We start from the raw sequence: 288358 nt of genomic DNA, 5'->3' as shown, positions 1-288358 counted from the left end.
TTATAAAGTCTGGTATAGTAGAGACAACTTATGCAATTTTATGGCCATACATTTAAAAGAGAACTGCTACATAAATTTGCAAATCTGTCCAAGTAAACTGCCAGTCAGTGTATATCTATTGGTGCTATGTTCATATGAAGAAAAAATTTAGACATGACAGTCTAATTAATTTCCCCCAATTTATGCAGGTTCTCAACCCCTTATGAGCATCTAGATATTTCTGCATGAAACAATTTCCAACAAAGTGTCACTGTAATGTAATTAATTAGGACACATTCGACTAAAAGAGTCAATAGAACAGAAAACCAAAAAAAAAAAATATTTTTGGCTGTCACTTCTGTTATTCTTCCAAAATTTAAGCATTGAACTTGTACTAAAATTATTTTTCTTTTTTGTGCATAGTGTACAGTTCTACTTTTCTGATGAGATTCCTATGCATTCAGAAGCAGAACAGTAAATAAAGGAAAATTGAAAATAATACTATACAAGCAAGTGGTGATACTTGATTACCATATTTACTGTAACGGTTTCATAGCTCCTAATGCATAGATTTTTCATGGCACTACAGCGACATCTACAGTGTCATTGTAATGTAATTCATTAGATCAGAGATTTGACAATTAAGTAAGTGTAACAGAAAACATAAAAAATACTGTTGGCTATCACTTCTTGTCCTGTTAGCGAAAAAACGCAAATGAAGTGGAACACGATCTATGATACTGTGGCGATTAAACTTTTTACGTCTTTAATCCAATGTTAAGATATCTGTAAAACACATCACAAATTTTCATGCTACTTCTGAAGGTGATCTGTCTGTATCAGCGAAGTAATAACACTAAAAATACGCTAAGCACTATACAAACTAAAATGCGCCATTCAAAATCAAGTTACTTCAGCTGCAAACAGAATTCTTGTTCTACTCATCTGAATGCTAGTTCCATAGACATTTATACCCTATGGTTCCCCACGACACACGTGCGTTTCGGGAAGCCTAACACACACATCATTGTGGTCCAGAACAACTCGGAAGTGACGTCAAAATGACGTATACACAAACGCGCTGCATAATTAGGTTTGTTTGAGCAGTTGCCAGTGGGCTCGTGCGCATGCGCTAAAGCTGAATTCGCATATGAGCAGTGCCTTCTCCTGCTTCTGGCTACTTGAAGCGTGGCTGTTTGCCGTATCAGCAGTAACAGCAGGTAGCCAGATGTTACCAGGAAAAATTGTTCCGGCGCGCCAAAGCTACCAGATTCGCGCATGCGCAGAGCAAGCTGAGCTACAGAGGGGGGGGGGGGGGGGTGGTCCTTCTCCACTTGACCTGTGTATATGTTTTGTGGTATTGCTGGTCTCTTTGTTTACAGCTACCACGTCAAATGAAAACTAAACAGATTTCTGTCGCAGGGAGCCATCAAGTGAATTAATATACATTCTCATAGTAATGAAAGACCAAAATAAGTTAGTAGTTTCAACTTTCTGATTTTATATTATTTCCACGTTATTAGCAATCAACCATTAATGTCTTAACGAAACTATTTCTGTCAGTTTTGTAGAGAAATTTGCTTCTATTATTTTTTTCCATTGAGGCAGTTAGTTTATTTGCAATGAAGTGTTTGATTCCCACTATTGGATACTTTCAACTTCGTTCAATTTCAAGGGCAAATTTTCATTTTCTGGGACTAATGACATTATACCATAATAAAGAACCAAACATAAGAATACAGTACTGGACCTGCAAGAAAACTGGTATCACAAAAATTACATAGAAGAGCTGAATATCAGGTACTTCAGAGTGCATTTGGACATACACTCCTGGAAATGAAAAAAAAAAACACATTGACACCAGTGTGTTAGACCCACCATATTTGCTCCGGACACTGCGAGAGGGCTGTACAAGCAATGATCACACACACGGCACAGCGGACACACCAGGAACCCCGGTGTTGGCCGTCGAATGGCGCTAGCTGCGCAGCATTTGTGCACCGCCGCCGTCAGTGTCAGCCAGTTTGCCGTGGCATACGGAGCTCCATCGCAGTCTTTAACACTGGTAGCAGGCCGCGACAGCGTGGACGTGAACCGTATGTGCAGTTGCCGGACTTTGAGCGAGGGCGTATAGTGGGCATGCGGGAGGCCGGGTGGACGTACCGCCGAATTGCTCAACACGTGGGGCGTGAGGTCTCCACAGTACATCGATGTTGTCGCCAGTGGTCGGCGGAAGGTGCATGTGCCCATCGACCTGGGACCGGACCGCAGCGACGCACGGATGCACGCCAAGACCGTTGGATCCTACGCAGTGCCGTAGGGGACCGCACCGCCACTTCCCAGCAAATTATGGACACTGTTGCTCCTGGGGTATCGGCGAGGACCATTCGCAACCGTCTCCATGAAGCCGGGCTACGGTCCCGCACACCGTTAGGCCGTCTTCCGCTCACGCCCCAACATCGTGCAGCCCGCCTCCAGTGGTGTCGCGACAGGCGTGAATGGAGGGACGAATGGAGACGTGTCGTCTTCAGCGATGAGAGTCGCTTTTGCCTTGGTGCCAATGATGGTCGTATGCGTGTTTGGCGCTGTGCAGGTGAGCGCCACAATCAGGACTGCATACGACCGAGGCACACAGGGCCAACACCCGGCATCATGGTGTGGGGAGCGATCTCCTACACTGGCCGTACACCTCTGGTGATCGTCGAGGGGATACTGAATAGTGCACAGTACATCCAAACCGTCATCGAACCCATCGTTCTACCATTCCTAGACCGGCAAGGGAACTTGCTGTTCCATCAGGACAATGCACGTCCGCATGTATCCCGTGCCACCCAACATGCTCTAGAAGGTGTAAGTCAACTACCCTGGCCAGCAAGATCTCCGGATCTGTCTCCCATTGAGCATGATTGGGACTTGATGAAGCGTCGTCTCACACGGTCTGCACGTCCAGCACGAACGCTGGTCCAACTGAGGCGCCAGGTGGAAATGGCATGGCAAGCCGTTCCACAGGACTACATCCAGCATCTCTACGATCGTCTTCATGGGAGAATAGCAGCCTGCATTGCTGTGAAAGGTGGATATACACTGTACTAGTGCCGACATTGTGCATGCTCTGTTGCCTGTGTCTATGTGCCTGTGGTTCTGTCAGTGTGATCATGTGATGTATCTGACCCCAGGAACGTGTCAATAAAGTTTCCCCTCCATGAAGACGACTGCCTCGCTAATACACTGCCAATATGGTTGCACTATCAGTCAGAGGATGGCATTCACGTATTGTACAGCCATTATGGCGCCACCCATGATCGCCAGCGGCGTACGTCGGCCCCACATAATGTCAACCCAAAACTGCAGGGAACCTTCACCTTGCTGCACTCGCTGGACAGTGTCTCTAAGGCGTTCAGCCTGACCAGGCTGCCTCCAAACACATCTCCGACGATTGTCTGGTTGAAGGCATATGCGAAACTCATGGGTGAAGAGAATATGATGGCAGTCCTGAGTGGCCCATCTGTACTGCACTGCATGGTGTCGACATTGCAAAGAAAGATCCTCCCCATGGAAGTTGGAAGTGAAGTTACGCATCATGCAGCTTATTGCACACAGTTTGAGTCATAACACACGTCCTGTGGCTGCACATAAAGCATTATTCAACATGGTAGCGTTGCTCTCAGGGTTCTTCCGAGGCATAATCCGTAGGTAGCGGTCATCCAGTGCAGTAGTAGCCCTTGGCCGGCCTGAGCGAGGCATGTCATCGACAGTCCCTGTCTCTCTGTATCTCCTCCACATCCGAACATCATCACTTTGGTTCACTCTGAGATGTCTGAACACTTTCCTTATTGAGAGCCCTTCCTGGCACAAAGTAATAATGGGGTCGCAATCGAATAGCGGTATCAGCCATCTAGGCATGGTAGAACAACAGATAACACGAGGTGTGTTCCTCCTTCCTGGTGGAATGATTGGAACTGATCGGCTGCCGGGCCCCCTCCATCTAATAGGCGCTGCTCATGCGTGGTTGTTTACATCTCTGGGCGGGTTTAGTCATATCACTGAACAGTCAAAGGGACTGTGTCTGTGATAGAATATCAGTGATCTCCATACTAACTGGATGTACATCTTCTGTCGACTTTTTAAAGGAGCTCTTAAGCCTTGGTCACTGCCAGCCGCTTTGCACGATCCGAACTCTCAGAGACACAACTAGGAGTATATATGATGCCATATCCCGGTTTCTAGCAAAAGAAGACATAAAAATCTAAAATGAATTGAACTTAACTAAAAAAATTTTTCAGCAGTCAACTGTGTTTTGTAATCTGATTCCAACATATGAATGTATGCCCTAAACAGTATGTATGACGAAGAAAAGAAAAGTTACCTTGTTATGTGTGTCAGTACATTTAGTTGTGATGGCTAAAAAGTTTGTATGCTAGAAACCAATAAAAAAAGTCTTCTGTCTTTGACCATAGCTTTTATTGTGCCGTCTCAGGATCGTTTGTTTACGTTGTCCTCCATCTTTTAGTTAGGTAGAATGTTTCTCTTGCTCTTAATGAAGAGGATGTTGTGAGTGTAAAATGCAGCGAGGCAAGTGATTTAACTTTCCATAGGTAATAATTGAATGTCAAGAAATCACAACAATCTCGTAAATATCTTGGTCGTTGCCCGGCATGATAAATGTGTCTTCTGTTTTTGATAGGTTTCCTCTGCAAAAAGGTGGTTTGCAGAAACAGTGGGTCATTGCCACTAAACTCAAAGGTTCACGCCTACAAGGGCTAGTTTACTGTATGGAAATCACTTCTTGGAAGAAGATTTTTTACTAAGGCCTAGTACTCCGAGAAGGCATTTCAAGCCAGATGCAGTGCTTTCACAGTTTGCGTTTCCGATGCATTTAATGACCAAGGAAAAGCAACCAAGGCGACAGATTAGAATAACAACTGAACAGTCTGCAGCAGAAACTTATGATTATATTGAACAGGTTAGTCACTTCACATAAACATTGTTTTTGTTTTCAAACAAACATGTTTCCTCATAAGTACTTGCCAAACTTTGTTTCATGCCTGTACTACTTGTATTCTATTCTTGTTTCAATTTTGCGATACATCTAAGGAATGTGGATCTCAAAGACAAATAGAAATGATTGACAAGGCCACTGACACATACAATTTTATACCAGCTGTTGTGGAGGCACTGGGAAGAAAAATCAAGAGCCTGCAGGGAAAAAAAATGTGAGAAGAGAGAAGAAAAACTATTCAATGAAAGACATCATAAGTGCTCTGAAAGACAAGGGTCATGTAACAGAGAAGCTGCATGAATTCCTGAATCAACAAACGGGGACTCAGATGGAATTAATGTGCAATTTGTTGAATGATAGTGGGGCATCTAAGGGAAACAGGTACAAAGCAGACATTAAAATGTTTGCGATGATGGTGTATTTTTATTCTCCTACTCTGCATCACAAATAACTGATTTCTCGTTGGGCTGGGACTGTGAATGGCGATCCTGGCTTTTTAAGTGATGTGTTCAGGTACTTTGAGTTTAACCATCAAGTGAGGATTGAATTTAAAGATTCTAGCCTCATAATAGACAGTAAATAGGGGTAATGCAGGAGTAGGTTTAATAATGAATAGGAAAATACGAATGCGGGTACGCTACTACAAACAGCATAGTGAATGCATTATTGTGGCCAAGATAGATACGAAGCCCACACCTACTACAGTAGTACAAGTTTATATGCCAACTAGCTCTGTATGATGAAATAAAAGAAATTATTCAGATAGTAAAGGGTGATGAAAATTTAATAGTCATGGGTGACTGGAATTCGGCAGTAGGAAAAGGGAGAGAAGGAAACGTAGTAGGTGAATATGGATTGGGGCTAAGAAATGAAAGAGGAACCTGAATGGTAGAATTTTGCACAGAGCACAACTTAATCATAGCTAATACTTGGTTTAAGAATCATGAAAGAAGGTTGTACACATGGAAGACCCCTGGAGATTCTAAAAGGTATCAGATAGATTATATAATGGTAAGACAGAGATTTAGGAACCAGGTTTTAAATTGTAAGAAATTTCCAGGGGCAGATGTGGACTCTGACCACAATCTATTGGTTATGACCTGTAGATTAAAACTGAAGAAACTGCAAAAAGGAGGGAACTTAGAAGATATGACCTGGATAAACTGAAAGAACCAGAGGTTGTACAGAGTTTCAGGGAGAGCGTAAGGAAACAATTGACAGGAATGGGGAAACAAATACAGTAGAAGAAGAATGGGTAGCTTTGAGGGATGAAGTAGTGAAGGCAGCAGATAATCAAGTAGGTAAAAAGACGAGGGCTAGTAGAAATCCTTGGGTAACAGAAAAAATATTGAATTTAATTGATGAAAGGAGAAAATATAAAGATGCAGTAAATGAAGCAGGCAAAAAGGAATACAAACGTCTCAAAAATGAGATCGACAGGAAGTGCAAAATGGCTAAGCAGGGATGGCTAGAGGACAAATGTAAGGATGTAGAGGTTTATCTCACTAGGGGTAAGATAGATACCGCCTACAGGAAAATTAAAGAGACCTTGGGAGATAAGAGAATCACTTGTATGAACATCAAGAGCTCAGATGGAAACCCAGTTCTAAGCAAAGAAGGGAAAGCAGAAAGGTGGAAGGAATATATAGAGGGTCTATACAAGAGCGATGTGCTTGAGGACGATATTATGGAAATGGAAGAGGATGTAGATGAATATGAAATGGGAGATATGATACTGCATGAAGAGTTTGACAGAACACTGAACGACCTGAGTAGAAACAAGGCCCCCGGAGTAGACAACATTCCATTGGAACTACTGACGGCCTTGGGAGAGCCAGTCCTGACAAAACTCTACCATCTGGTGAACAAGATGTACGAGACAGGCGAAATACCCTCAGACTTCAAGAAGAATATAATAATTCCAATCCCAAAGAAAGCAGGTGTTGACAGATGTGAAAATTACCGAACAAACAGTTTAATAAGCCACAGCTGCAAAATACTAACACGAATTCTTTACAGACGAATGGAACAACTAGTAGAAGCCGACCTCGGGGAAGATCAGTTTAAATTCCATAGAAATGTTGGAATACATGAAGCAATACTGACCTTACGACTTATCTTAGAAGAAAGATTAAGGAAAGGCAAACCTACGTTTCTACACTCCTGGAAATTGAAATAAGAACACCGTGAATTCATTGTCCCAGGATGGGGAAACTTTATTGACATATTCCTGGGGTCAGATACAACACATGATCACACTGACAGAACCACAGGCACATAGACACAGGCAACAGAGCATGCACAATGTCGGCGCTAGTACAGTGTATATCCACCTTTCGCAGCAATGCAGGCTGCTGTTCTCCCATGGAGACGATCGTAGAGATGTTGGATGAAGTCCTGTGGAAAGGCTTGCCATGCCATTTCCACCTGGCGCCTCAGTTGGACCAGCGTTCGTGCTGGACGTGAAGACCGCGGGAGACGACGCTTCATCCAGTCCCAAACATGCTCAATGGGGGACAGATCCGGAGATCTTCCTGGCCAGGGTAGTTGACTTACACCTTCTAGAGCACGATGGATGGCACAGGATACATGCGGACGTGCATTGTCCTGTTGGAACAGCAAGTTCCTTTGCCTGTCTAGGAATGGTAGAACGATGGGTTCGATGACGGTTTGGATGTACCGTGCACTATTCAGTGTCCCCTCGACGATCACCAGAGGTGTACGGCCAGTGTAGGAGATCGCTCCCCACACCATGATGCCGGGTGTTGGCCCTGTGTGCCTCGGTCGTATGCAGTCCTGATTGTGGCGCTCACCTGCACGGAGCCAAACACGCATACGACCATCATTGGCACCAAGGCAGAAGCGACTCTCATCGCTGAAGACGACACGTCTCCATTCGTCCCTCCATTCACGCCTGTCGCGACACCACTGGAGGCGGGCTGCACGATGTTGGGGCGTGAGCGAAAGACGGCCTAACAGTGTGCGGGACCGTAGCCCAGCTTCATGGAGACGGATGCGAATGGTCCTCGCCGATACCCCAGGAGCAACAGTGTCCCTAATTTGCTGGGAAGTGGGGGTGCGGTCCCCTACGGTCTTGGCATGCATCCGTGCGTCGCTGTGGTCCGGTCCCAGGTCGACGGGCACGTGCACCTTCCGCCGACCACTGGCGACAACATCGATGTACTGTGGAGACCTCACGCCCCACGTGTTGAGCAATTCGGCGGTACGTCCACCCGGCCTCCCGCATGTCCACTATACGCCCTCGCTCAAAGTCCGTCAACTGCACATACGGTTCACATCCACGCTGTCGCGGCATGCTACCAGTGTTAAAGACCGCGATGGAGCTCCGTATGCCATGGCAAACTGGCTGACACTGACGGCGGCGGTGCACAAATGCTGCGCAGCTAGCGCCATTAGACGGCCAACACCGCGGTTCCTGGTGTGTCCACTGTGCCGTGCGTGTGATCATTGCTTGTACAGCCCTCTCGCAGTGTCCGGAGCAAGTATGGTGGGTCTGACACACCGGTGTCAATGTGTTCTTTTTTCCATTTCCAGGAGTGTAGCATTCGTAGACTTAGAGAAAGGTTTTGACAATGTTGACTGGAATACTCTCTTTCAAATTCTAAAGGTGGCAGGGGTAAAATACAGGGAGCAAAAGGCTATTTACAATTTGTACAGAAACCAAATGGCAGTTATAAGAGTCGAGGGACATGAAAGGGAAGCAGTCGTTGGGAAGGGAGTAAGACAGGGTTGTAGCATCTCCCCAATGTTATTCAATCTGTATATTGATCAAACAGTAAGGGAAACAAAAGAAAAATTCGGGGTAGGTATTAAAATCCATGGAGAAGAAATAAAAACTGTGAGGTTCGCCAATGACATCGTAATTCTGTCAGAGACAGCAAAGGACTTGGAAGAGCAGTTGAATGGTATGGATAGTGTCTTGAAAGGAGGATATAAGATGAACATCAACAAAAGCAAAACGAGGATAATGGAATGTAGTCGAATTAAGTCGGGTGCTGCTGAGGGAATTAGATTAGGAAATGAGACACTTAAAGTAGTAAAGGAGTTTTGCTATTTGGGGAGCAAAATAACTGATGATGGTCGAAGTAGAGAGGATATAAAATGTAGACTGGCAATGGCAAGGAAATCGTTTCTGAAGAAGAGAAATTTGTTAACATCGAGTATAGATTTAAGTGTCAGGAAGTCATTTCTGAAAGCATTTTATGGAGTGTAGCCATGTATGGAAATGAAACATGGAGGATAAATAGTTTGGACAAGAAGAGAATAGAAGCTTTTGAAATGTGGTGCTACAGATGAATGCTGAAGATTAGATGGGTAGATCACATAACTAATGAGGAAGTATTGAATAGGTTTGGGGAGAAGAGAAGTTTGTGGCACAACTTGACCAGAAGAAGGGATCGGTTGGTAGGACATGTTCTGAGGCATCAAGGGATCACCAATTTAGTATTGGAGGGCAGTGTGGAGGGTAAAAATCGTAGAGGGAGACCAGGAGATGAATACACTAAACAGATTCAGAAGGATGTAGGTTGCAGTAGGTACTGGGCGAAAAAGAAGTTTGCACAGGATAGAGTAGCATGGAGAGCTGCATCAAACCAGTCTCAGGACTGAAGACCACAACAACAACAATAGACAGTACAGCAGTCAGAAAACAGATAGTGTGGGAGCAGGAGACTAAGAGGTATATATGTTTTGTAGATTTTGGAGGAGAAGTTGAACAATCAAAATAAGTGAAAGAACCTTGAAAGGCATTAGTTTTTATGCTTGTGGCCATTAAAGGTAAATTTAACTGCCCTGTAGCGTATTTTTTAGTGAATGACTTTGATGGTAGTGTGCACACAAAGTTAATAAACTCTGTTCTGGAGATTTAATGGTTCAAATGGCTCTGAGCACTATGGGGCTCAACCTCTGAGGTCATTAGTCCCCTAGAACTTATAACTAGTTAAATCTAACTAACCTAAGGACATCACACACATCCATGCCCGTGGCAGGATTCGAAACCGCGAACGTAGTGGTCTCTCAGTTCCAGACTGCAGCGCCTAGAAACGCATGGCCACTTCAGGCGGCCTGTTCTGGAGAGGCTAAGCAATTCAGGCATCAAAATTTGGGCAGTCACTTGTGATGACACAAGGACAAATATAAGTACTCATCGTTCTTTGGGATGCAGTATTAATTTTCTGAAAAAAATGTTCTTCTTAGTTCCTTCACCCAGTTTCAAACCACAATTTACGCCGTCTTTTAGGGAAACTTGCTCGAAATGCATTAGCAGAAGAAGTAGGTGTTATAGAGTCTACAAATGGTCTTATTAAGTGGCAGTACTTAAAAGAACTAAATGAGTTGCAAATTGAGGAAAGCCTGACACTTGCTAACAAGTTGTCAGGACAACATATTAATTACGTTAATAAAAAGATGAATGCCAATTTGGCAGTTCAAACACTCAGTTCTATTGCTGCAGATACTCCACATTTTTTGAGAAGAGCTGACAATCCCAGATTCCATGGTAGTGAGGGAACAGTAGAGTTTTTGAGATTCATAGACAGAATTTTGATGTCTTCAACTCCATAAATCGTATAGCTTCAGGATATAAAGCCAACCTGAAACTCAGTAATCATGCATATTGGCTTGATATTTTTCATCAGACAGAAACTTATATAAGAAGTTTAAAAGTAAATGGTGTTTCTCTCCTGAAGCACCCAAGAAATACTTTTCCCTTTGGCATAATTTTGAACTTGCATTCGATTAAAGCCATGGCACTGGAAATAGCTACTAGGTAAAATTCTCCTCTGCAATATTTGTTGACATATAAGTTTTCGCAAGATCATGTTGAACTCTTCTTCTCATGTGTGAGATGCAAAGGGGGTTGGAATAACAACTCAAATTCATATCAGTTGAAGTGTGCTATGTGCAAGTTACTTTTAGGCAGTAATGTTAGCACTGTTGGGAGAAACTGCAAATTTTAACATGTATTCAATGGCACCTGTAGGAACGTATGGTTTCTGATCACAAAAGCGTCCTATTGTAGATGATGATGATTCTTGTATGTTTGTAGATGAAGTAGAAAAATTGTGGTCGCTTATTGAAGGGGGTACTATGTTTTCTACATACAAGCAAAACATTTTGTACTACATTGTAGGGTATGTTGCTGTCACAATTTCAAAACAAGTTACATGTAAGGACTGCCTCTACATTCTTAGGCCACATGTTGTTTGTAATGACACAACATATGCACTTCTCAGTTCTGCAGAAAATAGCTCATTTCCAAAATTTGTAAGCTGAGGCAAGCTTATTGAAGCAAGTAATTCTGCATACTCTGTGGTGGAGCACTCACAAAAATTGTTTCAAATGTTTGTTGTCAATGGTGACATGAGGCAAAATCACTTAATTAGTAAGATTGTCATGTGTGTCCTTAGGAAATTTGTGAACTATTCATTCCCTCAGCTTGACCATGACCTCCATAATGAATGTGGAGTTGAAGATTTGAGTGAGACACAGCTAGTACGTAAGATTGCATCCAGGTTCATTCAGGCGTGGCTGAAAACATATGGGAAAAGGTTTTCAGCTGAGAAAATAGGTCACAATACGAGTGTGAGATAAAAACTCAATGAAATTATTTTATTCAGTAATGTTAATGCTGTGCCTGTAAAATGTATGGAAATGACAAAAATAAATGTCATATTTTGTGTTTCAATGTGTTATTGTGTTCTCATTTCAATATTTTTGCTCATGTTTTATGTTTACAGTATTCATCATTTTACAAACGATAAAAAAGTACATAGACATATGAAGGTGTTCCTTGGGACATTACAATCAGGGTAGCTTTTAACTAATCATGGTATCTTTGTACCAAATGCTATTTTTGTTTCAAATGGCTGGTGTTCCACCTGTTTGTATTATTTTGTACAAAATGTAACGTTTTTATTACCTCTGTGATTCATTCAAGTGTCTTTCCACCTCCCTAAAAGCTCTTAGGCTTGTGATTTTTTTTTTTAATTGCTTCGACTGTGAAGTAAGCTTCTGACAGTGATTTAAGTTGAACACTGCCAGGTCGAGTGAATCTGGAAACTGAATTAACACTGTTTTTACTTCTTATTAACACCTGATGTCCTTTTGTGGTGACGTAAATTTATTCAGAACATTAGATATGGTAAAAATACTATGTTTTTTTTAGACTAAAGTTACCCAAAATGGCGGAGTACCAGTATTAAAATTGACATTTTACTCTAAGAGAGCGTCTCTAGTACATATTTCCTCATTACCAAGCACACCTTAGCAATACATGTGAAATTTTAGTATCTGTTGTAATGCAAATTGTGTGCAGTACTTTCTAAAAGATGGAAAAAGTGGTGCAAAGTTATCCAGATTCACTAAACTGTTTATAGTTGTTAGTTCTCAGTTAAATATGCACTTTAACTGATTTCATCACAAATTCTATGTTGGTACATGTGAATTAGTTCAGTAAAAGAAGAGCACAATTTTCGTGTCGGTTTCACACGTAATTTTGGTTGTTTCATACGGTGCCTGACAATAATTACCATATTTTTGTGGATTCCAAAATTCAGGTTTAAATAAAGCCCCATTACGTTTTTTTTCCGACGCCAAAGATGATGTCGCCACTGATCAGTGCATTACATATGTGAATAAATTGTTCCTTACGCCTGGGAAAAATATTGTTTCGCTTTTAGGTACTTTATATTTACGATATTACAGTAGACTTTAGTGTTCATGAGCGTAAGACGAAATAGGTAGTTCATTGCTTTAATGTTGTTAGTTTTATTATCGTCAAGAATGTAGATACTTTCGAACGTAAACGAGTGCCGCCTTTCTAACTGAAATATCACATTCAGTTTCTTGCCTAACTGCAATACGGTGGCGCTGTGACAGTCGAAGTTCACCATCCAGTTAGTATAGAGATCACTGTACAATATCCACAGTCAACGCCTGTCTTCAGGAATTCTTGGAACTGGGGTGATGCAAAACGTGTTTTGATGTGTGTATATACATGTCAGTCTCACTAAGTTTCCACAGTTTATGCAAGTTTTGAAAGTATGGTGTGTATGTATTTCTGCATGAGACAGTTTCCTATAGAGTGTCACTGTAACATAATTAATCATGACACTTTCAACTGTACGAATCCAAGCAATATAAAACCTAAAGAAATTTTTTTGGCTGCCACTTTCTTTATTACTCCAAAATTAGAGCATTGGTCTTGTATGTTTTCTGCATTGTGTATGGTTCCACTTTTCTGATGACATGGTGAAAAATGTTACAGCTAATTTGCTTGTCCATAAAAAGCAAAAAATAAATAAAGAAAAATTGAAAATAATAATGGACAAGCAGGTGGTGCAAACTGCTTACTGTATTTACTGTAACAATTTCATAGTACCAAATGCATTGTTATTGTGACAATTTGGCGCCACCTATAGTGTCATCACTACGTTAATTAAAACAGAGATTCGACAATAAGTAGAATAGGACACATAAAAAATACTGCTGGCTGTCTCTCGTTATCCAGTTACCATAAAAACGTAAACAAAATGGAATGTGAGCTATAATACTGTGGCGAAAAAGCGTAATACCATTGCTGTTCACATCAATAATCCAACTTCGGCTCGTGGTATCAGATTTTTAAGATGTCTGTAAAACGCATTACAATGTACACTCAAAATACGCTAAACACTATACAGGCTAAAATGCGCCCTCCCAGAATCAAGAGACTAGCCAGCCGCGGTGGTCTCGCGGTTCTATGCGCGCAGTCTGGCACCGTGCGACTGCTACGGTCGCAGGTTCGAATCCTGCCTCGGGCATGGATGTGCGTGATGTCCTTAGGTTAGTTAGGTTTAAGTAGTTCTAAGTTCTAGGGGACTGATGACCACAGCAGTTGAGTCCAATAGTGTTCAGAGCCAATCAAGAGACTTGCGCTGAGGGAAATATTTTGGATAGAACTCTCGTTCTGCGCATCGGAATGTCCACTCCATAGATATTTATACTCGATGGTTCCAATCTATTGTCAGCCACCTTCTGTTGGTATAGGAAAAAAATTTCGGTGACAAGTGACTAAACTATCGCACAGTAACCTCAAGTTTATTTCATTCATTCAGAAATGGAGGAAATTCTATTACAGTCTATGTTCGAAACCTGTGTTGCAAAAAACGAAAAACAGACAAAATTTCAGAAACAGAGAGGATTAAAATGGACTACATAGTGGCTACATAACCAAAAGCAGTTTTCAACACACAAATTTACTTTACGAGTTGCAGAGCGAATTCGACGACTGGTGTAATAATTTGAGGATGGATTTAGAGCAATGTATAATTATATTTTGGTGTTGATAGCTCCTAGTTGTACTGAGTGAAATCATACTCAGCACCTGTGAGCTATTTAGACCGCCCTGAAGGATGGCTTTGTTATGGCAAGTAGAGTACTTTAACGTAACTCTCATAAGTTGCAAATTATATTTTTGTGGTTTTAGACATGTCTGAGACAGAAAGTTATACAAATGGCCAATGAGCTGTAATTCAGCTTGTTTCTAAGTCGAGATTTTCCATTCCCTGCCTGAAGTCTGCCAGCAGCTATTACACCAGAATTCGAAATTCCTGTCTGAATTCTAGACAGGATTTACAATAAATGCGGCAAGTTTTGATTGTAGTATTATGGTAGTGAATTCTACAGTGCATCTTTTTATCAGTCTTCAAATGAACCACATATTATATTAGGAAGTAAAAGAATTATAGTAATCACTATGTTCTTGATGACACTATTTCAAGATGTTCCACTATCAGCTTAACACGATATCGTAAGTGCACTCTTCTTCAGAACACATAGGGCCTACTTATTTTGCTACACTGTCACAACTCACATCAGATTATGGCATACAACAGTACTGAATGAATGTATACTAGCACTCCCCTGGCACCAAATCTAATAGATTTTGTTACTTTGCTAAGCTCTTTGAGGTAACAGTCCACAATGGCATTTTGAAAAAATTGTGTACCGTATCCCTGCTTGCCGTATGGTCAGCCGCTGGTAATTTTTATGTTAAAAAATTATAAGCAGCTGCCTTCATATCAATATCGCTGTATTCCCTGATTTTGTTTTTTCACAAACATGTATGACACCAAGACATTTCAATAAATTCGGCAATGAACTATGTAGAAAACAGACGTATCTACCATTTTCAAATATTAACTCTGTGCACATGACTGGACAAACAGCTGAATCAAACAAGTTTTAGCGGCAGGTTTGCGGCGATCTCCTGTCCGTAGGCTCCAGCTTGTGTGCATAGACATGATTTGAACCCACAGATTTGAGGAGTTTCACTCAAACCTCCAACTCCAGGTTTGGGCACATCTCATATCTGCACAAATCTCCTACTTACACACAATGATCTGTCTGCATATATGTGATGTGATTTAACAGACCGATGGGTCTTGGTGCATGCCTATGGAAAATTAAAAGGAAGGAATGCACAGGTAGAGATGAGAAGGCAGCTACTTGTAATTCTTTAATGGAGAAATTACGAGCAGTGGACCGTATGGGAAATAGAGAAATGATACATAATGTTTAAAAAATTGTTGTCGACTGTTTACTGCAAAGAGCTAAGCAAAGTAATGATATCTATTCGATCTGGTGTGGAGGCTTGCTAGCAAACGTTCATTCAGTACTGTCTTATGCCATAATTTCATCTGACAGCACAGCATAGAAATGTGAGTCCTATTTGTTCTAAAGAAGAGTGCAATCAGAATGTTGTGTTAAGCTGATAATGGAAGATCTTGAAACAGTTATTATTATACTCCTGTTTCACTTCCTAACATAATATGTGATTCAGAAAAGAGTGTTTTAGAGTTTGTGGGGCGGCGGGTTTCTGCTATATTGTATGGTTGCCGTTCTCTCTAACTACAATGTTGGCAACCAGAAAGTGATTAGCAAAAACGTGATGCCTGTAATTAAAGTTCACTGTGCCCACTCTGATGATCACATAAGTTCATTACTCTGAGGATTTAGGATGATGTCTGGAATTCATAGAAAATGCAGTACACTATAACAATTTTCACTATATTCAGAAAACGATATAGCGTAAGGTTTCAAATCAATATTTAACCAAGCAATGGTACTATCAGCTGTAGTACTATCAGAGCTGTTCAGAGTCTATTGTGCGGATCCTATTATCCCTAGATAACGAAACTGTTCAATAACAGTTATCGATCTATATGTCCAAAGTGAATGCTCGCCAAAATTTCATGTTAATATTCATTAAATGGCACGCTAGAAATGACAGAAAGTCTGTCCTGAACCTCTTATTCCTATAGCCGCAGTGCGGACCGCTCAAGGTTCAGTCGACAACATTTGCCTTCTTGACAAGCCGCTGGGCTAGCAGAACACCACTTCAAGTTACTAAATAATTAACTGCTTCATTCGCTTAAGGCCAATGAAACTCTCTATTTAACTGTGCTATCAGCACACAGGTAAGTATCTGTAATAAAATTCTGATGTGGCTAAGCTAAATACTTTTGGCGAGAGAATTATTTTAGTTACACTGCACGCAATAGATGAGCTCTGAACTTGCCCTTTGGAGAGACGCTGCAGCTATAGTTTTGTAGCTACCTTTTGGAAACTTCTCACATCTTTGTTGTTATAGCGTATCTCCATTCTACCTATATCTAAACATCCTAGCTTTAAGAATGAGAAAGTTTCATCCTAGCTTTATCTAGTCACTTACTTAATCTATCTTGCTTCCATACTCTTAGGACACAAAAACAGAAAATCATGAATTTCAACCAAAATATTACTTCGTGTGCTCCAGCATGCTGTTTCCCTTAAATGACAATGAAAAAGGAATCCGAATATAAATTTTGAAGTTTCTAGCTCTTCTGTGTTGCGCCGATGATTTTTATGTAAAACGTCCAAATTTCGAAAACTGTTCAACTTACTAAACTGAAACTGATCACCTGATATGCTATTAACTTTTCAGTTTATTTACTTTACTTTTAAGGTATTGCACATCATTCGCGACGTCATAGCTAGTTACAGCGGACTAGGGTGGCACACAATGGAAAGCATATGAATTCTATATGGCGTGAGTAGGCTGCTTCCCTGCATCACCCTCTACTTACTTTTTTGAATGTAAATGAAAAAAATACAAAAAGGGAAGCAAAAGTACAGCTTAACTCCTTACTAAAATGGAAAACTTGAAATTTAAATATTTGGAAATATTTAAAAAAAACTTATTACCTACTCCAATTATTTAGATCGCTGGCATGCATGTTCACTGCCTCTTAAAGCAAAATTACAAAACTTATAAGAACATCTATAAAACACGTAAATTGCAAGTCTACAAAAATCATGGTACTAATGCCTAGCATATTAAATTTTTCATAAAACGCGTATTAATTGGACTGCCTAGAAAATTACGTAAAAGTTTAAGTAGTTTCGAAAATCAATGATACAGTTTGGCATACATATTGCCTCAAATACATAAACATGTAAAATTATGAAAATGTCTGGCTCAAGTTTCATTTAATTTGGTGAAAATCTTAAACCTATTAAATTGTCTGTAGATTTTTTACATTCATAGGTACAAAGCAAATGACATAGTTATTCTTGTTACATTTAATAAATAATGAAATCTTAGCAGTCTACACGTGAAAGAGAATTTCACAAATCAAAACACTTCCACTTTTACATACGTTGTTACAGCCGCTTTGGCTGGCATTCTGCATTTCGATTCATAAGGGTAGAGGCGGGAGTTGCTATGGTGTGCGTTCTTCACGTCCACTCTATACTACAACGAGGAAAGGGGAGGGGTCACTGTGAGTTGTGTCCAAGTCACTCCACTCTTTCGCGCAGCTACTAGGCTGCCATTATCTGGTTTGTCCCGTAGAACACACAAAAAGGGTGCCTCAGACTCCATTCACTTATTAACTAGGGGAGGGTCACAATGAAATGGGGATATATACATTTTACCTCTCACTCGTTACTGAAACAAAGTTAAGAGAACGGTTTTCTATTTCAATCTCATGGTCACTTTACTGTAATTAAATCGGTAAACAAATGGCTCAATACGCCATTAATAATCTATTAAAGAAAATTTTGGGCCCAAGGCATACAATCATGAACCCTTTAAATTTCAAATTATTATTTCTGGGCCGGAACACTGAATCAATGCTCGGTACATTCCGGACTCATCTGCATTTATTTACAGGCGGACTCATCGTCAATTACATCATTCTTAGAGATGGTATGAGTATACCTAATTATTAGTTGTCATTCTTAGCTTTTCTGTAAATTTGAGTAACTTGTGGTAATAGGAGTACAATTGCTGAGTCTTCAAAACACACTGTGATTAGTCGATTACTACATTTTCTTACTGGTCCTTCGCTGCTGTGTCAGTTCCACATTTCATTGAAGTTTAATTATGCTGAGCTGTTAATAATGTTTCACGCCTGCAGTTGTGTTATTCAGTTACGTTGCTAGTGTTTGTACTTATGTAATACTCACTCTGTTAACAATTTAAAGCACAGGATAGCACATTGATTTCACTTCTATGGTGTATTGCAGCTGATCAGTTTGCTCACGTGGCAATTCATTTCCACTCGATCGGATGCTGAAACCACAGGTATTGTTTGTTCAGTAAGAAAAGAGCTAATTCTGAGGGGGGGAGGGTGGGAAGGGGGGAGGGGGGGTACAGGGTATAGAAGAGGTAAGCTCCGCCCACCAGTACACAGCATATTGGCGGGGTAATAAGTCGCGCTAACGTTACGCAGTTCCGGCAACACTCTGGCATCCACATAAAAGTTGTGCTCCAAGCGGTATACACAATGCCATCTATTAGCTGCAGCAGCAACTGTTAATGCTGCGCATATACTAGCGCAAAAGCGGACAGTGGTACAATAAAAGATTGCACGATACGTGAAATTATTTATGTGTAAATTATTTATGTGAAATCGAAAGTTTCATATTGAATGATACTGCCTATTGCTACTAATTTCGTAACAATTCTCTTGGACAATTTGGCATTATACAGAACTAGTAGAAAAACTTACATTGTGGCAATAAAAAGAGAAGGAATAAATTTTGAAAATTTATTGACAATTGTTACACTGTATTGTACCCTCAAATACATCACTCAGAATCAGTTTCATTGTACTCCTCTTCTGTGTGTGCTTCATGTTCGTCGCTACTGTCCGTTTCGGCAGTGTTAATAATGATATCATCTATTGTTAGTTCAGTTACATCATCACGCCTCCAATTTTCTTCTTCTAGTTGTTGGGGATCTTCTTGCAGTACCATTCATAGTCATTAGCAGTTACAGACAAAAGGGATTCACTTGCTGTCGCAAAAAGGTTAACTTTGGACATGTACCCTGAAATATTGCGCTCCCTAAACAACCGTTTTAATTTCGCCCATGCCAGTTCTACCGCACTCAAATCACAATTGTAGGGAGGCAAGCGTACAACCATGTGGCCTTTCTCATTTGTCATTTCGTCAATAAAATACGGTTTTTTAGAAGGTCTATGCTCTTGTACTAAAGCGAACAGAACCTGCTTTCTCATGCTCTCATTACAGGCGACACGCTTATGTTGAAGCCATTCCAACTCCTTCACTTTGGTGCCATACCGTGTGGGTGTTTTCTCAACCTGTCTGTTGTGGTATGAAGCGATGTCCATCATAATTACCGACTTCGGAGGAAGTTTCGGGAGCACCATGCTTCAAAACCGTCTTTCAAAACTTCCTGTATTTATCTGACTATGGTAGTCACCTTTAGTAGATTTAGCCCAAAATTTTAGTTCGGCTTCCCTGACAAATCCCTTCCTTGACTCAACGTTTCCAATAATCAGTCTTTTGGAGGACGTTCCCCAATCCACAACGCCGAAAATATCACTCTTCTGCAAACATTTACCTAGTGTCATATTGCTGTCGATCCACGTTTCATCCAAATAGAGTATTTCTGTGGCTGCTTCCCTCAGATGTTTCATTTCCACAATGAAACACGACTGCTAATCAATAATGTCTGCAAGTTCTATCAGTTGTTGTTGTGGCTGTGGTCTTCAGTCCTGAGACTGGTTTGATGCAGCTCTCCATGCTACTCTATTTTGCGCAAGCTTCTCCATCTCCCAGTACCTACTGCAACCTACATCCTTCTCAATCTGCTTAGTGTATTCATCTCTTGCTCTCCCTCTACGATTTTTACCCTCCACGCTACACTCCAATACTAAATTGGTGATCCCTTGATGCCTCAGAACATGTCCTACCAACCGATCCCTTCTTCTGGTCAAGTTGTGCCACAAACCTCTCTTCTCCCCAATCCTATTCAATACTTCCTCATTAGTTATGTGATCTACCCATCTAATCTTCAGCATTCATCTGTAGCACCACATTTCAAAATCTTCTACTCTCTTCTTGTCCAAACTATTTATCCTCCATGTTTCATTTCCATACATGGCTACACTCCATAAAATGCTTTCAGAAATGACTTCCTGACACTTAAATCTATACTTGATGTTAACAAACTTCTCTTCTTCAGAAACGCTTTCCTTGCCATTGCCAGTCTACATTTTATATCCTCTCTACTTCGACCATCATCAGTTATTTTGCTCCCCAAATAGCAAAACTCCTTTAGTACTTTACGTGTGTCATTTCCTAATCTAATTCCCTCAGCATCACCCGACTTAATTCGACTACATTCCATTATCCTCGTTTTGCTTTTGTTGATGTTGATCTTATATCCTCATTTCAAGACACTGTCCATTCCATTTAATTGCTCTTCCAAGTCCTTTGCTGTCTCTGACAGAATTACGATGTCATCGGCGAACCTCACAGTTTTTATTTCTTCTCCATGGATTTTAATACCTACTCCGATTTTTCTTTTGTTTCCTTTACTGTTTGCTCAATATACAGATTGAATAACATTGGGGAGAGGCTACAAACATGTCTTACTCCCTTCCCAACCACTGCTTCCCTTTCATGTCACTCGACTCTTATGACTGCCATCTGGTTTCTGTACACATTGTAAATAGCCTTTTGCTCCCTGTATTTTACCCCTGCCACCTTTAGAATTTGAAAGAGAGTATTCCAGTCAAAATTGTCAAAAGCTTTCTCTAAGTCTACAAATGCTAGAAATGTAGGTTTGTCTTTCCTTAATCTATCCTCTAAAATAATTCGTAGGGTCAGTACTGCCTCACATGTTCCATTTGTCTGTAAGGAATTCGTGTTAGTATTTTGCAGCTGTGGCTTATTAAACTGATTGTTCGGTAATTTTCACATCTGTCAACACTTGCTTTCTTTGGGATTAGAATTAATATATTCTTCTTGAAGTCTGGGGGTTTTCACCCATTTCATACATCTTGCTCACCAGCTGGTAGAGTTTTGTCATGACTGGCTCTCCCAAGGCCGTCAGTAGTTCCAATGGAATGTTGTCTACTCCAGGGGCCTTGTTTCTACTCAGGTCGTTCAGTGTTCTGTCAAACTCTTCATGCAGTATCATATCTCCCATTTGATATTCATCTACATCCTCTTCCATTTCCATAATATCGTCCTCAAGCACATCGCTCTTGTATAGACCCTCTATCTACTCCTTCCACCTTTCTGCTTTCCCTTCTTTGCTTAGAACTGGGTTTCTATCTGAGCTCTTGATGTTCATACAAGTGGTTCTCGTATCTCCAAAGGTCTCTTTAATTTTCCTGTAGGCAGTATCTATCTTACCCCTAGTGAGAGAAGCCTCTACAACCTTACATTTGTCCTCTAGGCATCTCTGCTTAGCGATTTTGCACTTCCTGTCGATTTCATTTTTGAGACGTTTGTATTCCTTTTTGCCTGCTTCATTTACTACACTTTTATATTTTCTCCTTTCATCAATTAAATTCAATATTTCTTCTGTTACCCAAAGATTTCTACTAGCCCTCGTCTTTTTACCTACTTGATCCTCTGCTGCCTTCACTACTTCATCCCTCAAAGCTACCCATTCTTCCTCTACTGTATTTGTTTCCCCCATTCCTGTCAATTGTTCCCTTATGCTCTCCCTGAAACTCTGTACATCTACATCTACATGACTACTCTGCAATTCCCGTTTAAGTGCTTGGCAGAGGGTTCATCGAACCACAATCATACTATCTCTCTACTATTCCACTCCCGAACAGCGCGCGGGAAAAACAAACACCTAAACCTTTCTGTTCGAGCTCTGATGTCTCTTATTGTATTTTGATGATCATTCCTACCTATGTAGGTTGGGCTCAACAAAATATTTTCGCATTCGGAAGAGAAAGTTGGTGACTGAAATTTCGTAAAAAGGTCTCGCCGCGACGAAAAACGTCCATCCCAACTCGTGTATCATATCTGCCACACTCTCTCCCCTATAACGTGATAATACAAAACGAGCTGCCCTTCTTTGCACCCTCTCGATGTCCTCCGTCAATCCCACCTGGTAAGGATCCCACACCGCGCAGCAATATTCTAACAGAGGACGAACGAGTGTAGTGTAAGCTGTCTCTTTAGTGGACTTATTGCATCTTCTAAGTGTCCTGCCAATGAAACGCAACCTTTGGCTCGCCTTCCCGACAATATTATCTATGTGGTCCTTCCAACTGAAGTTGTTCGTAATTTTAACACCCAGGTACTTAGTTGAATTGACAGCCTTGAGAATTGTACTATTTATCGAGTAATCGAATTCCAACGGATTTCTTTTGGAACTCATGTGGATCATCTCACACTTTTCGTTATTTAGCGTCAACTGCCACCTGACACACCATACAGCCATCTTTTCTAAATCGCTTTGCAGCTGATACTGGTCTTCGGATGACCTTACTAGACGGTAAATTACAGCATCATTTGCGAACAACCAAAGAGAACTGCTCAGATTGTCACCCAGGTCATTTATATAGATCAGGAACAGAAGAAGTCCCAGGACGCTTCCCTGGGGAACACCTGATATCACTTCAGTTTTACTCGATGATTTGCCGTCTATTACTGCGAACTGCGACCTTCCTGACAGGAAATCACGAATCCAGTCGCACAACTGAGACGATACCCCATAGCTCCGCAGCTTGATTAGAAGTCGCTTGTGAGGAACGGTGTCAAAAGCTTTCCGGAAATCTAGAATTACGGAATCAACTTGAGATCCCCTGTCGATAGCGCCCATTACTTCGTGCGAATAAAGAGCTAGCTGCGTTGCACAAGAACGATGTTTTCTGAAATCATGCTGATTACGTGTCAATAAATCGTTCCCTTCGAGGTGATTCATAATGTTTGAATACAGTATATGCTCCAAAACCCTACTGCAAACCTACGTCAATGATATAGGTCTGTAGTTAAATGGATTACTCCTACTACCCTTCTTGAACACTGGTGCGACGTGCGCAATTTTCCAATCTGTAGGTACAGATCTATCGGTGAGCGAGCGGTTGTATATGAGTGCTAAGTAGGGAGCTATAGTATCAGCGTAATCTGAAAGGAACCTAATCGGTATACAATCTGGTTTAGTCAGTTTTTCAGGTCCCATCTCCATAAATTTCCATCTATTTGCAGTTTCTTCAGTTTTAATCTACAAGTCATAACCAAGAGATTGTGGTCAGAGTCCACATCTGCCACTGGAAATGTCTTACAATTAAAAACCTGGTTCCTAAATCTCTGTCTTACCATTATTAATCTATCTGATACCTTTTAGTATCTCCAGGGTTTTTCCATGTATACAACCTTGTTTCATCTATCTACATCTACATCCATACTCCGCAAGCCACCTGATGGTGTGTGGCGGAGGGTACCCTGAGTACCTCTATCGATTCTCCCTTCTATTCCAGTCTTGTATTGTACTTGGAAAGAAGGATTGTCAGTATGCTTCTGTGTGGGCTCTAATCTCTCTGATTTTATCCTCATGGTCTCTTCGCGAGATATACGTAGGAGGGAGCAATATACTGCTTGACTCTTCGGTGAATGTATGTTCTCGAAACTTTAACAAAAGCCCGTACTGAGCTACTGAGCGTCTCTCCTGCAGAGTCTTCCACTGGAGTTTATCTATCATCTCCGTAACGCTTTCGCAATTACTAAATGATCCTGTAACAAAGCACGCTGCTCTCCGTTGGATTTTCTCTATCTCTTCTATCAACCCTACCTGGTGTGGATCCCACACTGCTGAGCAGTATTCAAGCATTGGGCAAACAAGCGTACTGTAACCTACTTCCTTTGTTGTCGGATTGCATTTCCTTAGGATTCTTCCAATGAATCTCAGTCTGGCATCTGCTTTACCGACGATCAACTTTATATGATAATTCCATTTTAAATCACTCCTAATGCGTACTCCCAGATAATTTATGGAATTAACTGCTTCCAGTTGCTGACCTGCTATTTTGTAGCTAAATGATAAGGGACCTATCTTTCTATGAATTCGCATCACATTACACTTGTCTACATTGAGATTCAATTAGATTCAATTGCCATTCCGTGCACCATGCGTCAATTCGCTGCAGATCCTCCTGCATTTCAGTACAATTTTCCATTGTTGCAACCTCTCGATACACCACAGCATCATCTGCAAAAAGCCTCAGTGAACTTCCGATGTCATCCACCAGGTCATTTATGTATATTGTGAATAGCAACGGTCCTATGACACTCCCCTGCGGCACACCTGAAATCACTCTTACTTCGGAAGACTTCTCTCCATTGAGAATAACATGCTGCGTTCTGTTATCTAGGAACTCCTCAATCCAATCACACAATTGATCTGATAGTCCGTATGCTCTTACTTTGTTCATTAAACGACTGTGGGGAACTGTGTCAAACGCCTTGCGGAAGTCAAGAAACACGGCATCTACCTGTGAACCCGTGTCTAAGGCCCTCTGAGTCTCGTGGACGAATATTGCGAGCTGGGTTTCACACGACCGTCTTTTTCGAAACCCATGCTGATTCCTACAGAGTAGATTTCTAGTCTCCAGAAAAGTCATTATAATCGAACATAATACGTGTTCCAAAATTCTACAACTGATCGACGTTAGAGATATAGGTCTATAGTTCTGCACATCTGTTCGACGTCCCTTCTTGAAAACGGGGATGACCTGTGCCCTTTTCCAATCCTTTGGAACGCTACGCTCTTCTAGAGACCTACGATACACTGCTGCAAGAAGGGGGGCAAGTTCCTTCGCGTACTCTGTGTAAAATCGAACTGGTATCCCATCAGGACCAGCGGCCTTTCCTCTTTTGAGCGATTTTAATTTTTTCTCTATCCCTTTGTCGTCTACTTCGATATCTACCATTTTGTCAACTGTGCGACAATCTAGAGAAAGAAGCACAGTGCAGTCTTCCTCTGTGAAACAGCTTTGGAAGAAGACATTTAGTATTTCGGCCTTTAGTCTGTCATCCTCTGTTTCAGTACCATTTTGGTCACAGAGTGTCTGGACATTTTGTTTTGATCCACCTACCACTTTGACATAGGACCAAAATTTCTTGGGATTTTCTGCCAAGACAGTACATAAAACTTTACTTTCGAATTCATTGAAAGCCTCTCGCATAGCCCTCCTCACACTACATTTCGCTTCGCGTAATTTTTGTTTGTCTGCTAGGCTTTGGCTATGTTTATGTTTGCTGTGAAGTTCCCTTTGCTTCCGCAGCAGTTTTCTAACTCGGTTGTTGTACCACAGTGGCTCTTTCCCATCTCTTACGATCTTCCTTGGCACATACTCATCTAACGCATATTGTATCATGGTTTTGAACTTTGTCCACTGATCCTCAACACTATCTGCACTTGAGACAAAACTTTTGTGTTGAGCTGTCAGGTACTCTGTAATCTGCTTTTCGTCACTTTTGCTAAACAGATAAATCTTCCTACCTTTTTTAATATTTCTATTTACGGCTGAAATCATCAATGCAGTAACCGCTTTATGATCGCTGATTGCCTATTCTGCATTAACTGATTCAAATAGTTCGGGTCTGTCTGTCACCAGAAGGTCTAATATGTTATCGCCACGAGTCGGTTTTCTGTTTAACTGCTCAAGGTAGTTTTCAGATAAAGCACTTAAAAATATTTCACTGGATTCTTTGTCCCTGCCACCCATTATGAACGTTTTTGTCTCCCAGTCTATATCCGGCAAATTAAAATCTCCACCCAGAACTATAACATGGTGGGGAAATCTACTCGAAATATTTTCCAAATTATTCTTCAGGTGCTGAGCCACAACAGCTGCTAAGCCCGGGGGCCTATAGAGACATCCAATTACCATGTCTGAGCCTGCTTTAACCGTGACCTTCACCCAAATCATTTCACAATTCGAATCTCCGTCAATTTCCTTCGATACAATTGCACTTCTTATCGCTATAAACACGCCTCCCCCTTCACTGTCCATCCTATCTCTGCGGTATACATTCCAATCCGAGTTTAGAATTTCATTACTGTTTACATCTGGTTTCAGCCAACTTTCTGTTCCTAGTACTATATGGGCGTTGTGACCGTTTATTAATAAGAGCAGTTCAGGGACCTTTCTATAGACGCTCCTGCAGTTTACTATTAGCACATTAATATTGTTATTCCTTGTTGCATTTTGCCTACTCCTGCCTTGCCGCGTCTCAGGAGGCGTCTTGTCGGGCCTAGGGAGGGAATTCTCTAACCTAAAAAAACCCCATGTGCACTGCACACGTACTCCACTACCCTCGTAGCCGCTTCTGTCGTGTAGTGCACGCCTGACCTATTCAGGGGGACCCTACATTTCTCCACCCGATAGCGGTGATTCTTAAACCAAGTGTTACCTATGATTAAGTTGTGCTCTGTGCAAAATTCTACCAGGCGGCTTCCTCTTTCATTTCTTAGCCCCAATCCATAGTCACCTATTATGTTGCCTTCTCTCCCTTTTCCTACACTCGAATTCCAGTCACCCGTGCCTATTAAATTTTCGTCCCCCTTCACTATCTGAATAATTTCTTTTATTTCATCATACATTTCTTCAATTTCTTCATCATCTGCAGAGCTAGTTGGCATATAAACTTGTACTACTGTAGTAGGTGTGGGCTTCGTATCTATCTTGGCCACAATAATGCGTTCACTACGCAGTTTGTAGTAGCTTACCCGCATTCCTATTTTCCTATTGATTATTAAACCTACTCCTGCATTACCCCTATTTGATTTTGTATTTATAACCCTGTAGTCACCTGACCAGAAGTCTTGTTCCACCTGCCATCGAATTTCACTAATTCCCACTATATCTAACTTTAACCTATCCATTTAATTTTTTAAATTTTCTAACCTACCTGCCCAATTAAGGGATCTGACATTCCACGCTCCGATCTGTAGAACGCCAGTTTTCTTTCTCCTGATAATGACATCCTCTTGAGTAGTCCCTGCCTGGAGATCCGAATGGGGGACTACTTTAGCTCCGGAATATTTTACCCAAGAGGACGCCATCATCATTTAATCATACAGTAAAGCTGCATCCCCTTGGGAAAAATTACGGCTGTAGTTTCCCCTTGCTTTCAGCCGTTCGCAGTACCAACACAGCAAGGTCGTTTTGGTTATTGTTACAAGGCCAGATCAGTCAATCATCCAGACTGTTGCCCTTGCAACTACTGAAAAGGCTGCTGCCCCTCTTCAGGAACCACACGTTTGTCTGGCCTCTCAACAGACACCCCTCCGTTGTGCTTGCACCTACGGTACGCAAGCCTCCCCTCCAACGGCAAGGTCCATGGTTCATGGGGGAGGGGTGGGGCTCTAGCAGTAAAGACCGCTTATTTTGTACTTTTTGCCATGTAAATCCCATGGATAACAAAATATGCTGTAGTGAAGTAATACCCCACGTCCAGATGATCTTGTCTTGTAGTACAGGACGAAGTGTTGTCAGACTGGGAGCAATCCCCTGTACCATATAAAAATCTTCAATTGTTTGTTTTACGACAGTCCTGTCGAAATTATCCAACTGGATTTTTTCAGTAGAGAAATAAAAGAGAATTTTTTAAAAAAAGGTTAGAGAGTCAGACTGTAAGAATGTGTAGTTAGAAGTAACAAGGAGACATTTCCAGGGGAAGAATCTACTTTTTTAAAACACTTATAGAGTAGTGTTAGTTAGTGTAGTTGGTTATGGTACTGGGGTCGCACTATGCAGTCACATTTAACTTCACTGAGTGAAAATGATTATAACAGTCCTTGCTATTAATTTTAAACAAATTGTGGTGCAACAGGATTAATACCTGTCACCTTCAGTACAGCAATCAAGCACCATAACCGCTACACTACAAAGCAAATTGCGTAGATATGACTAATTTACAGCTTTAGACTCAGTTTTATATGCCTATTGGAGGACAAGAAATTCTTTTATACCATACAAACAAAACGACTACAGTAATTCAGAAATCGGTAAGGCAGATTCAAAGCAATGTCGAAATGAAAAACTTGAACTGAAATTTACCTTTTTTTGCCGGGAGTTTCTGGTGATTTTACAGCGTTGTCTTTAGAAAATCTACGTATCCTTTCACGGAACTGACGCTCACCCCTGTATAAGTAACTGTTCATGTTATTGGTTGCGAAAGAGGGTGGAGCAATTTTTTTTATTTTTGTTCTCTTCTTCGCAGCATTTAGCGACATGACTAATTATTTTTCTTTCTCGACTCCATAGTGTGCTACCCTTTGCTCTTCTCTGAGGAGTGGATGGAGTATTTGGCGTTGTCCGCGATGGGCCAGGAACCTCTTCGTCACTCATAATGCACTGTAAAACTTCACAAGGAACGTAGCGAAGCTCACCAGTCACTTTACAATGGCTACTCACGGTTCAGTATTACATATTACATCACTGAGATTGGCAGCGGCCAGAAGCTACATACAATTAAACCGAAGTGGACCGAATTTTAACGACAGAACTAGGGAGGCCTGGCTCTTCTTTTTGTGAACATGCAGTAGTATCTCTCAACTACCACTAAAGTGCATTAAGTAATCATGGATATATGTTATGCTAAATTCCTTAAACCTATAGGACATCATCAGCTGCTTTGTCTCATCTAACATAAGGGTACCTATGGTCGCATTCACCCCTCCAAGTCATAACCTTAATTCATGTAGGTGTGTCCCAGCAAACACCAAAATAATGGGCAGCTCCAACCTAATAAATACTTCAAGTATGTGTCCTTCACATCTCAACCACAGACACTATTCAATTCCATTATTATTGCCAAACCTTGCTGTACAAGGTGAGTTCATCATTACAACTTGTCTGCATATATTCCATAACACTAAGCAATCTCTTCTACTACTTACTAGTTAGCTCTAATGCAGACAATAGGTCTCATTGACACTTCAGCATCTGCTTACAAACGAATTTGTGTATCTTCATATTATTACTGTGGAACCATTTCCAATAAAACAACACCTTGTACTTATAATATTACCAAGGTTTTTCCTAAAACGTATATATACATACTTGTTACTCACATACATTTACGTCTTCATTACTTCATACGTATCCATTGTTTACTATAGTTCAATTCTTTTACCTTGGCGGCTCACGCATGCCTGCCCAGACGCGGGAGATTGCTGCATTGCCAGTTGTACACGCCATGAGAAGCAGCGCCATAGTACAGTATAGTTCGCAGACTTATGTTTAGGGGGGAGCGCACGGTTTATGAAGTAAAGCCACCACGGCCGCATTAACCCTTTCGATGCTACAGAGACGTGCTCCCCGCATTCCGCGCTGTGAGCGATTTTGTCACTGCACTGCTCGCCTGTGCACACACATGGTGTTCCGACTGCTTTGACACTCTTATCAGTCGATTCCACAAAAACTATTTGGCCCAAAAATTAGATTTTTACACATCTTCTTGACTGATACCTTCCTCTCATAAATGACTTAATTTTGTTTCGATGTTCAACGCAGTTATTATGCAGCATTAAATATAGTAAACCATTGCACGAAATTTTGAAGCGTTTGCAGAGGTAAAAGTCCATAGAGAATACTTTCCGTATGCTCGATTTTAGTTGCCACAATGTTGAGAATGAAATGTGGACAAGATACCTAAATTTCATATAAAATTTACTGTATAACAATATCTCATTTAATTGAAGTACCACATAGGTGTCGTATGTAATATTGAGAAATATTCCATCTTTCGCGACTGTAACAAACGTTTTATTTACACCGGGCACGTTTGGCTTTATTTTAAAGAATTTCAATCAATCAAAATGCAGTACACAAAATACATTAAACAAAACTGTCGACTTATAAAAACATTAGGACTTGAATATACCGTCTATCAGTGAAGTGCTCTGAGCTATGTCAAATATAATTTTTGTGTGTGGCACACAAAACAACATTTATTTGCTAAAACACTGACCAGCCGACACAAACGTTGAATATTGTGTTACCGCAGTACAAAACTACGAAAGGTGACTTGGCAATGGAGGAGACAAAATACTGTCCACTGAAGATGCTTCAAAAGAGAGAAACGCGTCTGGTCTAAATAATTCGCTTATTACAGTTGCAGAAGAGGAATATATTTCAATACGATTGTTAAAACTGCGACTGTGGAACCAAAACAAGAAAGAGAACATGAGTACCATTGTGTATGTGCCATTCCCTTCATTGATTGAAGTGCTTTAAAATAAAGCCAAACTTTTACCTCTGCAAACTCTTCAAAATTTCGTGCGTTGGTTTACTACATTTAATGCTACATAATAACTTTGTTGAACATCGGAACAAAATTAAGTCATTTATGGGGAGACGTTATCAGTCAAGAAGACGTGTAAAAATCAAATTTTTGGGTCAAATAGTTTTTGTGGAATCGACTGATAAGTGTGTCAAAGCAGTGGGAACACCATGTGTCTGCACAGACGAGCAGTGCAGTGATGACAAAATCGTGCACAGCGTTGAATGCGGGGAGCACGTGTCTGCAGCAGCGAAAGGGTTAATGAAGAGACAAAGCACTAGAAATTTCAAAAAAATTGCATTCAAGCGAATAAAATTCGTGTAGTATGGCACTTCAATATTGCTTTTAAATAAAGAAAATATTAAGCACCGCGCATCTTTTTTTGGAGTGTATATAAAGTTTTATTTACAATTTTTAACAATTACAGATCTTTACATCAAATGGTGTGCTTGATTATTGAACGGTTATATTCATTTTCTCGTTTTCTGTTCTGATTGTTCTTTGAGTAGTCTTTTGGTTGAGTTACAACACTTTTATTCACTGAGTGTCTTTCAGATAAATTATTTCCTGTCAGTTGTTTATGTCTTTTTAATTACAGACTTGTGTTACTTTGATTTTTTTGAATTTTTTGAATTTAAAATAAAATATTTTTTCATCTATGATATTGAAATTGACCTATTTTGACAAGTTCGCTATATGTTTGCCAAGGCGAAATATGGAATGACCAGAAACTTCTATGTGAGTAAATTCGTGAATGCAGGAGATTGTTAATGCACTGCATCAGGGTGGACGCAACAGTTTTCACGGAGTTTGGTGCAAAGAATGTCTAATGTTAAAATCATTTTTAGTGGCAGAGAGGCATGCTACGTTTAGGCATATGATGGGCCGAAATTTATATATATATGCACAGGCATAAACACAACAAAACAAAAAATCAAAAAACAAAAAATCAAAAAACAAAAAATCAAAAAACAAAAAAAGATGAGGGAAAGGAAAAACGTACCTAGAGCGAGAGAGAGAGAGAGAGAGAGAGAGAGAGAGAGAGAGAGAGAGAGAGAGAGAACTTCTTTGTATCCTTTGCACTAAATTATTCGCTGATCATTTCCTTTTGCCTGCTTTATTTGGCTATTGGCACTGCTACACATACACACTTTTACTTTGCGCACATTTCGCAAACGCTTTCCGCACTGCACTACTCTTGCCCGGGGGCTTTGGAGGAATCGGTGGGCGACGTCCTCAGCGACTGGAGTGTGGGTGTTGTGGGAGGGCGTCGGTCACGTCGTGTTGAAGGCGTCTCGGAAGGCGGCGTCCAGCGGGACCTGCAGGAAGTTCTGGTAGGTCTCACAGTACTTGGAGCGTTGTTTGGCCCTCCTGTGTTCCTCCCACAGGTCCGTGAGGAACTGCGCCTTGTCGGTCGACCGTTTGCTGACGATGGCGTGTGCCGTCATGGCGATGATCCACACTGTGGCCAGGCGTTTTGCGTTGGGGAAAGGCTTCGCGTCCGGGGCAGTGACAGCTGTGACATGTATCGCCCTCTCGTCGGTTGTGTTGATGTGGGCGATCATTCTTCTCGCTGTCGCCCATATTTCCCCGGTCTCTCTGCAACCAAAACGATGCTCGACGGTATCGGTCTGGTTGCAGAGGATTGAACTCATAACCTTTCGCGTAGAAATCCAACACCTTCACCGTTACACTGCCGCAGCTCGTATGTGTACGTCACTCCTACAGAGGTATAGAACGTCACGCAAAATATTGCCAAACACTGTTGGTATGACTGAATATTCACGCTTCGTCGAAGTACAATAGGAAATAAACAATTACCTCTGTTATTTATTGCGAAAAAGCGGTTCGCGAGATTGATACAAACACCTTTCCTTGCTATCGCCTGAAGTAGGAGTCTTATTTCTTGTTTGGTTTAATTAATTAATAGAATATGAAGCAATTGGTATAAAGAATGCTTTTTCCATACTTTCAATAAAAGAAAGTCTGCTATCTAGACATTGCTTTTGTTCTATTACTTTATTTATGACTGATCATTTCTAAAACTGAAGACACTCGTCCATGCTCTGCACTGCAGTCGAGATCTGGCAAATTCGTTCTCTGTTCATTGTCTGACTGTGTTTTGTGACGTCAAATGCGCAGAAAGAACCTAAACTCGGACGCCAACATAAATGATGCGCACTTTAGTTCCTATTAGGTTTGTCACATCCAGTAGTTTCTTCACCAATCGGTGGATAGAATAGTTACAGAACTCATAGTTTGTTACTGGCAATATTTGCAAAATTTGTTACGGGAATAAGAAATTGAAATCTTGTGAGTAGGAAAGATGGAGAATGAGCGAGACCTTAAAAGGGGGAAAGACGATCTCACACAGGCTGGGACTGCACAGCTACCATACTGTGTATAGGTTACAGAACAACCTCCCCCCTACAGTATTCATTGGCTTATTATTGGCTTGATAGCCATATCTGAAAATTTTCGTATTTGAAAGAAGGGGTCGAAACTTTGGTGGATAGGAAAGATGAAGAATGAGTGAGACCTGAAATGGGGAAAGAAGATTTCACACAGCTGGGACTGCACAGGTGCCACACTGTGTAGAGGTTACAGAACAACGTCCTCCCTACAGAATTCATTCACTACCTATGAATTTCTTTAATCGATCACGTTTCTGAGACCTAATTCTTTTTTACTCTTCGGGTACTGCAGCCTATACGCATTTGCATGCAGTTTTCCTATAGTCCTGAAAGATCCTCAGTGTACAAATATGAATTTCTTTGTTTCTGCCTCTGCTGTGTTCAACCTACCTTTACTAAGATCAACATCTTCATCCCAATACCTTCTATTTTCCAGCACTCGTATAGGCAGTTCCCAAGTCTCGACATTAGTTTCTGCCTCTGCTGTGTTCAACCTACCTTTACTAAGATCAACATCTTCGTCCCAATACCTTCTATTTTTCAGCACTCATATAGGCAGCTCCCAAGTCTCGAGATTAATTACTATGGGTTTGTCAATAAATGGTAGCGTAACTACCATTTTTAACTGGCTTCTTTCAAAGCCAACACCACCCTGACACTTTGACAAGAAATCTATGCCAATTAGAACGTCGATACTGAGATTGTTCCCTATTAAGCATGAATGATCAATTACATTACCATTAACATTGAAATGAAATGTCGTGTGACAAGGGCCTCCCATCGGGTAGACCGTTCGCCTTAAAGGGCAGCAAAGCTTCTTGCTTTACCGTTTTTGACACCTTGCCAGTAGCACCAATTACCTCAGTCCTGATACCCTCATTACTGTAAGCTTATCGTAACTAGGTAATGCATCAAAGAAGGACTGAGACAACGCACTCAACTCACTGCCACTGTCTAAAAGACAATGTACATTGATACCTAATATATTTACTAGTATTATATGGTGGCTTATTTTAGGTTGTATAGGTGGTTTCTCAAATTCATCCAACAATTCCTTTTGGATTTGTCTCCAGCTAAAGTGATCGACATTTGTCATCCTTACATTTAGATCAAGGTGTGTAAGTGTTTCCTGAACTACATTCTCAGCTGCCTTTTCCAGTCGGTCTACTAATTTCAAATCAAAACACCACACGACTTCATTGCATTTAGTTTGCTGAACGTGATCTAAATTATTGTGGTCGGAGCGACTCTGCGCCTCCAAACAGGGCATAACACTAGTTCCAGCCAAACCACTTTCATTATTATCGTCGGGTTCCTTCTCAAGTGATAACTGGTCACAGCCACTCGGTTCATCGACCCACAACAGGCTACCCTCTACATTTTCGCTTACCTCCTGCCCTAAATCTATCAGCAGAGTGTCAACATCCTGCACAGACACTTTAGATAAGAGCACATCACTCTCATCGTAGATATAAGCATGAATTTCTTTTACTTCTTCACCTGACAATTCAGTACTTTGTAGCTCTTCCCCAACGTTACGTTGCTGCACTTTCTCTTGCTCTTCCCACTTAGAAAGCGTCTCTAACATGGTATCAACTAAATAGTGTGAGTTGTTTAATATTTCTGCTGTATCATTGGAGGCTACTGACTCATCATCCGAATGCTCGGTTTGAGTATTTTGATCTGTCTTACCAATTGCTCTAATTACTGGCTTAGGAAAAGTAACCGCCTGGTGAGCACCAGTGTCCTCATAGACGGGAACTAGTTTCCCTGCCTTTGCCAACTGCTGTTTCCCTAATTGCCATTAATATTAACTGGAACAGCATTGCTTTCAGCACTATTGTTTACCTGCACATTTTCGTTACGAACAAAATTACTATCATCGGGTTGACATTGTTAGCTATGGTTATTGTTTCTCCATTTCCTACCTTTCTTAGGATGGCGAACACCTACTGTTGGGATGTTTACATTGCCATTCTGCTCATTCTTAAAATTACTGTCAGTGCTACTATTATTTTTATTATTACGTGCTCTCCCCCCAAGAACCATGGACCTTGCCGTTGGTGGGGAGGATTGCGTGCCTCAGCAATACAGATAGCCGTACCGTAGGTGCAAGCACAACAGAGGGGTGTCTGTTGAGAGGCCACACAAACATGTGGTTCCTGAAGAGGGGCAGCAGCCTTTTCAATAGTTGCAGGGGCAACAGTCTGGATGACTGACTGATCTGGCCTTGTAACACTAACCAAAACGGCCTTGCTGTGCTGGTACTGCGAACAGCTGAAAGCAAGGGGAAACTACGGCTGTAATTTTTCCCGAGGGCATGCAGCTTTACTGTATGGTTTAATGATGATGGCGTCCTCTCGGGTAAAATATTCCGGAGGTAAAATAGTCCCCCATTCGGATCTCAGGGCAGGGACTACTAAGGAGGACGTCGTTATCAGGAGAAAGAAAGCTGGCGTTCTACGGATCGGAGTGTGGAATGTCAGATCCCTTAATCGAGCAGGTAGGTTAGAAAATTTAAAAATGGAAATGGATGGGTTAAAGTTAGATATAGTAGGAATTAGTGAAGTTCGGTGGCAGGAGGCACAAGACTTTAGGTCAGACGAATACAGGGTTATAAATACAAAATCGAAAAGGGGTAATGCAGGAGTAGGTTTAATAATGAATAAAAAAATATGAGTGCGGGTAAACTACTACAAACAGCATAGTGAACACATTACTGTAGCCAAGACAGACACGAAGCCCATGCCTGGTACAGTAGTACAAGTTTATATGCCAACTAGCTCTGCAGATATCTAAGAAATATATGATGCAATAAAAGAAATTATTCAGATAGTGAAGGGAGACGAAAGCTTAATAGTCATGGGTGACTGGAATTCGGTAGTAGGAAAAGGGAGAGAAGGAAACGTAGTAGGTGAATATGGATTGGGGCTAAGAAATGAAAGAGGAAGCCGCCTGGTAGAATTTTGCACAGAGCACAACTTAATCATAGCTAACACTTGGTTCAAGAATCATAAAAGAAGGCTGTATACATGGAAGAAGCCTGGACATAGCTTACATAATGGTAAGACAGAGGTTTAGGAACCAGGTTTTAAATTGTAAGACATTTCCAGGGGCAGATGTGGACTCTGACCACAATCTATTGGTTATGACCTGTAGATTAAAACTGAAGAAACTGCAAAAAGGTGGGAATTTAAGGAGATGGGACCTGAAAAACTGACTAAACCAGAGGTTGGACAACGGTTTCAGGGAGAGCATAAGGGAACAATTGACAGGAATGGGCGAAATAAATACAATAAATACTGTAGAAGAAGAATGGGTAGCTTTGAGAAATGAAGTAGTGAAGGCAGCAGAGGATCAAGTACGTAAAAAGACGAGGGCTAGTAGAAATCCTTGGGTAACAGAAGAAATATTGAATTTAATTGATGAAAGGAGAAAATATAAAAGTGCAGTAAATGAAGCAGGCAAAAAGGAATACAAACGTCTCAAAAATGAAATTGACAGGAAGTGCAAAATGGCTAAGCAGGGATGGCTAGAGGACAAATGTAAGGATGTAGAGTCTTATCTCACTAGGGGTAAGATAGATACTGCATAGGGACCTTTGGAGAAAAGACAACCACTTGTATGAATATCAAGAGCTCAGATGGAAACCCAGTTCTAAGCAAAGAAGGGAAAGCAGAAAGGTGGAAGGGGTATGTAGAGGGTCTATACAAGGGCTATGTACTTGAGGACAATATTATGGAAATGGAAGAGGATGTAGATGAATATGAAATGGGAGATACGATACTGCGTGAAGAGTTTGATAGAGCACTGAAAGACCTGAGTAGAAACAAGGCCTCGGGAGTAGACAACATTCCATTGGAACTACTGACGGCCTTGGGAGAACCAGTCCTGACAAAACTGTACCATCTAGTGAGCAAGATGTATGAAACAGGCGAAATACCCTCACACTTCAAGAATATAATAATTCCAATTTCAAAGAAAGCAGGTGTTGACAGATGTGAAAATTACCGAACAATTAGTTTAATATGTCACGGGATGCAAAATACTAACACGAATTCTTTACAGACGAATGGAAAAACTAGTAGAAGCTGACCTCGGGGAAGATCAGTTTGGATTCCGTAGAAATACTTGAACACGTGAGGCAATACTGACCTTACGACTTATCTTAGAAGAAAGATAAGGTTCCTGGGTTCGATTCCCGGCGGGGTCAGGGATTTTTTTTAAAAGCTGAAATAACAATACTAATAGTATAAATATATACAACACATTTGTTACTATTAAAAAAATCGTCAATGGAGAAGAAGGAGTTGGCCACTAGTGAGTCTTTCAGGCTCCTTTTAAACTGATCTCTATTTGTAACTAAATTTTTTATGTTTGCTGGCAAATTATTGAAGATGAGTGTTCCTGAGTAGTGGACCCCTTTTTGAACTAAAGTAAGTGCTTTTAAGTCCTTGTGCAGATCATTTTTGTTCCTGGTATTGTATGTATGAACTGAGCTGTTTGTTGGTAAAAGAGATATATTATTTAGGACAAATTCCATTAAGGAGTAAATATAATGAGAAGCAGTAGTTAGTATACCCAGTTCTTTGAAGAGCTTTCTACAAGACGTCCGTGAGTTTACTCCACAAATAATACGTATTACACGCTTTTGGACTCTGAAAACTTTTGTTTGACTTGAAGAGTTACCCCAAAATATTATACCATATCACATTATGGAATGAAAGTAGACGAAGTTTGCAAGCTTTTTCACTTTTATGTCGCCTATGTCTGCTGACATTCGAATTGCAAATACAGATTTGTTGAGGCGTTTCTGCAGTTCTGTGTTGTGCTCCTCCCAACTGAATTTATTATCAAGTTGTAATCCCAGGAATTTAAGACTGTCGACCTCTTCTATCTGCTCTTCTTCGTACTTTATGCATATGCTGGGTGGAAAGATCTTACAGGTTCTGAATTGCATATAGTGAGTCTTTTCGAAGTTTAGTAACAGTGAGTTGGCTTTAAACCATTTATTAATATCTATGAAAATATCATTAGCAGATCTTTCTAGAACTACACTCGACATACTATTTATTGCAATATTTGTGTCATCTGCAAACAAAACGAATAGGTATTAAAACCCGTGGAGAAGAAATAAAAACTTTGAGGTTCGCCGATGATATTGTAATTCTGTCAGAGACAGTAAAGGACTTGGAAGAGCAGTTGAGCGGAATGGACGGTGTCTTGAAAGAAGGATATAAGGTGAACATAAAAAAAACTAGGATAATGGAATGTAGTCTAATTAAGTCGGGTAATTCTGAGGGAATTAGATTAGGAAATGAGACACTTAAAGTAGTAAAGAGTTTTGCTATTTGGGGTGCAAAATAAATGATGATGGTCGAAGTAGAGAGGATATAAAACGTAGACTGGCAATGGCTGGGGAATCGTTTCTGAAGAAGAGAAATTTGTTAACATCGAGTATAGATTTAAGTGTCAGGAAGTCGTTTCTGAAAGTATTTGTGTGGAGTGTAGCCATGTATGCAAGTGAAACATGGACGATAAATAGTTTGGACAAGAAGAGAATAGAAGCTTTTGAAATGTGGTGCTACAGAAGAATGCTGAAGATTAGATGGGTAGATCACATAACAAATGAGGAAGTATTGAATAGGATTGGGGAGAAGAGAAGTTTGTGGCACAATTTGATTAAAAGAAGGGATCTGTTGGTAGGACATGTTCTGAGGCATCAAGGGATCACCAATTTAGTATTGGAGGGCAGCGTGGAGGGTAAAAATCGTAGAGGGAGACCAAGAGATGAATACACTAAGCAGATTCAGAAGGATGTTGCAGTAGGTACTGGGAGATGAAGAAGCTTGCACAGGATAGAGTAGCATGGAGAGCTGCATCCAACCAGTCTCAGCACTGAAGACCACAACAATTATTACGTGCCTGCTCCTCATTGGCAGTAACACGCTCCAAATATTCAAGGAAACGGTCAAGATTGTCTTTAGGGGCGGATATGATTCTAGTTTGCCAATTCCATGGCAATTTAGCTTCAAGACCTAGAACTATGATTTCAAGTTTCAGCTTTTTCGTCAAATGTGGCAGATTTGAAATCCAAGATCTGGCTAACTCTTTGATAGATTCCTTCCGTTTCCCACTCCAAAATTCTTTCAGCACCTCATTCTGCTTATGACTAGACCAGTATTCATTAATGAAAGCTGTCTTAAATTCCGCGTATGTGCTACACTTCAACATGACATCAGCTGACCAACGCATGGTATCACCTGCCAAGTGACTTCTAACAAATGAAATTTTCTCGTGTTCAGACCACACTGACGGAAACACATCTTCAAAATCGTTCCAGAAATATAGCGGATGGACATTTTTGTCTGGATCGAACCGTAAGAACTGCCGACACCCGATAAAAGCGGCGATTTCAGCTACAACGTGTTGTACACTACTGTTACCAGAAGCTACTTTACTCTCAATTTTAGTTATTCTAGTGCTAATGGTTTTTACTTTCATTTCGACACTACCTACTCTTTGCACAACATGAGTAGTATCAGTCTTAATGGCTTCTACCCTTGTGTCACGTACGTTCACTTTTAAATTAACATCTTTAAATCTATCTGAGCACAGTTCAGATTCCGTCTCTATCTTTTCTGTTAACTTTTTCTCCAGTTTCGCATCTTCCTTTTGGAAGTCTTTGCGAACCTCAGAAACTTCGGACTTAACCGTTTTATGCAACTCAGATAATTTCTGAGCAACCTTTACCTTAATACCAGCATGGTTGGAATCAATCTTATAATTTAAACTGCCCAGATCTGCTTTGTGTTCAGCTTTAAAATCCTCTTTCAACTTATTGCAGCCAGCTTTGAAGGAAGTCTCTAATTCTGCTTTAGTGGATTCTAATTCATTGTCCATTATCTCAAATCTTTTATTAAAATTATTTTGGCTGGCCAAAATTCTGTTATCTGAATCCTCTTTCAACTAAATGCAGCCAGCCTTGAAAGTATTTTCCATTACCTCAAATCGTTTATTCAAATTAGTTAGGCTGGCTGATATTGCATGCAGTATTACATTTAAATCAATTGCCCCGGAGTCTTTGCGTTGCTCATTAGCTGGTTTCTTATCATATTCAGGTGACATAAAACTAGACCCAATACCAGAATCATCAAAACTAAATGAAACATCTGATTGATCTGTTATATTCAACTTCTCCTTTTTAAACATTACCACCTCTGATGACTGTTTCATTTTTAAATAATGAAAGAAACTATCATCTGATAAATTAACAATCTCTGATTTCTGCTTTACTACAGGTGTTTCTGTTATTGAATCATTGCCTCTTTTGACATTATTGTCAGGAGACAATGGTGCGGATGTCACTTTAACATCACTATTTTCAAGCAAATTTACATTTGTACCGCTGTCTGGATTTGCACTTTCTTCATCAGGCATTGGTTCTGATTTAATTTTAACCTCAGATTCTTTTAGCGGTTCCATCGCCGACAGTCTTTTAGCGAAGGTTAGTAAAAAGTTGAACAGCTTTTCACTTAACTTGGTTCCTTCTGCACGACATATGGAGATTCTGGGGCGGCGTACTAGGATTACTGACGCGGCGCAGCGCCTTGAACTGCAGACGGCACCTCAACAGCTGCTGTGTGTGTGTCCCGTAGCAGCAGACGCTGCTCCACCCGCAACAGAAGACTGCAGTGGGGCGAGACTGGCTTCTTGCGATGCCGGCGGCACAGCTAGATTCAGCGACAGCTTCGTCAATCCAGAGCGTTGTAATCCTAGGCGTCATTAATCCATTTGCGTCGTCAATGTGCACACCTAACACTGTTTATCACTGTTCCATTGTTCAGCTGCGTGTCGCATTTCACTCTCGAATACGAATAACTAAAATCACTTTCACTCAGTTTAACGGTGTGATTCCCGGCCGATTAGCACCATATGTGGGGCGGCGGGTGGAAAATTTAAATTTCTGTTGTATTGTATTGTTGTCGTTCTCAACACAGTCTCTCTAACTACAATGTTGGCAACCAGAAAGTGATTAGCAAAAATGTGATGCCTGTAATTGAAGTTCACTATGCCCACTCTGATGGAGAAATCAAGTTATTGATCACAGAAGTTCATTACTCTGAGGATTTTGGATGATATCTGGGATTCATAGAAAATGCAGCTTACTATAAGAATTTTCACTATATTCTGAAAACGATAAAGCGTAAAGTTTCAAATAAATATTTAACCAAGTAATGGTACTATCAGCTGTAGTACTATCAGAGCTGTTCAGAGTCTATTGTGCGGATCCTATTATCCCTAGATAACGAAGCTGTTCAATAACAGTTATCGATCTATATGTCCAAAGTGAATGCTCGCCAAAATTTCATGTTAATATTCATTAAATGGCACGCTAGAAATGACAGAAAGTCTGTCCTGAACCTCTTATTCCTATAGCCGCAGTGCGGACCGCTCAAGGTTCAGTCGACAACATTTGCCTTCTTGACAAGCCGCTGGGCTAGCAGAACACCACTTCAAGTTACTAAATAATTAACTGCTTCATTCGCTTAAGGCCAATGAAACTCTCTATTTAACTGTGCTATCAGCACACAGGTAAGTATCTGTAATAAAATTCTGATGTGGCTAAGCTAAATACTTTTGGCGAGAGAATTATTTTAGTTACACTGCACGCAATAGATGAGCTCTGAACTTGCCCTTTGGAGAGACGCTGCAGCTATAGTTTTGTAGCTACCTTTTGGAAACTTCTCACATCTTTGTTGTTATAGCGTATCTCCATTCTACCTATATCTAAACATCCTAGCTTTAAGAATGAGAAAGTTTCATCCTAGCTTTATCTAGTCACTTACTTAATCTATCTTGCTTCCATACTCTTAGGACACAAAAACAGAAAATCATGAATTTCAACCAAAATATTACTTCGTGTGCTCCAGCATGCTGTTTCCCTTAAATTACAATGAAAAAGGAATCAGAATATAAATTTTGAAGTTTCTAGCTCCTCCGATGATTTTTACGTAAAACGTCCAAATTTCGAAAACTGTTCAACTTACTAAACTGAAACTTATCACATTATTATTTTAGCATCGCCCCTGAAATGCTATTAACTTTTCAGATTATTTACTTTACTTTTAAGGTATTGCGCAACATCATAGATAGTTACAGCGGACTAGGGTGGCACAGAATGGAAAGCATATGAATTCTATATGGCGTGAGTAGGCTGCTTCCCTACAAGTTGAACTGTAGAATTCACTACCACAGTAGTAAAAGTAAAGCCTTCCGTATACTGGTTTCCTGTGAGTCCTGTCTACACTTCTGAATGGAGTTTTATATTTGGATGCAATAGTTGCTGGTGAACGTTAGGTAGGGAATTGAAAATCTCGACTCAGTAACAAACTGTACTACAGCTCATGGACCACATATATAACTTATAACAATATTCAATGTTTCAACATGTATAAACCAGTAAAAATATTAACTGTAGCTTGTCAGAATATGGGTACAATACTTTACTTGCTTACAGGAAATCATCTTTCAGTACATTACGGTAGCAAATTCTAGATCCTTGTAGCTCATTTTGCTGAGGGTCTTAACGTCAGTGTCGGCTGCTCTTTTGGATTGCTCTCCTCTTACAAACATTTTTTGTATTACATGAGGAGTTATGAGTGTCAAAAGATAACTATACGTTTCCAAATCCACCCTCAAATAATTGCGCCAATCGTTGTTGAGGTGTGTGTCAAAAAATGGAAAAGATCGTATGGCATCATTTGGCTGAAAGGCCCCTATTCGGGGAGGTTCGGCTGCCAATTGCAGGTCTTACAGGGTGTCCGAAAAGTCTTTCCCTAATTACACAAATTGATAACTCAGACTAGAAGTAAGATACAAATATGAAACTGGTGTCTAATTGTTTATAAACTATCAAAGTTTTTTTTCACACATCAGTAAACTCCCACATGAGCAGCCTTGGTAGCACGTAGCACATCTAGGCGATTTTCAGTTTCCATCCACACATTAGTCAACATCACTGGAGGGATCGATTCAATGACTGTGGTTATCCGTTGCCACAGGGTTTCAAGATCTGATACACGTGTTCAGTAGACCTCGTCCTTGACATAACCCCATAAAAAGAAGTCTAATAGGGTTATGTCAGGAGAGCGTGGAGGCCAAACCGTTGGCCCATCACGACCAATCCATCGCCCAGGGATGGTCATATCGAGATAGGCACGGACGTCCAAACCCCAATGAGGCAGTGCACTGTCTTGCTGAAACAAGACATGGGGGTGATACTGAAGCAGCTGAGGAACAGCATGCAGTTGCAACACGTCCAGATACACTGCAGATGTGATGGTAGCCTCAGCGAAGAAGAATGGCCTGATAATTCGATCATGCAAATGCGCGCACCAAACATTCACCTATGGACTGCCTCGGGTGCACTCCATGACCTTGCCAGAGGGTTATGAACCCCAAATGCGCACATTATGGCGATTCACTACTCAACTGACAAAAAATGTCACTTTGTCGGAAAAGGCAATTCGTCTGAGATAACCATTGTCGTCCTCAATACGTGATAGCATTTCGACCGCAAAGTCATATTGACGTGTACTGTCATTGGGCAACAAGGCCTGAACGATTTGCACTATGTATGCACGAAACAATAAACGTTTGTGTAAAATGTCATGGAGAGAGCTTTTTGGCATCTGTAATTCACGTGAGGCCCTGTGCACCGATGTCTTCGGACTTTGCCTTACACCTTCTACCCTGTCTGCTGAGGTTCTCGGTTGACCAGACCTCGGAAGGTCAGCAACCGATCCTGTGTTCTTGAACTTCTCATACCAGGCTTTTAATGCTCTTGACATCAGGTGGATTCCTTCCAAATGTTGTCTGGAATGTCTCTGCACTGTGGTTGGTGATCGTGTCTCATGGTACCACAGGACACACTGTGCCTTTTCCTCATTGGTTAACATGGCTTCTTGGGCGCTGCACCTCATCCACTACTTACATACTGAGAACCTTAAACAGAAAAAAAACTTTGTTTATAATTATCAATTCGACACAAGTTGCATGTTTGTATCTCACTTCTAGCCTGAGTTATCAATTTATGTAATCAGGGAAAGTCTTTTCGGACACCCTGTATTTCATTCGGCGCCACATTGGGCGACTTGCATGTCGGTATGGTTTACCTCACCAGCTGGCTGACTTGACAATAGGAGAGGAAGTGTGTGTGTGTGTGTGTGTGTGTGTGTGTGTGTGTGTGTGTGTGTGTGTGTGTGTGTGTGTGTGTGTGTGTGTGTGTGTGTGTGTGGGTGTGGGGGGGGGGGGGAGGGGGGGGGGGCGTTCTGGGTAAAGGCTGGTAATAGCACCTCACTGGGGCCGCTATTCCAGGCAAAGCTGTTGTGGTTGTGGGTCGTCGGTCACTTAAGTTCTTTTGCTTATTGCGATCCTTTGTCTTGGGATCTTCTTAATTTTCCATTCCCCTTTAAATGTGCCCTTACCTGCTGTCCCCTCCTGGAATCAAGCCTCAAAACTGTTCAAACTGGAAGGCTTCAGTCCATCAGACAGTTGCTAAATTTCACAAAGATAAACTCTATTTTTAGATTGTTGTGAATTTACCAAATGCTTAAGCCCCTACTGGCCTGCTTGCTGTCACTGTTTTTATATTTGTTGTATTCCTGGTAGCCACCACCGTGGCCTTGAAGTGGGGAATTTACTCTCATAAATTATTTTGGAAGAATTATAAAATATCTTCATCTATTTCTATTAAAATTTGTTTCTTTTAATTTTTTTAAGGCAATATTTCTGAGCTTTCTAGTGCTTGGTGACTATTGATTTTGATCCTGTTATAAATTTTTTTAAGAGAGAATTTTAAAGTATATTCGAAATTTTCTGACACTCTGTAATGATTGATGATGATCTTCTTGTAATTTGTTTTAAAAAGAAGAATAAATTTCAAAGCAAATTTTTAAGCCCTTCTGTCGCTCTGTGATTATCGATTGTTGTTTACTGTCTTTTTGCTCCATTCCATTTTAACGGTAAATTTTTAATGTTTTCTCGAAATAAATCTAGGTGGTGTCAACCAAAAGTGATGTTGAACCTGGGGCTTGGCCCTTCGATGAATTCTTGCCACCACCAATGAAAGAACATTTCAATGGTAGTTGCAGAGTGTGGTTGTTCCATTGTGTGAAAGTGGAGGGGAGAGTTTGTCTTCCCCATATTGGCATCACTTGTGGTTTCATTACTGTATTATATTGCTCGTTAATATTTTTGTCTAGTATTTGTTGTCGCTTACAGGGGTGTATTCCGGGTGATGGATCCCAGAAGCTGCCTTGGCATAGCCTATTTTAAAAAGGGATCAATTTTGAATATGAGCTTACGTTATGGCAGCAACCAATAGGTGGAGGCATTGCTGAGTTAGCAGCAAGGTTGTGCGTATCTTTGGACAGCCCAGTCAATATTTCTTCTGACCTGATTGGCAGGGTAGGTGCAATGCTTTCTACTTGTTCTAGTGCTCTCAGTGAGCTTAGTTGCAATGTGGCTGATTGTTTAGAGAGTCTTGCAGGTTCTCCACTCAGCCATATTGCATTTAATATCCTTTGACTCGAGGTTCACTGCACAGTGTACTTTTGGAAATACTTAGGGAATGGGACACTCTAGGAAATCTGAGGATTTGGGTGATTCAGTTAAAGTTATCATCCCACGTCCCTCATGAATTTGAACATGCCCATTATTGGCAGGTACAAGGGCCTACTGAGAATCTGCTAAATACATAGTGTGCACTCATGGCAGTTGTCACTTTGCAGATGATTGTCACAGAACATGACAGTGTGGTCATCATTCTCTAGGGAATGAGACTGGAAGGTTGGTCACAGACTGCATTTGCCCAGAAGCCCACTATGTTTTCTGAACTAAACGAATCATTGTCTTCCATGGCGGTCTTCAGATTCAGAGACGAGCAGTACAAACAGCAAAAGGGGTTAGAGTTCGAATTCCAAATGCAAGGCAGCAAACCCCATTGATCACCATTTAAACCTTGTGGTCGAAAAGCAGATTTCTGGTATAGAAAGGGGGTTCAACTGGTGAATGACTGTCCAGTCGAGCGGGGCTCGAGACCTAATGGATGATGCCTTATGTACTGAACTGAGACCGGTTGGTGCAAACCTCCGAGCTGATGCGCTCGTGTCGGCAGCATTAACGCTTGTTACTTGCTGTATGTTCGGCTCAGCTTAACCAGGAACAGGTCTGTGGCCTCTTAGACTCACGCAGTTCCATTTCTTTGTTATATTACCACTGGTATTTGGAATACCATGGGTTATATAGAATGCCCCCTTTGCAACCACTCTTCAGAGATGTCAGGCAGTTAGTGGCCAAATGTTGTCTCTGATAGGTGAGGTGCGAGGGAAACTGCGCATTTGTGTTTTTTCATGGCCAGTTAAATTGGTTGTCATTAAGAATTTGCCCATTCCCTTACTCAGTTGTGACTTTATTCAGCAAACTCGATTGGTGCTTGATTTTGCCAGTAAGACCTTCTCCTTGAAGTTTCATAGTTTGGAAAAAATATCCTTTTGTTCTTGTTGTAACAGTGGCAAGGTCAAAGTACTTAACTCATGCCAATCTGAGCTCATCGTTAACCATCTTGAGGAAGGTGATGCTCACAAACTGTTGAAGATCTTGGGAGACTATCCCAATTTCCTCACTAACCATTTAGGTGTAAAAGACAAAATTCAGTATAAAATTCAATTATTGGATAATGTCTCTATGTGACAAACTCCATATCGTTTTTACCACCAAAATGAGTATGTTGCAGCAGAAAGTGAACCAAATGTTGAAGGATGGGCTTATCGGGCCATCCATGTTGCCTTATGTGTTGTCCACTTTTATCGTTCCCAAGGGACAAGGCAATGATTTTAGGCCACTAGTTGATTATAGGGCCCTTAACCAAAAAGGTCGTCCTTGCATCCATGCTGTTGCACGAGTTACAGTTTTTCACGTGGTCCTCTGGAACCAGCTCTTTCACTGTACTTTATCTTAAGCAAGCCTATTATCATATACCGCTTACTGAGGATTCCAGGCAGGTGACTGCATTTTGTACCAACTGGAACCTGTATGAGTTCAATTGGGTTCCGTTTGGATAATCTACCTGTGAACCAGTCTTGACTTATCTCTTGGACCATGTGTTACACAATCTCAAGTTTAGCTGCATGTATAATTACCTCAACGAAGTTCTTATCTATAGTAGTTCTTTTGACCAGCTTCTGTGTCATCACAGCTTCAGGCAGCTGGTTTAACAGTTAAACCAGCTAAAGTCACCCTAGCTAGACATCAGATCTCCTTCCTGGGACATCTTGTTTCAGAGGACAGGATCAGTTTTGACCGAGGGTGCACTTTTGCCTTGTTATGGTTCCTGCCTCCAAGGAATAAAAGGGAATAGCTCGGTTTATTGGCCCAACTTACCGGCCCTCTTAATAGTTTTGCATAAAATGGGGGAGTCCTTCGTTTGGGGAGAGACTCAGCAGTATGCCTTTGAGGCCATTAAAGCTGCCCTGAGTAACCCTCCAGTCTTGGCCATCACACATGTAATTCATCCAGATTTTATGGACCTTACATGAGCTTGATCCGTAATGACAGTATGATACAGTATGAGATCCTCAGAAAATAATAATTATGTTATATTAACAAAAGACAGTTGCAGTAATCTCATGTACTGAAAACTAAAAAACAATATTTACCAATATGGACAGGGGCATCAGTAAGTAAGTTAAACTGAAACGCATTTTGGAGATGAACCGAGCAGGTGGTTAATGGCATTAGAAAACCCCACTTAACAGAGATTGGCCAGATTCAAAAAGGGATAAGGCCAGAACAATACATTATTCCTTGTAACGTAAATACGGCCGGGACCAAGGGTAAGTGGCTGGACGGCTTTAACAGGACTAGGCTGTGACCCAGCAAGACAAATAAAATTCACCTCTAACGCGTCAGCGATTGGCCAAAGCCATACTGGGCGACGCAGATGTGACACGGTGGGGATATCCCCATTATATAAAAGCATTTTGAGAACTAAAATTTCTAGATATCTCTCTCATTTTGTGGTGGACCACACAAATGTATGGAAAATGTGTGTGTGTGTGTGTGTTTGAGGTTTACGGGCGCTAAACAGCGTGGTCATCAGCGCCCAAACGCATAGAAACAGGAACACAAGCGGTGAAGGGACGAAGACGGACGCCGAACAAGGAGAACGGCTAAAAGACACAGGCCTGACGCAGTTCCAAATGCGCACATACAGAGGCAAAACAAGAGGAGAAGAAACACACTAAAAAAGGAAAGGAAACACAAGGAAAAGAGAACAGATACCGAAGGGAAACAAGGAGGTAATCGTGACTGGCGGACCTCTTACCTAAAACCTGGGTGAGCCAGTCACCCAGCAGCACATTAAAACCTTCTCCCTAAAATCCGAGGCAACAGATTGGACAGGACACAAAACCGTAAGAGCTTAACCACAGTCGCTGCGTCGTCTTGCAAAATAGAGGGCAAATCCGGTGGCAAGGAAACCACCGCCCTCTGGTCAGAGAATAAAAGACAGTCAAGTAAAATGTGGCGGACAGTAATCTGGACGCCACAAGCACTGCAGATTGGGGGGTCCTCCCGCCGGAGTAAAAAACCATGTGTGAAGGGACTGTGTCCAATGCGGAGGCGAGTGAGGAGAAACTCATCCCGCCTGTATGACTGGTAGGACGTACGCCATGGTCGCGTAGTGGCCTTTACCAGACGCAGCTTATTGTCAGAAACTGCCAACCACTCCTCTTCCCATTGACGCATAACACGAAAACGCAAAAGGGAGGTTACAGCATGGAGGGGGACGGCACATTCAACAACGTGAGGGAGGGAACATGCATCTTTGGCAGCCACATCCGCCAGTTCGTTTCCCCTAATACCCACGTGCCCCGGCACCCAGCAGAAAGAAACCTCCTTCCCCTGCTGTGGCAGGTGGAGTAGGGCATCATGGATGTTCTGGACGACCATATCCGCTGGGTACAAGTGTTGCAAGGTCTGAAGGGCACTCAGGGAGTCAGAAAAGATGAGGAACTTAAGACTGGTAACACATCTCATCTGCTCCAATGCCCGCAAGATTGCAAACAATTCGGCATCGAGGATGGTAAACGCCGCAGGAAGCCGTAACTTGACGACTCGATCAGGGAAAACAACAGCACAACCAACAGTGTCCCCCTGTTTAGAGCCATCTGTGAATACAGGTACATGGTCCGGATGCTGGTTTAAAATATCGTAAAATAAGGAGGTAAAAACAAACGCCGGAGTGCAGTTCCTCCGGTTCTCCGACAAGTCTAAAAGGATGCTGGACCTCTGGAGCAACCAGGGAGGCAGGCGAGTAAAACCTTGTCGTTGGGGGGCCACACGCTCCACACCAAGGGACTCAATCAAATGCTTGGCACGAATCCCAAATGGTTTTGTTGCCCTGGGACGACTGGAAAAGAGACGTTCCATAGGCGGTCGGGCAACGGTAGGGTACGCAGGGGAGGTAGGACAGGCAAAGAAATGACACACCCGTCGCACCATGAGGAGTTTCCGCCGGATGGCGAGCGGCGGTTCCCCTGCCTCAGCACACAGGCTGGGGATGGGACTGGTACGGAAGGCACCAGTGGCCAGCCTGATACCCTCATGGTGTACTGTGTCAAGGATCTTCAGATACGAAGGCCTTGCTGACCCATACACGGTGCAAGCATAGTCAAGACGCGATCGGACGAAAGCCCTATAAAACTGCAGCAGACGCGCCCGATCTGCTCCCCTGGACCGATGGCTCAGACACTTCAAAATATTCAGTGCCTTCAGGGCCCGCACCTTGAGCTCTTTAAGGTGAGGCAACCACGACAACTTGGAATCAAAAGTGAGGCCCAGGAACCTCACAGTGTCTCTAAAAGGAAGAACGGTGTCCCTCAGACGCAATTCAGGGGAGGTAAAAAGACGCCGAGAACGATTAAAATGAACACACACAGATTTGTCTGCAGAAAAGGTAAAACCCGTCTTTGCAGTCCATGCCTCTAAGCGCTTTATCGTAAGTTGTAACTGCCGACTAGCACTGACAAGACTGGAGGAAGAACAGAAAACAGCAAAATCGTCCACAAACAAGGAGCATTGGGCAGGACTCCTGATAGTGGACGTGATACTGTTAATAGCAACGGCAAAGAGGGTGACACTTAAAACGCCGCCCTGAGGAACACCATTCTCCTGCACGTACAAATCCGATAGCACATTACCAACCCGATACCGAAAGAGGCGGTGAGAAAGAAAGGACCGAATGAAGATGGGGAGACGGCCACGAAAGCCCCACTCATGGAGTTGATTGAGGATAAGGCGGCGCCAAGTAGTGTCATACGCCTTATTAATGTCAAAGAAGACCCCTAGACAATGCTGGTTACGTAGAAAGGCCTGCTGGATGGCGGCCTCAAGCAGGGTCAAGTTGTCTATAGTGGAACGACATCTCTGAAAGCCACACTGAGAGGGGCTAAGGAGCTGCCTGGTCTCGAGCAGCCAAACCAGGCGGCGGTTGACCATGCGTTCCAACGTCTTCCCAACACAGCTCGTCAAGGCAATACTCCGATAACTACTGGGATGCGTTCGGTCCTTCCCTGGTTTGAGGAGGGGAATCAAAATTGCCTCCCTCCACGAGTCAGGGTACGTGCCAGATAACCATATCATATTGAAACAGTTCAGGAGAACTTCCTTGGATGGCAGCAACAGGTGCCGTAGCATGCTGTACCGGATTTGATCATGACCAGGTGCAGTATCATGAGCCACAGACAGCGCAGAATCCAGTTCCCCATTGTGAAGGGGCAGTTATAGGGTTCAGAATTTAGAGACCGGAAGTCCAAGTGACCCCTTTCGACGGCAGTGCGGTAGCGGCAGAAATCTGGATCACAGTTAATAGTGGCGGTAGATTCCGCAAAATGCATGGCCAGTGTCTGGGCAATGTCTCTCGGCGCCGTGAGGAGACATCCCTGATGCAGCAATGCCGTGACAGGTAGCTGGCTGAGTTTCCCGGAAATCCTCCTGATGGCTTCCCATACTTTCATAGAACTAGTGGAGCGAGAGATGGAATTCAAGAACGATTGCCATGACCGTCTTTTGCTCTCTTTAGTCACTCGCCGCGCTCTGGCCCTTGCCACCCGAAAGGCCGCAAGATTGTCAGCTGAGGGACGGCACTTGAAGCGGCGCAGTGCTGCACGGCGGGCGCGGATGGCTGAGTGGCACTCAGTGGCCCACCAAGGGACAGGACGCCTCTTGGGATGACCGGATGACCGTGGGATTGACAATTCAGCAGCATGAGAGATCACGGCTGCAACATGGTCTACCCATTCGTGGACGCTGGCACGGTGTTCCAAAACAGCCAGTTGGCTGAAAAGTGTCCAGTCAGCTCTGCAAAGGTGCCACCGGGGCGGCACTGGTAATGCCACAGCCTCATCCAGGAGGCGAATCCAGAGGGGGAAGTGGTCACTAGAATGGAGGTCAGCTGCAGCCTCCCACAGAGCAGAATCCGCGAGTGCTGGAGAGCAAAAGGAAAGGTCAATAGCTGATGACGATCCGGAAGCAGTACAGAAATGAGTGGGAGCACCAGAGTTGAGGAGGCACAGTTCTTCAGACATCATGACGCTTTCCAGAATGCGACCCCTGGGGCAAGTAGTCGGAGAGCCCCATAAGACATTATGAGCGTTGAAGTCCTCCAGAAGAAGAAATGGGCGAGGGAGTTGGCTAATAAGGTCCGTGAGAGCCTCAGAGTCTATCGCATCCGGAGGTGGTAAATAAACAGAACAGACTGTGAGCCTCCGACCCACAAGAATGTCAACTGCAACTGCTTGCAAGTCGGTGACGAGAGGGAGCTCAGATGAGGGGTGCACGTCACGGACAAAAACCACAACACCACCCTTTGCCCTTTGCCCCGTCAGATCATCTTTTCGATATACGGTATAGCCGCGTAAAGAAGGAGAATCAGTGGCCCGAAAATGTGTCTCTTGGATACATAAGCACAAGGGGCACTCTCGTATAAGGAGTTGTAATTCGGCCACATGCGTCCTGAAACCATTCAGGTTCCACTGTAATATGGGAGCCAGTGATCAGGGTGGCTGAACTTTCACCCTGCCTCTGTGCTTTGTAGGAGAGACCGTACTGGCGGGAGATTTATTCCTGGGGCGAGAAGATCGCCCCCGGTCGACATCAATGTCCATAAGATCCGATGACGACCCACGGGAGATGTCAGACAGTACGATGGCATCATCATCGGACCGACGCTGACTAGTCTCCTCAGGTGGCAGAACCTTCATCTTCTGAGGCTTTGTCTTGGGGGGCTTGGAATGCAGAGCCTTGTCAACAGTTGGAGGTTGACTCGCCTGGGCAGAAGGCGCCATATGGGGGGAGGCTGGAAGTACCTCAATGTCAGCAACCACGGCCTTGTCCGATGTAGCGGGGAGAGCTGCAGATTGCAAAACAAACGCAGCAGCACAAGTGCACTGGCAAGCGCAGGTTTTAGTGCTAACACTAGCAACCTCCGTTTGTGTAGCAACAGTGGCCAGTTGTACCAGTTTTTTGAGAGCGGAAGCGAAAGATGTTGAAAACACAGGAGGTTGCATGTCCTTAAAGATCTTCTTGGCCTCACCTTAGGGGATGCGCTTAGATGTTTTAATCTCCTGTACCTTCCGCTCTTCGAGATAGATGGGGCAGATCCGGCTCCAGACAGGGTGACTCCCAGAGCAATTCACGCACTTCACAGGCGATGAACAATCGGCTCCGTCATGGGCAGGCTGACCACATTTACCACACGTGGCTATCCCATTGCACCCCAACGTAGTATGCCCAAAGCGCTGACATTTAAAACAGCGCATTGGGTTGGGGAAATATGGCCGTACGGGCAAACGTAAGAACCCCGCTTTAACATGCTCCGGGAGTCTCGGGCAACTGAATGTGAGAATAAACGAGTCAGATTTGACGAGGTCCCCATTGACTCGTTTCATAATGTGCTGCACGTCAACAATTCCTTCGTCAGCCCACTCAGATTTTAGCACGTCTATGGGGATATCCACCAAGTCCCTACACGTCACAATACCCTTACCATAATTCAAAGTAGAGTGGAGCTCGGTCTCGACAGCGTACTCTCCTAGACAATTTGCTTTCCGAAGGGCAGCGACTTGACGGGAACTAGAAGTTTCAACTAACAGAGTCCCATTGCGCAGTCGCTTTACAGATTTCAGTGTTCCTGCAATTCCCTCAAGACCCTTGTGGATGTAAAAGGGAGAAACCCTCTCAAAGCTACCCTCCTTCCTTTTAATAATCAAAAACACATTCTGATTATCAGCATGTGCTCCGTTACTACATTCTGTTAAATCTCTAGCAACACCAGGCGCTGGAGGACTCGCAGCGTGTAGCCGCTTTTTCGACTGGGTGTGTTTTCCTACCAGCGGCCCACCCAAGCCACTGGTAGGGGGAAATGTAGAGGTCGAAGGGTCCATTGCGGTCCCACGAGCAGCTAGGGAACTAAAAGTCCGCTCAGACAGAGCCCCGCGTGCCTGAGTAAGCCTTATACAACTGGGGTGCGGCAGGTGCCCCAGAGGTTGCCCGCTTGCGACTGTTCCACCCCAACAGCCATGCATCTTCTAGGCGCGGAGCACACCGAAAGATTGAGGGGTTTTTATAGAGGTTGGCCTTCCTCGCAATCCAGGCGGTCAAGCCAAGATTACCATTCCCCGCAGCACACAACATTTCACCGCCGCGCCGTACGGTGGTCGCTGAAGCATGTTCGGGGGTTACGGTGACAGGACACTGGCGGCGCAGACCAGTCCCCAGCTCAGGACCCCGGGGTCGCCAAGCCCGTACTCAGCAAGTGAATGCTGAGCCCCTGGGGGCGTATGGAAAATAGCGAGGGTGTTGAGAGCTTTGCTTTCTGCAAAGTGTGCATGATACACTTCACGTATTGTGGCGACAGATAGCAAACAGGTAATTAATTATTCCCGCGGGAATTTTTGCGGGCAAAGAAATTGTGCACGTCACTCCAACCCTTAGCGAGTGTACAACAGCCATTATTTCAACTAGGGAAAAATTAACGTTCTACGGAACACAGGAAAGTTGAGACTGAGTGAATTCAGTCAAGGCCAGAGTAGGGAATTAGCGTTTCAGATCCAGCACGGAGACAACGCTGTTGCAGATGCAGCTTGGTAAAGTACCATCATGCATTAGGCCACAGTAAATGTTGAGTCGAGATTTTGCTCACTCCAAACCGCATACGCTTTGACTATTGACTATCTAAAGCTAGAATACTAACCTACCCTCACATTGAGTAGATGATTGGTTTAAAAAGTGAATTTATTCTCCACCAACTCAGTGCATTGACCAGCTACGACATCGGAGATGTAATGAGCTAATGAAATTTTAACCAGTCTTTCCTGTGATAAAAAAATTTTCATGTGTAGAGATAACAATTCTAAAAATCGTGTATTATGTCCCAGAGTTAAATATTTTGTAATTGAGTGTTGAAAGTAACTGAACATAATTATTGTGTATCACTTGACCCCTGAAAGCACAGATGATAAATTATATGTAGAATAGAAAAGAGAATAGCTGTTCTGTATCTCTAGAATAGAGCCCAAACTTTCACTTTTTTCATTCGTGCATTGTAGTTAAGTGACAGCAGCATTTCTAATTATTTTTGTTATGATCCACACTTGATATTAGCTGACTTATAGGGCCAGATTCATATTTATATAGAATGTCTGTTTACCACCCTAGGCTTGAGAAGACAGTTCAGATCTTTTGTCCATTTGCGCGCCAATTGGTAAGCTAAGTTTGCACACATTAGTACACTTGCTGTGCAGATACAAAGTGCGGACAATCTCACACAGACTTTCAAAAGCCTTTTATTGTCCAGACAGATGTCTCCAATGCTGGTGGTGCCGCTGATCTACTGCAAGAATGTTCTGGGAAGAGGCACCCTGTCGCCTACACTTCTAGGCGCTTGACACTGGCTGAATTAAAATACTCTATTTACGAGTATGAGTCTTTGGCTGTACTCTTTGCACTCGAAAAATTTAAATTCCACCTGGAGCATAAGGAGTTCGATCTTGAAACTGACAAACAGGCGTTATGCTGGGCCCTGGCCTGTCCCAGGAAAACTGGTAGAATTGCTAGGTGGGCGGTGAACATACCCGCATTCCGGCATAAAACAGGGGCTGACAACCAGGTGGCTGATGCACTCAGCCAGACGTTTCAGGACGACGGCGAGGAGATAGCCAAGTGTGACAAAGCATTCAAGGAATGGGCTCATGCCATTTTAACCGAGGTGCCAGAGTTCTTTGCTGATGTCGACATTGAGCAGGACCAGGACCCTGAGCTGGGAACCATCAGGAAGTGTCTGAGGTTGAGAGACCACCTGAGCCAACGGTCTGCCCGAGTAAATTGCCCTTCCATTTTTCACTGTTTTCATAACTTCTTGCTTGGGTGCCATTTGGGGTTTCACAAGACCCATCACTGAGGTGAAACAATACGTAACTTGGCCGTTGCCGAGTAAGGATGTCTGACGATTAGTGGAGGACTGGCAGGCAATCATTACATCTCGGTTGTCGTGAATGGCTTTTCCCGGTTTAGTTGGCTTATTCCTAGTAGGGGAGTTACAGCCGCAATTACTGTCAACCATCTTTCTAGTGGCCTTTGTTTAAAGAGAGTTCGAGTGCTTTTGTTTTCAGAATGCCATCAGACATATTATGGCAATGTCCTACTATCCCCAGGCCTCATTTGCCGAGAGAGTAGACGGGATCTGGCCTGGTGGAGAAACAATGTCAGCTAGTATTAGCTGTCCTTCACCAATTGTTGGATGCTTTCAAATCTAGAGTGGAGAAAAGACAGGCCATGCAGCCCATAATAAAACACTATATGAACAATGAGGATCATCTACCAATTATCCAGTATTCATATATGGTATTGCCAGTTGAATGACACACTATTGAGGAGCAAGATGCTGAAAGATCATTGAACCTTCAGAAAGTCCTTGGTCCTTGTGGAGGAGGGGGGTGGCACTCCTGCATCAACCACCAACTACTAAGCAAAATCACTAAAAATAGGTCCACCCACTGCCAAGCATTGATGACAACCTATACTGCTAAAAAGTAGCAAACAAACTGTCAACTATGGACATTCAAAGAGGCTACTAGCAAATCAAGGTTGAGGAGGCTGATGGAGAAGACTGATTTTGTAACTCGTGACAGCCTCTGAGTTCAAAGTTATGCTCTTTGGTCTATGTAATGTTCCAGCCAACTTCGAATGTATGATGGACAACCTGCTTCAACACTACGATGGACGAGCTGTCTTTGCTATCTGGATGATAATGTCATTTTTTGAAGACATTTAAAGAACATCTAAGCTGCCTGATAGCCATGTTGAAGGGTGTTCTGACTGCAGGCCTTTGCCTGAATTGTTTGTCACCCAAGAAATGAAAATTTTGGGATACCCAGTTAATAGGAAAGCCAATGGCCTTGCTGCAGTGATAACACCAATTCTCATCAGATCACCAAACTTAAGAACTGTAGTTGCATGGCTAGCACTTGGATGGGTGACCGTCCACGTCTGCCAAGCACTGTTAGCAAGCAGGGTGCACTCAGCACTTCTGAGGCCAATTGAGTAGCTACAGGGTGGCGCACGAAATGTGTTACCATTTTGTTTCTGAATATAAACTTTATTGTCAATACAATCTGTAAGGAACATATACTACACTGAAGAGGCGTCCATGGAGATTTGTTCTAACTCAGCACATGCTCAATATGTCCACCATTTTGTTTCCTAACTTCCATCAAACGAACACTGAAGTTATTGATTACCCTATGGCACATGTCTTCCATAATTTCACTGCAAGCTTGAAGAATAAATCTTCTGACCTCCATTGAATCGCATGGACGTTTCGGGAAACTTTTTTCCTTTAGGTACCCCCAAAGAAAAACATCACATGGATTGAGGTCTGGACTATTGGGGGGCCAATTTTGTCCATCACTGAAGCGACCTGGAAACCTGAGTGAAATGATGCGCATGTTGAAAAGCTCGTGTGAGAACTCCAACACAGTGTTTGCAGTATGTGGCCTTGCTCCATCTTGCATTAACCACTGCATGTTGAAGGGCAAGGCAGTAGCAAGAAGCTGTGGAATGAAGCTATTGCGAAGCAAGCTCAAATAAGGCTCGCTGTTCACAGTTTCTTCAAAGAAAAAGGGTCCAGTAAGTCTGTGACTGGAAATTGCTGCCCACACTGTAATCCTCAGAGCATAATGTTGTCGTTCACGAAGCACTTGTGGGTTTTCAGTGGCCCAAAAAGCGTACATTTTGTTTGTTAACCACACCGTCTAAATGAAAATGCGCCTCATCTGAAACCCAAATTTTATTGAGAGTTTCTTCCCTATTCTCCGTCCACTGAACAAACAGTAGTCTCTGTTGCTTGTGTTCTTCAGTGAGCTTCTGTGCACTGGTCATCTTGTATGGGTACATATGGAGGTCACTTTTAAGAATTCGTTGAACGGGGCGTCTGGATATTCCCAGTTGCACTGCTGCCTTTCTACACGATTTCCTGGGACTTCTCCGTACAGCAACTCGTACCGCTTCAATATTCTCTCTGGCGAACAAACAGGCTTAGGCCGAGGTCACTTCGCTTCCAATACTGTTCCTTCCTGTACAAATTTATCGTACAACCTGTGGATGGTCTTCTTGCAAGGGACCCATTGTGTGTTAAACTGTTGTCGAAAATGCCTCTGAGTCACAACAAGGCTTTTTGTTTCATGAAAAAGTAACAATTGCCAATCGTTGCTGAGTCGTCAGTCTTCCGTTGTCAGCCATTGCTGCTTACTAGTCTCCTAGCGGCAGTATCGTGAATTACACGTCATTTCGTAACTCATTTGTTTTTCTAAGCTCTGCTGGAACTGCTGCAGAGATCCCAACGTGATATCTAATGTGTGTCGTAAATTGTGAAAGAAACAATTGGTAACACATTTCATGGGCCATCCTGTATTTGAGTGATGTAGTGGCTCCGGTAATGAAAACTGACAATGGGTGGAAAAGCGGTGTGCTGACCACGTGCACCTCCATATTCACATCCAGTGACACCTATCGGCTGAGAATGACATGGCGGTCGGTTGGTACCGTTGGACCTTTTGAGCTGTTTGGATGGAGTTTTAAGTTAATAACAATGGAGTTTGTCCTCCTCCACAGACCATAAGAGCAGTAACAGATTATCTCATTCTTAGCACATTTGTGATGTGAAATATGTTCTCAACTCTTAGGACATTTGTGATGTGAAATATGTTGTCAGAATGTGCTCACGCTATCGGCAAGTCATACAGACTTCTGTACCTGGGCCAGTCTCATTGCAATAACTACTGCAAGAGACACCAAATTCTCCTTGTCCTTAAGAAGGCATTGTACGATGAGAATTGCACGACAACTGTGCGCCGACACTAGCAGTTATGGTATAGGTGCTGTTCTAATGCAGATTCAAGAATGTGCTCAAAAGGTGATATATAAGGTGCACATGTTGGTGGGCACAGTCTGATATTTGGTGATAAGCAAGAATTTTTGCAGCCAACGTTGCATGTTAAAATATTTCTATTAGCTCAATGCCTGTTTTCAACAGAGTCTGCCTGTCATCTTTGGATCTACAGTACACCAGGAGAAAAACATTACTATGACATTCTGCAAAACTGTAAAACCTATACACAAACCAGGTCACAATATTTATTACATACCTTCTGGAAATAATATTACTGTGCATGAATTCCACAAGCATAATGAGAGCACACTCCATTTACAAAACAAAGGCTCCACATTTTCTAGTCAAATACACAAAACAAAGTAAATAACAAATCGATTGTACCAACAGTGTGCACCTGTGTAGAGGCGAATTTGTCCATGGAGCCATTATAGCCTTGGCCCATCAGAAGAGATTGAGCGGGCATGCAGCAGAAACATTGAAGGGCGGCTATATGCTTGGTCATCAATTATTGACTATTTGTTCAAATAAAACATATTACTCGCTAGAAATATTGACATAGGAATGGTTATTATGTAATGAAAAAATTACCTATTGGCCTAAGCAAAAACAACCATACGTATTTGCATAATATCCCAGCATAGAGCAAAGACTGTCGGTTAACCTGAATCACTGACAGAATTATATCATACACTACTACATTTATAGCTTATTTATACATGTAGATGACTTATCTTGTTGAAGGTAACAAAACATATAGATATAGTTGCTACACTTACAGGAGCATCTACAGAACTATACTGACGACATTGTCGTGTAGACGTTCTGAGTGTAATGTCAGCAACAGTTGGCTAAGAAGGTACTTGCAGGTCAGACTACCTTATGATTACAGCTTCAACATTCATAATTTTTGGAAAAATAAAATTGACCGTAACAATAGAAAAATATGTGCCAAGAGGATACTACAGATATGAGGGTGCTCTTGTGACATATGGCCAAACAAACATTATACGAACATGCTTAACAAATAGTATAGAGGATAGGCTGGACATTTTCATACATCAGTTTCATAAGCACTGTACTTGCTAACATACTGGAATAGTTAGGAACCATAATGCTACAAATGCATTACAGAAAACTAACAATTGGGTACTAGTGAATAGTGAATTATTCGTCTCATAACACACAATTTCTAATCATATGATTAATGTACAGGAGACACGTCAAAGAAATGGATAACACTACTTAGGCCTAATCGATACAAACAATTTTAACATTAACATAAACTTTTATCTTTCTTTAGTCCCTTTTGTGAAGGACAGCTACATTTACACACAAGACTATATGAAAATTTACCCTGCTCAAATGTTCAGTTCATCCTTCATGAACTCCTCAACAGTGTAGTAGCAGCGTTTGACAAGTATATCATATAGCTTTGTTTTCAGTGTCTCTAGGTTCATACTCAGAACATTCTTTCCTTTTAGCTTGTTATGAATTTTCGTTGCAATATACTGAGGAGACTGCGCATGTAGGTTTAAGCGATGAGTGGGAAGCATAAAATTGTCTTTGTTTCTCGTGTTATATGCGTGATTGAAACAGTTTTTCTCGAATAACTCTAACTTGCTATGTAGAAAGATGATAATATCACAGATGTATAAGGAGGGAACTGTTAATAGCTATTGTTTTTCAAATAGTGGGCGGCATGATGTCCTTGGATAGGCAGTACACACGTTCCTCATCATTCTTTTCTGTAACTTTAGTAGTATGCGCAATATATTGCTTGAATTTCCCAAAAAAATAATACCATACCTTACAACTGATTGAAAGTAGCTGTGGTATGCAATTTTCCTTGTATTCATGTCTGTTATACCAGCTAATACACTCCTGGAAATTGAAATAAGAACACCATGAATTCATTGTCCCAGGAAGGAGAAACTTTATTGACACATTCCTGGGGTCAGATACATCACATGATCACACTGACAGAACCACAGGCACATAGACACAGGCAACAGAGCATGCACAATGTCGGCACTAGTACAGTGTATATCCACCTTTCGCAGCAATGCAGGCTGCTATTCTCCCATGGAGACGATCGTAGCGATGCTGGATGTAGACCTGTGGAACGGCTTGCCATGCCATTTCCACCTGGCGCCTCAGTTGGACCAGCGTTCGTGCTGGACATGCAGACCGCGTCAGATTACGCTACATCCAGTCCCAAACATGCTCAATGGGGGACAGATCCGGAGATCTTGCTGGCCAGGGTAGTTGACTCACACCTTCTAGAGCACGTTGGGTGGCACGGGATACATGCGGACGTGCATTGTCCTGTTGGAACAGCAAGTTCCCTTGCCGGTCTAGGAATGGTAGAACGATGGGTTCGATGACGGTTTGGATGTACCGTGCACTATTCAGTGTCCCCTCGACGATCACCAGAGGTGTACGGCCAGTGTAGGAGATCGCTCCCCACACCATGATGCCGGGTGTTGGCCCTGTGTGCCTCGGTCGTATGCAGTCCTGATTGTGGCGCTCACCTGCACGGCGCCAAACACGCATACGACCATCATTGGCACCAAGGCAGAAGAGACTCTCATCGCTGAAGACATCACGTCTCCATTCGTTCCTCCATTCACGCCTGTCGCGACACCACTGGAGGCCGGCTGAATGATGTTGGTGCGTGAGCGGAAGACGGCCTAACGGTGTGCGGGACCGTAGCCCAGCTTCATGGAGATGGTTGCGAATGGTCCTCGCCGACACCCCAGGAGCAACAGTGTCCCTAATTTGCTGGGAAGTGGCAGTGCAGTCCCCTAAGGCACTGCGTAGGATCCTACGGTCTTGGCGTGCATCCGTGCATCGCTGCGGTCCGGTCCCAGGTCGACGGGCACGTGCACCTTCCGCCGACCACTGGTGACAACATCGATGTACTGTGGAGACCTCACGCCCCACGTGTTGAGCAATTCGGCGGTACGTCCACCCGGCCTCCCGCATGCCCACTATACGCCCTCGCTCAAAGTCCGTCAACTGCACATACGGTTCACGTCCACGCTGTCGCGGCCTGCTACCAGTGTTAAAGACTGCGATGGAGCTCCGTATGCCACGGCAAACTGGCTGACACTGACTGCGGCGGTGCACAAATGCTGCGCAGCTAGCGCCATTCGACGGCCAACACCGCGGTTCCTGGTGTGTCCGCTGTGCCGTGCGTGTGATCATTGCTTGTACAGCCCTCTCGCAGTGTCCGGAGCAAGTATGGTGGGTCTGACACACTGGTGTCAATGTGTTCTTTTTTCCATTTCCAGGAGTGTATTTGCATAGCAAATGCAAAGCTACATAATTTGTTTAACAGGTAGTCAACATGTTTATTCCAATTAAAATTTTTATCTAGGTTTACCCCTAGAAACTTCACAGAATCTACTTCTTCTATATCCTGATTTTTATGAGATATTTTAATTTCTTGGGGCTTTCACTGTTTTGTTCTGAACTGGACCATGTGGGTTTTGGGGATGTTCAATCTTAATCCATTCAGTTGGAACCATGTTTCTAGTTTGTTCATTGTGTTTATTATGTAGAGGGGGATTCTTTCTGGCTCCTGGTTTTCAATTAATACAGATATGTCATCTGCAAATAAAAACGATGGAGCATTTATATTTTTCGGTAAATCATTAACATAGAACAAGAACAAAATAGGTCCTAGAATCAAGCCTTGAGGGACACCTTGGGCTACTGTTTTCCATTTTGAATAGTAATTTGCTGCATTTGATGAGACAATCACTCTTTGTTTCCTATTTGTTAAGTATGAAGTAAGCCAATTTAGAAAATTACCCTTGATCCCATACTTGTCAAGCTTATAGATGAGCAGTGCATGATTTACAGAGTCAAAGGCTTTTGTGAGATCACAAAAGATTCCTGCAACTTTATTATGGTTGTCTAATGATGTGCTAATCTTGTCGATAAACTTGTCAATTGCATTAGTAGTACTGCCATGCTGGAAACAAAATTGGTTTTCCATAATAATATCCTACTTCTCCATATAATTTCGAATCTGATTAGCAGCAGCATTTTCAAAGATTTTTGATAGGACTGGAAGGAGGGAGATGGGATGATAATTCCCCATATCCTCTCTTGACCCTTTTTTGAGCTACGGTTTTACTTCTGCATACTTCAGCACCTCTGGGAAGCTTCCTTCTTCAAAGGATTGGTTTATTATTTTAGAGAGTGGGTATCCTATTATTTTACACACAAATTTAAGGACTTTTGCTGGTATTCCATCCCAACCTGCAGAATTTTTGTTTTTTGGTTTTAATATAATTTTTCCTAGATCTATTGTTGAAACTGTTTTGAATTTTGTAAGGCATTCAGAATTATGATTTAGTCCAAAGGGGCATACACTGTTCTCATAATCTCCAACATTAACCTCTGGTTTCACTACATTAATGAAGAACTCATTGAAGCATTCTGAAATTTGAGCTGGTTTTACAATGGTCTCATCTTCAAGCTTAATTGCACTAATTCCATGTCTACAGGCTTTGACACCTAATTCGTGTTTTACAACTGACCACACTGCCTTTGATTTATTCTCATGTTTAAGATTAATTTATTATTTGTCATTTGCTTTGCTGCTTTGAAAACTTTCTTAAATGTACTTTTGCATTGTTTAACATATTCAATTTTTTTATTATGTCTTAGTTCCTTATGTAGCTGCCTTTTCTTAGCACTGGAGATTTTTATACCTTTAGTGATCCATTTTAATTTTGTAATTTTATTAAAATAAGTTTTTCGTGGAAACATTTCATCGAAAACACTAAGAAAATCCCTTAGAAATGCTTCAAAATTTGCCGAGCATGAAATATTTTTATCAAAGTGCCATTCTGTCTCCTTGAGCCTATCATGGAATAGAGTCAAAGTTTCTTGGTTGAAGATCCTTTTTACATGGGACTTCTCTACCTGCCCTGGGTAGCTCAATGAATAATGCTGAATGATCAGAAATTCCTAGATCTAGACAGAAATTATATCCATCTTCAAATACGTAATTCGTTAAAATATTGTTAATGCATGTAGCTGACAGCATTCTCTCTTATAGACTCAGAAAAATTTCATTTGAAGCCATATTTTTTATTGAGTCTAAATTTTGATACCTCACATGTTTTATTCAACACATTGATGTTGAAATCAGCAGCAACCACAATTTTTTCCTCTTTTCTTTACTAAGGTATTCTAACAAACTCTGAAATTTACGTAGGAAATGCTCAGTTGTCATTTTCCCTGGGATTCTATAAATTGATATTATAACAACATTTAAGTCCTTTAACTCAACACAGCAACTTTCAAAAATACACTCTTCATTAAAACAACTGAAGTCACATCTTACTGAATGAAGTGCTCCAATTGTTAGCAAGTAAACTGCACTTATTTCTTTATTACTGCTGTAATTTAAATACAGTAATTCAACAGGCTCTTCTCATGTAATATAACCATGTTAATATTACCTACATCCTGTATTAATACAGAGGGCATACTCCAATACTTGATTTTCTTATTAAATACATCTGGATGTTGGTTCCTCTGATAATCCAAAGCTGCTGCCCCACACCTGATAGTCTTAAATAGTTTTGGTTTTACAAAGCTTATGAAACTGATTTATGAAGATGTCCTGCTTGCCTTTATACTGCTTGCTGTATTTGATAGGCCATGTGTCACAATAAGAGCCCTCTCGTATCTGTAGTATTCCATCCATAGGTGCTTCATACTACCAACTCATAGTTTTGGAGGATATTGTGTGTTCTTTTATTTTTATTGTAAATTTTATTTTTCCAAGAATATTTGAATGTTGGGGCTGTAATCCTAAGGTAGTCTGACCTGCACGTATCTCTCTAGCCAACTGTTGCCAATACTGCATGCGGAATGTCTACATGACAATGCCGTCAGTATAGTTTTGTGGATGATCCTGGAAGTGTAGCAATTAAGTCTGTATGTATTCTTACCTTCAATGGGACAATTACCTGCATTTATTAATAAGCCATAAATGTAGTGGTGTACGACATAATTGCATCAGTCACTCAGGAGAACCGACAGTCTTTTGCTCTATGTTGGGATATTACGTAAATGCTTATCGCTGTTTTCACTTAGACCAACAGGTAATTTTTCCATTATATAATAAACATTCCTATGTCAGTGTTTCTAGCCAATACAATGTTTTACTTCAAAGAATAGTTAATAATCAGTGTAGTGGTTCAATAATGCCATCTGCTGACAAAGCACATAACCACCCATCAATGCTTCTGCTGCTTGTCTGCTGTCTTTCCTTTTTATTTATTTATTTATTTATTTACATTTTCTTCGCATGGAGCCGCCGTAATGATGGCTTTTGCAAATGTCAGACTTAATACTATGGTTATATTTATACTTATAAAATACACTATATTCTGTAGCTGTTGCTTCTTATGTCTATTTTTTACGTTTATCACATTACAACTGATATGCTAATGCCTCAAGGTACAACCACTATCTTAAAATTCATTGAAAGAATATAAACATTTTTCTATTAGAAAAGATTTTAATTCTGTTTTAAAAACATTTCCCGTGTACGTTCTTAGACAGTTTGGTAGCTTGTTATACCAAATCAAACCACTGATATACGGACTTCTATCAGTCATTTTTAACGTTGTTCTGTTACGTAAATAGGTACACTTTGATCTAGTGTTGTGATCGTGTACATCACTGCCCTTGATAGCATCTGTTGGTTGACTTATAAAAAATACAACTATTTTGAAGATGCACAAATTTCTGACAATATATTCTCTGTACAGCACAAACACTTCACGGCATGAATCTCTATGTCCCATTCTATGTTTAAGTCTTATTGCTCTTTTCTGTAGTAGTAGTATTCTTTTTAATTGTACATCAGCTGCGCAGCCTCATAGTTCAATCCTGTAATTGAGAAAGGGGTAAAGTGTTCCATAATATACTAATTTCAGTGTTTGGCTAGGAACTATATTTGCGAGCTGGCTGAGGAGATATATGGCACTACTGACTTTTCCGCATACGAAATTAATGTGGTATGTTCACTGCAAATTTTCATCGACATATACACCCAGGAATTTACAGTTACCATTTTCTGTTGCTGAGATATTACACACACTATTCATATTGTTGTGATGAGAACTGCCTGTTTTAAATGTCAGTAGCTGAGATTTGGTGACATTCACCTTGAGTGCCTGATCATTGAAGTATTTTGTTACTTCTGTTACACCACTAGTAGCAAGAGATTCATGAGCTGTTGCTACAATGGCTTTACTGACGAACTCGTCTCCACTCCGAGGCACACGATTGCTGTTATGTACTTCTTGTTTATTCCGTTTTATATATTTGAAAATAAAAGGGCGCCTTTGTTGGTTGTGAGATTCATGCATAGTAACATTTCTTGAAAGTACATAAAAAAATACTGTGATCTGGTTGATGTTTTTCCATTTGTCTACAGTTTCCACACTTTTGCAAATTGTCATAGTAATGTTTTTCTCCTGGTATACTGTAGATCCAATGACAACGGCTAGACTGTCAAAACTGGTCATTGAGGAAATAAAAATATTCAACACATGACCTTTGCTGCAAAAATTCCTATTTGTCATTAACCCTTCACTGGACTCGCCTATGTATAAAGTGTGCCAACCTCAAATAACATTGTCTTGTACTGTTCCGTTATTGTTTGATAATTGTGCATCTACACCTACATGGATACTCTGGATACTCTACAAATCACATTTAAGTGCCTGGCGGAGGGTTCATTGAATCACCTTCACAATTATCTATTATTCCAATCTCATACAGTGCATGGAAAGAACGAACATCTATATCTTTTCCATACGAGTTCTGATTTCCCTTATTTTATTGTGGTGATCGTTTCTCCCTATGTAGGTCGGTGTCAACAAAATATTTTCGCATTCGGAGCAGAAAATTGGCGACTGGAATTTCGTGAGAAGATTCCTTTTAATGATGTCCATCCCAAATCCTGTACCATTTCAGTGACACGCACTCCCATACTTCGAGAATACAAAACATGCTGCCCTTCGTTGAACTTTTTCGATGCACTCCATTAGTCCTATCTGGTAAGGCTCCCACACCACACAGCAGTTTGCTAAAAAGAGGACGGAATAGCGGAGGGTGGGCAGTCTCCTTAGTAGATCTGTTACATTTTCTACGTGTTTATGAACACATGGACCAACTGAACTGCATCAAGGACGGGCTGAAAAACTACACAGAGCAATGCAGCAACGAGTCACCTGTTCTATCCCATGAACAATGCAATTAACTTTGCATCAGATTTACAATGACAACTTTCTCTGATGATAATGACGAATGCTTACATATTGCTTTTTCAATGCCTTAACTTTAACTGTGATGTACATTATCACTGAAACTCTGTATTGAATAAAGTACAACAGTCTGAAAGTAACATATGCAGGCCTCTACTGAAAAATCTAGCCGATTTTATCACATTTCAAGCAACTCTTAGGTCTTTCATAGAGCAGCAACAACATGTCACTGAAAAATCTATACTCTGTGGTTTGAAATTGTGTGTAAAACATTGTTATTTAGTGAATAGGCACAGTCATACAGCAAAACACAATTTTTGAGAGAAAGAAAGAAAATAATAAATTGATTTTCTCTGAACTTAAATTTTGTTTACATAATTAATTAAAAACAAAGTATGCAGCAAGTATTAGGGACAGTATTTTAGTATGGGATCTTTTATGATAGAATGTTCAAATTCTTGTTCCAATAATCTGACATAATTATTTGTGGTTCAAATGTAAAAAGAGGTGGATTGAAATTTCTGCTTTCTGCAAGAAATATGGCTGTCAAACTGAAAAGGTTAGACAGTTTCCTGTTATTTTGTCATATGGTTTGCCGTTTTCTGATAAAATTTTGTGGGAAGCCAATTTCCCTCATGACTTCAAGGTTCAGTGCACAAATGTCCCATATGACAGCTGTTTGTCAGGTAAATCAACATCCAACATGAAGGCAAAGGTCCCGAGTCTGAGTCTCGGTCGGGCACACAGTTTTAATCTGCCAGGAAGTTTCATATCAGTGCACACTCCGCTGCAGAGTGAAAATCTCATTCTGGAAACATCCAACATGTTTCGCTGTAGTCCACGACATGAATTCACTCTTATGACATGTGTGATCATTTATCATATGAGGTTCTCTCACTTAGGAGTTTTTGTCATTCCCATAGTAATAATATAGCAGTTTCCTTGAGAAATGCGTTCATTGGTGTCACTAATATATACAGCTTTACACCATATTTGTTTAGTTTTATGCCATGCAACCCTAGAAATAAAGTCACAAATTTACTCACACTTTAATTCTTTGTAATATTCTGAGACCATAACAGAAAGTAGCACATACAGTTTTCATACAGTGGGTCATAGCCAGTTTCTCCTTTTTCATGTCCAATTTTTTTATGGATGTTTCTGAGAATAGATACAAACCTGTAATGGTTCATGACATTCGGACAGACACCAGTTGCTCTCATATGCACAGTATCAACCTGTCATATATGGACCATAATTTGTACTCCACTAGAACACGTGTAGATGAATGAAACTTAATGCTTTGCCAAACTGAGTGTAAGAAAGCTACATACAGATTTGTTTGCTCCTTGACATGTTTAATCACAGAACACACAATATAGTACAGAAAAATGTACAGACGCGCTGTTCTAACCTTAGTTGATGAAAATGCTCTCGCCGCACTGTCTTACAGAGACATCAATATCTGATACATGGTCAACTGTTGTCCAGGCTTTTTTAAAATTAATTCAGTCTAAAGTTCCTGACTTTGGTTTTCTACACTTGTGAAGTGTAAAACTTATGGGAATAATGCCACTGTTTGCCTCAGAAGCATCTTGAAGTCCACACTCCTCTTTTGATTTTATGACATTAATAAAAATGATATTTATAGATAACATAACTTCAGAATTATGTACTCTAAGCTCTTTCAAAAATAGGAAAAATTACTTTCCTCAAAATCATGAGAGCAGTTTCATTCCTAATCAAAGCATCCATCACTACACTACTGATCCTGTACATTATAAACATGCCACTCCACAAAAAGAATAAAAAATGTAGCTACATTTCCAGTATGTCCACAAGTGTTTAAATACGGTGTCCACCATATAGCCCAGACAAGTGGGAACCGTAACACTAGCAAGAAACTCATAAAATTAAAGGCAAACATACTTTTAGACAGGTCAACATACCTGTTATTTTACAGCATCAGCCCCAAAGTGTTTAATCAGAATGGACAAATGGGGATTAAACCTCACTTTTTCCGAATAAAAGGCCAGTGTCTACCACTTAATCATTTTGCACGAGTATTTTAAAATTTATACTAAACAAACAGTCCCACATTTGCTCTTATATCCCCAAATGTAATTTTACAGGAAATATGTTTTGACATTATATATATAAAAAACAAAGATTCCAAGACTTACCAAGCGGGAAAGCGCTGGTAGATAGGCATAATGAATAAAACACACAAACACACACACACACAGAATTTCAAGCTTTCGCAACCGGCGGCTGCTTCGTCAGGAAAGAGGGATAACAAAAAGAGAAAGTAAGACGATAGAGAAGATTTCGAAATGCAACAGAGACAATAACAAACGTAATTGTTGGGTTCAAATTAATGATGATGTAAATAAAATAGAAAGAAACTTCCACATGGGAAAAATATATTAAAAACAAAGATTCCAAGACTTACCAAGCGGGAAAGTGCTGGTAGATAGGCACAATGAATCACACACACACACACACACACACACACACACACACACACACACACACACACACACAATTTCGAAATTCTGTGCGTGTCTTTGTGTGTTTTATTCATTGTGCCCATCTACCGGCGCTTTCCCGCTTGGTAAGTCTTGGAATCTTTGTTTTTAATATATTTTTCCCATGTGGAAGCTTCTTTAGAGAGAGAGAGAGAGAGAGAGAGAGAGAGAGAGAGAGAGAGAGAGAGAGAGAGCTTATATTTGCTTATACTTATTTGTTGAGTGTAATCCAATACTAATCTAAAGCATCAATGCTCCCATTTAAAAATGGAACAGTTAAAAGCGGCACCTTCAATTAATAGTTAACATCACAGTCTTTTTATTGTCTGAAAATATACTCTGTGGTGGGAAGAAGAAATTAAGTTTTTAACACAAAATATTTACACAACTCAAAAATAAAAGCTGTAAATGTAATACAAATAAAAAGCACACTGGCATAATCTCTAAATAAGACACACATTTATGTTTTTGTTATAATGGTAACAATGAATTTCAATATTTTAAGTAACAACTGAGTTTATAAGTTTTTTGCAAAACCTAAAATTACACAATATGGAATGCAATTCTAAGACTTATTTCCATTTGGTGTCTCCTGTTGTAAATTTTCCGGTCTCAGATGTTATCTAGCCCCAAAGCCAAGCTTATCTGCTGGAGGTAATGACTCTTGAGTGGCAGAAAGTACATTCTGTCAGCATCAACAGCATCACACTGTGAATAAATACAAACAGATTTCAAATATATTACAAACGCACACCACTGATAATCATCTTCATAAAGAATGTGCAGTGAATCTCAAACAAAACATTATATGGAGGGATAAATATAGGATAAGGGTTTGTGTAACACCCTGTCAACAAAATTGTGATGTCTGGTTTAATTCTTATTTAAGAAACAGAATGCAGAAATGTTTTCAAATGTAGATTAAAGAGTTTTCTCCTTGGCGAAAATTGTATACCATAGAGGAATTCTTGAGTAGAAGTAATTAGCTATTGAAAAATAAATAAAAAAGGAACTTATGAAAGGCCAGCATATAGCTATACAAATATTTTTCTAGTTTTTTCATAAGTCTTATGATCTGAAATGTAACAACAGAACAAAATATAACATTTATCATGAATTTGATCTACAGAACAACTAACTAACTATAGATGGAACAAAAGATCAGATATGATGACACTGGGAGGACAATGGCTTCTACAACTACGTCAATACTCTCCTAGCAAACCTGATGGTGTGTGGCAGAGGGAACTCTGCTACCACCAACTGATTTCCCTTTTGTTGTTTCATTTGTGAATGATGTGTGGGAAGAATAGTTGTTGGGAAGCCTCTGTATTAGCTCTAACTTCTTGAATTTTCTCATTTTTATCATTTCATGAGATGTATGTGGAAGGAAGTAGTATGTTGTCTGACTCTTACCAAAAAGTATTCTCTCAAAACTTCAACAGTAAACTTCTCCATGCTGTACAATGCCTCTCTTGTAATGTCTGCCAGCAGAGTCTGCTGAGCATCTCTGTAATGACCTCACATCAACGAAATAAGCCAGTGGCCAAACATCCTGCACTTCTTTGAAGGATTCTCTCTCTCTCTCTCTCTCTCTCTCTCTCTCTCTCTCTCTCTCTCTCTGTCGTACCTGATAAAGGTCCCAGACTGGTGAACAGTACTCAAGAATTGCAAGAATTGGTTGAATTGGTTGAACAAGTGCCTTGGAAGCCACTTCTTTCATTTCTTTCATGGATGAGTTATATTTTCTTAGGATTTTTCCTATGAATCTCAGTGTGCCATCTAATTTTCCTATTGTTTGATTTATATGGTCGCCCTGGATAGTTATCCTAGATATTTTACAGTAGATAATGTTTCCAGCAGTTTGTCCTCAATAGTGTAGTTGTACAGTTGTGAATTTCTATTCCTATGTATGTGCAACATGTTACAACGGTCAACTGAGAGAGCCTGCATCATCCATCAATCCACTGTAGGTCATTCTGCAAATCGATGAGTAAGATGTTGAGTTCTAACTGCAAGAAGTCTTGAATGCAGTCACAAACCTGGTCTGATACTCGGCAAGCTCATATTTTTTTCATTCAACAGGAGAGCGGGATGGTGTCAAATGCATTCCTGAAGTCAGGGATAATTGCACTGACCTGAGTGCCATTGCCTACACAGGTTGTATACGCGGACAAGAAAAATAAATTCCCAGATTTCCCAGACAAAAACATACTCTTCCCCCCACGTGAAAATTCAATTCTTCCAAGGTGAAGAATGCACGTTTTTCATGGTAAGTGACAGTATACTTTCCCTCGGAGCTGTAAAAATATCAGTTCTTTGAATGGTAAAGGTGATGTACACCAGCATGGAACTTCAGAGAACAAAAAACTTGGCAAAAAAATGTTTTGGAAAGCTCTGATGTTCAGCAACATTTATGTTGCATATTTTCATTTTACGATATGCTGGATATTTTTATATTGATATTACGAAAGTATAGATTTATAACAGCACATTAATTTCCAAAGCACTAAAATCGAGATTGAAATGCACTTTTGTAAGACAGTCATAGCTCATGTCATGTGATCTCGCCAGCCAATGACAGCAGATATTCAGAGGATAGGACACTTGATGTAGTCAGCCAGCTGCAACATCACTGTTAAGTGGTGTTAACACACAAACAGAGAAAGTTAATGGTTTAAATTAATGTACACAGTGAAGCTACAAGAAAAGTCAAGCTTTCACATATAATATTGGTCTTAGAGATTAATAAGCTACAATAAAAGCTAAGCTTTTACATATAATATTGATCTTTTTTTGTGTGTGTTACACTTTAAGATACATCACACTTAAGTGCCAGTAAAATTTTAAATACTGGCATTAATGTCTCGTCTTCTGGGCTCAAAATTCTTGTAAGCGGCTAGTCCACAATGTGTTAAGTTTTAAATGAGAGTCAAACACTCTGTGATTTAAGAAATTCATTGCACATGTAACATAATTCATCTTGTGTAAAGGAAATTTACTTTGAAACTAAAGCTTTTCAAAGCACCATTTGCAATATTTCCCAACAACCTGTTAGAAATAGCTTCACTTCAGTAGTTGCCAGAGAGTGCCAGAAAACGCGTTACTGTCCACGATGACTTAGGAAGCCCATATGTTCATACCTATACAGCATTAAGAGATCTTATGTGACATCATAAAAGAAACAGGATACTACAAGACCATCAGAATTTCATACTTACATGGAACATTCATATGCCCAGATTCATAATGAAGTAGGTCCCAACCTGATATTTAAGATTTCAGTGTGGTTTTTGGGATGCAAATTTTCTTGGAGCACCAGTACTGTATTATCTCATGTTTGGTTCTTTATTATGGCATAATACGATACATTCCAGAAGATGAAAATGTGCACTTGAAATTCACTGAACAGTTGAAACTAGCCAGTAGTGTGGAATGAAACACTTCAGTTCTAATAAATTGACTGCCTCTGGGAAAAGATATATATAAATAAAATAAAAATCAGAAAACTGAAACTTCCGTAATTATGTGAATGCATTTTAATTCACTTGATAGCTTCCAACACACAAAAATCCATTTAGTTTTCATCTGATGTGAGAAGTGTAAACGAAGAGGACCAGACTGCTATGTGCATGCGGCAATCTGACAGTTTGCATGCCAGAAAAAATTTCCGGTTATCATCTGGCTGCTTGTTGCTACTACGCATGCTAACAGCCACATGTCAAGTAGCTGAAAGTGAGAGAAGGTACTGCCCAAACGCAACCCAATAGCACATGCGTGTGAGCCCATGGGCAACTGCTCAAATGAAATGCAAACAGTTGCGACATCATGCTAATCAGCAGCAGTTTGTACTTATGAAGTATTCCATAGTCTTCATACTAAAATTATAAAAATTTAACCTAAGTCTAAAACAATGAAAAATTCCCGGGATTCTAAAATATTCCCAGGTTTTTCTCAGTTTTCTCCTGGATGAAAAAATTCCCAGAATTTTCCCGGAGCGTATACACCATGCTATAGCACTATGGATCTCAAGAAGGAACAGAGCATGCAGAGTTTCACAAGATCCCTGTTTGGGGAATCCACGTTGATTTCTTGACGATGGATTTTCGTTCTAGAAAAAGAGTCATAATTTCTGACCATAAAACATTCACAAAATGTTGACCTCAATCATATAGGCCTATTATTATGTGTGTCTGCTTTTCCATCTGTGCTCCAAATACTTGAACTCAGCACTAAATATTTGATGCTGTCTACTCAGATACTATGCAATTTGTATCTCCTCATATTTGCCAAGCAAAAATATATTCCTATCTTTCTTAACTTTCCTTGTAATACCCATAGACATAATTATCATCACAGCCTTATGATCACTGATACCTACCTCCGCTTTAACTGATTTGGTTGGTTCAGATCTGTTTAATGCTAAGAGGTCTAGGATGTTATCTTCGTGAGTTTTTTTCCTAATTATCTGCTCAAAGTGACTTTCAGACAAGACATTCAGAATAATGTCATAAAAACCACTGTCTGTGGCACCAGTTTTGATTGTGTGACACTCCCAATCTTCACCTGGCAAGTTGAAGTCACCCCCTATTATTATTATTATTATTATTATTATTGTTGTTGTTGTTGTTGTTGTTGTTGTTGTTGTGGTCTTCAGTTCATGAACTGCTTTGATGCAGCTCTCCAAGCTACCCTATCCTGTGCAAGCTGCTTCATGTCTGAGTAACTACTGCAACATACATCCTTCTGGATAGTGTATTCAACCCTTGGTCTCCCTCTATGATTTTTACCCTCCACACTTCCCTCAAAAAAAGCTTTGCATCACCCCGGTTCCCAGAACTCGGGAAGATAGACGTTGACTGTGGATATTGTATCACAGACACAGTCCCTTTGAATGTTCAGAGATGTCACTAACAACCCCCCTCAAAGATGTAAACAACCATGCACGAGAAGTGCATATTAGATGTAGGGGGTCCGACAGCCGATCAGATCCAGTCATTCCACCAGGAAAGAGGTACATGGCTCGTGTTGTCTGCAGTTCAACCATGGCTAGACGCTCAAAACCACGGTTCGATTGTGTGTGCATAGTTACTTTGTGCCAGGAAGGGTTCTCAACAAGGGAAGTGTCCATGTGTCTCTGAGGAACCAAAGCGATGTTACTCGGACATTGAGGAGATACAGAGAGAAAGGAACTGTTGATGACATGCCTCACTCAGGCGGCCCAAGGGCTACTACTGCATTGGATGACCGCTGCCTATGGATTATGGCCCGGAGGGAGCCTGACAGCAATGCCACCATGCTGGGTAATGCTTTTCGTGCAGCCACAGGATGTCGTGTTCTGACTCAAACTGTGTGCAATAGACTGGTGCAATAGGCGGCCTGATGGGCAACTTCACTGCCAACTTACATGGCGAGGTCAATCTTTGCAACCACGACACCATGCAGCGTGATGCAGATGGGCCCAACAACAAGCCAAATGGACCGCTCAGGGACAAATAGCATTAAGAGTAAATGATACATTGGTGACAGGTGTGTATAGTGTTGCAGAACTTTTTAACAATGATTTCAGTAACAGTGTTACTGAAAAGATGGAGTTGTCAGGTTCTGTAAATGCTGCTATGGAATACCTCAGACCAGACATTTCAAGTAACTTCCATAATATGAATTTGACCCTCACTACCCCAGCAGAAATAATGTCCATCATAAAATCTTTAAAATCAAAAACATCTAGTGAGTATTATGAAATGCCAATAAAGCTAATTAAAGAATTTGATTCTGAGTTAAGTAACATATTACACTATCTGTGTAACCAATCATTTATCAGTGGAATATTTCCTGAATGGTTAAAATATGCTGAAGTTAAGGCACTGTTTAAGAAGGGAGATAAAGAAATAGCATCAAATTTCTGTACAAATGCTTTTGCCAGCATTCTCAAAAATTTTAGAAAAAGTATGTGCAATCGGCTTTACAACCATATTATCTCAAATAACATACTATCAAAGTCACAGTTCGTATTTCTAAAGGGTTCTGATACTGAGAAGGCTATCTACACTTACAGTGAAAATGTGCTTAATTCATTAGATAAAAAATTGCAGGCAACTGGTATATTTTGTGATCTGTCAAAGGCATGTGACTGTGTAAATCACAATATTCTTTTAAGTAAATTAGAATATTATAGTGTAACAGGAAATGCTTCAAAATGGTTCAAAACTTATATCTCCTGCAGGAAACAAAGGGTGTTGTTAGGAAAGAGACATGTATCAAGCTATCAGTGTGTGTGTGTGTGTGTGTGTGTGTGTGGGGGGGGGGGGGGGGGGGGAGGGGGGGTCCCCCACAAGGTTCCATTTTAGGGCCCTTACTTTTTCTTGTGTGTATATCAACGACCCTTCATCAGTAACATTACCAGATGCCAAGTCCGTTTTGTTTGCTGATAATTAAAACATTGCAATAAATAGCAAATCAAGTGTAGTCTTAGAAATATCAGCTAATAAAATATTTGTCGACATTAATCACTGGCTCATAGCCAATTCCTTGTCACTAAACTTTGAAAAAACACACTACATGCAACTCGTAAAGTGTGCCCCACGAGTATATGCCTAATATATGATCACAAGCAGATAGAAGTAGTGGACAGTGTTAAATTCTTGGGATTACACCTTGATAATAAATTCAACTGGGAAAAGCACACCACAGAACTGCTGAAGCGTCTTAACAAATCTCTATTTGCAATGCGAATTGTGTCAGACATAGGGGATATAAAAATGAAAAAGCTGGCATACTATGTTTACTTTCATTCCATAATATGGGATTATTTTTTTGGGGTAATTCATCAAGCCAAGCTAAAGTTTTCCGGGCACAAAAACGTGCAGTAAGAGTTATATGTGGTGTGAACTCAAGAACATCCTGCAGAAGCTTGTTTAGAGAAATAGGGATACTAACTACTGCTTCCCAATATATTTATTCTTTAATGAAATTTGTCATTAAAAATATATCACTTTTCAAACCAACAGCTCAATTCATGGAATCAATACTAGAAATAAGAATAATCTTAACAAGGATTTGAAGTCATTTAGTCTTGTACAAAAAGGGGTGCATTATTCAGGAACACACATTTTCAATAACTTGCCAGCAGCCATTAAAAGTTCAACAACCAATGAAATTCAGTACACGTTTATTACCCTATAAATAAATTAAAAAAAAACTTATTTTAAATTCAATGCATTAGTACTTGTAAAATGATTCTTTCGTATAGTGTTCATTAAAAAATGACGATCATTCCACATGGGACCTGTGGAAGCTTATTTGTTTGAGTTGTAAATATTTGCCATGTATTGTTGCTTTTCTGACGTGTTCTACATCCTGGAGGACCTCTTCACTATGGATCAATTGGAATGAAAGTAAATCTAATCTAATCTAATCAGGATTAGCATCACATTCTCTTCACCTTTGAGTGTCGCACATGCCTTCAACCAGGCACTTGTCGGGCCCGTGTTTGGAGGCAATCCAGTCAGGCTAAATGCCTTGGACACACCCTATCCAGCGAGTGCAGCAAGGTGGAGGGTCCCTGCTGTTTTGGGGTGGGATTATGTGGGGCCAACGTATGCCGCTGGTGGTCATGGAAGGCAGCGTAACGGCTGTATGATACATGAACGCCATCCTCCGACCGATAGTGCAACCATATCGGCAGCATACTGGTGAGGCATTCATCTTCATGCACGACAATTCGCACCCCCATTGTGTGCATCTTGTGAATGACTTCCTTCAGGATAATGACATTGCTCACCTAGAGGGGCCAGCATGTTCTTCAGACATGAACCCTATCAAACGTGCCTGGTATAAATTTAAATGGGCTGTTTATGGTCGACGTGACCCACCAACCACTTTGAGGTGTCTACGCTGAATCGCCATTGAGGAGTTGGACAATCTCGACCAACAGTGTATAGCGTCCCCAGTGAGGTAATAAGAAAACACTTAAAAAACGGTATTTATAAAGAAGACACATTTAAAACTTGAATGGTACAGATTTCTTTAATAATGTACCCGTTAAATAATAATTTCTCTGTGTAAGTTTCAAGTGCAAAGAAATATAACAAAATGATCTAAAGAGACGACAAGATACGCTCTTTTGTTAATTTTTCAGTCGTCTTCTCTTCTTCTCTGGTCTTGGTTGTGTGTAGACGGACATCTTGCGTGTGCTGGCAAATGTAAGCATATTTGTACTAATTAAGCATATAATATATTCTTTTAGTATTATTGTGCACTTTTAATTTGTAAGAGGTGATCCCGATTTCATGTCCGCCGTCGTTGAATTAACCTGCATTCAAGTGATTTACAGGTCAACAATCGCAGCAGCCAATGCAGCCAACGACGCAATTACGTGGCGATATTAACTTATGAAAAATTAGCGGAAGTGAAAAACTCGCCCGCTATTAACATAATATTAATTTTTCTCCACAGCCACACGATGATGCAGAAATACGTAGCTTTAAGATGGTTAACGAAGATAAGAAAAAATACTCTCGCGCGTGTGCAGGCCGCAATTGTAATTAATAACTAAAGATCTTTTGCTTTAAAGTGAGTTGGCTAGCCGAGGAAATTAATATGAAAAGTTTATCACATTGTTCAGCTTATATGCTCATGTTTTAAGATTCAGCGAGTCTAACATTCATTAACGTAACAAATAATTTAAGATTAATATTGTTAAAAAGAAGAACTTCACAAAAGCATTGAATCGTAAATCGAAATTGAATGAAATATCATTTTTATCAAGGTCCACCATGTAAGTTGGCAACAAACAAAAAATAATAACAACAATAATAATATATTAAATTACGACGGCCGACGGACGCGAGAAGTGCCTTGATGAACTTGTGGATAGTATGCCACGACGAATACAGGCATGCATCAATGCAAGAGGACATGTTACTGGGTATTAGAGGTACTGGTGTGTACAGCAATCTGGAACACCCCCTCAAAGCCTCACTGTATGGTGGTAAAACATGCAATGTGTGTTTTCATGAGCAATAAAAAGGGTGGAAATGATGTTTATGTTGATCTCTAATCAAATTTTCTGTACAGGTTCCTGCACTCTCAGAACTGGGGTGATGCAAAACTTCTTTTGGTTTGTGTGAATTGGTGATCCCTTGATGCCTCGGAAAATGTCCTACCAACTGATCCCTTCTTCTAGTCAAGTTGTGCCACAAATTCCTCCTCTCTCCTATTCGATTCAGTACCTTCTCATTCGTTACATGATCTACCTATCTAATCTTCGCCACTCTTCTGTAGCACCACATTTTGAAAGCTTCTATTATCTTCTTGTCTAAACTATTTATCATTCATGTTTCACTTCCCTACATGGCTACACTCCATACAAATACTTTCAGGAGAGACTTCCTGACACTTAAATCTATACTCGATCTTAACAAATTTCTATTCTTCAGAATCGCTTTCCTTGCCATTGCCGATCTACATTTTATATCCTCTCTACTTCGACCACCATCAGTTATTTTGTCCCCATCTGCTACTTTAAGTGTCTCACTTCCTAATCTAATTTCCTTAGCATCACCTAATTTAACGAGATTACATTCCATTATCCTCATTTTGCTTTTGTTAATTTTCCTCTTATATCCTCCTTTCAAGACACTGTCCAGTTCACCTGCTCTCCCAGGCCCTTTGCTGTGTCTGACAGAATTACAATGTCATGTCTCCCCTACTGTTGTTGTTGCGGTCTTTCAGTCCTGAGACTGGTTTGATGCAGCTCTCCATGCTACTCTATCCTGTGCAAGCTTCTTCATCTCCCAGTACCTACTGCAACCTATATCCTTCTGAATCTGCTTAGTGTATTCATCTCTTGGTCTCCCTCTACGATTTTTACCCTCCACGCTCCCCTCCAATACCAAATTGGTGATCCCTTGTGTTCCTCCTGCCACTGAACTTCACTAATTCCCACTATATCTAACTTTAACCTATCCATTTCCCTTTTTAAATTTTCTAACCTACCTGCCCGATTAAGGAATCTGGCATTCCACGCTCCAATCCGTAGAACGCCAGTTTTCTTTCTCCTGATAACGACATCCTCGGGTAGTCCCCGCCCACAGCATAATCAGGAAAGTTGGTAATGATATTATGCACGTTCTTTCTGAAGCACACTTCCATTACAGCTCCTAAGCCAGGCTGTCTATAAAAGCATCTGACCTTGCTATATATTATCAATTTATTTTTGCTATATATTATCGAATTCTTTACTGGAATAAATACACCGCCACCACTGGTGACTAATCTTTTCTCATGATAAATATTCCAATCTGAACTTAGGATTTTGTTGCTCTCCATTTTTGCTTTCAACCAACTTCCTGTTCCCAATACTATCTGGACATTATAGTCTTCGCAGGTGATACTAATTCTAGGACCTTTCCTCGGATGCTCCTGCAGTTTACTAATGTCATATTAACTGTTCTGTGAGCACTAGGATTCTCTGAAAATATTGTGGCTGATGTATCTTTGATTTTGGTAGGAAATTCATCTCTGAACCCAAGGGAGGGTTCCGTTTCAGAGAAATCATCACGGAATTTGCCTAAACTTATCAAGGAAAATGACAGAAAACATGAAAAACAACAACTGGATGTGGATTTCTGCTCACTCCTCCCACAAATGCACCACCACACTTGGTAAGACTACACACTGTTCCTGAAGAATTTCAGTGCTTACTCCTCAACTTGGATACTGTGTAAACAAACCACAGGAATCAACCTCTCACACATTCTTTGCTCACTAGGACAATAAAAGAATAAATTTTAGCTGAAAATTCATAACCATCTGAACAGAGTAACACCTCAGCAGCAAAAACTGTCACGAAACTGTGGTCTGCTTCACCTATGAAATTTATAATCGTTTTTATAGTTTTTGTCTGAATTTGTAGTTACTGTGATACATGAAACAAGAATTGCTGTATGTGCTTTTAACGTGTTTGTATATTTACAGTACTACTACACACACAGAAAATCTCCCCACAATGTGGAATACCTGGAGTGAGTAGTGGTATCTTATTGAGCGGCAGTTATGGGTAAAGGACAGGGAGGAGGAGGAGGAGGAATTCTCCTGAAAGCACAATACACATCTACTAAAGCTGAATACAAAATGTACAATGAAATATTGGAATTGTCAATTCTCTGCACAAATTGCTGTGATTATTCACAATTCACTTGATGGTATAGTAAAATTCAGCAAGTTTTAAAATGTTATGTAATTATATTCATTTGTAAAACTGTGATACTTACTGAGGCTTTATAAGCTGGTGATGTCTCCTCTTGCTGAGACTTTTCTGATGCAATCCATGGTTTTTTACGGAAACTAGAATGGATTGGAAACAAATGGCCTTCTGTGCTGAACAAGTAGTGATTTGAATGTTTATTTACATGGTTATCTGTATCAAATAGCTGTAAAAAGAAGTAAACATCATTTGCTTAAACAGTTGCATCTAATAATAATAATAATAATAATAATAATAATAATAAACAACAACAGTGCCTATCCAAGCAGAAGGATAATGAAAGCAGCACTGTGCCTTCTAGTACTTCAGAAAGAAATAGAAGGATTTATTCTGGCACTCAAAGTGCAAGAAAAATTGATGCAAAGCATATCAGCTTCTAGTCCATATTATTCTCTTCCCAAGAGAAGGGGGCAATGGTGGTGGTGACACAGCATAAAGGAGCAAAGATGTTAGTGGGCATACTGCACTTTGAGCAGTTCCAAGATGCACCATCATCCTTCCAGGCATACATCTTGTTTGACTTAGCATCCCATTGAAATTTAAGAAGATCAAATGCTATTACTGAAATGAAGATGACAAATAATGTACCCAGAATCTGAGATAGTACTTATGAAAGGAGATAGATGCACAGATTTAAGCACCAATTTTTATAAAATAAAATGCACACCGATTGAAAAACTGTTTATTAATCACCAAAGATATTAATGGTACAACGTCAGTACAATGTACTTAACTGGGAGAGTACAATTTGAATGGGATTTGTGTGTATCATTTTGGTATGAGGCAGGTAAAATTTAGATACATACAAGTACTTTCTTCATTCTAATTTTTAGTAGTTTTTAACATTGACAGATAATACAGGGAACTACATTGCAACCTGGAAGGTACAAAACTACTTGAAACTTATTGTCTGGGTACACGGGCTACTATTCAATATCCATAACTTGTTCTAGCTTTCTCCAAACTGATAACCCTGACTGTATGTGCTGCTGAAGATAACAATCACCTTCAAATATTTTTCAAGTATCAACTATAAAACAATGGCTGCCAATTATGAGGTAATTGACACAAAACGAGATTTTATGTAAAGCCAGAAATGAAAACCCTCATGGCACATACATGGAATATACAAGTTGTGGATGGCATACGGAAGTACAGTAAATCATGTAGGTGTGATCAAACAGAATCTTCATTTCCATATTGAAAATAAAACAATAAAGTTTCTACAAACACTTTGATGTATAATAATGTTACAGGCACATAACAGATACTGTATCAGTAACTGCAGTAAAAAATGTTTAAAGACTTTATGAAAGGTTTTTGAACATCATTGTTAACAAACTGGATAACAGGTTTTTTTTGTTTGCACACAATGAGAGGTTTCGTGGGTCTGTCTTTATCCCCAGTGGTGGGATGATGATGTCTTTAAAGGAACTGGACTACTGGATTATCAGTCCCTCCTTATGAGAGGAACACTGAAGAGGTAAAAAGTGGTAAAAAATCAGGCCTTGGCTGCTCAAACTATATAAGGAAGTCAAAGAGTTTAAAAAGGGCGTTAAAGTGGTTGTAACACGATAGGTAAAAGAAAATACAGATAACCTGGACAGCATCTTGTACAAGAGGGTCTAAGGGTACAACAAGGTGACGGGGGAAGAAACTAACCTGAGGTAGTAGCTTCAGGGAGGGAGGGGGGGGGGGGGGGGAGGTGGTACCCGCCACAGAGGGAGGCTCTTCCCACCACAACCACCCCTAATACTGTCGAAGAGGAGGAGTATTATAGGTTAGAGTAAAATCTGCTCTAGCTCAGGAAATGTAACACTTTGCTAGTGGCTGTCACATCATCCTCATGCATCTGAGGTAGTGAGGTATGCAAGCTGAGAGCATGTCACAAATCGCCCAGCAGGGTGCACTCAACAAGAACATGTGCTACTGTCAGTAGACTACCGCAGCTGTGCCAGGAGGCTGTCAACAGGGCTTGTATGGAAGGCCCCTGTTGCCAACCTCATGTCGGTGTGGCAATCAGGGTCCAGCAAGCTTAGTACAGATGGTGCTGCCGACACATAGGCAACACATCCATGGTCCAAGTGGGATAAAATCAGTGCTTTGTAAAATCTCAGAACTGTGCTGTCCATGCCTCATGAAGAGTGACTAAGCTGTTTTGAACCGCCAGACATGTGGCAGCCAAGTTAGCTTGCTGTCACATAAAATACCTAAAAATTGGAAAGTTTCAATGACTTCAAGTAACTGGTCACCAAGATAAATCTCTGGGTGTGGATGCACAGTCCAAAATTGACAAAAATGCATAATTCATGATTTAGCAGATGAAAATTGATGGCCACGATTCAGAGCCCAGCAATGGAATCTTCAGACAGCTCCCTGAAGTTGGCACTCAGCGGTCCGCATTGATGCAGAGGCATAGTACAGGCAAAGATCACCCACTTACGATACCACTGATGACAATAGCAAACAGTATTATGCTCAGAACCGATCCCTGAGGGACTCCCGTTTCCTGTACATATTGGCTGCCAACAGACAAAAACAGACAAACCTATCAGGACTTGGGGAGAGGGGGGGGGGGGGGGGGCACCCGGAGATATAGGAAATTCTGGATAAAAATGGGTTAACTGCCCCGGAAACCCCAATCATGCAGTTCACACTGCAAATTCATGAACCAGGTGATCTGTTGTGGACTGGAAAGCCCAAAAGCCACTTTGGAATCTTGATATGTACCCTCCAGCTTCAAGGGACCAACAAGGACAGTGGATGACCATTTGTTTGAATAGCTTACACAGCCCGTTCAACAGAGAGATTGGCTGGCAGTTACTTAAAATACATGGGTCCTTTCCCAGTTTCAGGACAGGAATAATACCACCTTCCCACCATTGAGAGGGAAATATTCCCTTCCGCCAGATGCGATTAAAAAGCCTGAGGATGTGTTTCACGCTGTCGGCACCAAGGTGTTTGAACATTTGGTAGTAGATTTTGTCAGGCTGTGGGGCTGTATCTCAACACACTGGCAAAGCACGGTGAAGCTCCCATTCATTAAAAGGGACATTATATGATAGAGAGCTGTGTGTATGGAAACCTAGTGGATGGCACTCAACAAGGGGTTTCCGTGTCAGGAAATGAGGATGGAAATTACTGCAAATGGACACTTCAATGAAGTTTGCCACAAAATATTTGGTAAATACCATGGATCGGTACAGATGCTACCATTGACAAGGATGCCGGGGACCACCATAGGTGGCGGATGGCAGCAAATGTTGCGGAGTTTATTCCATACTTGGGATGAGGGGGTGTGGGACTGCCTAGATGATACCTATTCCTCTAACACTACTCCTTCCTTTTCTTTATTAAAATTGTGCTTTCGCCCAGAGCCTCTTCAAAGATATTAAATTATCCATAGAAGGATGCTGCTTGTGCCGCTAAAGTGCCCTGCAGTGTTCCCTGATAGCTGTGGCTATGCCTTCAGACCACCATCGCACCAGCATGAGCCTGAAGAGTAAGGTATCGTGGCTGCTGCACATGAGTAATAGTATCAATAGCATCCTGTACCAATTTGTCAATATCTGTACATGACGGGTTGCAGAAGTGACTGAAGGACAAAGCTTGCCACTCACCTTTCTTAAGCAACCAACATAGAGCATGTTCTGTGTGTCAGAGTGAAGAGGGAGATAATAATAGGAAAATGGTGGTTGTCACACAGATAGCCAAGGACACACCACTAAATGAGGTGTAAGATACCCAGGCTACAAACTGCGTGGTCAATAGCTGAAAATCTTATTTATTTATTGTTCCGCGAGACCAAATTAGGGAGAAGTCTCCATGGTCATGGAACGAGTCAATACATGAAATTGTAACACGATATTAGAAACAGATAACATGAAATATAAAAAAACATATTCAGGTGACAAGTCTTAAGTTTAATTAAAGAAAATCAACAATGTAACACTGGAATTTGCTTAATTTTTTAGCTGTTCCAGGAGCTCCTCGACAGAATAGAAGGAGTGAGCCATGAGGAAACTCTTCAGTTTAGACTTAAAAGAGTTTGGGCTAATGCTAAGATTTGAGTTCTTGTGGTAGCTTATTGAAAATGGATGCAGCAGAATACTGCACTCCTTTCTGCACAAGAGTCAAGGAAGTGCATTCCACATGCAGATTGGATTTCTGCTTAGTATAAACTGAGTGAAAGCTGCTAACGCTTTGGAATAGGCTAATATTGCTAACAACAATCATCATTTAAAGAAAATATATACTGAGAGGGCAATGTCCGAATTCGCAGACTATTGAATAGGGGTCGACAAGAGGTTCTCGAACTTACACCACACATAGCTCGAACAGCCCGTTTTTGAGCCAAAAATACCCTTCTTGAATCAGAAGAATTACCCCAAAAAATAATACCATACGACATAAGCGTATAAAAATATGCGAAGTAGACTACTTTTCGTGTTGAACTGTCACTTATTTCAGGTACTGTTCTAATGATAAATAAAGCAGCATTTAGTTTCTGAACAAGATCCTGGACATGGGCTTTCCACAACAGCTTTCTATCTATCCGAATGCCTAGGAACTTGAACTGTTCCATCTCGCTTATAATATGCCCATTCTGTCTGATCAAAATATAGGATCTTGTTGAATTGTGAGTTAGCAACTGGTAAAAATGAGTCTTACTGTGATTTAGCATTGAATTATTTTCCACAAGCCATGAACTTACTTCATGAACAACATTATTTGATACTGTTTCAATATTACACAAAAGATCCTTCACTACCAAGCTGGTGTCATCAGCAAACAGAAATATTTTTGAATCACCTGTAATACTAGAAGGCATATCATTTATATAAATAAGAAACAGCAGTGGTCCCAACACTGACCCTTGGGGAACACCCCACTTAACAGTGCCCCATTGGGACTGAACATCACTACCACTCTCAATATTGCGGAGTATTACCTTCTGCTTTCTGTTTTTAAAGTAAGAGGCGAACCAATTTTAAGCTACTCCCCTTACTCCATAATGGTCCACTGCAGTAATATTTTGTGGTCAACACAGTCAAAAGCCTTCGTTAAATCAAAGAGAACACCCAGCGATCGCAACCTTTTATTTAATCCGTCCAAAATCTCACAGAGAAAAGAGAATATAGCATATAGCATTTTCAGTTGTTAAACCATTTCTAAAACCAAACTGAACATTTGACAGGAAATTATGTGAATTTAAATGCTCCAGTAACTTTGTATACATAACCTTCTCGATAACTTTAGCAAACACCGATGGCATAGAAATAGGTCTAAAATTGTTAACATTGTCAATGCCTCCCTTTTTATAAATTGCCTTCACTACTGCGTACTTTAATCGGTCAGCAAACCGACAACTCCTAAAGGAAAAGCTACAGATATGGCTAACATACATAGAACAATACTTGAGTATTCTGCTAGATACCCCGTCATATCCATGAGAGTTCTTGGTCTATAGTGATTTAATTATTAACTCAATCTCCCTCTTGTCAGTATCATGGAGGAGCATTTCAGGTAACACTTTTTTCTAAGAGCGCTATATGATTCCCTGTTGGGACTAGGTTTCTATTTAGTTCACCTGCTATATTCAGAAAGTGATTATTAAATACTGAACATATATGCGACTTATCAGTAACATGGACATTCCCACTATGCACTGATTCTACATCCTCTACCTGTCTCTGTAGACCAGCCACTTCCTTTACGACTGACCATATGGTTTTAATTTTATCTTGAGACTTAGTTATTCTATCTGCATACCACATGCTTTTTGCCTTCCTAATAACTTTTTTAAGCACCTTACAATACTGTTTGTAATGGGCTGCTGCATTTAGATTGTGGCTGTTTCTAACGTTTTGATATAATTGCCACTTTGTTCTACAAGATATTCTTATCCCGCTAGTCAGCCACCAAGGCTGCCTGTTTGTGCTAGTACCCTGTTTTGAATGTTCTAACTGAAAGCAACTTTCAAAGAGCACGAGAAAAGTCTTGAGAAAAGCATTATATTTATCGTCTACTGTATCAGCGCTATAAACATCTTGCCACTCTCGTTCCTTGATGAGGTTTACAAATGTCTCTACAGCAACTGAATCTGATTTCCTAAACAGCTGATGACTATATTTAACACGTGTTGCAGCACAAAAATCTTTTAGAGTTAAAATTTGTGCATCGTGATCTGAAAGGCTATTCACCTTTTTGCTAACAGAATGCCCTCCTAGTAATGAGGAATTACAGAAATGTTGTCTATGGTTGTTCTACTTCTCCCTTGCACTGTAGTTGGAAAGATTACGGTTTGCATAAGATTATATGAATTAAGGTGGTCTACCAGCATCGTCTTCCTTGCACAATCACTTATACAATTAATATTGAAGTCACCACATATAACTAACCTTTTGTATTTCCTATAAAATGTACCTAGAACCTCCTCTAGCTTTAGCAAAAATGTTGTGAAATCTGAGTCTGGGGATCTATAAATAACAACAGTTAGAAGTTTAGTGCCATTAAATTTAACCACATCTGCACAACATTCCAACACCTTTTCAGTGCAGTACTTTGAAACATCAATTGACTCAAATGGGATGCCATTTTTCACATACATGGCTACTCCCCTACACCGCAAAGAGCTCCTCGAAAAGTTGCCAGCCAACCTGTATCCTGGTAAAGGAAGCCTCTGAATTATCTCCTTATTTAAGAAGTGTTCAGATATACCAATAATTTCAGAGTCAACATCTATAAGCAGTTCACTGACTTTATCTTTAATATCTTGTATATTTTGATGAAATATACTAATTCCCTCATTACTTGTATACCCAAGCTTTGTCAAAAGTGGTTCCTTTGTTAGAGAGACTTCCCTTAAGCAGGAATACCTATCAGCTGACTTCAATCTAAAAAAGGTGCAGCTCTAACACCCACTACTGCAGGAATTTTCCCATGAGTGATCCCACCAACCCCACCTACGGTGTCACCTATAAGCTTTGCCAACCTCCCCTTTCCATACCTGTTGAAGTGCAGGCCATGTCTAGTGAAACCTGTCCTGCTGATAGGACTCCACCGACACCACTGAAATGTGACCCATGCTTTCTGTCATCAGCGCACCTCCCAAGTCTCATGTAATTATGCCTGACAGCTGTATTAAGATGAGGCCGATCATGATGCTGAAACAGTCCCACAAAATGCACATTCATGTTGCCAGTCTGAGTGGCTATCTTTTTCAGGTCACCATCTATGTCATACTCCCCATCCATATCAATACTATTACCAGCTCCACCCACAATCACTACCTGATCCTCTTTAGTAAAATCCCTAGATAACCCCCTATGTTAACAGTCACCTGAGCCAATCCTGCATTAGGCTTCACAATGCTGGTGACCTGGTGCTCACTCCCCAGCACTTCCTGCAACTGCTGGCCTACACCTCTACCATGAGAACTACCTAACAGCAGAACCTTCTTCTTCCTCTTAGACTTTGCAACTATTCTAGCCACCGTAACTACTGAGGTCTGCTGCATACCTTCTTCATCTACAGCTACTAGAGATTCCTCTCCACTAGACTGACAGTTGGTCGTACCTATTGTTAACACCAATAGTAAAACTATCTGAAAATCTTCTTTTCCTAGCAGATCTCTTGCCAACAGCCAGCTCCCATTCCCCAACCCCCTTCTCCCTCCTCGTCCTATCTAGTTCCTCCTGTGCGTTTTTCAACTGCACCTGAAGGGCACACATCTTACGCTCCTGCTCCTCTATCAACTTACTCTTGCTACATAACCTGCAGTTCCAGGAGAGGATCTCACCAGAATGCCCACTGGTTTCCCCACTGCATTCCCCCCAGTGAAAATACTTCGACGAAGTCTCACACCGCAATCCACTACTCACGAACCTACGGCAAAGCCCACACTTCTCACTCATGGTAAAATTTTACAGTTATTGAAACAAGAAAACAACTTTATCTAAGTTCTGCTACTACAATAAGATGTTAAAAACTGACTACAATAATCACAAACTTGCTCTACAAGGGAAGTAACTACTATTATTGACAGTATTAATCAACAACAAATGAGAATATAACAAAAGACTAATACAGAAAGAGAATCAAACGTCTAATGACACAGTAATGAAGCTGAAAACAGTTCCCCAAAAGGTTCTTCTGAAATTATTTCACCAGAAAACACAAAAAACACCGGTTGAAGACTACTAAAGTTCCTAAATAAACCACTATACACAAACAATTAATTAGTACTTAGCTTTCGATGCGCCGCTACAGCTGCAACTGGTCAGCGTGGAAAATGTTCTGTGGGTCACACCAATATGGGTTGTAGTTCGAATGTTGAGTAGACAGACGTTCAATTCTAAACAAGGTGTTCTAGTACTTGGTCTCTGTGAGACGTAGTGCTGCTGCCCCACAGATAATTATGGGCATTAGTCCCCCAATAAGAGGAAGGGGACAGGGAGCCATGCCACTAACTATTGGAAAGTGTCTGTGGGTAAATAAACATTACATATTGTCAACCGAACTGACAGGTAAACACTAACAGTCATGGCCTCTAGCACAGTAGTAAGGGGTAACAGCTCACTGAAAATATCAGAGCATATGAGGGCACAGATACCACCAGATACTCACTCAATGTTAACATGATTGATACAGTAAGGTTTGTAGCTTTTCTGAGCAGGGAGGTGTATTGCCGTAAGCAATGTTTCCTGAAGCGCTATGCCAATTATGGAGTAAGTAGCCATTAAATGGCAGACTTTGTTCAAATTGCAATAGTAGCTGTTACAGTTACAGCTCCATTGAATGAGCACTGGTGTCAGGTTTGAGAAAGTGGCAAATGGAAAAGATGGATGTGATTACTTCGCTACCAGGTCATAGTCCATGAATGCATGATCTGTCACCCATGTGCATAGGCTCGACCACTGCAGGGTTGGGGAGAGGAACATCTGAAGCCTCAGAAAGTAGCTTATCTTTCTTATTCTTCTGAGACTTCGATTTCTGTGAAGATTTTGCCCATTTTATCTTCCAGGAGTGAAGAGGACTGTACTTTTCTTTGGCCCACTGCCTGTGGTTGCAAATCTTTGATTGCGCAGGAGTTGGGGGGGGACCTTGACATGTGTCCTCATCCCTGATGCCAGAGGATGACTAGGCATCTCTAGCTGCACCAATTGTGTGTGAACCTATGAGGGAGCGGATGTTCCCTCCACCAACTGTGCGGCAGACCCTGGAATACAACAGGGCTAGATGTCATACGAGACCTCGTCATCATGCGAGGTGTGGACTGTGACATGACAGTTGCTAAATTAGAGACTATATTAGGTGGATGAAGTCTTTCACACTTTTTCCTTGCATCCTGGAAAGATAAGAGGTCACATGTTTCATACTCTCGAACATTCTTCTCCATCTTTAAGAATGAGCACAGTGGTCAACAACGAGCGTGCAGTTCCGGACAGTTGACACATTGAGGCGATTGGTCACAAGGGCGGCCCTCATGGGATGCCTGTCCACCTAGAGGTAGCCTCATTAGAACAGCAGGATGACGTGTGTCCGAACAGTCAACGCTTAAAACATCTCATCGGAGAAGGGAAAACATCTCATTGGAGAAGGGAGGTAATTCCTGACATCATACGTACAAACCATGACCTTAAACTTCTCGGTAAAATGTTGTTGTTGAAGCCTGGGATAAAAGCGTGTGTCCACTAAATTATCCTCGAGTTCCTTCTGGATGCAGTGAACAAAATGGACTCCATGCCATGCTAGATTAGTACACAGTTCACCAGTTTGTAGCATTGGGGCCCGATGGAAGATAACACCTTCAATTCTATTGAGCTTGTTATGAGGAGAAATGGTGACTGATTTGTCTCCTAACTTGATACACATCTGAAGTGCCAGTGATTGGTTGGCGTGCAATGTTTTGATCAGCACAGATCCATTTTGATCATCTCTATTGCCGAAACCTTCCCCAACTGATTTACCCTTGCCTGGCTCTTGTCTTGAGGCAAGGCCAATGATGGAAATGCCATAGGATTGTAAACTTCTGTATTAAAATCACTGTTCCCGACTGATGAGATTGCTGTGTTGCCATGGCCACCACTAATCATCCACCCCGATGCCAATCACTCCAATCAGAGTCTTTCCCTGTGGGCAACACCCCGCCAAGCAAAGGCCACCTGGAACAGTAGCTGTTGCCCAGAGTCCTGGTACCCCTTGGTTGACACAGGGAGATCATAGCTCAGGCATCACCAGTGCAATCCTTGTGTTGTAACCAGAAAGGTAAATGGCAACCCCACCATGGCAGGCTGGCTACTGCACTGGATTTCAGGTGTAGAGGTAGATCCATTTGATTGGTAGGTGCAGAAGATAATACTGCACAGTGAGAGGTAATGCACCACAGTAAAGCATCCTTCTCCTAACGGCCCGCAATTCAGTAAAATTTCGAAAGTGGAGGTGAAACCCGAAATGGGGACCAGAATTTAAAAAACCAAAAAAGGTGAGAGGAGAAGAAAAAAGTGAAAAGAGTGAAAATGTTCAAAAGTTCGAAGAACAGTCACAAGACTAAGGGGGGAAAAAAACCACACACACACACACACACACACACACACACACACACACACACACACACACACAACCCCTTGATGCAATAAAAGACTCCTCTCAGTCGCCTCTTACGAACAGGCGAGGAAGGGCTGCGGCTCTAATCTAGTGCCCCCAACAATGCAGAGGGGGCCCAGTGCTGGGTGTTGTATCTAAATAATCACTCTTCCTTCATGCATGTGTTGGATGCAAGAATGACATAAATGGACATGGGTGGGTGGGTGACAGAATAAAACTGTAGGACAAGTGCAAAAGATATTTATCATTTCAGGGCTGAAGAGATGGAGACTAAAAAATATTGGAGGATGTGATTGAACTTTTCCAATTGATGATACTAGTTGCTGCGAGTGGTAGAGCACTGTTTAACACAGGTTAGTGGGTATGGATGGAGTATTAGGATTATGCTAATAGATGACACAGCAAAGCTATTTGTGCTCTAATGTGGGGGATAGTCTTGAGTCTCCCTCTCTCCCATTCACTCACTCACACTATAGATTCTGAAATTTGAGCATGCAGTTGTAATTGTCAACCAAACACAATTTCAGTTTCCATTTGAAGTTAATTCTATTATCTATCTAAATCCCTATACCACTGGGTACATGGTCAAAGACTATTACAGCTGAATACCTTACCCTTTTCTGTGCTACACCACAACTAAGTGAACGACAAGGTAAGTAATTTCTCTCCTCGTATCATATTTACAAATATTACTATTATTTTCTAACTGTAACTGACTGCTGACAACGAACTTAAAAGGGAATAAATGTACTGTGACAATGTTGTAAGTATGCTGAACTGTTATAAGAAGTTCTGCAGGGAGGGACACACCACACATTTTCCTTAGTAGACATTTCTGAGCAACAAACATTTTGTTTTCTCAATGACAAGTTACCCAGAAACTTGCTGTCTTAAGACATTAAGTGAATAAAAAATAGAAGTGAATCAACTTTTTGACAGTTTCATCTCTAAAATATGTAATTATCTGTAACACAATTGTTGCACAGGTTAGAAGTTTTGAGATCTGCAACATGGGGCTTCCAGATCACGTTCTCTTCAATATAAAGAATTTAGAATATTCTGCTTTATTTATTGATTTACTCCCATGCATTATTTCTAATGGTGTGGTCAAGCATTATGCAGTACAGAATTGCATATGCTGTGTTTTATCCAAGTTCAGCGACAGCACATGTGCAGAGATAGGGTTATTAATCTTCGAGAAAATTTTATTTGCATTTCAAAGCATAACAGTTTCTCCATTAGGCTTGTTTCTAATACTTGCATCATTAACAAAAATAGGTATTTCACCTTCTTTTAAATCTGATGGTAGATCAATCGTATATAACAAAAACAGAAGGGGACCCAGTGTACCAGTATCTGCAATACACCTGCAGTGATTATTCCCATTATGTAGATGACAATTCAAAACGTATATTCCCTGGGTTTCTTACTGTGACACTCTGGTTTTCATCTTATTTAACTAAAAGGGCGCAAAGAGATCTATGTAATATTGTAGCTTATCTAAGAGAATGCTATGAGCTGCAAAAATCGAATTCTTTTGACAAGTCACAGAAAATTTAGGTAGCTGTTTGCACAGATGATTGCATACCATGTGAGGCCACGCTGTGCACCTATTACCAGTGTTAAACAAAAAGTTCTGCTAGTAGGTATCCAGTTCAATGAAAATAAAATGGTCTGTATTTACTTCTGGGGGAAGATGTGCTCCAGTAATAGGGTGCCTCAAAATCACACACATCCAGTTGCTTACAGAGTGAAGATGTTCATACGGTCTCAGGTAATACCAGCATTTATTTTACTTACTTTCTGTTTTTACTGCATATGTATGTTAACAGTACCAAATGATCATAAAGCAGTCTGCTATATTAAGCAAACAACAACAAAATGCAGATAACAACAACAACAGTGGATAGTATGTTAAATTCAAATTCCACATAATAGGAAGGTAATGGTAAGGTGATGCCTTCAGCAATTGTTAGGAATCATCTTTTAGGTCAGTAATATTTGCAAGGGTGGTTAGAGCAATAGGAAGTGGTCAGAATATAGTTTGTACGAAGACTCACTTGCTCAACGAAATTTGACAAACAGATGGTTTCAGACATGAAACACCCATTTTCAAAATTCCTACAAGAAGACAAAACCTTAGGTTAGTTACTTTAATGTGTGACCTCTAAACAAAATACCTACAAATAGAATCAGTCTGGTAGAACACTAACAACTAGCAGTGAAGTCACCACTTAAAGAAAAAAAAAAAAAAAAAAAAAATCAGAGATTTTACAAAGAGTTTGTATGAGGCACTGCACTGACGTGTAAGGTTAAAACTGCATAGAACATAATAAAAATTAATCTCAGCTAATCAACAATAAAATGCACCTCCTATTCTTGTGGCTGCTTCAGAATGAAAAGATACTCCTTACTGCACATGGATATATACTTTCTGCATTTTGCTTGTTTGACTCCAGCATCCACAACTGCCCAGAGATAAAGTGACAGAATGCCCCTAGCAAGCTGCTATGAGACATTATTTTTGTTGCTTTAAGGCCAACATATTCTTTTCACTGAGTAGACTCTGGGAGGTGGAATAAGAACTTACTAATTTTGCAGTTGTCCTGTTTATTGAGTAGCGGTTCAGGTTCTCTCTTCTTCTTGGCAGAAAATATTTCCACTTCTGTCAGAGTATAAAGTAATTTACCTTCTCTTACCCTGTGCAGGACTTTTATACCATTTTGTTTGCCTCCACTGTTGTGGATTATATAACCAGATTTCTCACAGTTTCCATACTGGTATCAGTAATCTTGTAATAGGTCTTTTAACACATTCTACAGTACAATTAAGACTATGTACCACATTTTATATCCTGTAACTCACTTGGCAGTAGCAGGGAATGATCTAAACACAGACAATTCTTAATTGTAAAAAAGGGTTGATGCCTATGATTGTTTACAGCACTCACCATTTTACGGTATGTCAAAAACATACTATCAAATTCTTAGTGTCTTGCCTAAAAAACTTTCAAATAACAAAATTTTGCATTGCAGTATCCATTGACTTCTCAGATCTAATAATAACAACAATGGGAAACACAGGAAAGAAATACATAGTTGTGTATATGAGATAATGTTGGATACCTTTAAAGCCGAGTTACAATTAATTATCACAATGCAGCACTTTTTCTGAATTATAGAACATAAATGACCTTTGACAGCCATGGAATAGTCCCTCAGCCTCTGCAGAGCAGCTGTTCCTTGAATAGGTCTATGAGGTTAGGTCTGTCAATGATAAAATTGTATGCTTCTAGTTAGATTTTAGCACTACGAAACTTGAAAAATTTGGCTCTCTTAGTATGTAGACTTACAAAGAATACAAAGAGAAACTACTCACCAAATATAAGTATTTGCATGTCTCACTAAGAAAGAAACTTTCCATCCGGTCCTCAAGACTCTTGTCTAAAACATTATGAATGGTTGCATAACCACATTCTGTACGTGTATAATTGTTGAGACTTCGTAAGATTTCCATGCCCACATGCAAATAAAATGGATTCTTTGTTGCCTATAGATGCAAATTAAAAATTACACACTGAAATTTTCAACCAGAATAAAACACAAATCAAAGAGCTAGTGAATAGCTACTCTTCATGATCATCATCATAATGCTACATCTCTTTCAGTAGCTACAGCCTATTTAAAGCAGAGCAAGAGATATTCAATAAATGAGAAAACACTCAGTAAATTTACAAGCCATGCAATGAAGGACTGTCAGTAACAAAAAGTGTCAGAAATATGCATGTTACTTATCTAATCTGCTGCCGTTATCTTTATGAAGCCTACACTGAACTGCCAAATGTATCCCCTGTGTATATTATAGATTGTGGCACACAATATTAAGTATGTGTAACAGACTCATTTATAAAACTTTACATAAATAATTAAATTAAATTAATACTTACAGATCCAATACAGATAAAAATAAATCACATTCACAAAAAATAAGTATAAATTCTAATTAATGTAAGTATGTATACACAAGATCACAGAAGCATCTGCCTATGAATGAATACAGCAAATTGTAATACCTGTATTTTAACTGTTGCAATATATGCGTAGTAGGCACTCAGTTGTATGTGGAAATTTGCATGAAAGTTGGCTGTTTATCAAACGATTATTAACTTATATAGTTTTTAATGTACATTTCTTAATGGAATCTGAGAAAAAATAATCCACTGTTGTTTAATAACCTTTATGATTTGTATAAATTATTCCACTCTAGTATTTCAAGGTAAGACTACCCTAAGAGGTGGTCTACTAATCCACATAACATGCTCAAGTTTAACTCATATCTGTTATTTTAGTGCTCAATCAAAGCAAATAGTAGATGTTTATATCCTTTCAGAATGCCTTCACAAACAAGCAGGGAACTTTAGAAAACAGGTGGAACAATCTATTATCCTGTCAACCTTAAGACAATATGGTATGTTCAATCATTTTCTTTGTGTGCTAATACAGCAAACAATAACAGGTGTCATACTTCAGTACTATCTCTATTAGACCCCATATACTTTGCAATCATAAATAGTATCACACTAACTGTTTTTGATACTGTCTGGGATGATAAAGAATTTATGACCTGTTGGTAGCTGGTTTTCAAACATTATTCTTAACTGTCAGGATGATGGAATAGCTATCTTGCTTGTACATTCATGAAGATTCTTACTCTTATTACATGGTAAGCTACTATACATTTCTTCATCTTTAATTCCAATCTATTTTAAAACCAAATGCTGGTTCAAGATAATTCGTGAGATTCATACAATGTACGTAGAATGTGAAGTTATGAACTTGACACACTGTTTACTGAACTTTTATTGATGTTATTTAACTTTTTGTATTCACATTAGTTATTTGTCTGTAGCTCCTTCTTCATCGCTTCCTGGGCTGTGCTTTTCAAATTTTTTGATTACTGTTGATGTCACAGACACACCTTATATAAGTGTCAATTTATGCACGAGTAGAATCTTCAGCTTGACTTCAATATTCTTTGATTTTTTTATTTTTGTTTTTCAGGATACAAGAGATCATGCTACTGGCCCTGTGCTTTGACCAGACAGCATTTTGCATTTTGCAATACCACTACTTTCCTGCATTTTATAATTTTGATACAGTAAATGGATAATGGTGATTTTGATATATATATTGTGTTCGGTCACATGACCTGTAATTAATGTTATCCTTATGCAATGCATATTTGGTGGTTGTATGATGATTGCTTTTGTTTGTGAACTTTGAACACACTGTTTCTAAGTACGATCTTTTTCACTACATATAGGTCCTCAAGGGTTGTTTGATTAAAACTGGTTATGTTTCAATAAAGAAGTCACATACAACAATTGTGCCAAACCAAGGTTTTTGAAAGTGTGAAATAATAAATGCATTGGTGTGTAGTCTGCAAAATCATCACTATGTGGACAGGCACTAGCTCATGCAAATGGATGACAGCCTACATTACTGAGCTCTTTACAGATGTATGCTAACAACTGTTTTGGCTTACCATCTTTGCTATATTCCTGACTTTGAAGGCTTTCTTTCTTTAATAGTCTTTTCCATATTCCTCGTGATCTAGGTAGTAAAGTAAAGGTTCATGTTTTCTGTGACACACAAAATTCTACAATTATCCCCAATGGTGTGGCTGAAGCACATGTACTTCTTAAACTAAGTCCAGATAGGCAACACTAAATAGCCACATACTCCAGGAACCACATATCCAGTAAATCTGTATTCAGCAATTGCTGGCCAAGCAGTATGATGTGATCATCACTTATCACCACCCAAGAGGCTTTTCGAATCAATACTGGTTACCACAGAGAAGGTCAATTAATTCAAGGTACATTGTGTTTGAAACCAAAATATTTTCTAAAATTCAACTACATATAAATTCAATGATAGAGAACAGTAGTTCTGTAGTACATCTTGTCTACAATTATAAGGAGTGCCATATTTGGGGTGTGTGGTGCTCCTGTGCAGTAATTTATTTTACACCCCCCTCCTTCCTCAACATATTTGTGTATGGACAACCAGTAATAAAGCTATGTAATTATTAATTTCAATTTGAAACTGTACTGAAGAATTTAAATAATATAACACAAAGCACTTGTGCAAGTTAAACATTCAAAAATAATAAAAGAACTACCACAGTTCAGGAGCCCCTTTTACTGGAAAAATACCGCAGAAACATTGGACTTTGACACAGTTTAATACCCTTTACTAAAATACCTTCACTTAAATGTTTAGTCAGTCTGAAATGGATGATACAATACCATTTAACTGAACTTTTACAAAATTTAGCAAATTTAGAAAAATGACATCCTTTTCACTTTTTTTAACTGCAGATTCATTTATCACTTCCTCAAAATCCAGACTGTGACATGCCCAATACTATGGCTAATACTCCAAGACTGGTCATTCTGTATTTTCTGCTGTCCATATGTAGCTCAGAAAAGGACCTTTCAGCACTATAGTTTGTTCCTGGAGTACAGTCGTAGATCTGGAATGTTATGTACACATTTGGGTAATAATCACCATTTTTAACCAACATTCTACAGAGAAATGAAGGAGAGGATAACCTGTCACCATCATCTTTTGTCATTGGCAACAGACAGCTTTTAAAATGTATACATTCTTCACCAAAGTTGTACTCTATGGCAGAATTTTAAACGGGTGTAAGTTTCTCTACAGCATCATAAATATTAACAGGTTCTACTTCAGTGATATTCGTGAATAATGAACATCTTAGGTTACATTCTCTGTAAACATTAACTCTCTTCTGTAACTCATCCTGAAGACTTTGTATAATCTTAGAATATGACATTTTCATTTTTCTCCAGATCTCAACATAATCTGATCCTCCTCCTCCTCCTCCTCCTCCTCCTCCTCCAGGGCATTTGGGTTTAATCAGAAGTTTCCTTTTTTGATTCTCAGCAGCTGAAGGAGGTGAAACTGATTCCAACTTTCTGATCTGCATAAGTTTCTCTTCAGCTGACTCCTTGTGAAGTGAAGAAGGTGTCTAAAGCTCAGCAAGAAACATGCAAGTGAGTCTCCAATATAACCCTGAATCGATGAAGAATTGGACAACAGACCACACACTAGATCTTTCAGGCTACACGATTATGTAGAGAGCTTCTTGTACTGTAGCCTATGAAACTAATGGGTTCATACAAGGAAGAAGTTATACAGGTGGACTGCAATTACAATAAGAGTTTAATGGCAGGTAGAAATATTTGTCAACGTTTTGTCAGTGAATTATTGAATGCCTGAATGCTGATACAATGCACATTAAAATTATACTTAAAGGTAACTTTGCACCCCACCCTCTCTCTCTCCATCCCTCAAAATTCTGCCACCACGTGCAGTTGCACATGTTGCTTGTGCCTAAATACGACCTTGAGTATAAGATTTGCTCTTTTTCATCAGCTGCAAACATAAAAGTAGTGGTTGTGGTGGTGGTGGTGGTGGTGATGGTGGTCGTCGTCGTCATCGTGGTGATAGGCCAAGAGAGTATCTTTGATTAAATGTAAAAATATGCATTGTAAATTGCACTGCTTAGCAACAATATTGTACAACGATGCTTTGAACAATTTTTAACCATACAGGGGAATGTATCACATTTTAAGATCAGCTATATTAAGTCTATCAACATAGCCGACTTCAGAAGTAGTTTTGGAATGTGTAAGGAAATTTTAACTCAATTTCAGATATAATTTCTAGTATAAACAAATGTATTAGCAGGGCACATGGCATATTCTACAGTGTATCATTCCATCAGTGGACTCCAAAGAGAGAGAGAGAGAGAGAGAGAGAGAGAGAGAGAGAGAGAGAGAGAGAGAGAGAGAGAGAGAGAGAGAGTGTTTGTTGAAGCAAATAAAAGCAGAAAAAGAAGCCAACATTTCCAGAACAAAAGTAAGTGCATCTACATAGAAATTGTCACCTTATGGAACATTGCACTGTTGAAGTTAACTGTGAGTGTTGAGGGGAAGAAACATTGAGTAGCACACATGTCTACACAAATGGGTACCCCACCTTTCACTGTTTCACATTCTTATAAAATTTGAGCACGTCATTTCAAAGTGAAGTCAAAGCTCTTGCTCAGGTATCTTAACTCAAATTACATTCCACAGTAAAAAGGGAGCCATCTTTAGAGTGATTTTTTATTTTATTTTTGCCTCTGGCTTTCTATAGATATGGGAATACAATAACACTCCATGCTTTCCATATTTTAAATGTCATCAAATTTGTCAAACAAGACCAGTGCAGCACGATCGGACGGGCACAGATCAGACGAACTTTTTTGCTCTTCAATTCTTGAGGTTGCTGTGGTGGGGTAGCAGTTCACGTTTGCATCTCAGTCTGGGCATTCCAGCTGTGTCTTGTGAGATGGACGGTGCTGGGTGTGCTCTCATTGTGTTGCCACTCACATGGAATTCCACACTGCACTCAGTCGGTATTCTTCAAAGCTTACCATACTTGGTGTTCTCAGAGTCAAAGGTGTGGTCTTCCTTGACACTGTGCTCTGCTATTGCCAGTTTCTCTGATGTACCTGTTGCAGATGCCTGATAAGCTCCTCATAGCATTTTGTTGGCACACTCGCAGGCAATGCTGTAAATCTCCGGTACGTTCAGGTTAAATGGGTCTTTCGCAGAGTGGAGCCATTCTTATGTCTTCGGTGGTAGGTGGAAAACAGTTTTATGATGGATTTTTCAAGTTGCCTTGCAATTTTGGCTGAAAGCAGTCCCGAGTATGGAAGGAAAGCGAGTCCTGTGTCTTCCTCCTCTTCCTGGTTTGCTGCATCTTTACTCTTCTTGAACGCCCTGCTACTGTGTGCTTCGCTGTACCCATTTTTGCACGTGCTTGCAAGTACAGGTCTGTGTGGGTCCTCCTCCTACATACTGGAGGGTCTCGTGCATTATCTGTCTTATTCTTTATTAGTGTGGCCAAGACAGGGGGACAACCATTCTCCTCTATTTTAAGCGAAAGCAGTGTTTTGATAGATGCTGTTAAGGTGATCCATAAATGCTTCCAGTGCCTGTCTGAAATGCTGCTGTACCACAAAGTACAGTCAACATAGCAGAAGTGCTTGTGTCTTTGGCAAACAGTTTGAAGGGCCATCACCTCTCAAAGTGTTCCAGGTAGAGATTTGCAATCCCTGGAGCCTACGTGCGTACCGTGGCCCTCCGTCCATCTGTTAATAGAACACACTGTTGCAACTGAAGCATGCAGTTGTCAATGCCTGTTTCACTACATTGAGACAGCAGTACTAAGGAGTTATGCAGACTAGTGAGGTAATGTCAAAACTTCTTAGCACATTATCTCGTAGTTTTATGTCCTTGACTACAGTGCTCCACAGGTGGTGCAAGAAGTGTTGCCAGATATTTGGCTGTCTGTAATTGTGTGAATTAATGGTGTCAAGTATTGGCTGCAGAGGCCTGTTCCTTATTTATTTTGGGCAGTCCGTACAGGAATGGTGTTGCTAGTTGGGATACAGCCACTTCTTCACTGCCTCTGGTTGTTATGCATATGTTGTTACAAATGAGTCATTTTTTGGAAAAAAATTTTCCTCTCTTTAAGACAGGTTTTGTGTCGAGATCTTAATTTCTTACAACTTTTTAAAAAATAAATGAATGCTAGGCAGTCACAACTCCAAGAGAGCATGATTGCCTGTGCACTTCATGGAGACTTGTGGGGCACAACAACAATATCCATCTTCATGCTTAAGTTGACTCCTTTTGAGACATGAATGGCAGGAAATGATGCGGTATCCACACAAAAGGCACTTAATTGTGCTGAGCTAAGGACACAGATTCTCACTTCTAGTAATGCTGAAGAGCTGGTTAATACAAATGCATTTTCATTATTGACACTCTTCATACTGTGCCTTACATGTACCAAACCATCCCCTTCCCACTCATCCTTTAACACTTATATTCACTAACATCAAGTCTCTGCAAGAAACAACACCCTGCTAGAGATTACAATGTCGTGCAATTCAATCCCAATTGGGTCACTGCCAAGCAGTTTTCGTTTTTGATCTGCATTACTTAATGCAACCTAGATTCTCCGACCAGAAGCTTATCTTTTCTAAAACGTCAAACAGATTTCAGTGTACCTCCTACAATCCAAACCTTCCATGTGTAAAATGGTGACAGCTTTTCTACAGGTCCCATCACTGTAAAAGATAAAGACAAAAATTGTGATACATTAAGTTCCCTGTTACCAATCTGCATCCACTTACATAGTTTCGTTTCCACTGGATAATTTGGAGCAGTTTTGTTGATCAGTGTTATTGGTACCAGATGGAGTTTTATATGTCTGGGACATGTGGCATGTCAAGCAGACCAAAACTAGCAGCTACAATGTCTTTACATCCTATGTCACAGACATAACAAAGATACACAACTGTGCTTTAACAAAAATTCTTTGTCAGCTTGTTAAAGTAACAACTTATGTTCTTCACATCGAAACACAGAATTTAAAAACTATGCTAAAATAAGAACATTACACAATATTAGACATGTCAAAAAAAATCACAACGTACATTAATAAAACTAAGTAATACACTGATCAGCCAGATCATTACGACCACCGACCTATTATCGATATAAACCTGTCCTTGCGACAGCAGCACCACCTGGTGAGAAATGACTGCTAGTCACACACACACACACACACACACACACACACACACACACACACACACACACACAGTGCGTGTAATATCAGTGTGTAGAATGGGGAGGGTGTGTGATCTATCTGACTATGACTGAGGGCAGAGTGTGACGGCCCAGGGGCTCAGCACGAGAATTTCTGAAACTGCGTGACTTGTTGGGTGTTCGAAGAGTGTTGTGGTGAGTGTCTTCAACACATGTGCAACCTAGTGAAAACATGTCTAGATGTCATGGGGTTAGGCAGCCACCCCTCATTACAGATGTTTGGCACTGTATGCTGGGCAGACTGGTAAAACAGGATAGGCAGTGAACTGTGACAGAACTAAGATCAGACTAACACTGGGCAGAGTTTAAGTGTGTGGGAACACACTGTGCAGCGAACATTCCTAGCAATGGGCCTCCACAGCCGACGACCCACGAATGTGCCAATGTTAACACCACAACATCGGCAACTACGACTGAAATGGGCACACGACCATCAGCACCAGACATTGGCGTGGTGGCAAAGCATTGCACGGTCTGATGAATCCTGATACCATCTTTATCATGTTAATGGAGGGCACAAATCCCTTCCAGATGAACAGCTCCTTGACAGCTGTACTGCGGGACGGAGAGAAGGTGGCAGTGGCTTCATTACATTCTAAAGAAGATTCACGTGGGCATTCATGGGTCCACTGGAGCTCCTGCAAGGCATCTTGATGGCCAAGGAGTATTGTGCACAGGTTGCAGAAACTTACACCCTTTCATGACAATCACGTTTCCCGCCAGCAGTGGCATTTCTCAACAAGATAATGAACCAGTCATTTGAGGAATACAGTGGTGAGTTCCAATTGATGAGCTGGTCCTCCAACTTGTTAGGTCTGAATTCTATCAAACACATCTGGGCTGTGATTGAAAGTGGCATCAGGGCCCATCTACCCCCTCTCCGGAATTTGTGGGAAATAGATGACTCAAGTGTGCAGACGTGGTACCAACTCCCTCCAGTGATCTATCAAGGCCTCACTGTTTCCATGCCACAATGCATTGCCAGCGTTATCGGTGCCAAAGGTGGACAAACTGGCTATTAGGTAGGTGGTCGTAATGTTCCAGCTGACCAGTGTATGTACTGAACAAATGGGACATATGGAAATGTGTACCTAACTCATCTACAATGACTTCCATATAACATTATAATATGTAGGAATGTAAATCTTGAAAGTTGTTGAAAGAACATCAATATACTACAACAGCAGTCCATAAATGAGGTAAAATAACATGGTGAGCAGCAACATTTGTCAACAATTATCTGCAGTAAATGTGTGAGGTAGAATTGCTCCTACGAACATTCATTTTATGAAAGATAAAATAATACTAACAATTACCACAACATTCTGCAAATTACTGATAGAGGGGCGAAAAGGAAGGGGTGAAATATACAATGGGGGGCAGGACGGAGATGCAACCATATTCTTCATTAAAAAAATGTAAGATATTTATCTAAAATTTACTGTATCATAAAATATTGGACTGATAAATCTGTCTGTTCACTGAAGGTAAGGCGGGCAGTGAGAAGGGGGGGGGGGAGAAAGAATTACTCAAATAATTTGTTTGTTTGTTTGTTTGCACTTGTCTGCAATACTGATACATACTGAAAGCCTCATGACACAAAATTGCAGCACACCACAATAGAAGTCAAAACAAAATGGCACAGTGAATTACTGCAGGATACTCCACTCTTCAATTGGGTGCACTGTAGTGTTTTGCCTCTTCTACCAGTGTGCTACGGTATTGTGGCATTGAGATTTCAATGTGTACTAGAACAGAAGACATGCAGCTACAAACAAATATAAAATTAATTTCACTTTTCTCTCTATTTGACATGATAATCCCTTGTATATTGGCACAACATACTAGATAAATGTGTTGTAGCTGTTAGTTCACTTGCTTGGCCAGTCTCGTATGTCTTTGATCTATGAATACCTTACAAATTCATTCCAATGAGACTAGTTGCACAGTGGTGCACACTGGTATTTATTTATTTATTTATTCGTGTCAGTAGGAATTTGGGATCCTAGGCATTCGGGATACGTACAGTGTTCTTGTGATGTTTCTTCCCAGGTGATTTTGATGCTCTAGCTGCCTGCCGGTTTTTAAGATGGAAAGTGCAACTCTGTGCTTTTCCCTCACTCACTGTGCACACTGGTGACTTTGGTGAATATTATACTATTTCTGTGATCAGTTTCAGAACATGGTGTTTTGAGAAGTTGATGTAATTTTATTCTTCTCATAAAAGTTTTTTCTGTAATGAACATTGATAAGCTCACACTTGTTTACTGTTTGTACTTGGGTTGATGACGGCTGACTGTCACAAGCAAACCTCACCAACCTATTCTCATATTTCCATATTTCAAGGGGGGGAAGCACACTTTAAAGATATTGGCTCCAGCTATCAATCATGTGCGAAAATGTTGGCTGTAATTCTGATAGTACACATTTACAATCTACTGAAAGTGCAACTTTTAAACCTGAACATGCAATGGATGTTTGCCCCCTCACTCCACCCCCACTGCAGCTGCCTAATGCCCGAGTGAGAAGTATTGTACTGTTTTGACATTGGTAACATGCATTGTTCATTGTGTCAAAGTGCATGATTTCTATCCTGCAGCATGTGCCAGAGATCTCTTTGGTTGGTTGGTTGGGTGTGGGATTGAAGGGACCAGACTGCTAAGGTCATCGGTCCCTTGTTCCACGATAAAATCACACGAAATAAAAACTGTCAGTCGTTAAAAACGGAGACCTGAGAGAAGGGACGACACAATACAAGAAAGGCAGACAAAGACCAGACAAACGGAACTAAAATCGCACCGAGTGTGAAGGTGGTTGGCCGACCATGAAAATAAGGAAAAGCCAACCACCAAATGACATTAAAACCCACAGTTTAAAACCACAGGCCAAAGGCCCAAGTCAATACAGGAAATAAAAGGACAAACACTCAAATCATACGATAAAAACCCCCTGCCCGAATAAAACTCAACACGAGGTCCGCCATAGCATCGTCATCACATAAAAGGGCAGGGAGGGTATCAGGCAGCGCAAACGTCTGCCTGAGTCCTGTTAAAAGCGGGCAGTCCACCAAAATGTGGACCACCGTCAGAGCTGCCCCGCAGCGACATAGCGGTGGGTCCTCCCGGCGCAACAAATGGCCGTGTGTCAGCCACGTGTGGCCAACGCGCAGCCGGCAGAGGACGACAGAGTCCTTCCGAGAGGCCCGCATGGAGGAGCGCCACACACTGGTCGTCTCCTTCACCGCCCGAAGTTTGTTGGGCGTGGGCAGGGTGCGCCACTCGTCACCCCAGGCACCAAGCACTTTCTGGCGCAAAAGCGACAGGAGATCACACTCCATAAGGCCGAGTTCCAGAGCCGGTGAACTCACTGCCTGTTTAGCCAGCGTGTCAACCCGCTCATTGCCCGGGATGCCGACATGACCTGGGGTCCAAACAAAGACCACGGAGCGGCCGCAACGGGCAAGAGCATGGAGCGACTCGTGGATGGCCATCACCAGACGGGAACGAGGAAAGCACTGGTCAAGAGCTCGTAAACCACTCAGGGAGTCACTACAGATGACAAAGGACTCACCTGAGCGGGAGCGGATATACTCTAGGGCGCGATAGATGGCAACCAACTCGGCAGTGTATACACTGTTCCCGGGTGCCAGCGACCGTTGCTCACAATGATCCTCTAGAGTAAGAGCGTAACCAGTGCGACCAGAGACCATCGAACTGTCGGTATAGGTCACGGCAGATCCGGGAAACTCGGCAAGGAGAGCAACAAAGCGGCGGCGGAGGGCCGGAGGAGGGACCGAGTCTTTCGGACCCTGTGCCAAATCCAGCCGAATGCATGGTCGGCGCACACACCAAGGGGGCAGACGGAAATTGGCCCGGAAAACAGGCGGGAGAGGAAAAAACTCAATCCCACACAGTAGAGCCCGGATGCGAACCGCGATCGTACACCCTGACCGGGGCCGCCTGTCTGGAAGATGGACGATCGAGTGCGGGAACAGGAGACGGTAGTTGGGATGCCCTGGCAAGCTACAAACGTGGGCAGCATAAGCGGCCAGAAGTCGGTCGCGCCGGATCCGCAATGGAGGAACACCAGCCTCCACAAGTAAGCTGTCAACAGGGCTTGTCCGAAATGCTCCTGTGGCGAGTCGGATCCCGCAGTGATGGATGGGATCCAGCAATTGCAACGCTGATGGCGACGCCGAACCATAAGCCACACACCCATAATCAAGGCGGGACTGGATCAGCGCTTGATACAGCCGGAGAAGGGTGGACCGATCGGCACCCCATCCAGTGTGGCTAAGGCAACGGAGAGCGTTTAAATGCCGCCAGCATGTTTGTTTAAGCTGCCTAATATGAGGCAGCCAAGTCAGCCGGGCATCAAATACCAGTCCCAAGAACCGATGCGTCTCTACCACAGCAAGAGGTTCACCGTCAAGGTAAAGGCGTGGCTCAGGGTGAACCGTGCGACGCCGGCAGAAATGCACAACGCAGGTCTTAGCGGCCGAAAACTGGAAGCCGTGCGCTACAGCCCACGACTGCGCCTTGCGGATAGCGCCCTGCAGCTGGCGTTGAGCAACTGCAATGCCAGCGGAGCTGTAGTAGAGGCAGAAGTCGTCTGCATACAACGAAGCTGCGACGGACGATCCCACCGCCTCAGCGAGCCCATTGATCGCAATTAAAAACAGGGAGACACTGAGGACAGACCCCTGTGGGACCCCGTTCTCCTGGACCCGGGAGGAACTATGGGACGCAGCAACTTGCACGCGGAAGGAACGAGACGACAGAAAATTCTGAATAAAAATCGGGAGCGGGCCCCTAAGACCCCACCCAGGAAGTGTGGCCAGGATGTGATATCGCCAAGTCGTATCGTACGCCTTCCGCATGTCGAAGAAGACGGCAACCAGATGTTGGCGGCGTGCAAAGGCTGTATGGACGGCAGACTCTAGGGAGACCAGATTATCGACGGCAGAGCGGCCTTTGCGGAACCCACCCTGAGACGGAGCCAGAAGGCCTCAGACTCGAGGAGCCAACTCAACCTCCGGCTCACCATACGTTCCAGCAACTTGCAAAGAACGTTGGTGAGGCTTATGGGGCGGTAGCTGTCCACCTCCAGCGGGTTCTTGCCAGGTTTCAACACGGGGAGGACGATGCTTTCTCGCCATTGAGACGGGAACACACCCTCAACCCAGATGCGGTTGAAAACATCTAGGAGGCGTCGCTTGCAATTCACAGAGAGGTGTTTCAGCATCTGGCTGTGGATGCGGTCTGGCCCAGGAGCCGTATCAGGGCAAGCAGATAGGGCACTCTGGAATTCCCAGTCGCTGAAAGGAGCATTGTACGACTCCGCGTGGCGCGTGTGAAAGGAAAGCCTCCAACTTTCCAACCGCTCTTTCCGGGAGCGGAAGGCCAGTGGGTAATTCGTAGATGCGGAACACTGAGCAAAATGCGCTGCTAACCGGTCCGCAATCGTGTCGGAGTCAGTACACACCACTCCATTCAGCGAAAGCCCAGGGACAGAGACAGGCGGCCGATAGCCATGGAGTCGCCTAATCTTAGCCCAAACCTGCGATGCAGAGGTACGGACGCCAATGGTGGAAACATACTGTTCCCAGCACTCCTGCTTCCGTTGGCATCGGGCATGGGCACGGAGCTGTTTAAAAACGATGAGGTTCTCCAAGGACGGGTGCCGCTTATGGCGTTGAAGAGCCCGCCGGCGATCTCTAATCGCCTCTGCGATCTCGGGCGCCCACCAAGGCACAGTCCTCCTCCGAGGGGACCCAGATGAACAGGGAATCGCAGATGCCGCCGCAGAAACGATGCCGGTGGTGACCGACTGAACCACCGCATCAATGGTGTCAGGGGAAGGAGGTGCGATAGTGGCGAGAGAGGAGAACAAGCCCCAATCAGCCTTATTCAGAGCCCATCTGGAGGGGCGTTCAGAAGAGTGACGCTGTGGTAGTGACAGAAAGATGGGGAAATGGTCACTACCACATAAGTCGTCATGGACACTCCAGTGGATGGATGGTGAAAGTCCAGGGCTGCAGATAGAAAGGTCGATGGCCGAAAATGTGCCATGGACGACGCTGAAATGTGTCGGCTCTCCCGTGTTTAAGAGGCAGAGGTCAAGCTGCGAGAGAAGAGTCTCGACATCTCTACCCTGGCCAGTAATCGCGGCGCTACCCCACAGGGGGTTATGGGCGTTAAAGTCGCCCAGTAACACAAAAGGAGGAGGCAGTTGTGCTATCAATGCAGCCAACACATGACGCGAGACATCACCATCTGGCGGAAGATACAAACTGCAGACAGTAATAGGCTGAGGCGTCCACATCCTTACAGCGACAGCCTCTAAAGGTGTGTGAAGAGGTACACATTCGCTGTAGACAGAGTTAAGGATGTAGACGCAGACTCCACCAGATACCCTCTCATAAGCTGCCCGGTTCTTGTAATAACCCCGATACCCACGTAGGGCAGGGGTCCGCATTACCGGAAACCAAGTTTCCTGTAGGGCAATGCAGAGGAAAGGGTGACTGCTGATGAGTTGGCGAAGCTCAGCAAGGTGGTGGAAAAAAGCGCTGCAGTTCCACTGGAGTATTGCTTTGTCCATGTCCGAAAAAGGCGTGAAGGGGCCGAGGAGGCAGATCACGCCACTGGGTCACCTGCTGCCACCGATGGAGGACCAGTACAATCTGCTTCCATGGCGTCTGAGGGTCCGGCGAGATCCAGGTCCTCAGCGGACGCCCGGATCTCCACCTTATCCCCGGACGCAGAGCCTGTAGGGAGCAGTGGGGTGGATGCCACCGCGTGGTCCTTGGCCTTAGAGGTCTTCTTCTTCGTCTTGTCTCTCTGGTCCTTGGGTTTCATTGGCTGGGAGGGCTCCAGCGAGTCAGTCTCCGGGACGGAGGAGGAGCGGGAAGCCCTGCGATCAGCCGCTGGTCTGCTTTTCTTCCATTGGCTGACGTCACCCTTCCCAGAGGCGGAAACCTGGGAAGGAAGGGATCCAAGGGACCCTTTCCGTGCTATTCGAGCAGGGGAAGTTTGAGGCTTCCCCAGCTTAGAAGTGGGGACTGATGTCCCCGATGGTTGGGGGGTTGCTGCTCCTGAGGCAGGTAGTGCAGGAGCAGCAGGGAGTGAAGTGCCCCCCACCATCAAGGGGGCAGGTGTAGCATTCCGGCTCTGAGAGGTGGCAGTCTGAGGGAGAGCTAATGGGGCCATAACAGTAGTAGCCGCGGCGTAAGAGGCAGGCATTCGAACAGGATGGAGGCGTTCGAACTTCTGCCTGGCCTCAGTGTATGTCAGGCGGTCCAGGGTCTTATACTCCATGATTTTGCGCTCTTTCTGGTAGATCCTGCAGTCCGGCGAGCAAGGTGAGTGGTGCTCTCCGCAGTTTACACAGATGGGAGGCAGAGCACATGGAGTATCGGGATGTGATGGGCGTCCACAATCTCGACATGTGAGGCCGGAAGTACAGCGGGAAGACATATGCCCGAACTTCCAGCACTTAAAGCACCGCATCGGGGGAGGGATATATGGCTTGACGTCACAACGATAGACCATCACCTTGACCTTCTCAGGTAAAGTATCACCCTCGAAGGCCAAGATGAAGGCACCGGTGGCAACCTGCTTATCCCTTGGACCACGATGTACGCGCCGGACGAAGTGAACACCTCGCCGCTCTAAATTGGCGCGAAGCTAGTCATCGGACTGCAATAGAAGGTCCCGATGGAATATTATGCCCTGGACCATATTAAGACTCTTATGGGGCGTGATTGTAACCGGAACATCCCCGAGCTTGTTACAATCGAGTAACCGGCGGGACTGGGCGGAGGACGCCGATTTGATCAAAACCGAGCCCGAGCGCATTTTGGACAAGCCCTCCACCTCCCCGAACTTGTCCTCTAAGTGCTCGACGAAGAACTGAGGCTTCATGGATGTAAAGGATTCACCATCAGCTCTCGTACACACCAGGTAGCGGGGCGAGTATGGTTCGCTGGCATCCTTAGTCTTTCGTTCCTCCCATGGTGTAGCCAGGGAGGGGAACGATTTGGGGTCATATGTAGTTGCGTTGTATTGAGCCCTGGGACGCTTAGAGACTGCTGGCGGCTGGCCACCAGCAAGAGATGATGTACCACGCTTCATTGCGGGTCATCCGCCCTGATGCCACCTACTCCGACCAAGGGCCCTCCCCACGGGCGCCACCCAGCCTCAGCAACGACCACCTGGCAGGATGGCCATTGCCGGGAGTCCCAATGCCCCAAGGAGATAGGCATCTACTCCTTGGCATACGTGGGGAGTTAACAGCGCTGGCATCAGCAGAGCGATCCCTGTGTAGTCAGGGGGCTACAACTAACAGGGTACATGGCGGCCCCACCACAACGGACTGGCTACCGTGCTGGATTTCAGGTGATGTAGTCCAATATCGTCATTGGCGCATAAAGCGGCACAGCATAGCAGACTGCAAGAAACCGCACCCAAGAACAAATCCACGCCCAAGAGATGGTAGGTGAGCGGGACTGCTAAGCGATGACGACAAACCTGGCTAGAGATGGTAATGCTTGATGGACACATAGCTCCTTGTAAGGCGCCCTTCCCCAATCGGCTCGCTCTTCGGAAAATTTAGAAGGATGGAGGTCAAACCCGTTAGGGGACCATCTCACAAGGCCAAAACGTTTGAGACTCCTTTTAGTCGCCTCTTACGACAGGCAGGAATACCGTGGGCCTATTCTTACCCCCGAACCCACAGGGGGGAGAGATCTCTTTGCTTTGAACATTTTTATGTTGTGATTCACAAACTTAATTTAAATGAATGAAATGAATTAATGTGTCATTAAATAGTAGCATAGCGAATTATTAACATCAGTGTTGTGCAGTATTTTTTATTTTATTTTAAAGCTTGGACTATTACAATGAAGTACAGCTGCAGAAAATCAATACAAGAATATTGTTAAAACAATATTTAACATATATGTGCATGAGGTTAACATATTACCTTCTCATATTTAATTTTTGCAAAGAATAACTTAGTCTTGAATGTTGGTCACATGTGTGCACCTTTCGCCTCTTCTTCCCTCTCCTTCAAAATCCCGTGAATAGGAATACTCCGGTTGTCACTTCACCATAAAGTACTTTGCACTCAGGCATTAGGCAGCTACAGTGGGGCAGAATGAGTGACAAATAACTGGAGCACACAAAAATTTAAAAGTTGTACTTTCAGAAGGTCGTAACTGCATACTATCATAATTCCTTGTCAGAGTGTGAATATTTTGCCCAATTTATGCAACACTGTATTATTTCCTTGCTTTTCTTGGTCTTCCTGGGTACAGGTTTGTTTTCATTCTTCACAATGTTGTAGCTAACCAGTACAAAATAGCCTTAAGACAAACCGCAACAGTGGAATTTACACCTGTTTTTAACAGCAATTTGCTGAAATACCACATTAACAATGAGGAAGAGAGATTTTTGCTACCACACAGCATCCAACCTGGGACACAGCAAATGGCAGCCACCTCATGGGGCTTACTAGTGTCTAAATCTGTTTTTGTTGTACAATGGGTTTTCCAAACTGGTGGCTGGTCAGCACTACCTGTCATTCATTAGCATGAACTCTGTGGATGCTTCAGAAACAGTTTAGTGTGACAGCGGAACATTGTTTGATAAAGAGAGCAAGAAACTTGAAATAACTGCATGGTGTGTGAGTGGCAGATACCTTTTTACAAAACCCTCATTGACAAAGAGTGTGTAGGTTGGTGCAAATCAATGATTAGGGGGGGGGGGGGGGGGGGAGCAACCTCTGGGGCATCTGCACAAACCCAGTTGTTTTACGTTTGCTCAGATATGCAAGGCTTTGACTGAGGCAACATATTTTCTTTTCTGATCAGGTGAACAAAGTGGATTGTATCTACTCATTAAACTAAAGTACTTAACATACATTTCATTTCAAAATAACAGATTTCTGTTTCTAGAGGCTTGAGTACATCTCTGCTTAGGTCACACTAGAAGCATGTATATCTGTTCGGATTATACAGTTACACAGCTATGTTCTTTGGAGACACAAGGTTAACAATTTTAACATGGATTTACCTGGTAGAGGAGGTACGTGGACTCAACTAATTCAGGTCGTAAAGGATAAAATGCCATATCAGCAGACATACGCTGCCAGTTCCATCGTTCTGGAAGAACGCCATATAATTTCCAAATGGCATAATACAATGCATGTGAACATATGGCTTCTTCCACATCACCATATAACACCTGGAAATCAAAAAACAAAAAGTCTCCGTTAAGACTGTTGTATACAGACATTTTCGGCTCAATGAAAATGGATCGAGATTATATCTAGTTTCACAAAATTCTGTGCTTGCTGGTACACATAATTATAAATGTCATAATGGATTGTGGACCTAGTTCATTTGCTTGTCTTACACCAGGTAAAAACAGTAATATTATTTGATTATTTCATACAAAATTAAGAAGCTTTCATATGTTCCTAGTATGCTGAGTCTTGTCATTTGTGGCATACTGACCTCTGACATAGTGCGCTATTTGTACAGTTCACTTGAAGAAGGAAAGGAGATTACGGGAAAAAATTGTTCATTTACTAAAAACTGTCTGGCATTTGCCTGAAGAAAATTACAGAAATGGTGGAAAGCCTAACTCTACATGGCTGGACAGAGAAATAAACAGCCATCCTTCCAAATAAGAGTCCTGTATCTTTCCACTTTCCCATCTCACTCAGTGGTTTGTGCTAGTTCTTTCTATCTGTATGTGTCTTGGATCACATTTACAATATTCCATTATGTCTTGGAACACGTCAATTGATTTACCCATCTCGGTAAGCTGCACATTGACCACTTACATGACCGGCCTTCACTGTAATCTTAATCTACATTTAAATTTAGCAACTAGGTTTATCCAAAATTTAATTTGTGGAGTAAAAAAAAAAAAAAAGTTGCTGAAAAAAATTTGTTTCAAATGCTTTTGTAACTTTTTTCTCTACCTCTAAATTCACAAGGGAAGCTGTCAACTCTTTCTATGGCTGCATACTGCACTATCTCCCACACAGAAGCAAGTTTAAGCTGTAAATAATGGATGCCAATTTTGTACTTCTGAAAGCCCCCCCCTATTTCAAATTGTGGCAGATCCTTAATAACTACCCACCCATGAGAGTAAATGTATTATGAGGGTTGATTTAGCACACACAGCAGAAAAATAAATGAAGAAAGAAAGGAAGAAAGAAAGAAAGAAAGAAAGAAAGAAGAGAGAAATTGCTTATGTGATGTTTAAGGAAGTACACGTGGCATCACCCTTAGATACAAAGTAAAAATAGCAGATGTGGTCAAGTGTGGTTTTCGCAGCATATAAATCCACACAACAATTGATGGAAAAATTGTAAGTATGCTTTCACAGCCAAAATCAGCGAGGATGATATTGCATTGTACAGGATGGTTATAATTAAACTTTTCCTATTTAACACATTATAACACTGGAATCAATTATCGTACGAGTAGCAAACTTGACAGAATTAATGTCACGGATATGGAGATGAGAAATAATGCAGAATTAATTCAATTGAAACACTTAATGTGTTGCCACAGTACATAATACCATTACTGCTACAAAAGGAGCTCAATATGGCACCCATCAGTGTCCACAAGTGTCTGAAAGTGCAGGATTGCATTCTCCACAACAGAACAAAGCATGTCCATAGGTATGCTGGCTACCTCTCTTGATATGCTGCACTTCAGATAATCATATGTGCAAATGTACCTCTGGTAAACCCTGTCCTTCTGGTAGCCCCAGAACCAGAAATCACAGGGAGTGAGATCAGGTGACTGGCAGCCAAGCATTTGGAAACGGTTGGCTGATGATTCTATCATTTCCAAATATGTTGCAGAGAAACAGGTGAACCTCATGAGCAATGTGCGGTGGGGCCCCATCCTGCATGAAAACAACAGAGTTCAATGCGTCTCTCTTGTAGGGTGGGTATGACATGCTTTCGAAGCACATGGTAGTAACGTTACGAGTCACATTGCACATCAATGATCATTTAGCACCAACCTGTTCAAAAAATACTGGGTCAATGATGAAATTAGCCATGAAGCCACACCATACAGTGACATGTTCACCATACAGAGGAACTTCATGCACAGTGACTGGAGATGAAGATCCCCACATTCAGCAATTCTGTGTGTTCACCTCACCCGTCAGAGAAAAATAAGACCCATGTGTCTACAGGATGGTCCAGGGCCAGCCCTTGTCAACTTCAAACCTTGCGAGAAAGTGGAGAGCAAAGTCAGCATGTCGTCGTGCATCCTGTGGTGCATGCTGCTGTACGATATGGATCTTGTACGGATACCATTTGAGAATGGTTCAAAGCACCTTCTGTTCAATGGACCACGGGATGCTCAACTGTCACGACACAGCACATGCACTACCTGATGATCGGGAATTGTGTGCGGCATCATCTGCCATAGCAACAGCGATTTCATCAACCACATGAGGTGCAACTGGTTGTTGGCCTCTTCCCGGAGTCACACCCAGTTCTCCAGTTGATTCAAACTTCATCACGCTCCGCACAGCATGTGGAGGAAGAGGACCCTTCCGTAATCCTTTCAGCTGGCGACATTCTTTAGATGCAGCTGCAGCATTACTGTTGTTTGGATAACAGAGCTTCACCAATAATGCCCTGATCCTTTTGTCCTACCTCACGTTGACGCGTCAACAAGTGCACTGCAACTGGTCAGTTGTGTGAGACTATGATTCACCATGACTTATCATGGTACCTGGTGGCCATAGTTGGAACTGGATGGCACTGTGATGCATGGGAATCATGCACCCCATACTCTGGTCATTAATATTACCACATTTGGTACTTTTACAGTAATTAGTTTCTGTGTTATAAAGTGTTAAATAAGGAAAGTTTAATTATAACCACTCAGTACCCCTTCCACCTTTTAGGTTTCCCTTCTTTCCTTAGGACTGGTTTTCCATCAGAGTTCTTGATACTCATACAGCTGCTTCTCTTTTCCCCTAAGGGCTCTTTAATTGTCCTGTAGGTAGTATATCTTTTCCCAGTGAAATACATTTCTAAATCCTCACATTTGTTCTCTAGCCATTCCTGCTAACCATTTTGCACTACCTGTCAACTTCATTTTTTAAATATTTGTATTCCCTTTTGCCTGTTTTATTTTTAAAACTTATCCTTTTATCAATTAAATTCAGTATCTCTGTATTAAATAATTTCATCAGTTTCTCTTGTGTTATCCAAGGATTTCTACTAGGCTTTGTCTTTTTATGTATCTGATCCTCTGCTGCCTTCATTATTTCAACTCTTAAAGCTACCCAGTCATCATTTATTGTATTCCTTTCCCCTGTTCTAGTCAACTGATGCCTAATGCTTCCTATGAAACTCTCAACAACCTCTGGTTCTTTCAGCTTATTCAGATCTTATCTCCTTAATTTCCTACCTTTTTCTCAATTTCTTCAGTTTAAATCTACAGTTCATATAAAAAAAGTGGTCAAATTCCAAATCAGACCCTCGGAGTGTCATACAATTTAAAATCTGGTTCCTAAATATCTGTTGTATGATTATATAATCAATCTGAAACCTTTCAGTGTCTCCAGGTCTCTTCCACATATACAATACTCTATTCTTAAACCCAGTGTTAATGATGATTAAATTATGCTCTGTGCAAAATTCTACCAGGTGGCTTCCTCTTTCATTTCTTTTCCCCAGTCCACATTCACCTACTATTTTTCCATCTCTTCCTTTTCCTGCTATCTAATGCCAGTACTATAACACAATTAAATTTTTGTCTCTTTTAAACTAGCTGGATAATTTCTTTTATCTCATCATATATTTTCTCAATTTCTTCATCTGTGGAGCTAGCTGGCATATAAACTTTTACTACTATGGTAGGCATGGGTTTAATGCCTATCTCTGCTATGATAATGCATTCACTGTGCCGTTCGTAGTAGCTTACCCGCATTCCTATTTTCTTATTCATTATTAAACCCACTCCAGCGTTACCACTGACTGACTTCGTATTTATAGCCCTGAATTCACCTGACTAGAAGTCCTGTTCCTCCCGCCACTAAACTTCACTAATTCCCACTACATATAACTTCAACCCATGTACTTTTCTTTTTAAATTTTCTAACCTACCTGCTTGATTTAGGGATCAACATTCGATGTTCAAATCTGCCAATTGTCAGTTTATTTTCTTCTGATGACGACATCCTCCTGAGTAGTCCCTGCCCAGTGATCTGAATGGGGGACTACTTTGACTTCAGAATATTTTACCCAAGGGGATGCCATTATCATTTGGCCATTATCAAGAGCTGCATGCCCTCAGGAAAAATTATGGCTACATCTTCCCCTTGCTTTCAGCTGTTCACAGTACCAGCATAGCAAGGCCATTTTGGTTGATGTTACATGACCAGATCAGTCAAATGACCAGACTGTTGCCCCACAATTACTGAAAGGGCTGCTGCCCCTCTTCAGGAACCATATGTTTGCTATCTATTGCTGAGGCACACAAGCCACCCCACTGATAAGGTCCACGGCTCATGGGGGAGCATATTACATTACTGAATGAAAATGTTAAAAATATGCCAACTTATTGATTTCTTTCTTCCAAACTAACTGGAAACTACACAGGGTCATTCTTCCTTTGGAAGAAAGTTGTGTTTTAAGAGTGAACGATTAGTGTAAATGACAGTGACAAATGATCATAGTGTGGGTGTGTAATTTCTTTGCCAGACCTGAGGCCTGTATCCTGAGCCAGCACAGAGTCTATACCTTTGGAAGACTATTATGGAGTCTGCCTGGCATAACATCTCCACATCAAACAACTGATATATGTCACTCGTGACACCTGTCTTGAATTCACATAACAATGTCATGATGGTTGAGATTTAAACTTGGATACTGGTACACAATGTGGCTATGAGAAACTGAACACTATCACTTTTTCCTCTTCTGGGCAGCCATCTAGTGGAAACACAGCTAACAGCAATGGCATTTTAATAAGTTCTCTCCAGCTTTAGCACCATCACATTACTGTCCATTAGCAACCCTGGATACAGACGTGTGTGAATGAACAGTATGAAACTATCACCGTTCTAATGAACCATAACAAAAACACTTTACTGTAAACATTGAGTTATAAGGTCAGATCTTGTGAGATACAATGTTCATTCCATAAAACCATAATGAGATCAAGGGTGTGAATATGTCATAAAACAAAAATACATAATTAATATTTACAAAAAAACTAATATAGTAACATTTCTTCCACATACATTGAGACGTTGGTCAAAGGGGTGTGTGTGTGTGTGTGTGTGTGTGTGTGTGTGTGTGTGTGTGGGGGGGGGGGGGGGAATCTTTTAAATACATTTATTTGTTTACATGTTATTAAAAAGGCTATTGCAGTTAACCATGTTCAATAACAAGAACAATTTGAAAGGCTGACTTACATAGATCGCATTACTGAAGCTGTGCCAAAGTCAGGTGTTACATAGTGTTTATGTGAGACATAGTTAATAATACCTACATCAGTTGGTTCTGCTAAGAAATTCATCAATGAAGTGGAAGGAGTATGCCACCAATAAATACATTATGCTTCTTTTAAAATGTCATTTATTAGTAGCTAAAACGTTTTACAGTTGCTGGAAACTCATTCAAAATGCGTGTTCCTGAATAATGAACACTGTTTAGAACAAAGTCAGGACTTCCTGTGTTTGTGAAGACTGATGGTCTTGCCTCCACTGATTCCGTGAACTGAGCAGTTGGTCTGAATGAGGGATAACTACTTACGCCTGACTTCAAGGAATTAATACACCAAGTCATATTAATCAATATAATCATTTTTTAAAAGTTGGATTCTGAAACACTTCTCGAATTTTTACCACACACAATTTGCATTAGATTTTTCTGGCCCCGGATAACTTCAAATCTGCTTTAGATGTTACCCCAAAAATGGAATGAGAGAGAGAGAGAGAGAGAGAGAGAGAGAGAGAGAGAGAGTTATGGGTGCTCAATGGCGAGGTTATCAACACCCTAAAAAAAATCTGTAGAAACAAATTTAATTAAAACCTCTAAAATGTTATAAAATAAATAACAGTGAGCTTTAAATAAAATTGCACACACACTCTTCCAACCTCACTCACTACCACCCATGCAGTCACATTATCTCATACCCCTTAATATATATAACCATGGATGATCCAGTCACCCCGGTAACACACTAAAAACTTCTCCCTAAAATTTTAAAGAATATGTTGGTCATTTCACAGAACCGTAAATGATTATGATTATGGGTTCAAGGGGACTAAACAGTATTTTAACAGTCTCTTGTTTGACTAGAAATTCAAATAACATAAGAAAAGGAGAACTGTCAGCTCCAGTGTCTGTGATCTTGTGCCCATGGTTGAAGTTATGCATGAAAGTAGTTTAAGGCAGATAGTTAGAAGTGGGATAAAATCCAGGCATCTGAAAACTGTGGTCGGTTGCTGAAGGATACACCAAGATTGGTCATCCTCATAGTCAGTACAACTAAAATGGTGTGAGAAAAAGAAGACTAACAACCAGACAGTTAATTAGCTCAAAAAGTAAGATAAATAAAATATGTGCATAAAAATCTAAAAATGCATGGCAGTGCAGTGGGGAAAGTAGCTTGGGACCACTATGGACACATACCAGAGCGAGAGGTACAAGTCAACGTCATTCCCCGACACAAAATGTTGAGGTGCATTAAATTTTGTCATGAAATCTACTTTCTCCCAGAAAATGCACGACTTCAGTAGCTGTGATCATTCACAAGTATTTTGGTTAGGGAAGTAGACAGGTTGATGACTCATCTCAGGCCAACCAGCAGGGCACACACTGTGAGAATATGAGCTGTTCATCATGGAGGGGGGATTGTTCTTGACATAAAAGGAACTTGGAGGAAAGTCTGATGTGGCTGATACATTGTCATCACAGTGTGATGGCATCCTTCCAAGAGGCTTGGAGAGAAGTAGGCCACACGTTGCAGGTCCCAATTTAATGTCCTAGTTGCAGTCGTAGGCCTGTGCCTCATACTCTGAGTTCAAGTTCATCTCCTGTGGTTGCTTCTTTAGCTAATTTTTCAGTAGTTCATTTCCCGAAATACCCATGTAGTTTGATGTCCACACGAATGTTATGGTGGTTCCAGAGCTGTAGAGATAAACTAGCAGGTCTTGGTACGTCACACTACCCTGAAATTTTCTGGTTGCTAACATCCAAGTTGGAATCTTTCTACTCCTAATTTATTATTTTACTACAGATTATTACAGGGGAAATCAGTAATTATTTCATGACAGATTATTGTTGAGTTATAAAAAAACATAAATTCTGTTTTAATTACAGACATTTGGAAGAAGAATACTAGGATTCTTGAAGTATTTATTTGGCTCTATTAGCAAAGCCAGCCCTTAATTCCAAAATAATTACCAGGTTGTCAAAAAAATTGTATAACTGTATCTGTTGATTTCAATATTTAAACAAATAATTTAGCCTAACCTTTCTGTTAGAAGGAACTGTTGAAAAGAAGGAATTTTTCGATGTATTCAGTTAATTGAATGAGTTATGTTTTAACAGTAATTTCTGTACCTTAAAACATCTAACAACGTGTAGTTTCAGTGCCTATTATTGTGAGGATATATAGACGCCTGATTTTTTGACCCAAGACAGTCAGTCCATGGCCGAACAACTTAACAGTGGAATAAGTTTAACACAAATAGGCCATGTGTTAGAACAATAAATGACAATTTCTGTCTAATTTATTTGAGTGTCCCACATACCACATTATTCTGCGAGAACTGTGAACTGTGTGGTTAGGTTTTTACTGCTCATAGATGTTCAACAGCAAACTATTGTAGCAGTATGCTGATGTTGTCTGCAACCTATTAACGAGGCTTATCAACATTTGCCAATAGTGAACTGGCCATATAATTGTGTAATATTGGGGGATTGTGAACAGTGAAAGTAAATAACTGTTAAATGCAATTGTGCAACTGTCAGCTACATCATTTACAGTTGTCGGTCTTTAACTTCCACCCCCCACCTCCCCAATTTTTCAGCTACTATAACATTGTAGTATGTCAACACCAAGGACTATCAACGAAGAAATAAAGCAGTCTAACATCGCAGTAGCACTGAGAGGTGTCTTGTAAGCAGTTCACAGAGCTGCTGCAAACCAAGAAGCTATTTGTTGCATGAATTTTAATGTATTGCAGAGCCCACAATATGTCAACCAACTCTGCAGTGTGTACATTGCATGCAATCAGCAGAGAATACTTTTCGTATCACCAACTGAACAGAATAAGCACCTGAGAAAGGCAGAGTCAGGATTTTTCTTAGAGCCATGGAAGAGGTCCATTCAAATCACAGGACTGAGTACACACCACTGGGGGGGGGGGGGGGGTTGTTTGTGAGGTAACGGGCAAGTTGGGGCGCCTAGAAAATATTCTAAGTTCAGAGTTGGCATGGCTGTGCGTGGGCCTTTCAGTGGGCCGAGCTTGTCGGTGGCCAGGTTGTGCTGGACATTAGCCGGTGGAAGAGGGGTAGCCCCAGCGCATAGTCCAGGCCGACCGCGTGGCTGGGAACTCCACAATGCCGCTGTGACGAGGACTGTGCTTTGTGTTGTTGAAGGAGAGGCCAAAGATGGCAGACTTTGTGAAACCATAATAGCAGACATTTCACAGCACATGTAGAAATTAACAATAGCCAGAGGAATCATGATACCTTAAAAAGAAACATGTACATTACAATTATTTATATGACGATTCTGATGGTGTAATCAGATTTTAAATATCCTTATTAGCTTAAAAGTTTAGTATCTGACTGTAAATTATACAAGTACACCCAGCAATGGATTTCCAAAATCTAAATGGTTGATCCAATTTTGTTGATCGACATGTCTTTAGAAAGCTGTTAGTGTAAACCTAAATTGGTATTAATTACAGGCATGTACCTAAAATAGTACATGAGTTATTGGAGGTCAAGTGGCCAATTATTATTAATCGCTTCAGGCCAAAAGTACTCCTCAGTTACACGAAAAAACAGTAGCAGCAAGCTTATAAATATATTTATTCGTCTATGTCTGTTTACATCCGATATATACTACTAGTGAAGAAATTGGTTAATATTTACTTTGTTTTAGAAAGCACAGGCATTATGCTACTGGTTTACCCTTTGTTTCCATTCCTTTGATATATGTTTATTTGATTTGTTTATGTATTTAATAATGTGTGTTAGAGCATGTTTATGGTCCAGCCGTAGGAATATTTATTTAATTTCAAGTTATTTAAATGTAAATCCAATATTTTGTATGTGTTTCCATATGTTTGCGAGTGAGCGTTGGCTTGGAGACATGGCGGGAGCGTTTTAGCCAATCACAGTGCTCGTTAGTATGGTAGGCGACTACAGTGAATGGAGAGACTGGATGGTAGTGGGGGATGGGGAGGGGGGGCATCGGGTCACAGAGAGGCAGAGAAGTGCTGGACAGGAAGCAGCGACAGTCGGTCGCAGGAACTACGTGGAGAGTGGAGCAGTTTGCGCGTGGTCGCGGGAGAAAGAAATATTACGTAGTGCCAACTTGTCCACTTGTGAGATTTCTGTGGCTTCTGCAGTGAAGACATTGTATGTGTTTAGAAGTGAATATCTTGGGAGCTATGTTGTTGTTCATAACTAATTACGTGAAGTAGGAATCTATTGGTTGGTTGGTTGATTGCTTGGGGAAGGAGACCAGACAGCGTGGTCATCGGTCTCATCGGATTAGGGAAGGAAGTCGGCCGTGCCCTTTCAGAGGAACCATCCCGGCATTTGCCTGGAGTGATTTAGGGAAATCACAGAAAACCTAAATCAGGATGGCCGGACGCGGGATTGAACAGTCGTCCTCCCGAATGCGTAGGAATCTATTGTTTCACTGTTATTCAACTTAGATTTTATTTAATTGCTGCACCATCGACACCAATAAGTGTTTTGCAGTAATAAACGACATTCTAAAAGGTACTTCTGCTATCGTACTCATCATTAAAGTCATTAACAATAGTACCTGCAGGTTTTATTTAATTGCAATCTTTCATTTGAAAATTTTTATGTCACATTCAAAATCCACAATTGACGAGTGACAGGAATCTTCACTGATTCGATTCATGTGTATATTCATATTGTATACTGTAGACCTAGCAGTATTTGGCTTGTAATGTGGCAACTATGTATCCCAACCCCTAGACAACGAAACCAGCCAAAACAGTCAATATTTCAACTCTGAGTCAGAGGGTACGTAGTTGAGGGCCACACATTTTTTTAATTTATAGCCTGCAGGGTGTATTATATGTATACACGTAAGAGGGAGCAACTGGAGGTCCTTGCACAGAGCGTCCAGTCATGCACATGCTGCTCTGCCCATTTTTAAAGGTGGTTTGTAAACAGTCTGAACTGTGGACTGTGGAACAGAGTTGACTGACATGGATTGGTTATGCATCTGACAGATTGTGACTCTACAGCCCGCCAAGAGGTGTCAGAGTCTGATCCTCATTTGTGGGATACCAGCTTGCACTAGGAGACTTCCATATGAGCACCGTAGACAGCCTCCAACTGCCAACTGCACACCAGTGTGGTTTACATGATCTAACAAGCTCGGTGGTGGTGGTGCAGCTGCTACTGCTGAGTAAGCAGCTCACCCATAGTGCAGTTGGGTTAAAGTCAGCTTTATAGAATCACAGAATAAATGTGCCTTTGCTTGCACCCCAAGATATTCTGCTGAAAAATTTGAGGCTTTTATGTTTCCTCATGTTATTTGCCCTGAGCTGGCATACATCTGGTAACCATGTTAACTTACTGGTAAAAAAAAAGCCTAAAAATTGAAAGTTACAACTTAAAGTAACTGGTTACTCAGGTAATGCTGTGGGTGAGGATGCACAGTGCTGATTTAACAAAAGTGCACGACGTGAGTTTTCGTGAGAGAAAATATATATCCATTTCATCACCCAGTTATGTACTTTCTGTACGGACTCCTGAAGTTGGCTTCTTAGCAGTGCACTATGACAAGGCTATAACACAGGTAGAGATCATCCAAATACAGTGCAGTGAGTTTGTGGGTCTCACTGCAGTCATGATACCATTGATTGTGATGGTAAAGAGGGTCACACTCAGAACCGGTCCATAAGGGATCTATGTTTCATGTACATATTGGCTGCTGAGGGCTGAACATATCTGGGCACAGAACAGTTGGAGGGGTACGAAATTCTGAATAAAAATGGGTAAGTAATCACAAAAACCCCACCCATGCAAAGCAGACAGGATGTGATGTCGTCAGGCGATATTTTACCCCTTTTGCTGTCCAAAAAACCCGCAAATCAGGTGTTGACTGTGTGCAAAAGCAATGTGCACTGCAGATTCCAGGTGAATTACTTGGTCTGTGGTGGATCAGAGTGCCTGAAATCTACTTTAAATTGTGTTAAATGTCCTTTGGCTTTCCGGCACCAAAACAGTCATCGGTTGACAATTTTTCCAAATAATTTACAGAGCCTGTTCATTAGAGACTGGTCAATAGCTAGTCAAAACAAAGGGTCTTTTCCCTGTTTTGAGGAAGGAATAATAATACCCTCCCACCAGTGACAGGAAAACTCCCCTTCCTACCAAATACATTTGGAAGACCTGAGGACATGTTTTACGCTGTTGTTGCTAAGGTGTTTAAGCATTTGATTCTGGATTTTATCAGATCCAGTGATTCTGCCCCAATGCTCTGCTAAAGCACTGTGGAACTCCCATACAATAAATGGAAGGATAGGTAGTTTCACTTAGCCTGACATTCCTGGATCAGGAAATTGGGATGGTAGTTACTGCATGGGGACACTTTGGCAAAGTGTGCTGCGAGACATTCAGCAACAACTGTGGGATGAGTACAGATGCTGCCATTCTTGGAGATGCCAAGAACTACTACGGATGACGGGTGGCCTCAAATGCGACAGAGTTTAGTCCATGCTTGAGACAATTTGGTGTGAGCTCTCTTAGATGATATATACTGCTCCCAACACTCCTGCATTCTTTTTTTAATTAAATGCCTTGCCTTCATCTGAAGTGTCTTGAATGCTGTTAAATGTTCCACAAAAGGATAGTGTTTCTGTCATTAAAGTGCCCTTCAATGTTCTTTCACAGAATGGAGCAGCAGGATTCAGTTCAACTTCAGATTTACATTCTTGTCCTTGTGAGATTCCCGTTTCTGCGGATTTTCCTATCTTCAGTTCTGGGACAGAAGAGGATCCTCTTTTTTTTTCTACAACACAAAGACTGTGGCTCTTTCCACCAATGGCTGGTGGTAGGCTGCTAATCTGCTTCATCCTGGGAGGGAGGTACCTTGGCAGGTATCCTCTTCTTTAGTGATGCAGGAGGAGGACAAGCCATCTCTGGCTACATTGGCGGGTTTCTTTACCACTGGTGCTGCAGGTTTGAGGGTCAAGGGAGCTGATGCCTCCTCTCTTGACTGTAAAATGGGCACTGACATGTAGCTATAGCCAGGAGTTAATGTCTGAGGTCTCTTCATCATACTGAAAGTGGATTTTTACACTATATTTGCCAAGTATGATGTTGTATCAATTGTGTGGAGTTGTTCAAACTTTTTCTTAGCACCTTGATAAGCCAGATGGTCATGTGTTTCATATTTCTGGATTTTCTTCTCCCTCTTGAAACTGTACACATCGGCAAATGAGGAGGGTGGTGTTTTGTGTAGTTTACACATGTAGGGAGTTTGCAAAGTCTGTCCTTACATGTTGTCCTTCCATATATCCCAAAAGTAGTCTCATTAGTGCAACAGGAGGACGTGTGACCGTAACTCGGCACCTATATTGTCTCGGACGAGGAGGAAAATATGGTTCGACATCACGCCTATAAACCATGTCTAAAGTTTTCTAGGTAAAACATTTCAATTGACGGCTAGGATAAAAGATACAGTGTCCACTGCTTATCCTTAGGTCCTCTCTGAATGTGACAAACAAAATTTACTCTGCACTGCTCCCAGTTAGCACACAGTTCTCCATTTGTTCGTAGTGTTAGGTCCTAATGGAAGATCATGCATTCAATCCCGCTGAGTTTGTTATGACTAGAGTTAGTAACTGGTACATCTGCAAGCTTGATAGATGCCTGAAGAGCCTGTGATTGTTTAGAATCTAAAGTTTTGTTCAACAGAGATCCATTTCTCATTTTCTCGACTGCAGAAAATCTCCCAGCCTATCTCAATACTTTTAATGAAAGCCAGTGTCTTTATTGATTCTCCATCAGTTCTGGAGCAACCAAGAACTGGGCAGACTGTCCACCTTCATGTCTCCTTGCCTGAATCTTATCCCATTGCATGACCAAAGACAGAAACACTATGGCATTTTAAGCCTTTTAAATGATATCTTGTTTTCCATCTGCTGAGATGGTCATATTGGCATGGCCACTGGCAAGGGTTAGTTTGATCTGTTTCATTACAGATTATCTGCCCTGTTAGCACCCACTCCAATCCGAAGTTCTCCCCATAGGCACCACACTGCCACAGCACAGGCTACCCGGCATTGTGGTGTGGTGGTCAGGTGAACATGCCCAGCCTCATCATAAAACACCTGATGGTCTCTGTGGCCTACGACAACCCAGTCAGTCCACACTGGATGCTGGTCAAACACGTGAGTAGATGGGCTTGTATGCAAGATGGGCACGCTGCATGGGATGGAGGTGGTTTAACAGGGTGTGATGCCTGCACCCATGCAGGATTCCAGCCCAACTGACCCCACTGACGAGGGTAGACTGAAATCACAAGGATGCCTTGCAAGGCATGCTTGAGTCTTGAAGGTGTGATCCAGCCACTCAGCCTCATGTTTGAGGCACGGTGAAAGGAGGCGTTGGTCGGATGGTCAATGCAATTTCAACAACAAAAAGGCCTTGAACTGAGTCAATGTGAACAGGAGCCCGTTATCCAGCACAGGGTGCAACATGCCCCTCAATAATGAAAATCCTCTCAAGGACAAGAATGGTAGTAGGTGTAGCGGTGGATGACGTGTGCCACAAATGGAAATTAGGAGAGGGCATCCATCACTAGCAACCACACAGCACTTCAAAATGGCTCTGCAAAACTGATGTGGACCCTATCCCAAGAGTGTTCAGTTAAGGACCATGATGATAAACTTGAGCTGGACACACTTTATCATGCAAGCAGGCATCGATGCCTGGCCAGTAAACGTGTTGCCTGGTCAATACCTCCATGCACATCATCCTTCAATGCAATGTATAAAGGAGCCAGAGGATGCTGGGCTGGAGTGAGATTCAAATAATGACCTCGCAGACATGAGTCTTCTGTGGCCAATGTAGAGACTCCATATAGGGTATTGACCCAGTAACGTAACACAAAATAATTGTGAAATGTGGTCCGGCCAACACTTCTGGACTGCCAATGACCTTGCACACCACCTCTGGGAATTAATTCAATGCTGTTTACAGCTGTTGATCCAGGGCAAAATAAACAATTTCCTTGTGATCGAATTACATGTTGAGGCCAACAGGGAGGCAGGACAAGGGCGTCTGCGTTGGCATGTTTGGAAGTAGAACAAAAATGTATTTTTGTAATGATACTCACTCAAAAATACCGTTCAGTGCTGCAGACGCTGTGCTGTCGTATCTGGGAGCTTAGACCAATGTCCGAACGAGGAAACCAAACATTTGTGGGCAGGCAGCAGGTGAAATTTGTTGCCATACAAACATAGACAAAACTTCTTGACTCCAGTAATGATTGTAAAAGCCTCCTGCTCAATTTGGGAGTAGCTGAGCTGTGCAGCATTCAACGTTTTGGAGGCAAAGGCAATTGGCTGCTTTAAACCATTTAACAACTTGTGGGACAAAACTGTCACATTGCCGTAGTGTGTTGCCTCCATCACAAATGTTAATGGCAGATCTGGCATATATGGCATCAGACAGAGCCATCTTGAGCCCCCTTGAAAGTGCTAAAAAGCCTGATGACAGCTGACTGACCACACAAATCTGGTGCCCTTCTTGTGCAGCTGAGAGACAGGAGACAGTTTGCATCAGTTGAGGAATGAACTTGACATAGTGCACGATTTTCCCCAGAAATGACCAACTTTTTAAGGTTAGTGGGGGCTGCCATTTTCATAAACAAGCTGAAGTGTTCACACATGGGAGTGATACTCTTATGGCTAAATATGTGCACAAGATATTTGATGTGGGGGGGCAAAGAAACCGCACTTTTCTAACTGACAGCATAAAAAGTTTTCCTGGAGCCATTGAAAAATCTAGTCATGATTCTTGTAAAGTTTCCCATGTGTTGGCCCTGTAACAATATCACCCAAATAGTTAACAGTGAGGAATACTGTGACACAATTGTTTGAAATAATTTTCGAAAATGGCAGATGCACTCACTACCCCAAACAGTGGGGAATTGTACATGAATAAGCCAAATGGTGTATTTAAAACTAGAGATTGATGGGAAGCATCATCAAAGGCAGTTGGAAATAAACATCCTTTAATATTTTTTCGAATAATACTGGCCTGCTGTCAGTTTAGACGACGACTCTTGTGCGTGAGACAGGAAATAAAGATCGGTGCTAGACTGGGAATTAATAGTAGACTTAAAATCACTGCAAATATGTAAAGACCCATTCTGCTTTTAATGACCACCACAGGGGCAAAGCTAAGGGCAGTATCAACTTACTTCGTCAAAATATCAGGGGAATAAAGTAGATGAGCTATTAGCATGTTCAGATGATCTCAAAAATAAAAATGAGATTGATATACTCTGTATGTCTGAACACCGTGTAACTGTGGAGATAGATACTGTCAGTATAAATGGGTATAACTTAGCATCTTTTCGATCTAGGATGGATAAAGGAGTAGTTGCCATTTTCATAAGAAAGGGTATAAATACAGAACTGTAGAAGTAAGCAAATTTTGTGTTGATCAGCACTTTTAAGGTTTGTGCACGTGAACTTCAGCTAGGTAGTATTGATATTAGCAAGAGTGTACAGGTCCCCATTAGGAGACTGGGGCCAGCTGCGGTGGTCTCGCGGTTCTAGGCGCGCAGTCCGGAACCGTGCGACTGCTACGGTCGCAGGTTCGAATCCTGCCTCGGGCATGGATGTGTGTGATGTCCTTAGGTTAGTTAGGTTTAAGTAGTTCTAAGTTCTAGGGGACTGATGACCACAGCAGTTTAGTCCCGTAGTGCTCAGAACCGTTTGAACCATTTTAGGAGACTGGGAGCTATTCATAAAAAAGTTTGACTCCCTATTATGCTGTCTGTCAGACAAAAAGAAGAAGTTATTAACCTGTGGTGATTTCAATGTTAACTTTCTAAGTAATTCTGATAGCAAAAGTGAACTAGAGGTGTTATTAACAACATGTAACTTAGAATCAGTGGCCAATTTCCCTACACGTATAGCTCAAGACAGCAGCACTCTAATAGATAATGTATTTGTACAGAAAGAGGATGTAAAACAAACATATGCTTTCCCTGTGGTAAATGGATTGTCAGACCATCATGCACAACTGATTAACTTATAAAACCTAATGGGGTGTTCAGTTCAGAAACCATGAAAGTGGAAGTCTCAGGTTGCTCAACCAGGTATCTACAGAGCACTTCAGAATGAGTTTAAGAAATGTCAATTGGGGAGACTTATATAATGAGCCAAATGCTAATGATAAATGCAACATATTTCTTGAACAATATATATCCCTTTTTGAACATTGTTTCCCAAACAAAATTACTGAATGTAACACCACACACTTTTCAATGAAATCTTGGATTACTACAGGTATGAAAGTGTCTTCAGAAAGAAAAAGAAAACTGTATGAGACAGCAAGAACTAGTAAAGATACAGAAGTAGTTTTACACTATAAAAATTATGGTAACATACTGAGAAAAGTTGTAAGGAAATCAAAAAATATGTATGTAAGAGAAGAAATTAACAAATAAAATAAAATCAATATGGAATGTTGTTAGAAGGGAGACAGGAAAAGTAACCACTGGGGTAGGTAGCATTACTAAGAAGGAGAAAGAGACCATCCTAACCAACAGTACAAAAGCAGCTAATGTATTTAACAACCATTTCTTAAATGTAGGAGAAAAAATTGGTGAGAACAGTTCAAAAGAAAAAGCCAGGCAGTACATGTAAAAGTCTGTTTTGAAAAACTTCAGTCACATTAGATTTCACCTAACAACCTCTTGTGAAATAAGTAAAAGTATTAAATCTTTCAAAAAAAAATGTTTTGTTGGAGTATATGACATCTCTAATATGATATTAAAACAATGTGGAGCAATTACAGCTGATGTTCTGAATCACATATGTAATGCATCACTAATTCAAAGTATTTTCCCAGACAGGTTAAGATATGCCATAGTCAGGACTGTCTACAAAAAAGGGGACACCACAGATGTCAATAACTATCGGCCAGTATCCATGCTTACAGCATTTTCAAAAATATTTGAGAAAGTAATGTACTCAAGAGTGGGTAGCCATCTCAACAGTAACGGGATACTAAGTAAATCACAGTTTGGATTTCAAAACTACGGTTCCACTGAGAGAGCAATATACAATTTCATTGTCCACATAACAGAGTCTTTAAATAGTAAAATGTCACTAATAGTAATTTTGTGTGACTTGTCCAGAGCATTTGATTTTGTGAACAATGACATTATGTTACAGAAATTACAATTCTATGGTATAAATGGAATAGCATGTGAGTGGCATAAGTCATACCTACAGAACAGGAAACAAAAAGTTTATTTATATGGATGAAGTGATTTATTTAAATAAGTTTGCCACGTCATCTAACTGGGGTGAAATTACATTAAGTGTTCCACAGGGTTCAATCATTGGTCCCCTTCTGTTCTTGATCTATGTGAATGACCTCCCTTCTTACCTGAAACAAGAAGCTGAAGTGACACTGTTTGCTGATAATACAAGCATAATTATTAATCGAATAAAAGAAACTACAATTGAAAATGATGCTAATAAGGTCTTTGGAAAAGTCGTTAATTGGTTTTCTGCAAATGGGCTTGCTCTCAACTTTGAAAAAAACACAGTACATCTAATTTTCTGCTGCAAGAAGTACAGTTCCTTCAATAAATATAACACATCAACAGATGTCAGAAGACAGGGTAGAGTATACTAAGTTTGTGTGTGTGTGTGTGTGTGTGTGTGTGTGTGTGTGTGTGTGTGTGTGTGTGTGTGTGTGTGTATAGATGAGAATCTTAATTGGGAAATTCATGTTTTGGATCTTCTAAAGCAACTAGATTCAGCAACTTTTGCAATCAGAATAATTTTCAATTTTGAGGATGAAGAAATTAGTAAGCTAACATACTTTCACTCTCTGATGTCATACAGAATAATATTTTGGGGTAACTCATCATTTAGACAGAAAATATTCACTGCTCAAAAGAAAGTGCTTAGCATAATGTGTGGGGTTCATAGTCGCACATCTTGTAGGAAATCTTTTTCAAAGATTGGCAATTCCTACAACAGTCTCACAGTACATTTATTCACTAATGAAATTTATTCTCAGCAACATGGATCAGTTTAAAAACAACATTGACATTCATGATTATAATACCAGAAAAATGAAAGACTTACACTATTCTTTACTCAACCTATCTTTGACACAGAGAGGGGTAAAATATGCTGCTATAAAATTTTTTGACAAATTACCAGATGAAATAAAATGTCTGACAGACATCAGTAATAGCTTCAAAAATAAATAGAAGTCATATCTTCTTGACAATTCCTTGTATACCATAGATGAATTCTTGAATAGGAATAAATAAAGCTATTAATATAGTATATGCATGTTGTGCCATTTAAGGGAATGGGATAAATAATAGAAATATTAATCTTTAACACTGTACTGTAATATATATTAAAAATCTTGTATCATATGTGCATTTCTTGTGCACTTGACACATTCCACACCATACTAACTAACTAACTAACTAACTAACTAACCAACCAACCCATTGACTGGTGGAAACTGGAGAAATAATGCCTTGGTCCTGGAGCAATGCGACTATCACCCGAACAGCCGCATTAACTGCAAGCTTGGCAAAATTCACATAACACTTCAGAGAAATGCGGGCCGTAAAGTTACAAGCACATTCGGGGATTGGTTTAAGTATCTCTTTACACGAAGTGCACATGGCATCAAGATCAGAAAAAGGCACTGTGGTTGGCAATAAATTAACTTGGTTATCTTGTACGACCCAAAACTGGCAAAATCGTCTAAGCCGGAAATGTTAGTAGCATTCGGGAATCCCACCACTAACATGGAGAGGTCCCCACGAGTAGGAATGACTTTCTGAAACCATCGTATGGCGGTGTCGGTTAGGGATCCCAGGTATCCCATGCTGCAGGCTTTCATAAAAGTGAATGCCTTGGTCGAGAGTAATCAATGAAAGATAATTTTATATGTTACTCTAGGGCCTTATAATCAACACAGTTACTTCAAGTGGTCATGCAGTGTAGTGGTTAAAGTATGTAGTTGATACGATGAAGGTGGTGTGTTCGAATACAGGTAGAAGTGACTTTGATCATTATTTTTATTCTGTTAATTGCTTCAAATGTATTTTTTTATTTCTAATTCTTTGCCATACCATTTTAATGTTAATACTATAATTTTTATTTGCTCTCATTTCACTTTTGTAGCACTCTTTCTACATTTTGAATCTTTGTCCATGTGATATTAATTATTCTTACTTCGTCTGGTGCAATATTTAATCCTTGATTTAACAACAAAAGGTCAAATATGGTATCGATATTCATGTTGATTGTGCAATAGTCACAAAAATTTATTTTTTTGTTGAGATGTGTATATTTTATTGGATGGTAATCATCATACAAACAAGTAAAACAAATTCTTCGCATGCCACGGAAACAACATAAACACCATCTTTCTAGATTCACATTATTTCTCCAACAAGTTCGAAGGTAAGCAAACTTCAGTAATATTATGAAACATGCAAGGCATAGTGTAAAAGCTGGTGCACCAATGAGTTGAATGGATTTTGACCGCAAATTCATATTTAGCAATTCTGCATTTATCTTTAAGTAATTCAGTGTTTTTATCGGATTTTTCACCTAACAATAAAAATATACATCACATGGCTGATGTGGGAGATAGTGACTGCAATAACATGGATGAAAATATAAAATGATAGAACATAAGAAATTAAATCAAAGTTAATACATATAAATTATTAATATCCCAAGTAAAAAGGGTTCCAATGAAGAATGAATGATAGGAAGAAAAAGTGAGAGCAAATAAAAATGTAAATAAGATAATCAAATTGACACAGCAAAAGATTACAAATTAAAAATAAATAAATTAATTAATTAATTAAAAAATAAAAAATGTTAAAGTAATTTCAATTAAAATTTTAAAATAAAAATTTAGTATCCTCTGATTGAATGGGAAACAACCATCTTCTGCAGCTCAGCTATGTGCTGTAACCACAACGTTACACCACTGCTTGAAATAACTTTGTCACTTATAAGGTTCCAGAGTAACATGAAATTTTTTTTCCATCAATTACTTGCGAACATAGACCCAGTTTAATGAAAACCTATAGGATGTGACACCTGGGACCCTAACCCACATCACTCGTGGTTTCAAAAAGGCCATCCCCTACCTGGGGGCCTCTTCCTGTAAGAAGGTACTGAGCCCATTGCAGCAGAGGCTAACTGAGCCTGCTCACTGATTTAAAGACATTGCAGAGCTGTCGTCTAGTTGGAATCCCACTGACTGGACAATTCGCGTTGGGTCCGATCTGAGCCTCCACGGTAGCACAGAAACTGCAGACTCTGCAGCCGTAACGAAACAGACAGCGATGTCGTCCTCAGGTCACAGCAGAGTATGCAGTGAACAGACCACTTGCCGACACACGACGGCCACATAACCGCTACTGCTATAGGCCCGGCCGTCCGTTGCATGGTGTTGGCATCCACTTCTGGTGTGACTACTGCTGCCGTCAAGGTCGGACGGGAGATTCTTTGACGTACATTGTGGTGCTGAGGAGGGAGGGTGATTCTGCCCCACCTAATTAAAAAGGACGCTAAACCAATGCTGCTGCAAAGGGAGCAGAAGAACTGATATAAGAAAAAGGAAAAGGACACCAGTGATCTGTATGTTTGTGAAGCCGAGTGAGACTTAGAGGCAGAATTAGAGGATGAGTCAGAATGATCAGATGAGCACTGCTTGTGGTGACAACTAACAACTCTGAAAAGCTGAATTTCATTTGAAAACACACGCTGAGCTGCAGAAGCAACCTTGAAAGATTTATCAATTTTGAGCACTTCATCCAAGACTTGCACCAGACTTGGTTGCGACCCCTTCCCCCTCCAGGTTGTCGTGTGCAAAAATAATGATGACAACTCCAGTCTCCCGAGAGCATTAGACATTCTGTGTAACAATACTGAAACTGCGTAACTGCACTTGCCACCTACTTAGCAATTACTTTGCACCAAGATTTATTTCTTGAACTCCAAAAGAAAAGAAAAACAGAAAAATCTTATTTTTTGTTAACTGACCTGCACACCAGCAAAAGCAGCCTGAAGTGAGTCAATCCAAGATGTCTGTATAGCACCACTGTACATATCGACATTTACGTAAAGTGGATGGTCACCGACACCTCTATTGCAATGAGGACGCCTGGAAAAATAGAAATATGTTTATGTGATTCAGACTGTGAACTAGTAATTTTTAAGGTCAGCAGAATTAAGTCCTCAGAAGTAGTTTTGGGATTTGTAAGACATTGTAATTTTACATGTAATTTCCAATACAAACACATGAATTAATGAGCCTAAAAGTGTTTGTGTTGTGCATATAAAGGCGGAAAAACAAGCCACAAATTATAGAACCAAAGAAAGAGCACCTAATTAAATGTAAACATACGAACAACCCTCTGCCCCACACTCTCTTCTGATTTTGTATAATGAAAATGTTTTGGAGACTATTTCACTCTTGGTGTGATGGCTGCCATAATAGAATCTTCATTGTTACATGACACATAGTGACTCATCAATGATTACAGTTGTATGGCTACATAGGTATACATAAAAACAACAAACACATGTAAAAAAATAAGCACACACATGCCAGCATGCTACAACATAAAAAGTTAAATGGGTGTTATACTTCATCCTCTTTCTTAAACTTTTCCAGTGTTATAACATTTTCTTTTTAAGTATTTGTAGTGTTTGTTCCTATAGTTTATAAATATGGGTAAATATAAAAAGAACATACCTCCATTAAAAGGACACACACAGACACACACACACACGAAGATCATACGTACAGATGAGGGGAATCATATTTGCTACTTGCCCTCATTTATAAAATCTTCCACACTTAATAATATTTGCTTTTTAAATATATTTCAATGTTTGCTTCTGTGGTTTCTAGCTTCCACTCCTTAAACAATGACTATTTTATTGCTAAGCTTCAAAGCCATGTAATATGGGACATTTTCAAATAAGCTAAGTCTGTGACAAGGTAATGTGTACTTTGATCTACGCCTTGTTTTGTAAACATGTGTAAGAGATTTTCCTTCAAAAATATGTGGTTTTTTTAGTTCAAAGAGGAGTATTTAATATACAAATATAGAAGGAATTGCCACTAAGTGAAGTTTTTTAATATACAAATATAGAAGGAATTGCCACTAAGTGAAGTTTAATGAAAAAAATGTTTACACAATTGTCTATTGTTTGTTTCCATCATAGCTCTGATGATTTTTTCTGTAGCTTTAACATGCAGTGAAGGCTTGATTTTTCAATAGCCCGAAACAATTATGCCATATCCTACAACTGATATAAAATATGCACGATAAACAATGTTCTTAACAATTAAGTCAGTTATTTTATTTAAAACATCCAATGAATGAACAAAACTGTTTAATCACTTCACTAAGCAATCCATGTGATCAGTCCAATGCAAGTTTTTGTTTATAGTAACTCCAAGAAATTTAACGGAGTCTACAGCAATCAGTCCTCTCCCCTCATAATTTAACTGTGATATATATTCAACAGTCCCCCCCCTAAAATGTATGATTAGTGTTTCTGTAAGGTTCAGTTTCATAGCATTATTCTTTATTCAATTTGCAAACACTTGAAGAGGTTGTTTTGTATTCTGTGATAGTTCTTCATTGCTTTTACAACAAAGTATTGCTTTTGAGTCATCTGCATACGAGACTGTTTTTGAAGTTACCTGTAATGACATGTTTACGTAATAAATTAACAGTAACTCTTCTAGTATGAATCACTGGGGCACACCTGCTTGAAATTCCTTTCAACTAAAACAGGATTTCTCACATTTTTGCTGTATAATAAGACTCTGTTTTTGAGATAGATTCTCCAGAAGCCATAAGCAGCCTTTTGAGAAACAACAGCTGATGGTTTATGGTATCAGTGATGTCACAAAATACACTGCGTATCTATTAAGCAACGCATATCCAGTGTTAGCGAGGCATTTGCTTACTTTAGTGATTAGTTCATTAACAGCGAGAACAGTACTTTGCCCCTTCACACACACACACACACACACACACACACTGGTTATTAAAAATAATGTTTTTTTTCTGTATAATTTTTCTAATTGATTACGCACTGTTTACTCAAATATTTCAGAAAGAAATGATAATGTTACTACTGGGCAGAAATTTCCTACCTCATTCTGTCTCCTTTTCCACAGATACATCAATATTGTACCATCCTCTTTTTATCATTTTTGCTGGAACTTCATCCCAGTCCACAAATTTAAGATTTTTATAAGTAGTTTATAAAGCTAGCCACTTTATCAGAGAATACATGAGTGAATTTAAACTCTCCACATCTGGGTTGCATTATTGAGATTTACTTGACGCGGAGAGAAATTATCAATTTTGCTTGAAATTGTGAAGTACAAGATGAATTCTTCACAAATCTGTCTCAAACTTATAACAGTTTCTCATCAATTTTTAATTTAGGGTTAAAATGTGTTTTTGTTCAGCACCTATTTCAGTCTTGACAATCCATCATACAGATTTTGATTTATTTATAGCACTTAAGATGAATTTATCGTTTGCCATTTGTTTCGCTATTTAAATACTTTGTTACATATTATTCTGTATTCGTTTCCATACATGACAAACTCGGAATCACAGTTATTTGTTTCTATGTGCAGTTTCCTCTTTCTAACACTAGACATCCTAGGCATGCCCACACCCTTAATAACATATGAAACCTCAGTTATCCAAGAGTTTGTTTTACTCTATTTGTAACATACTGTTACAAAGGGGAAACAATCACTGAAAATACTTGTGAATTCTTTCACTGAACAGTGGTTGCGGAATGACCAGGAAGTTTGTTCAGTTTTGAGACAACTATATCACATTCCAATGACTAAAGTGCCTGACTTTTATTCCAATTTGGTAATGAGAGAAAGAGAGCCGAATGGTGTTTTATCTAAATTTAGCAATGAGATACAAAGGGTTAAATGAGTAACTCTCTCTCTCTCTCTCTCTCTCTCTCTCTCTCTCTCTCTCTGTGTGTGTGTGTGTGTGTGTGTGTGTGTGTGTGTGTGTGTGTGTGTGTGTGTGTGTGTGTGTGTGTGGAGGGCGCATGGGGGGCCTGCGCGCATGCACGCAAGTTTATAGTGGTCCCATTCACAGTTCTTTTTCACACAGTATAACACACAACGGGTTAGCCATTTAAATGATGTTCTTCACAAATTTAATAATTTACAGTTTCTGAAAGTATTGTTCCAGTTGCTCCTTCACGTTATAATGTTGAATGATAATGGCCCTCCCTTCTGATAGTGCACTTACTAAAAATCATAATCTCTCTTTAGCTGAATTTCCCTTAATGTCCACCTAACATCCACTATGCATTCTGTCCTCAACCTCACTTTTAGCAGATTTCTACAATGAATATTACCACATTTGGTAGCCCGTGCATTCTTTCCGTGTACATATAACTTCACGCACCTCCACTTTCAGACAAAGACAATGAGACTCTAAACTGTTCAGGTACTAACCAGTGTACTGCACTGTCAAAATACTGTTTTGTCAGGCTATGCTGAGGCATGCCCACACCCTTAATAACATACGAAACCTGTATGAATTTTTCAGAATATACACACATCAAATAAAGTTTTGCTTCACCCCGGTACCCAGAACTCCTGAAGATAGACGTTGACTGTGGATATTTTATCACAGACACAGTCCCTTTGACTGTTCAGAGATGACACTAAACCCGGCCAAAGATGTAAACAACCAGGCATGAGCAGTGCCTATTAGATCAAGGGTGTCCGACAGCCGATCAGTTCCATTCATACCACCATGAAGGAGATACGGCTCGTGTTGTCTGTATTTCAAACACACCTAGACGGTCAATACTGCAGTTCGATCATGTTTGCATTGCTACTTTGTGCCAGTAAGGGCTCTCAACAAGTGAAGTGTCCAAGTGCGTCCAAGTGAACCAAAGCGATGTTGTTCAGACATGCAGAAGACAGAGAGAGAGAGAGAGAGAGAGAGAGAGAGAGAGAGAGAAACTGCTGATGACGTGCCTCACTCAGGCCGCCCAAGAGCTACTACTACAGTGGATGAACACTACCTATGGATTATGGTTCTGAGAAACCCTGACAGCAATGCCACCATATTGAATAATGTTTTTTGTGCAGCCACAAGATGTCGTGCTATGACTCAAACTGTGCGCAATAAGCTGCATGATGCGCAACTTCATTCGCGACATCCATCTTTGCAACCACGGCACGATGCAGTGATGTACAGATGGGTCCAGCAACATGCCGAATGGGCTGCTCAGGATTGACATCACGTTCTCCTCACATATGAGTGTCGCATATGCCTTCAACCAGACAATCGTCAGAGATGTGTCTGGAGGCAACCTGGTCAGGCTGAACGCTTTAGACACACTTTCCAGCAAGTGCAGCAAGGTGGAGGTTCCCTGCTGTTTTGGGGTGGCATTATGTGGGGCCAACGTACGCCGCTGGTGGTCATGGAAGGTGGCATAACGGCTGTACAATACGTGAATGCCATCCTCCAACCAATAGTGCAATCATATCGTCAGCATAATGGTGAGGCATTTGTCTTCATGGATGACAATTCGCGCCCCCATTGTGGACATCTTGTTAATGACTTCCCTCAGGATAATGACATCGCTAGACTAGAGTGGCCAGCATGTTCTTCAGACATGAACCCTATAAAACAAGCCTGCGATAGATTGAAAACGGCTGTTTATGGACGATGTGACCCACCAACCACTCTGAGGCATCTACGCAGAATTGCCGTCGGGGAGTGGAACAATGTGGACAAACAATGCCTTGTTGAACTTGTGGATAGTATGCCATGACAAATACAGGCATGCATCAATGCAAGAGGATGTGCTACTGGGCATTAGAATTACCAATGTGGACAACAATCTGGACCAGCACCTCTGAAGGTCTCACTGTATGATGGTACAACATGCAATGTGTGGTTTTCATGACCAATACAAAGGGTGGTAATGATGTTTATGTTGACCTCTATTCCAATTTTCTGTACAAGTTCCGGAACTCTTTAAACTGATGTGATGCAAAACTTTTTTTATGTGTGTATTATGATAAGTGATACTCCACTCACCAAAGAGAAAAAAGGAAGTAACGCTGGATTTCCACATGTAAAAGAAGTGCTGTCACAGTAAGAGAGCCAGTGGTGCCACAAGATGTGACTTCCACGCACAACAGTCAAAATAATATCAGCACTGTTTTCAGTATGACAACTAATTGATTCACTGTGCATGTTATGCTCATAAAGCTAAGAACTAAATAAGAGGAATACAAGTCATAAATATTGGATCCAAAAGTGGAGGGAAGAAAAGTAACAGTTTAATGGCTCAGCAAAAATGAGGTCATTAGATACGAAGCACAAACTCTGTTTGGGGAAAAAAAATCGTGTGTGTGTGTGTGTGTGTGTGTGTGTGTGTGTGTGTGTGTGTGTGTGTGTGTGTGTGTCGGGAACCAACCTAAGGAAACCGAGGAAAATCTAAGTCTAGATACTGGACAGTGACTAACCACTTCCCCACATCAGTTGGTCCCTATAGTGTATGAAAAGCAAATGTAGTGTGTGCACTAAGCTCATCTTAGAGTTCATCAGTTTGTTATCATACTTTTTGGAAGTGAACCGGTACTACATACAGCTGGTGTTTAGACAAACATGTCCCAATAACTGGAGCTTACACCAAACCTTTTATATTGTCTTAAGCCTACAGGATGTTCTCTCGTGACTCCAATTATCAGACTTAAATAATAACATGACAGATTACATTGACATAACCAGAATATTAACATACTGTCAAGTTCTAATTAATTGTAGACCTTTAAATTTCTTCACTTTTTGATGAAATAACCTGCTGGCGAACTATGAATAGCCCTCTATGTAAGCGAAAAACTGAACTGTGAAGGAACTAGCTGAATGGGATGGAAATCAATATTTGTGATGTGCATGTACAGGAAAACAAATTAGTACCATTTCAGAAAAAATTGAGCACTTCATTAATGCACTAGTCCACCATTGGCCCTTATGCAAACAGTTATTCGGTTTGGTATTGATTGATAAAGTTATTGGATGTCCTCCTGAGGAATAGAGAGGGGGTTGGATTGTTTGGGGGAAAAGATCAAACTGCGAGGTCATCGGTCTCATCAGATTAGGGAAAGATGGGGAAGGAAGTCGGCCATGCCCTTTCAAAGGAACCATCCTGGCATTTGCCTGGAGCGATTTAGGGAAATCACGTAAAACCTATATCAGGATGGCCGGATTGAACTGTCGTCGTCGTCCTAAATGCGAGTCCAGTGTGCTAACCACTGCCACCTCGTTTGGTCCTGAGGAATATCATGCCAAATTCTCTCAAAGTGATGCATTAGATTATGAAAATCCCGAGCTGGTTAGAGGGCACTGCCCATAATGCTCCATACGTTCTCAACTGGGGAAAGATCTCATGATCTTGCTGGCCAAGGTAGATTTGGATAAGCATGAAGGCAAGCTGTAAAATCTTCCGCCATGTGTGCATGACCATTATGTTGCTCAAAAGTAAGCCCAAAATGGTTTTGCACGAGGGGCAATGGAACAAGGGATATCATAAACATACTTCTGTGCTGTAAGGCTGCCATGGACGACAACCATAGGTGTCGTACTATGAAAAGAAATGGCATCCCAAACCATCACTCCTGTTTGTTGGGCCATTAGTGGGCAACAGTCTGGTTGGTGTACCACCGCTATCCGAGGCATTTCCAGACATGTCTTCACTGGTCACTGGGGCTCAGTATCAGGACTCATCACTGAAGACAATTCTACTCCAGTCAATAATGTCCCATGTTGAAACATGTCTGGTATCCCGCCCTTATCCAGGACATCGCCCACCGCCCCGTATATGGTGCGACAACCTGGAGCAATGGTCTGGGGCGCCATTTTATTTCACAGTAGGATCTCTTTGGTTGTCATCTGCAGCACCCTTACAGTGGTATGTTGATGATATTTTGCACCCTGTTTTGTTGCACTTCAATGGCGAGCCATCTTGGGCTTACATTTTAGCAAGATAATCCCTGTTTGCACAAGGGGATTGTCTTCAAACTGAACAAACCCTATCTTGGCCAGCAAGGTCATCCAGTCTTTTGCCAATTGAGAATGCTTTGAGCATTACAGTCTAACCAGCTCAGTATTTTGAAGATCTAATGTGCCAACTGGACAGACTTTGGTATGGTATCCATTAAGACATCCAACAACTGTATAAGTCAATGCCAGGCCGAATAACTGCTTGCAAAGCACCAGAGGTGGATGAACGGATTATTGACTAGCTGAGTCTTTGAAGCTCTTTCTCTCTAAGAAATTAACCACTTTTTCTGAAATGGTAATCATTTGTTTGTCTGTACATACACATCACATCTATACATTACTGTCCAATTTGGATAATTCCTTCATGGTGCGTCATTTTTCTGTTAAGAGTGTATTATTAGTGAATCAATTTTATACATTTACCTGCAATGTAACTTACACATAAACAAGCTTTACAAATAGATTTTACAAACTTCATTTACAGTTACGGCAAAAATATGTTGTAATATACCCTGAAGAGGAATGGCAAAACTAGAAAAATTCAAGAAATTTGTGAATAAAGTGTATGAATAGAATACCATGCATTTGGTAACTTACACTTTCATCTTTTTGCTATAATGATAGGAAGGGTGCTCTCATACAGCTTGAAATGCCTACAGTTTTATGCAAGTAAATAAATATGTCCACAACACAGAAGTTGGTTTGAACACTTTAATGCATTACCAGATACTGCCCTACTGGAGATACAATGTGTGACTTCATCTGGCGTTTGAACTGAGTTATCCATCTACTTCTAGGGTGACAACGAGTTTAGCATAGATTCTAAACTATGTTGCAGCTTGGTATCTTTCAGGTACGAAAATTATTGCCAAACATGAAACTAACTATATATAACAACAACAAATCAACTGATCAAGAGGTACAAAATAAAGCAAATATATATACAAATCAAGACAATTATAAGCAAGATGAAAACAAAAGCTGTGGTCACAAATTTAAACAGGATCATCACTGCATTAGAAAATCTGATACTTTTTTATAGAAAATGTGTCAGTGGTCATCATAGAGTTGCCAGCAACTTCAGTAATTACATTTTTATTGCCTGCTGCATATTTGAAGATACTACTGTAATATTCCATTCCAAGCTGACATAGTGTGCAAGTCAATAATAAAGCAATGTCAGTCAATAATAAAGCAATGTCAGTCAATAATAAAGCAATGTAAGCCAACACACAGGAGAACCCTTTGGCATTTCAATTTTTCTGAACTCAAAAACTGAATAATCCAGTGTACAATATAACTACAATACCAACATCAGATTTCACACTTCCAATTAGAACAAGTGTTTTATCTCAGAATATATTAGTGAACACACAATAATAAAGGAACACAACTTACCCTCTGCGCATATATCGTTTAATGTTCTTGTAGGCCTCTGAAAACATGGCGTAGTCACTGGCATCACCAAACAGCACAAATGACTTCAGAAGGTACTCGTAGTATGAATCCAGCCCAGCACCGAGCCCACTCTGATGACCCAACCAGCGACCAGACTCTGCATCTATCACGTTGCCTGCATGTGCGACACTAGCGTTTCACATCTGGCAACATGCAGTTTAAAATCACTGCATGTGAAATTTAGGGGTGGGGACAACAAGCACAGCTGATATGTTGTTTCATATTACATCTCTCAACTGAAAATGAGAGAAACACCACCACATGCAAAACTGGCGGTATGTTTTCGAGCTTCCAGCTAAGATGAGAATTCCACTTTTGCACATAATATTTTGATGTATTACATAACCATCTTTTTCGAGTGCTGTGAAAAGTGATTTCATGCATGGTAACAGCACCTCCCAAATTCGGCATGGCAAGTCATTGAAATGTTGTGCAAAAAAATGTATTCATCACTCTAGAAAACCCAAATATACACCAACAATCAATTGTGTGTGTATGTATATATATATATATGATGTAAATAAAATAGGAAGAAACTTCCTTATGGGAAAAATATATTAAAAACAAAGACTCCAAGACTTACCAAGCGGGAAAGCGCCGGTAGACAGGCACACAAAAACAATAGCTTTCTCAAGTTTCTAAGTAGGAGAATGCATAAAAAATTGCTAAAAAATATTAGTCCATTTACTACTGGAAACTTTGCTACAATTACAGAATGGAAGATGTAGTGAATTCTGCTTGGAACAGCAAGGTAACAATAACAGAAATAATGGAAGGTTAGAATTTTAATGTATATTAGTGATTGAGCATCAGCACAAATTGGGATGGAAATGGGCTATTATTTTGTTGTAGGAACCACTCCAGCAAATCTGCACATGGTATAGGAAAATTATAGAAATTATAAAGCAGGATAACCACTTGGGTATTTAATCTATGCTCCTCTTAAATAAGAGCATTGCCTACGCACTGTACAACCTCCATTCATCAAGTTATTCAAATGTCGAATAGAATATGTGGGAATGTGCAAGTTTCGTAGTACTGCTGTGGTAAGTGAACTGTATTGTGTTACACCTTCTGTGTCAAAGTTTCCCAAATGAGTAAAATGACAGAGTTGAAAACAGCTGGCATGATGTCAACGGGAAACTATGTTTTTATTTATTTGTTTAATTTTATTTAAATTAAAACATGAAATTTTTCTGTGCTGAAAGTCACATCACACCTGATATAATCTAATCTGGTCCCTACAAGGCTGTGAAAACCGATATCTCATGCAGGTTAACGGATTAAAATATCTACTGCACAAAAGGGTGGGTCAAATCTAAAAACTGGAAAGCCAGAGGGATAAAAAGAAGATGTCTTTGCAGAGGGGAGTGGTCATGGGTCCCAGACCCAGGAGGAAAGCAAAACATTATAACTTTAAATAAAAACCACTTTCACAAAGTAAATTGAGGTACAGTTCAACCATCTGTCAATCACCTGTCAATCATCTGCTAACATTAAAGACAAGGGATTTGTAAGGTTATACTTAGTACAAAGGGCCAAAAGAAGAGGGCATTCCACCAATATATGTGATACTGACAGTCTGGCTCCACAACCATACTGTGGGGGTGGCTTGTTACGTAAGAGAAAGCAATGGGTGAGCCTAGTTAGACGGATGCATAGATGGCATAGGACAGTGGACTCCTTTTGAGAGGAGTGGAAAGAAGACTGCAAGACTGCAGTAGTCTCCTTGATTGTGTGGAGTTTCTTACTGAGCGCAGCAGTGCACCATATGTCACTCTAATTTTGGGCAAAAAGAGATTTGATGGGAATCCACATATCTGCATCTGGAATCATGAAAGGGAATGGAATGGGGGGGGGGGGGGGGGTAAGTGCCTGTCCCACAAGCCAAACGTTCAGCCAGTTCATTCCCCGGGATACCCACATGACTTGAGACCCAGAGAAAGGCAACTGAGCAGGTGGCACGGTAATGGACAAAGTGAGGGTCATGGATAGCAGAGACCAAAGGATAATGAGAGTAGCATCAGTCTATAGCCTCCAGGCTGCTCAATGAGTTGGTACATATTAAAACACTGTGGAGGGAGGCCTGAGTAACAAAATGCAGGGCCCTGTTAATGGCTAGCTGCTGTGCTGTGAACACACTACATGATCCCAGCAGTAAATGGTGTTCAACACCAGTAGGAGACGTAAAAGTGTATCCTGGCTGATCTATCGTTTTAGAACCATCAGTGTAGAAGGTGGTAGCACCCTGGAACTCTTCAAGGATGGAACATATGAGACACCGGAACACCACACAAGCACCAGAGACCTTAGGACCCTGGAATAGGTCAGTCCGAATCCGTGGTGAGGCAGAATCCAAGGAGAAGGGAGGGTGGGTGTGGGGGGTGGGGAGGGAGGGGCGGGGAGGAAATACATGGGGCACACTCCAGTGATTGGAGATGGAGATCCAGACAGATGGAAGTGAAATGTATTACAACTGGCAATTCACCCGACAACAGGTATCAGGAGGGAGACATCCCTCGTTAGCAAAGAGGATGGGGTACACGGGATGGTCAGGGAATCTACGAATGGTGAATGTGTAAGAAACCAGAAGTTGGCTCCATTGTATTTCTAGAGCGAGAATCCTCCCTTCTGCAAGGAGGCTGTTGACAGCACTAGTGTGACAGGCACCGATAGGCAGACGCATCCCGTGATAATGAACAAGTAGCTTCAGAGTGGAAGGAGCCACTGAGAAATAAACCTGACAACTGTAATCCAGTCTGGACAATACCAAAGCACGGTACAGATGGAGAAGAGTAGCATGGTCTGCATCTCAAAATGTGTGGGCCAGGAGGCAGAGATTATTAAGCTTCTGCATGCATGTAGTCTTCAGATGGCGAATATGGGGCAGCCACATCAGCTTTATTTCAAAAAGGCGGCACAAGAAATGGGACTGCACTATATCTGTGTGCTGGTCGCCTAAATAAAGTTCTGGATCAGAATGTACTGTAGGCCTAAGGCAAAAATGTAAAACCTGCATTTTGGAGGGAGAAAACTGGAAGCCACTGTAAAAGGGCAACGCAGAGGTGCATCAGATGGCACCTTGCAGCTGGCATTCAGTAGATGCTACCGAGTGGGAGCTTCACAAGATGCAAAAGTTGTCGACATAAAATGCCAGGGTAACCAGAGGCCCCACAGAGGTTACAAGGCCATTGATGGTGCCAAGGAAGAGTGCGACATGTAACACAGAAGATGTGGGATACCGTTCTTTTGAGTCCGAGGAGTGCTGAATGAGGTGTCAACTCTAACCCAGAAGAGCCAAGGGGGGAGGGAGGCGGGGGGGGGGGGGGGGTGGATAAAAACTTGTGAATAAAAATAGGAAGGGGAACGGGCCTTGAAAGCCCCAGTCATGGAGGGTGTTATTAAAAGCCTATTGGATTGCTGTTTCCAATCTGAGTAAATGGTCAGTTGTAGATCATCCTTCCCAGAAGACACAATGGTGGGGTGGCAAAGGCCCTGAGATTTGAGTACCCAACATAATCTGAAGCTGATGATCTTATCAAGCAGTTTAAAAAGTATGTTGGTCAGGCAAATCGGTTGGTAGCTGTCGAGAGATATTGGATTCTTCCCGGGCTTAAGAATGGGGATAACTACGCTGTCTCATCGTAGCAAGGGGAAGGCACCCATAAGTCAAATACAGTTGTTGACCATAAGTAGATGTCTCTGGGTAACATCTAAGTGTTGGCCATCTGGTTGAGGATGGAATCTGGGACTGAGGCCACGTCATGTGAAGAGTAAAGAGCCTGCACAAATTCCCATTAACTCAGTGAAGGGTTCATTATAGGCTTCAGCTTGGTGGGGGTTGAAACAGAGGGGGGATTCTCCAAATCTGTCGTTTCTGCTGGAGAAAGGTAGCAGGATAGGAAGAAGGCACTGATGCTGTCGGAAAGTGTGTTGCATGGTGTTCTGCAAGGACCGATGGATCAGCACACAGAGCACCCTGTAGGATAAGCCCTTATCCAGATGATTGTCGCTGGCAGCCCTGAAGGCTATGGAGTTTGGATCAAACCAGCAATGAAGAGGCATATGTCCACAGGGAGGAAACATAGCACTCCCAGCATTCCTTTTTACTTTGCTTAATAAAGTAGCAGGCCTTAGCACGAAGACCCTTAACAGTGATAAGGTTGGTCTGTAAAGGGTGTCATCTAAATCACTGTAGCAACCATCAGCGGTCCTAGATAGCGACTCCTACGTTCTTGGTCCACCACAGTGCTGGGTGATGATGATGGGGACCTGTGGATAGGGGGATCACAGTGCCAGTGGCATGAAGGATAGTGTCAGGGACTTCTTGCATGCCAGCATCAATGCAATTTGAGAGAGAGAGCAATCTAAGTGCATAGCAGATGTATATAAAGACCAACTGGCTCTGAGGAATGCCCAATGTGGGGGCCGTCTGCCTGGCGGCGGCAGGTGAACAATATAATCACTGAAAAGTGGTCACAGACACAAAATAAACAAGAAAGAAGAACGAAAATACAACACTGCTGACGTTCCTAATTTAAACTAGATGTATGTGATGCTGTAAATATGATTCCCAATTACCAAATCGTGAATAAGCCCGTACTAAAAATTTATCACCATAATGTGCAATCCCTGTGTAATAAGATGGATGAAATTAACGTACTGTTAACACATGAACTTAATGATATCTCAGTGTTATGCATTTCTGAGCACTGGCTTAACCCAGAATTAATCCAGAATACGAAAATAAAGAACTTTGTTCTGGCTGCTTACTACTGGACGAAAAACAGCAAGCAGGGTGGGGTAGCAATTTACACAAAGGATGATGTAGATTTTATTGCACTACCTTACTTAACTAGGACAAATGTCGTAAAGGATTATGAAACTGCAGCTATAAAAATTACTCAGTTCAACCTGGTTATTGCTACAGTTTACCGATCACCATCCGGGAATTTTGAACTTTTCTTAAACAAAATGGAGTCATTGCTAAATAAAGTAAATAAAATGAATTGTGAATTGATAATCTGTGGTGACTTCAATATTGATTTCCTCACGAATAGTGGAAATACGTAGACCATTTAGAACCTTGCAACATCCTACAATTTAAAGGCTGAAGTAAAAGCAGCTACCCGAGTAACAGAAACTTGCCTAACAGCTCTCAGTTTCTAGTCAAGAAGAGTTTACACAACACTTCAATAAAGATTTTCAATGCAGGTTTTAGTGACCATCTTGCTCAAATGTTAAGCATAAAAGTACAAGGCAGTATTATTAACAACATGTCTTTCAGAACAGCATATCAAAGTTATAATCAGCATAATGTAAACTACTTCAACAACTTATTACAGAAAGAAAAATGGCCAGGAGTGTACAAAATGAATGATATAAATGAAAAATTCAACACTTTCACCGATACATTAACCCATTTCTTTGAACTTGCATGCCCACTGAAAACATTAACCATATGGGGGAACTCTAGAACAAACAGCTGGATCACAAAGGGAACAAGGGTTTCATGTCAGAAGAAAAGACTACTTCATGAAATATGTAACTAAAAAAATTCCTCACCTGAAGTATGCGCATACTATAAAAAATACTTCAAAATATTAAGAAAAGTAATAAAAGCAGCAAAAATAATGCATAATGATGAAATAATTTATAATTGTGCTAATAAATCAAAGGCTATGTGGAGTGTTATAAAAAAAGAATGTGGAGAATACAGACAATCTTGCAGAAATATAACACTATCACGTAAAAATAAAAAAGTAACAAACCCCTTAGAAGTAGCCAACACATTTAACAACTTTTTCACAGGTGTTGCTGATAATATGTTACAATCAAACTTTAAAAGCACCCAGGCAAATGAATATAAAATAAGTGCATGTAGAGGATCGATATACATCAGTTCTGTTTCACAAGATGCACTAGCTAAAGCAATGAAAGGTCTAAAAAATTCAAAATCTGCAGGTATTGATGGTATACCTGCAACAATGTTAAAGAAGAGCGCATCAAACCTAACTGAAGTACTCACACACTTATGTGACTGCTCACTTCAGGCAGCCACTTTCCCTGAAGTGTTGAAAAACATCAAAAGTTATTCCTGTATATAAGAAAGGGGATAAAGACAATGTAAATAACTACTGACCCATCACAATTTCCTCCTGCATCTCTAAAGTACTGGAAAAAGTTATGTATTACAAACTTATGAAATCTATAAATAAAAACAGCAAGGATCAGTAATGGGACCCCTTCTATGCATAAACGATCTAAGCTTAAATGTTGATGCACATAAAACAGTCATATTTGCAGATGACACCACGATTCTATTAAAAGGAGACGACGATGAACAGTTACGCCAGACAGGAAATGCAGTCACGAAATAACTTAGCAGCTGGGCACAGAGTAATCAGCTTGTAATAAACAGTAAGAAAACCATTGCTCTAAAATTCCACAATGTTCCTAACAAGGACATGTTTATCCCATCAGTCTCTATCAATGACGAACCAGCTGGTAACAATACTGAAACCGTGGACTGGGTGTCCAGAGTCACCCAACAGAGGGTGAGATTATGAAATAAAAATTCCAAATATTTTTTTTTTTTTTACGAGAGCCTACTTATCAAAAAGTGGTTACTTTTTGAGAGTGTGTAACTGAGCTCTGTTACTGCAAAAGAAAGAGAAATAATTTAGATGTGAAGCATATGCTTATAGGAAGGAAACAAAGTACACTTAAAAATGTGGAAAACTGGGAAGGACAACTTGTTATCATCTTTATCCCTTGCAGATGTTAGCAATGCACTACATTCTTCTCCAGGGCATTGCACAATAGAACCTATACAGTGTACCACTCACTGTAGCAGCTTGGAGCCTGTGTGATGGGGGATACTCTGAGTATGAGGTTGGCGATCATGTAGAGTGTGGATGACAAATCACAAGGTGCCATTGTGCTGGCCTAGTTTGACTGTTCACTGCAAGCAACAATGCTCCAAGGTATTCCTGCACATTTGACTGTTCAAAGAGAGTGACAATGTTCCAAGAATGGAACAGCCTGTTCTAGAATAATATTACTGTCATGCATTTTAGAAGTTCAGGTGGGCATTTTACTGATCATTATTTGCTTTCATAATATATCAATTATTATTGTGGATATCTGCAGATAATCTATGAACATCAGCATCTGCACATGCTTTTATCTGCAAGGAAACAATTACTGTGTTTATTCTTTGCTATATACAAGGATATAGGTAACACTTGGTTCAAGAATCATATGAGAAGGCTGTATACATGGAAGAAGCCTGGAGATACTGACCGGTTTCAGATAGATTATTTAATGGTACGACAGAGATTTAGGAACCAGGTTTTAAATTGTAAGACATTTCCAGGGGCAGATGTGGACTCTGACCACAATCTGTTGGTTATGACCTGTAGATTAAAACTGAAGAAACTGCAAAAAGGTGTGAATTTAAGGAGATGGCACCTGGATAAACTAAAAGAACCAGAGGTTGTACAGAGTTTCAGGGAGAGCATAAGGGAGCAATTGACAGGAATGGGGGAAAGAAATACAAAAGAAGAAGAATGGGTAGCTTTGACGGATGAAGTAGTGAAGGCAGCAGAGGATCAAGTACGTAAAAAGACGAGGGATAGTAGAAATCCTTGGGTAACAGAAGAAATATTGAATTTAATTGATGAAAGGAGAAAGTATAAAAATGCAGTAAATGAAGCAGGCAAAACAGAATACAAACATCTCAAAAATGACATCTACAAGAAGAGCAAAATGGCTAAGCAGGGATAGCTAGAGGACAAATGTAAGGATGTAGAGGCTTATCTCACTAGGGGTAAGATAGATACTGCCTACAGGAAAATTAAAGAGACCTTTGGAGAAAAGAGGACCACTTGTATGAATATTAAGAGCTCAGATGGAAACCCAGTTCTAACCAAAGAAGGGAAAGCAGAAAGGTGGAAGGAGTATATAGAGGGTCTATACAAGGGCGATGTACTTGAGGAAAATATTATGGAAATGGAAGAGGATGTAGATGAAGATGAAATGGGGGATACGATACTGCGTGAAGAGTTTGACAGAGCACTGAAATACCAGAGTCTTAACAAGGCCCCTGTAGTAGACAACTTTCCATTGGAACTACTGACGGCCTTGGGAGAGCCAGTCCTGACAAAACTGTACCATCTGGTGAGCAAGATGTATGAGACAGGCGAAATACCCTCAGACTTCAAGAAGAATATAATAATTCCAATCCCAAAGAAAGCAGGTGTTGACAGATGTGAAAATTACCGAACTATCAGTTTAATAAGTCACAGCTGCAAAATACTAACGGGAGTTCTTTACAGACGAATGGAAAAACTAGTAGAAGCAGACCTCGGGGAAGATCAGTTTTGATTCTGTAGAAATGTTGGAACATGTGAGGCAATACTGACCCTACGACTTATCTTAGAAGCTAGATTAAGCAAGGGCAAACCTACATTTCTAGCATTTGTAGACTTAGAGAAAGCTTTTGACAATGTTGATTGGAAATACTCTCTTTCAAATTCTGAAGGTGACAGGGGTAAAATACAGGGAGCGAAAGGCTATTTACAATTTGTACAGAAACCAGATGGCAGTTATAAGAGTCGAGGGACATGAAAGGGAAGCAGTGGTTGGGAAGGGAGTGAGACAGGGCTGTAGTCTATCCCCAATGTTATTCAATCTGTATATTGAGCAAGCAGTGAAGGAAACAAAAGAAAAATTCGGAGTAGGAATTAAAATCCATGGAGAAGAAATAAAATCTTTGAGGTTCGCCGATGACATCTTAATTCTGTCAGAGACAGCAAAGGACTTGGAAGAGCAGTTGAACGGAATGGATAGTGTCTTGAGAGGAGGATACAAGATGAACATCAACAAAAGCAAAACGAGGATAATGGAATGTAGTCGAATTAAGTCGGGTGATGCTGAGGGAATTAGATTAGGAAATGACACACTTAAAGTACTAAAGGAGTTTTGCTATTTGGGGAGCAAAATAACTGATGATGGTCGACGTAGACAGGATATAAAATGTAGACTGGCAATGGCAAGAAAAGCGTTTCTGAAGAAGAGAAGTTTGTTAACATCGAGTATAGATTTAAGTGTCAAGAAGTCATTTCTGCAAGTATTTGTATGTAGTGTAGCCATGTATGGAAGTGAATCATGGACGATAAATAGTTTGGACAAGAAGAGAATAGAAGCTTTCGAAATGTGGTGCTACAGAAGAATGCTGAAGATTAGATGGGTAGATCACATAACTAATGAGGAAGTATTGAATCGGATTGGGGAGAAGAGAAGTTTGTGGCACAACTTGACCAGAAGAAGGGATCGGTTGGTAGGACATGTTCTGAGGCAACAAGGGATCACCAATTTAGTATTGGAGGGCAGCGTGGAGGGTAAAAATCGTAGAGGGAGACCAAGAGATGACTACACTAAGCAGATTCAGAAGGATGTAGGTTGCAGTAGGCACTGGGAGATGAAGAAGCTTGCACAGGATAGAGTAGCATGGAGAGTTGCATCAAACCAGTTTCAGGACTGAAGACGACGGCAACAACAACATACAAGGATATCCACGTCTGCACAGACCTTTAGATGCAGCAGAGTTATAGGGTACATAACAATAAAGTCATGTACTTTACTGCAACGAAACAGAGCAGGAAGAAAATTCAAGAGGATGCTATACTACAAACAAGAAGATGAATGTATATCTTTGGCAGGATAGCAATCAAGCTTTAAATATAAACAAAAGATGTGCCACAGAAATCATTCAAACCTGTGGATCAATGTGGTCACAGTCTGATGAGGTAAAGATCTCAGAGTTAACAGAATGTGATACATAACAAACAAGTTCCACTATAAGAAAATAATGTGGGACTTCATACCAGAAATAACAGAAGTTCTATGTTACTAGAATTTTCTGAGAACCACATAATCATAATACTTAGCAAAATTTTCCAGACGAAATCAAAAAGGAAAACTTATTTGACAGATGGAACTAAAAATGAAATTACAACCTTTTTTATATAATGAAAGAAACTGCAAAGCATGTGATGCCCCTAAACCAGTTTTGAATAGCTACACATGATAAAGTAAAAAACTATAAAGAAATGGACTCAGCAGGGGGGAAGTCTGACATATAGAAAAAGTAATGTATCTTACACAACATAGATTATACAGGCACAGATGATGAACGAAGCAATTATTTAATAAAAGTATTTTTGCAAACAATAAAATATATTGCAGATTCAAAGAAAACAGAAGAAAAGAAAATCTAAAAAAGAATGAGACAAATTTTAACAAGTAGGAGAGAGTTCAGAGAAACATTATTGTTTGGCACATGAGGAAATACATTTAATTAAGTAAAACTATTTGGAAATGTGTTCCAGAGGACTTCAGCAGAAACAACAAACTTTTAAGAAAGAGTAAAAATAGAAAATATGGAATATAAAGAAAATGGAAGTGCATTAGGTAGGTGTCATATTTTGTCAGTTACTGTTCCATCAGCCTTGCTAACAAAAGAACAAAAACAAAAAATGTACCAGCATTTCAAGACTACTTTAAATGTTTCTATAGTTCAAGTGATGAATCAGAAAAAAAGATACACAATAATAAAATTAATGGGAGTCCAGAAGTAAGTGTAGATGAGGTGTGCAAAGCTAACTGAGGTTCAAAACAAGACAATTCTCAATGCTGGAATTGCACTGCAAATAACTATTAACCTTCACAGAAAAGTAGTCAGACTAACTATTGGATAATGAGCCTTTTCTTTGTAATGTACAACATGTTCACTAAAGTTATTACGATCAACATAATAATCATGTGTCTTCAACAGAGGAAAGTATCAAGCAGGCTTTAGACATGGATGCAGTATTTTGGACCTCTGGTAAGCTGTGCACACACATTATGATTTTATTCAGGCACCGCTGACCCGAGAGGAGACCCAGCAGAGCAGCAGCACTTGTGTGATAAACTGTAAATTAATTTAGTCTTTGTTTTTGTTCACATGCTTCTGCAAAGAAGTGAACTGTACATCTGTATTTTACTGTGTAGACTAGTGGTTAGAAAATTAATCTTAGTTTTTGCATAAGTCTTGTGAATATCGTTGCATAGGGCAGCTTCCTAGTGTAAATTTTCCATGTAGAGAAATTTATTTCTGTTTAATAGCTTGCAGTCTCAGAGTTCAGTGAGAAATCTGCACACCAGCTTTTAGTGTTACTTCATTCTCCTTTGGTATATTTTCAAACTCAGTAGCGTGATTTGAGACCTCATATCTATTTTATACACAATACGATATGACTAGGGACTGTGCTTGTTGTGAGCAGACACAAGAAGAGTTGGCTACTGTCCGTAAACAGCTGGAAGCTGCATTGGCTACCGTCGACAAGCTTCTAGCTAATGCTCGAAGTTGTGGTGACATTGGGGAGCCAGCAACTGTCTGGTGGCCCAGACATCACTGTGGCTTACGATACGCAACAACTAACTGGTCCGTCCTTACTCCAGAGTGGGTGGTAGACAGTGGTGGGTTCGCGTGTCACAGGGTGAAGGCAAAAGAAGGAGCAGGCCGTGTGGCTGGCTTCCTACATCTTAGCAACAGGTACAAGGTGCTTCACAGTATTTATGACAACTCTGAGCCACCACAGGATGCCTGTCCTGTTCGGCCAGCAGTCTATTTTCCTGCCCAGTCCAGACAAGTACAGAGGGTGGGTATGCTAGTCATTGGGAGCTTCAATGTTAGGCGGGTGATGGAGCCCCTAAGGGAAACAGCAGCAAAATGAGAAAGAATTCCAGTGTGCATTCGGTATGTCTGCCGGGAGGTCTCATCCGTGATGTGGAGGAGGCCCTGCCAGCAGCTATTGAGCACACTGTGTTTAACCAGCTGCATGTAGTGGCACATGTCGGTACGAATGACGCCTACCACTTGGGTTCCGAGGCCATCCTTGGTTCCTTTCGGCGGCTGGCTGATTTGAAGAAGACAATTAGCAATGCATGTAGGATGCAGGCTAATCTGTCTATTTGTAGCAACATACTCAGGGTTGATCGTGGTCCTCTGGTTTGGAGCAGAGTGGAAGGTCTAAATCAGAAGCTGAGACAGCTCTGCGACGGTATCGGATGCGAATTTCTCAACCTCCACTATCAGGTGCAGCCCCTTAATAGGTCAGGCAGGCACTACACACAGGAAGCCGATACTAGGACATGGGGGTTTCTTAGGTTAGAGGACCCCTCCCTCGGGAGCAAACACGATCTGCCCATTAAATCAGCCACAGCAACCTCAGCGAATCTTGGTCCTCGCAGATCAGAGATAGAAAAGATTAATATGATTTTAGTAAACTGCAGGAGCATCCAAGGAAAGGCCCCAGAATTAGTATCACTTGTTGTAGGTTATAATGCACAGATAGTATTGAGAACAGAAAGCTGGTTGAAGCCAGACATCAATGACAACGAAATCTTAAGTTCAGACTGGAATGTTTATTGTAAGGGTAGGTTAGTCGTCAATGGTGGTGGCGTGTTTATTGGAGTAAAAAATTCAATAAAATCTAGCAAGGTTATCACGGATTCCGAATGAGAATTAATCTGGGTGAAACTGAGTATCAAAGAATGGTCAAAAATGGTGACCGGATGCTTTTATAGACCACCTGGGTCAGGATCAGAAGCTGTAGAGCTATTCAGACAAATCTTGCAGAATATCATTAGTAATTTTCTTGGTAATGCCATTGTAATAGGGGGTGACTTCAACTTGCCAGGTATAGAATGGGAGTGTTATGCCATCAAAGCTGGTGCCAGAGACAGGGAATCTTGTGGCATTGTTCTGGATGTCTTGTCTTGTCTGAAAATTACCTTGAACAGATAGATAGAGAACCAACTCATGAGGGTAATGTCTTACACCTCCTGACAACAGACAGCCTGTACTTATCGAATCGTGATCATAAGGCTGTGACAGCATCTATGACGGCAGGTCCTAGAAGGAATATTAAGAAAGGTAGGAAGACATATTTCCTCAGCAAGGGTGACAGGATAAAAATTTCAGAAGATCTCAGCAGTCAGCATCAAATATCTGGTGATGAGGACGAAGACATGAAGAACAAATGGGAAAAATTCAAATGCATTGTTCAATATGCCCAAGACAAGTATGTTCTGGGTAAGGCTTTAAGGGATGGGAAAGACCCACCATGGTTTAATATCTGTGTTAGAAAAATGCTATGTAAACAAAGAGCACTTCATCTCTGAGTCAGGAGAAGTAAAAACCTAGCAGATAAACAAACGCAAAACAAAGCGAAAATGAGCGTAAGGAGAGCAATGAGAGAAGCGTTCAGTGATATCAAAAATAAGATGTTGTCAAACGACCAGAGTAAAAACCGCAAGAGATTTTGGTCGTATGTAAAATCAGTAAGTGGGTCAAAAATCATCTATTCATTCTCCCAGTGACCACACCAGCACCAAAACTGAAGATAAGATTCGGTCTTCCGAAGTTGTTTCACCAGAGAAGATCTTAACGCTGTCCCTCATTTCAATCGTCATGCGAATGTTGAAATGGCATATACTGAGATAATCAATCGTAGAACTGAAAAGTAGCTACAATCGCTTAGTAATGGAAAGGCTTCAGGACCAGATGAAATACCTATAAGATTCTATAAAGATTATGTGAAAGAACTTGCTGCCCTTCTAGCAGTAATTTATTGTAGACCGCTTGAGCAACAAAAGGTACCTAATGACTGGAAAAAAGCGCAAGTCATTCCATTTTTAAGAAGTCCATAAGATAGATCCATGCAATTATAGACCTATATCATTGACATCAATCTGTTGTAGAATTATGACGTTCTTGGAAAATGAACAGCTCGTCTATAGAAATAAACATGGATACCGCAAACAGATATCCTGCAAAACTAAGCTCGCTCTATCCTCCATGCGATCCACAGCGCACTGGAAAATAGTGCTCGGGCTGATGCCATGTTCCTTTATTTCAGTAAGGCATTTGACACCAAATACGAGCTGACAGAGTATCGGAGCAGACCTGCGATTGGATTCAAGACTTTCTTGCAGATAGAACTCAACACATCACTCTTTATGGAACTAAATCGACAGATGTAAAGGTAACATCCGGAGTACCACAGGAAAGTATGACAGGACCATTGCTGTTCACAATATATACAAATGATCTAGTAGAAAGCATCGGATGCCCTTTAAGGCTATTCGCAGATGATGCAGTTGTTTATACCAAAGTAGCAATACCAGAAAATAGTAAGAATTTGCAGAAAAACCCACAGAGAACTGATTAATGGTGAAGACTCTAGCAGTTGGCCCTGAACGTAAATAAATGTAACATAAAGATTCCAAGACTTACTAAGCGGGAAAGTGCCGGCAGACAGGCACAATGAACAAAACACACAAACACACACACAAACACACACACAGAATTACTAGCTTTCGCAACCGATGGTTGCTTCTTCAGGAAAGAGGGAAGGAGAGGGAAAGACGAAAGGATGTGGGTTTTAAGGGAGAGGGTTGTGAATTGTGTTTTATTCATCTCATGACGTACATTTGCAATCCATTTGGTTTGCGTACAGGAGACATGTCAAAAATTTATAAAACAATTACAATGATTTTTACATTAATTAATGATAGCACTATAATAAATAACAACACTATAAGGATATTTCTTGGAACATGTAACACATTGTACCCAGCTCAAATTTCCAGATTGTCCTGCATGAATTCATCCACTGAGTAATAACACTTCATTGTCAGTACCTCATATAGCTTTCTTTTAAGTGAACCTAAATTCATCTGCATCAACTTGTTCCCTTTTAATTTATTAAAAATTTTCATTCCCATGTATTGAGGTCCCTGGGCAAACAGTCTGAGGCGGTGGGTGGGGAGCATAAAATTTTCTTTGTTTCTGGTATCATGTGAATGGACAAAATGGTTTCCCTCAAATAAGTCGCGTCTGGAGTACAAAAATATAATAATCTCATATATGTATAAGGATGGCAGAGTTAATATTTTGAGTTTCCTAAATAATGGTCGACATGGTTCTTTGTGATTGGCAGTGCACATATTTCGTATGATTTTTTTCTGTATTTTTAGTATCCGCGCTATGTTTGTCGAGTTACCCCAAAAAACAATACCATACCTAATAATGGATTCAAAGTAGCTTGTATATGCTACTTTCCGCGTGTCAATGTCCGTTGCAGTTGATAATATTTGCATTGCAAATGCAAAGCTGCTCAATTTGTTTGCAAGGTATTCAATGTGTGCCTGCCACCTCAAATTTTCATCTACTTTTAGACCTAAGAATTTGACTGAGTCAACTTCTTCTATAACTTGGTTGTTGTGTACAATCTTAATTTGCTCACATTTTGACTGTTTGGTTTTGAACTGCATCACGTGAGTCTTAGATATGTTTAGATTCAGCCCATTTAGCTGAAACCAAGTTTCTAAGGTACTGAGGGTACTGATCACAGATTTGAGAATTTTTTCTGAATCCTGATCTTCAACTAAGACAGAAGTATCATCTGCGAACAGAACTGATGGGGAGCTGATATTTAATGGTAAGTCATTAACATAAAAGAGAAATAGGACTGGGCCTAATATGGAGCCTTGTGGAACACCCTGAGTAATTTTTTTCCAGTCAGAAAAATAATATGCGCCATTTGAAGAAATGCTAACTCTTTGCTTTCTGTTGGATAAGTAGGATTTAAGCCATTGTAGGGCACTGCCGCCAATGCCATACTTTTCAAGTTTGTAAACAAGCAATGCGTGGTTTACGGAATCGAATGCCTTTGTGAGGTCGCAGAAAATTCCTGCCACCTTATTTCTCTTGTCTAATGACGTACTTATTTTCTCAATGAAACTGTTAACTGCATCTACGGTGTTTTTCCCTTGCTGAAAACCAAATTGATTGTTTAGAATAACAGAATATTTTGCAATGAAGTTTTGGATTTGAGCAACAGCAAGTTTTTCAAATATTTTAGATAGGACTGGGAGAATTGAGATAGGACGATAATTTCCCATGATCTCTCTTGATCCCTTCTTGAAGAGTGGTTTGACTTCAGCATATTTCAGTACCTCTGGGAAACAGCCCTCTTCAAAACATTGATTTATTATCTGAGCTAGTGGGTTTGCAATTCTATTGTGTACCACTTTAATAACTTTGGTGGGTATTCTATCCCAACCTGCAGATTTTTTGTTTCTTAATGTTAAAATAGCATTTTCTACATCCTCAAAGAAACTTTTGAGAATTTTGTAAAGTTTTCAGAGTTTTTGCCTAGGCCAAAGGGATTTACTTTGTTGTGATAATCTGCTACATCTACATCAGATTTTGCTACATTTATAAAGAATTCATTAAAGTACTCTGGTATTTGAGTTGGATTTACAACAGTTTTTCCTTCAATGTCAATTTTTGGAATTTCTTGGTTACAGGCTTTAACACCTAACTCAGATTTAATGACTGACCACACAGCCTTTGTCTTATTTTTATGATTTAAAATTAACCTGTTGTTTGCCAGTTGTTTTGCTGCCTTGACAACTCTTTTAAATATGGTTTTATAGAGTCTAACATATTTAATGAAATTTATATCTTTATTATATTTTAGTTCTCTGTGCAGTTGCCTTTTCCTTACACTGGAAATTTTTATGCCCTGGGTAATCCACTTTACTGTATTTGTTATCTTATTGCTGCAGAGTCTAGGTGGAAATGTTTCATTAAAGTCTGCAAGAAAACTATTTAGGAATTTCTCAAAGTTTTTATCACTTGAGTTACCATAATCAAAAGGCCATGTTTTATCTCTTAGCTTCTCACTAAATGTTAGCAAGTTTTCTTTGCTAAAGTTCCTGCTCATATGGGTTCTTGTATGTGAAATGTTTGTGTCTGTCTGTGGCAGCTCAATAAACAATACATAATGATCTGAAATACCTAGATCTACACAAAATTTATACACATCTTCATATACATAATTAGTTAGAACATTGTCAATGCATGTTGCTGATTGCCCATTGTCCCTGGTAGATTCAAAGAAATTCAATTTGAAACCATATTTCTTAACTAAGTCAGTGAACCTTGAAGCTTGGCTACTATTACATGTGATATCAATATTAAAATCAGCAGCTATTACAACTTTTTTCTTTGTTTCTCTACAAAGGTCTTCTAGCATAATTTGAAGCTTAGATAAGAATAGTTCTGTTGTTGATGTCCCTGGAATTCTGTATATTGAGATTATTATAACATTTGCTAGCGAGTCCACTATTTCTACACAACAGCTCTCGAACACACATTCTTCATTTAAATAATTAAAACAGTTTCTGGTCTCATAATTTATGTCATTGTGTAGGAGTATACATGAGCCTCCACGTAACTTGTTTCTTCTACAAAAGCTACTTGCTAATCTGAAGTTCCCTATTTTGTTCAGAATTTTAATTGTCCCCTCAGTCAACCAGTGTTCATTTAAACAAACAACTTTAATATTTGCATATTCTGACAGAATGATTTCCAATTCATCTATTTTGGAGCTTTTATTATTAGAAGCATCAGTGTTTAAGCCATTTATATTCCAGTGGATAACATACCTACTTTGACTATTTCTTACAGGCTTTAGCATATTTCTTGCCAGATAATGGTTTGGTGGAGTCATTTCAATCCCGGGAGCGGAAAGACTTCCCTTAGGGGGAAAAAAGGACAGGTGTACACACACACACACACACACACACACACACACACACACACACACACACACACACACACACACACACACACAAGCAGACATATTTCTATTTTATTTAAATGTAACATAATGCGCACACATAGAAAAAGAAATCTACTACTATACAGCTACACTATTGATGACAAACAGCTGGAGACAGCGTCTGCCGTCAAATATCTAGGCGCAACTATCCAGAGTGACCTTAAGTGGAATGACCATATCAAACAGATAGTGGGAAAAACAGACAAGACTCAGATTCATCGGAAGAATCTTAAGGAACTGTAACTCATCCATGATAGAAGTAGCTTATAAGGGGCTTGTTCGCCTGATTCTTGAATATTGTTCATCCATCCAGAATCCCTATCACGTAGGGCCGATAGAGGAGATGGAGAAGATCCAACGAAGAGCAGTGCGTTTCGTCACGGGATTATTTAGATGGTGAGAGAGTGTTACAGAGATGCTAAATAAACTCCACTGGCAGACATTGCAAGAGAGATGCTGTGCATCATGGAGAGATTTACTACCAAAAGTTAGGGACAGCACCTTGCAGGAGGAGTCAGACAACATATTACTTCCCTCCACAAACATCTCACGATCATTCTTTCCACGCAATATTTGCGTGTGGAACAGGATTGGAGGGATCAGATAATGGTACTGAAAGAACCCTCTGCCACACACCAATAGGTGGCCTGCTGAGTATGATGTAGATGTAGATGTTACAGGTTTTAAGAAGGCTTTATCCTCAGTTTCAAGGAACTCTACAATGACAGCCATTGAGAAACAAGTAACTGAGTCACTCCATGCTACTATACACAGTGGGAGAGAAGTGTCTACTGTAAAAAAATAATAACATTTATGAATACTAAAATATTTGCTTTAAGGAATTATATACTTTTATTAAAGTAGTAGAACTCTATCTTCACAAATAGACGTCTGCCAGTGCCAAGGTGAATTCTCTAAGTGCAGCGTTCTGTTATACTGGTGCAGAGATGTTGCCTGGCAGTGCTTGGGCCTTGTGCAGCTTGGCATTGAATGAATCAGAAACTGTCATACAAAACTGATGACTATGGGATCAGTGGTGGACAGTGTAAGAAACAGTCATCGCAGGACATCCACGTCAGAGGAAAATGTGGACTTGTATGGGATAGGTTCACCTGCAACCCCCAAAAATCAACACATTACTCAGCCCATGAAAGTGGTCTAACATGGAGCACAACCTGAAATGTCCTTAAAAAGGAGTTGGAATTTAATTTGTGGAAGCCATAATATTATCAGGAATTGTCTGTGGAAGATTGTGCCCATTAGATGGAATACAGATAAATCATGCTAGGTCTGCTTGGCGACTTCCCCCAGTCGTTTTCAACATAATCTGGAGTGATGAAACTGTGTTTCACATGGGAGGATTTGTAAACCATTATAATTCCCAAGGGGCAATGGATTTTTCAAGTGTCATCCCTGAGAAATGCAACACCAGCCCAAGGTAATCATGTTGTACGTTATGATACCAAAACAAATTATCTACAAATTTCTTCTTTGGAAGGCGATGAACTTGGACCAGTACCTAGCCATGCTGGAAAATCAGGCTTAGCCAATTGTGTTCATGTATGACACTGCCAACAACCTCGTCTTTATAGAAGATGCTGGTTTGTCTCATTTTTCAATCAGTGCAAGCAAATGGTTCGACAATAAATTCCCAGGATGTTGATTAAGTCATCACAGTTGTCACGAGTGGAGAGCATAGAGCCCTGATCTTAAACCATGCCACTTCCTTTTGTGGGGATGGGTCAAGGAGAAGTTTACTGGGCCAAACCTGGTACACTGGATGACTTGGGAGACTACATCCACAGTTCTCACCAATGTACCACTAGTGTTCTTGTTGAAGCCTGTCGAAAACATTTCTAAACAATTGGAGAATCTGGTGGAAAATGGTGATGCGTACACGAAATTTGCACTAAAAAACAATTTGTACAATTCTTCCATTCATAATAAATATCATTTCAATGAAATATGCCAATTATTTTGGGAAGCAATTTCAAATATACATTTACTTTTTACCCAGCCTGTACATCAGTGTTGCATCTCCCATCAGGATTGTGTGAAATTCATAACTGCAACTTCTGTCAGGCAAGGAGATTCAGTATCACCAAAACTGTAGTCAGTAGTTTTTTAAAGTGTGCAAACAAAAGAAAGAATAATTGAAACTGACATATAACCACATTTGTTTTGCTGACGACTTGGTACTGTTCGGCTATAATGCAGATAACCTCTACCAATGAATGGAAGAATTTAACAGAGAAAGTTAAGTAGGCCTGAAAATCAATTACAGTAAGATTAAAACAGTGTATAACCAAAAAATCAATCAGAAAATTGTACATACAAACAATGAACTAGTAGAAACAGTGAATGAATTTTTATATTTAAAACACCTGAGTGCAATGACTGGATGGCTAGGGAAAGAAATAAACAGGTAAGAAAGTGGTCTGGAGAGCTTTTGGTAAACTAAATATGGTTTTCAAAACTAAGTTTTGATGTGTCCTTAAATGGAAGTTTACTATTAGTTCGTATCACTTAGGGCAGTAAGAGATGGTCTCAATGTGAAACTAAAACGATGGTTGCTCAGTGGGCAAGGATATATGCATGCTGGCAATTCCTACAAAAAGCAGATAAACAAGGAAATTTATTAAAGAGGATACTGGAGTGGAAGACATAATCTTGGCCATAATAAAAATGAAATGGAAGTGCGTGGGACAAGTAGCGAAGTGAAAGGTTGTCAACTCTTCCCCCCCTCCCAATGTGTGTGACTGAATGCAGTTGAATATAGATCTGTATACATAAAAAAGTTAAAGGTATCTTAACCTTAGGACACCTAAGGGGGGGGGGGGTCATTGAACCCACAATTTTTTTTATGTCCCCTGCTTTTGCCCAAGTAACGTTCATACTACATATTCCCTTTGAGTTATTGTTTGTTGGCTATTTTATGAAACGTTAGTGTCAATAGAAAATTTCCCTCAGTAGAATTTCGTATCTCTCATCTCTATGACAATGCAAGTTAGTTTCTTGTTGGTTGGTGTTCTTGATATTCTCAACAATCAGTTTACTTTCAGAGCAAGTGTTTGTCGATGTCTGTTGCTAAAATAGTAAGAGGGCAGGCAGGAGTAACTCCAGCTGGTGTTTGCCATTCACCTGGAGAAGCCTTGAAGTTACTTCTTACGCCTGACATCATGGATGTTATAGTAAAACATTCAAATGAAGAGGCAGTTAGGCGAAATATTACTTTGACTAATGAGAAAGAATTGTATGCCTTTATAGGAATTCTGATACTTATGGGGGCAAATAATGACAATTCTGTCAGTGTACATGATCTTTGGTCAGACCTAATGGGTCGGCCAGTTTACAAGGGTATTATGGCAAGAAAACATTTGCAGGAACTTACTGCAATCATAAGGTTTGATGACAAAAGAACCCACCAGCTAAGATGGGAAGCAGACAAGTTCACAGCAATCTGTGATATTTTCAACAAAGTGAATGATAGGTTGCCATTACGGTATAAACCAGGGGTCGACCTCACCATTGATGAGATGCTCAGCTTCTTTAGAGGGTGCTGCCCCTTCAAAGTATTTATGAAGGATAAACTGGGCAAGTATGGCATCCTTATATGCATGATGTCCGATGCAGTTGACATATGACTTGAATATGGAACCCTATGCAGGTAATGTTCAGAATTTGTCGAAAGAAGAACGGGGTGCAGCAGCTGTCGTCAAACGTCTGGTAGCACCTGTGAAAAATACTGGTCGAAATATTACTACAGACCGATACTACACATCGGTGGATTTGGCGGAAGAGTTATACCAAGACTACAAAGATACTACAGTAGGAACTCTCCAGTCAAACAAGAAGCATATTCCAGACATAATGAAGAACACATCAAATCGAGAGCTATATTCATCAATGTTCTTTTTCACAGACCCATCAACAGGTAGGCCTCCAGTAACTTTGGCGTCCTAGATAGCAAAAACGAAACCAAGTAAAAACTTACTGATGTTGTCAACAATGCACCAAGATAAAGGCATAAAACCGAGATAACTGCATATTATAATTCCACTAAAGGTGGAATTGATACCATTGATCAAATGGCGCGTATGTACACCGGGAAGAGGGGAACAAAGAGATGGCCTCTATCTGTATATTACTCTCTCATCGACATTTGTGCTATCAATGCAACCACCATATTGATCCAGCAACATCCAAGATGGAATGAAAAGAAACCCAACAAACGGAAACTTTATCTTCTGCAAGCTGGGATGGAACTAGTGAAATTGCAGGTACAAGAAAGAAGTGCCAATGCAAGAGAGTTATCTAACCAAATTGTTCAATCAATGGAGACTATTCTACAAAAGAAAATCAAAGAAGTGACATTAGAAGCACGTCAGCCTCCTGCAGGGAAAGGTCGGTGCCATATTTGTGTAAGAGAAGCCAAAACAAAGGAGCAGAGGTACAACAATCTAAGTAAGCCAAAACAGTACTGTGGACAGTGTCATACACATGTGTGTAACACACATTCAGAAAAAATTGTGAAGTGTGTCTCTTGCCTTGAAGTTGAGGACTCAGAGTAGTCTATTGTATATGAACATACATGTATTTTGTATTGTAATATGTCAATTTTTTATTCACTCAATCCAATATCTATAACAATTAACAACATTTATAAACCAATGCCTTAGTTAAAATACATAAACCATTTTGAAAGCTGGAATTTTTCGCCAGTAAACTTATTTAATACCTGTAGCTCACCGAACACCCCCCCCCCCCCCCCTTAGGCATCCAAGTCAGAAAAAAAGGCTTGGGTGTCCAAGGGTTAAGATTAATGTAAAAGAATCTCGTAAATCGTCACCATGTTGGCTCCCCCTTTTTAATGAGAAATAGTATTTTAGTTGTAAACTTATTTGTTTCATGCCGTACTGTAAGTTCACAATTACGATCAACGGAATCTGTTAATAGCTAACACCAGTCTTATAAAACACTTCAAAACAACTGTTCCTCCCAACACCCCTGAAGTCAATCACATCTGCCTATTTCTTTCATCAATCTGTCCAAAGTTATGTATGTGGCCAGTAATTCATTATCAGTTGTACTGAGTCCTTGATCCAAGGGAATTACAGGACAACTAAAATGCGAGAGGCTTTCAGTAAGTAATGGGAACACATTGTTTTTCTGAAAGCAGTTTGGTTTTATTCACAACTCCAATACACTCCCTACTCTTTTGGCCACAAAACCATATTTTTCAACCATCTCCATTCAATTCGATGGTCCTCCACTATCGTACTGGGAACCCCTGTATGCCCATATGGTACCTCTCTAGTGGTCAGTGTCTGAGGCACTGTCTCACTGCATCAATAACCTTCCCATCATCATTCCCGCAGAGTGCATCCTTCATTGACCTAAACATGTGGAAGTCTTCTGTTAGGCAGCAAGAAAACCAGCAGGCACCCAACTGGTGGACGACTGTGGCAGCACTACCAACACAGATGTCCATTCAGCAATGAGGCTAACATTGCAAGAGTCACAGCTGTTTGCAGATGGTCAACATGCGGGAGATACGATAAGAGGGCACGACAGATGCCTTGTCCAATGACTCACTGTGCTTTTGTTCACTGCCAGTTCTCTGTAGACATTCTGCAAGCTCTTACAAATATATGCAATGTTCTAGTTTTCTGCCAAAATAAATTCAATGACAGCTTTCTGCTTGGGATGCACCTCCATTATGGGCGCAGTTTTGAAGCCTACATATAGTGCTGCCACCTATCTGAACTTCATGAAACTATAGAGGCTGAAGTGGAAATATTTCACAAGGTCCCATAAAAATCCGCAAATTTTCAACTGAAAAGGGACAAGAAAAAAAATCTGTTGCATAACTTATTGAACACCCCTCACATTTCTGACAAAAAAGGAAAGTAAAAAATACATTCACTTATTTATCACTAAATATATTTACAAAATTAATCTCTTATGTTTTCCTTTTTACTAACACAAGATTTGATTTTATACTATAAAGGAAAAACTGCAGGACAATTTTGAAGCAGTAATTATTAGACATTTGAAAATACTCAGTCTATTCCTTAAGGAAGTAACTAAAAAATAACTAGCTGCCACACACATGAGATAACAATAGTAATAATTACACACAAATAAGAATTAATTTTCATTTCTAAAAATACTGATAGCATCATTTAGTTATATAATACAGAATGTTTAAGACCTAAGCAGTAAACTCACCAAGAAGACCCGTTTTCTGTGACCGCAGGTTCCAGAGGGCCTGGCTAGCACGGCGTGCATAACCTTCATAGACCGGATCACCAAGCAAACGACTAAGCAATCCAAACTCTAGTAGCAAGGACCCTGCACCTGCTGTACAGGTTTCTGAGACTGCATTTGCCGGAATACCACCCTTCAGGTTCACCTGGATACATTTTTCTTTAAGTTGCTTGTGTAATTGTAAGAAATATACGGACATAAAAAAAAGTTTTACATCACCATACAGCAAGACCTTCAGAGCTGGTGGTCCAGATAACTATGCACATCGGTACCCGTAATACCCAGTAGCATGTCCTCTTGCATTGATGCAAGCCTATATTTATCGTGGCATACTATCCACAAGTCCATCAAGGCACTCTTGGTCCAAATTGTCGCACTCCTCAACGGCCATTTGGCATAGATCCCTCAGAGTGGTTAGTGGGTCACGTCGTCCATAAACAGCCCTTTTCAATCTATCTCAAGAATGTTTGATAGGGTTCATGACTAGAGAACATGTTGGCCACTATTTGAGTGATGATGTTATCCTGAAGGAAGTCATTCACAAGATGTGCACGATGGGAGCATGAACTGTCGTCCATGAAGACGAATGCCTCGCCAATATGCTGCCTATATGGTTGCACTATCGGTCGGAGGATGGCATTCACATATCTTACAGCCATTACAGTGCCTTCCATGACCACCAGCAGCATACGTCGGCCCCACATAATGCCACCCTAAAACAGCAGGGAACCTCCACCTTGCTGCACACTCTGGACAGTGTTTCTAAGGTCAGCCTGACTGGGTAGCCTCCAAACAAGTCTCCGACAATTGTCTGGTTGAAGGCATATGTGACACTCATAGGTGAGGAGAACGTGATGCCAATCCTGAGTGCATATCATGCAGCTTATTGTGCACAGTTTGAGTCATAACATGGTGTTTTGAGGCTGCACAAAAAGCATTATTCAACATGGTGGCATTGCTGTCAGGGTTCCTCCGAGCCATAATCTGTAGGTAGCGGTCATCCACTGCAGTAGTAGCTCTTGGGCAGCCTGAACGAGGCACGTCATCTACAGTTCCTGTCTCTCTGTAACTCCTGCATATCTGAACAACCTCGCTTTGGTTCATTGCAAGACACCTGGACATTTCCCTTGTTGAGAGTCCTTCCTGGCACAAAGTAACAATGCGGACGCGATCAAACTGCGGTATTGACCATCTATGCATGGTTGGGACAACACTAGCCATGTACACCTCCTACCTGGTGGAGTGACGAACTGATTGGCTGTTCCTCCATCTAATAGGCGCTGCTTATGGATGGTTGTTTACATCTTTGTGTGGCTTTAGTGACATCTCTGAACAGTCAAAGGGACTGTGATACAATATCCATAGTAAGTGTCTAACTTCAGGAGTTCTGAGAACTGGGTGATGCAAAACTTTTTTTGATGTGTGTACATGAAACAACAAAATGATCAAGAAAGGAATTATAAAAGAGTAACTATTATTTTAGAACTACGGACTGCATGATAAAGTACAATCTGCATCCACCAAGTATAAAAATAAATTAAGATAGACATTAAAATTTAGAAAAACAAATATTTAATACTGGAAAAGCTGGGTTGGAATACAAGCAAGAGCAGAAGTAAAGAGAGCAACACATCACCATATAGTGAAGGCACAAAGCAGTCAACAATCATGTGATCAAGAGCCTTTTAAGACTTTTATCCATTGTGGATGTGGAACACTGCGACTGTGGTGTGAAAAGGTTTTCAGAAATTACTGTTACTGTACCACATGTAGTGATTATTTGTTCTCGTTTCTGTCTAGCCACAGATACTCAACCACCCACACAATGGGTACAAAAAAGCACTGAATGTATATACCATCTGATGATGAGTTGCTAGGCAGCTCGAAACCGGTCATGGTTAAATAAAATACATCTAAATAAAAGGCGACTGGTTGCAGTAATTTCTGAAAACCTTTCCAAGAGCCTTTTGATTGTGTAAATCATGAAATTCTGCTAGACAAGCTCAAGTATTGTGGCATGAGTGGGACAGTGCACAAATGGTTTAATTCGTACCTAACTGGAAGAGTGCAGAAAGTTGAAATAAGCAGTTCTCATAATATCCAAAGATCAGCACATTCCTCAAACTGGGGAACTATCAAGAATGGGGTTCCACAAGGGTCAGTCTTGGGCCCTTTGTTGTTCTTAATATATATTAATGACTTGCCATTCTATACTCATGAAGAGGCAAAGTTAGTTCTCTTTCCTGATGATACAAGTATAGTAATCACACCTGACAAACAAGAACTAAATGATGAAATTGTCAATAATGTCTTTCAGAAAATTACTAAGTAGTTCCTTTAAACAGACTCTCACTAAATTTTGATAAGACACAGTACATACAGTTCTGTACAGTAAATGGTATGACGCCATTAATAAATATAGACCTTAATCAGAAGCATATAGGAAAAGTAGAATATTCAAAATTTTTAGGTGTGTCCATTGATGAGAGATTAAATTCAAAGAAACACATTGATGATCTGCTGAAACGTTTGAGTTCAGCTACTTATGCAATAAGGGTAATTGCAAATTTTGGTGATAAACATCTTAGTAAATTAGCTTACTACGCCTATTTTCACTCACTGCTTGCATATGGCATCATATTTTGGGGTAATTCATCACTGAGGAAGAAAGTATTTATTGTACAAAAGCGTGTAATCAGAATAATGGCTGGAGTCCACCCAAGATCATCCTGCAGACATTTATTTAAGGATCTAGGGATATTCACAGTAGCTTCTCAGTATATATACTCTTATGAAATTTGTTATTAACCACCAAACTCGATTCAAAATTAATAGCAGAGTGCATAACTACAATACTAGGAGAAAGGATGATCTTCACTATTCAAGATTAAATCTAACTTCGGCACAGAAAGGGGTGAATTATACTGCCACTAAAGTCTTTGGTCATTTACCAAATAGTATCAAAAATCTGACAGATAACCAACAAGTATTTAAGAAGAAATTAAAAGAATTTCTGAATGACAACTTCTACTCCATAGAGGAATTTTTAGATATAAATTAAGAAAAAAAGAAAAAAAAAACAAAAAATTATAAAAAAATTAAAAAAAAACAAAATGTAAAGCAGTTGTTATATTAACTTAATTATGTTGTTAAATTAACTTAATTATGTCATGTACTGGAAAATTTGACTCATTCCACATCATTACGAAATATTGCATTCATGATCCATGGAACTAGCATTAATCTAATCTGAACATGGTAGCTCATCTTACTCACTTGGTGTCACTCTTGTAAACAGGTCTTTAAACAATTGAGAATACTGAATGCAGGTTCAGATCACATTTACTTCTTTATGAATATTGTTGTCATAATCAATTGACATTTCAGAGCAACAGTAACATTCTAACTAAAATTTAGTTCAAAAATAAACAAATTTCAGCAGTCTGACTACCTTTCCTATTCCACATAAAACTTTATTAATGTGTAAGGGGAGGGGGGATGGCGAGAGAGGGAGGGGGAAGGGAATCAAATCAACTTTTATTGGATGCCGCACTACACTTCGAAGCGACACAGATGCACGACACCATATTGCTCTGCAAAACTTATGGACGAGATAGATAACATAACATAACATATTAACTACTTGGTGGAAATGAAAAAGTCTGGTACTATGTTGCTACAGATCTCCCAGTCATGCACTGAAAATTGGATGTCACATGGCGTGAGGTAAGTGTGACTATTAGCACCAAATGGGGCTGGCCCCACAACTCGAGGCAATTGAAGGAATGGGAAGAGACAGTGAGAGTCAATTGGCGAGCAGTTAATGTGTACAGTGGTGATGTTTTTTTTATTACATCAGGGCCCAAAATCAACATGCAGATGACTTCACATGGAGAAGAATCACTGGTAAACTGGAAAGAGGATGAAGTGACAATTTTACTGCACGAGCTTGGCATTGTTCACAGAACTGTTTCACATGCATGGGGAATGTTCTGAACCACAGGCACTGGTACCTTAAGGAGAAGTGGTGATCAACTATGGTCAACTACAATAGCAGACGGCTGCTACGTCGTGCAACACAAAAGACAGGACCCATTCAAACAGCGGGTACAATTGCAACCACATTTAATACGACTGCAAGGAACGCCATCTCAGACTACACAGTGGTGCAATGAGGAATGGGGTCATATTCTCTTCTCAGATGAGTGCAGATTGAGTCTGAGAAGTGATTCTGGATGTACCCTCATATGGTGAGAGATGGAAACACACAATGCACTTGGTAACATGTTAAACATGATTGTTTTGGTTGGTCAGGTGTTATGGTGTGGGGAGACATAATCTTAAATGGACATAGTGACCTCAAAATCTTTGAACACAGTACATTTACCAGTCAGTGTAATTGTGACACTGTACTCCTTCCCCATGTGCATCTTTTCATAGGTACATTCAGTCCTGACTATTTTTATGGATGACAACATGAGATTGGATTGAACAGTGCAGGTGGAAGAGCACTTGGAACAAGAAGATTTTCGGGAAATTCCTACTGAGCAAGTGTGGGATGTGGTGCGGAGATGTACTGAAGCATGTCCACATGCACCAATGACTGGCCAGCAGTTGACAACCACGCCTGTGGGGAACTAGAACACCCGACCACAAGAACTCATTACCAATTTCACAGCCAGCATGGGAGCACAGTGCAGAGCACACACTGGCTGTCAATGGTGATCACACGCTATTAAAAACCACTATTTGTAACATGCAGCGTATCACCATAAACTGCAGTGACTTCAGTGTACTTATTGTCTTTAAATGAAAGTGTCATTTTTGTTCATCTCATTGCATATTTCTTTCAGTTACACTGTAGTAATTCTTTCTATGTGTGGTCCAAGTTTCATCACACTATGTTACTTTCACACATCATGTGCAGGTTACTTTTGCCTTTAAGTTTTGCACTCTAGTGTGATGATCAAAACAGCCAACAAGTCTCTGTACAACAGCCAAAATAGTCTACCAATTGTTTGATTCATCGATGGCAGAAATATAATTCTTGGTCACAGAGCCATTCAAGAACCACTGTGTGAATGTTCTCATTATTGGAAAATCTCTTTCCCCAAGGGTTCTTTCAGCTTCCAAAAAACATAGAAGTCGTATAGTGCAAGATCTGGATGTCCTAATTAACATCACTCATGCCAGAGCAGTGTTTGTGAATTTGTTGGCACCATTCCACTATGGCCGGAGGTGACAGTGCATTTAGTAATGTAAGTTTCCATTGTCGGACATCCACAACTGTTACTTAAATTGCTCATAATTTAAACTTCCACTACAGTTGTACCAATTTTTTATCAGTGACGTCTTACAGAACCTGGTTTTGGGTTTTCAGCCACAACTTCACCTGAAACTGAAAATTAAAAATGAACCTTTACGTCCTAACTGTAAGACACATGGAAAAGCTACCAGTAGCACAAAAGCAAGTAAGGTCAAAAATATATAACCAACAATGAAGTGTGCCTAAAATCAGTACAATGTGTACTTTTGCAAGTTAAGTTGAAAGGCAGAACAACAGCTGTGCATGGCTCATCAGAATATGGAAAAGTGACTGTGCTAAAACCATCTTTCAAATGTGTCTGATGTAAGTCAACCATACACTGCAAGTGTCAGTGAGAGCATTCAGCCTAAATAAATCCAAACAGAGCTAGATTATAGACTATATGAATGGCCAGGAGCTATAAAGTAAGGATAAAACTGAGCCATAAATAGCTACACTTGCAGAAAGCCAACCAACGCCAAGTTTGCACAGTGCTGTCATTGATAGGCAGCATACAAACTGACGTAACTGTAACAAACTAATATACTATTCAAGAATCTTTAACAGGGCAACTATACATCAGAGAACTGTAGCAGCTATGTCTACCACATACCAATTACTCATACAAAGCAGCAATGTGTCACATCTACCAATGGAATGAGTACTGAGCAGTGTGGCTACAATCTGCACTAAGGTAAACGAAGTGTGAAGAGTGCCTCACCTGAGATGAGAAACTAAGATGACGTTCAAATCAGTGAAAATAGTTATGAGCAGCTGACTTGGTCCATATACTGCCTAAATTTCAGGTTGAATGTGTGTAAAATTTATACATTTTGTCCACAAGAATAGTTCTGCCTTGTGTAATTCAACTTTTGAGTACATTTCCATTTGCATTTTTAATTTCAGTTGCACACTGTGATTCACCTGTTATTCATAACACAGCAGACCTGGTTGTGCTGGAAACCATGAATGTGTACACTCTTTTGACAAAGTAACACACTTGTAGCACAATGTTCTTAGCATGGGATGATGTGTAAATCTCTATCTTAAATGACAACATGTAATTAAATGTATTTAAGGAAATATTCTGATATGTGGTCCCGAATAGACAAGACGGATTGCCGAATATGATCTTGAGTGACTGAAACATGTAATCTAATCAAAACATGCAACAGACTGAACAATAAATGAGAATTACCTTAAATATTAATACAGTTGTTGAGTCTCATGAGATGAATATGTTGGCTTTAGTATATGTAAAGAATTTAAAAATGTAAAGGTATCCTGAATGGTCAACATATTAACAGTTTTCCATTGAGAAAGTTTATTAGAATTGCAAAATAACTGAAACGTTCCACATAAAAGTGAGAGATGACCATTATGATCTGGAGAACATGCATAACTAGCACAGACAAACACAGCCACACTGCCCAGTTCCACAGTCTCAGCGAAGTGAGTGAGATGAGCAAAGTAGGACAGAAAAGAAAGGACACAAAAAGAAAGGAGGTGGGGGGAGTGATGCGAAAAAGATACAGGGCAGAGCAGGAAGGCCTGTGAGATCAGGGGGGAGGGGGCGACAAGGGAAGGGGACGTATGCACAATGCTAGAGAATTTTACTCTGGTGAAGGCAGAGGTAAACTACGGATGAGGACACTTGGAAAACTGCTGAAAGAGCATTACTAATGAACATTCAGATAATGATAAACCTATGAATGAAACCAACAAGGAGAGGGCACAAGAGGCGTAGTGATGTGTAGGGAGTTGAAGGAGAGGTGGTGAGAAGAAGTTACTGAAGTTAATCGTGTTGTGCTCTCCTGCATGACAAACTTTGTCATTGGCCATATGGCCACAGATGCTGACATTCATCTTGGTGCACAACTAGTTGCAGGTAGTTCCACATACTAAAAGATAGTAATTTTCTGTGTAATGGAAGCGGTGTAGGCCAGCTGCTACAAGATAGGAGTCGAGTCCCAGGTCACAATCATTGTGAAACCTAGTGCTAAGATTAGCCAGGTTACAGAAAACGTAGGGCCCTTGTGCAAAGATTTTGATGGAAAGGACCATGTCCTTATAGGAGGAGGAGCACGAAACAGCCTGGCTAGCAATTCGGACTATAGTATTAGGTGTAGGATGTAATAGGTGCAGCAACAGCTCACACTCTTTGAGGTTTGTGGATGTTTTGCAGCGCCACGACCAGCCCTGGGTTAATACGGCTGTCAACTGTGTTAACAGAGAGCTGGGGAAGTTACTGTTGGCAGAAACTAAATCTCTTATCTGTGCTGTGCCTTTGATGAAATTGGGAGGTGGGGTTACACTAGTCATGGCCTGCACCTGAATAGGAAGGGGAAGAATAGATTAATTGATCTTCTTGCAGAAAATGTAAGGGGGGCCACATGCACACAAGACAAAATACCTGTGATTACTGGAGTCACAGGGACACATTTTTTAAGTTAGAGTTAGGTTTCAGACAGTGTGTGTTGAAAGATATTAAAACAGAACAGTGCCATGATGTCTGTAGCAGTATCCAAAGAAATAAAATTTGTGTGTTTCATCAGAACATTAGAGGACTGAAAAATAAGATAGATGAGTTTCTTGTATGCCTAGAAAATAGGGTAAATTCTGAAGGTATAGATGTTTTGTGCCTCTCTGAACACCATGTAACTGCAGGGATGGAGAAGTTAAATTTAAGGGATTACAGATTAGCATCTTATTCATGTAGAGTCAACATGGAAAAAGGAGGAGTTGCTACTTATATAAAAACTGGACACAAAGTCACAAATATTGAAACAAATAGTTTTTGTGCAGATCAGACCCTTGAAGCATGTGCTTGTGAGTTGCTACTGCAATATACTTCTATAGTAATTATAACAATCTACAGATCTCCTCAAGGTAACTTTCAGCTATTCATGAAAAATCTTGAGGCATTATTGAGCTACCTGTCAGACAAAGAGAAGCAGTTTGTGGTGATTTTAATGTAGATTTCTTAAAAGATACAGACAGGAAAAATGAGCTAGAATCTTTGTTTGGTTGTTTCAATCTAGTATCTGTTGTAAATTTTCCAACTCATGTGCAGCAGGGTAGTAGGTCACTTATCGACAACATTTTCAGAGACAGTGCTCAGGCAGAAACAATGTGTACCCAGTTGTTAATGGGCTATCTGATCATGATGCACAGTTAACAGAAATAACACATACAGCACCTTACAGGATTCAGGCAGGTTCATACAAGGCTGGGAGGCTTATTAATGTGAACAGGATACATAGCTTTAAGTGCAGCCTAGAAGAGGTAGAATGGGATGAAGTGCACTCAGAAAATGATGCTGATGCCAGATTCTTTATTCCACCATAAATTTGTCTCAATATTTGAAAGTTGCTATCCTGAAAAGTTATCCAAAAAAGCCATTACAAAGTCAAGTAAGTAATGGATTACTAAGGGAATTAAGATATCGTGTAAGAGGAAGAGGGAAATATATGGACAGGCCAGAATAAGTCAGGACCTGATGTTACTTGCTTAATACAAAAGATACTGTAATATTTTAAGGAAAGGCATTAAGAAGTCAAAAAGCTTGTGTGTTCTGACAGAAATTAATAATGCGAATAATACGATTAAAACTATATGGAATATTGTCAAACGGGAGATGGAGCAGCCTGACCGCGCACAGCATACCAAAGCAATAAAGCTAAATGATGATGTTGCGAGTGATAATTCACAAGTTGCAAGTATTTTTAACAATCATTTTCTGAATGTAGCAGCAAAAATAGGGTTAAAGGGTTCAGTTAAAGTAGGGGGAAAAATGTTAAAGTGTCATTCCCCAGGACTTTAAGCCTTTAGAAATAGCACCAACATCCCCACTGAAATTAAGGGAATTATAAATAAACTGATAAACAAGAGCCTATGTGGTGTTGATGGAGTCTCTAACAGAATTTTGAAGTGTTGTTCTAATTTAATAACTGGAGTCCTTCGCGATATATGTAATGCTTCGCTGGCACAGGGAATTTTTCCAGACAGATTGAAATACACAATTGTCAAACCTCTTCATAAGAAAGTGGACAAGAGTGACTTAAATAATTTTAGACCAATGTCATGGCTGACGTCATTTTCTAAAATATTTGAAAAAGTTATGTATTCAAGAGTAGTCTCACATTTCAGCATGTCACAGTTTGGATTTCGGAAGGGTTACTCGACTGAGAATGCTATCTACACATTTGCCCATCAAATAGTACAAGTCCTAAATAACAAATTATTGTCAGTTGGTATTTTTTGTGATCTCTCCAAGGCATTTGACTGTGTGGATCATGTCACACTCTTAGAAAAACTTAGGTTTTATAGACTTGAAGGCTGGTTTGAATCATACTTAATGAACAGAAAGCAAAAAGTTGTGCTGAATAGTACAAATAATGTTGGAAGGGTGGTAAATTCTAGTGAATGGGGAGTTATCACAAAGGGAGTCCCACAGGGTTCAATTTTGGGTCCTCTGCTGTTCCTTATTCATGTGAATGACCTCCCACTTAACATTCAGCAAGCAGAATTAGTACTTTTTGCAGATGACAGTGTTATAATAAATCCCATTCCAGAAAAAGCACCTGAAGATATTGTTAAGGATGTCTTTCAAAGAATTATTAAGTGGTTCCCAGAAAATGGACTCTCCCTCAATTTTGCAAAAAACTCATTATATACAGTTCTGTACACCAAATAGTCATACCGACAATTGATGTAGCACATGAACAGGGCTCAGTTAACATGGTAGATTTCTCCAAATTTTTGGGTGTTCACATTGATGACAACTTGAACTGGAAGAAGCGTATTACTGAGCTTCTCAATCAACTAAGTCCAGCTTCTTTCGCTCTTCGTATAATCACTAGTGTTGGTAATAAACAGATCAGCCTCCTAAAGTACTTTGCATATTTCCATTCAATAATGTATTATGGAATAGTTTTCTGGGGTAACTCACCACTTGGACATAAAGTACTGATTGCCCAAGAGAGAGAGAGCAGTGAGAATAATTAGTGGTGTTCACCCAAGGACGTCACGTAGGCACCTTTTCAAGGAGTTAGGTATTTTAATTGCACCATCAGAGTACATTCACTAATGAAATTCGTTACAAATAATCCATCTCAATTCATGAACAACAGTGATGTTCATGCGTACAACACTAGAGAGAAAAATGATCTTTCCTATCTGTTATTGAAACTGTCAGTTGCTCAAAAAGGAGTACATTATTCAGCAACAAAAATCTTCGATCAGTTGCCCAACAACATTAAGTGTCTGGCAGATAGCAGATGAAGTTTTAAATCTAGCTTAAAATCATTTCTTTTAGACAACCCTTTCTACTCCATGGCTGCATGGCTGAGTTTTGTGTGTGTGTGTGTGTGTGTGTGTGTGTGTGTGTGTGTGTGTGTGTGTGTGTAATGTGACTTGTTCCACATCATATCGATAAAATAATTGGGAAAATGATCTATGGAACATGACATAACTAAAACTAATTTTGAAGTTTTCCACCTCGACTGCTTTCACAAGTATTCATTGTATTATATCTTGCACGACTGGACAATTTTTCAGTCACGAAAGTTGTTTAAGTGTCACACAATTACCTTGTTGTTAAATGGAAGATATATCCAATCACAAAGCACGCACATAACGTGCAAGCATCAGAACTCAAACAAGAAAGTTTACTGTGTGCAGTAATAGTCCTCTTTACATCTAATGCGACATTATAGGACACTATAGGTGTCCGCTTTTGTTGTTGGTGTACAATCTATGTTGTTCTATAACATTGCATTAGTTATAAAAAACGAGTATTGCTGTACACAGTAAAGCTATCTCGTTTTAATTCCAGCACTTGCATGTTTTGTGCTTGCTTTCTGATTGGCTATACCTATTTTACAATATATTGACACCTACTGAACTCGACAATGGCTTGTAAGGCCGAAATTTGCAAATCATGCAAGATATAACAACTTGAATACTTGTGAAAAACATCTGGGATGGAAAACTTCAAAATGTCCTTTAACAAATATATGGCTGTGACACCCCATCTGAACACAGTGATCAATATTTAAAGTTACTAAGGAGCTACCTATATTCCAAGATGCAAACAAAGCATTGGTGGACCACGCCCTTAAGGTCTTTCTACTGCAGCTAGAGACAGTAACAATAAAATAAGTAATATCGTATGGGAGTGTCTTCCCAGATTTGAAGAGGAAAATTAAAAGGGAATCTTTGCACAAGTTCGGAAATGGTCCTGTTTATTACATAAAAAGATTAAGAAGGACTTTGGTAATTTTTCTGGTGAATTCTGACAACATGGTGCAGTAGGTTTTGTTGTAATATAGTGATGTACCATGCACCACAAACAGTAATGAATACAGCTCCTACATTGAGAAATGACAGTTGCTGATTTCAATGTTTGTACAACTTTTTTAAATTTTATCTGTTGAGTGCGTGGTTCCTGAAGAGGGGCAGCAGCAGCAGCAGCCCTTTCAGTAGTTGCAAGGGCAACAGTCTGGATGATTGACTGATCTGGCCTTGCAACAATAACCAAAACGGCCTTGCTGTGCTGGTGCTGCGAATGGCTGAAAGCAAGGGGGAAACTACGACCGTAATTTTTCCCGAGGGCATGCAGCTTTACTGTATGATTAAATGATGATGGCGTCATCTTGGGTAAAATATTCCGGAGGTAAAATAGTCCCCCATTTGGATCTCCGGGCGGGGACTACTCAAGAGGATGTCGTTATCAGGAGAAAGAAAACTGGCGCTCTACAGGTCGGAACGTGGAATGTCAGATCCCTTAATCGGGCAGGTAGGTTAGAAAATTTAAAAAGGGAAATGGATAGGTTAAAGTTAGATATAGTGGGAATTAGTGAAGTTCGGTGGCAGGAGGAACAAGACTTTTGGTCAGGTGAATACAGGGTTATAAATACAAAATCAAATAGGGGTAATGCAGGAGTAGGTTTAATAATGAATAAGAAAATAGGAATGCGGGTAAGCTACTACAAACAGCATAGTGAACGCATTATTGTGGCCAAGATAGATACGAAACCCACACCTACTGCAGTAGTACAAGTTTATATGCCAACTAGCTCTGCAGATGACGAAGAAATTCTAGACATGTATGATTAAATAAAAGAAATTATTCAGGTAGTTAAGGGAGACGAAAATTTAATAGTCATGGGTGACTGGAATTCGAGTGTAGGAAAAGGGAGAGAAGGAAACGTAGTAGGTGAATATGGATTGGGGCTAAGAAATGAAAGAGGAAGCCGCCTGGTAGAATTTTGCACAGAGCACAACTTAATCATAGCTAACACTTGGTTTAAGAATCGTGAAAGAAGGTTGTATACATGGAAGAACCCTGGAGATACTAAAAGCTATCAGATAGATTATATAATGGTAAAACAGAGATTTAGGAACCAAGTTTTAAATTGTAAGACATTTCCAGGGGCAGATGTGGACTCTGACCACAATCTATTGGTTATGACCTGTAGATTAAAACTGAAGAAACTGTAAAAAGGTGGACATTTAAGGAGATGAGACCTGTATAAACTGAAAGAACAAGAGGCTGTAGAGAGCTTTAGGGTAAGCATAAGAGAACAATTGACAGGAATGGGGGAAAGGAATAAAGTAGAATAAGAATGGATAGCTTTGAGGGATGTAGTAGTGAAGGCAGCAGAGGATCAAGTACGTACAAAGACGAGGGATAGTAGAAATCCTTGGGTAACAGAAGAAATATTGAATTTAATTGATGAAAGGAGAAAATATAAAAATGCAGTAAATGAAGCAGGCAAAAAGGAATACAAACGTCTCAAAAATGAGGTCGACAGGAAATGCAAAATGGCTAAGCAGGGATGGCTAGAGGACAAATGTAAGGATGTAGAGGCTTATCTCACTAGGGGTAAGATAGATACTGCCTACAGGAAAATTAAAGAGACCTTTGGAGAAAGGAGAACCACTTGTATGAACATCAAGAGCTAAAATGGAAACCCAGTTCTAAGCAATGAAGGGAAAGCCGAAAGGTGGAAGGAGTATATAGATGGTCTATACAAGGGCGATGTATTTGAGGACAATATTATGGAAATGGAAGAGGATGTAGATGAAGATGAAGATGAAATGGGAGATACAATATTGCGTGTAGAGTTTGACAGAGCACTGAAAGACCTGAGTAGAAACAAGGCCTCGGGAGTAGACAACATTCCATTGGAACTACTGACGGCATTGGGAGAGCCAGTCCTGACACAACTCTACCATCTGGTGAGCAAGATGTATGAGACAGGCGAAATACCTTCTGACTTCAAGAAGAATATAATAATTCCAATCCCAAAGAAAGCAGGTGTTGACAGATGTGAAAATTACCGAACTATCAGTTTAATAAGTCACAGCTGCAAAATACTAACGCGAATTCTTTACAGACGAATGGAAAAACTAATAGAAGCAGACCTCGGGGAAGATCAGTTTTGATTCTGTAGAAATGTTGGAACATGTGAGGCAATACTGACCCTACGACGTATCTTAGAAGAAAGATTAAGGAAAGGCAAACCGACGTTTCTAGCATTTATAGACTTAGAAAAAGCTTTTGACAATGTTGATTGGAAATACTCTCTTTCAAATTCTGAAGGTGGCAGGGGTAAAATACTGGGAGCGAAAGGCTATTTACAATTTGTACAGAAACCAGATGGCAGTTATAAGAGTCGAGGGACATGAAAGGGAAGCAGTGGTTGGGAAGGGAGTGAGACAGGGCTGTAGTCTATCCCCGATGTTATTCAATCTGTATATTGAGCAAGCAGTGAAGGAAACAAAAGAAAAATTTGGAGTAGGAATTAAAATCCATGGAGAAGAAATAAAATCTTTGAGGTTCACAGTGACATCGTAATTCTGTCAGAGACAGCAAAGGACTTGGAAGAGCAGTTGAACGGAATGGATAGTGTTTTGAGAGGAGGATATAAGATGAACATCAACAAAAGCAAAACGAGGATAATGGAATGTAGTCGAATTAAGTCGGGTGATGCTGAGGGAATTAGATTAGGAAATGACACACTTAAAGTACTAAAGGAGTTTTGCTATTTGGGGAGCAAAATAACTGATGATGGTCGACGTAGACAGGATATAAAATGTAGACTGGCAATGGCAAGAAAAGCGTTTCTGAAGAAGAGAAATTTGTTAACATCGAGTATAGATTTAAGTGTCAAGAAGTCATTTCTGCAAGTATTTGTATGTAGTGTAGCCATGTATGGAAGTGAAACATGGACGATAAAGAGTTTGGACAAGAAGAGAATAGAAGCTTTCGAAATGTGGTGCTACAGAAGTATGCTGAAGATCAGATGGGTAGGTCACATAACTGAGGAAGTATTGAATAGGATTGGGGAGAAGAGAAGCTTGACCAGAAGAAGGGATCGGTTGGTAGGACATGTTCTGAGGCATCAAGGGATCACCAATTTAGTATTGGAGGGCAGCGTGGAGGGTAAAAATCGTAGAGGGAGACCAAGAGATGAATACACTAAGCAGATTCAGAAGGATGTAGGTTGCAGTAGGTACTGGGAGATGAAGAAGCTTGCACAGAATAGAGTAGCATGGAGAGCTGCATCAAACCAGTCTCAGGACTGAAGACAACAACAACAATTAACATAAATAACATGTGCAGATATGATAGGTACATAAAAGAGCCTTTTGTATGATAGTTACTTTTCAAAATTTCAATAAGGGAATTCAAATGCCTTCCTCAGCTTTTCCTATGGAATTTGCAAAATGGTTATCTTGGTCGATTCTTTTAACTTTTCAAATGTAAGGAAATGGTTGGTATAGACCTTGTACTTTACGTAATCTCATATGAATTTACTACACAGACACAAATCTAGGGAATGAGGAAGCCAGCAATGGCACTATTTCTCAGTAAGACACTCTTTGGGATTCTCTGCACGTGTTAAAACTTCCCACACTCAAAACAGAGCCTATTTTTTGTCATTTTCTAATCATACAAGTTTTGGTTATTTCTCAAGTCAACATCAATTTTTCTCAACACATACTAATAGTACAGGATGAATGAGGTATCGATAGAAAGGTTTTTTTTAACTAGCTTCTGACACTGTATACTGATTTTGCATTAAAAAATTACTATCTATGGAAAATTTCAACATAAGAGAGACTTAACTATTAAGAGGCAAAAGAGCTTCATGGATACCAAGCTTCATACCTGTATTTTAGGAAGCTAACTTATCAATCTCGAGTAAGATATTTCCTTTTCATATTATTTTATTACAAATAACATTTTATTTGTTTTAAGGTACTTATGAAGTGGATAATTTGTTTACAGCACTATAATATATAATGACAGTGATCACTGCAGAAGCAAAATTTCTCTACCCCTATCCCTTGCAGAAAATGAAAACAAAAAGTACACTACGATTACATTCTTATGTAAAATATCATTTACACTGCGGTATCGTAATGCCATGTAAAGAATTTTGTTCAAAATTCTGTGCATGGGAAAGTGTATGCAAGGATGTATCATAAATACATGATGATTATTCCATGGTGTTCAGTTCATTTCTAAAAATGTTTCTTCTTCATACCAACTACCCTTATCCCAACATCTGCACTTATTCCAAACACTGTCATTATTTAAAATTATAAAAGTGCAACAGTTTCACATGTGTCCCCTGGTTTATTTTACTGCTTGTTGTATCTTTCACTTGTTCTGTCTTTTACATTCATATCTAAAATATAACAGTCCCGTATTTTAACAATTTGTCATTTCTATACCACATGGGTATTTATACAAGTGGCGTACACAAAGTCTGTAAATAGTCATCAATGAATGCATACCTTATGTTTAGCATTATCAAATTTGGTGTCTGGTGGTTTAAATGTGTACAACTTATTTTTAATATTTTTCTGTCATCCATCGCTTAATATGGAAGCATCTATGTTAATCATTGTCACTTGTGAACTTTGAGAAAATTCTCCTAGTTGGTGTAACTTTACAGTACGTGTTACAATATTTATGTGAATACATACACACTGAATTTAGTGTTAACAAAACGCAAGAGAATGAATAGTAACTTCTACAGTGTGATACATATTTATTGAATAACTGCTCACTACATTCAGCAATCACCAGATGATGATAAAAATGAAATTTCATGAGACTTTCGATGTAAAACCTGGGCCCGTAACATTTCAATCTACGTTTGTGTTGTATCTCAGTAGCTGAAACATTACTTTTAAAGACAGACTGTAATTGCAGTGTGGCATTCTTCAATGCACCAGGGAACGATCAAAGTCCTTAGCTATTGTGAACACTTTGGCACTGTACAGCAGTGGGATGGTGGATGATATTAGTGATGTGGCCCACCCAATACTGGAGACTCCCTCTGTCTTTAAGCATAGGTACAACACCCAGTTCACCCCTGAACACCTGTCTGGGTCATTTCTATGTGAAGTATTCTGTCTGGTAGGTGTATCCAGATTGGTAAGTGGTTACCACGAGGGGGGAAAAACACTGATCACTTTCCGGTGACCTACATGTGTAGGGACACGGGAGCATTGTGAAAGATTAACGGCAGGGAACAGATCTGCAATAGCACTGAAGTGCATTTCCATTTCTATGTTTAGAACACACAAACATTCTGTCAACAAGAGATTCTCAACACCTTCGCCCCGAATGCAAGTGGTAGTGTAGTCCCAAACATTCTGTACATTTTCATCAGCACCAATTAATAACGGGTGAGAGAGTTGTGTTATGAGCCTAGTGCAAACCCCTGTGTTACTGGTTCATGAGGGGTAAACTGAAAGTAGCTACAATTCTGCTCAAACCGTGTAAGTCACAGATTGTATATGGCTGCTGTGGGGAGATAAGTGCACCATCCACAAATGACCACTTCTCCATTAGCTGTTACCTCAAAGAGATCATCACTCTAGAGGAAACCATAGCGCTTTAGCACCGGAATGTCAGATATACGAAAATGTGTTTACTGTAAATACAAGCACAAATCTCTACCCTGTACTGTAAGTCCAAGTTCCTCCAGACATACAATGAGGTGACAAAAGTCATGGGATAGCGATATGCACATTTACAGATGGCAGTAGTATCATGAATACCAAGTGCAATGTCAGAGCTGTCATTTGTACTCATATGATTCATGTGAAAAGGTTTACAATGACATTATAGCTGCATGAACAGACTTCGAAAGCATAATGTTAGTTGGAGCTAGACACATAGGACATCAGATCCACACTGTCGTGAGTGTGCCGAGAATACCAAATATCAGGTATTACATCTCACCACAAACAACACAGTGGCCAATGGCCTTCACTTAACGACCAAGTGCAGAGGCATTTGCCTACAGTTGTTAGTCATAACGACAAGCAACACCGCATGAATAATCACAGAAATCAATGTGGGATGTACAACGAACACATCTGTTAGGACAGTGTGGCCAAATCTGGCATTAATACGCTACGGCAGCAAACGACTGATGTGAGTGCCATTGCTAACAGTGTGACATTGGCTGTAGCACCTCTTCTGGGCTCTTGACTGTACCGGCTGGGCCCTAGACATCTGGAAAGCTGTGGCCTAGTCACCTGAGTCCTAATTTTAGTTAGTAAGAGCTGATGGTAGGGTTTGAGAGGGGTGCAGACTCCACAAAGCCATTGACCCAAGTTGTCAATACGGCACTGTGCACACTTGTGATGACTTCATAATGTTGTGGGCTGTGTTTACACGGAATGGACATGATTCCTCTGCTCCAACTGAACTAATCACTGGCTGGAAATTGTTACATTTGACCATTGTGGACATTCATGTATTTCATGTCCCGAAACAACGATGTCACGTCACCAGGCCACAATTCTTCGCAGTTGGTTTGGAGAACATTCTGGACAATTTGAGCGAATGTTTTGGCTAACCAGATTGCCTAACATTAATCCCATCAAACCTTTATGGGATGTAACTGGGAGGTCAATTAACCTGCACCTGCAACACTTGCACAATTATGGGCAGCTATTGAGGCAGCACGGCTCAGTATTCCTGGAGGGGATTCCAATGACTTGTGGAGTCCAGGCCATGTCGAGCAGCTGTACTACGCTGGGCGAAAGGCGGTCAGACATGAAATTAGGGTGCATCCCATGGCTTTTCACCTCTGTGTAGTTAGACCCCATTTACACTGCACTGTAAAATGGCAGCCACCGTAACAGTAACGTTTTATTTTTTCTTTCCTCTCATCAAGTTGGCGATAATCCAATGGTTGAGGTAATCGTTGGATGGGCTTATTCATTTTGTAAAGCAAACCTCGATATCTATTTCGTCTGAGCTGGGGTCATTACCTGATTCAGCATTTACTCAAGACCAGTGTACTATGGTGGGGGATCACATTCTTTCTTTTTTTATATGTCTACTTTTTGACACATGCTTCTCCTTTAATATTATAGTTGTTTTGTATTGGTGTCAGACAGTTTGAATGTTCTCTGTTCCCCAGAAGTGATGAGGTTTGGGTCTGTGCCATACACTGGTCTATCACATTTATTGGTGGTATGGACAAGCCCACTGATTTAGCCTAAAGTCCATTATTGCAAGCAGAATTGCAGGCAAATGTGCTTGTCGCAGCTTTAGGTGCTGAAACATAGATCAATGCTTTTTACAATATATCAATATGATCACTGACATAACCAATAAAATGAATGTGGGCAGCTTGAGTGTCAAGGATAACATCTTTGTGATACTCCTCTTTCATCCTTCATCTCCTATATTTTCTTCCCCCCCCCCCCCCCCCCCCCCCCCCCTCAGGAAGCTGCACAGTCTCAACTGCAGTATACATGTTTTGCTTATCAGTTTATACACAGTGTCACTGAACATGTTCTTCCATTTTCGTTTGCTGTTTGGCCACATTTCCTAAATGCATTATATCCCTTGCAGGTTAGTGCGGTGTCTGCAATAGAGAAGATTGTTGGGTTGTGAATATACAGCTTTACTTTAACATGAATAAACCCTAAAGTTATGCATTACGGCAAAGACTGGAATTCAAGGGCAGTTTGAATGTTGCTTTCTTCTTGAAGCTGCTCATTTGTTCCTGAGGTTAATACACTGGAACATATAAGTAAAAAGTATCAGCCAAGGACCATCCTGGCACTAAAATAAACCACCTGACATCTGTGTTAAAAAAAAAAAAAAAGAAGAAGACTATTGCACGCAACATCCGATCAGCAACTTCCAGAAAATGCTGACGAACATAAACTGTCAACACAGTAGGATCAGCATGTTGGGTTCCTTGCAGTCTGTACAGTAACAACCAGTAAAACAGAATGAACCTTATACAGAGGATTATATCCTTTTTTACCTACCTAAGAACATCAAAGAGAATATGTGCCCTGTGAAGGTTAGCCTTGGTCTCAGAATACAAAGTAATTATTATATTTTCATTTGAATGTGTGGTAGTAGCTACACTGGACAGTCTATTCAGTTTTCAAAATCATGCATTAACATCAGTGACAAATCAAGGACAGAAATACAAAAACCTCTGTTGTAGCCGAAAAACAGCCTTACGAGTCTGCATAAGGCCTGGTTTATGCAGAAATAGAGTCTGACCTACACTTCAAACCACTAGAACTCTGTTATCAAGGAGATTTAGGAAATTAGTACCTGCATTAACACATTTAACAGATTAATACATTAGCACTCAGCAATGCATAGCAGTGAGTGCTTGATATCTAAAGACTAAAGAGTAACATGCACCATATTTTACCTTGTACAGGGAGCAATGATGCTGCAGGCAGTGTCTTATCACTGACATTAGTCTAATCTCCGGTGGCAGGGGTGCATCACACCAACATCTTGACTAAGTGATGTAGCATAGTGTTTAAGATACCCAAGATGCATTTTGAAGTAACTGTTTTTAAACCTTTTGGTATTAATAAATGAGCATTGTTGGTGAACTTTGTCAAAACAGATTGGTATAAAATTCCAAGTTTTCAAAAATACCCTCTATTGTCTTCAGTAGGAAAGCAACTGACTGTTGAAAGGATGATGGGAATCCACAGATGTTACCTGGAAGATTAGGGTTGATATTGTCCTGTCAACAATAAAATAATCTGAGATGAAATTGAAGTTCAGATAATGATCTCACTGTTGACAGAATATTAAATCCTAATCTTTTAAGTAAGATAAATTACAACTGTGAATTTTCATCATCCCTTCAACAGTCAATGTAGGACATCATTCAAAATTTAGAGTTTTACAATTTGACGTGACAAGTATATCAAGAGTGCTCATTTACTAATAACAAGAGACCAAAACAACAGTTAACAGAAAAAGCATCACTAGTTCACAAATTCATTTGTAACAACAGACAACAGAGAATGATGCAGGGAGATGATAAAGGTGAGGGGTACACACACACACACACACACACACACACACACACACACACACACACACACACAAAAAATTCAAGGTTTCGCAACCAACAGTTGCTTCACCAGCCAGGAAAGAGGGAAGCAGAGGTGTTGCTTCATCAGGAAAGAGGGAAGGAGAGGTAAAGACGAAAGGATGGACATGGAATGACTCCTTACCCCTCTCCCTTAAAACCCACATCCTTTCGTCTTTCCCTCTCCTTCTCTCTTTCCTGATGAAGCAACCGTTAGTTGCGAAAGCTTGAATTTTGTGTGTGTGTTTGTTTGTTTGTGTGTCTATCAACACACCACGGCTTTCGTTTGGTAAGTTACATCACCTTTGTTTTTAGATATATTTTTCCCACGTGGAATGTTTCCCTCTATTATATTCATATGTTTAGATGCTTTGGTTGACTTATTTTACAACCTAAACTAATCTCACCTGAAATTGCTTTATTTTCAAAAATAAGTCATATTTATTTTGAAAAAAACTCCTCAATCATCATATAATGTGATGTAATGTAATGTAATGTGAAACAAGAAAGAGAAAAACCAAAAGAAATTTCTTTCAGTCATGTAAGAAATATTAATTACATGATGTAATGGTCACAAAATTTGAAGTAATGACCACAAAGGTTTCTGCAGTATTAACATTCATAGCAAGATGAATAACATTCACTTACCCTTGGATATGGAATGCCTGTTGAGCTCTTCTCAAATGCTGGTAGCAAGCGAGAGGCCAAGTCATGTGCAAGATAGAGTAGGTCATTTTCATACCCTGAAGGGCGTAACTGACCAAATGGCTCATCTGGATCCATGATAAGTAAATGAGCAGAGATAAGGCCACCAATAACCCTGTAATTAAAGAAATAACTTCAGCCATCAAATTTTGAACAAAATGAATTACATGCAACACACTAATAAGTAACACTAAATGGACTGAATTAATGGTTGCTTTAAAGACAACATGTGCCCAAACAAATGTTTTATTTTTCTACCACTCATTTATCAGCACAGTACCTAGTCTCACCAGTATTCTGATCCATGGTGCCTTCAGACAGACAGACAAACTGTTCAGATTAATATCTTACGTCCTATAACTGGTGTTACTGCTACTAAAAACTTCTCAGAAAAATCAACTTCAAGTCGGGAAATGCCTGAAAAAGGCACAAAATTATGAGGGAAAGAGCAAGAATGATGGAAAAAATAATGCTCGGCAGTCAATATGCTAAGAATATTACATCAGTGACAAAATTATTAGTTGATAACAACATGTCAGTCCATCCCATCAGTAACAATTCTCTCTACCAATCACCAGACAGTAGAAACAAATTCAGAAATTTCAGCTTTGCGCAAACAGCTGAAGTCACCAGCATTTTTTTCACAGTTTTCCAAATCAGTAAATCTTCACAGTCTTCTTTTTTTCTAACATTAATGCACAACAAAGCTTTTACCAAAGGGAAATCATGAGAACCTGATATCAAAGTATAACATTGAACAATGTCAACTGGATTGAGGGTAGAAAAACAGTAATTCTTCATTAAAACATTAAGCATGTCCCAACACAAGATGAAGATGCAATCCCCCCACCCCCAGAAAAAGAAAAAAAGTCAACATAATAGCTGGACATTAATGAGACCAAAGGTGATGCTGTGTTCGATGATATTTTTTATTATTATAGGCCTATTTGCGCATGACTGACATCTGGTTATCTATGGAAATAATATTGTAATATTTCAATAATATTGTAATATTTCAAAATTTTTTGTAGATAATTGAACCTATTATAAACATATGGTTTTCTACATGTATCAGCTGGTCTTGATATCTACATAACTCTGATATCTCAGTTGCTGTAACACTATCATATAAGTTTGCTCCTTTGATACTATTGGAGGTATAGTAGATATTAAATTTATTGCTGGATGAGTTTTTATGTAGCTTATGGAAATTCGTTTCATGATGACATTTTGTGACAGCTGTATTGACAGTTGAGTCAGCAATGTTACATAGTTACAGGGTGTTTGCTTCTTACGTATTCTCTAGGTCGTATCTTCGTTCTTATCAGCTATAATGTATTGTTTCTATGATTTGTCTTTATGTGGTTCTAAAATCATATGTAATCTAATCTCATTGTTTTTTATGGAACTGGTTATGCCAGACCGTGTTGGTTTCACAAGGTTGGAGACAATTTCCTGATGTGATTTTTGTAAATGCATGTTTTTTATGGTAAGTTATTGTTTTGTCTTAATTCTATTTTGATTTTTAATTTGCTGTGCACATTGTTGAGAGCATCATGTATTAGTTGGGCGTTTTCATTACTTACATCTTAACATTAGTGTGTCATCAACATGTTAAAGTTGTCTACTATTTTGGAGATTATTGTGTTTGTGACACAAAAGAATTTCTCTTGTGAATTATCTAAAAAATGTCGACATGCAATGCTAGATTCCATGCCTACACCGTCAGAGTGAGTATAATATGTATCACTGAATTGAAAGTAATTTTGTGTCAGTATTATGTGTAATAATTGAACAAGCCCACTCATGCTTGTTATGGTTGCTTTCTGTAACATAGTAAATTGTGTTCTATTATGATAATTGTTTTCTCAATTGGAATGTTTGTATATAGATTTGTGATATCAAATGAGACAAATTTGTCATTTTTTGGATTTTTATATTATGTATTTTTCGTGCTAATGATAGTTTTTTTTATTTTGTAGTATTTATTAATAGTGTATAGTTTCCTTACCATGATGTGCAGTTTCTTGCTAAGCAAATATATCTGACTATTTATACTATCGACTACTGGGCAGATATATTGTGAATTTTAGCATGTCCACGCAATTTTGGAGTTCTGGGATTCATTACCAAACATACTCTTCTGTTATAGTCAGATAGAACTGTATTACACCGTTTCAAGTGTTTTCTCTATTTGTGCTGCATACTTGTTTTTGGGATCTTTAGTGATTTATGTGATGTTATTTACTGTGAAAAAGTAATTTACTTTTTGTATATAGTAATTTTGCTGCAGTTAAACTGAACTATTACTGCTGTCTGATTTTACTGTTATTGCATTATTAGCTGTTAGGTTATCATTATAGTCTCTGTATTGGTTTTTGTAATTGTTGGTACTGTTTTTCTATTGCATTCACTGAACTAACAGCAATTTCGTTTTGTTGCTTTACATGTAATCTAGCTATGACAAGCACTATTTTTATTGTTCATTAAGTTATTTCCAGATAGTGTTGTGGAATGGATTCTCCATCATATTTTAAACTCTTATCTAATAGACTTTGTTCATTCTTGGCGTGTTATATGTCAGTCAGGTTTTCTGTCCTTTTATCAAACTGAAATGGGTGTGTTCGTGGCGGATATTGCATTTTTATAAAGTTTTAAATTTGATTTAGTGTAAATCATACTTTCTGGCTAATAAGCTGTACATACTTATCTATAAATTTTTGAAACACAAGCAAAAATAATTTAAATGATACTATTACTAAGTTCTAAATATGCAAGATACATATCTTGATTATAAGGTACACTTTGTGTTTGATTTTGTCCTTGACTTCTTGCCACATCCATATACTGGCTGCAGATTGCTTGACAGTTGATATAATTACAGGTTTTGCGACAATCTTGATAATGACATGTAGGGATAATTCTCTTCTTTATGCATACTGTGTTTAATTTTATACTTTCAACTAATTTTAGCATTTTTATTTTCAATCAATGAAATGCATTTCCCTATTATACTGTATGACATTAATGCTGCTGTGTTTCATGACATTATTTATTACTTTAGGCCTAACTTGGCACAATTGCCATCTGTGTTTCAAAATTTATAGATAAATGTGTACAGCTTATTAGACAAAAAGTAAATTTGATAAAAACAGAAAAACATAACTGAAATACTATTTACAAAGGGTGAACAAAATCTATTAGATAATGGTTAAAAATATAATATAGAACCAAAATTCCCCAAGACTGTCAGGAAACAACTTACACCAACAACTAAAATAGTGACTGATGGAATTAGATTACCTATGAAACAATGAAATGAAATCACTATTAGGGCAGTGAATGCAACAGAAAAAGAAAGCACTGATAATTACAAAGAAACAGTGCAAAGACTATATGATATTCTGCCAAATTAATAATAAAGTAACAGCTAATAACACAACCACAGTAACGTCAAAAATACAATTCTATCTATAACAAAAGAGTGTGTTTGTTAATGAATCCTGGAACACCTACATTACATGGACATTCAGAATTCATGATAGATCTGCATGATCTGGCCAGTAGTCAACAGTCCCCCATACTTGCTTAGGAAGAAACTGCACAACATACTAATGAGACTATACACTTTTAATAAATAATACAAAATAAAAAACTCTGTATTACTAGCACAAAAAATACAAGACCCAAAATCCAAAACAATCGCAAATTTGTGTCATTTGATATCACAAATCTATATACAGACATTCAAATTGACAAAACAATTACGATAACACAACACAATGTACTATGTTACAGATAACTACTATAATGGGCGTCAATGAGATTGCTCAATTATTAAGTTTAATACTGAAACAAAACTACTTTAAATTCAATAATAAATTTTATACTCACTCAGATAGTATACGTATGGGATGCAGCATCAAAGTTTTAACAGTGGACATTTTCTTAAATATTTTAGAAGGGAAATTCTTTCATGCCACAAAACAGTAATCTCCAAAATTGTTTACTACTTTAATACGTTGACACATTGATGTTAGTAGATGCAAATAATGAGGACATTTGACTAATACATGATGCTCTCAACAATCTGCACCACAAAATAAATTCACAATAGAATTAGAAAACAACAAACAATAAATTGCTCGGATTTGACCATAAACGTCAAGTATGCACACAAATTCAAGATTTATCAGAAACTGACCATAAGAAACATTATTAACACACATTCCTGTCATCCAAAATTGCAAAAATATGCATATTTTCATACTATGTTTCTTCAATTAATAAATCTACCTTTGGAGCATGACATCACACAAAACTAAATACAACTCCTAAAATATGTTGCAGAATGAAATGATTTAGATCCTAAAGTTGTCATGCACTGAGCCTCCACAATATGTAAAGAAAAACTTTGAAATAAGAACTACCAACAAAACAAAAATTTATATGCATAACCACTAAACATCTATGAATGATACAGCACACAATTAATGCATTATTAAAACACCCTAACGTAAAATTTGCGTACCAGACCTGACACAATCTTTGAACACTACTAGACTCCAGACGAACACAACCAACCATCTATTCCAAATCCAGGAATATACAAAATTATATGCTGAGTGTCATAAATCTGATATAGGTCACATTGGGTGGAATTTCAATATTAGATACTTAAAAAACAATACAAATAGCGACTGTAACCAATAACTTTCTTCCACCACTTGAAAACAGAGCATCATCATACAGTGGACGGTATGGAATGGGCTGTTGAGGTTTCACACAATGCGCAAGAACAACAATCACTGAGTACCTTTCCAGAAATAAACACACACACACACACACACACACACACACACACACACACACACACACACACACACACACACACACACTATTGCCTCAAAGAAATACTAAATGAACAGGTCGATTTGAAACACAAATACTACAAAGAAATGGTATTGAAATTATCCTTCAAAATAAGAGATGAGCAAAAACACAAAATCTATAAATGTGTCACAGATCACATTAACACTAAATTAAAAGTATCCAATGGAAAGAATGTATTTACAAAAACATCAGGAAAATGTCACAAGCCGTGCACACCACAATACTACCTGGAATAACCACTTTAAAAAAACAATACGATTAAATTATATATGGTCATAGAACCACATGAACACGGCAACATGGGGTCTAGCAATGACCCCACCACATCGTCACAGCTCTAACAATGTGATCAATGGAAAGTCCTAACAGGACTGCAAGTTGAAAAACATTATGTTTCACTCATGCACACATTTATATTTGTTTTCTTACTAAAGTTGCTTTTCATCCTTCAGCTAGCACCACCCTGCTGCAGCCACCACCACCACCGCCACCACTGCCGTCGACTTTCCTTTATTACCCATCCATTAACTGGTAAATTCACTACCGCCTTGTCTTCTCCCACCACTACCATTGTTTACCCCTGCCCCTCACAATCCCCTACATTTCATACTTGACTTACTGCCACCTTCCATCAGGCCTATCCCCCTCCCCCGGTCCTCTCCTCTCCAGGCACACCAGCCTCGACAGCACCCTTTTCAGATCCAGCACAAGGACCAGCATCATAAATTACAGCACCAACGTATGAATTGCCACCATGATACATTGGTGCACCTGTGCCACCACCATCAGCTCAGCCAGATGTTTCTGAAGTCAGCACGTTCCTGGACTGTGGTACCCTCTTCATGCCAGCCCCATTACATTCTTGTCACCTGCTGCCTCCAGTTGTGCCCACCATCCCCTCCTTACTTACACCTACCAGGAAGACATCCAAATGACTCAGCACTGAAGTTGCCCCAACCCTAGATTGCACCCCCCCCCCCCCCCCCCACACACACACAAAACTGAAAGCCCAGACTTTATGGACTGCCAAGCAATTCCATCTGCAATCACACCTACAGAACTTCATCCGTTCCTCCTCTCCAATCCTGAAACCAACCTCCTCAAATCCAAAACACTCCTCCTCGAAATCAGAAAAATACTCCTTCCTCACCATCATCACTCAGCTCATCCCTCTGTTCTCATCAGATCCCTGATCCAGAATTCCACACCAAACTCCTCCAAAAGATCCCCGTGTCACTTTCGGTCCCTTTGGAAGCCTTGCACCCTTTCCCCACAACCACCCAGACCAAGCAACCACAACTTCCTCGCTGTCATCCTACCCTCACCACCGCAATCAAAGGGATCAACCCTGAGACCACGATGGAGTCTGAGTTCAACTCCCATCCTAATCTAGACATTCAGAAAGCACTCCGAATTTTTGATGACTCTGGACCAACCTCCAAAGTCCGCACCCTCATTGAATACCCACCCACAATGGGGCCGCTATCTACGAATGACACGGCACTGAACCACTCGATTCCTGCCCTCAGTCCCACTGCTGCCAAAGATGCCTAATGTATAACAACCACCTAACCACTGACTGCAAAAACCTTCCCTTCTGCCGCCACTGTAAGTACCACTATTTCCTCAAGCAATGCCCTAACCTCACATCTCCCCCCCCCCCCCCCCCCCACATTAACAGCTCCCTCCTGCACCCCAACAACTCCGTCTGTCCACCTCCTGCATCTGAAGACATCATCCATTTTATGCCCATAATTCTTCAAAAGATCCACCCTGTCCAGAGGCCACATATCCTACACCCAATTACCCTTGCTGCCCACTCTGTCTTCCACCTCAGCACACAAGCCACCTACTGGTGCAACCAGGTAAACTTTCTTTTCACCCATCTCTGACACCATAGTTTAAACCCACCCTAGCCACCGATCCACATCACCCCTTCTGTCCCTAACACATGGTGCAACAGCAGTATAATATACCATTCCACAATATCCGCTCCTTTTCAGCCAGCAAACACCTCTTCATGCAAACACTTTCCCAACACCGTATAGGTACTTTCATCATGAAAGAAACCTTTCTCCAACCTCACTACACTATCCGCAATTCGCTGGTCCCATGCTGAACTCCAGCAGTGGCAACCGTTTACAGACTGACTGATATAGTTTCCCCTCCACTGCATACCCACACAGAAAGTAATTACACTCCTGATGTAATTCTCACCTCTCTTAACACCCCTGGGCATATTACTGCAGCAGTCCTTGACCTCATTGTAAGCAACCATCTCCCTGTCCTACTCGCCATCCCCTAACCCTCATCTATCCACACCATCCCATACTCCCTCCCCCCCACCCCCAATGTCCTCACCTATTCCTCCATGAACTCTAATGACCTGGTTGTCGACAGAACGACAAACTAATCCTCTGTGAATCCCGTAGCCTTTACCGATCTTTCCTGCAGACCCGTGACCGAGAAACACCCCCCAAAACTACAACACCATGTCATTTGAAATCTGCTGAATTCTATGAAAGGCAGAGTTTGGTGACAAACCTGCACAAACCTCAATCCCACACTGGCCATAAACTCTTCCAGGTACTGGAGGGCATTTCACCATCTTACTTCCAACTACCCTACTTCCCCCTGTCCCCACTTGCATGATGATCACCTTCTCCCCAATAACCTAATCAATACCAACCACTTTGAATCCTATCTCTACCATCTCACACAACCCCAACATTGATTACTCCTTGTTCCCAACAGTCCATGAGCGTACCAATACCTCCCTCCCACCCCTCACTCCTAGCTTCCAGTATCTTGACAACACCCCACAAACAGAAATCTATACTCCAATAACAACATAAGACATTCAACAGATACTCCTTCACAAACACAACAGTGCTCCTGGTCACGACTGCATAACCTACCTACAGACACCTGAAATAATGTCCTCTCTCATTTCTAGACACCCTAGCCAACCTTCATAATATAAAGCTTCACATGAGTTTCTATCTTGAGCCATGAAAACCTCTTGACTGCTCCTCTTCCTCAAACTAAATAAACCTGCCACTGACTACTATTCCTACCATCCCACCAACCACACCTTCGTGTTTGGCAAAGTTTTTGAGTCCATCCTATCCTGATGTATCCATAAATACCTACAACAACACCTACCCATTCCTGTCCACCAATGTGGCTTCCACCCCAACTTCTCCTATGACGACCAACTCTTGTACCTTATTCATGTCTTACTCCACCAAATAAGCAACCTCTAATCCCTCATTTTTGTGTCTATTTATCTTGAAAAAGCATATGACCATGTATGGCATCCCAGTCTCAGCCTCCTCTTTAAGCTCAAGACCCATGCACTTCCCATAAATTACGTCCACGTTATCACATCCATTCACTCTAACCACCCATCTTATGTCACCATCAAGAACAACAACAACAACAACAACTCCTGTATCTTCCATACCACTGAAGGTGTGCCTAAAGGTTCTATCCTCTTCCCTCTTCTTCTGTCCTCTATACTGCCAATAAGACAAAGCCCCATCTCCTCCAGTTCATCTCTTCCAGTATGTCAATGACACTGGGTTCCTTGTCCTCTGCCTAACCCTCCATATATCCCAACGATCGCTCCAGTTCCATCTCAATTCACCACCTGGTACAACCAGTGGCTCCTCAACATCATCCCTATCAAAACCCAGGCAATAATTACAGGCAGAACCACCCGTAGCTTCCATCCTCACAACTTTTACCTTACCATTTACAACCTTCCTACCCAGTTAACTAGCACACTAAAATACCTGAGAAGAACACTTTATCACCGACTAACATGGGAGCCCCATCTATTAACCATTCTACAGAAACAAATTCAACAGAAAGTCCACAATTGACTAAAGTGACAACTACTAACCAGCCAAACTTGGGGATTGCATCCTTCCACAATCCTCAGCACCTATAAATCCCCGATTCGGCCCATCCTTTGCTATGCAAATCTCCTCCCTCCTTTTATCATGCCCTACAGATCCTTTGACACCTTTCCCTCTGGCTAGCCTTCCTGATCCACTTACCCTCCCCCACCAGCATGCCCTACCAACTTATAAAATTCCCCTGCCTTTTATCTTCTAACTTGTGCAACTGTCCCTCCGGCTTTTATATACAAACTTATAACATTCTCCTTCCTTTTACCTTTTCACTTGTGCAACTGTCCCTCTGTCTGTTATATTTTCTGAAACATTCATTTGCCATTTCATTTGTGTCAATATTGTAATTTATGCATCTGCCTAGCTATATTTTTATTGTGCTGAACACTCATTTTGTCAACCACCATATCCAATTTTATCCTATGTTTTAAAATTTTTACTCCCAATGGCTGAAGAGTGACAACTTGTATACACTGACAGGCCCCCTCCCTCCCACCCACCCACATGGGGCAAAGGGGGTGAAATGACAAAGGGAAAAGAAAGTAGTTTTTGGCACACTGAAGATGTATCAAAGACATGTCATCCTTGGTTGGACTAAATATAATTGCATATCAATAACCCATTGACGGTAAAAGTAGGCAGGAAATCCTAACATGAGCAATAACTTTGTTATGAGCCATTGCTATTCAGTGTGGCCATGCGATTACTGTGTTAAAGGAAACAGGTTCATGACTTCTTGTATACTCATTACTGTATCATCTTTGCATTTTTAACCAATTCTGAGACCTGCAATGATACCTATATTCTTACTTGCCACAAATATTTGACCACTTTTTCCGACCACGTTGTGACTTCCGCAGGTGTCGTTAGGCACGAACCTACGGGTATAGCTTAAATTGCTGTGGGTGAACAAGGAGAATGACATTTAGAGAGAAAACTGCCTAGATGTGAACCTCAATTTCATTTTTTTAAACAGAAAATAGTAAAAAAATATTTTTTTACTTCATAATGTTATGCATTATTTAAATTTTACTAATAGTAAGTAGAAAGAAAAGTTATGATGAAAAAAAATTACTTTCAGAAAGAAATTTACACTTGGTGAGTTTCAAAAATATGTTCCAAAATTGGGTCTCTTGTAAAAACAATTTCAACACTAACCAAAATTAGAAAAAGATATCGAATCAGAGAAAGCATAAAATAGTTGAAAAGTAGGTATAACTTAACATCTTTGAGGAGGTTGTAGAACTTCCATGCATTTTCTTTGCTCAACCTGATTTTCATGTAGACTTATTTTCTGATGATTTTGTTTGGTCGCATTTAACGAAAAGACTAACCAACATCTTCATGGCAGTTTCATCTTTGAAAGGACATTCAATGTTATTTCTTTCAAACAGCTGTACAGCCATTCTTCACAAGTCATTGCAAGTAAGCCAAAGAAAATTCCATAGCAAGGCTAAGACCAGCTCTTCTTCAGGATCTTTCCCAATGTTGTAGCTCTGCCTTTTTTTTTTCTGTTGCTTCCTCAGGTGTACTATACTTCGTGTTGGACACCTTTACAAGAGTTGTTTTTGGAACACTTAACTGTTTGCTGGCCTTCTTCCAACTTAACTGTTTTTTAATGCATTAATAGCTCTAATCGTTTGAGACACATTTCTCTTTCTTTGATCAATCATCCAGAGATTTCCAAGATAATAAGAATGTGTATTAATACAGGCTGGCTTTAAACATGCAATAGTAAGGGGCCCAATTCAGCAACGTCAGGGAGCCAATTTACATGAATGAAACCTACATTTAATAACAGAGTAAATTTTGAATCAAACAGTTTAATAATAACCATTAAATTTAACCCTTACTATTCAGGAACACATACATGTTGAAAGGTTTACCAGCTAACATGTAACAGAAATTACGAAAAATGTAAGACAATGTAAAACTTTTTCCATGGACAAAACATGTAGTAGCAAACTGATACGAAACAAGAGAAGCAGGCAACTTGTGCACCTCACTACAGGGTGGTAAAAGCCTAAACTAATATTTACACTTGCTCCCACTACAGTTCAGGAGAATGTTGTACTAGAGACCAGGGAGGGTAGTCCAGTATAGGGCACTTTGTTCTATTCCTTGGTTGTCATAAATATTTGCTGTTTATTTCCGAATATGTTGCACTTTCCGAGGGAGCAGTTAGGCAGGAACCTAAGAGTAAAGCTTAAATGACATTTATATTCTTTGTTGTCACAAATATTTAGCTGTTTTTACTTGGAACATGTTGCATTTTTTGAGACCCACTCACTCAAGCTATTTCACTCTTTTGCTCACCTAAAATGTTATCGCTGAAATTAATCATGCTAAATTTGCAACGAGCTTCAAACGGGCAAAAACAAAGCGAGAATCCAAAGCTTGTGTAACTTAAACCTGCATCTGGGTGAAGCATAGTGTTTTGTGATTGGCCTTCCTGCGCTGACCCTTTACTGGTCGCTTGGTTTGAGCTCAGACAGCGTGGTTGCGATATCGCTAGACCACATGTTATTTGCATTCTTGCATAAACATGAATCACAGAAGCACTATAATATACCTGATAAGAACAAAGATATGACCTAGAGAACACCAAAGAAGTAAACAGCCTGTAACCATGTCACATCGCTCACTCAACTGTCAATACAGCTGTCACAAATCATCATTATGAAATAAACTTTCATAGTGTGGTGTCACCGCCAGACACCACACTTGCTAGGTGGTAGCCTTTAAATCGGCCGCGGTCCGGTAGTATACGTCGGACCCGCTCGTCGCCACTATCAGTGATTGCAGACCAAGCGCCGCCACACGGCAGGTCTAGAGACACTTCCTAGCACTCGCCCCAGTTATACAGCCGACTTTGCTAGCGATGGTTCACTGACTTCTACACTCTCATTTGCCGAGACAATAGTTAGCATAGCCTTCAGCTACGTTATTTGCTACGACCTAGCAAGACGCCAGTATCCGTACTTTTGATATTGTTTGACAATTACATAAAAACTGCTCCAACAATATACAAACATGTACTATAGCTCCAACAGCATCAAAGGAGCAGACTTATACAATAAGGCGACAGCAACTGAGACTTAAATGTCATATGGATATCAAGACCACCTGATATACCTAGCAAACCATAATTCTATAATAGGTTAAATTATCTAATTAAAATTTTGAAATACTGAAGAAAACCATGTTCTTTTCACAGATAACCTGAGATGTCAGTCAGACTGAAATTGGCCTAAAGTAAGAAACAATATTATCAAACTGCTGTGGCATCCAAACAAGAGACAGCCAGGGCAAAAGAACCACAGGTGCAAAGATGCGAGCTGGTGCCAGTGCCATAGAGACTCACCACTTGGGCAAGTTCCACCAGCGCCATGGGTGGTGATGAGGATGACAATACCTACCTCGCCTCAGCCAATTGCAGGCCGAGTACAATTCGCCAATGACTGGACAACAACAGAGAGAAGCCTACACGGAAGACAGAAGAGCCACTCTCACCCGGTTATAGATCATTGCCCAGGGCTGACAGACAGTAAACATCATTTAGTGAATTCTTAGAATTGAACACACAGTTGCTGTAATTACATCTGCTATGTATTGTGACATCTATCTACGATTATTTGCACTTAGGCATTAGGGCTTTTTTTTCTGTTATATTACAAGAAGTGTTGCTGATTTCAATATTCAACTACTCACAAAGATAAGTAAACCTTTCAACTAATTTGTGTTACTTTTTTACTAACTTGTTGGAGTGTTGTTGAACCTTCGTTCTCCTGTCCTGTTGCCTGACCCTGGAGCATAGCTGTGTAATAGTGGCAGGGAGAAATTGTTTTAGTGGTGTATGCACCAGAAGCCTTTTCATGAACTCAGCCTACTGTAACAACAGCGGCAACTCAGCCTACTGTAACAACAGCGGCAACTCAGCCTACTGTAACAACAGCGGCAACTCAGCCTACTGTAACAACAGCGGCAACTCAGCCTACTGTAACAACAGCGGCAACTCAGCCTACTGTAACAACAGCGGCAACTCAGCCTACTGTAACAACAGCGGCAACTCAGCCTACTGTAACAACAGCGGCAACTCAGCCTACTGTAACAACAGCGGCAACTCAGCCTACTGTAACAACAGCGGCAACTCAGCCTACTGTAACAACAGCGGCAACTCAGCCTACTGTAACAACAGCGGCAACTCAGCCTACTGTAACAACAGCGGCAACTCAGCCTACTGTAACAACAGCGGCAACTCAGCCTACTGTAACAACAGCGGCAACTCAGCCTACTGTAACAACAGCGGCAACTCAGCCTACTGTAACAACAGCGGCAACTCAGCCTACTGTAACAACAGCGGCAACTCAGCCTACTGTAACAACAGCGGCAACTCAGCCTACTGTAACAACAGCGGCAACTCAGCCTACTGTAACAACAGCGGCAACTCAGCCTACTGTAACAACAGCGGCAACTCAGCCTACACAGCAGTAGTGACAATGCCTTTACAAAACTGGTGACGAGGCTTTACCAAACAAACATAGCATTGTCTTTGGTCTCATACTGTCCTTATATGATATATGATGCAGAGGGCCCAGATGAGTACAAAAATAATACCTGAATGTAAGCAGCAACTGAACAATCTGGTTCTCACATACCCATTCTTTTACCCCTTTTAGACAGTAAGCATCAACAATTTTTTAATTATTTCTTTTTCAATCTTGCCTTAAACAGTAAAAAAATGGAACCTTTATACATCTACAGCTGCAAGAGTCATCAAATTGACAGCAGTGGTAAAGAATCTTTTTTCCTCTGTTAACATATTGTTATATGCCGAAAAACAAAGACATTAAAATTGAAGTCGTGCATTATTTTCATTTGTAGCTATCATTTTTATTTGTGGTTGGTTTAATTTTGAGACAGGATTGCAATAGAATGTACAACTGTGTTTTACCAGCTGCTGCTTAATTTATTCCATTATAAGTTACAGTTCATAACCAATAAATTGTGGTCATGTTTGCAGTTTGAAATCTAGTTTCTAAATCTGCTTTACCGTTATGTTTTCCATATGAAACCGTCCAATGTCTCTTGGGCTCGAAAGACATATACAACCTTCCTTGGTGATTCTTTAAGTGTTAGCAATGATTAAACTCCCCCCCCCCCCCCCCCCCCCCCCTCTCTCTCTCTCTCTCTCTCTCTCTCTCTCTCTCTCTCTCTCTCTCTCTCTCTCTCTCTCTCTTCCCCCCCCCCCCTTTCCCCTTCCAATACCACTGTGTACATCTATGTACGTATTCCACAAGTGACTGTATGGTGCATGGTGTAGGGTGCCCTGTATCATTACCTTTCCTGTCATGTCCCACTCGTGAATAGGGTGAGGGACAAATGTCTGTCCATATGTATCCAAACAAGCCCTAATTTCTCTTATCTTTGTGGTCCTTACACAAAATATACCTTGTTGGCAATAGAATCATTCTGCAGCCATCTTCAAATACCAATTCCCTAAATTTTCTCAGAAGTACTGTGCAGAAATAATGTCTGTCTTCCCTCCATGGATTCTCATTAGAGTTCACAAAGCATGTCTGTAATATTTGTGTTTTGATGAAACCTGTGGTTAACAAATATAGCAGCTCACCTCTGAATTTGCTTCAATTCCTCCCTTTAATCCAAACTGGCAGGTACCTCAAATACTTTAGCATTATTCTAGAACGGGTTGCACATGTGTTCTACATGAGGTCTCTTTTACAGATGAACCACACTGTCCCAAAATTCTCCCAATAAACCAAAGTCAACCCTTTCCCTTCCCTACTACCATCCTAAAATGCTCATTCAATTTCGTATCAGTTTGCAATGTTGCACCTGGATATTTAATTGATGTGGCTGTGTCAAGGAGCACACTACTAATGCTGTATTTGGACATTACAGGATTGTTTTCCCTGCTCAACCTTTTTCTACATTTAGAGCAAGCTGCCATTCGTCACTCCAACTAGAAATTTTGTCTGTCACCTTTTTTTCTCCTACAGGAGTCTTAGTCACAAACTGTTCCCTACCACCTGGGCATTCCAGATTTCATTGTGGGTGGTAATGGTTTTAAAAACTTTTCTTTAGGTTTTCATAAAATTCATCGTGACCATTTAAATTTCAGAATATGTACTATTTGTGACACCTGCACATAAGATTAGTTCATGCTACTTAATTGAAACTAAATGGCTTTATAGTGCAACAGCAAAGAGAAGAGCCTTATTCCAGAATAGTTATTGCATCCCTATCACAGCTGGCAGCTGGCACCCATCCCTTCCAAACCCAAACCACAGGAAGCATGTGCATATGATGATATACAGCACAGGCTCTTTTGCTTGCAGTCACAATGGTCAGTACACGTTCAATTCACTTCAAACAAAACATCGAGAAATATTATGAATACGTGTCTCAAAAGAAAAAAAAAAGAGAGAGAGAGAGAGAGAGAGAGAGAGAGAGAGAGAGAGAGAGAGAGAGAGAGAGAGAAATACGTTCATGGCTATCTCTCAGAGTATCTGAACATGGGTTTCATAGAATCTGTTGTAAATAAACAACATCCAACGTTTTTATTGCGTCGAAAACATTATCCAATGAGGCATTGGAGCCAAGTCGATTGCAAGAAAAAACTTTCTACAAAGCATCCAATTGATGAACAAGCCACTGAATATTTCCAGTAAATATATAGAATATTTCAAAATCTTAACAATTGTTGCATCATTTAAAAAACAATATGCAGTGAAAAAGATGGATTAACTGCTACTTATCACTTTTTACAATTAATTGCACACAGTGGCCAAAGCTACAATATTGAAGGAACTGTAAAAAATACCCACTATACAAGAATTTATCAAACAGTAATGCATCAGGATATACCTGAACTTTTAAATATGTTGTCCCTAAGCAACAGCAAGTGACTAACTGAAGAAATGGAATTATAATATTAGGGGAAAAAAGAAACTTTTAAGTATTCTTCAAAACACTTATTTTTCATGCATTTGAAGGAGACTACCATTGTGGATAGTAGAGTTTACTGAAGGCATATATGCATTATTTTGATGAAAACAATTCATTGCGAGGTAAAAGTCTATTTGCAAGAAATCTCATTACAGATACAACAGTATTATCTATAGTTAATCCTGTGAAATTATACTTTACAAAAAATAATATTCCTTTGAACAGTATTGTCGCATCCATTACCAATGGAGGCCCACCAATGGTAGGTCACTATTGTGGATCTATTGCATTTTTGAAGGAAGAACTGCCAAATGTGTGTGTTCACTGTGTGATGCATGGACATCACCTAGGGAAACATCTATGTACAAGTCTCCATTCATATTTGACACTGACCATAATAATTCAAATCCTAAACAAGAACAAACCCATTTCAAAAAATGATAGAATGTTTTGACAGCCATGGCAGTAATGAAAATTGTGTTAGGTTACTTTTGCACACAAAGCTACAGTGGCTGACAAAAGGCACATGTTTGGCCTGTTTGCAGTATTATATGATAGAGTAATACCATTTTTTGAAACTAATGAGATCAATGTGTATGAACAATTGAAAACAGCAAACAAAGGTGTCCTTTATTTGGCAGATATTTCCAAGAGATGTAATTATGAGAATTTTCAGGATCAGCTTATGGGTTGTTAAAGTGTTGTGTCATAATTTATTGACAAACTCAAACTCCTTTGTTATCTGTGGAAGAGATAAATTTGTCACTATCCTGAAATTATCATCTATAAAAGATTATGTAATTCCAGAGAATACTTACAGATTCAGTAACCACTTCGACAAACTTAAATTGCCCATGGAAAAATGACTAAGGTATATTGAAATTGAATATGTCTGACTGGACGAAAAACCATTTAACTGCAGATACTGAATAGGATGATACACCTTGCCAGGAAGAACTATTAGAAATTAGATATGATGAAGAAAGTAAAAATAAATTTGATAGTAGTTGATATGAAACAATATCGCAAAATTAAAAAGGTGCGTGTCTTGTATCCAAATACGTGGAAAATGATATTTAGTTTACTCATACATTTCCCTACTTCATACCTTGTGGAATCAGGCTTTAGTGCTGTTATATTATGACCAAAGAAAGAGGAGACAGTGGTGTCACCGCCAGACACCACACTTGCTAGGTGGTAGTCTTTAAATTGGCCGCGGTCCGTTAATATACGTCGGACCTGCGTGTCGCCACTATCAGTAATTGCAGACTGAGCGCTGCCATACGGCAGGTCTAGAGAGACTCCCTAGCACTCGCCCCTCTTGTACAGCCGACTTTGCTAGCGATGATTCACTGACTACATACGTTCTCATTTGCAGAAACGACAGTTTAGCATAGCCTTCAGCTACGTCATTTGCTACGACCTAGCAAGACGCCATATTCTTCAAGAATGTATTATGAACTGACAATATTGTGATTCATGTACAGTCAAGAGCAATGTTTGTCATTAATGGATTAAAGTTATGTATCAAACTAATTACGTCCGCTTTCTGAATTCTAATTCCTTGTCATGTTCCAGACCTCACGTCAGTATAGTTCTTCCCTCCTCACGCCAGCCTGCGTGAGCTAAAACGCGTGCATTTCGGCCGCCTCTAGTAACACGGTGTTGGCTCTTCTGCCAACACAACAGAGACATTTGTACATTCCTTACAAAATTTGAGACAGAAATCCAGTATTTAGTGTTGCAGTATTAATCTCTGGGACCTCATTAATAATTTAACAAGCTAAATGCATTTTCATCAGATTTCAGGCTTCTGTGTAGGCAAAGGTTGAATAAAAAGACAGATTTAACTACAGTTAGTTATTTTACTCAACAGTTTGGAAAGATGACTGCCAACAGCCATTAGGTAATGTATAGAATGCTTATTTGAACCATCAGCTGTTTTTATTTTAAACCCAAATCCTACCAGTTTCGGTCTTGGACCATCTTCAAGGATGAAGTGTTAACATGGTTTAAGCCACCATATTGCATTAGTCATTACTTAAAATGTGTAGTGCATGCCATTGACGTAAATATATGATATTTACATTCATGGCACGTACTACACATTTTAAGTAATGACTAATGCAATATGGTGACTTACACCATTTTAACCCTTCATTTTTTAAGATGGTCCAAGACTGAAACTGGTAGGATTTGGGTTTAAAATAAAAACAGCTGATGGTTCAAATAAGCATTTTATACATTATTTTATCACAATTTATTCCGTCAAACTTAGTGATAGTTCAACATAAAGTATTTGTTAAATAATTATTATTATGTTCTTTAATTTACGGTAATTCTGCTTTATAAATTTTGTAAGGTACATTTACTCCTCTACTTTATAAATCACCATTACTGTGGAACTGGTGGGCAATTAGGCAATTTTTCTACTAACAATGATACAAAAGTGGGTGGTAGGTATGAAAAGGTTGACTATCTCTGTCCTTCGGTCACTCCACACCACCTTCCCACACATCACATCATCAGCAAATAGCCACATATCGCTGCTCACACTCTCAGTCAGGTTATGTAATAGAGAATAAGAGTGGTCATAGTACACTTCCCTGGGGCACTCCTGAAGATACCCTTGTCTCTTATGAACACTCTCTGTTGAGGACAATGTACTGGGTTCTATTACTTAAGAATTCTTCAAGCCACTCTCATACTTGGGAACCTATATTGTATGCTCGTACCTTCAATAAGTCTGCAGCAGTGCAACATGTCAAATACTTTTTGGAACTCTAGGTATATGAAATCTGCCCGTTGCCCATCACCCATGATTTGCAGGCGAGATAAGGGCAAGCTGAGTTTTGCACGAGTGATGCTTTCTAAAACCATGTTCATTTGTGGGCAAAAGTTTTCCCCATCTCAAGAAAATTTATTATACTCACACTGTTCAAGAATTCTGCAGCAAACCGATGTTCAGAATATTGGTTTGTAATTTTGTGAGTCCATTCTTTTACCCTTCTTACGTACAGTGGTCCCCTGTACTTTTTCCAGTCGCTTGGCATTTTGCATTCGGCAAGAGATTCTCAATAAATGTAAGCTAAGTTAGGGGTTAATAACATAGTGTACACTTTTTAAAACCAAAATGCGACTGCATTCACACCTGGCGACTTCATTTTCAACTGTTTCTCTACATGAGGGATGCCCATTACTATGTCTCTCATACAGGAGTGTACAATCCTCCTCCATGAATGCTTTCTTAAACACAAAATTTAAAACTTCAGCTTTCATTTTGCTGTCTACTATTGCCACACCATACAGGTCAAAGAGTGACACAATAGCAGCCTTTGATCCACTTGGTGATTTTAAATAAAACTAGAATGTTTTTAGGTTCTTGGCAAAATCTTTTGCTAACATATGATGGTTGCAGTTTCTGTATGCTTTGCGCATTCACCTTTTTACAGATGGAAAAATTTCTATCAACCTTTGCCTGACATTTGCAAGTCCTCTTTTGAATAAAGTATGCAACAGCCCTTGCTTCCTCAGCATTTTACGAATTTTGTTGTTAAACCACAGTGGGTATTTTCCACCCTTAATACACTTACTTGGCACATACTTCTGCAGAGTTAAATTTACAATTCATTTTGACTTTGCCCATACTTTCTCTACTTCCATCATACTGAAACTGAATGATGTCCACTCACAGTCTAAGAACAATGTTAGCAACTGCTCATCCGCTCTTTCTAGCAAAAATGCTCTCCTAGCCTTCTCAATTGATTTGTTGACTTTAGTAGACATTACTGTTATGATGACGACATTATTTGCTAATCCATGTCTCTATACTGACACCATCAATAAGGTCAGATCCGTTAGTAGCTATAAGGTCTAAAATATTTTCATTGCATGTGGGTTTCAAATGAGCTACTCAAGACAGTTATTGGAAAATGTGTTCAGAAGCACGTCACAAGGCTACCTGCCCTTACCACTTTACCTCCATAGACCTCTCACTCTATACTTGGTAGGCTAAAGCTGCCTTCTATTAAAATTGCTTGTTCTGGGTATTTCCGCAGTACTGAGTGTATTATCTCTTTGAATGATGCTAAAACTGTCACTGTGGAATTGGGTGACTAGTACAAACATCCAGTAATTACCTTGAGTTCACACAGACTGTTACGCAAGTCCAGAAAACTTCATAGAGTCAGTTTCAGTCTCAATGGATACAATATTTTTGTTGACTACAACAGAGACTCCCCTCCTGTGGCATCTTACATGTTTTCAATACATTTCCATATTTGTTGAATATTTCAAAGCTTTCTACTTTGGGTTTTGGCCAGCTTTAGGTTTCGAGAATAATCTGAACCTGACAAATTTCCTGGAGGACAGTAAATTCAGGAACTTTGTTACGAATACTTTGACAATTTACCATTAAAATTTAGAGAATTAAAGTGACTTTTACTTTGTAAATGGTCTGATTTCAGTCTCTGCATATTAACTGGTGAGTGTTCATCTGAGGACCTCAAACCACCAACTAGCCAAAAAACTACTAAACTCCAAAGAGACTCTGCTATCTGAGTAGGTGCTTTCCTCGTGTAGTGCATCCACGACCTCAATGGGAGACCTACAATTCTCCATGCCATAACAGAGGTCGAAAAACCTGAAGCCAAGACTGTCACAGAACAGACAGAGCCTTTGGTTAAGACCTTCCAATTGGCTCGAAGCCAAAGGACCCTGATCAATTCTGGGAACAATACAGCAATTTGTGAGTTCTGTGTGCACCAGACCAGCAGTCCTCACCACTTCTACCACCTGCCCAATGCACCCTGCATGCTTGATAGTTGCTGGCACAGCCTTCTCCACATCTTGGGTGAGGCCTCCCAGCAGACATACTGAATGCACACTGAATTTACTTCTGCCAACGTATGCTATTTCCCCAAGGGGCTCCAACACACCTGACACTGGAGTCTGATAACTAGCAAAACCCTTCCCCGCATCCCAGCTTGGACCCTACTGAAGGAGCCTATTCACTTACAGGGTGAATGGGTGAGGCCAAACAGCCACACTGACACACTGCACTGTGTGACACAAACACATTACAACCTGCTACTTGCCCTGCACTGAGGGAGAGAATCCACCTTGTCAGGTGCATGGCAAGGTGTCTCAGCAGCAGAGCTTGTGGGTGAAACTTGTGACAACTGAGGTGTTCCATGTATCACACCACATTCTCCACAACCACTACACCTCAAGCAGCTGCCAGAAGACAGCTGGCCATGACCAAAAACATCTTCAGCTGTTTGAGAACTGCGGCCAGCTCCTCCTGTATCCGCACACATCATACACACACATCTTATCCATCTTAGTACTGATAACTTAAGAATTAGCTATAAAAGCAAACAGAGAAAGCTAAATATGTAACTTGCTACCCTCCTGATGTGTCACCAATGGCACCTCATGCCTTACTGAGCTGTGTAGCTGGTCCTTCAAAACAAACAAATGACAACTACACTACAGAGTATACAAATCTACACATCACATTTACTGATGTTCAGGATAACACATCTTAAATACAAAAACAGTATCTTCAGATTCTTGCTCTGAAATTTGCTGCAAATGTTGTAAGTGTTCCATTACTTCCTTGTCTCCATTTTCAGTATTTGCATCATGACACAACCAAGCCATTTGAGTGTGGTCAAGGTATACTGTGAGAAATAAAAGCAACAAGTATGGTAACATAACATGAATTTCTACAGTGCAGTCTTTTTTAAAGAAAATATCATTCATAAAAATTCAAAGCTTTATCGAAAAAAGATTGTCATTACACCTAAACAAAATTTCAAAATTGCCTATTTGAATTCTGCTACAATTCTAGAGTTACATCCTAATAGACTTTCTACAACTTCTGCCCTTCTTTTTACAACAAAATGAACCAGAGTAGCTCCTACACAGCAGCTGGGAAATCTGGAGCATTTGCCCAAATCAATGGAGAACAGTGTGAAAAAGGGATGAAACACCAAAGCTAGACATGACAGAGCATTTGGCATTCAAATAAATCACAGTGTTCCAAAATTTCTACCTGACAATTGGCTCCAGGTGCCATTCCAAATATGACAATTTTTTGAAGGTATTTACATCTACAGCCATATTCTGCAAGCAATTGTATGGTGCGTGATGAAGGGTACATCATGTAACCCCTACCATTTATTCTCCTTCCTGTTCCATTTGTGAATAATGCAGGAGGGCAATCCAAGTTAATTTCTCCGGATTTACTGTGATGGTCATTTAGTAAGATATATGTGGGAGGAAGTAGCTCATTTTTTCAATGTGTGCCCTCAGAATTTCAATAACCTCTCCATAATACACAATGCTTCTCTTGTATCACCTCCTACTGGAAATGAATAAACATCTCTACAACATTTGACAATCAGTCCTGCCTGATAAGGTTCTCAGACAGACACATAATAATCAAGACTCAGTTCTATCACATATTGTGCAGATAACCACTACTTTGCAAAAAGTAGTACAGTTTATGAATTATCTCCCTTCATACAAGTTAAATGGTGCAGAATCTTAACTACTAATATCCACATTCTGCTACACCTGAAATATGATCATGGCCAGAGATCCAAAATGTAATGGTCACTCAAACATCAAGTCTGAAATGAAGTAAAAATGTCATCCTATTTTTCCTACCTCTTTCTTTTTATACTACAGAAGTCCAGTCTCTCATCACAAATAGCCATCCCTCTTAGTGACCTGAAAAATTTCGTTTCTCTCAACCTACACACTTTCGGTCTCTTCATCATACTTTCACTACTGTAACTATTGTTGGCTTTGTATTTATCTTTGGTTACTGCATTCCTCAAAACACCTTACCAACTATATCCTGACACACAACTATTTCTCCTTTGAGGAGAAGGTATATACAGAAATTTGTGGCACAGACATGGGCACCCAATGACATCCTCCTTTGCCAAACTTTTAATGGGTCATCTAGAGGAAACACTGTCTCCAAAAACCTCAAACCTCTTGTCTGGTTCAGATTTACAGATGACATCTTCATGATATGGACTCAGCACTAAGGCGCCATATCCTCATTTGTCCACAACCTCAACACCTTCTTCCACCCACTTTTGCTTGGTCCTTCTGAACACAATGTGCCACCTTCACCTCTTTGATGGTTCCATCCACACATCTGTCCATATTAAACGTACTAACCACCAAAAGTACCTGCATTTCAACAGCTATCCTTTCCACACCAGAAAATCTCTCATATGCAGCCTCACCACCTTGGATGGTGTATCTGCAATGATCATCTCCCATGCCCAGCAAGCTGAAGGTCTCACGAGGGCCTTCACAGACAGGCACTACCCCCAAAAACCTAGTCTGCAAACAGATTTCCTGTGCTATATTCTCACACACTCTTACTCCTACCACCACCCCCAGGAATCAGCTACAAAGGTGCACCCCGCTCGTTACCATGAAGCCATATACTTTGCCAGGCTTTGGATAACTATCAGCATGCCTCGAAATGAGGGACATCCTATCTAACATCCTTCCAATCTCTCCTAAAATGATGTTCCATTGTCCATCCGATCTAGACAAAATCCTGGTGCACACCTATGTCACAGCCACTCCCACTCCTGACCCCAAACCCTTGCCACAAGTATCGTATTCCTATGGAGCTCTCAGGTGCAAGACTTGCCCAATACTCCCACCCAGCACTTCCTGTCACAGGCTTATCTTATACCATCAGAGGCAGGGCCACCTGTGAACTCCGCTGCAATCACTACACAGTTTTTTTAAGTCAATATGTCACCTAACCAGCTGTCAATCAGGATGAATGGCCACTGCCAAACTGTGGACAAAATGCTCAATTTCCACAGCTGCTTCACAACCTGAGTGATTTGGATCCCTCCACCACCAGCTTTTCTGAACTACACAGGTGGAAGTTATCCTTTCAGCACATCCTACACTCCTGCAACCCTCATGGCCCCAGTCTCTGATAACCCACTGATCCCACACCCTCAGTGCAATGGTTTCTCCATGTGTTCCATCACCCCCTTCCAACCCATGTGTCCACATCACATTCATCGTGCATTGCACCTCGCCAGCTCTGGGTACCTGTACATCACCTGCCTAACCTGTGCAACTGCCACCTGTCCTTTCCACAGTCCTGCTACCTCCCACCAAGCTGCTAGCTACCTGCCCCTAACACCTCTTCCTGTCTCCCACCTCTCCCCCACTCTACCACCCTACCCAACACAACCCCAACCCACACTACTCCACCTGCTGAAACGCAATGCCGGAACTGAGTGTCCAGGAGGCACAATGCTGTGTCTTCAAAAGCTAGCAAGTTTTCTTTCTCTTCTGTGTTTGCCTGTCAAAGATTCAACACTTCTGCTGTTTGGTGAGTGGTCTACTTTAATCCTAAATATTTACATTTGGCTACCATTAATATGGTCACTAAGTTGTCCACTGCAAAAAGAGTGGGAAAGGGGGGGGGGGGGGGGGCGGTGTAAGTGGAACCCTCGTGTTAGAATTTTGCACAGATCACAACTACATCATTGTTAACACTTTTTTTTTAAGAATCCTGAAGGATGGCTGTACACATCAGAGGGACCTGGAGACACAAGAGTTCAGATGGATAACATAATGGCGAGGCAAATTTTGAAACTAAATTTTAAACTGCAAAACATTTCCAGGAACACTAATAATTTATTGGTTATGAACTGCTGACTAAAAGTGAATAATCTGCAGAAAAGTAAGAAAGCAAGCATCTGGGATTTGGATGAATTGAAAGAACAAGAGCTTGTTGAGTTTCAAAGGACATATTAGACAAAGATAGACAAACAAGATGAGAAGGAGCAGATATGCAAAACAACAATACTCATAAGAAATCCTTTCATAACACAAAATGTGTTTAACTGATGAAACAAGGAAATATTAAAATACAACAAATACAGACACCTGAAAAATGAAACTGATGGAAAGCGCAAAATAACAAGGAATGGTTAAAGAAGAAACGCAAAGCTGTAGAAGTATGCATGACTATGGGAAAAGACAGATGCAGCATATAAGAAAAATAAAGAGAGTAGCAGCAACACAAATATTAAGAACTTGGATGGGAAGTCAGTACTAAGCAAAGGAGGTAAAGCTGAAAGGTGGAATAAATTATACATAAGGGCTATATAAAGAACATTACCTTTAAGACAATATTACACAAAGGGAAGAAAAAGTAGATGAACACGAGATGGGCGATATAGAACTGCAAGCATAATTGAGAACTATTTTTACGATGCTCAAGATTAGATTAGATTACAAAATTTGCAAAAAATGAATTACAGATGAATTTATGAACTTGTAAATCAGGCAAATGCATTGCAATACACAGATCATATGAAAACTCACTATTTTCCTGTTTAACCTTGCACAAAACTGAAATTTTTCTAAACTGGACATCTACAATAGATGAGTTTTGCCAAATGTGATAGACATTTATTGTTAGTTTTTGACAAAGTAGCTCCCTGCTTCCAAAGCAGAGCTCACATTTACATGCCCCTTATAGGGCATTGGTACATTAAAAAGTAATTGAGAAAAATTGAAACTACAAGCTTACCAACACAGTATCATAAGTTTCCGAATCACCATAGTACGTGTATGATTCAGGGCAAGAACTGGCATGTGTACGATTTCAATACCACTGCTAACAGATAGTTAAAAGAGAAGCTACCATTCACAATGTCTGAAGCCAGAATTCTTATTAATAAAAACACAGACAAAGGTAGTGCCATCTCCAAAGTCAAAAAAACATACTTTTCCTCTCCGATCGTTTTTGAAGTCATGAAAACTACCACAGATAATTTGAAGACATTGATCAGTCAACTGTAATAAAACCTAGAAACCATGCCGGTGTCAAAAAAGCTGATAATGTAAAGGAACTGAAAAGATTTTTTCGGTACAACATCTGGAGCAGTCAGAGAGTTCTAAGGGAAGGCCATAGAGTGTTATGATAAACATGACAATGAAAATAATAAAGCATAGTACATTAATGAAACAATTTATTAAATAGTTAATTGTTCAGAATGTTCAACTGAAAGCTAGTAGAAATGTTTGTATACAGAGTTTATTTCTGGACTACAAGTACAATTTTGTAACTTATCAGCAATGTATAATGCACAGTAATTAAATAAAATTCATGTTTTGAGGTTGACTTTTACGAAAACAGTCCTCAATTTGACACAGCACTGAAAAACCTAAACCCCTTAATAGACGACATTCGCTCGGAATTTTTGAGATGCTTGGTTGGAACATACAGAAGACAGTTGAAATACTCCAAGACTTCAAGAACAATGTAATAATTCCAATTAAAATGTGCACACGCTCATGCAAGGGATGGGGGCGGGTGGGGGGTGACAGGGCAGAGGAGGAAACTATTGGGTAGTAGGTGTAGGTTGAGTGAGTGAGAGGAGACTGAGGCTAGGAGTATTACGGGAGTGAAGGATGTGTTGCAAGGTTAAATCCTGTCTGTATAGTTCAGAAAAGCTGCTGCTTGTGTTGGGGGAGGACAGTGGAAGAAGGGGGGGAGGAGAAAGGGGGGTTGGTTTGTTTAAAAGAGGGAGGGGGGAAGGGACCAAACTGCAAGGTCATTGGTCCCTTGTTCCCGGTAAAATAATTACACAAGGGAAATAAGAAAAGAAAGGAGATGTACAGCAAAATAACAGGAAAAGAAGAAGATTATATGATAGTGGAACAAACACTGGTAGCAGTTACTTCTGTAAAATATCTGGGAGTATGCGTGCGGAATGATTTGAAGTGGAATGATCATATAAAATTAATTGTTGGTAAGGCAGGTACCAGACTGAGATTCATTGGGAGAGTCCTTAGAAAATGTAGTCCATCAACAAAGGAGGTGGCTTACAAAACAGTCGTTTGACCTATACTTGAGTATTGCTCATCAGTGTGGGATCCATGCCAGATCGGGTTGATGGAGGAGATAGAGAAGATCCAAAGAAGAGCGGCATGTTTCATCATAGGGTTATTTGGTAACTGTGATAGCGTTACGGAGATGTTTAGCAAACTCAGGTGGCAAACTCTGCAAGAGAGGCACTCTGCATCGCAGTGTAGCATGCTCGCCAGGTTTCGAGAGGGTGTTTTTCTGGATGAGGTGTCGAATATATTGCTTCCCCCTACTTATACCTCCCGAGGAGATCACAAATGTAAAATTAGAGAGATTCGAGCACGCACGGAGGCTATCAGACAGTCGTTCTTCCCGCGAACCATACGTGATTCGAACAGGAAAGGGAGGTAATGACAGTGGTACGTTAAGTGCCCTCCACCACACACCGCTGGGTGGCTTGCGGAGTATAAATGTAGATGTAGATAACTGACACTACTATAGACAAAAAATGAAAATAAAACTGCAGAGAGAAGCAAGAAGCAGGCAGAAGGGGTAAAAACAAGAGAGCAGATGACTGTGGCTGGCCAACCACGACAATAAAAAGGAAAAGCCAGCCACACATTAAAACATCCACCCTAGAAGCATTAGAGTGGAGAACACAAAGGGACAAAGGACATGCGCTAAAACTTATATAGAATGATAAAATCCACGGACATGTATAAAACATAAAACTAAAGTAGCCAATGATTTGTTGTCCGTTAAAACTAATGGCAACGAGTCCAGTAACTGAAGAGTCCATCGCAGGGCAGCCAAAGGAGGACAGCTCACCAAGATATGGGCCATTGTGGAGCCGGCAGAGAACCATAGAGTCACTGCGAGAGGCCCGCATGGAGGATTGTCACACATCCGTAGTTTCCTTAATGGCACGCAGTTTGTTGTGCGTGCTGAGGTTATGCCATTTCATCTCCAAAAGCCGCAAAACCTTGCAGCATAGTACTGAACGCAGGTCAGATGTAGAGAAGACAATATCCACAAGCAGTTTCCGAGTTGTCTGTTTGGCCGGCCTGTCAGCAAGTTCATTGCCAGGGATTCCGATGTGACCTGGGGTCCCGACAAGCACTGTTGGATGGTCGCTACCAAAGGATGAGGAGGGTAGCACTGGCCAATAGCTTGTAGGCTGCTCAAGGAGTAAGTACACAGAAGGAAGGACTCCCCAGGGCATGAAGGGATGAACCCAAGAGCACACGACATAGCCACCAGCTTGGCACTCAAAGCACTGCAGCCATCATGCAAGGAATGCTGTTCAATATGTCCTCCATGGATATATGCGAAGCCGACATGACCATCACCCATCGAGTCGTCGGTGTAAACTGCTTTGTGGCCTCGGTAAGTGTCAAGAATCAAGAGAAAGTGGTAGCGGAGAGCCACAGAGTTAACTGAGCTCTTAGGGCCATGTGAAAGGTCCATGTGAAGCCAGGGGCCTAGGTGTACACCATGGAGGTGTACGTGAATGGACCTAAAGTATAGGTGGTAAAGGCAAGGACTCCAGTTCGGAAAGAAGGGATCGGACACGAATAGCAACTGGAAGCCCTGACTTGAGCCGCAGATTTTTTTTTTTTTTTGTGGTTTTAGGGCGCACAACTACAATGGTCATTAGCGCCCTGACTAATATAGGAATGAACCACGAGGCACAAGGTTAAAACAGCAACTAGAAGGGACAACACTATAAAAGACGTATTAACAGGCATAGGATTAAAAAACTACAGCATAATCAAACGTCCTTAGACAGGTGTGTCAAGTTGAAACGAAGAACGCCAGCAGCAGCTCCTGGGTCATCTGCTAAAATGGCGTCCAGAGTACATGGCAAGCCAAGATCAAGACGCAGCGTAGTAAAATCCCGACAGGACGTTAAAATGTGGCGGACCGTCAGCAATTGCCCCCATGGACAGAATGGCGCCGGCGCTGCCGTCAGCAGATGGCGATGGCTGAACTGGCAGTGTCCAATTCGTAGCCGGGCAAAAGCGACCTCCTCCCGCCGAGAAGGACGTCCAAGCTGCGGGAAGCGGTTTCAAGGCCCGAAGCTTGTTGTCCCTAAGTGCAGCCCAATCGGCATGCCACAGCGATAAAATGCGCCGACAAATGACCGTGCTACAATCTGATGAAGGGACACAACCAGAAGCCATCCGAGGCTGGAGGACCGCAGCCTTGGCCGCGGCATCTGCAGCTTTGTTCCCAGGGATACCGACATGGCCAGGAACCCACATAAAGCTAAATGGAGACCCGTCGTCCATCAGCTGCTGAAGAGAGCGTTGGATCCAGTGCACGAAAGGGTGAACCGGATATGGATCACTGAGGCTCTGGATGGCGCTCAGAGAATCGGAGCAGATGACATAAGCAGAATGTCGGTGGCGGCAGACGCAAAGAACAGCCTGGTAGAGGGCAAAGAGCTCAGCTGTGAAGACCGAGCAATGGCCATGTAGCCGGTATTTGAAACTTTGTGCCCCGACAATAAAAGAACACCCGACCCCGTCATTGGTCTTAGAGCCATCTGTATAAATGAAGGTCATATTAATGAACTTCCAACGAAGTTCGACAAAACGGGAGTGGTATACTGAACCGGGGGTAACCTCCTTTGGGAGCGTGGAGCCAAGGTGGCGTGTGGCTCTCGCCCACTCTAAAGGTTGCAGGGAGTGAAAAATCAAGGTGTTGAAGGAGGCGACAAAAGCGAACTCCAGGGGGTAGCAGGGCAGAGACATACAACCCGTATTGATGGTCGAGAGAGTCGTCAAAAAAGGAACGATATGATGGGTGGTCGGGCATTGACAGAAGCTGACAGGCGTAACGACAAAGCAGTATATCGCGCCGGTAAGTGAGTGGCAATTCACCGGCTTCAGCATGAAGACTCTCGACGGGACTAGTACAAAACACTCCGATCGCAAGCCGTAAACCCCGATGTTGTATGGAGCTGAGGCGGCGTAAGATGGACGGCCGTGCAGAGGAGTATACAAAGCACCCATAATCCAGCTTGGAACAGACGATCAACCGATATAGCGAAGTAGGACAGTTCGATCCGCTCCCCACAACGTGCCACTGAGAACACGGAGGACATTTAGAGAACGGGTACAACGGGCAGCCAAATAGGACACATGTGGAGACCAGCTAAGTTTCCTGTCAAATTTAAGACCTAAACATTTTGTGTTGTCTCCACGAATGGGAGAGCAACGGGACCGAGTCGTAAGGACGGTGGGAGAAACTCTTTGTAGCGCCAGAAGTTAATACAGACCGTTTTCTCGGCAGAAAATCTGAAGCCATTGGCGACACTCCAGGTGTAAAGACGGTCAAGAGAACGCTGAAGACAGCGCTCCAGGACACATGTATCTGCGCGCTGCAATAGATGGTAAAATCGTCCGCGAAAAGGGAGCCTCCTACATCAGCTGGGAGGCAATCCATTATTGGATTGATCGCTATGGCGAAGAGAGCGATGCTCAAAACGGAGCCCTGTGGCACCCCATTTTCCTGGCGAAAGGTGTCTGACAGGACAGAATCCACATGTACCCTGCACTGTCAATCCATTAAAAAGGAACGAATAAAAAGAGGGAGGCGCCCACGAAAGCCCCATGTATGCATGGTGTGGAGAATGCCCGCCCTCCAACAGGTGTCGTAAGCCTTCTCCAAATCAAAGAACACAGCCGCAGTCGGGCGCTTCCGCAAGAAGTTATTCATAATGAAGGTCGACAAGGTAACCAGATGGTCAACAGCAGAGCGGCGCCTACGAAATCCGCATTGTACATTGGTAAGTAGGTGTCGAGATTCGAGCAGCCAAACCAAACGAGAGTTAACCATTCGCTCCATCACCTTACAGAGACAGCTGGTAAGCGAGATGGGTCGATAACTGGAAGGCAAGTACATGTCCTTCCCCGGCTTAGGAATCGGTACAACAATAGAATCGTGCCAGCATGCGGGAACATGTCCCTCAATCCAGATGCGATTGTAAGTACGAAGAAGGAAACCTTTACCCTCAGGAGAAAGGTTCTTCAGCATCTGAATATGAATAGAATCAGGCCCCGGAGCAGAGGACCGTGACCGGGCAAGTGCATTTTCGAGTTCCCGCATGGTGAATGGGGCATTGTAGTTTTCACAATTCGAGGAGTGGAAATTAGGTGGCAGAGCCTCCTCTGCCTGTTTTCGGGAGAGGAAGGCAGGGGGGGGGTAATGAGTGGAGCTCAAAACCTCTGCGAAATAGCGGCCGAAGGCATTGGAGACATCCTGAGGGGCCACAAGGACGTCATTCGCGACCGTCAAGCCAGAAACTGGTGAGTGGACCTTAGTGCCAGATAGCCGGTGCAGGCTACCCCAGACAACAGAGGAAGGAGTAAAACTGTTGAAGGTGCTTGTGAAAGCAGCCCAGCTGGCTTTCTTGCTTTCTTTAAAAATACGACGACACTGCGCACGTAAACGTAATTGATACAATTCGCCACTGTAGGGTGTCGTTTAAAGGTGCGTAAAGCACGTCGACGAGCACGTAAGGCGTCTCTACATGCTGCGGTCCACCTGGGGACCGGTACGCGACGTGGAGAAGAAGTAGTGTGAGGGATGGAATGTTCAGCAGCAGTGAGAATGACTTCCGTGAAGTGTGCGGCCTGACTATCGCAGCTTGTGAAGGTTTGATCCTGAAAGGTAGCCCTGGAAGTGAAGAGCCCCCAGTCTGCTTTGGAGATGTTCCAACTAGTTGAGCACGGAGAGTGGGTATGATGCAGGAGATGGATAACACACGGGAAGTGGTCGCTCAAATATGTATCAGAAAGTGCATACCACTCAAACCGGCGTGCAAGTTGGGTAGTACATACAGAGAGGTCTAAATGGGAATAGGTGTGAGAGGTGTCTGAAAGGAAAGTAAGGGCGCCAGTATTGAGGCAGACAAGATTGAGCTGGTTGAAAACGTCTGCTAACAGGGAGCCCCTCGGACAGGATGCTGGAGAGCCCCAAAGAGGATGGTGAGCATTGAAGTCTCCAGTTAACAAAAATGGTGCAGGGAGCTGAGCAATAATTTGCAACACGTCTGCCCTGGTAACGGCAGACGACGATGGAGTGTAAACGGTACAAATGGAAAATGTGAAAGTGGGGAGAGTAATGCGGACAGCAACTGCCTGCAGGCCGGTGTGCAATGTGATGGGATCATAGTAGATATAATCCCGGACCAGCAACATAACCCCTCCATGAGCCAGAATACCTGCCACAGGGGTAAGTCAAAACACTCAGAGGTGTAGTGTGCCAAGGCAATTTGATCGCATGGGCGTAGCTTCGTTTCCTGGAGGGCTACGACGAGCGGACGGTGCGAGCGGAGCAGCAGTTTCAAGTCCTCTCGGTTGGAACGAATGCTGCGAATATTCCAGTGAATAAGTGCCATCGTGAGAAGAAGAAGATGCAAGAAAGGGTCATATCAAAGGCTGCTGAGGGCCCGGCTTCGAGCGAGCAGAGCCGCCGCTAGCAGGAGGCGGACAATCATCGTCCATTTGTTCTAGAGGTTCATCAGCCATCTTGTGAAGATGGCCGGGAGGGGGAGCTTCCTCTGCTGGTGAACGGCCAGATGTTCGGCTACCAGCGGTGCGGCCAGGCGAAACGGATGAGGGCCTGCGGCGGCAACCGCTGGTTGGCACAGGAGGAGAAATGCGCTGTGGCGGGGAAGGAGAACTGTGCTTCCTATGAGCCTTCTTGGAAGGTCGTTTTGTGGAAGGATTGGTCGATGGCTGAGGGTTCGAGGTACGTAGAAGGTCTGCACGAGACGGTTCCTTCTTGAAGGCCTGTGCTTCTGACTTCTGGGTCTTCGTCCTGGCAGAAGCTGATAAAGGTGCTTGTGTCGGAGGGGCGACGGGAGGAAGAGGAGACGTCGACCGGGCGATCTTAGCACTGGCCGAACGGACGACCGTAGTGCTGAAGGTCAGATCGCATGTCTGCGTCGCCACCTCCCTGGTAGTTCGAGGAGAGGCGAGGACAGTACTGTACTTCCCTGCTGGGAGCAACGTGGGCTTCCTACTAGCGAATAGCTTGCGAGCAGCCGAGGTGGAGACTTTCTCTTTGACCCAAATTTCTTGGATACAGCGTTCTTCCTTGTAGATGGGGCAGTCGCGGGAGGACGCTGCATGGTCACCCTGACAGTTCACACAATGAGGAGACGGAGGTGGACAGTCACCCTCATTGGCATCCCTGCCACAAGTCACACATGTAGCCGCATTGGAACAAGACTGGCGAGTGTGATTAGAACTCTGACACTGGTAGCAGCGCGTAAGTGTCAGGACATAGGGGCGAACAGAAATAACCTCGTAGCCCGCTTTCATGCGTGACGGCAGCTGAACACTATCAAAGGTCAAGAAAAGTGTCCGGGTCGGTACAAGATCATTGTTGACCTTTTTCATGACCCTATGGACAGCCGTCACACCCTGCTCAGCGAGGAAAGACTGAATCTCCTCGTCAGTCAATCTGTCGAGTGATCTAGTATATACCACACCACGAGACGAATTCAAAGTGCGGTGAGCCTCCACCCGGACAGGGAACGTGTACGGGAGTGTGGCCCGAAGCAGTTTTTGTGCCTGAAAGGCACTCTCAGTTTCTAGCAACAAGGTACCATTACGCAACCTGGTACAAGACTTGACAGATCCGGCTATGACATCTACGCCCTTCTGGATAACGAAAGGGATGACAGGAAAAATCCTTTCCGTCCTCAGATCGAGAAACTACGAGGAACTGTGGGGCAGGCGGTAGTACTTTTGTCACTGGTGGCTGGTCATGTTTCCGTTTGTGGGCAGAAGTCGAGAGAGAAGAAGAAGAGAAATCCATTGCGGAGGAATCCCCCATGATTGCCAGCGTCTCCGATGGTGCGCTCCTTCCTTGTGGGGACCCTCTCAGAGGGCACTCCCGCCTTAGGTGATTGTTCACACCTCAGGTCACACCTCCCGAGAAACGGACGGAGGGACCAATCGGCATGGTTGGAAGTTGTCAGCTCAGACAATCACCCCTCCCTGGGCCTGGCCTTTACCAGGGGGTACGTGCGTGCCTTATTTGTCTACCCAGGGCGGGGAATTACGCGTTACCCCGTCACCGGCTACGCGTGCGAACGCATGGGTCGGCCTTCAGGCATGCACAGGGAGGGAGGAAGAAGAGGAAAAAGAAAGGAGAGAGGGAAAGAAAGGACAGACTGTCTCAAACACCGAGCGGAGACCAGAGAAGGAGCAGAAGGCTAGGAGCAGAAGGCAAGGAGCAGAGTAAGTAAGACAGTGAGATGGAGAAAAACAAAAAAGGAACCAACCAAAGGAAGGAAGAAACCAGAAGAAGTGAAAAACCAAAATGAACGCAAATATAGGTCGTGAATCCGTCCGTCTCCGGACGCAGGCGCTAACTACCCCCTTGAGGGGGAGGGACTCCTTTTAGTCGGCTCTTACGACAGGCAGGAATACCGCGCGTCTATTCTAACCCGCGAACCCGCAGGGGGGGGGGGGGGGGCTGATGTGGGAGATGGACCACCGTGGATGGGAAAAGGAGACAGCGATTCGGATGCGCAGGAGAACCATGAATGTGTGCAATGTAACTTGCCAGCAGTTGTGCATGCCTAACCAGCAATGGAGGGACTGCGGCCTCCACAAGAACGCTTGTCACTGGACTCGTCCTAAAAGCTCGTGCCACTAGGTGAACACCACAGTGGTGCACTGCGTCGAGTAAACACCATGCTGAGGGTGCCGCCGAACCATAAACCAGACTCCAATAGTCAAGGCGGGATTGAACAAGGGCTCTGCAGAGCTGCAGCAGCGTAGAGCGATCTGCACCCCAGTTGGTGTTGCTCAGGCAGTGGAGAGGGCACTGAGGTGCTGCCAGCAATTCCGCTTAAGCTGGGAAGCCAAGTAGCCATCTCAATCGGTTGTCGAAAACCAGTTCTAAGAATCGATACGTCTCCACTACAGTGAGTGGACAGTCATTAAGGTAAAGTTCTGTTTCTGGATGAATGGTAGAACGCCGACAGAAGTGCATAACACAAAACTTTGCAGCCGAAAACTGGAAACTGTGGGCTAGAACCCATGACTGCGCCTTGTAGGCGTCGCTCAGCAACACCAGTACTGTATTTTAACTAAAGTTCAGTCTTGATCACAACACTTATGTCTCAATAACACAGGTGAACGGTTTTCGTTATATTTATGTTACCATCTTCAGACCTGTGAATTAATTTTAGAAAATACTAGAGACCAATCTTAAAATAAAATGAAAAGTGTCTAATGATGACAAAATTTTAACAAGATAAAATAAAACTTACTATACCCATGGCTTCCTCAAAGTATGGTAGGCTGAGCTCTCCTCAGCTGCTACGAAGTCAACTGATGGTTATGAGTGCTGAGCATGAGCTTAAATATGCAGAGGCTCTGCCTACTTCCTCTCACACTACTTCGCAAGTGCCAATCAGCGTTCACAATATGATGCTATCATCAAAGTATAAAAGTACGAAATACACTAATAACATAAAATTGATTCATTTAAAATGTCTGATTAACAGATAGTTAGTATGTGTAAAACTTATTTATATTTTAGATAAAAACGGTAAACTACTATGTATGATAGCTTTTATCTAAAATATAAATAAGTTTTACATGTACTACCTATCTGTCACAGACAGCAAAGGACTTGGAAGAGCAGTTGAACGGAATGGACAGTGTCTTGAAAGGAGGGTATAAGATGAACATCAACAAAAGCATAACGAGGATAATGGAATGTAGTCGAATTAAGTCAGGTGATGCTGAGGGAATTAGATTACGAAATGAGACACTTAAAGTAGTAAAGGAGTTTTGCTATTTAGGAAGTAAAATAACTGATGATGGTCGAAGTAGAGAGGATATAAAATGTAGACTGGCAATGGCAAGGAAAGTGTTTCTGAAGAAGAGAAGTTTGTTAATATCAAGTGTAGATTTAAGTGTGAGGAAGTCTTTTCTGAGAGTATTTGTATGGAGTGTAGCCATGTATGTAAGTGAAACGTGGACAATAAATAGTTTAGACAAGAAGAGAATAGAAGCTTTCGAAATGTGGTGCTACAGAAATATGTTGAAGATTAGATGGGTAGATCACATAACTAATGAGGAGGTATTTAATAGAACTGGGGAGAAGAGGAGCTTGTGGCACAACTTGACAAAAAGAAGGGATCGGTTGGTAGGACATGTTCTGAGACAAGGAAGGCATGGGTATAATAAGTTTAATTTTATCTTGTTAAAATTTTGTCATCATTAGACACTTTTCATTTTATTTTAAGATTGGTCTCAAGTATTTTCTAAAATTAATTCACAGGTCTGAAGATGGTTATATAGATATAACCGAAACCGGTCAATATGTTATTGAGCTCTAAGTGTTGTGATCACGACTGAACTTTAGTTAAAATACAATACTCTATTAATCACTGTTTCCAAAAATGTTTACCAAAATTGAACACCAGTACTAGTGGAACAGCACGAAATGCAGAAGTCGTCTGCACACAAAGATGATGAGATGGACGGCCTTACAGCTGCTGCTAGACCATTAATGGCCACTAAAAATAGAGAGAGACTCAATACAGAGCCCTGCAGGACCCCATTCTCACGGATATGGGGGGAACTACACTCCTGGAAATTGAAATAAGAACACCATGAATTCATTGTCCCAGGAAGGGGAAACTTTATTGACACATTCCTGGGGTCAGATACATCACATGATCACACTGACAGAACCACAGGCACATAGACACAGGCAACAGAGTATGCACAATGTCGGCACTAGTACAGTGTATATCCACATTTCGCAGCAATGCAGGCTGCTATTCTCCCATGGAGACGATCGTAGAGATGCTGGATGCAGTCCTGTGGAACGGCTTGCCATGCCATTTCCACCTGGCGCCTCAGTTGGACCAGCGTTCGTGCTGGACGTGCAGACCGCGTGAGACGACGCTTCATCCAGTCCCAAACATGCTCAATGGGGGACAGGTCCAGAGATCTTGCTGGCCAGGGTAGTTGACATACACCTTCTAGAGCAAGTTGGGTGGCACGGGATACATGCGGACATGCATTGTCCTGTTGGAACAGCAAGTTCCCTTGCCGGTCTAGGAAGGTAGAACGATGGGTTCGATGACGGTTTGGATGTATCGTGCACTATTCAGTGTCCCCTCGACGATCACCAGAGGTGTACGGCCAGTGTAGGAGATCGCTCCCCACACCATGATGCCGGGTGTTGGCCCTGTGTGCCTCAGTCGTAAGCAGTCCTGATTGTGGCGCTCACCTGCACGGCGCCAAACACGCATACGACCATCATTGGCACCAAGGCAGAAGCGACTCTCATCGCTGAAGACGACACGTCTCCATTCATCCCTCCATTCACGCCTGTCGCGACACCACTGGAGGCGGGCAGCACGATGTTGGGGCGTGAGCGGAAGACGGCCTAACGGTGTGCGGGACCGTAGCCCAGCTTCATGGAGACGGTTGCGAATGGTCCTCGCCGATACCCCAGGAGCAACAGTGTCCCTAATTTGCTGGGAAGTGGCGGTGCGGTCCCCTACGGCACTGCGTAGGATCCTACGGTCTTGGCGTGCATCGGTGCGTCGCTGCGGTCCGGTCCCAGGTCGACGGGCACGTGCACCTTCCGCCGACCACTGGCGACAACATCGATGTACTGTGGAGACCTCACGCCCCACGTGTTGAGCAATTCGGCGGTACGTCCACCCGGCCTCCCGCATGCCCACTATACGCCCTCGTTCAAAGTCCGTCAACTGCACATACGGTTCATGTCCACGCTGTCGCGGCATGCTACCAGTGTTAAAGACTGCGATGGAGCTCCGTATGCCACGGCAAACTGGCTGACACTGGCGGCGGCGGTGCACAAATGCTGCGCAGCTAGCGCCATTCGACGGCCAACACCGCGGTTCCTGGTGTGTCCGCTGTGCCGTGCGTGTGATCATTGCTTGTACAGCCCTCTCGCAGTGTCCGGAGCAAGTATGGTGGGTCTGACACACCGGTGTCAATGTGTTCTTTTTTCCATTTCCAGGAGTGTATTTTGGAGGCACCAACTTGGACACGGAAAGTACAAAGTGAGAGGAAATTTTGGATAAAAATCAGAAGCGAGCCTCGGAGACCCCACTCGTATAATGTGGCAAGGATATGATATCGCCATGTGGTGTCGTATGCTTTTGGTAAATCAAAAAGACTGCAACCATGTGTTGGCGTCTGGAAAAGGCTGTTTGGATGGCAGACTCGAGGGACACAAGATTATCAGGGGTAGAGCGACCCTGGTGGAAGTCGCCTTAACATGAAGCCAGGAATGATGGTGCTCTCTCACCATCGCGATGGAAAGATTCCATCGCACCAGATCTGGTTGAAGATGACAAGGAGACGTTGCTTGTAGTCAGATGAGAGATGTTTAATGATCTGACTGTGGATCTGATCTGGCCCAGGAGCTGTGTCGGGGCAATGTACAAGGGCACTCAGGAGTAGAGCCCTGCATGACCGAGTATGTAAGCACAAAATATGAGATGTGGCGAGCACACCCTAACTTGATAGGCTGCCCGCACTAGTTCTAGTGATCGAGCATAGACGCCGTGACCGAATACGTAGCATGTAACTTCAAACACATTACACGTGTCATTAACCGTGTGAGACTGCAGCCAGTACAGGCTTCTCATTTGTGGTCTCTCTCTCTCTCTCTCTCTCTCTCTCTCTCTCTCTCTCTCTCTCTCTCTCTGTAATCATGCAACACGAGGAAGCCAGTGCAGTAAGACATAAGACTGAAACCAATGTTTACACATTGAAGAAAGGTAAGGTCTAAAAAGCCAAGAATGGAGTACATTTCTGTTAGTTGTAGACGAAAACAGTGTGTCTACTGGGTACATATCGTGCATAAACTGCTCCACATTAGTGTGTTTCCAGTCAGAAACCACTCATTTAAAGAAACATAGTTGCAAGAAACCTCACAAAGATACCGGCTGTAATAAAAAATAGTATTACAGCAAAATGTGTTGCAATGTGTGCTAACGAGATGAGACCTTTTAATGCTGATTCTGGTGAAGGTTTCAGAGAACTAGGCAAAGAATTAATACATCTAGGTGTGCATTATGGAGAAGTTAACGTGCAGACGTCAGCCAGTTAAATCCGGAACGCGTTAGTGATTTACTGATCAACAATAACTATAATTTTGTTTGTGTTGCAAAAAAGTGAAAAGTATGACAAGTTACATCTGTAAATATTGAATGTTCTTTGTATGCTTTCTTTGTGATGATGATTGTCTTCTAGAGTACAGGGACAGCAATAATTCAACGTTTCCTGTTAATGAAAGGAAAAATATATCTTCTGTGTGGAGATGACACTCTTCTTCTATCCACGATAGTATTGAAATATCATTTTACTTTCCAAGTGCTTTATGAATTTAGCTGTGTCACGTACCTGTTCTAGTAGACGTTACTTTTGTGTTAAACGAGAGAGACAGAGAGAAATACATTGTGTGTGTGTGTGTGTGTGTGTGTGTGTGTGAGAGAGAGAGAGAGAGAGAGAGAGAGAGAGAGAGAGAGAGAGAGAGAGAGAGACGTGTTGGATATGTACAGTACAGTGCAGCGAGGTGAGGTGAGGTGAGACGTCAGCGGTGACCGGTCATGCTCGGTTATCCATGTGTCCGGTATCCGGACAACAGACATGGGGCAAGTACGCCACCGAACAGAGTCGTGTGGGGCCGGACATGAGCGGCTCGGTAGCCCCGTCAACAGGCGAGCCGTGACAGGTCAAACATTGAGCGTTGCAGCACTCTACTCAGGAGCTTCCACTCTGTAAATGGGGCATTATAGGATTCACTGCCATTTGAGAGTGTGAAAGGCTGGGAAGTAATTGTCCAATGCAGAGATTCGAACAAAGTGCTCGGCAATCTCATTTGCATTTGTAAATAACATGCCATTAGATTAGATTAGATTAGATTAATACTTGTTCCATAGATCATGAATACGACACTTCGTAATGATGTGGAACGTGTCAGGTTAATAAAAGATGTCTGTACAAGAAATTACATTACACAAAATATTGCATGACACTAATGATTAAGTTTTTTTTTTTTTTTTTTTTTTTTTTTTTTTTTTTTTTTACTTTATATCTAAAAATTCAGCCAATGAGTAGAAGGAGTTGTCATCTAGAAATTCTTTTAATTTATTTTTAAATGTTAGTTGGCTATCTGTCAGGCTTTTGATGCTGTTTGGTAGGTGCCCAAAGACTTTTGTGGCAGCATAATTTACCCCTTTCTGTGCCAAAGTCAGATTTAACCCTGCATAGTGAAGATCATCCTTTCTCCTGGTGTTATAGCTATGCACATTGCTGTTACTTTTGAACTGGATTGGATTATTAACAACAAATTTCATAAGTGAATATATATACTGTGAGGTTACTGTGAGGATCCCTAGATCCTTAAATAGATGTCTGCAGGATGACCGTGGGTGGGCTCCAGCAATTATTCTGATTACACGTTTTTGTGCAATGAATACTTTTCTACTCAACGATGAATTACCCCAGAATATGATGCCATACGAAAGCAGTGAATGAAAGTAGGCATAGTAAGCTAATTTACTGAGATTCTTATCACCAAAATTTGCAATAACCCTAATAGCATACGTAGCTGAACTCAGACGTTTCAGCAGACCATCAATGTGTTGCTTCCAGTTTAACCTCTCATCAATGGACACACCTAAAAATTTTGAAAATTCTACCTTAGCTACAGACTTCTGTTCAAATTCTATATTTATTACTGGAGTTGTGCCATTTACTGTACGGAACTGTACATACTGTGTTTTATCAAAATTTAAAGAGAGTCCGTTTGCTGAGAACCACTTAATAATTTTGTGAAAAACATCATTTACAATTACATCACTTAGTTCTTGGTTTTTGGATGTTATTACTATACTTGTATCATCAGCAAAAAGAACTAACTTTGCATCTTCATCAATGTGGAATGGTAAGTCATTAATGTATATCAAGAACAGTAAAGGACCTAAGACCGAACCCTGTGGGACCCCGTGCTTGATAGCACCCCAGTTTGAGGAATCAGCTGTTTTAACATTACACGAACCACTTATTTCAACTTTCTGCATTCTTCCAGTTAAGTATGAATTAAACCATTTGTGCACTGCCCCACACAAACCATAATGATTTAGCTTATCTAAAAGAATTCCATGATTTACACAATCAAAGGCCTTTGAGAGATCACAAAAAATACCAATGGGTGATGTCAGGTTATTCAGAGCATTTAATATTTGATCAGTGAAAGCATATATAGCATTTTCTGTTGAAAAGCCTTTCTGAAAACCAAACTGACATTTTGTTAGTACTTTATTTTTACAAATATGGGAGGCTACTCTTGAATACATTACTTTCTCAAAAATTTTTGATAGAGCTGTCAGAAGAGAGATTGGGCGGTAGTTGTTGACATCCGACATATCCCCCTTTTTATGCAATGGTTTTACAATGGCATATTTCAGTCTATCAGGGAAAACACCCTGCTCCAAAGAGCTATTACATACGTGGCTGAGAATTCTACTTATCTGTGGGGAACAAGCTTTAAGTACTTTGCTGGAAATGCCATCAATTCCGTAAGAGCTTTTACTTTTCAGTGAGTTTATTATTTTACTGATTTCAGAGGGAGAGGTTGGTGGAATTACAGCTGTTTCAAACTGTGCAGGTATGGCCTCTTCTATTAATAGCCTTGCCTCTTCTAGTGAAGATCTAGATCCTATTTTCTCCACAACATTTAAAAAATGATTATTCAAAATATTTTCAATTTCTGATTGTTTGTTAGTGCACTTGTCATTCAGTTTTATTGCACTAAAGTGTTAACACCGGGAACACCTGTTGGGGACTGGTACCCGAAAACACATTTGATCTTTGCCCTGACTTGGGAAGGTGATGTATGGCACCCAACGGTCGAGACTTATCCCTCCCAACACTCCTGCTTCCGAGGTATGATAAGCTGGTGAATGCGGGCCCGGAGCCGTTTAAAGGCTATGAGGTGCTCCAGGTAAGGGTGCCGCTTATGCTGCTGTAGAGCTCGCCAACGCTCCTTAATTGCTTCAGGTACTTCCAGTGAACAATAAGGGCCTTCCTTTCACTGGGGGCATCCTAAAGAGCGAGGGATTGTGTTTTATGGCACAGAAACGATTGTTGTAGTCACCTGTCAACCATCACATCAATGTTCCCATGTGCAGGACATTCAACGGTGACAGTGGAGTTGGAAGTTTCCCAGTCCGCCTTGTTTAAAGCCCATCTGGACAAGTGTCTGTGGGTCTGATGCTGGGGCAGTGACAGGAAGATGGGGAAGTGGTCACTACCACACAGGTCATCATGTGCTCTTCAGTGGATATATGGGACAAATTCTGGGCTGCAGACTGATCAATCAATGTCCAAGTAACTACCATGAGCCACACTGAAATGTGTGGCGGCCCAAGTATTTAAGGCGCAGAGGTCTAGTTGGGACAGTAAATTTTCAACATCTCTGCCACGGCCAGTAAGCATGGCGCTACCCGTAGCCTCAGTGTATGTCAGTCGGTCCAAGGTCTTTTACTCCCCGATTTTCCTTTCTGGAGAACCCTGCAGTCAGGCGAGCAAGGCAAATGGTGCTCTCCGCAGCTGACACAGATGGGAGGCGGGGCACATGGAGTATTGAGATGTGATGGGTGTCCACAATCTCGACATGAGACGTTGGAAGTACAGTGGGAAGACATATGACCAAACTCCGAGCACTTAAATCACCGCATTGGGGGAGAGAGATAGGGCTCTAGATCACAGAGGTAGACCATCACATTGACATTCTCGGGTAATGTGTCACCCTCAAAGGCCAAGATGAAGGCATCGGTGGCAACCTGATTATCCCTCAGACCCCGGTGGCATGCTCAATGAAGTATACACTCCGCCGCTCTAAATTGGCACGCAGTTCATTGTCAGACTGCAATAGAAGGTCCCTGTGAAACATGATACCCTGGACCATTTTTAAGCTCTTATGGGGCGTGATGGTTACAGAAACATCCCCCAGCTTGTCACAAGCGAGTAATGCCCATGACTGGGCAGAGGATGCTGTTTTAGTCAAGACTGACCCAGATCTCATTTTGGACAAGCTCTCCACCTCCCCAAACTTGTCCTCTAAATGCTCAACAAAAAAACTGAGGCCTCATCATCATCAAAGATTCTCCATCAGCTCTCTAACATATAAGGTTTAGGGGCGAATAAGAGCCACTGCCATCCTTACCCTGACATTCTTCCCACGGTGTGGCCAGGGAGAGGAACAATTTGGGGTCCTACTTCTGGGTGTTGAATTGAGCCAGTGAACGCTTAGAGAATGCTGGTGTTTGACCACCTGCCCTGATACCACCCAATACAATCAGCCCCTCCCCACAGGCACCAACCAGCCACAGCAAGAGCCACCTGGCAGGATGACCATTACTGGGAGTCCTGATGCCCCAGGGTGACTGGCATACACTCCTCGGCATACATGGGAAGTTAATGGTGCAGGCATCAGCAGGGTGATCCCTGTGGGGTCAGGGGGCTACAACCAACAGGGAACATGGCGGCCCCAACACAACGGACTGGCTACTGTGCTGGATATCAGGTAAAACCAAGCAAACAAGTCCATTATCATGGCCAGCATAGACAACTATACTGCACAGCTGATGGTAAAATACGCACCCAGGAGGGTGACCTCGCCCAACAGTTTGAGAATGAGCAGAAGCACAGATACACGTCGACAAAGGAGGCGATAGGTCTCAGTGCATGATGGACACAATGTACCATGTAAGGGTGCCCTTCCCCAATTGGCTCGCTCTTCGGGAAAAATTTTGAAAAATGGAGGTCAAATCCTACAGGGGACCATCACATAGAGGTCAAAACATGAGAGAGACTCCTTTTAGCCGCCTCTTACGACAGGCAGGAATACCTAGGGCCTATTCTAACCCCTGGACCCACAGGGAATGAGGAGAAGGGGATAGAGAGTATCAAGATGGCAAAGATTGTGAAGCAGCAATTTAACTTTAGCATGTTGTACTCAGCAGTTTTTCTGCCACTGCGAGGTCAGGTTTGCTCGTCGCCACAGTTTAGCAGTGGCCATTCATTCTGGTGGACAGTTGGTTGGTGGTCATTACCACAAAAAATGTTATGCAGAAACCGCAACAGAGCTGGTATATAATATGGCTACTTCCATAGGTGGTCCTGCCTCTGATGGTATGAGGTAAGCCTGTGACGGGACTAGAGTAGGATGTGCTGGGTGGATGAATGAGGCATGTCTTGCACCTTATCTTCTCCTGTGGCTAGGAGATTCAAGTGGAAGTGATGGACCAAGATGAGTAGGTTGGTTGGCAGCAGAATACCACTTTAGGAGTAGTATGAAGGATTGTGGGTAGCATGTCCGTCATTTCTGGTCACAATGCTGGATATGGATAAAGGGTGTAGCAGAAAGAACTCTCCCATAAGGGAAGCTAAGAAAAATGAAATCAAGTAAGATAGGACTTTGTTTATTGCCTAGGAGCACACAAAATGCCGTTTAAGAATACGCAATATTAATGTGTTTTAAGCAATAGATCACTCAAATGGCTCCCTCCATTGTTGATGCATTGGTTGAGGCATTCTTTGAAGTTTTTCATTACTCTATGAGTCATATAGAGCATGATTTCATCAACTTCTTGAGTTATCATTTCCTTGAGGGCCTCTAAAGTTTGAGGGCAGTGTTAGTACTCCTTAGACTTGAGACAGACCCACAAATGAGTTACAGAGTGTCAAGCATGGCAAATATGGTGGCCACCCAGCATCACTATGCAAAGAAATGTCATGTCCAGGAGACATTTCCACCAATGTCTGTGATTGACATGCTGTGTGGGTGGAAACACACATTCTCAAGGTCACTGAACAGTTCCACTAGTTCTCGCTGTAGGAAGTCACACAGCATAGTACAGCACCAACTGCTGTTTACTTTAACACTCAACATTTTCTTCGAACAAAAAAAAATACAGACAAACCACACTAAAATTAAAAACAGCACACCACACTGTTACTTTGGTACCATGGAACGGTCGTTGATGGAGTTCCTGGGGGTTGTTTATGGACCAGTACCTGCAATTTTGTTTGTTTATTGCACCTGACAACTTAAAATGTACCTCGCCTGAAAAAAAATCACATCTTTTCAGTAAACATTTCAAAGCATGTCTTGACACAATGTTGTATGGACTCTGTAATCTCTTTTGCTCAGTTTTACAACCAATAGTGTCTTGTTGGGACCCATTTTCAAATCTTGATGCAGACTCTGGCCAGATAATCGTTAAGGCTAACACCTACTTTCTTGTGGAATGTCGAGAAGATTGTTGAACTGAACCCCTCACTGCAACAACATTTCCTGAGCACGTAGAAGCCCGTCATCGAGCTTACGGTTCAATGTCGAACCTGTCTCTTGAAAATTGAAAACCCACAAATAAATGACTTTCTCATTGGAAACAGGGTCCTGACAACTGAGCTTTAAGCAAATGCGGAAGGCATGTTGTATGGTTATTTGCACTCCGCCTTTTTAAATAAACTGCTCAAAGACAAAAGTGTGACGTTCAGCTGACCAAGCCATGGCATACACTGAAAATGGCATGTATGCAACTATTCAAGGACACATCCCCCACCACTCTACTCTGTTGCTGTCCGCTGCACACTGCCTCTCAAATCGGGGAGTTCTTTCTGCTGCACCCTGCAGTTGAAGCCTTGGCACTGGACATGGTTCAGATGCTCTAGTCTAGGATGTCACCAAGTGATGAAGGGAGCCTTTGCAATTTTTTTTTTTTTTTTTGGGTTGGTAAGAGGATTAGGGGTGTATGAGGCTATTAATAAAGTCATGGGTACATAAAACTAAAACAAATTATTTACAGAAGAATGGAGAAACTAGTGTGAGCCTACCTTTGAGAAAAGCACACTGTGGTCCATAGAAATGTATTACCACCTGAGGCAACACTGACCCAACAACTTATCTTAGAAGACAGACTGAATGAAGCATTTGTAGATTTAGGGAAAGCTTTTTACAATGTTGGCAGGAATACACTCACTGAAATTCTGACAGTAGGAGGGATACAATAGAAGAAATGAAAAGTTATTCCAAACTTTTACAGAAATCAGATAAAATTTATAAGAGTCAAGGGGCATCAAATGGAAGTGTTGGTTGAGAAGGAAGTTAGACAGGGGACAGTCTGTCTCCAATGTTATTCTATCAGTATATTGAGCAAGTAGTGAAAACCTAACAAAGGAGAAATCTGGAAGGAGAATCGAAGTTCCAGGAGAAGAAATAAAAACTATGATGTTTGCCAATGTCATTGTAATTCTGTCAGACAGAGCACAGGACTTTGAAGAATAGCTGAACACAATGGATAACATCTCAAAATGAGATTAGGAGATGAATATCAACAGAAGGAAAGCAAGGGTGACACAATGTTGACAAACTAACTTGGGCAATGCTGAGGTAATTAGGATATGAAACAAGATGTCTAAAGTGGTAGGTGAGTACTGTTATATGAACAGCAAAATGACCGACAATGACTAAAGTAGACAGGATATAAAATGCAGACTGGCTATAGCATGAAGCACATTTCTGAAAAAGGGGAATTAACATGTAACATACATTTAAGGAATAGGAAGACTTTTCTGAATGTACTTGTGTGGAGTGTAACCTTGAACTGAACAGGAATGTTGACAATAAGCAGTTCATACAAGAAGAAAATAGAAGCTTTTGAAATGTGGTGCTGCATAAGAACACTGTAGATCAGATGGGTACATTGGATAACTACTAAGGAAGTACTGAAACTGGACAGAAAAGAAATATCCGGCACAACTTTATTAAAAGAAGGGATTGGCTGAGAGGTCACATCTGGAGGCATCAAGAAATCAGCACTTTGGTAATAGAGAAGTGTGGTGAGTAAATATTGTAGAGAGAGATCAAGGCTTGACTAGAGTAAACAGGTTAAAATGGATGTAGGTTCCAGTAGTTGTGCAGAGATGAAGAAGCTTGCACAGGATAGGCCAATGTGGTGAGCTGCTCACAATCTGGAGAGCTGCTCACAGTCAGTCATCGAGCTGGGGACTACAGCAATAACATGTATGGTATCACAACAGACTGTTGAAACAGAATTTCATTTCCAAACACAGCTCCATTCTTTTGGTAATGTATTCTTTTCCATGCAGTATGTTGTCAGATCAGTGCAAATTGGTATCCTCCATTTTGATGAATGTGCACCTCCATACAACCTGCTAACTTCAATGGCGAAGTAATATGTCACACTATATGTCAATCAAAACTATTTTTTTTTTTTTATTACAGCATGGCACTGAGATACATACCTTTCTGTTGGTCAGTATTTAGGCCTCTAGAGGGCAACTGGGTGGGCTAATATACTCACTTTGTTCTAAAATAGGGCTAGAACAACTTTACCACAAAGTATGCCAACCAGGATATACCAATTATGCCACATGTTTGAAATGTTATTTCTGGGTTGAGGCTTCCAATAGAAGCAAATGTTAAATCAACATATTTAAACATAGCCTTGGTAAGCTAATATCACTTCCTTTATGGGTAATAAACTTTTACAGCCTCTTGTGATGCATTTCAGATTCTCTCTTTTATAGAAAGTCTGACATAGTATTCAAGACAATCCTCGTACAATTTAACGTAGCTGGTTGTTTTATAATTAGATGATAGCAGTATCATGTTTATGTAAAGAGGTTTCCTAGGTGCTAGTCTGTAAATATGTTTAATGATTGTATCCACAACTAAGACAGAGTACAGGCAGAAGCACATACTCCCAGATGGACCCCTACTGGAACAGGAATATCACTTAGTAATATAGCAGAAAATCAGATGTGATTCTTCACATGGTGTAGTAAATTAATGCTATCTACTTATTCCCCACCAACTCCACACTCTCAATGGGGAAATCTTATCAGATTCATGGTATCCAGTCAAATAAATTCCAAAAGCCCAAGAGGAGACAATGTTAATATATTTCCTTCTTATGCTATTTCTCAATGAGTAAATACACTGCAACACATTTTCTTTTAGATGTGTTCACTGGTGATAGTGTTGATAATCTGACAAACCCTGTTATGGAAAATATACTAAGAGCTCTTTGCTGTGTAGAGAAGGTATACTGACATGCAGTCTGAAAAATCTGAACACATACCTCTACTTTCAGAAAGGAATGTAGTATTTTATCTGCTCTACTGACTGGTATTACTCTTGTTTATGATTTTGCTATACAAATTGATCATTCATGTTATCCGAGTTCCACTATTATGATCTCCATAGTTCAACACGTAGATCATCTGCTGCCCCTATTGTTATCCATGATAATGCTTTCATGATGGACTTCAGCAACTGTTGTTCAGAAGAACACAGATGCCTCTTTAACAGTGAGTTATAAAAGTTTAGCACCACTTATACCAATCAGTTATTCACTTGATGTTTCTTAGCCAGCCAGTAAATGTGTATCGAGTTTCTTACAGATTTAAGCGAGGTGATTTTATTGAAATGACTCACCAATTTCTCAGTGACAATTGCACTTATGGCACACATTCTACTTTTCTGTTCAGTTTTGTTAAACTATTTAGTAGAGTTTGCTGATCTCTCCAATTTGTTCACGACATTGTTTGAAGAATCAACATACAGTAGTTAGTGACACACTGCAGATTTCTGAGCTCAATGTGGGAAGTTTTAAGCACACTGGAGTGATTATGAGGCAGTGTTTAACTGTGTTATATTTTTGAAGTAAATAAAATCTTTATTAATGGTTACCCCAAGGTGATGAGTGATGTTTGCATCACCAATGAAGAAATATCTTGGGACCCTTTTCAAGGATTCAGCTAGGTCAAAGCTCTTCTGTTTTCTGTTGAAATAGAGAGGAAAGGACTGCATATTACCACTGTTATTACCCACTGGCAACCATAAAATGCCAATAGCCCCATGTATTTTGTCCAACATAAAACATGGGGAATAACTTAGTTTTTGCCATTTCTTAAATTGACAAATTCAGTTACATTTATATGACAGAATTGATAGGCTAACCAGTCACAGGGGCTGTTTTCTGGGCTAGCAGGTGATATACAGTTGTAAGCTTTAAGTACAGTTGATGTTAAACTATGACTTCACTACAAAATTGTAATAACTCATTTCAGTTGCTTATTTGGGCTGCAAGCTGACAAACATCTAACATGGATACACCTCCTCTTACAGTGTAATTGTATAACTTTGGCAGAACATTTAAATAATATCAAGAGCAAAGGTAACAACTCTGGGTGGATCATGGATGGAAAACTGGATTAGTGGGCTGCAAAAGACACTTGAGATAGTCTGGTTCGTTTGTTCCACAGAGCGGAAGAATAGATAAAACTTCTACCAATAACACAACAAACAAAGAAAAAAAACAGGATGGAAAAAAAGAGAAAACTGGAGGATTTCCAATGCTGTAACTGCACAAAAGCATATAATAATCTGCTAACAAATTAAATGTATATTGTGGAAAGAATCTCATTAATTTTTCCAACTATACAAGAAGTCACTAAAACTACATCAAGATTTTTCAGGTAAAACAATTACTTCCAGAATAATTACGTTGTTACTGAAAAGTTTAGCATAACATGAAGCCATCACATTCACAAAAGTCATACAAACAGTTCCTAGAATCATGCTACATAAGAAGCATTACAAGAGCATTCAAAACTTCTACAGACTTTTTACATATCTGCCACCCATTCTACAAACTTCACCTCACATGAATCATCTTATTCAACTTCTGCATAATGGTACTATCCCGCCAACCCATACATACTTCCGTAACAATCTGAGCATAACTAGTCTGAGTGCCCCCATATCTATTCCGAGCTTTACCCTCCTGTGCACTACCTTCTGCCTGGTTTCATCTATTTTCTGAATCTGACCTATACTCCCCCCCCCCCCCTTCTTTATTCCCATTTCTTACAATCTCAAAACTGGTGGATCTCTAACAGAAAAGAAATTAATTAAGTACTAAAATGTAAATGACTTTCTAATCACTCAATCTCTGTTAACTAATTTCCATATTAAACAACTCCTTATACCCATAACCTGCAATCTAAATGATTTTAAGACACTGACAACACCATGTGAATTTTAATTTTAAAAAGTTTAACTAACTTATTTTAATGTTTTATATGCTGGGAGTGACAAAACCCACATAAATGTTAGATGTTTCAATTTTTTACATATTGCTTTCCGATTGGAGATAGCAGCTTGATAATGCCCAAGGGGAGGGGGGGGGGGGGGGCGAAATTGAGAAGTTCTTTATCTTTAATGTTAAAATAATGGGCATTAAATAAATAAATAACCAAAACCTAAAAAATAAAATTATTACATTGTAATTACATCTATGTCTGTACCTATACTCTGCAAGTCACCTTGTGGCGTGTAGCGGAGTGTTCTTTGTGCAACATTTTTCACTTCCCCCTTTTCTGTTTGTTGAAAATGGTCTGTGGGAAGAATCATTGGGGTAAGCCTTAAGGCTCGAATCTCTAATTTTATCCGCATGGCCTTTTCATGAGATATAGTAGGAGAAAGTAATATATTTGTTGACTCTTCTAGGAACACACACTCTCAAAACTGTAACAGTAAACCACACGAAGCAGACCACCTCTCTTGCAGCATCTGCCACTGGGACTGGTTGATCTCCATGACATGTTTGTGCTTACTTAATGACCCTGTAATGAAATGCACAGCTCTTCTTTGGATGTTCTCTATCTCCTCTATTACTCCTACCTGGTATGGATCTCATACAATGAGTAATATTGAAGTATTGGTCAAACGAGGGTTTCGTAAGCTAACCCTTTGTTGACGTACTACATTTCCTGGGGGTTCTTCCAATGAATCTCAGTCTGGCATCTACCTTTCTTGCAATTAGTTTTATCCGGTCACTCCATTTTAACTTGCTCTGCATCCATTTTTTCATATTTTATAGAAGTTACTGCTACCAGCGACTGTTCTGCAATCGCATAATCATACAATATGGGTCTTTATGTACATGCAGTACATTACTTTTATTTATACAGAAGGTCGATCACCACTCCATTCACCAAGCATCAATCCTCTGCAGGTCTTCCTGCATTTCGCTACAGTTTTCTAGTGTTGCAACTTCTCTATATATATAACAGCATCATCTGCAAAAACCCTCATGAAACCTCCCACATTGTCTACTATGTCATTTATGTATACTGTGTAAACACCCCTTGGGGTACACCCAAAGTTACTTTTACGTCTGAAGATTTCTCTTTGTTGAGAACAACATGCTGTGTTCTGTTTGCTAGAAACTTTTCAATCCAGTGATACAGTTGGTTTGATACTCCATATGCTCATACTTTGTTCATTAGGCAGTAATGTGGAATTGCATCAATCCCTTACACAAGTCAAGGAACATGGCATGGCATCTACCTGGGCACTGATATCTACAGCTTTCTGGGTATCATGGATGAACAGCCCAATCTGTGTTTCACACTATCATTGAAACTCCCTGGCAAATTAAAACTGTGTGCCAGAGTTTAAGTCTCGGTCCGGCACACAGTTTTAATCTGCCAGAAAGTTTCATATCAGCGCACACTCCGCTGTAGAGTGAAAATTTCATTCTACACACTATCATTGTTTATGGAACTCACTTTGGATTCTTAAAGAGGAGATTTTTGTTCCCCAGAAATGTCACAGTACACGAGCATAATAAATTTTCGAAAATTCTACAACAGATCAATGTCAGAGATATAGGTGTATAATTTTGTGCATCTGTTTGACAATGCTTCCTGGAAACAGGAATGACCTGTGCTTTTTTTCCATCATCTAGAACACTTTGCCCCTCCAGAGACCTATGGTACACTGCTGCTATAAGAAGGCAAGTTCTTTTGCATACTCTACATAGAATTGTACTGATATCCTGCCAGGTCCCTTGACCTTTCTTCTGTTGAGTGACTTCAATGGCTTTTCTATCCCATGGTCATATATTTTTATATCAGCCATTTTGTCATTCGTGTGACGATTTAAAGCAGATACTACAGGGTGACTTTCCTTGTGAAACAGTTTTGGAAAAACATGCTTAGAACTTAAATTTTGTGTGTGTTATCCTCTGTTTCAGTGTCATTATGGTCACAGATTGTCTGGCCAGATGGCTTCAATCTATTTACTGATTTAACATAAAGCCAAAACTTCTTAGGATTTTCTGTCAGACTGGTAGATAGAATTTTACTTTCAATTTCATTGAATGCTTCACAAATGGCTCTCCTTACACTAAAATTGGCTTCATTTAGTTTTGTTTGCCTGTGAGGCTTTGGCTGCATTTAAATTTGCAGTGAAACTGTCTTTGCTTTGTACGAGTGTCAAACCACAGCGGGTCTTTTCCATCCCTCACAACTTTGCTTGGCACACACCTGTCTAAAGTGTATTATACAATGCTCTTTAACATTGTTAGTAGTGGGGATGAAATTTTCATACTGAACACTCAGGTAACCTGGGATTTCTTCAACTTTTGCAGTCCTGTCTTTCTCAGTTGTGTGTAATATCACGGTATACTGATAATTTTTACTTATGGACCGTCTGACAGCAACTGAATAAAACAATTTTAGTGCCATACGTGTTTCGCCTTTATTTTCTGCAAGGCATCATCAGTGGCCTGGAATATGTACATATGTTAGCTGTGACAAAAATGTAAATTAAATAGCTAACATACATACATATTCCAGGCCACTGATGATGCCTTGCAGAAAATAAAGGCAAAACGTGTATGGCACTAAAATTGTGTTTTATTCAGTTGCTGTCAGACGGTCCATAAGTAAAACTTATCAATATACTGTAACCTGGAATTTGTTTCTTGTCACTCTTGCTAAGGAGAAAGGCCTTTGTACCTTTGTCTTCCTATTTATAGCTGCATTCAGTGATGTTCTAACAGCCTTATGTTTACTGACTTCCTGTTCTACACTGAGTTGAAAAGTTCACATCTGTTTGTCACCAACAAATCTAAGATGTTACCTTCACAAGATGGTTCTCTGACTAATTGCTGAAGGTAATTTTTGGATAATGCATTTAGAACAATTTTAAGTTATTTCCCATGTTGAAATCTCCACCTAATACTACAAAAGACCAGAAAATTTATGTGAAATATCCACCAAGTTTCTCCTAAAATGTTCCACCACTACTGCTCCTGAGGTAGGGGGTTTACAAAAGCATCCAATGATCATGTTTGATTCACCTTCAACACTTGTCTTCTGCTACATTATTTCTCATTTGGAATCTGTACTAATATCACTTGATATCATCATATTTCTTATGTTTATAAACATCCCTGCACCACCAGCATTCAACCTCTCTTTGGTACATACATTCCAGTCAGAGTTTATAGTTATCTGGTTTCAGCATGCTTTCTGTCCCTAGTAATATCTGGGCACTGTTACTGTTATAAGTGCAACCAGTTAAAGGACCTTCCCATACACACTCCCACAAATAACTTATTATATTAACATTTTCTTTCTCTGAATTCTTATGGCGAATGCTACCCTAACTGCAATCAAAACATCTTATCGGGCCTATGGAGGGATTTCTCTATACTAAAAAATCCACACAATTACACCGTGTGTACTCTGCTATCTTCCTGCATGATGTGCATGCCTGATCTCTCGAGCAGAACCCTACCATTCTCCAATTGACACTACAGAATGAGAAATCAGCATCCACAACTGTCACATAATTGTCTGTGGCTCTGTTTTAAGCCTTCCATTTGGCTCCAAAGCAGATGATCATGATGGTCCTGGGAAGAATGCTGCACAATGATAGCTATGTTTCTGTTCCATGGGCAAGGCTAGCTGTCTACACAAAAGCAGCTGGCTGGCTGTAGGAACTGAGAATGGTGTCTGAATCTAAGTGACAGGCAACATTCACACCTATGTGAGCCATGGTCTACAGTCGGATGCACCTAGTATGCTGAAGCACTGGCATGGCAGAGGCTCTTCCACATCTCAGATGAGACTCCACTCGCAAGCAAAGTGAATACTGGCCTTCTTTTCTGACCTGCCCACTAATTCCCTGAAGAGCTCCATCACCCGCCTGAAGTTGGAGCTCCCCATGACAAAACAAACACTCTGCACTTGTCCAGACCTCCAAAAAGATCGACCACAGTCCCAAAGGTGAGGCATACTGTGCTGGCTTAGATGTGCTTTCAGCAGTAGGCAATTCCTCAAACCCGTTTATAAGATGAAAGGTGACTGCTGTGCAGCCATTACTCATGTTTGCCCTCAACTGAGAGATTTGCAATCTCCATCGCTGTTTGCTAACTACCATCTGGAAAGTGTCGACTGGCCAGGATATGAGAATCAGAAGACAGAGAGACATCAGGGATCCTGGGCAACATTATAGGCTCCCGAGGTGCCAAAACATTTGTCTCGTGTGCCCCACTGCCACCACAGACACATAGTAGCAGCCTGAAGGCTGCAGACCAGGACAACACAGCTTCCAGCTGTTTATGAATAGCGTCCAATCCCCCTGCATCTGTAGGTGCAGTCCGTATCCATCTTTAATCAATTTTTGTCTTTACCACAAGAAATGCAGCAATAACACAAGAAGTTGCTGGCTGTAATCTTAGGTTCTGTTGCTACACTACTTCTGACTTTTTAAAGTCAGCTCCCACATAGTTAACGCACTGAAGTTTATACAAAAACCTAGAGTAAGTTAGTAAACACTAGTATATGCATTAAAATACATTGACACAATACACTTCTTTGCAGAAGTACCTGAAAGCAAAAATTTAAATAATGCGCATGAAACAGAACTCTTTCCTACAGCACTTGGCACATCCATCAGCTCATCAACAATTGGTTATTTCGAAAGAGAACATCCTACATGGGAAAATGACTTCCTCAAGAAAATCTCACCTGTAACTTTGTAAAAAGCTTTCCTTATTTTTTAATCCCCCCGTTCTCTCTCTCTCTCTCTCTCTCTCTCTCTCTCTCTCTCTCTCTCTCTCTCTCTCTCTCTCTCTCCCCCCCCCTTTTACCCCCTCCCTGTCATCTGCTTCAAGAAGTCAGAGAGAGAGAGAGAGAGAGAGAGAGAGAGAGAGAGAGAGAGAGAGAGAGAGAGAGAGAGAGAGAGAGAGAGAGAGAGGGAATGTGTGTGTGTGTATAAAGGGGGGGGGGGGGGGCAGAGAGAGGGGAGAGAAGGGTGTTCAGTATCATTTTCTCATCAGTAATATTTATACACAAAACTTGAGTGAATTGCAGTAAAGAAGATAAAAGTGTGGCATACCTGATATTGGCTTCAAAAACTTGCACAACATTGTCCTTGTTGAAACTGACATTTAACAGAACTCTGCCAACTGCTCTCTGAAATTCAGTTGCATTTCCCATTATTGCCAATGTATCTAATGTGTCCACAAGAGTAAGACAATAATCCCCTAAGATATCATTTATGTTGATATTTGATCTGTAACAGAAAATTAAAATGTCACCACAAGCATTAGCAGAAAAAAAGACAGGCGAAAAAACAACCTTAACATTTATTTTAATAGCATAATATTTCTGCAGCAGTACACTAAATCAATGATTTATAAAGTGACAACACCTAATATAAGGTCGATTTTACTATGCATCTGTAAAATTAAAAATCATCATACAGTGTGTGATTGTATTTACTAATACAATGGCACAGCTAAAGAACTGGCAGACGTATATTACATTCGTGCCTGTGATGGCTAAAAGAAAATGATGCAATATTGCCTGTAAATTACTCATTTACTACTATGAAAACCTGTGGGTAACTATGACAAAGAGCTGCAAGTGAGTTTCTGTTTCGTTTTGTACTTTCTTCATGCTGGATTCCACAGTTATTAAAAATCTGTGGACAGTAACCATGGTTCTGCTGCAGCTGTCATCTTATAACAACACTTTAGTTGACACTATTGGCCAATTAAATTCAGTGGTCATTGTTGTTGTTGTTGTTGTTGTTATTGTTGTCTTCAGTCCTGAGACTGGTTTGATGCAGCTCTCCAAGCTACTCTATCCTGTGCAAGCTGCTTCATCTCCCAGTACCTACTGCAACCCACATCCTTCTGAATCTGCTTAGTGTACTCATCTCTCGGTCTCCCTCTACGATTTTTACCCTCCACGCTGCCCTTCAATGCTAAATTTGTGATCCCTTGATGCCTCAAAACATGTCCTACCAACCGATCTCTTCTTCTAGTCAAGTTGTGCCACAAACTTCTCTTCTCTCCAATCCTATTCAATACCTCCTCATTAGTTATGTGATCTACCCATCTAATCTTCAGCATTCTTCTGTAGCACCACATTTCAAAAGCTTCTATTCTCTTCTTGTCCAAACTAGTTATCGTCCATGTTTCACTTCCATACATGGCTACACTCCAAACAAATACTTTCAGAAACGACTTCCTGATACATAAATCTATATTCGATGTTAACAAATTTCTCTTCTTCAGAAACGCTTTCCTTGCCATTGCCAGTCTACATTTTATATCCTCCATACTTCGACCATCATCAGTTATTTTACTTCCTAAATAGCAGAACTCCTTCACTACTTTAAGTGTCTCATTTCCTAATCTAATTCCCTCAGCATCACCCGATTTAATTTGACTACATTCCATTATCCTAGTTTTGCTTTTGTTGATGTTCATCTTATATCCTCTTTTCAAGACGCTGTCCATTCCGTTCAACTGCTCTTGCAAATCCTTTGCCGTCTCTGACAGAATTACAATGTCATCGGCGAACCTCAAAGTTTTTACTTCTTCTCCATGAATTTTAATACCTCCTCCAAATTTTTCTTTTGTTTCCTTTACTGCTTGCTCAATATACAGATTGAATAACATCGGGGAGAGGCTACAACCCTGTCTCACTCCTTTCCCAACCACTGCTTCCCTTTCATGTCCCTCGACTCTTATAACTGCCATCTGGTTTCTGTACAAATTGTAAATAGCCTTTCGCTCCCTGTATTTTACCCCTGCCACCTTTAGAATTTGAAAAAGAGTATTCCAGTCAACATTGTCAAAAGCTTTCTCTAAGTCTACAAATGCTAGAAACGTAGGTTTGCCTTTTCTTAATCTTTCTTCTAAGATAAGTCTTAAGGTCAGTATTGCCTCACGTGTTCCAACATTTCGACGGAATCCAAACTGATCCTCCCCGAGGTCTGCATCTACCAGTTTTTCCATTCGTCTGTAAAGAATTCGCGTTAGTATTTTGCAGCCGTGGCTTATTAAACTGATAGTTCGGTAATTTTCACATCTGTCAGCACCTGCTTTTTTTGGGATTGGAATTATTATATTCTTCTTGAAGTCTGAGGGTATTTCGCCTGTCTCATACATCTTGCTCACCAGCTGGTAGAGTTTTGTCAGGACTGGTTCTCCCAAGGCCGTCAGTAGTTCTAATGGAATGTTGTCTACTCCGGGGGCCTTGTTTTGACTCAGGTCTTTCAGTGCTCTGTCAAACTCTTCACGCAGTATCGTATCTCCCATTTCGTCTTCATCTACATCTTCTTCCATTTCCATAATATTGTCCTCAAGTACATCGCCCTTGTATAGACCTTCTATATACTCCTTCCACCTTTCTGCCTTCCCTTCTTTGCTTAGAACTGGGCTGCCATCTGAGCTCTTGATATTCATACACATGGTTCTCTTCTCTCCAAAGGTCTCTTTAATTTTCCTGTAGGCAGTATCTATCTTACCCCTAGTGAGATAAGTTTCTATATCCTTACATTTGTCCTCTAGCCATCCCTGTTTAACCATTTTGCACTTCCTGTCGATCTCATTTTTGAGACGTTTGTATTCCTTTTTGCCTGCTTCATTTACTGCATTTTTATACTTTCTCCTTTCATCAATTAAATTCAATATTTCTTCTGTTACCCAAGGATTTCTAGCAGCCCTCGTCTTTGTACCTACTTTATCCTCTGCTGCCTTCACTACTTCATCCCTCAGAGCTACCCATTCTTCTTCTACTGTATTTCTTTCCCCTATTCCTGTCAATTGTTCCCTTATGCTCTCCCTGAAACTCTGTACAACCTCTGGTTCTTTCAGTTTATCCAGGTCCCATCTCCTTAATTTCCCACATTTTTGCAGTTTCTTCAGTTTTAATCTACAGGTCATAACCAATAGATTGTGGTCAGAGTCCACATCTGCCCCTGCAAATGTCTTACAACTTAAAACCTGGTTCCTAAATCTCTGTCTTACCATTATATAATCTATCTGATACCTTTTAGTATCTCCAGGGTTCTTCCACGTATACAACCTTCTTTCATGATTCTTAAACCAAGTGTTAGCTATGACTAAGTTGTGCTCTGTGCAAAATTCTACTAGGCGGCTTCCTCTTTCATTTCTTAGCCCCAATCCATACTCACCTACTATGTTTCCTTCTCTCCCTTTTCCTACACTCGAATCCCAGTCACCCATTACTATTAAATTTTCGTCTCCCTTCACTATCTGAATAATTTCTTTTATTTCATCGTACATTTATTCAATTTCTTCATCATTTGCAGAGCTAGTTGGCATATAAACTTGTACTACTGTAGTAGGTGTGGGCTTCGTATCTATCTTGGCCACAACAATGCGTTCACTATGCTGTTTGTAGTAGCTTACCCGCATTCCTATTTTCCTATTCATTATTAAACCTACTCCTGCATTACCCCTATTTGATCTTGTGTTTATAACCCTGCAGTCACCTGACCAGAAGTCCTGTTCCTCCTGCCACCGAACTTCACTAATTCCCACTATATCTAACTTCAACCTATCCATTTCCCTTTTTAAATTTTCTAACCTACCTGCCCAATTAAGGGATCTGACATTCCACGCTCCGATCCGTAGAATGCCAGTTTTCTTTCTCCTGATAACGACATCCTCCTGAGTAGTCCCCGCCCGGAGATCCGAATGGGGGACTATTTTACCTCCAGAATATTTTACCCAAGAGGACGCCATCATCATTTAGTCATACAGTAAAGCTGCATGTCCTCGGGAAAAATTACGGCTGTAGTTTCCCCTTGCTTTCAGCCGTTCGCAGTACCAGCACAGCAAGGCCGTTTTGGTTAATGTTGCAAGGCCAGATCAGTCAATCATCCAGACTGTTGCCCCCGCAACTACTGAAAAGGCTGCTGCCCCTCTTCAGGAACCACACGTTTGTCTGGCCTCTCAACAGATACCCCTCCGTTGTGGTTGCACCTACGGTACGGCCATCTGTATCGCTGAGGCATGCAAGCCTCCCCACCAACGGCAAGGTCCATGGTTCATGGGGGGGCAGTGGTCATTATGAAGTGTTTTTGTACCTATGATCATATCAACAACAACCATTATCACCATCACCATCACCTGTACTACTATATAGACAAGTCCCTGTTTAACATTGTTACCAAAAATCTTGACAGTACTTTACCAATTCACTTCTTTTTACATAATACTCTAATAAACATTTGGACAGACAAAGGCAGTATTTTTTAAAAATTACAATGTACAGATTTTGCGTTTAAACCAACTACAAGAAATTGTTTCTTCCATATACACGGTGTCCATAAAGTTCCGGTTTCCGACACTATAGAAATAGAGCCACTGTTCAGAACATCATCAAAATGTTTCACATGGCTCTGAGCACTATGGGACTCAACACCTGAGTTCATCAGTCACCTAGAACTTAGAACTACTTAAACCTAACTAACCTGAGGACATCACCCACATCCACGCCTGAGGCACAATTCGAACCTGCAACCATAGCGGTCGCACGGTTCCAGACTGAAGTGCCTAGAACCGCTTGGCCACACCGGCCGGCTCAGAATGTCATTAAATTTGAACAGTATATTATTGCCACAGGGGGAAATGTCATAGAAGAAAAAAAAATAGACCAATAGATGGTGCTACAAACCTACTGCAGTCATATAGAGAGGTACTCGCAGACCAAATGCACAACAGCCTCTATGGTTAACAACAGTACTTGTTACTCAGATCTTGTTCCATATGAGATTTACTACCTCTGAATGTCAAATGTGGAAATAAATCTTTTAAGGAGAAGTCCACCTCTTGGCAATTATCAAGGGAGACTGCACTTGGATATGATGAGCAGTCACTTGAAAAATGACTTAGGTGAGTCCGAGCATCTGAAAATATGCAAGACTGACAGAAGATCAAAACTGAGACTCCAGGCAGCACACAAACTACATAGAAACACACAACATAAATTACATCATACGCCCAGTGAAACCCAAACTTTGGCAGCTGAAATGGACCACAAAGTGATTTTAATGACTGGACTTCAGGAAATGAGAAAACTGACCAGAAACAAACAGAATTGCAAAGATACAGGATTTATAAGGAAATAACAGGAAAAAGAGAAATGAAGCAATGTCCACAGTTTGAAAAGAGATTTATGGTCAGTCTCAAAATAACTGAATCTATAACAGAATTTAAACCACAATCTCCCAGGCTACCAACACTAACTATAAAAGCTGCAAATAACATATACACCATAATAAACGCCCATGCCCAAAATAATGACACAATAATAAGAAAGAACAGAGAGAAGTTGTGGATGACTTTTGGGAGCCTTTAGATCAGATGACACCGAACACACACAAAAAAATCACACCAAAATTTTAACTGAAGATTTTAATGTACAGTTAGGAAGGGAAAGCCAATATGGAGACATAATAGGGGAAATTCCTAGCACAATGATGAAGAAACAGAAATGGCATGAGACTGGTGAAATTCTGTTGACACCATGACATGATCTCAAAGTCAACATACTTCAAGGAAAGCGCAAATACGCTCAAAACTTGGAAACATCCAGAGTGGAAAAAGGAGAATGGCAACCAGATCACGTTTGCATGGATAAAAATTATCACAGAGAAATCTACCATTTTAAAGTTATGAGAGGGACACATACTGGATTACATCTACATCCATACTCCGCAAGTCACCTGACGGTGTGTGGTGGAGGGTACCCTGAGTACCTCTATCGGTTCTCCCTTCTATTCCAGTCTCGTATTGTTCGTGGAAAGAAGGATTGTCAGTATGCTTCTGTTTGGGCTCTAATCTCTCCGATTTTATCCTCATGGTCTCTTCGCGAGATATACATAGGAGGGAGCAATATACTGCTTGACTCTGCGGTGAAGGTATGTTCTCGAAACTTTAACAAAAGCCCGTACCGAGCTACTGAGCGTCTCTCCTGCAGAGTCTTCCACTGGAGTTTATCTATCATCTCCGTAACGCTTTCGCGATTACTAAATGATCCTGTAACGAAGCGCGCTGCTCTCCGTTGGATCTTCTCTATCTCTTCTATCAACCCTATCTGGTACAGATGCCACACTGTTGAGCAGTATTAAAGCAGTGGGCGAACAAGCGTACTGTAACCTACTTCTTTTGTTTTCGGATTGCATTTTCTTAGGATTCTTCCAATGAATCTCAGTCTGGCATCTGCTTTACCGACGATCAACTTTCTATGATCATTCCATTTTAAATCACTCCTAATGCATACTCCCAGATAATTTATGGAATTAACTGCTTCCAGTTGCTGACCTGCTATTTTGTAGCTAAACGATAAGGGATCTATCTTTCTATGTATTCGCAGCACATTGCACTTGTCTACATTGAGATTCAATTGCCATTCCCTGCGCCATGTGTGAATTCGCTGTAGATCCTCCTGCATTTCAGTACAATTTTCCATTGTTACAACCTCTCGGTCATGATTAGATCATTAAATGATAAAAATTAAGTTCACCTCATTGACATGATAAAAATTAATCTCACCCCATTGACAAAGAAAAAAAATCCCACCCCAAAAACAAGAGAAGCTACTATGACCCTCATAAACTAATATGTAACAAGGAACACAGAAACAAACAAGGAATATAAAATAACAGATGATCTAGAGGAAATAGTTCCCCTGTTGAAACAAATAGCTGAATAGGTAGCTCTAATAAATCCATGGAAAAAAACACCAGTGATGGAACAATGGGTGTGATAGAACAGAGGTAGATCAACAACAAGCTTGGTTAAGTTATCAGAGTTATGAAACAGAAGAAAAACACTTAGAACTCACATGACAAAGAAAGATAACCCAAAAATAAAAATATCAAAAAGATATACTTCTAATTATAGAAATAAATAGCAAGAAAACAAACTCAAGAGATTACTACAAAATATTTAGCAGACAACTATGAAGATATGACCCATCAACATTAATGTTAAAAGGATAAAAGAAACGATATGGTCCATAGCAGTAGAAAAAAATACACACATTTTCAGAGAAACATTTAACAAATTACTAAATTGTGAAGACCCTTCAGAATTACTTCAAATAAACACAGATACCGCTGTCAAAACACCAGCAGAAAATATAAGCCCACCCAAAATCCAAGAAGTCTACAAAGCTTTGAAAGAGCTCAAAAACTACAAAGCAAATTGAGAAAATCAAATGTTTGCAGAACTTTGGAACTATGCAGCAGCAGCACCACTACATAGTGAAAATCTGGAACAAAGAATAACTACCAGAACATTAGAACACAATTTTAATCCCTCCATTACACAAAACAGTAGACAAATAAAATATGGACAACAATACACACATTTCCCTTTTGGATATCTCATACAAAGTCATGTCAACAATTCTATACTGTCATTATAAATTTCAACTTGAAGTGGAACTAGGAGGATACCGAGGAGGATTTAGGCCCTGGAGAAGCTGCCCAGAACAGATCACTGGTAATGGATTACGACAAAAGAAGACAGAAACATGAAGTCATAGCTTTTGTAGATTCAGAAAAGCTTATAATTATATACACAAAGCTTCAGTGATGAAGATACTAAGGAATTTCGGTCTCCATCCCAAATTAATAAAAATGATAAACTTAACTCTAACAAACACCATATCTGTAGTATAGTTCACAGGAGAAATATCCGAGCCATTTACAATTAAAATAGGGTTAAGACAGGGAGATGATTTATTGCCATTAGTTTTCAACTGTGCTCTGGAGTACATGATGAAGGAATAGTACAAGCAAAATCCTAGAAACATAAGAACTGGAAAGGAGATAGATCAAATAAACTTAAATTGCTTGCAATTCGCAGACAACTTAGTTTTACTAGCAAATAATATTCAAAAAGCCAGAAATCAAACAACAAACACACCTCCAGACATCATTCGAAAAGACTGAGAATGGCAGCAGATCCACTAGTAGCCAACCAAATAACAGTATATAACAGGAAATCAAAAACAGTGATACAATTTAAATATCTAGGACAAATTATAGAGCTCAACTTGGCGAAAACCTGTGTGGCAAGAAAGAGCTAACAAAATGATGAAAGCTCAGAAATTAACATGGTCTACATACAACAACAAAATGTTTATTAGTCAAATTAAAACATTACAAGATGGTGGTTTTAACCAGAGGTCACATACAGAATTGAAACTCTTTTCAAAGTCACCCAGAAAAATCCTGAAGTAGAGAGAATAATAACTAGAAAATGTATAAATAAGAAATATCTGAAAAATGGACAATGGCAGATAGTGAGATAGTGCCAAACGAAGTGGTGCACAGGGAACTGGAATCCATCACAGATACAATACGGAAAAAAAGGACAGAGAGAGAGAGAGAGAGAGAGAGAGAGAGAGAGAGAGAGAGAGAAACTTTGAAACAAGTAGGATAGATAAGGGAAATCACAGACAATATGAAAGAGCTACAGTTACTCCTGGACGATTTGCAAAATGAAACAGAAAATTTAAAGAAATTTAAAAACATAAAAGTACTATTTAAACCAAAAATAGACAATGATAAACAATAAAAAAGGATATAAAGGATATTTGTATGGATGAGGAATGAGAAAAATGATCAGAACAAATGAAAAGATACTAGGCAATTCATAAAGAAAACCTACTGAAGAAGGTGACCAGAAAATGATTGGCTGAAGTTGTCCAACAATGTCGTAAAAGCAGCAGCAGCAGCAGCAGCAGAAGAAGAAGAAGAAGAAGAAGATGGTACTGTAAGCATCAGAATATATATACCAACAGATACCCGGCACACGGCTGTTCCTCAGTTTATACCCAAGACACCCAACATGATTGTCTCCATGACCGTGTACCAATAACCCTACAGAAGTTACAGACACTCAAGTATATGATAAAAAGCATTAGTCCAATGGCTGCTTAAGGTCTAGAGAAAATGAATAGAAAGTTTGTAAAGACAAGTTCTTTTGAAGTGCAGTGTGGCAGAGAGAGGAAAGCAGTTGATCTGACATCTGTCGAAGATGTGGCCTCAACATTGTAGGATGGGTCGAGCAGTGGTGTGCAAGCATAAAGTGCATGGAGAATCGCCTGAACATTGGATACGCCTGCTAGCACAGTATATAAAATCCTATGAAACATCCTGCACTGCTATCCATACGAACTCATCCACGTTCAAGAATTGCTTCCTGTTGAATTGCCAGCAAGACAAATTTTCACTCTTGAATGTCTTGCTCGCATGGACGTGAATAATGAAAGTCCACGGAACAGTGTGGACAGACAAATCCTGTTTCCATCTCCAAGGACACGTATGCAGAATTGCAAAACATGGACAGTGGAAAATCTGTATGCACAACAACCAGTACCACTTCGTTCTGCAAAACTGACTATGTGGTGTGGGTTTGATAACACTGTTTATTGTACGGCCATATTTTTTTAATGATACAAGTCCTACAGGTCCTGTTAGCTGTACTGTTGCTGGCAAATGCTACGAGAGTCTTTGTGCACTAACATAATTCCAACCCTTCAACAGCATGGAAGTGTGGGTAGGATGATTTTTATGCAAGATGGCCCTCTTACGCACATTGCCAGCCACTCAGGTGGCTGGTGCAGAGGCATTTCGAAAGTGCTACAATTCTCAGCCACAATTTCCCAACAGCCTGGCTGTCCAGATCACTTGTCTTAATCTGTGCGATTTCTGGCTGTGGGGTTATCTGAAAGATGATGTGTTTAGCGCCCCAGTTATGAACGTATCTGAATTGAAGGCATGCAATGAGCAATGTATTCTGAATGTGACCGCCAAACACTCCGATCTGTTGTGGACCATGCTATTTGTCGATTAAGCTGATTCTTGATTTAAACTTGTGGCAGAAAACAGTGGCCAGCATACTGAATGTGTCTTGTGTCAGTCACACAACAATTAGAATCCAGTGCCACTTTTTATGCTGTTTTTAACCTATGTCACTTTGGTTATTATGCAGTTTTTGGACTTGGGAAAATTAAAAACTGATTTTTTCCCACCCAAGGAGGTATGACCTACCCATGGTATATGGGCTCACCTAACTAACAGTACCACTGTACTAACAACTGTCGACTGCCGAACATGTGCAATCATTCATATTGAAGAGTAAGGTTGATGTAACGTGCAATTCAAACCACAACTGTCATATTTATATTCACCTGTCATTTGTAGCTCATCCTATTAAATTAAGATGCTTACAGTGTCATGTATTGTTAAAATTTTCAAAGGCATTCTCCCCCCCCCCCCCCCCCTCCCCCATGTCAATAACATGCTGTTCAAATTTGACATCTTTTTGAGCAGTGATTCTCTTCCTACAGCATTTTGAAACTTTAATTATGGGCTCCCTGTATATTCTTTCTCCTTGTTTTTAATTTCAAACACAGGATGTACTGTTTTGTTTTGTGTTCTTTCTCACTGTTGGGACAGTTTTACAGAAAATGGGGAAACTGTATTTACGTTTTATCAGCTTATGATTAGAACACCACTACAGAATCTGAACATCTGAAACTTGATAATCCTACCCACTTGCAGATTGAAACTATGCGATTTACTGTCATCGAACCTACTATATTCAGAGATCCAGCAGCTGGAGGGGTCTCTCTCATGCCCCGTATACCAACGATCCCAACTGATTTACCCAGGTATGAGAACAGAGAGAGGTGTGAAGAAAAGTGACATGGGTGGGGGGAGGGGAGGAGGAGGAAGGAATTTAGGATGTATATCCAATTCCTACATGCATTTAGCTATTAATAACGTAGTTATTTCCATGTTCTGTAAATCATATTCACTATAAGCATTATGATGTGAAATGTGTCAGTTGAACAGGAAATTGCAGACACAATTAGTACGAACCAAAACATTATGACCACTTTCTTAACAGCGTCTTTGTCTACCTTTTAAATGCAAAATACAGCATGATGTTTATTTGACAAGTTCTTGGTAGGTTTTCTGAGGTCTGTGGGAGCAGAGTGCAATGAACAGGTCATTCAATTCCTGTAAATTACTGGCCGGTAGTTTGTGGGCACAGAACTGACACCCGATAACACCCCATCGTGTTCCATCAGGTTCAGGCCAGGCGAATTTGGTGCTCAGATACCAATGTGAGTTTACCACCGTGCTCCTGTTTCCATGCATAATTCTTGCCTTGTGACATGAACAGTTATCCTGCTGGAGGAAGCCACTGTAATTGGGGAAGACACCAAGCATGAAGAGATGCAGGTAGTCCACAATTATGTTCATGTAGTCCACCTTTAGTTACTACCACAGGTCCCATGGAAGTGCACGTGAATGTCCAATATAGCAGCATTCATCAAAATTGTTTGGCTGAAGAGCCAATACTGATACAGGGGGCAGCATCTCAGGCTGCATATGTACTGATCTTGTTACTAACCAATAACCTATATAAATTAGTATTATCAGGTTTGATTCGATGGGGAAGCAGTTGTGCCCAGTGACACTGCTTACTTTAAACAGTAAAGGGTATGCAGTCAATCACAAAAAATGTTAATTGCACATCCAGATTTCGGTCACTATGTGGCCATCTTCAGTGCAGTAAATGTAAGTTAAAACACTGAAACCACTTCTATATGATAAATGCACATAGTATCAATTCAACCTTTGACATAATTAGTCCAGTTGGGACTATGTGCATATATAACTGGATTTAACTGCACTGCACTGACCACAGATACACAGTGACCGAGATGTGGATCCACAATAAATGTTATCTGCGACTGTTTGCTGTACCCTTTACTACTTGGCATAAATCAATATGTTGTGAGGCCCAAATGGACTAACTATAGGAAGGTCCAGTAAGGCCACCAATACTGACTGTGAAAAGTTGACAATTCTGAACACTTTGTGTCGACAGTTCTCTGCTTCAGATTCCTGCCAGCCTCAGGAACATTAAAGTTGACACTGTAATAGCCTGACAACATGTTATTGTGTTGTCTTTGTGGGCAGATGGTTGGATGATTAATAGCAGTAATCATGCTTATATTTCAATGCATAATGCAATATGAGTCACTATCATAAATGTTTACTACATATTTTGAAGGAAATTTTTTCTTCTACTCATTGCTTTGTCTTATAATAGCCTTCTTTTAATTCTTCTTCCTTATTACAAATATGTACGTTACTTTAAGATGACTGTCTCTGTAACACACATCCACGAATCGACGTTACTTCCGTCATAAAATTTATACCACGGAGGCCGATCGATACAAGTCGTGCACACCCGTGAGTTGTCAGTAGGGCCTGCTCAAAGGCAAACAATTAAACATTCGTCCTCTCATATTCTCTATCCCTGCAACTGTTGCACTACTTACGCCTCTGCCCCCAAGGCAGGCGGCCAACTTTATTTAGCTAACGGCCGAACTCATGAACGTAAATTATAATTGAGCATGTCTTAAAATACTACTGTCTCTCTAAGTATATGTGTGTGTTACTCAGTAGGACAACCTACACTCTTAACAAGCTCTCAACATTACATTATTTTATTCAGCTGTTAGTTGTTAGATGCATATTATTATAAAATACATTTGAGAACTGTGGGCTGCACAAATACTAGAGGGCCACAGTTTGACAAGCACTGTCCTATAACATAACACTGCCCTATTAGCCTGTGTCCAGGGCGTGGTGTGTTTCGAGCAGCCAGTTAGTTGCCTCGATGACAGTGTATCCAGACATGACTGTCAACCTGGTGTAACGAAAGCCCCGATTCATATTTCCAGATGACAAGTTTACATTGATCCACAGTCCAATCTCAATGATCCCATGTCCACTGCAATAGTAACTGACGATGTTGTTGGGTCAACTTGGGAAATAGCAGGGGTCACTACCTGCAGAGCCTCATGTTAAACAGTGTGCTCTGGATAACTAATGAAGAGGTTGAATCATATCTACACTACACAAGCCATCTTACAGTGTGTGGTGTAGGGTACTTTGTGAACCACTTTAATCTTCCCCTTCCCTGTTCCAGTTGCAAATGACGCAAAGGTAGAACAATTGTCTATAATTCCAGGTGTGAGCTGAAATATCTCTAATTTTACCTTCATAGTCCTTTTGCAAGATATAGGTAGGAGGAAGCAATATATTGGTCGATTGTTCTACAGTGTACACCCTCAATTTTAACAGCAGGCCACTAAACCAAAACCCTATTCATAATGCCTCTCTTGCTGCATCTGCTACTGCAGTCAAACAAGTATATCTTACGAAACTTATGAGCTCACTACATGAACCTATGACAAAATGTGCTGCTGTTCTTTGGCTCTTCTCTATTTCTTTTATCAGTCCTATTTTGGTTTGGGTCCTACTCTGATGAGCAATACTCACCTAATGGTTTAACTGGGTTTTGAGATTACCTTTCTTGTGTGTGGGCCTCCGAGCACACTTCCTGAGAATTCTTTCAATATATCTCGCCATCAATCTAGCATCTGCCTTTCCTAGAAGTAGTTTATGTGATTGTTCAACTTTAAACCACTCCGTACACACACTTCTGTGTGTTTAATGGAAGTAACCATTTCCGGTGACTGTTCTGCAATCGTGTAATCGTACAATAATGGGTCTTTTTATCTATAAATGCACAACACAGTACAATTGTTTATGTTGAGGGTCAACTGCCAATCCCTGCACCGAGCACTGATCCAAGTTCTTTAACATACCACTACAAGTGTGAAAAGTAATTGTCCCATTACACTGCCTCGGGATAGGTTCAAACTTATTTCTAACTTCTATACTTTAAGATTTCTTTCCGTTACGAATGACATGTTGTGTCTGTTTACTAAGAACACTTCAAACTAGTCACACAGCTGGTCTACGGTTCCATAAGCTCATAGCCCGTTCATGAGGCAACAGTTCAGAACTACATAGAATACCTTTCAAAAATCAAAGAGCACGGTATCAACACGGGTGCCAGTACCTACTGCCTTCCAGTTCTCATGAACTAACAGGGTGAAATGGATTTGTTAAGGGAATCCCAGTTGATTCCTACAGCGGTGATTTTTGGTCTCCAGAAAGGCCGTAATAAGTGATCATAAAATATGTTCTACAATAATATGAAAGACTAAGTCAGTGATAAAGGTCTATAATTGTGTGCTGCTGTTTGATGATACACACTTTTTCCAATCACTAGGAACACTTAACTCCTCCAGCAACCTAGGGTACACTGCTGTAGGAAGAGGAGCAAGTTCTTTTGCATACTGTATGAGAATCGTACACGTAACGTGTTAGGTTCAGTTGCCTTTCCTCTGCTGAACAATTTTAACTGACTTTCTAGATTAGATTAATACTTGTTCCATAGATCATGAATACGACAATTATTAATTATGTGGAACAAGTCAGGTTACTAAAGATGTCTGTACAATATATTACATTACACAAAATATTGCATGGCACTAATGTTTAAGTTGTTGTGGGACAACACTTCATTACGTTACTTTTTCAAATACTTTCAAAAAATACATCAGTAAGGAAGTTGGCTGATAATTATTTTGACTCTTTCTTGTCAGCTTTATACGAAAGAAGTTTAACGACATATTTTAATCTGTGCATTATATGACATTATTTATTAAGTTAGAACAATTCTTTAGAATTCTGTTTGAAATTCCATCAACACCATAAGAACTTTCATTTTTGAGAACTTTTGTATGTCTTAATTTCACTGTAGAATATTGGGGCTACTTGTAGTTCCTTAAAGTTTGATGGAATTTCATTTTAATATATTCTCTCGCTTCTTCCTCTGAACCATTTAATCCTATTTCTGCTGCTACATTTAAAAAGTGATTTTTAATAGTACCCTCAATTCATGAATTATCATCCACATCATTGTTATTCAGCTTAATTATGACAGCATCTTCTGAATATTTCACAATATTCCACATAGTTTTAATCTCATTATCTGATTTATTTTCTGCCATGATGCACATATTTTTGGATATTTTAATGACATTCCTTGAAATACCACATTATTTCTTGTAGAATGCAAGTGGGAATGTTCTGTCTGTATGTGTTTTAATTCCACGCTCAGGGCAGTGGGCTGGAGTACAATTACATAGAGGCTACATTACTCTTCATACCACCAAAGGCGGATCACATTTTCCAGCAGGGGAGGCAGGGTAACCCACAGGAAGTGCAGATACGCCTCGACTGAGGTGATTTGGAAGGATGACAGGTCCTTAGAGGCAGTCGCCAATAATTCCCGTCCACACACTGAGGCGTGGATACTGTGCAGCTGACACGTAGGTGTTGCAGAGGTTTATGGTACTGCCACTCGAAAATGGTGGCACAGTCTTTGAATATGATCGATGATGGAAATTCCAGGTGTATCGTAGCCTGTGTGATGAACCGGTGACAAAACTATCATGGCAGATTCAAGTCTGTATGTAGTAAGGTCTGCATGCATTTTAAATGATACAGTTAGCAGGAGATGTTATTGAGAATGTTCAACACAGTCAACTGGCTTAACCCATGATGGCAGACCTTGTGTTTGGTGCTGATGCCATGGTCATTCTACAGTGTTCAACACCTTTTCTCTCCACCCTCAAGTGGGTGTATCTCCCTTGCAATGAGTATCAGCGCGTATGTCTATAGGACCGTTTTTGCTCATTTCGTCTCAGGGATTATTTGTCCCCATTTAGCAAAATCACCCTGGACCTTAATTCATTCCACCTATTTTAACTTATTCCTAAAACATTATTTCCTACTTTGTAAGAAAATGTTTCAGAGCTATAAGGTGTTACATGGTTTATTTTCATGAATTGTGCACCGTGATCAGATAGTCCATTAACAATAGGGCACATGTTAACTGTTTCAGCCTGAGCATTGTATATAAAAATGTCCGCAGAGTCCTATCATACTAAACCGCCCAAAACCACTTTGGAAGCTGTTAATGATTCTCCTGGTTTCAAGGAACTACTTGGTCTGAAAGTTCACCATTCATTCCACAGTCTTCCCCACTGGCTTGATTAGATTAGATAAATACTTGTTCCATAGATCATGAATACGACACTTCGTAATGATGTGGAACATGTCAGGTTAATGAAAGATGTCTGTACAAGATATTACATTACACAAAATATTGCACGACACTCATGCTTAAGTTAGTTTTTTTCCCTCCTTTAATTTATATCTAAAAATTCAGCCAATGAGTAGAAGGAGTTGTCATCTAGAAATTCTTTTAATTTATTTTTAAATGTTGGTTGACTATCTGTCAGGCTTTTAATGCTGTTTGGTAGGTGACCAAAGACTTTTTTACCCCCTTCTGTGCCAAAGTCAGATTTAACCCTGCATAGTGAAGATCATCCTTTCTCCTGGTGTTATAGCTATGCACACTGCTATTACTTTTGAACTGGGCTGGATTATTAACAACAAATTTCATAAGTGAATATATAAACTGTGAGGATCCCTAGATCCTTAAATAGATGTCTGCAAGATGACCGTGGGTGGCCTCCAGCAATTATTCTGATTACACGTTTTTGTGCAATGAATACTTTTCTACTCAACGATGAATTACCCCAGAATATGATGCCATATGAAAGCAGTGAATGAAAGTAGGCATAGTAAGCTAATTTACTGAGATTCTTATCACCAAAATTTGCAATAACCCTAATAGCATACGTAGCCGAACTCAGACGTTTCAGCAGACCATCAATGTGTTGCTTCCAGTTTAACCTCTCATCAATGGACACACCTAAAAATTTTGAAAATTCTACCTTAGCTACAGACTTCTGTTCAAAGTCTATATTTATTACTGGAGTTGTGCCATTTACTGTACGGAACTGTATATACTGTGTTTTATCAAAATTTAAAGAGTGTCCATTTGCTGCGAACCACTTAATAATTTTGTGAAAAACATCATTTACAATTACATCACTTAGTTCTTGTTTTTTGGATGTTATTACTATACTTGTATCATCAGCAAAAAGAACTAACTTTGCATCTTCATCAATATGGAATGGTAAGTCATTAATGTATATCAAGAACAGTAAAGGACCTAAGACCGAACCCTGTGGGACCCCGTGCTTGATAGCCCCCCAGTTTGAGGAATCGGCCGTTGTATTAACATTACATGAACCACTTATTTCAACTTTCTGCATTCTTCCAGTTAAGTATGAATTAAACCATTTGTGCACTGCCCCCCCTCAAACCATAATGATTTAGCTTATCTAAAAGAATTCCATGATTTACACAGTCAAAGGCCTTTGACAGATCACAAAAAATACCAATGGGTGATGTCCGGTTATTCAGAGCATTTAATATTTGATCAGTGAAAGCGTATATAGCATTTTCTGTTGAAAAAGCCTTTCTGAAAACCAAACTGACATTTTGTTAGTACTTTATTTTTACAAATATGGGAGGCTACTCTTGAATACATTACTTTCTCAAAAATTTTTGATAGAGCTGTCAGAAGAGAGATTGGGCGATAGTTGTTGACATCCGACGTATCCCCCTTTTTATGCAATGGTTTTACAATGGCATATTTCAGTCTATCGGGGAAAACACCCTGCTCCAAAGAGGTATTACATACATGGCTGAGAATCCTACTTATCTGTGGGGAACAAGCTTTAAGTATCTTGCTGGAAATGCCATCAATTCCGTAAGAGCTTTTACTTTTCAGTGAGTTTACTATTTTACTGATTTCAGAGGGAGAGGTTCATGGAAATACAGTTGTTTCAAACTGCACAGGTATGGCCTCTTCTATTAGAAGCCTTGCCTCTTCGAGTGAAGATCTAGATCCTACTTTCTCCACAACATTTAAAAAATGATTATTGAAAATATTTCCAATTTCAGATTGTTTGTTAGTACACTTGTCATTCAGTTTTATAGCACTAAAGTCTTCCTGTGCTCTTGGTTGCCCTGTTTCCCTTTCAATAATATTCCAAATTGCTTTAATTTTATTATCAGAGTTCCTGATCTCAGACATGATACACATGCTTCTGGACTTTTTAATAACTTTTCTTAGTACCACACAATAGTTTTTATAATATTGAACAATTTCGGGGTCAGTACTCCCTCTTGCTGTTAGATACAGTTCTCTTTTACGGTTGCAAGATATTCTTATTCCTTTAGTTTGCCAAGGTTTTTTATATGTTTTCTTGGAATTATGTTTCACTGTTTTCTTGGGAAAACAATTTTCAAATACCCTTAAAAATGTATCGTGAAATAAGTTATATTTCAAGTTTGCATCGGGTTCCATATACACTTCATTCCAGTCTAGCTCCTTTAGTCTTTCCCTAAAGTTTGCAGTATTTATATTGTTAATTGAATGCACTGCTTTGAATTTCTGATTTGACATACTGCATGGAGCTATGCCATGTACTGTAACTAGCTGTGCACCATGATCTGAAAGACCATTCTCAACAGGATAAGCATTTATGTCCTTAAACTTATCTTGGTCTATAAAAAAGTTATCTATCAATGTCCTGCTGTTCTTTGTTATCCGAGTAGGAAAATCAATGACAGAGCTCAAATTGAAAGAACTGAGTAATACTAAAAGGTCATTCTTCCTATCACACTCTTTCAGGGAATCAACATTGAAATCCCCACAAATGATAATTTGCTTCCCCCTGTCTGACAGATAGCACAACAAAGCATCCAAGTTTTCTAGAAATAGCTGGAAATTCCCTGAGGGGGGCCTATACACTGTTACAATTATGAAAGTTCCATCATTTAGTTTTAGTTCAGTGGCACATGCTACACAAAATTTTTTAGTTTCTAAATGTTTTGCGCTGTGGAAGCTTTTGACATATATGGCAACTCCTCCTCTCATCATATTATCTCTACTTACATGTGCAGCTAATTTGTACCCATTGATGCTAACCTTTTGCATATCAGTGACAATGTGATGCTCAGACAGGCATAGTACATCTATTACATTCTCAGTTTCTATATCATCTAAACAAAGCAGAAGCTCATCAATTTTATTCTTCAATCCCCCAATATTTTGATGAAATATACTAACATTTTTCATTTTACTTTTGTGAGTATCTTGAACTTTAACATCTTTAGTACTTGCCTGGCTGAGTTTCCCACTGGACATTGATCTTACACTAAAAAAGAGTTACCACCATGAGATGCATTTCCTCCCCCCTTTAAATTTCCTGCTATCAGCCCAGCCAGTTTACCCTTCCCCTTCTTGTTGAGGTGTAGGCCATGTCTAGTGTAGTCCCACCTACAGAGTGAATCAACAGGAACCACACCAATGTGTGACCCCGCATCAGATCCAAGTAGCCGTTCCAACTCCAAATTAACTCTCCCGACAGAAGAGCTCAAATGAGGCCGGTCGTGGTGCTTCAGAACCGACACAAACCCAACACTGGTATGACTCGATGTCGATGCAATATTTGCCAGGTCACACTCTATGCTGTACCCCTGATGTCTGTCAATACTGTTGCCCGGCCCACCCACAATAACCACAGTATCTTCCTTAGTAAAGCCTCTACATAGTGAACCTAAATCCTCTGTAACCTGCCCCAGTCCAGCATTAGGTTTGAAAAAACTTTTGACCTGGTATTCTGACCCTAATTCATCCTGCAGAAGTTGGCCCACACCCCCAGCATGTGAACTACCTAGCAACAAGAATTTCTTTCTCTTTGCACACTTCCCTACCTTCTTATTCAATTTGCTACTGAAAGCTTGTTGAGCCCTGTCTACATCTACTTCTGTGAGAGGCTCATCAGTTTCCGACTGAGGCAACAGGTCAAACCTATTTTGTACATTAATAACAAAGCTGTCAGAAGAATTTCTTGGCCTGTTCCTTATGCCTGTTGCCACTTCCCACCCCTGTTTACCCTTCTCCCCCCTTAACCTGCACAGTTCTCGTCTAGCCTCATCTAACTCAGCCTGAAGGGCAGCAATTTTCCCCTCCTGTTCCACTATCTTTCTATCTCTACTGCATAGCCTACAGAACCACTGATGAGTCTCGCTCATTTTCCCAATTCCCACGCCACTACAATCTCCCCAATGAAAAAAGTTACTACATCCATCACACCAGACCCCGGAGCTAACGATTCTACGGCACGTCAGGCACTTTACACTCATGGTACAAATCGATTTTAGTGACAGAAAGACAATTAAGTTACCGGAAAACAATGAAAATATGTGTACAAAAAATTAGGCCTACTCGCGACAATGTAAACAATGGTTCAGAAGTTTCTTACTGGAAATTACTTAAGAGATGACGATACTCTACAGATATAAAGGGGCAGCAAACGTATTTGGCACACTGAACTATCAGTAAGTGCACTTAAAATTGCGGTATGAAGTTTAATCTGAAAGCTCAAAAGTTCGGCCTGGCCGCGATATGTAAACAAAATGAACTTTGCTTGATTACTGTGAAAATACGCGAGTAGGACAAAAACTTTTAATGGTACGCTTGAAGAGCACTATAATTAACGTAATAAATTAGTTTAAAGTGTTAGAAACAGTTTATTACTACTAAAATTACTTATCTTGTACGGGAGCTGTGACTCAAACGTCCGTATAGCAGGCGCACGGCTACCAACTGCTTTGCTTTGCTTGACAAAGCAAAGCTGCAAAAGCTACTTGGAGGTGTAGGAATTTTTCCCAGCTTTAGGAGTGGGGACACGACAGCGTCTTGCTACAGGTCGGGGCAATTCTATCGAGGCTAAGTTTTAATAAAACATCAACAAGAATAACTTCAGACTTTACATTAAAATGTTGCAATTGAATAGTTTGTGGGCCTGGAGCTGTGCTGTTGGCCTCTGATGGGATGGATCCTTATCCCCACATGGAGAAAGAACAGTTGTACAATTCCTGATTGATGGAGTTGAAGTACCAACTTTTACTTCTGCATGTCTCCTGTGGGATACCAGAAAGTAGGATTTTGAAAACTGATACTTTTTTGGGGGGGGGGGAAACCACTATTTCCTGGGTCACATCACTGGGTGAGGTTAACTGTATTCTGCTGTTCAGGATAGCAATGGCTGGTGTTGATCTGACTTTATCAGAGATCCTTCCTATTGATTCCCATTCAGTGATTGCTGATATGGAGTGGCTGAATTTGAGAGATTCTACAATGATCTTCTCCTGCTATTTTTAATTACCCTGTAAGCTTTTGCTCTTGTTACAAGAAAGACAGATATTGATTGTCTGTCTGCCTGCCTGCCTGCCTGCCTGCATCCTTAACTGCTCCTAATTGTAGAGTAGCACTACTCATTTCCATGGGACAGATTGTTTTCTAAGCTGACAGCATGATTTTTGGATGGATACTTGAATGGGTTCACAAATCACGCTGGTAATGTGATACAAAATGTCCCAAACATTGTTGCGGCATTTAAACACACGTAGTTGGGTACACTACAATCAGATTGTTACCTAAAGTAGCCATTAGGCATCTTCTTTCCTGACACTGTTCTTTCAAGCAGAATTAGTCATTATAATGTTAGTTATTACCAAATTACCATACAGTCGTACCTGCAAGAGCAGGCAAGTTGGACAGGCCAACGGTTGATATAGAGACTAAAGCAATACCGAAGTGCATCCCTCGTTCTCTATTTAGGGGACAGATGTCCAATGTAAGGATGAAGCCTTCTATAACTAGATCTCGGAGACGGTGTTATCAGAACCCCATAGCATGTTATGTGCATTAAAATCCCTCAGAGGAGGGATGGATGTGGGAGCTGCCTAATGTTTCTGAAAGCATCTATGGTGATACACCTTTCACACTATGGTGTACAGTAGATCTTTTTATGTTACCACAATCGTGCTAAGATTAAGGTTATGTTGTAATTCCACGACATCTGGATACTTCACATGCACGTTCTGCTTAAGAAGGGCATTAGCCTGTTGAGATATAGTTGGTTCAAGTAGAACGGGATCTACTTCCGAGTGCCACTTCACAGATTTTCAATTCACAGCGAACACCTTTAGATCTCTCTGTATTTAAAATACACTGCTGTAAATTGAAATAAGAACACCGTGAATTCATTGTCCCAGGAAGGGGAAACTTTATTGACACATTCCTGGGGTCAGATACATCACATGATCACACTGACAGAACCACAGGCACATAGACACAGGCAACAGAGCATGCACAATGTTGGCACTAGTACAGTGTATATCCACCTTTCGCAGCAATGCAGGCTGCTATTCTCCCATGGAGACGATCGTAGAGATGCTGGATGTAGTCCTGTGGAACGGCTTGCCATGCCATTTCCACCTGGCGCCTCAGTTGGACAAGCGTTCGTGCTGCACGTGCAGACCGCGGGAGACGACGCTTCATCCAGTCCCAAACATGCTCAATGGGGGACAGATCCGGAGATCTTGCTGGCCAGGGTAGTTGACTTACACCTTCTAGAGCACTTTGGGTGGCACAGGATACATGCGGACGTGCATTGTCCTGTTGGAACAGCAAGTTCCCTTGCCGGTCTAGGAATGGTAGAACAATGGGTTCGATGACGGTTTTGATGTACCGTGCACTATTCAGTGTCCCCTCGACGATCACCAGAGGTGTACGGCCAGTGTAGGAGATCGCTCCCCACACCATGATGCCGGGTGTTGGCCCTGTGTGCCTCGGTCGTATGCAGTCCTGATTGTGGCGCTCACCTGCACGGAGCCAAACACGCATACGACCATCATTGGCACCAAGGCAGAAGCGACCCTCATCGCTGAAGACGACACGACTCCATTCGTCCCTCCATTCACGCCTGTCGTGACACCACTGGAGGCGGGCTGCACGATGTTAGGGCGTGAGCGGAAAGACGGCCTAACGGTGTGCGGGACCGTAGCCCAGCTTCATGGAGACGGTTGCGAATGGTCCTCGCTGATACCCCAGGAGCAACAGTGTCCCTAATTTGCCGGGAAGTGGCGGTGCGGTCCCCTACGGCACTGCGTAGGATCCTACGGTCTTGGCGTGCATCCGTGTGTCGCTGCGGTCCGGTCCCAGGTCGACGGGCACGTACACCTTCCGTTGACCACTGGCGACAACATCGATGTACTGTGGAGACCTCACGCCCCACGTGTTGAGCAATTCGGCGGTACGTCCACCCGGCCTCCCGCATGCCCACTATACGCCCTCGCTCAAAGTCCGTCAACTGCACATACGGTTCACGTCCACGCTGTCGCGGCATGCTACCAGTGTTAAAGACTGCGATGGAGCTCCGTATGCCACGGCAAACTGGCTGACACTGACGGCGGCGGTGCACAAATGCTGCGCAGCTAGCGCCATTCGACGGCCAACACCGCGGTTCCTGGTGTGTCCGCTGTGCCGTGCGTGTGATCATTGCTTGTACAGCCCCCTCGCAGTGTCCGGAGCAAGTATGGTGGGTCTGACACACCGGTGTCAATGTGTTCTTTTTTCCATTTCCAGGAGTGTACATACTATTTCAAATGACTTTCGCTTGCTTTACTACTAGAAAGACATTCTAAAACATTTTTCATGTCTTATTCCAATTAACAAGATAACTGCTCAAAAGAACAGCCCTCACTTGTTCTCTCAACTGATTTTGTATTATTCACCCCCACAAGCATGCCTAACTTAGATGTGGTAGGCACTCCAAAAGTTGCCTACTAATGACTCTTTTACCTCAACAGCAATCCATACCACTGACACGTGGCACACCTCGAGGTTGACGTTTTCTTGTCCAAGTTTATTAACTTATGACCGGCAGCTGAGCCAAGATTCAATTCTCTGTAATGCGCAGTTATAAACTGGAGCACCCAATTATGGCTGCTTAACTACATGCATAGCTTACAGTTAAAAAGAACTGGCAGCACTGACCGGTCACAAGCTTACAATCCGTGGGTTCACCATGCCTGTATGCAGCCATTATTGGGTGAGCCCCTCAGAGATTAGACAAGCAGCATGGAAAATGAAGTAGTAGCACAGAAGCTGGGGGCCCAGTTTAGCAAACCACATACAAAAGGACTGCGAGCCCCTTGTGGGTCCTAGACACAATCAGAACCGAAGGTGAGGTTTCCCTCTAATATGATAATGTTCCAACTTGCACAAAAGTTTATCGTGATCCTTGCAAACAAAAGCTTGCAAAGACTCAAAGATATCTACACTTCTCAATCTGCCAGTTTACACTGGAAGTGCCTGGCTCATGAAAAAGAAACTGCATCTTTGTTTTTGTTTATGCTCCTTTCCCAAGACACAACAAATTCTGTATAGTGAATGTAACTGTCTACCTTCACTTTTGTTTCCTCTTCGTGGAGCAGTTTTAGTAATGAGCATTTTAATTTGTCTGGCAACTGGTAGCACATGAAAGAAACATGGCACTAGCGAGTGAAAGTATGGTACACCGATTCTCATTAGCTTACTTTATATTGAATCATACCCATAGACGTATCTACTATACAATGATTTAACAATTCATTTTGCCCCATTCTTATCTGTTTTCTGTAGCTGCAAGTGACTTAAGTCTTGAAACCCTAGCTAAAATTATCCACACAAAGTGATGTTATGATAGGTAAAGTTAAAAATGTATAACATACAAACTCATTCAAAATCACCACCACCACCACCACCAACAACAACAACAACAACAACAACAACAACAACAACAACAACAACATGATGATCCAGCCGCTGTGAGAACACATTCAAACCTTCTCCATAATAATTTAGGGAGTAACAAAGACAGCTGGCAAAATCTTAAGTATCACTATATTCTCCTCATAACCTGCTAAAATAGAAGACAGATTGGCTGGTAAGTTAGCCTCTGCTCTCATCTGAATATACAATTCATTCAATGAAAATATAGCATATCCCAATCTGTGTATCACAAACACCGCACATTGGAGGGGCAAACGCCAGAATAAGAGGCTAAGCATTATTGGACTTTATGCTATCTGTAATCAAGTGTGGAGGACTTCTAACCACAGTGGCTGGATAGACATACACCATGGAGCAGCTGATTTTACTACCTGCAGCTTATTGTCAGTCACTTCCAAACCATCTTCTTCCCACCTACATATGATGATCTACATCAATAGTAAGCACACACCATAAAGGGAGATGGTATAATGAGTCAAAGGATTTTGACTAGATGCCACACCCACCAATTAATTTTGCTGAATATCCATGTATGCTGGTACACAGAAGAGTGGTACCACTTTCCCCAGCTTTTGCAAGTGGAGAAGGGAGGGCTGGATGTTCTGGGCATATATGCCTGCTGGGGACATGCACTGTACAGACTGAAATGCATTCAGGGAATCTGAGCACACGAGGAATTTCTCAGCATTAATACATACTATCTGTTCCAGTGTCGTCAAGGTTGCATTTAGTTATGTGTCTGATGCAATAAGCTCATTTGGTAAATGAATGTTGAGGGGAAAAAAAACCTCGAGGGAAACTGCTGAGCAGGCAATAGAGACTTCCTGGTTAGATTCATTTCCAAACAAAAACTCTATAGTTCTTGGACTAATTAAAAGTTCATAAAATCTACAAGTAGCCTGGGCCCCTTTAATAGTCAAGACAGTAGTCTCTTTCAACCATGGGTTAGAGCTGGTATTTGTTGAAGACCAAGCACAACTGTGTGCTGATCTGCAGGGCCCAATTACTTGCACATGATTTTTGAATACTGCTTTTATGGCAGGGCACCCAACTGTTTGATATGCCAGTCTTCTGAAACAACTAAGAACCTCTACCCCTGACTCACCATGGGGAACAACTACCAGACGAAAGTTCTGAAGTTACACATAGGGCTTGTCCTGTAGGGACCTGTGGCTAGCCTAATCCTGTCATGGTGGACAGCGTCAAGTTATGAGATGCACTGGCACTGGGTCATCAACTGTGCCCCCAAAATCTAGCCAAGATTGTATTAAAGGTTTATAAAACTGGAGCAGATGAGTCATATCTGTTTCCTTGGATATATGTCTAAGGTATTTCAAAGTGCTCAGGGTCTTTAAAGACCTCACCTGCATACCCCTTGTGCATGGTAGCTATAACTGCTTTGAATTGAATATGAGACCCAGAAACTTCTTTGAATCTTTAAAACTTAAAATAATGTCCTCCTTTATAGGTTATGTAAATTAAAATCTCTGTGAGAATGGTTGGGCTCCTTACCATGGATATTACGGTACTTATGACAGTGGAAAATGAAGTTATACTCAAAAACAAAGCCTTGCAGGATGCTGTTCTCCTGCTCAAGTCTGTCGGACAGAACTTTTTTCATCTCAAAATCTAAACAAAAATTTGATGGGATAGAAAGGACTGTATGAGTACAGGTAAGCATCCACATAAACCTGATGGAGCTGTCCAAATAATAGTGCATCTGCAAGTAGTACCACACACCTTTTTCTACTATGAAAAATAAAAGTTATCAGATGTGGCCTCAATGGGATGGTAAAGCCTGTTTTATAACCACCTGAAACAGGCTCAGGTTGTCAGTGGTGGGTTGCTAGCTCTTAAAATTGCAGTCAGAAGGGCTGGGGAGTTTCATGGTCTCTAGACTACATATCAGATGATCATTTACTGCATACTCCAAGGTCTTTCCTATGCACCTAGTTTAGTAACCACTGGGGAATGTTCAGCATTTCCATCACTTTAGGAGAGGGAATAAAATTTCCTCCCTCCACAAGCTGAAAAATTCTTCTGTCTGTCATTTTACTAAAATATCTAGATTTTGTTCCAAGATGCCACACCATACTGCACTTGAGCTGGTCAAGACTGACTGCAGTATCCAGAGTCTCAGGCAGTGCCGAATCCAGCTCCTATGTCAAGAATGAGTAGATGTAGGATTTAGTGTTACTGGATCTGAAACCTAACCCATCTCTTTTGACGATCATGCAGCAGTGACGACAGTATGCAGCATTCAGGCTGGTAGTAGCAATAATCTTAGCAAAATGCTGTCTGATTGTTTGGACAATGTGTCTGTTTGGAGACATACCTCCAATACAGCTGCTACAGGTAATCTACTTTGCTTTAAATGAATTCTTCTGATGGTTTCCCTTATGAGTTGAGCTGATGGAACAATTTAATGAGTACAGAAATTCTTGACACTATCTCTTTCTACCCCCCTTACTAATACAATAACATTAGGTCCTCCTCACCTAAAAGCCTGTGATGTTCTCTGCAACTGGTCAGCACCTGAACCTGTGCAAAGGAGCAATCCTTACTCACCTAAGGTAGCGGTGATCTTCATAGAGGTCACAAAGACTTTGAGATAGGTGCACCAGCAGCAAGGTGGATAACTGTCTTAATGTAAAACACCCATTCCTCAATGTTGTCTCGAAGTCCCAATACAACCTGTGGACTATACAGCACCCAGTTAGCCTTTCCGAGCATCCACTTTGGCGGTGGCCTTCTGGTAATGTTTGATCTGTCAGATGTACCCAGTTGGGGGAGCAGTCACTGGAGTGAAAAATCACCAACCACTTTCCACTAAGTGATATCGGTAATGGCAAGGGAACCAATCTAAAGTACAATAGTGATGCTGAGGTATGTGCCCCATGTTCAGAAGGCACAGTATTTCTGGATACCCATGGCTCTCAATACCTAGATGCAGGGGACAGGTGATGGAATATTGCCATAGCACATTAAGTGCAAAAATGTTCAAGTACAGAAAAAAAGATTGGGGACCTGCTTGAGAAGCTCCCCTAGAAGTTTTTTTTCCTTTTTTAAATAAAAGCTTGAAAGTAGGTGCTGAGGAAGAGTGGTGGGGTGTGGTTGGTATTAATCACTGATAAATATGGAAACACCAACTTTAACCCTCTCCCCACTATGGTAGTCCTTTCTGTACAGGGTATGACACATTAACACAGGAGTGTTAAATATTTTTAAATGACTCTCTTGTCCTGTGCCAGATTTTTTTAAAATTACTCTCTTGCACACACAAACATCTCCACTGTGTCAAAAGTTTCAGTTCATGTACTTGAATCTGAGTCCATTCAAGTTGCACAGCAGTGTGGAAGCCATTTCATCAATGAAATTTTTCTACCTCTGCCTATTTTTGCCAGTGGAGATTGAAGATGTATGTTAGTTGAGGGTTCAGCAGAGGGACGTGTTGAGTTCCCTCCAACAGACTTCACAGTTCTTTACTTCAGTGGATGTGAGCCTCGTTGCACATGTTAGCAAACACGAATGTGAAGGCCTGACAGCTTTAGACTAGCCATTTTGTTTGTTTATTTATTTATTTGCCATCTTTCAATGGTCATTTTGGTGGTGATGGGCACTGTATATTGTGACACTTTGTTGTTATGTTACTTGCTTATTATTGCTCTCACTACTTCTCAGGAGTGAACTGTTTGTTACCCAAGTGGAAGTAACGGTTAGTTTACAACTACACTTTCAAAATCATCCATTTGTTGCACTTACAGTTCTAGTCTTAGTGTAATTTGGCAATAATAGCCTTAATCGCCGAGGTAAATGACGTTAATATAGATAACTGCACTGACTAACATTTTTTTCTCTTTTTTGTCCTAGTACACAGGATGCTCACATGATTACTTTTATCTCGTGCATCCTCTTTTCCCCTTTAAGTATTTGCAGCTTTGGTCCCATACTGCATGATCGGCAGAGTAACTGACACAGACTTCTGGATGGAAGCAAGAGATTCCTGCTTCATGAAATGCCTTCCTGCATCTGTCACATGTTGCATGTCCAGTGCATTCAAGTGGTGTGTGCACGTATCACTGACACTTAAGCACTGTGGGGGAAGAGGGGTTTGAAACACGTGGCTGCATTTTCAGACAGAGGAGTACTGCCTCTATGTATCCCAGCAAGTCTAGTGAGTCAAAAGTTTCAATAGAATCAGTCATCTTTTTATTTTTAAGCGCTTTACTGACCCCCTTTGTAACAGACCACATTTCCGCTGCTCCACCACGCCATTCCTTCAGTAACTACTTTGCGTTAGTATTCCTAATGTTGCATCAGAATTATGCTCTTCTACAGCACTAGAGAAGACACCCTAACTTCTTGCACTTTAGCTTTAGTTATAGTTTTTTTTATTAGTAGTGTCATTTCTAAGTTGCCTTTTGAGGGATATAATTATACATCCTAAAGCTTTCTGAATGTAGGAAGGCGATGACTAAGTTCAAAGACACTTATTACCTTTTAATCATAAGTAAATTTTGGTACCAGTACATCCTGTTACTGTCAAAAAGTGTAATGTTTGTTGTAGATTGGTCTGGAGGACTAGCCTATAGCCGAGTATGCGGATAAAGGATGGAAAAGATGCACCATTATTACATAATACAATTCAGAAAATGCCGAGAGAAAAAAAAATGCAGAAATATCAACAAACAAAAGTTAGTAGGAATCACAGCTTGGTTTTAAAGAGCACTCATCGACAGTGGCCCCCTACTTAGCTTGTATTTATCACAAATCTCTAGCCCAATGGAAAGTCCCAAGCAACAGGAAAAAAGCACAGATGACTCGTACGTATAAAAAGAGTAAAAGAATCTACCCACAAAATTATAGACTCCTTTGAGTCAGTTTGTTGCAGAATTCTTGAGCGTATTCTAAGTTTGAGCATAATACATTTTGTTGAGAGAAAAAGTTCTATCTAATAAATCAACATGGATTTAGAATGCATCACTCATGCAAAGCTCAGCTTGTCCTTTTCTCATACAGTACACAGTGAACCACAGATGAAGGGCAACAGACAGTTTCCATAGTCTTCGACTTCCACAAAGTGCCAGAAACAGTGTCGTGCAACAGACAACCATCGAAGCATATGGAATAGGTTCTCAGATACGCAAGTGGCTCGAAGTCTCTAAGTAATAGAACCCAGTATATTATTCTGGATGGCAAGTGTTCAGAGACAAAAGGTACCACCAGGAACACCAATGGAAATGCAATAGGACCACAGTTGATCTTTATGCACATAAACAATCTGGCAGATAGGGTTGTCAGTAACTGGACTGATTGCTGGTGACATTGTAAAAGGGAGGAAGGATGACTGGAGTTTAACATCCTGCCGACAGCATGGTCATTAGAGGCAAAGTGCAAGCACAGACTACAAAAGGATGGGGAAGGAAATCTGCTGTGCCCTTGTCAAAGGGACCCTCTGGGCATCTTCCTGGGGCAATTTAAGGAAATTGTGCGAAACCTAAATCTAAATGACGATTTAAACCAACATCCTCCAGAGTGCAACACTGCCACCTTGCTTGGTGTGTTGTAGTAGTAAATGGTGAAATGTCTTTGAATGACTGTAGGAGGAAACAAAATGAAGTGGATAGAATTTTTATTCTGTGTGATGAATGGCAGCATACTCTAAATGTGGAAAAATGTAATTTACTGCAGATGAGTACAAAAAGCACAGTCTTGTAATATTCAAATACAAAATTATTGTTTTTTGTTTTGTTTTAGGGCACAAAAACAATTGTGATCATACGCGCCCATGTCAAGACTGTAGAACACGAAGATAAAGAAAGCAGTTAAAAATGACTACACGCCAACCCCAATCAATTTAAAAGAAGGCAGCTAAAAACAGGGATATGGAGTAAGGTCTATAAAATACACCATACAGAAATGAAGGCCCAGAATTAAAAACTAAATGGCCTTCATCATACTGATGAGTAAAACGTGGCCGACAGCCCACACGCTGTTCGCTAAAGTGGCCAATAACTCAGACGTAAAACACAAGTGAGAACATAAGCGGTTAAAAAAAAAAGGGGGGGGGGCATTCTGTCAGGACATGGCAGACCATCAAAAGTTGAGCACAATGTGCACAAAGTAGTGGGGAGCATCCCTTAACAAATGGTGATGGCTAAAAAGACAGGGCCCAACATGCAATGTAGTTAAAAATTGTCTGCTCGTGGCAAGAGGGCAGAGATGAGAGCATCCGAGTTGCTGGGAGAGGCTTAATAACCCGGAGCTTGTTCCCCTGAAGGGAGGACCAGTGGTGATGCCAAAGTGACACCACTTGCTGACAGACGGCAACACGGAGTGAATGGAAGAACTAATGGGCTGAGGCACGAGGACTGCAGCCTCAGCAGCAGCGTCAGCGGCCTCGTTTCCTGTCAGTCCTATGTGAGCACGAACCCACATAAACATCACAGTGGCTCCATCAAGAGTGAGCAAGTGACAGCATTCCTGGATCCGTTCCACTAGGGGATGAATGGCATACAGTACATAGAGGCTTTGAAGGGCACAGAGTTTCTGAACAGATGATAAAATTGAAAAGCCTGTGTCGTCAGATGTACTGCGTGGCTCATACAGGGCGAAGTGCTCTGCTGTAATTTCTCAGCAGTGTTCTGGAAACAGATACCACAAAACGTCGGCACCAGTGACTAAGGCACTCCCGATACCACAGTCAGTCGAAGAGCCATCAGTGTACAAAGATACATCGCATAGGTCCATGCGAAGGTCGTGAAACTGAAGGCAATAGAGCCAGGCTAGAGTAGTGTCCTTAGGAAGCAAATGAAGGCCGAGGTGAACACAGGCTGCCGCACAATGCCTAGGTGGGGAAGGGTTCACACCCACTGGCAAAGTTGCAGGTAGCGTTAAGTCAAGCTGCCGGAGCAAGAGCTGAACCCAAACTCCAGGAGGTAACAGAAGAGGGACACACCCCACACTGGCTATCAAAAGAGTTATCGAAGAGGTGACATAGGATGGGCGGCCACACGTAGCAGGCAAACAGCACATGTATCTGCCGAGGAGAAAGTCACGGCAGTAGGACAGCGGTCGTTCGGCAGCCTCTGCATATGGACTCTCGCAGGTGGGTGAGTGTAAAAGGTGCCAGTGGCCAGAAGTATGCCACAATGGTGGATAGTACTGAGGCAGTGTAAGAGGGACAGACATGCAGATACATACACAAAACACCCATAGTCTAGTTTCGACCAAAGGATTGGTACAAACGGAGGATGATGGCTTGATCCACTCCCGAGGCAGTACCACTGAGAACACGTAGAACACTGAGGGACAGCATACAGCGGACTTCCAAACAAGACATGTGGGAAGACCAAGAAAGTTTCCTACCGAGCATTAGCCTCAGGAATTTCATAGTTTCAACAAATGGAAGAGCAACAGGTCCAAAATGTAAAGACGGTGAAGAAACCAAGACTTTTGTCAGGGAGGGAGGGAGGGAGGGAGGGAGGGGGGGGGGGGGGAAGAGAGAGAGAGAGAGAGAGAGAGAGAGAGAGAGAGAGAGAGAGGGGCCATTGTTGGCACTCCACAAGCCAAGACAATCAAGATATCGCTGAAGACACAGGTCAATGAGATAGGTCCAAGGAGAACTGCAATAGTTGGCAATTTCGTCAATGAAAATGGAGCCAGAGATGCCGGACATGAGACAGGCCATTATAGGATCGATGGCGATAGCCTAGACTATGAGGCTCAGGATGGAAACGCGAGGCACACCGTTTTCCTGGATAAAGGTGTCCAACAAGGCAGAATCCACACGTACCTTGAAAACTTGGTCTTTTAAAGATTACTCAAGGAAACGGGACAGGCGGCCATGTAAGCTTCAGGCGGCCATGTGAGCTTCACGTGTACACTGTACGGAAGATACCAGTCCTCCAGCAGGTGTCTTAGGCTTTCTCCAAATTGTGAAACACAGCCACAGTCTGGGATTTTCACATAAAACCATTCATGACACGATTGGACAAAGTGATGAGATGGTCAGCTGCAGAATAGCACGCTTGAAATACACACTGTGCAGTGGTTAGTAAATTGCGAGACTAGAGCTACCAAACCAACTGGGCATCAATCGCATTCCATCACCTTGTAAACACAGCTGGTGAGAGAAATGGGGCGGCAGCTGGGAGGAGTGTTTGTTCTTACCAGGCTTAAGTATGGGTACAACAGTGGATTCAAGACAGCATCTGGGAAATGTGGCCCCTGCCCAGATGCGGTTGTACGTATGAAGCAGAAAGTGCTTGTCCACAAGAGAAAGGTGCTGCAACACCTGAATGTTAACAGCATTTGGCACTTGGATGGAGGATTAGGATGAAGCGAGAGCAGGATCTAGCTTCCTCACAGTACAGGCAACATTTTAGCACTTGTGATTCTAAGAAAAGGGTATTGCCCGAGCCTCCTCTGCTCGTTTCCGACGGAGGAAGGCCGGGTGATAGTGGGAGGAGCTCAAAATATCTGCAAAATGGCAGCCCAAGGTGTTTGAGATAGGAATAGGGTCCACTATGACATCATCTGCTACTGTCAGGACGGAAACTGGGGACTGCATCTTGGTTTCAGAGAGCCGTCGGAGATTGGCCCACACAACAGAAGAGGGCATGGAATAGTTAAAAGAACTAGTCAATGAAATCCAGTTAGCTTTTTTTGTTATCCCGAAATACACAATGACACTGTGTACACAACTGTTCATAATGAATGTAGTTTGCCATCGTTGGATAACAGTTAAAAATGTGGAGAGCATGTCTTCATGCGCAAATTGCGTTGCAGCATGCCTTAGTCCTCCAAAGGACCGGAACACAGCATGGTAAAGAGGAAGTGTGAGGAATGGAACATCCTGCGGCAGTAAGGATATGTTTGTAAGATATTCCACCTGGTCATCACAACTGGGGAAATGTTTGTCGAAAGTCGCCAGGGAGGAGTAAAGCCTCTAGTCGGCCTTAGTTAAGCTGCCATTTGGGTGTGCACATAGGTGGGGTAGGAATCAGCAAATGGTCGCTCAAGTACGTGTCATAGAGAACTGACCACTCGAGACGATAGGCAAGCTTGACAGTGCAGGATAGGTCCAAATGGAAATAAAGGTGGGCGGAGTCTGAAAGAATCGTGGGTGCCCCTGTGTTAAGGCAGAGGAAGTTAAGTTGATTGAGAAGGTCAGCCAAGAGGGCACCTCTTGGACAAATTCTGTGTGAGCCCCAAAGGGGATTGTGTGCATTAAAGTCACTGAGCAGCAGAAAGGGATGAGTTAGTTGCCTAATAAGCTGGAAGAAGTCTGCCCTGGTGACATCAAATGACAAAGGGACGTAAATGGTACAAAAAGAAAAGGTAAAGTGAGGAAGGAAAGGTGAACTGCAACAGCTTGAGTGTGGGTAGGCAGGAAGATGGGTTGACTATGAATGTCATCGCATATGAGTAACATGACTCCCCCATGAGATGGAATGCTGTCCCCGGGCAGAAGGTCAAAGCAGACCGGGAAGGAATGCGAGAGATCAAAGCAGTTGTGAGGAACAATTTTGTTTCCTGAAGGAAGTGAGCAAGTGGATGCTGTGATTCTAAGAACAGCCCTAAAAACTCTGTTGAATCGAAAGCCACTAACATTCCATTGAAGGAGAGTCATGACGAAGAAAAAATGAAGGGGGTGTTACTCGAGCACCTGCCGAGTGGAGCCTTCAAAGACTCTCTGTTTTATGGCACAGAAGCACAAGGATCCTACTCCATGAGGATCCTGCCTTCTATTAGCCTGCAGCGTCCAGGGCAAAGAAACGATTGGTGGTGCGAACCAGCGACACACAGGTCGGCCGGGCAAGGGCGTCATGCAGTGACACCATAGAACACGATTTTCGAGTTGGCGAAGGAGAAGACTGTCTTTGTTTAGCTTCTTTGAACCTTTTCGGCTGGCAGAGGAAGACTCAGATGTTGGTCGGCTCGAGGGACATAGGAAGTCTTCAAGAGAGTATCTTTCTGTCCTTGCTGGCCTGCCCGTTGTGTAGCTGGCGACTTTGCCCACTCAGGCGAAAGTCTGGTTGTGTGTGGCACAGCTGGAGGAGGAGATGGGGACCCTACCACAATGCTGAGTGATGTCACAAATGTGATGCTAAATTTGAGGTCACATCTGTGGAGTCATGTCCTTCATGGAGCAAGATATAGCAAGAGCAGTACTGTAGGTGCAGCATGGTAGAACACAGGTTTTCCAACTAGCCAACAATTTGCAAGTGACTGGGTAAGGCACTTTTTCCATCACCCAGATCTCTTGGGCAGCCCGCTCATCGAGATACATGGGACAATCGGGGGGAGGAAGCAGCACAGTTGCCATTGATGCAGCAGGTGGAAGAGGTGGACAATCACCCTCGTGAGCATCCCTGCACATGTTACACATTTGGCTGCGTGTTGACAGGACTGTCGAGGGTGGGTGTAACTACGACACTGGTAACAGCACATTGGGTTCAGAATATATGGTCTGACTACGACAATTTCATAACCTGCTTTGATCTCTGATGGAAGAACCACTCTATCAAAAGTGAGGAAGAAAGTACATGCGGGTACTAAGGAGGCATCTACTTTTTTCATCACTATCGACAGCAATGACACCCTGATCAGAGAGATACATTTGGATTTCTGCCTCTGTCAAACCATTGAGCAGCCCAATGTAAATAACGCCACAGGAAGAATTCAGCATTCGACGGGCCTTGACAGAAACAAGATAGCCATGGAGGAGTGAAGGTACAACCAGTTGTTGAGCTTGAGAAAAAGAAGTAGTCTCCAAAAGCCATTGCATACAAGAGAGCAGGATTTCACATGGCCAGCAACTGCATCAACTCCTTCCTGAATAATAAATGGATTTACCATAGTGAAGGACTAACCGTCTTCAGTACGTGGAACCAAAAGGCACCTTGGTGCAGCGGGGAGGGTCTTTGAATCATTAGCCTCATTCTGTTTATGTTTTGTAGCCAATGGCTGTGAAGATGATTGGCTCACTGCAAGAAAATCCCCCACAATTGCCTGCATCTCCGATGGTGCACTCTTTCCAACTGGGGAGGAGGGAGGGGCACTTCAGAAGGGGGTGCGGACCTACCTTAGCTACAGACTTCTGTTCAAATTCTATATTTATTACTGGAGTTGTGCCATTTACTGTACGGAACTGTATATACTGTGTTTTATCAAAATTTAAAGAGAGTCCGTTTGCTGAGAACCACTTAATAATTTTGTGAAAAACATCATTTACAATTACATCACTTAGTTCTTGGTTTTTGGATGTTATTACTATACTTGTATCATCAGCAAAAAGAACTAACTTTGCATCTTCATCAATGTGGAATGGTAAGTCATTAATGTATATCAAGAACAGAAAAAGGACCTAAGACCGAACCCTGTGGGACCCCGTGCTTGATAGCACCCCAGTTTGAGGAATCAGCTGTTGTTTTAACATTACACGAACCACTTATTTCAACTTTCTGCATTCTTCCAGTTAAGTATGAATTAAACCATTTGTGCACTGCCCCACTCAAACCATAATGATTTAGCTTATCTAAAAGAATTCCATGATTTACACAATCAAAGGCCTTTGAGAGATCACAAAAAATACCAATGGGTGATGTCCGGTTATTCAGAGCATTTAATATTTGATCAGTGAAAGCATATATAGCATTTTCTGTTGAAAAGCCTTTCTGAAAACGAAACTGACATTTTGTTAGTACTTTATTTTTACAAATATGGGAGGCTACTCTTGAATACATTACTTTCTCAAAAATTTTTTATAGAGCTGTCAGAAGAGAGATTGGGCGGTAGTTGTTGACATCCGACGTATCCCCCTTTTTATGCAATGGTTTTACAATGGCATATTTCAGTCTATCAGGGAAAACACCCTGCTCCAAAGAGCTATTACATACATGGCTGAGAATCCTACTTATCTGTGGGGAACAAGCTTTAAGTACTTTGCTGGAAATGCCATCAATTCCGTAAGAGCTTTTACTTTTCAGTGAGTTTATTATTTTACTGATTTCAGAGGGAGAGGTTGGTGGAATTACAGTTGTTTCAAACTGCGCAGGTATGGCCTCTTCTATTAATAGCCTTGCCTCTTCTAGTGAAGATCTAGATCCTATTTTCTCCACAACATTTAAAAATTTTTAGGTGTGTCCATTGATGAGAGGTTAAACTGGAAGCAACACATTGATGGTCTGCTGAAACGCCCGAGTTCAGCTACGTATGCTATTAGGGTTATTGCAAATTTTGGTGATAAGAATCTCAGTAAATTAGCTTACTATGCCTACTTTCATTCACTGCTTTCGTATGGCATCATATTCCGGGGTAATTCATCGTTGAGTAGAAAAGTATTCATTGCACAAAAACGTGTAATCAGAATAATTGCTGGAGCCCACCCACGGTCATCCTGCAGACATCTATTTAAGGATCTAGGGATCCTCACAGTATATATATTCCCTTATGAAATTTGTTGATAATAATCCAACCCAATTCAAAAGTAATACCAGTGTGCATACCTATAACACCAGGAGAAAGGATGATCTTCACTATGCAGGGTTAAATCTGACTTTGGCACAGAAAGGGGTAAATCATGCTGCCACAAAAGTCTTTGGGCACCTACCAAACAGCATCAAAAGCCTGACAGATAGCCAACTAACATTTAAAAATAAATTAAAAGAATTTCTAGATGACAACTCCTTCTACTCATTGGCTGAATTTTTAGATATAAACTAAGTATAAAAAAAAACCCTTAATCATTAGTGTCATGCAATATTTTGTGTAATGTAATTTCTTGTACAGACATCTTTTATTAACCTGACACGTTCCACATCATTACGAAGTGTCGTATTCATGATCTATGGAACAAGTATTAATCTAATCTAATCTACTGTTCACACCTAAGGTCACACCTCATGGACACCTGACAGAGGGACCAATCATCAAATTTGGGAAGGTAGCAGCTCAAGCAATCACCCCTCCCTAGGCCTGGCCTGTAGCAGGGGTAAGTGCAAACCTTAACTGTCTACTCGGGGCTGCGAATTACATGTTGTCCAGTCACCTGTTACGCGTTGGACACATGGGCCGACCTTCAGGACACAGGGAGGAAGAAGAAAAAGAGGATCTTCAAATGCCGAAATGGAGGAAGAATAGGAGAAGGCGAACAAAGAAAGAAAAAAAAAGGAACGAAAAACAGTGGAAAGTATTCTGCAAGGTTTGCAGAAGAGCTTCTGTAAAGTTTGGAAGGTAGGAGACGGATACTGGCAGAAGTAAAGCTGTGAGTACCGGGTGTGAGTCGTGCTTCGGTAGCTCAGTTGGTAGAGCACTAGCCCGCGAAAGGCAAAGGTCCCGAGTTCGAGTCTCGGTCAGGCACACAGTTTTAATCTGCCAGGAAGTTTCATATCAGCGCACACTCCACTGCAGAGTGAAAATCTCATTCTGTATTCTGATATTGGCTACTGAAAATCCAGAATACATTTCCAAAAACAGCCCAGGCATGTTTCCCAAAGAAGGTAGACATGCAGCATGGAAGGGAAACTATGCTAAGGCTGGAGCCCTGAGGTAGCCATGCACAAACCTGCCAAAGAGTGGTGAGTCCCCTGAGAGAAAAATTAGTGACGTGTTGCTTGACACAGTCACAGCAATTAATTATCTAGGTGAAAGGTTGCAAAGAAATGTGAAATAGAATTGGTATGTAAGGTCAATTTTAGTGATCACAAATAGTCTACTGATATATTAGGAGTATTCTAGCAAAACAACACAGGGATGACCCATACTTTAGTGCTGTTTAAGTATCTGGGTCCACCAAGAACTTCAGAGGGATGCTGTTAGATGTTTTCCGGTATGTTTGATCAACACAAGAGTATTATGGTACCACTCTATGAACTCATGTTTTTAAATTTGACACGAGAGCTCACTGTTCTCTTGGTTTAATGCATGTTTTTTCATTATCTGATGGGTTCTTCAGTAATTTGCATTGTTGTCTACAGTGGAATTCTGAAACTGACCTGCGACTGCCTTTCAAATTATAATACATTTTCTGAGTGTTTGGCTTCTATATGATATAATAACCTTAATCATCCAAATATGCTGCTTATTAGTACAGTTCACTAATCTTTCAATGGGGAAGAACTACCACAGTAAATTATGTTTGGCAGAAATTTATTATAGTTTTCTTTCAGAATGTCTGCACTGCACCCTTGTTGCTAAGTGTGTAATCTGAGATGTCTTTCCAGACATCCTTCTATATTTCTGGAACAAATACCATGTCTTCACTACAGTAGTGTTTTAGCACAAAGTGTGGCTGCAGATAACAAAGAAACATGATTTTTTTAAAAATATTTTTATACTGTTTCCCAATAGCATCATGTGTGTGGGTACATCATAACACGCAAATTTACAGTTATCCTATATTTCTTAAAATGGCAACCATGTTCAACATTCTTAGCTCATATCTACGGAAGGCAGAGATATCATAAGCCCAATGATAATTTTGAAAATCTGTCAACAAAAGTGCTAATAAGCTCACCAGTTTCGGTTCTTGAGCTACTGCTGATCGAACTATCACAAAACACGATTTACTGTAGTTGTCCACCTTTACACCTACATACACTGCCTGCCAGAAAAGTGAAGCATATACAAGGGGAGGGGGAACTAAATAAAACTTCACAGGATGAGATGTTATGTGATGTTATTTCGGTGATTACAAAATGGAGTCAAATTAACATAGAAGTTATAGCATGTGGCTACAGTGTGATGTTGCACTCCGCCTGGTCTGTATGCTTGTGCAGTTTCGTTTGGGAAGGGTGTCAAAGCTATTGCATCCTCTCCTGAGGCAAGATAGCCCACAAATATTTTAACTGGACCTTGATATCCTGGATACCAGTACTGGGATGGAGCTGATGTCTGAGCTGGTCCCATGCATTTTCCATTGCGGTACTGATCTGATGATCTTGCTGCCTACAGCAATACTCCAACATCACAACATACATCCAACATCACATTCATACACACACATCATGTATGGATGATCATTGTCCTGTTGAAAAATGGCACCATGATACTTTCACAAGAGGTAAAACATGAGGACACAAGATGTACCGTCATCCTGTCAGAGTTCCACCAATTACTATCAGCAGTAACCTGAAGTCACATGTAATGGCTCCCTGCACCATGATGCCAGGAGTAACATTGCTGTGCATGTCCAAAACACTGGAAGAATGGGACCTCTCCCCCAGTCACCAGCATATTTGCTGACAGTGGTTTTCCAAGGTATTGCAGAAGTGCAATTCATCACTTAACAGAATGCAACACTATTCACAATTTCTCAATGCTTCTTTGGCTACACATCACTGCAAAAATAGCCATTTTTGCTGTAGTGTTAATGGCAGCCTACGTGTTGGGTGGTAATTCCCATGCCCGATTGCTGCTAATCTCCAAGCAATGGTGTAGGAAGAAACAGGATGTACATTACTTATTCTCAGGTGCAGATACAGATGTGAAGGGGTACGAAGCACCTGGGCACAATACAGTCATTACCCTCTTGTGGTGGTCTGATGTGGTTAACTGGAACCTTTAGGACAAGTATGCCTGCCTCTATCTTGCCATGCAATCCCACATTGGGCCAGTTACATTTGAATGGTCCACAAATCTGGATATTGCACAATCCGTCCAGCCTGCGACCATGAGACCCACAATGAGACCCCTTTCATCCTGTCAGAAGCTAATAACACTGTCTCACAAGTATGCAGCAGCTCAGTGTCCTTCACAGCGATCACCAAACACCTGACGCTGTTCACGCCTCCTTGTATACCCTACCAGTACTAGTAACAACTCTAAATGTGGAGAATGTTAATGCACAGTGAGGGCCTTTCTACTTTTCTCACATAATTAAAAATTTTAATCTTTTGCATAGCCACCAACGGCGTGCACCCGTGCTACATCACACTGACACATGGGCAGGTCTTCTGGATATGTCATCAAGTACAAGTACTTTTAGTTAATGAATTTGTCACTAATGGGAAGAAAATGGGCTGATGCTTTCCCCAAGTGAAAAAAAGAAAGAATGTAAAAGCAAAATTGGAATTGCCAGAAGTCAGAACACTACCACTACCATTTATGTTGCCTGTAGCCAATTTGCTGCACCATTTTGCTATGTAAGATACTCTCACTTCATTATTCAACATTTCCAACACCAATCATGCAAGTAAAACTAACCTAACAGAAAATAATTTAACCCCTGTTATTCACTGAAATTTAATTATGAAGGCTGCAAACATTACCTAAGAAAATCTGGAAGGGAACTACATACTGGCAATGAAGTCACAGACACAGAACATACACTCAGAGCAATCTTAGAGTAAGATATCTGCAGTGGCCTTCACAATGGAATCCTTTTGGCATTTGCCTTAAGTTTTTTAGTATATCTAAATCAGGATAGTAAGATATGGAGCCCAACCAATGTACAGCCCTGCTCGAAAGGTAATTTACAGTATCAATTGTCACTATCAATCTTGGAGTTGAAATTTATGACATGATTTTTGTACAATTTCAAATTTAAAGCAAGATTAATGTTTCAACATTCCATTGATCTTTATGTCATTAATGACCTAGCATTAGTTCACACTGGACAGAGCTTTGAAAGTAAATTTTCCATGACCTGGTTTAAGGACTTGCCGCAGAACACACAAAATCTTGTCTAATGAAACCTATGAAAGTCAAATCAATGGTGGAGGCAAAAATCCGAACCCAGTTCAGAATAAGTTTTTGTAACACAAACTATAAGATAAATACAGAAAGCCTACATTGGAGTTATACAATGACAAAGTCTCTGACCAGTATTTTGGTTCATATTATGTTTGAATATCAACATTTATATAACTTTTACCCAATGTAGAACAACAGTATCATGGTATTGAAGCCATACCCACAATCTGTTACCACAATCCTCACCTCGCATTCACATCTGTTGGCTTCACCAACTCCTAACCAAACTGTCACCTACCCAGCTAAGCTAGATCTTTGGCTAAGTTGCAGATCAGGTTGTCATCATACACAAGATTTCAGCAGGGGCCACTATCACATTCTACTCCTTAGCTCATTGCAATTTCAAAGCTGGCAGGAGAATGAATCAGTGCATTATGCAATTGCGTTTGTTGTTTACTCTCTTCGATTGGTATTGCCCTTCTCCTGGTTTAAGGGCATCAGGTACGAAAAGGAATTACCTTAAAATTAAAGCCAGTTTGAGTGACCAATAAAAGCTGCTAGTGAAGGGAAATTTTTTCACATTTGGAAATTGAGTGAAGAGGACATACCACCGCCAAACTGTGTGTGCAAAAGCTTGAGAGTGGATCAGGCATTTCAGCATTTCACATTTTGCCTACAAATTCTTCATACATCATAGGTTTATTTCTGACTTGACCAACTCAATCATGATATGTGGTAATTTTATATGCCTGACAGTTTAAACCAGAAACAAAACAGCCTTGCCACCTTGGATACACCTGTTCTCACTCTGTCACCAAAGTTAAGCACCGTTGGATCCAATTTTTACTTTGGTGGATGACCTCTATGAGAACATTGGCTGCTGTTCACAAAAGGATGCCCAAGTCACAGAAGTAGCATCCAGTTGAAAGGCTTATCAGGCTGTTGGGCTACAAATTTTTGTTATTGTTAATGAGAAACAAGGTAGCAATACATCTGAAGCAGCCACACCGAAGCTCATCCACTGGGGAAAAAATTATCATGTAAAGAAAACTTACGTTAATCTGACACATTGCACACCGTTATGAAATGTTGTATTCATGATTGACGGAACAAGTATTAAGGTAAGGTAAGGTAAGGTAAGGTAAGGTAAAGGCAAAAAGCTATATCAGGTGAAACAACCATGGATGAATAAAGTAGAGCAGTACCTTATGGTTGCTATGTTGGAGTAGGTCTTCCCAAGTTTTCCAAAGAATGCAGCAGTTGCAGTCAAAGGGACAAAAATGCATAAAGGCACCACCTGTCCACACTATACCCATAACCAGAGTATTTCTTACACTCTACTACAAAAGAAACTTTCTTATCGAAATCACAGCCCACATCTGGTGTTCATGTGATTTCAGTTTGCAAAAATGAAAAGCAACCAACCTTATGTGAGAATTATATTGAAGGCCAGAAGAATGCGAGTTTGCAACTATTAAACATTGCTGAATAACTTGCCTACGGAAGGATACATATTTCTCATACCTCAGAATCCATCTGCCTAGTATAATTCCACTCTTTCACACATAACTTATAATTTCACAGTACCTTCCTCCAGAGTTGGCTTTACTGCAAATAAGGGAATTCATATAGCCTAAGGTGTAATAGGCCTAATGCATCTGATCACAAACTAATGTAAACTGTGTCAAAATTTGTGTCAACCATTTGTTAGGATGTTCAGTGGTTCTGAAACTGTGGAAATAATTTCTTTTTGTTACCCCAACGGACAGCTCACAATTTCTGAGCAACCAAGTTTTTATTCAATAAAAATCAGTTATAACATGTGCAGTAAATGTATGATATTTATTTATTTTATTTATCCACCCATTGACAATAAATATTATATGGATGTTGTCAAGGGTACATGTAAGCCATTTCAAAGAAATGGGACACAAACAATATATACGTAAAAAAAAAGTAAAAAACAAAAATAATACAATGAATTTAAGAATAATACAATGAAATTAATATTGTCTATATACATCCCTGCTTGTTATTTTAAATGCATAGTCTGTTTTTCATAAGGCTTTAGGTTTGTCCTCCCTAAACGGCAAGTCCTTATATACACAACACTGCTTAAGTATATATTCACATCACACAACAGCTGTCCTTAAAGTATGTAAATGTAATCCATTCTATTCACGTCATTAAACAGTTTGACAAGAAATTATCTGGAAACTTACTTGTGACATTACACATGACCTCAGAGTCAATGCTCAATGACCAGAAATAATTATATCTTAGCCTTATAGTTTTTAATACCTCCAGTATCACATCAACTCCTGGATGTATACATACATGTGTTCTACAGGGTAAGTGCTTTTAACAGGTATGAAAAATGACAAGCTTAGCTAGAGGAATCATGAAGGGGAGGGTGGAGACTAGGAGTTTAATATGATACTTTAAGAAAATCTATTTTAACACTTAATAAGAAACCAATAAATGGGAACGAATTATTATGTCAACTGCCATCAGAAAATTTATTTGCTGTGTGCAGGAGAAGTTGGTTTATCCAGTCAGTTCTCTACTTATGTTCAATGATAAACCATTTTCAATGCTCGTTTTGGCCTTTTGTATTCATACTACACATCTAAATACTACGTTTCGGGTATAGGGAACATAGGGCTAAATTAAGCAATTTTTGTTGAACTTACGGATTGTCATAGTCTGGGCCCCTTCCAGTGCACATTATTGGATTAAGTTCGTCCATTGGAAAGGCATATTCCATGTAATTCTCGTATGCAAAGTAGAACATTTTCTTCGATTCTTCCAGCATTTGCAAACGAAGTTTTTCTGGAAAAGCTCCATACTTAGATTCCAAGAAATCCAATGGCTTCTTAAATATATTGACATTTTCCGTGGTGGTGCGAGATAAAATCAGAATAATGAGCGAAAAAAAATGAAAATTAAATAAGGCACGGAACATTGTATGGTGATAGCATAGTCCCGTCTACAGTTTTTATGAATCACACGGTTTCGTCTATAAGTTCTCGGGAGAAATTAATCACATTGAAGCAAATTTTTAAAGATAAAATTAAAACACCCGCACAGACGAAGATCACCCGCAATCACATTATTCACGAATTACCCTACTTCGCGAGAATGTCACAAACTTGACTGCTGGTTACATAACTTCCACGCTGTCTGTTTCTATGATAATAAAACAAACCACAGATAGAATTTAAAGAATGTAAGGCTGACGTGGTTCGTAATGTGCAGAAATACTATGCCCTATCGACTTGGTAGTGTCCTATAACGATATATGTAGTATTATCATTCACTGCGTCATTGGTTTTAAAACTGACTTATACTCCCCGAATTTCACAAAAATGTCTCATATCAATGTTCTGAAACATTATGAGTTCCTTTCTACTATTAACTCCTTAAAGAGTATTAACAGTAATATGCAAATATTAGGAAAGTATTATGCGCAATATACAAAAAATGGACTAGCTGACGTATAAACATTCATAATGCGACACATCTGTCACTAAGAGCAAATATGAAATCCATGGGAGCAGTTCATATCTCAGTATCGCTGGATTTTGCATCAAAGTGTATTCACACTACTGTTGTTAGAAATATGAATTTATTGCTAGCAAAGGTTGTGTAAGCACAATTCATGTCTGTCATAGCTGTGACGGTAACAATGTGTGTCTTTACAATGTTTTTCTTGGTTAGGACCACTCCTGTAAAGGATCCCATAATGAAACGCAGGGGGCGGTCAAAAATATACACACATTACATCTACATATTACCACGCCTAATACGATTTAGGAACCCATTGGTATTCAAATCAACTTCCAGTCTTCTCGGAATGGATAAAAATAGGTCCCGCATGGATTTCAAGAATATCTAATACCATACTTCCTGCAAAATAGTTGCAAATTCAAGTTACGATGATATACGTGAATTGCGATTACGCACCCTGCTCTACACCACAAAGGCCCAATAATATTGATACCTGGTGTCTGTTGTGGCCAGGAGAGATATGGCAATTCATCCTCGTGCTCACAGAACCAGCGCGCTGGACGATGCGAGCTGTGCGAACAGGAGTCCTGTCGTCTTCGAACATAGCATCACCGTTAGTAACAAACGCTGTATCATGGGATGGCCCTGATCAGCGAAAACGGCCAGATTATCCTTGGCAATAATACAACCTTGCAGAGTAACCACGGAGCCCATGGAATATCACACTATTAATGCCCAAATTATCACCGAACCCCCGCCATGTTTCACTCTTGCAGCTAAAAGCCTGCATTGTAGGCTCGGGATGGCGTAAGCCAGAACTGAACACGGTCAGTAGTTGTAAACAGTGTGAAACACGACTCATGCGACCGAACGACTTTCTTTCATCGCTCCTTTGTCCAAGTTTCAGTGGCTCCACCATTACGTTACGTTTTCCTGTTATGGACACTTGCATTACTGGTGAGTGCTTTTGGAATTCCATCTCGCGCTGCAGTTCCTTGCTTATGGACCTCATATGGTTGTGTTTTAGTGTTGAAAAGTTTCGCGAGTGCAACATTCAGTTCTGCAGCGACTTACGCAGCTGTCGTCCACTTTTTTGTTGTTATGGAGTCTATACGTTCTTTAATATGTCTACGAAGTCTTTCGCGACGTATTTCTTGAATAAAAATCTCTGG

General features: G+C 40.9%; 1 protein-coding gene across 3 annotated transcripts; it reads right to left on the bottom strand.

Moving 5' to 3' along the window:
- Positions 1–69643: 69643 nt before the first annotated feature.
- On the bottom strand, positions 69644–287219 carry LOC126297632 (ER degradation-enhancing alpha-mannosidase-like protein 1). 3 transcript variants are annotated; one of them, XM_049988654.1, is made up of 10 exons: positions 286370–287219; positions 242489–242665; positions 187448–187619; positions 166049–166232; positions 142014–142188; positions 133564–133684; positions 112060–112230; positions 94609–94779; positions 80630–80788; positions 69644–70061 (listed from the first exon to the last, which is right to left on the bottom strand). In XM_049988654.1, exons 1-10 carry the CDS (start codon positions 286639–286641, stop codon positions 69966–69968), a joined length of 1698 nt encoding a protein of 565 aa, XP_049844611.1. In that variant the 5' UTR covers positions 286642–287219; the 3' UTR covers positions 69644–69965. The 3 variants fall into 3 exon arrangements, 2 of the variants coding, with proteins under 2 accessions (XP_049844611.1, XP_049844612.1); XR_007552558.1 differs by having other exon boundaries at positions 70049–70061; positions 80630–80702; positions 286370–287192; XM_049988655.1 differs by lacking the exon at positions 80630–80788 and having other exon boundaries at positions 286370–287190.
- Positions 287220–288358: the final 1139 nt, after the last annotated feature.

The sequence above is a fragment of the Schistocerca gregaria genome, chromosome X (genome assembly GCF_023897955.1).
Source record: "Schistocerca gregaria isolate iqSchGreg1 chromosome X, iqSchGreg1.2, whole genome shotgun sequence".
NCBI classification, from domain to species: Eukaryota; Metazoa; Arthropoda; class Insecta; order Orthoptera; family Acrididae; genus Schistocerca; species Schistocerca gregaria.
This window is presented reverse-complemented; position numbering and strand designations above follow the sequence as displayed.

Bases quoted from the DNA above. Each gene is read 5' to 3' on its own strand.
- LOC126297632 (XM_049988654.1), bottom strand. From the start codon at position 286,641: ATGTTCCGTGCCTTATTTAATTTTCATTTTTTTTCGCTCATTATTCTG. The intron at 166,233-187,447 runs GTAAGTGAATGT...AAATGTATCCAG, and splicing joins CAGGCATTCCATATCCAAGG to GTGAACCTGAAGGGTGGTAT. The intron at 112,231-133,563 runs GTCAGTTAACAA...TTTGATTTCCAG, and splicing joins CTGCTTTTGCTGGTGTGCAG to GTGTTATATGGTGATGTGGA.